This window comes from Thermobia domestica, chromosome 12, assembly GCF_964235325.1.
Source record: "Thermobia domestica chromosome 12, izTheDome1.hap1.1, whole genome shotgun sequence".
Lineage (NCBI taxonomy): Eukaryota > Metazoa > Arthropoda > Insecta > Zygentoma > Lepismatidae > Thermobia > Thermobia domestica.
Window position 1 is genome coordinate 221,079,834 of NC_137465.1, and position 273,791 is coordinate 221,353,624.

The 273,791-nt window shown below is 34.6% G+C and overlaps 3 protein-coding genes across 3 annotated transcripts; 2 read left to right on the top strand and 1 right to left on the bottom strand.

Annotated features, from left to right (window-relative positions):
* Window positions 1-28,628: 28,628 nt before the first annotated feature.
* LOC145666268 (ionotropic receptor 21a-like) lies at window positions 28,629-30,488 on the bottom strand. Its single transcript, XM_081733331.1, has one exon. It carries the CDS (start codon window positions 30,486-30,488, stop codon window positions 28,629-28,631), a length of 1,860 nt encoding a protein of 619 aa, XP_081589457.1.
* Window positions 30,489-66,368: 35,880 nt separating this feature from the next.
* LOC145666269 (uncharacterized) lies at window positions 66,369-102,264 on the top strand. The gene is made up of 6 exons (XM_081733332.1): window positions 66,369-66,697; window positions 89,805-89,927; window positions 99,811-99,952; window positions 100,244-100,444; window positions 101,412-101,568; window positions 102,196-102,264. The coding sequence occupies exons 3-6, from the start codon at window positions 99,867-99,869 to the stop codon at window positions 102,262-102,264; spliced, it is 513 nt and encodes a 170-aa protein (XP_081589458.1). The 5' UTR covers window positions 66,369-66,697; window positions 89,805-89,927; window positions 99,811-99,866.
* A 580-nt stretch (window positions 102,265-102,844) lies between these two features.
* LOC145667057 (uncharacterized) lies at window positions 102,845-188,455 on the top strand. Its single transcript, XM_081734757.1, has 16 exons — window positions 102,845-103,043; window positions 106,142-106,244; window positions 107,459-107,747; window positions 110,899-110,952; window positions 111,957-112,041; window positions 115,609-115,703; window positions 131,985-132,267; window positions 141,951-142,100; window positions 149,969-150,148; window positions 156,228-156,350; window positions 160,863-160,947; window positions 164,026-164,308; window positions 165,092-165,145; window positions 168,597-168,699; window positions 173,994-174,100; window positions 184,335-188,455. Exons 1-16 carry the CDS (start codon window positions 102,934-102,936, stop codon window positions 184,451-184,453), a joined length of 2,223 nt encoding a protein of 740 aa, XP_081590883.1. The 5' UTR covers window positions 102,845-102,933; the 3' UTR covers window positions 184,454-188,455.
* The last annotated feature ends 85,336 nt before the right edge of the window (window positions 188,456-273,791 follow it).

Sequence of the window (273,791 nt, forward strand, 5' to 3'; positions counted from 1 at the left end):
TTCAAATACTCTCTACAACTGAAAAAGTTTCTAACGTATATTTTGCATTGTGTTGCAGTCTACAAATTTATAGATAACAGATGCAGAATGAAACTCTGGAAGATAGGTCAAACATGGTCCGTCTTGTGCAGAGTCGTTTAGAGGTATGATTAGTGTAATACTAAAGGAATCATATGAAGAAAACGTATGTTAGTCGAACTCTTTAGTATGGCTCTAATTACACGTGAGAACGATTTTACATAACGCCCCGTATGTTTTCAATTTTGCGATCAAAGAACAACGGGAAATTTTAACTATTAGCTTGTGATTTTATAAGGTCTTTTATGATAGTAATGAAAAAGTAAAACCGAAGACATCATTTTCTCCGACGAAACGAGAGCAACATTCAATGATGAGGTTATTTCTTCATAAGATTAATACTTTCTTTCTCTCTCAACCGATAACGAAGATAGTGTGAATAAAGAATATATGTTTTGTAGAAACTCACCAAATATGGTGAACGATGGATACGATGTGCTCAATGTCTTGGATGGGCACACAAATTATTTGCAGGCACTTACCGAATAAAGGTAGGCCTTCATTTGCGATTTCGTTTAATAATTTGACTTGTTGCAGTGTTCCTGTAAGTAGTAGTGGTCCGCGTTGGCGCGAATGACTCATCCTCACTCTCTTTTATGACCGGGGTGAAAGGTCAATGACCTGGCCCGGGGTCAATGACCTAGGGGTACCTAGGACCACCCCCTCTAATTTTTGGCAGGGGTACCTTGGCCCACCCCCTAAATTTTGGCAGGGGTACATAGGACCACCCCCCTTAAATTTTGGAAATTGCCAAATCTAAAAATTTGGTATGGTAGCCTAGAACCATAGTATGTACCTCTATCAGTATTGGGTGTCTATGTCGTTCCCTTTCATGGGTAAAAAATTGCCAAAAATTCAAATTTCGGGGGTTTTTGACCTAATTTATCCCCTTGGATGAGGTGTTATTACCTTATATAGTTATATGGGCGTATACAGGGGTCCATTACCTTTCATAAGACATGGGTATATTAATGCACCCCTTGAAAAATTTGGGAGGGGTACCTTGGCCCACCCCTTAAATTTTGGAAATTGTCCAATTTAAACATTGGGTATTATAGTACAGGACCCTAATATGTATCAGGTTAAATTTGGGTGGTCCACCTCGTCCCCTTTTAGGGGTACAAAATTGCCAAAATATAAACGTAAGAAATACGTTATACCACGTGTTTGGTTTTCGGCCTAATTTATCTCCTTGGATGAGGTCCTATTACCTTATATAGTTATATGGGCGTATACAGGGGTCCATTCCCTTTCATAAGACATAGGTATATTAATGCACCCCTTGAAAAATTTGGGAGGGGTACCTTGGCCCACCCTTAAATTTTGGAAATTGCCAAATCTAAAAATTGGGTGTGGTAGCCTAGGACCATAGTATGTACCTCTATCAGTATTGGGGGTTTATGTCGTTCCCTTTCATGTGTAAAAAAAATGCCAAAAATTCAAATTTCGGGGGTTTTTGACCTAATTTATCCCCTTTGATGAGGTGTTATTACCTTATATGGTTATATGGGCGTATACAGGGGTCCATTCCCTTTCATAACATATGGGTATATTAATGCACCCCTTGAAAAATTTGGGAGGGGTACCTTGGCCCACCCCTTAAATTTTGGAAATTGACCAATTTAAACATTGGGTATTATAGTACAGGACCCTAATATGTATCATGATAAATTTGGGTGGTCCACCTCGTTTCCTTCTAGGGGTACAAAATTGTCAAAATATAAACGTAAGCAATACGTTGTACCACGTGTTTGGTCTTTTGGCCCAATTTATCCTCTTGGATGAGGTTCTATTACCTTATATCTTTATATGGTTATGTTTAGGGGTCTATTCCCTATCATAAGACATAGGTACATTTGTGCACTCCTTTAAAAATTTGGGAGGGGGTACTTTGGCCCACCCCTTAAATTTTAGAAATTGCTCATTTTATATATTTGGTATTATAGTACTGGACCCTAACATGTATTATGATAAATTTGGGTGGTCCACCTCGTTCTCTTTTAGGGTACAAAATTGCCAAAATATAAACGTAAGCAATACGTTGTACCACGTGTTTGGTTTTGACCTAAGTTATCCAATTGGATGAGTTCCTATTACCTTATATGATTATATGGTTATGTATATTGGTCCATTCCCTATTATAAGACATGGGTATATTGATGCACCCTTTAAAAATTTGGGAGGGGTACCTTGACCCACCTCTTTATTTTGGAAATTGCCCAATTTAAACATTTGGTATAATAGTATAAGACCCTAATATATATATATATTACTATAAATTTGGGTGGTCCACCTTGTTCCCTTTCATGAGTAAAAAAAAAATGCCAAAATATAAAGATAAGCAATATGTTGTATCACGTGTTTGGTTTTTGGCCCAATTTATCCCGTTTGATGCGGTCTTATTACCGTATATGTTTATATGGTCATGTATATAGGTTCATTTCATATCATAAGACATGAGTACATTGATGCACCCTTTAAAAATTTGGGAGGGGTATCTTGACTCATCCACTCAGTTTTAGAAATTGTTTAATATAAGCATTTGGTATCTTCGTACAGGTCTTCAATATGTACCACTATAAATTTGGATGGTCCACATCGTTCCCTTTCATGGATAAAGAACTACCAAAAATCAAATTTCGGAGGTTATTGACTCCTATTTAATACGTTATATGGTTTATTATCTCTATATGTTTATGTTCTCTTTTAAATTTGGGAATTATAAAATAACATAATTCGGTAAACGTTTTCTAGGACCCATTGGTGTTCCTCTTATGGCCAAATATTCAAAATTTAAAGGTTATTAACCGGCTTTATTATTAAATGAGTACAGGATTTATTACTTTTTCATAAGACACAGGTGTATTTGTGTACCAATCTTAAATTTTGGGAGGGGTACATTTCTTATTGTCATATCAATAATTGGTAATTGTTCTTTGGGTAAATCATTGTGAAATATTAGTATGATCACGTGATCAGTTATTGACCTATGATGGGATTAGGAGTCCAGGACATTGGTACATTTAAACTTTGTAGGATAATTTGAGAATGCGTCATTGGTATTGATTATTACAGCCAAATATAAGCGTAAGCAATACGATGTACCACGTGATTGACCTTGATGAGGTAGTGTACAGGGATACATAGCTAACCTTATTGAATCTTATGACTCATAGTCTTAAGGGAATACATGCTACAACACTGGCAAAGTTATTGTTGATGTAATTTGATTGGTTGATCACTATCTTTCGTGCAATCTGATTGGCTGATCACTATCTTTCGTGCAATCTGATTGGTTGATCACTATCTTTCGTGCAATCTGATTGGCTGATCACTATCTTTCGTGCAATCTGATTGGTTGCTGATTTTCAAATCTTTGCTGCATTCAGTTTTAAGTTTTGTTTAACATTTAAAAATCTTGGTTTCGTTCAACATTTTGGACTCACTGATAAATATGATCAAAACCGTTTATTTGTTAATCGAATAGTTAAAAACCGGATAAAGTTTGACGGTTAACCGTGAAACGTAAAATTTTTTTAGTTTGAAAATTTTTTGTTTGAAAGTTTTTGTTTGAAAACTCTTGTTTCAAATTTGTGTTTGAATTTTTTTGTTTCAGAATTTTGTTTGAAATTTGTTTCAAATTTTTTTGTTTGAAAATTTTTTTGTTTGAAATTTTTTGTTGCAAAATTTTGTTTGAAATTTTTTGTTTAAAATTTTTTGTTCGAAATTTTTGTTTTGAATGTCAAACCAAACTTTGAAACAAAATTTTTGAAACGAAAAAATTTGGAAACGAAAAATTCAAACAAAATTTTGAAACGAAAAAAATTCGAAACAAAAAAATTTTAAACAAAAAAATTTGGAAACGAAAAATTTCAAAACAAAAATTTCGAAAAAAAATTTTAAACAAAAAATTTCAAACAAAATTTTGCAACAAAAAATTTCAAAAAAGATTTTCAAACAAAAAAATTTGAAACAATATTCAAACAAAATTCTGAAACAAAAAAATTCAAACACAAATTTGAAACAAGAGTTTTCAAACAAAAACTTTCAAACAAAAAATTTTCAAACTAAAAAAATTTTACGTTTCACGGTTAACCGTCAAACTTTATCCGGTTTTTAACTATTCGATTAACAAATAAACGGTTTTGATCATATTTATCAGTGAGTCCAAAATGTTGAACGAAACCAAGATTTTTAAATGTTAAACAAAACTTAAAACTGAATGCAGCAAAGATTTGAAAATCAGCAACCAATCAGATTGCACGAAAGATAGTGATCAGCCAATCAGATTGCACGAAAGATAGTGATCAGCCAATCAGATTGCACGAAAGATAGTGATCAGCCAATCAGATTGCACGAAAGATAGTGATCAACCAATCAAATTACATCAACAATAACTTTGCCAGTGTTGTAGCATGTATTCCCTTAAGACTATGAGTCATAAGATTCAATAAGGTTAGCTATGTATCCCTGTACACTACCTCATCAAGGTCAATCACGTGGTACATCGTATTGCTTACGCTTATATTTGGCTGTAATAATCAATACCAATGACGCATTCTCAAATTATCCTACAAAGTTTAAATGTACCAATGTCCTGGACTCCTAATCCCATCATAGGTCAATAACTGATCACGTGATCATACTAATATTTCACAATGATTTACCCAAAGAACAATTACCAATTATTGATATGACAATAAGAAATGTACCCCTCCCAAAATTTAAGATTGGTACACAAATACACCTGTGTCTTATGAAAAAGTAATAAATCCTGTACTCATTTAATAATAAAGCCGGTTAATAACCTTTAAATTTTGAATATTTGGCCATAAGAGGAACACCAATGGGTCCTAGAAAACGTTTACCAAATTATGTTATTTTATAATTCCCAAATTTAAAAGAGAACATAAACATATAGAGATAATAAACCATATAACGTATTAAATAGGAGTCAATAACCTCCGAAATTTGATTTTTGGTAGTTCTTTATCCATGAAAGGGAACGATGTGGACCATCCAAATTTATAGTGGTACATATTGAAGACCTGTACGAAGATACCAAATGCTTATATTAAACAATTTCTAAAACTGAGTGGATGAGTCAAGATACCCCTCCCAAATTTTTAAAGGGTGCATCAATGTACTCATGTCTTATGATATGAAATGAACCTATATACATGACCATATAAACATATACGGTAATAAGACCGCATCAAACGGGATAAATTGGGCCAAAAACCAAACACGTGATACAACATATTGCTTATCTTTATATTTTGGCATTTTTTTTTACTCATGAAAGGGAACAAGGTGGACCACCCAAATTTATAGTAATATATATATATATATTAGGGTCTTATACTATTATACCAAATGTTTAAATTGGGCAGTTTCCAAAATAAAGAGGTGGGTCAAGGTACCCCTCCCAAATTTTTAAAGGGTGCATCAATATACCCATGTCTTATAATAGGGAATGGACCAATATACATAACCATATAATCATATAAGGTAATAGGAACTCATCCAATTGGATAACTTAGGTCAAAACCAAACACGTGGTACAACGTATTGCTTACGTTTATATTTTGGCAATTTTGTACCCTAAAAGGGAACGAGGTGGACCACCCAAATTTATCATAATACATGTTAGGGTCCAGTACTATAATACCAAATATATAAAATGAGCAATTTCTAAAATTTAAGGGGTGGGCCAAAGTACCCCCTCCCAATTTTTTAAAGGAGTGCACAAATGTACCTATGTCTTATGATAGGGAATAGACCCCTATACATAACCATATAAAGATATAAGGTAATAGAACCTCATCCAAGAGGATAAATTGGGCCAAAAGACCAAACACGTGGTACAACGTATTGCTTACGTTTATATTTTGACAATTTTGTACCCCTAGAAGGAAACGAGGTGGACCACCCAAATTTATCATGATACATATTAGGGTCCTGTACTATAATACCCAATGTTTAAATTGGTCAATTTCCAAAATTTAAGGGGTGGGCCAAGGTACCCCTCCCAAATTTTTCAAGGGGTGCATTAATATACCCATATGTTATGAAAGGGAATGGACCCCTGTATACGCCCATATAACCATATAAGGTAATAACACCTCATCAAAGGGGATAAATTAGGTCAAAAACCCCCGAAATTTGAATTTTTGGCATTTTTTTTACACATGAAAGGGAACGACATAAACCCCCAATACTGATAGAGGTACATACTATGGTCCTAGGCTACCACACCCAATTTTTAGATTTGGCAATTTCCAAAATTTAAGGGTGGGCCAAGGTACCCCTCCCAAATTTTTCAAGGGGTGCATTAATATACCTATGTCTTATGAAAGGGAATGGACCCCTGTATACGCCCATATAACTATATAAGGTAATAGGACCTCATCCAAGGAGATAAATTAGGCCGAAAACCAAACACGTGGTATAACGTATTTCTTACGTTTATATTTTGGCAATTTTGTACCCCTAAAAGGGGACGAGGTGGACCACCCAAATTTAACCTGATACATATTAGGGTCCTGTACTATAATACCCAATGTTTAAATTGGACAATTTCCAAAATTTAAGGGGTGGGCCAAGGTACCCCTCCCAAATTTTTCAAGGGGTGCATTAATATACCCATGTCTTATGAAAGGTAATGGACCCCTGTATACGCCCATATAACTATATAAGGTAATAACACCTCATCCAAGGGGATAAATTAGGTCAAAAACCCCCGAAATTTGAATTTTTGGCAATTTTTTACCCATGAAAGGGAACGACATAGACACCCAATACTGATAGAGGTACATACTATGGTTCTAGGCTACCATACCAAATTTTTAGATTTGGCAATTTCCAAAATTTAAGGGGGGTGGTCCTATGTACCCCTGCCAAAATTTAGGGGGTGGGCCAAGGTACCCCTGCCAAAAATTAGAGGGGGTGGTCCTAGGTACCCCTAGGTCATTGACCCCGGGCCAGGTCATTGACCTTTCACCCCGGTCATAAAAGAGAGTGAGGATGAGTCATTCGCGCCAACGCGGACCACTACTACTCTGTAGATGAGTACAAAAATGTTTAGTGAAAAATAAATCTATATGTTTAGAAAGTTCATTATTTTATTTATCTTTACGCAATGAAATATAATTTAGATGTAATTAAAATAAAATAATTGACACAATTCTGAAAAGTTTTTTTTCTTTAGGCAGACGCGTAGCCAAGGGGGTCCGTGGGGTCCGGACCCCTCTTCGAAACGAGAAATGAAAAAATTCAGGAAGGATGAATCAAAAAGAAACGATAAAAAAGAACTTAAAATGAAAGAACTACCTACAACAAGTGTTTAGTTACTCTTTCTTATGGAGAGCTTTGTGTGGAGGAAACGGAAGGGGGTCAAGTTGAAAATAGATAATATTGTAACGGGGTTATTATTGTAACAGAGCATTTTGAATTTCATGCTAATTCATGCTAATCTAGACATCTAGCTCCATGCGAATCCTGTGGACTAAAAATGAAGATCGATAAATAGGTTCTGCGGAAGGAACGCAGACATTGTATAATATTTTACAAGACATTTTGGATATAAACTTTTTATAATAGTGGATATGTACTTTTTAGTTCAGATTATAATGAAAGGAAAATTGTTATATTTGAATGAACAGAGGAAGACACGTACATATTGTAAATCTTTTTCAATATATATATGCATTCTTTTACTCGAGATATCTTTATAGTTTGTTTTAAAACACTTTTACTAGCATACCCTCATTTTATTGTCCTAACAAACCAATTTATGTTGTCAGTAAAATAGTTTAGAATGATCGAGCCTCTGGTATGATTATTATTAAGTATTCTGCCTTTCGGCAGGTCCTAGGACTAATGAGGATATATTTTTTTTTTTCAATCTTATGCCTGAAAATGTTTCTTCCACTTTTCTCGATCTTCAGCTTCCTCTTTTATCTCCCAATATTTTCTCCAATCTTTCAAATCATCGATCAGCTGTGTTTTTCTTCTTCCTATTCCTCTCTTCTCTTCCATCTTTCCTTCTGTGGCGGTGTGAGGAAGACAATTCCTTCGCAAGATGTGTCCAATCCAATTGGCCTTTCTACGAAGGATGGTGGCTAGAAGTGTCCTCTTCTCTCCTATCCGTTTTAAAACATCTTCATTTGTTGCTCTCTTTGTCCGTTTTATCTTCTCCATCTTCCTCCAACACCACATTTCGAAGCTCAACGACAGTATTTCGTGTCCGATCCCCCCTATTAAGGAATCCTGGCTAAACGAACCAGTATATGTTGCCAGTAAAATAGTTTAAAATAATCGAGCCCCTGGTGTGATAACCACAGTACTTCATCTCACAGACCCCCCTATTACGAAATCCTGGCTATGTGCCTGCTTTAGGTCTAAATTCTTCTCATTAAATCTGCATTCGATATTGCGAATCCTTCCTATTCGATATTAAGCAACTTTTATTATATTTTTAAATGCAACTTCGTAATACACAATTAATATTTAAAGTGTATTACTATTCGTATTTGTACCCGACAGAAGTAGCCCATAGGGTTTTGTACACGGAAACTCACGCATGCACGCAAAGCTATCCACACTAGTCACACTAGACTACTTGAGAAAGCTAAATTGATTGTTATTGATTCGGGTATAAATTGACCTGCTAGACCATTTCTGAAAGTTACTTACAAAAATTAAAATAAGAAAAATTAAAATTCAATTGAATGAACTTACTGTTGTCTGATCGTCTTATTTTTGTTAATCTCGGTTTAGCAGCACATATAAGTATATATAAACAGTACTATATAATACTCTCTTATCCTAAAAGCAACACACTAGTGTTATATATATAAACATGTCATCAACCGTTATCTCTGAAAGCGATCCATCAAATCGTCATTCATTTTGCTCCCATTGTTCACAAACTATAAGAAGCATTTCAGCTTGTCTTCCATCATTCTTGTATTTGTTTAGAATTCTAAAACAATAAGAAGTGTATCTCTTCGACGTAAGTTTTAGCTTGTTCTATACAAGACAATAGATATTAATTTATTTCATTTACACACCTTTGTCCATTATTATTATTACGACGGATTTCAATTGCTATTGTTTTAGCCTTTAAAAAATAATTGATAATTTCTTTAAACTGCTTCAATGCATAGTTGTTTGTCTTTTTCTGAAATTATGATAAATTGGTTGGCCTTTGCTCATATGTACCAATTATATCCCGTCCAGTGCTGACGCTAGAGGTGGAGGGTCTCCCCCGGGTGACATTGTTTACCTACCGACTGCCAAGAATGAATTGTAATTAGATCAAGTATAAAGGTAACCAAGAAAGTTCTGTCGCTTTTTCACCCACCACCTTATCACTTAAGACGTAGGGCTACCTGGAAGATCAAAAATTATCTCCATCAGCATCGACGACCTTTTGCCAATGTTCTGGGATGCCATGGATTCCATCACGGTAAAACTTGGTGGCCATGAAGCGAAGAAGGCATCAAGTGCATTTTGTACTTCTACTAGGGATTTGAATTAGCGTCCTTGAAGGTGATATTCCAAGGAATGAAACAGGTAATAATCGGACGTTGCAATGTCCAGGGAGTATGGCGGATGCAATAGTGTTTCCCATCCAAGGCGTAGAATGGTGTCCTGGGTCATCCTAGCCACGTGGGGCTTAGCGATGTCCTGTAAAAGGAGGATCCTTTTGCGATTCAGAAATGCTGGCTCCAGAGTTTTGAGTTTTTCTTGAACACGGCTCAACTGCTGATAATACACAGTTGCATTGATGCTCTGACAAGCTGATAACAGTTCTCGAAGCACGATGCTGCGAGCAGTCCACCAAACAGACATTAGAACCTTATTCTGGTGCAGTGATGGTTTCGGCTATTTTGAAACCGATTCATGCAGTGATGCTAACCAATGATGACGGCGCCGTGGAGCTTCGTAAAGGACGCACTTCTCTCACATGTCTACACCCTATCCAGAAATGGCTCCTTCCTCAGACCACACAGCAAAGAAACACATGTGTCTGCTTTCGTTGTCTTCTGGCCCGCAGTCAAATCATTTGGGACCCACCAACCCAACTTGTAGTGCTTTGCAACTTGATGGAGGTGCTGTCAAATGTTTCTCTGCTCCTATTAAATTGCAGTCCCAGTTCTTCACATGTGTGGCCACTGTTCGCCTCAATCGCTGCCTAAAGATTTTCATTTTATACATGTGTTGGTCTTCCGGCACGTAGTGCGCCTCGAGTGTTTCGTCACCGCCCTTAAACTTGTTAACCACCGCTGTACTGTCCGCGTAATCACGACACTCTCACCAAAGGACTGGCATTTCTTCCGCAATGCTACAGCGGCGTTTGACCCCAGTTTAAACTCATACAGCATACAAACCCTTATGGTGCTCTGTGAAGACCCATTGTTTACTCTGTCTTTACGCAAGTTCACGGTGTAACTGAACTGCCACAACCAGGTAGTATGTTGGATATACCCATACAAATAACTGACTTTCGTCTTATCGCCTTATCTCCACTTGTATTTAAGTCACGGTGTGAGGGCCAATTTAACACAGATATCCACAGAACTTTCTTGGTTACGTTTATAATTTAAAATTACACTTTAGGGCATATAAAACTGTCTCTTCCCTAGAACGTTTCCCCTAGAAAACCTCTCCACCCACAGTTATAGGGCGTCTCAAGCGGAGTGAACGAGAGGGACGCTTCCCACCCAATATTCTAATTTAATTTATTTACTAATTTAATTTAATTTAATTTATATACTAACGACAGAATAAGATATAAATAATAAAAATTATATTTATTTAGTATATAATATTCAGGCTGTGAAACGATTGTATCAAAGTTCTTGATATGTCTCAACGGGTCCGTGAAGGTAAGCAGAAATGTAAAAAGTGGAATCGAAGATAATAAACAGGCTGGGCTAGATATTGACCATTTAAATCACTTTCTCTGATGTCGCCCCCAAATTTTATAAGCCAGAGACGCCAGTGAGCGTACAGCTGGAGCAAGATGTCCCTAGTTCGATATCAGCCCATGTAATTTTGTGGTTACCTTATCTTTTTCCAATGTTGTCTACTTTCCCCCAAATTTTCATTCTACCAACATTTTCATAATCATCTACTTTAACCAATTATTCATCTCTGTTAGACTAAAAGGCATAACCTTGACATCCAAGATTTCATTCCATGTTATACATGTAGGCAGTGGCGTATTTACGATTTTATTTCGGGAGAGGCTTTGCTAACTTTCGAGGGGGGGGGAGGCTTTGCCTGGAAATGTGAAAATTCTGCAAGATATTTCATTTACTTTACTATACTAAGTAAGATTTCGGGGGGGGGGCTTAAGCCCTGAAGCCACCCCCCTAAATACGCCACTGCATGTAGGTAATAAAGATTGGCACTGTCATGATGTAGGTTATAGTCAGTGTGCTAATTAGATTATTTATATTGGGGGGGATAAAATTAGGACAACAAGGCGTACAGCCTGAAGGTGCAATAATTCAAAATGAGACAATAATGCCTAACCCCCTCCCAACACATACATAAATATGGTATGACATCTGTAATAAATAAGAGATTTATTAATTCAATAAATCTACCGACAATAACTGTGTATATGTTGTCTGACAAGCTCAAACCACAAATAACTAGTGAAGGGGAAATTCCCGGGAAGATTCCCAAAAATGGAAATTTTTCGGGGATTTATGTAGGGGGGTCTATAGGAAAATTGGGTATTGGCGCTCGGGCGTGAAATGGCGCTCACACCTAGAATAGATATATCTGACAAACCAACGTCCATAGACTGACTAAAACAGTTCTGGAACCGAGTGGTGAACTCTGATAAGAACATGACTGTAAACGATAGTGACAGCATTATTAGCTAAGAAGAGGCAGGAGAAACCGTTTCATCAAGATTTTCTTATAAGAATTGTTACTTCTTGCGTGAGGTAAGTTGCAGCTATACTTTTGTTGAATATTTTAAAAATTTTAGTTCACAAATATGTAGCATTCTTCCTGTTTATTTTGTGTAGCAACAATGAGATTCTGTTATAATCGGAAAGGAATACAGCATTTTAAGTCCAAAATGTCGAAGGCTTAAGATTACGTTGAGTTGTTCTGTATCTGGATAGTACGTCTTGCTGCCATCACAAATGCCTCAGTAGAAAATCCTATTTTGTTGATAATGGATAACCAGTGGCGTATTTAGGGAGGTGGCTTCCGGGCTTAAGCTCCCCCCCCCGAAATCTTACTTAGTAAAGTAAAGTAAATTAAATATCTTGCAGAATTTTCACATTTCCAGGCAAAGTCCCCCCCCTCCGAAAGTTAGCAAAGCCCCTCCCGAAACAAAATCGTAAATACGCCACTGTGGATAACTATTCAAGCTATTCAGGCCTAAAGTCGTATCTTTTCTGTAAAGAAAAGGAAATTCATATCGTATTTCTCCCTCATTCACACACACGTTCACACACTAGCTTCAGCCCTTGGATGTCACATTCTTCTCTCAATTGAAAGCAGCTTTCAATGAAAAGTGCGAAACTTTTAAAAAGTGTCATGGCTCAAAAAAAAAAAAAAAAAAAAAAAAAATCACATCGTACGACCTTCCTGAATTGTTCAACAAAGCATACAGACGAGTAGCAAAGCTGAAAAGAGTTTTCATACAACAGGGATCTGGCAACTAAATCCAGACAATTTCTCCGATGAAGATTTTCTAGCTTGAGATAATCTTCAGCCACGAAACCCTGGGACCCAAGATCAAGGAAACTTTGCTCTAGATCAGCGTTTCCCAACCTATTTCAACTTGTGGCACACTACAGGTGTAACTTGGAATTCTCGCGGCACACCCATATTATATATATAAAATTACTATTATTATTTGTAAATATAAAATACCGTGGTATTTTAATGTCATTACTGATCTCCTTCTTACAGGGAAGAAAGCTCGATCACTGATTTCCCCCCGTGGTAAATCATTATGCTTATTTTTCATTCTAATTTTAAAATAGTAAGGTTTTTAAAAATCCACTTTCTCTTTCGAAAACTGGACCTAACCTTTAACTAAAAGGGATGATCACTAAATAACGAACAAATAAACAAATCTCTATACTTTTAAAACACAAATATAGGTAATTTGTATGCATGTTTGCTTTGTTGAATTTATTGAATGATATGTTAAAATTTCAAGTTACAAAAGTCTGCAACAATAAAGAAGCAATAATGGTCATGAAATGATAAATACGCTTTCCAACATTAAACATGTACATAAAAGTAACACAGTATGAAACTTAAAATTGTAGATTTATAGTAGAGGTTCATATACATTTTCCCCTATGTCTTGCAATTTTGTTCCTATAGAATTAATAATTTCTTTCGATTTTCTCGCGGCACACCAGCGGCCCATTCGCGGCACACCGGTTGGGAAACGCTGCTCTAGATGAAGGCAGTAACAAGAGATACATGAACACCAAACAAGGACTACCGATGGTGTAAGAGAGACCTCACCGAGAGGGACCACAGAAGAAGAATCCTTCAATCTACAATTAAAACTATACCAATCTTCACTTCCCACAGAAATTCCCCCCACTACCAGACCCTTGCCAGCAAAAAACGAAAACTCGCAGAAACTTTCGAAGACAAAAATCAGAGATCCTACTTCTTCGGGTAATACCGCTCAACGTATTCTTTTCATGTTCTAATATTTGGCTAACTTCCTGTGATTCTTGTATTTTGAAACTGTTATTTTCTCAATTCTTGTGCCATATTTAATTTCATAAAAAATTCAGGTACTAAATAAACAGGTTATTTCATAAGACGGAATTTTCCTTACGTGAGCGTCATTACCCAACTTGACCCTACAATCATAAAGAAAATTGTATTCTATTACTATATTATGATTTCAAAGCTAAATTCGTTTTTTTATCACAGTATATTATTACTGTTGTCTCCAGAGCAGCCCCCCTAAACGTTTCGTGGCCCCTCCAGATCTCAACACAAAATGCTATAAACTAACTAACTAACTATATGGCCTATGAAACCCGGAGGTTCAATGCCGCGTTCACAAAAGCTCTCCACTGACTTCTATCCTTAGGCCTGTATGGCTATTATTAATACAAAATTATTAATATATTTGCGGTTTTCGGTTAAAATGCTATTATTAATACAAAAAACAATTTAGCTATTTGTAAGAGAACTTTTAATAACTTGCCCCCCCCCGAACATATTCATGCCCCCCTCAAACCTCTGTAGTTGGTTGCGGGGGCTGCTCCAGAAGATCCTTTAAAATGTATATTCTGAACGATATTATGCTATTAATATTTTATTATATTTAGGAAGTACGCATAAATGTATGGTCAATGTTCCGTTAAGGGGGTCCAGTGCCTTTGACACCACTTCTTTCTATTGATTTTCGTTTGATTACGCCTCTAGACCCCCTGGATAGGGGCCTGCTTTTACACCGCTAAACAATTTAAATTTATATGTAAATGGATTTTCTAAATTTGACTCTACTACTGATATTATGAAATATTAAATTTTTAAATGTTACAAACAAATTAGGCTGGGTAACTGCCAGGGAGAAGACACTTGTCTCACCATTTTATCAACATTTGCGTATCACAATATTTGCAAGATACTTACTTATCTTCATAATTTTGCACGTAACATTGCCACACATAACCTTTCTTCCTACCTATTTCTCGAAGTTCCATGCGTTAATTCATATGTAAGAGAAGTCCGAATACCTTTTCAGAAATTCGAGTCAGACAGGAGATAGACCGATGTGTTTTACTAACAGTAGTTCGGAGTGTATTAATAGTACTTTATTTCTACATAATGTCTACATTACTTTACCAACTTTTCCTTTTCATGATTTGTAAATTAGTACTTTCCTACTTTTTAGTGCAAATGAAAATAGGCCTTAGAAAATCGTATTATTAGTTATATAAAGTACTGTCAACAAATTTTAATTCTTTTTACCTCAAAATTATTTAACCCTTAATTAGTGACGTGAGGTCCCACGGACACCGAGCACCTTTTCCTGTAGCAGATCTTGAATACGTGCCACTCCGTAAACTGATGTGCAGGCAATAATAGTCCACTTACATTCTATTAAATCCACTTGTTTTATTTATTGGATATTATGCAAACTGCTAGTTATTCATAGCCCTTCTTCATCTGACGAAGAGCTCTTTTTTAAAAAATAGCTATTCACTGACTTGGCAAAAAAATATCACTCTGAATTTCCTAAACAAGAAGATTGTAATACACGGGCACATTGCATAACGGTGTCCGTAAAATTTGTATCGCAACGCAAGAAAAATTGCGGATAGCCATTGTAATTACTATGCCAATTACTACAAATAAAATGCAATTTTTGAGTTGCGTAAACGCAAACCACTAGGGAATGAGGACCATGTGCTAACAAGGAATACACTGGAAAATGAAATATAACAAAAATTAAAACAAGATGATAATCGATACAAATGTAGAGGATTAATATGAGATGTCTGAACTTCGTCAAGTATGGTGAAAGAAATGTGTCATGCTGTCGAAATTGTTTTTTTGGAAAAAACGAAACCGGTTTTTGATAAGTGAAATTTCATAAAACCGAAATGTCGGTTTCCAAAACCGCATTTCCGGTTTTCAGAAAACCGGTTTTCTCAAAAACCGAAAACCGCAAATGTCACAAAAATTCGACACACTATATATTAGCATACCGTAATCGTTTTGGAGTTTTTACATTGCTAGATTCACGTGTTCCTTGAAGGCACATGCAAACGTAGGAAGGTATAACTTTTTACATCTATATTTTGCACCATTAATAGGGTTATTTTGTGGAATATGGGCAGTCCGATAATATGGGCAGAGCTAAGCTTTTCATAGTACCTTTGGAAGAGGAATTAGGTAGAAACGAAACCTTGTATTTGGAAACATTGTGTGGAGTATTGGCACAACGAAGAGAGCGTCGTGGTGTTCGGCTTCAAGTTCGTGGTATTTTGAAAGCAAAAAGGGAGGCAATCTGCATATTTTCTATTGTATATTTTATTGTTAGTAAAATGTAAGGCATTGCAAATAAGAGATTCACGCGAAATAAACGTTTGGTTAGAAAAATCACCTTGGTGAGTGTAATCTGTGAACATTGCATCATAGTTATCCGAAATGGGAGGGAACTCGCACGATGTCTTCTTGCTGCAGTGTTGCAACTTACTAAATAATATCACTATGGGGAAAATGAGCATATACGTTTTGTATAAAACGGGCAGATGCATTGAACATAGGATAAGTACATTTTGGAGAAAATCGAATAAAAGGATTCGCATAATTAAGAAGTTCTTCATGATGAAAGAATACAGGCATATTTAAAAATGTATATTTCTGAAAAAATATAATTAAATTTACTAATTTATTTTCTTCAATATTGTACTTAAGTAGCATTACAACTTGACTTCTTTCTATTGCATTCTATTTCCCTACTCTCTTGGAAAATAAACTTACCAAACTTAACTTGCGTCAAAGGTCAGACAGAATATTCAATGCGGATGAATCTGGTCTGCAAATGAATACAAGACCAAGACATGTAGTTTGTGAAAAAGGGAAGAAGACTACCTACTCTATCAGCTCTAAAGAAAAAGGAGAGACAGTGACCATATTAGCGTGCTGTAATGCTGCGGGAAATTGTCATCCTCCCTTCGTCTTGTTCAAAGGTAAACGGCAAAGGCAGGAATTCGAGGACCATATTCCTCCTGGAAGTCACATTCATATGACTGATAGCGGATACATAACTTCTGAGGTATTCTTCTCTTTCATCAAACAGTTTGTAGCGTATTTTAGTGTTACTTTAGACAACCCCGCGCTTCTACTTCTAGATGGTAACGACACTCATTGTAGTAATCCTGCAATGCTGACATATTGTAAGGACAATGGAGTGTGCTTCGTGTGTTTTCCTCCTCACACAACTCACTGGCTGCAACCAACAGACAGGTCTCTCCCCAAACCATTGAAGAAATACTTTTATGAGTTTTCGCAAATGTTTGTGCGTAATCACCAGGGTTGCATGCAGTTTAATCCACATGCAATTCCAGACAAGGTCTCCTCGGAGAAGACGTGGAATGTGCTGTTCAAACAGTCTTCAGCAAGACGATCTACAAGCTTCAATGCAGTAACTTCACAACAACCTGATATAATTCCTGGTAACTCCGGCATGCAACGATGTCGCACAGGCTTACAGAGTCAACAGCAACACCTTCCTAGAACAACACTGCCTTTATCAAAACCATCTGGTACAGCCAATACAGCGAGTACGACAGCAATTCACGGCAAGAAACCTTCACAACAACCTGATGAAACTCCTGGTCCTTCCGGCACAGGACATAACGATGTAGCAAAGGCTTACTGACTAGCGACGCGGAAGTAAATGAATCAGTTGTTAGAAATTAAAAAAAAACGGGAAGAGAAGGCAAGTTTTCAGCCATCTAAACGAGGGAAGAAAGTAACAACGAGCAATAGTGTTTAATCGAAATGTCCTATTTGTGCCGTTGATTTTTATTCTGAAACGCATGAAGAAAGGCGAGTTGAGTGTCAGATGTGTGCGGTGTGGTATCACGAGTTGTGCGTTGGTACTGGGTCTCGAGGTGATTTTATCTGCGTTAAATGTAAGATATAATACAGACGTTGCAGTGAAACAATGCTCATTAGAGAACAACTGTCCGTGGTGTCTAATGTATCCAAATATGAGCGTAGTTTGAGATCGTGGCTTTGATCTCTCATTATTTCCATGTTTCGTAATTTAGTTTTCTTATTTTTCATTTTTTTTTTGCATTTTTTCGTGAATAATGGATTAAAAACGAATTGGTTAAATCAATTATTATTGTAACCAAACAGTACGCCTGCCCATATTATCCAAATTACCTGCCCATATTACACATATTCTTCGGTTAATATGGGCATTTGAAGTAAGGTTAGTATTTAATATTTCCTCGCAATACGCTTATATATTCGTGAACATAAAATCCCTGAAAGGGTAAGTAAGGTATCATTCTATGTTTCTGTAACATTTCTTGTCATATTATCTATTGATGAATATAAGTAATATTACATTTTGTATTTTTCTGCCCATATTACCCAAAATTACCCTATATTCCTCGCTGACTTAGTCCTTTTTTGCTATTATTACCTACAACGATCTTGGTGTCATCTTTGATTCAAAACTCACCTTCTCTGACCACATCTCCTCAATACTAAAGAATTCAATGCGCATGTTGAGACTTCTTTATCGATTCACCAAACTACGCACTGTTTCTTCATTAGCAACTTTTTATAAGACTTTAATAGCGCCCAAGATCGAATACTGCTCTCCCATATGGGCCATGGCGGCTCCTACACATCTCTCCAGACTTGATTCTGTTCTCAATTTCTTCATCGCTATAGTCCGTTTTCGTGTTCCTGCACTTCGACTATTATCTAAGAAGGAGCTCTTGCGACATCTTAATATTCAGACTCCTGAAGTACGCAGAATTATCTCTGACCTGAAATATCTACATAAAATATTTAATGGAAGCTTAAGGTCGGAAATATTACTTCAGGAACTATCCTTACGTGTCCCTTCCCGCATTACCCGGAATACCCACCTATTCCATCTTGCCCGTCCTAGGTTGGCTATTATACAGAGGTCTCTTTTTTATAGAATACCAAACTATTATAATCAAGTAACAACTGGTGTGGACATTTTTTCGAGCTACCCAGTGTTTGAAAGAGCAATTAAACGAGCTTTGACGGAATAGTTTTACTTTTACACTCTTTTTTTCTATGTTGTTGTTATTGTTGTCTTGTTTTCTTTTCTTTCTTTTGCTAGCATGTCCCTGTGTAAAATGGCAAAGTTATGCTGTATCTGGCAATTTGTTAAATAAATAAATAAATATCTAAATTTGCTTATTTCCTTTTTCATTGCTGTCATTGATTATGACATTTTTGTCAATACAGACTCAGCTTCTAACTGTGTTTCCGTCCCAGTGTTGCCAACAACTTCTGAAGAAAAAAGGCTAGATAACCTTCAGAAATAAGTCTTTTTTACGCAAAAAATTGGCTAGATTTTAATCTGCTAACATATAACCCACTTTGGAGATTTTAAGTTTTTTTTCTTGTGTGTACAGTGGTCGAAGTGAGACGGTATGCGGTGGTATGCCATACCGCCTCTGGTTTTTCAGCAATGCGGACATATCGTCTCTGGTTTCTCAGTGATCAAGACAATATTTAAATAGCCGGTATGTTGAGTCAAAATCATAATAAAACATACCGCCTCTGCTTTTTTCCCACTTCGAACACTGTGTGTGTAAGATTTATAAGTGAGTTATAGTAAAATTTGAAATTTTGAATTTTATTTAGTGGAGAATAACAAGTAACACCCATTACTTTAGATTACAACAACTCACCTGATTTGTGAAAGTCAACAGCCATAATTATAAGTTTAATGAAGTAAGTCATAATCAGTGACGTCGTGGCTAACCGAGGCCCTGGAACTGGATACACCATTGTTGAATTGTGGATTGGTTGTATAGGTTGCTATTGTCCCATTTTCAGTAGTACTTCTTTCGACAGGTCATAGTCCTTACAGCACTTCTTATTTCCAAGGGCGCCCATGTTGCAGTTTCCAAAGGGGGCAAGTATAAGCGACGTTTCAAATAGAGATTCACATTTTGCTGTAACTAATGTAAAAATTCTATTGGGTTTTCGATATTCTGAAGTACAATTTCTTCTAGGGGGGGCGAGCCCCCCACCTTGCCCCCCTTGATGGGCACCCTTGCTTATTTTTCCGTAGACCCACATGAATCGTCGTGAATGCATTGAATGTTCTTAAGTTATTTAGATATCCTATTTGTTTCCTTTAATGAAATAAAACAATCTCTTTGGTTTAAAGAACCGAACGGTTACTAAATTTGCATAAGGAAGCTCTCATCCTTGCAATGCAATGCGACAATTGAAATAATGAAAAACCGACATTAAAATCCTTTTTTGAGTCTCGACAAGTATTAATACCTGTAAATCTGCAGACGGGGAGAGAAGAGAACTACAAGGGTTTGTTGCGTAATAAAACACCCTCTGTCTTGTGAAATCAATTATTACGATTGTATATAACGGCTAATACGCTTATTTTTTAAGTTTACATTTTATTTTGAAAGAAAAAGATATTTTTAGAATTAATTAAATGGCTAATTAAAAAGGTCAAAAATGGCAAAAAATGGTTTCATAAGATAAGCTATATTTAAGGCTATAAGCGTTTCGTAGATTTGTATGGCTAAATGCCTCTCCAACTAGGCCAGATTTAGCAAAAAAAAAACTGGCATCACTGTTCCGTCTTATCAGCTTGCTTGCATGCAACCAGTGATGCCAACCTGAAACTTCATAAAGTCCTTTCTCGAGAGGCAGAAATTCCCATTTTACTCTTGAATTTACTCCAAAACTTATAAAATATGTAAAGTGAAATTTACTGCATGTCACTCTGTTCCTTCAATGCATGAGTAAATTATTAATAAATTCAGGTCTTCTAAGTATTAAGTAGTTTCTTAAAACAATACTTTTCTTAATTAAAAATATGAACGAAAACAAGCCCATTTTGATGTCAGAATTTAGTTTTTTCCATCGCACTTTTGTGCTATAATCTTCTGAACAATATGGAAATTTCATATGAAACGCTTGGAAGTTGGCTGTCTCTCATTTTACATTTTACTTTCTCCCGTTATATATATATATATATATATATATATATATATATATATATATATATATATATATATATATATATATATATATATATATATATATATATATATATGGGTAATTCCACGGGAATGTACACCAAAAGTGTATTTTCTAAACTTATGTGTTTCTCTTGTTTTTGTCACCCATATCTTCGATTGAGGTCTAAAATTATGAATGCTATATAATTTGCTGTAGTTTGTAAAGTTCTGAACTGACAACAGTGCTGATCCAATATGGCCGCTCTGTGAGACAAGCTGAAAGGCATATCGACTGACATTTAATTGTCGATCATTCATTTTATTGAGAAGAGAAGAAAAAGGTGTTTACAATTTTGAGTGCATAGTGCCGTATTCTGTATCACTACATATGTGAATGTTGTGTACTTGCAGCTGTTTAAGTGGTATTTCATATTAGAAAACTGGTCTTGTGCTGTAGTGTGCGTCACGAGAAAAACACTTTTTTTTTTTTTCTGCTGAAAGTTAGTTATTGCATGTAACGGTTTAATACTTTCAATTTTCCTTCTTGATAGATAGAGCAACTATTTGCCGTGATATTGATTTGGAAACTCAAATAAAGACAGACTTACAATTACTGAAGTGTATGTAGTGTGCGTCACGGGTAGTGTGTGTCACGTTCAAGCATGGTTCAACTGCTGCACAACGTAAAGCAGAGCACGGAAAGGCTCCGTACGTCCGGAAATAATGCCGAATTTCGAAGAAAAGAGACTCAAAAACAGAGAATTAGACGTGAAAGGAAAAAGAAAAATATTACAATTAAAGAAAAGGAGCATATGCGAAAGAGGAAGAGGGAAGAAATGAGACGATATCGTCAGAAAAAGAAATTAAGTACAGCTATTGATGCTATGTTAAATAAACAAGTACCAGTGCATCTTCACCTAACAAAGTGTTTTCATCTCGGTGTTCATATGGAAAGCTATGGCTAAAGTTAAAAGAAGCGTACCTCATAGTTCCAATAAGCGTAAGGTTGTTGTTAAACAATTGTTTGAACAATTTGCAATGACAATAAAAAAAAAAAAAAAAAAAAAAAAAAACAGCCAAGACACTAGATCAAAGTTCATCAAAAACGGCAACTGAAGAAGCAGTTATTCAGTTTTATTTAAGCAATGCAATATCTTACCAGGCACCAGGACTTCGAGATTGTTTAATCATCAGAGATTCATTTGGCAAACAAAAAGTTCAAAAACGGTACTCGTTTCTAACACTCCGTGAAACAGTTCAAGAAACAGAATCCTGATACAGAGATTGGAAGATGTAAATTCTGTGAGCTTCGGCCGAAACACGTCTGCTGAACGCGAACACCACCAAATCTTTCTGTGCATCAATCACGAGAATGTTAGATTACTGTTAAATTCATGTTCATTTCTTTCAAACAGCAGAAATGATCTGATTTCGTCTCGTAGTGTGCGACGATGAATCTGAGACCTGTATGTTTCATACTTGACAAGAATGTGGTGAATTACCAAAGTTCGTTTCGCTTCTAAACTCTACTCAGCCAATGGATACGAATATGGAAATCACCTATCAACAATAGACTACTGATGAGACTGGCAAAGTGCCGAAAGAGAAAATTTCAGGAACATTAAAGGAAGTGATGAAAAAACTATAGAATAAATTACCCGCTTTTTATAGCATGCATTTATACTGCGTCACGAGACAAATTATTTTAAAATCCTGAAAAAAATGGGTTGATTTAATTTAACGTCCCACGGTTATGCCTGCTAGACTAAAGACGACGTGGACCTACTGATTATAGTGGAATTCTAACGACTTTGGTCCTTCAACTGTACCCCCACCGGGAATCGAACCCGGGACCACGCTATCCGAAATCAAGCGTGCTAGCCACTAGACCAAGAAGGGGTTCCCTGAAAGAAAATGTACCGGAAAACACAATAATCATGAAAATAAATTTTAGTGAAAACTACACATTTCCGAAACATGCTAAATCCTTTTTTGGTCGCTCAATAAGTATAGTTGAGTTTGCTCTTTCATTTCTCGAATACCTTTCCACATATACCTCAGTTTTCTATTTTTTTAAAGTGCGTTTTGGTTTCTAACAAACATTATTGAAACGATACTACTGCAGGTATCTATAGGCATTTGAAAAAATAAAAGAAACATTATGCTTATTGAATCACCAAAATGCTTCTATTTATTTAACGAACACCAGATACGGCTCAGAGGCAATTTTACACTAAGGAAAGGATTTTGGAAAGTGTCGGCCAAAGTGAATTTGCTAGGTAATATTCCGGCACTTGCCTGGTAAGACTGAGGGAAAAGCAGAAAAAACCGTCAGAATGGTCGGCAGCGGTATCGAACCCACAATCTCCCGACTGCGAACCAACGCTGTACCAACAGAGCTACCTCAGTAGCATGTTTTGGAAAAACATTCCACAGTTGTACGAGGTACGATGAATAACAAATTCAAACAATCAATAAGATACCAAACAATAGGAAAATTTAAGTGTTGTCATTGAAGGAAGTGTAGTGTGCGTCACAAGTGAACTGTAGTGTGCGTCACAGAGAAATTCCATTGTCATACGTTTACTACAGTAAAGTGCGAATGAAACGGTGGTTGTGAGAACACTGCATTCCTTCTGGAAAATGTTTATGTACAAAATACATTTTGTAAAGTCATACGGAGGAAGATTCCCTAAATTCAAAATATGAGTAAAATTTTACTTCCCTTTCTGTAGTGTGAGTCACGTTTTAGTGTATAAATATAACCTGGTATTTTAATAATTAAATACAAAAATACTAATATGTGGAAATTATAATATGTCCTTTCTATAATCATATTTAGTGATTTGTATTTAAAAATCTTTACATTCATTACCATAGTTAAGGTTTAAAATATACGAGCATGTTCCCTTGTAGAGTGCGTCACGCGTAGAAATAGCCATATATATATATATATATATATATATATATATATATATATATATATATAGAGAGAGAGAGAGAGAGAGAGAGAGATACAAGAGCATCAATTACGTTCCTCCTGCTAGTTTTTCCTTCTTTTTTAGCTTTACAAGTCATTGTGTATATTACTTCCACACTAACATTAATCTTCCAGTTAGAAAATTTGACTATTCACACTGTGACTATACTTGGTGAGGGTGTTATTGGTATCATTATGATAATAACCAGTTGACAGTTTTTGGAACGAATGATTTTGATTTAAATCATATGTTAATACGGTTTTTTTTTTTTAATCTACTTCGTTTAAAGGACAAGTTTGTGTTGGTTATAGCTATGTTGGTTATCTATGTACAGTTTGAGTTTGCTACGTCCAAAATTATATACCTAAGTTTTCAAGAATTAGGGTCATGTGCTTGTTGTCCGAATGCCCCAAAATTCCTACTTTTCTGTACATTTAGTCTAATTTTTGGGGTAATTTTATAAATTTTAATATGATTTATCCTCTTCGAATTTTGACCCCCACGAAATACCTTCCTGTGTATGTCTCTGTTAGAAGTCATAATAAATGTAGTGTTTAATGACAGCTGTAATTTGCATTTTAGTTTCTGACTGTAGTCTGAATGTATTGATAGTATTGTGAATACTAGTTATTGTCCTCAACCTAAGAATCTCCAATTTCATAATTATGGCAGGGTTCTAGAACACTGGTTTGAATTCACATTTAATCGTAATCAAGATACTGATCAACTTGGCTACTAACCCGCCTTCACTCACTATCCCTCGCTCGAAATTACTATGTGAATTGAATATTGAGCTTTGATAAAGAAAGTAGTCATCTTGGGTACAAATTCGCCTTTACCTATATGGGGACTAGAATTCTAGAACCTTCTCCATAATTATATTTAAAGTACATTATATGTGTTGATAGCTTCAGAAGTTTCGGAGTGGTGATTGCAACATTCACGAGCAGACAAAATCAGGTAAATTGCGAACGTTACAACCAATTAAAAGGCATCAATCATTTAGAAACACAATGTGAAAGGTAGATGGATCATCATGAGGTAGATCATGGAGGCCACAGTTAGAGCAAAATAACCGTGTTAACAGTTATAAAACGATTTAATACAAAAAAAAAAAAAAAAAATCTGCTTATTGGATTCTACGGCTTTTGGAAAGGAAGATGATGCAAGTTAGGAAAAATGTGTGTGATGCTTTCTCTGGGGCTGTACAGAATGCTTCTATGGAGTCATCACGTATAACAAAATACGGTTGTTTAGACGACTGAAGAGTGAAGGAACATCTGAGTAGAAAAAAAAAAGTTTAGAGATGACAAAAGCTAATTGTGTATGAGAAAAAGTGGTATAGTAAAAGTAGTATAGTGATCAACATCATTAGTTTTATAAACATGGGAACGTTCATATCATGGGAACAAAGATGGCTGCAGTACAGTGACGCAAATGGATCATTTATCGAGAACATTTACAAAGGTCTAATGCTCCTATTTACAAAATTTGGTAATAGTATACGAGAACGCCGTGATCTGCGTTTCTTCTGTGTTCTATTACCACCTCTACATGAAATACCATAAATTTTCTACGTAGTGCAATAGTAAGAAGTATCCATGTGCACAAGACATGCGATATGCGTTAAATACCACCCCCCAAACACACACATAGTCATGGATAAAGTACAAGGGCACTGCACATGCATATATAAAGTACAGGTACCGTACGTTCTTTTTTATTTTCGTATCAGTCGATAAGTAAATCCAAGTCGCTTTGTTACCCCCTTGGTAAGTTCGTAGATACTCTGTAACGTTCCTCTTTGAGCGTTACATTTTCTCAAAGAGATTATTCGTAGAAATGTCTAATTAGCTCTTAATAAATGTTATTTTCTTTTATATTTTCTCAATTCTCGACCCTCATGAAGGATTCAAGATGGTCGACAATTGGACTAGTGTGTGTAGTCGTAGTATGCTACTTTCTTTTGTATGTCTATGACTTGCGTCGAGCGGATATCTTTCAGCTTCTGAAGATAGCGCTGACTGCTTGAAATAATTTGAAATTTTGTGTTTCGTTTAAACGGAGGGATTATTATAAAGTGCATATATAAACATTGATTCATATAAATTCTATTTCTATTTAGTCATATACACATTATTATTAAAGTTGTCGTTTCGGTATTACGCTCTAATGCGTAGTAAGGAGCGACCAATCAGAGAGCGAGTTGGATGCAGGCGCACGCTCCCTTTGTCTTAGCTCTTTGTACCAAAAAAATATGGTGGAAGTGAGAACGGAGGTGTAGTTTTCGTCCTGTCTTTTGACCTGATTACTGCGTGTCATGCAGTGAAATGATTGTTTCCCATCACGAACCTTTTAAATAGGAGGTGCTGTGACGGAATAGTGATGGTAAATTAGTGTGCGTGCAGTGAACTACAATAAATTACCTACGAACACTCAGCTCGTGCTCGTACAGGATATTACTAGGATAATCTTGATACTCGCTAATCGTTTGCTGTGATGTAAGTGGAAGTCTAACAGTCCTTTCCCAAGAACTGTCTCTGGGACCAAGCTCGATTATGTATGGCCTCTTGAAGTAGCGATTCCCCGTCCTCTGGTTTCCTTAATTGGGACTCCGTCCTTTGTTACTCGTCGTCTGATTCCACCTGCTTTTGTGGGACTTAAATGCATCTTTCAGTGAAGTTCCCGTCTGCGGTCGAAGTGTGAACGTGAGTGTTTCAGCAACTTTGCAGTGAGATTGTCTACCTGGTAAGGGAATTGGTGGAGTGTATTTGATTGCTATCAATCAAAGAAGGTTGCCATTTGGTCAAGCTGTGCCTATGCCTATGATTACGACCGTCATGTACCGAGATGCCTGTGAGGTCGTTGGAGACCGGTTGCTACCGTAGGACGCTGTCCGAACTGGAGCCCTTTGAACTGGCCTGTGGTGTTGGTGCTGTCCACTTGTAAGCAGCGAAAGGTTGGGTAAGCTTTGGGTCACCGTCCCAGGTAACTATGTTTCATTATCTTTTATCTCATTCTAAGAAAGGAATAATGTCGTCCCGGAACTGTGAGAGAATTTGTCCGCCGTTCATATAATTCGTTCAAGTCGTCTCCATTTACAATATCCAGTGCTATACCATTATCGTCGTGTGTTTATTCTGTGGTTTGAATCGTTTATAAACTAAAGACAATATATATACATCCATTAATCATTGGTTATTCAGTGCATTTACATACTATATGTATTTCAGTTCTACAATGTCTATAATGTCATTTCAAGTGAATCCTGTCCGTAACTTGTCCGAGTAAACGAAAGTGAGTCTCTATCCAGTAAGTCGAATCATACGCCGATGGGGTAGTCTGATATCAACACCGTTTCTCTCTTGCTTTAGATGGAATTATTCCCCGAGTTGCGCAGATGTATAATGTATCACTCGTTACCATCTAGCTTATGTTCGTCTAGTAGCGGGCACTCCGTATTGTCTATTTACGACCACTATGTTGGTGAAGTAAAGCTTGATTAGCAACAGCTAGCTCATGTCTGTCCGGTAGTGGACACCCCGTATTAGTTATCACAATATATATACATATACATACATATATATTTCATGATCTAAGTATTAAGTCGCCACACTGCAAATTTTATGTAAATCCTCGAGTTGTCTTCATGTCATATCTTAGCTATAATGCTATTCACTAGTTTAGCAGGACGCATCGAAGACGGTGGGCATACGCTAGTACTCACATTTCCGATGTGAGGGTGTCAGGGGTAGAGTCTAATTTACTGGTTGGTCTTGTACTTCCTATAATGTTTCTGCAGTATGTATTATTATTACCGCCGCTGTTAAATGTTAATTTGTGCCGAGGGAAATATCCCCTTAACAGTTGGTTGCGGAAGTAGTGGAAACGTTATGTGTTTGGGGAGGAAGGTTAGTTGACACAGCCACATGCTTACTCCCTCTGCTGTGAGATGTTTTGTGAACAGTAATGTATTTGAAATTTCCTTCACTTGCTGTGATGCAGCCTACCAAAAATTATGTCCTGATATTTATTTGAAAATGTAAACAACTCTTGTTATTGAGGATACTGTTCAAATATTGCTGTTACTCATCTTTAGTTGTGTTGGTGCTAGAAGGTTTCTGAAATCTTTAAGGATCGAATACAGATGATTTTTTTTCCCCTTTTTCTTTTCTGACAATTGAGTTTAGCTGTCTATGTTTACTAATGCCATTTTCAATATTATACGTTGTTTGCAAGAGAGTTAAATAAATATGATTGCAAGGTATGTGGTGTTGTTTCGAAATGATTATTTTTTTATTCTTCCTCCTTCTCCATACCGGCGATGCCATTAGTGTGCAAGAGTCTGGATTTAAGTAACGTTGTGCTTACTGGTCTATAATTGTAGCGTAAGAAAGGAATATATCGGCGACCCAATATTTTTTTTTCTCCTTTCCCCTAACGTCAGCTACGAACTAGAGTAAATGTTACGTTTCAAGTTTGGCTTCCCGTAGCCAGGATTTAACATGGTACTTTTCAAGTTTGGCGTACACAGCCAGAATTCTAATTACTGTAAAATGTAACGCCACAAGTTGGCTACCCAGCCATAGAATCGAACTAGCGTAAATAGCGCTTTTCAACTCAATGAATAATCCCTAAAAGTATGAGCGTCCAGCTCCTTCGGGAACTGACGAGGCTTTACGTAAACTATATCCCAAAATTTTATTTCTCTAGTGCTTACCATTACCGAACTATAGTGAATTGTGCGCGACATTTCGATGGACCTTTGTCCATGAAACAGAGTTCTCAAGCTTTGTTTTGTGTATTTTGTTTTAAGGCACTATTGTCTTTGTTTCTTCTCACGATAATAATGCGCAAACATTTCACTACAAAAGATTATAACTGTTAAAGCCCAGCCAATCAAAAGCAGTACAAATGCTCCTTTCAAATGATTAATTGTAAACGATGTTGGGTACTGTCTATTGTCAACTCTAAAATCTTGTTTTTTCTGTAAAATCTTTGAATACGTAAGATCATTAAGCCATTTGATTGAAAATCCTGCCTCAATAAGCTTGTTAACTATGATTTGAAACGGTTCTGTCAAGGGACTACATTTAGGAAGTATTATTGTAATGTAACTTGCTCCTAAATTTTCCTCCATTAAATGAGCATTTATCAGTATTTCTTTATCAATGAAATCAACTCCTGTGAACATCTCGTTTTCTAATTTTTCAACGACTATCGCAAAATTTCCTTTCTTAAAGTTATTTGCAATTTCATTAGCATTTTCGATCACTCGAAATCTCTTCAAAACTTCAATAATAGCTTTGTTTTTGCTCCCATTTAAAAAGGTGGTCCACGATGGATCATTTGACCCCCATAGCAATGAAGTATCTAGGAATTCAATCACAGTGTCAATATATTTTTGTCGAACGGGACTGCTGAGAACTGAAACTAACACACTACAGTACGCCGTTGCAATTAGAATAAATGTAAATAGCACGCAAATAAGGAAAAGACGCAAAATTATAGATTTAGGCCACACAATTGATCGCTGAAATGTTAATATACTGAGTATGTTCAGAAAACACCATGTTATATCAAAGAATTGCTTGTCAGATGATAACATCTGACGCAAATCACTCCAAGCGCACACCAGTACATGTTGCATTACTGAGCAAAATATCACAGATAATATCACCATGAACCACAGTTTAGATGTTAATGATTTCATAATTGCCATTGTTGAAAACTTTGTGCTCTCAGTCTTAGGTACAAGAAGTGATACTCTAGCTTCCATATTTTGAAGAATTGTATCTAAGTATTTCGAGTTTCGATAAGTTAAGTATGTTCCTCCTATGCCAACGTCACTTTTACCCGACGAAACAGCACCGTTTAAACCTTCTGCTTCGCCTTTCTCATTAAAAACTCCCCACTTACTTTCAATACGTATGTTCCACGTTAAGTTTAGTTTGTTTGCAAACACTTCAAACAGCCGCATACTTAACCCATCATAGAGAACTGTTCCATTGCTTGATTGGACTATTGAGTGTGGAAAATAATTGATTATACTGACACATAACCTCGAAGTAGGAACTTTGCTAGGAAATAAGTTATTGTTGCGTATAAAATTGGTTCCATTCCATGTGTCAACAATTTGTAAAAATGAGGCATTGCTTTGCTTTTCCGAACACGCTGCTTTCAATTCAAAGCTTACATTGTCTGTTTTCACTCGTTCAACTAGTATCAAGTGTGGAAGGAATCTGAACAGCTCGAAATTAGAAATATTGTGCAAGGTACTGATCGGAAGAGGAAAACACATGTACCGTTTCACACCTCGAGTGATGCTTCTTCTCGTTGCTTTTCGTAGAAAGGTTATTGCTTGTGTTGAGTTTTCCACTTGAATAAGAAACAAACCACAGTTTTGTTCCAATGCAGCAATTCCAAGCTTTAGTTTTTCCATTTCTTGTTCTTCTTCACTATAAACAGTAATTCTAAATGCTGGAATATTAACAATATTTTGTAGAACACAGTTCTGGTCTTTTTCACAAACGGTAACAACACAATGCACTCCATAGCGTGACTCCACAGCCGACGCGAGATGCACTAAAGATGATCCGTTGATTGTTGCTTCGTGAAATAGTGGTTCAGCTAATTGGATACAGGCGAAGATCCAGCCCCACAATGACACATTCTCCATTTATGAGAATATATGGTTGTACTGTTTCGTGGAATCTTTTTTTGCTAGAAATGAAAGAAAAAATAATGTATTTTAAGTATCGATTAAGAATAAGTGATGTAAAAATTTAGAAAAAAAGAAGTGATATCTTTCAATTTAACATCCCACAATTATGTCCTACAGGCCAGGCCCGCAACCAGCCACAAAGGTTTGGGGGGGGGGGGGCATGAATATGTTTGGGAGGGCAAGTCATTAAACATTCTCTTATCAATAGCTAAATTGTTATTAGTAGTTTTTTATGTGAATATATTGTTTTGCTCAGCAAATAGTTTGTTTGTGTTTAAGTATATACAAAGCAAAGCTTCTACTTATGGATAATATTACAGCTAAATTGTGTATTTATATTAATAATAGCATTTTGTGTGAAGGTCTGGAAAATGCCTATGTGTTTACACGATTGTGTTAAAATATAACACAAACAGGTGGTTAGAACAACTCACCTTCCATTTGGAGTTGTGTGTCAAATGCCGGTAGTTGAAATGACATACACCCTGTGTGTTAAATTAATACAAGTGTAGAATCTTCGGTTTTATTTTCTGCGTGATTTCCAAATATGTTGGGCATCTAGTTATAAAGGCTTATAAATTGAAGCTACAGACAAACACAGTAGAAAGAAATACTTAAACAAATCCAGGTAGGCTATACGCAAAATTTCAACATGCAAATCGCACGATGTGTTTTCAATTGTTTTACATAATGTTCCTGAAGAAATATCTCAACAGCGAGAAACAACATCGTATTACTGTGTCACTTTTACACTGCACTAGAGGTCACCAGTCGACACTGGAGACTGTGCTTCAAAAATGGCGGAAAACAAGTTGAATCACGATTAAGAGGCAAACATACTATAAGGATATAGGTAAGAGTTTCCTATCATTCTTGAACAAAATGTTGGTAAAGGTTGTGTTTTGCACATCAAGAAATACTTCACAATGAATGCTGGGGAGAACGACAAAAATTTTTATGAAGATTTTCTATATGAAGTGTTCTGTAGTTTTATTTTAAAATTAGAATCTTCGGTAAGCGTAAGCATGCACACTACATGGTTTTCCAACACAGAAAAATGGTTACATCAACACCACACACGGAGTTATTTCAACACCGAAATAGGTGTCGTAGTAACACAGAAGTGGGGTAGAACTAACTCCAAAAACGGTGTTAATCTGGTGGTCTGACCTTGAATTTTAGCACAGGGAGTGTTAACTTAACACGAAAACGGTGTAACTTATACGGCTCTGACCTCAAATTATGACACAGATTGTGTGTTGAAATAATAATAAAATGATGTTGAAGTAACACAGAGGCTGTGTTATATGGATACTTGACATGGCGTAATATTAACGCAAATTAATTAACACACTACACATTGTGTTACTTTCTTCGTGTTGGTGCAATACCGCCACAAGTAACACTCAACACTTTTCGCGACACTATCGACCCTGACATGGTGTCGAATCAACACCGAAAATACTAACACAGATCCGTATTTAACCCCGGTTGTGTGTTAAAAACGTAACACACCCCTTGTGTTAAATACCAACACCGCGGGGTCTGTATTGAACTAACACCGCATAGTGGTAGTCACGCTGGAACCACTGTCCTGTGTTAAAATTGAGTTGAATTAACACAACCAGTTTTTACTATGTAGAACTCAGGTCCCCGTTTTTCTCTGTTGTGAATGGCACCGAAGCAGGAGGTCACGCTTCTGCTTTAGCACAAAAAGAATTTACATTTGCTTGTTCCAATATTATTTTTGCTTCGTGTTGACCAGGGCCAGATTTAGGCATGGGCCGCATGGGCCCGGGACCAGGGTGGCAAATTTTGAGGGGCGGCAACTTAAAAAATATTTAGAAAATGATAAAAAAATATTGAAAATACATTTTTCACCAATGACTCAATAAAATAAGCGAAAGCCATTGTTTAATGGCCGTGACTACGAACATATTGTAGCAGATTAGTTGTAGCAAATATTGGTTATTATGGTGGTGTGATCAGTTGTCGGTGAATCTGCTGAAAAAAGGGGTAGTAGGCAGCTCGACACTCATTCTTGCACAAATTGGCGTTGGCGCGGCAGAATGTTGTTTCGGGATTATTGTTTGACTTGTTATAAGAATTCGATATTTTTTTCTTTCTCGACCCATTTTTTTTTTTTTTTTTTTTTTTTTTTAAGAATCATTTTTCAAGCCTGACGATAGGAATATTTCTATCAAATCACTGAGCATAACAAGATGGTCCGCCAGGTAGGATGCATGCAAAAGGTTCAACAGTGATTTTGAGGCAATTGCTAAGGCTCTCAGGTTTATGATTCTCAGGCAAGATGAAAATGAAAAAACAAAGATCAAAGCTAAAGGGCTTTTAAGAAAACTTGTTTCTCCTGAAACTTCGTTTATGGCAGCCGAATGGGGAGACATTCTCAGTAGATTTAATTCTGTGAGTGAAAAGATACAGTCCCATAATAGCTATGATTGTAGCTACAGTTGTGAGTCTGTATGCATTTCTCGTTACATTTGAGGAAGAACTGAAAGGTATGTTTAAGTTCTATAAGATGGTTGGTGAGAAAAAAACTAAAGACTGTCCACACTGCTTTTGAAACTGATGTCAAATGCAGTGAATGCATAGAAACAGGCCTAAAAGATTAAGAAAAAGGAAGAAATTCTCTGATGAATCAGAATCATCTGAATCCGAAAAGGAAAAGGAGATAGAAAACACAAATCATCGTCTTCAAGAAACATTTGTTGTGGTCATTGATAAGCTTCTTTCCGAATTGAACAAAAGAATCTCGGTCTACAATGAATTTCTCAGCAGATTTTCCTTTTTTAACAAATCTATGCAACTTGAGTGGCGAAGAAATCACAACAGCAGCGAGGAAGGAAGTGTATGCAGCAAACATCGAGGAATCTTCGTTTGTTATTGAGTGTCTTCATTTAAAATTAATTTTAGTTCAAGAGCAATTAGGAAGTGCTGAGGAAATGTCACTATTGCAACTTAACCGATTTCTCATATCGAAAAATCCTCAGGACTTATATCCTAGCATGAGTATTTGCCTTAAAGTATTTTTTATGTACACCAGCAACTAACTGTGCGGCGGAAAGATCATTTTCCACACTATCAAGAATCAAGAACCACTTGAGATCCACTCTTTCTCAGAAGAGACAGGTTTATCTAGCTGTTTTAGCCATAGGAAATGACGACTGTTCAACTTGATTTTGATGACGTTATTAACGATTTTGCCAATGTCAAAGCAAGGCGTAAACAGTTTTGATACACAAAAGTTTCAGAAACGTTATTATGTAAATTTTTAGGTACAATAATATAACTCTTTTAAGATTGATTTATTTTTGCCATCTGTTACACCATGTTGGCAGAGCAAACCTATAAGTAATATTTTAAGAAGTGGATCCAGGAGAATGAAAGTTTTTGAGAGTGATGCGATTGGTATGGTTAGAGGCGGCAATTTTGCTGGGGCCCATGGGGCGCAAAACATGGAAATCCGGCCCTGGTGTTGACAGTTATGCGCTTATCAGGATGGTTCAGCGCCCAATATTATTATTGATTAACACCATTATTATTATTATTATTATTATTATTATTATTATTATTATTAGTAGTAGTAGTAGTAGTAGTATCACTCTATGATGTTGAAACTGAAAATCATAGAATTTCACTTCCGGTTTAAATACAGTGATAACGGTTCAAACAGGATTTATTTTTGGGATGCTGAATTAATATCATAAAGGCATTTCTTGCTATCTCTTTACATTTGCTCTTGTCATTTGTTATCTCGTATCATTTGCTCTTGTCATTTGTTATCTCTTATCATTTGCTCTGCTAATTTGCTATCTCTTATCATTTGCTCTGCTAATTTGCTATCTCTTATCATTTGCTAGCTCTTATCATTTGCTACCTGTTATCGTTTGCTATCTCTTATCATTTGTGATCTCTTATCATTTGCTAACTCTTATCATTTGCTATCGTTTATCATTTGCTATCTCCTATCATTTTTATTCTATGAAGACCAATATTGGAACCGAAGGTAGTAGTAAATGTCTAGCTCTTCTTGTTTTATTAGAGCGACAAGGGAGAGAATCTTTGGAAAGCTGAATCAATTATTGAAAATGAAAGAAAAACGCATCTTTCTATCTGCTACAGTATTTGATCTATAGTGATTAGCATTCACTTTAAATTGTTAAATTCTACCCACTTCCAGTTTAAATAGATTATTGCAAGAGATCGAACTTACTTGCGAGACGCTGAAAGGATTCCAAAAAATCACTTATTGCTACATATTACCGAATTAGTTCTAATAGACAACTTGTCGGCGGACTAACAGACAGCCTGGTATAACCATTTTATAATGCGTCCCGTCATTATCCATAGCATAATTTGGAAGCCTAAAATGTATTTAAATATCAGGATAGTACAACATATGTGTAAAAAAGCCATAACTATTCAGCTAGTCTTAATATTAATTCTTAACTTACGCCTTCATTTCAGTTCTCTTATATACAGCTTTCCATATACTCATATTTCAGGGGATGTCTCTAAGCTTCGGTATAGAGAATAAAGGATCTTTGCTGTTCCTCTTATATATTAATGACTTACCTGAAGTAATAAAGTCACAAAAACTGTTATATGCAGAGGATTTAATAATTTACCGTGTCATACATTTGGAAAGAGACTGCATTGATTTGCAGAATGACATCAACGCACTTCATGAAGGAGTGAAATTAAGTAGTTGCCACTAAACATTGAGAAGTGCACTGTGATATCTTATACAAGAAAAATAAATTACTTGGAATTTGTGTATCATATTAATGACATACCACTGCAAAGAGTTGACCAAATAACTGATCTTGGCGTATCAATAAGATCAAATCTCTCGTTTGATATTCACCTAAATCGAATTGTAAATGAGGTTTATAGAAATCTCGGATTTGTAATGAGACTTGGAAGTGAATTCAAGAACACTAATGTTCTTAAAATTCTATATGTTGCATATGCACGTACCAAACTGGAATACGCGTCCACAATATGGAATCCTAGTACACAGAAATATACACACTATTTAAAAGCAATTCAGTTAAGATTTGTTAGCTATTTAATATGTGAAGATACGGGGATCTATCCTCGATACGAAAACTATCTTGAACTCTTACCAAGCTATTCAACGTATTCTTTTGAAGCAAGAAGAGCTAATTTGCTTCCATGTTTTTTGCATTATCTTATACATAATGAGATAGATTCGTCAATATTACTGTCCGAAATATCACTTCATGTTCCGAACAGAAAAATACGCTCGCGGCTACAAACATTTTCATGAACCACCTCGACGTACTAGTGCATTAAATATACCGATTATTAGGAGAATGTGCACAATATATAATAGTGTCCAAATAAAACGCCGTACAATAGATATATTTGATGGACATATACAAAAAAAAAGTACTTTGACTACATAGTTTACCATGTAGAACATATATTATGCAATGTCATAATTTGTGTATACTACTGAATACTGTCAATGGGATACACCTGTTGTGTTCAATATACAATAAACAAACAAACAAATAAATAAATAAATAAATAAATAAATAAATAAATAAATAAATAGGAGATAACGAAACTTACCTTTATAAATCAATCAATGTTGGAAGTTGAATTTATTTATTATATATTCACTCATGCCCATGTATGTGAGCATTTAACTTCACTAATGTTTATGAGGTCTAACCAAAAAAATCCGTTAACGTCAGAAATACTTTTAACCTTAAAAAAAAAAAAAAAAACTTGACGTTTTATCTTTAAACCTTAAAAATTCGGGATGGTCATGGTATGTTCTATTGAGACCCTGAATCGGTTATAAGAATAAACGCTTCTCGCTCTCTGTTACTGTTTCCGTTGATGTTGATAAACTTTGAAACCGGAATTGGCCAACTTTAACCACTTCCGGTTTGCATAGGGAGTTAACGGAGAAGATAGAACCTATAGTTAGGAAGCTGAATAGATTGCAAAAAAAAAAAAATGCATCTCGATATCTCTTACGCTTTTGCTCTAATATCTGTTGATAGGCAGACAAAGCCGTTCTATAAGATTTCAGACCTTTATGCATGGCACAATTTGGAAGTCTAAAATTCACTTTCGTTCTAGAGTCAGCGAGTCGAGGAACAGCGAAACAAACACACAAAGATTAGTCTTGTATACTCCTTTAGGATAATCCTAATAACTGAAGGTCTTACCTCCGTTTCATTACTTCAGTAGCCACGTCTGATCGAGACATAACATACGTTAGTTAGAACTTGTTTTCGATCAGAAACCCCACTGAAGAAACTCCATGTATAAAACCATACACAGTATTTGACAACATAATTATTACATTAAGACAAGACCCTGAATAACTGTAGTATTATAAAAAAAAGTAAGAGAACATGTTTCTGTCTCGTGATTCGATAACTATTTTATCTTTATTACTGTCACATATATAAAGGAATTGTGATACTTGTTTGCACAGCAGGTGATAGCTGGTTGATATGAAAACAAATTCTATTCTATATATATATACCTGCAATTACAAAGAAAACATATAATTTGCTTGTGTGCGTGCGATAAAAAAGCAAAAATCAATTTAATTACACCAAGCTGTAGATGGAGGACAGTTTTATTATTTATTTATTTACTAGCGTCCGCTTTGCTTGGTTAAAATATCAAGAGTTATATATACCATTAGTGAGTGAGTCACTATTAGCCTTTCTGATATCTGACATTTTAGATCATATCTATATCTATATCTATCAATCTATCTATCAATCTATCTATCTATCTATCTATCTATCTATCTATCTATCTATCTATCTATCTATCTATATATATATATATATATATATATATATATATATATATATATATATATATATCCCCCTAACCCTCTCCCAAGTTGCGGAGCTGAATTTGGATTTAAACATCATCGGAAGTGTCACTGTTCTCAGCGACCACAAAGACTATAGATTCGACTCTAATATCGGTTATTTTCGATCATTTTTAATATACTCCCTTCCCTGCCCAAAGTTGCACCATCAAAGGTATATAATAAAATCCATTTCAGGTCCGAGCCTCATCTACGAGTACGTTAAAAATTTGATCGAGATAGGTCGGATGGTTTAAGAGATTAAGATTCACAAACATAGTCACTTTAAATTTTATAATGTAGATCATTTTTGTAATTGTATAGTATAATCATATACAATATACAGGGTTATTATAAATGATGGACCCATTTTTAAAAATTCGTAGTAATTAAAGTACAAATTCAAAATGAACAATCTTTATACGAATGGAAAGAGGAAGGTTGGAAGTTTCGGTGGGCAATGATGGTTCCCGAAGCGGCCGGTAGAGTTCGCGCGGCAATAGGCCGCCATTTGTTTCTCTTTAAGTTGTGAGTGAGATGGCTATCGTGGAGCACAAGGTTTTCTGCGCTCTTGAGTTCTCAAGAAGTGAGTCACAAATTGTGGTGCAGCGGGCATTTCGTACAAAATTCGGTATTGAACCAGCACCTAGCTAGAAAAAGCAATAAGCGTTGGTTTACGCAATTTCAACAGAATGGAAATGTGTGTAAAGGGAAAAGCACAGGCCGACCGAGTGTGTGGGACGAGTTCAACTACCGCATAGATATTTGCCGTGCAGCAGACGGAGAACACATTGAACATTTATAATGTATTGCAAAAAAAAAAAAAAAAAAAAAAAAAAAAAAAAAAAACTTGAAAATTCCACTTTCCATTGGTACAAAGATTGTTGATTTTGGATTTGTACTTTAATAAATATACATCTTTAAAAATGGGTCCATCATTTATAATAACCATATATATATATATATATATATATATATATATATATATATATATACAGATAGACACAGGCGTGCGAAATGTGGGTGCCATGGGTGCCTTGGCACCCCTATTAGACAAACTCTTTTTATGTAGAATTATTACAAACTGAGAAGAGATTACGTGTAAATTATTTCTCGTCTGCATGTGTGCCGTGCATCGCCGACGCAGCGTCGGATGCAATGATGCTATCTTTTCTTAGGGGAAAGAGGGGAGGACGACATTCCATATGGTGGTACTTTAGATATGGCACCCACATTCTCAATGTCCTGCGCACGCTAGTGTAGATAGATAGATAAAACCAAACTACTTGACATAACGCTCCACACCATCTGTTAGTGATTGGTGGAACTACGCCCAGCGTAATGACGAACGCGTCGCTCTATCGCTAATCGACGTATCGAGAGCTTTCTAGACTTAGCGGCCGTTACGTCTTTTATTCACGTGACTCCCCAGTTTTCCTCATGACACTGAATAGACGCCGAAAATTGAGGAAGCAGCGGCTAGGCATCAAACCCGGGACCACATATGAAATATATTCTTCCCGTATATATGAATAGTTAATTCTTAAACATACACCCCATGCCATAAGCGTCAGTGGACCACCGATGGGCAACTAGCAACGTCTCGCCAAAAATTGGTGGCCCCGCAGCGACGATCCGCAATGGCCCCACTTCCGCTTTGAAAATTATACTACCGGCGGCCCATCAACGGCAGATCCACGACGAAACGCCAATGAACCACAAAATTACTCCCGCAAAATATGTTAAATCACCTATGTGCGTAATTTGTTTACATTAATGTAAGTCTAAAAGACACTTTAAAAATAGAAAAAAGTATCCTTGGGTTTGCACAAACCTCCAACCTTATGATTAAGAGTTGCATGTTCTCCTGACTTGGCCACAAAGCCGATGAAAGAAAATGTCCCTTGTTAGAGGGATAAATTGTTCAGATCTTCTTAATTTCGTTAATCAGAGTGCTCCTTTAACCGTCTATATTTAACGATAAGCGTTTGGGATCAGGTAAAATGTATTCGCCATGCAATTTTATAACAAAATGACGCGCGTCTATTTACTTGATTTCATAGTTCTCTTATATTCACTTTCAAATGATCGGCAACAGTTGATGTCTAAATTCTTAAAATTATACGCACTCATCTCAAGATTTTTCATTTCGTGATGTAGAGGAAAGGATTACTCTTGATCCCCGGAGCTCACTTTAGAAACAATTCGTCAGAAAAAAAAGTAATATATAATAATAACCACATACACATCACTGGCGATAGTTTGTGCTGGTCCCTTCGCGATTCTCGCCGACGAGTTGAAGGAGCGCGGACCAAAATGAAGTCCTCGCTGCCACATGGCGGTAACTTCAACACTCCGAGAATAGATACCTGTTTCGACTCGACGAAGCCCTGCCGCCAGTGCCACACTAACGGCAATCCTTCAACGCGTGGGTATATCGACGGTCAACATTTACCGGTAAGTGGGGCACTAGGTGTTGGCGATGTTTACGGCATGGAGTACCAAGGTGTTGTGCGTTGCCTCGCTTTCGCTTGTCAGTTCGAGATATAAATATATTGTAGATAGATCACTATATTGACGCAATTATGGACAAAAATGAATTAAGATATTACGTACTTGAACTTAAAAATCATAAAAAAAAATCTCTGGGAGCACGCGACAAGTATACAGTTATTGAATTATTGTGTTTCTTCAATAATGGGGGAGGGAGGAATTTTGGAAATTTCACCTACTCTCCTCGAATTTTCCTCAATGTTGGTGACCAGTATTTTTACACCAGTAGGGGAAGTTGCTGAAACAAAGGACACATTTTTATATTTTGCCTGATTGAAATGGGTATACAGTACTTGTGTAAAGCTAAAGAAAAGGCACGTTTCTAGTAATGAAATATTTCACCTTCACATTGTAAATGTTAGAAGGGTATTGCACCAATTGGAAGAATAATCTGACATTTTTTTTTTTAATCGAAAAGGCAGTTTCATTTCCTTGTACATACTGGGTACGTACCAAAGGACAGAGTTCTGTACTAAGGGACACAGATCTAATGGTAACCGATTGTTTGCAACTACTAATAATGCGACTCGTATGTTACAAAACGAACTATACAAAATACGAATATAAAGATATCATACCCTGGCCTCGTTTTCTTATTAAAATTAAAATTTTTGGATCACAAAGTAATAATAATAAGAGTTTTTTTTTTAATTCATATTATCTAAAACACTGTTAACTGGACCGTTTAGATGACAGGGGTAAGTCTAAAATTAAAACTTCCCAGGAGAGAACTTTGAGCTTCAAAATCTCATGTAAGTTGCAGGAAAAGAATGTTACACACTATCAGCATTAGAAATGAAAAAAAAATCACAATTATGTTTTAGGTTACAACTATAAACGTAAATATGAATTCTTCGTGAGATATAAAACTTCAAAGTTCTCTCCTAAAAAAAGGTCTATTTTGCATTTAAACAACTTGACATCGAAGCAGTCTAATTGTAACTCGAAATCTTCACTTTAGATAGATGTGACACTTCAGGTACATCTTCTAATGACGTCATAGAGTTATCGCTCACCTGGACTCAAACGGTATTAAGTCATACGTGATTGTATGCATTGTGTGATCTGTGTCGTCGAATTCTGAAGTGAGTGATCAAGAGCAAAAGCGAATTAGTATTAAATGGTATTCAAACTTGAAGAGACTACTACAGAGACGTATGAAATGTTGCAAGTAGAAGATACTGCTACAGAAACGTATGCAATGTTACAAGCAGGAGATAGTGCTGCAGATATGTATGAAATGTTGCAAGTACAAGAGACTACTACACAGACGTATGAAATGTTGAGTGCTGCAGATATGTATGAAATGTTGCAAGTACAAGAGACTACTACACAGACGTATGAAATGTTGCAAGTAGAAGATACTACTACAGAAACGTATGAAATGTTCCAAGTAGAAGATATACGGAAACGTATACAATGTTGAAGCTGCAGACATGTATGAAATGTTGCAAGTAGAAGATACTACTACAGAAACGTATGAAATGTTGCAAGTAAAAGATACTGCTACAGAAACGTATGCAATGTTGCAAGCAGGAGATAGTGCTGCAGACATGTATGAAATGTTGCAGGTAGAAGATACTGCTACAGAAACGTACGAAATGTTACGAGTAGAAGATTCAGCTACAGAAACGTATGAAATGTTGCAATTAGCTTTCGGTGATGAATAAATGGGAAATACGAGTAACATTCAGTGGTTTCCACGGGGACAATATCTGTAGAAGATGATTCCTGTCCATTTATGACTTAGAGTGAGAAGAAAATTGCCCAGCTCATTGCATTTGTAAGGCCTAATCGTTGAGTAACTGTCTGTGAAATTTAGTGGGAGTCTAACATTTCTATCACCTTATGCCACCGAATCCTATACGAAGACCTAGCGCGGGGTGTATCGACGAAATTCAATGCCGAAGTTCCTTACAGAGGACCAGAAAAATACTCATGCCGTCGTCTGTAGGGAACTGGAGAAAACAACCACCCATGATCTGGAATTCCTGGCTAGTATCATCACACAGAATAAATGGGTTTACGGGGTACGGTAAATCAAAGTGATGACATCCCAATGGAAGTCATCTTGATCTCCGAGACCTAAACACACCAAACAAGTTCGGTTCTGAATGAAAATGCTGCTTGTTGTGATTTTTGACAAGTTCGGGATTGTAGGTCACGAATGTATTTCATGTGACTGAACTGGATTTAAGGAAATCTACAGAACTGTGTTGGAACATTTACACAATTCATTTAATCACAAATGTTCTTACTAGCGTGTATCTGCATAGGGGCGTTTATGCCACGTCAATGTCGTATGTTACACTCCAGAAATGATTCTGATTTCATGTCCAAATATGATATCTTTGCCGTGCCCTATCATCCTTACTTGTCGATAGGGATTTCCCTCTATTTCCTGCATTGAAATCCACCTGAAAAGGGAAATAATTCGACAAAATGCAGGTCAACCAGAGTAACATAACAAGAGAACTCTAGTGTATTTCTAAACAGGCTTTCCAAGACTGCTTCTTATAACAGTACGAGAATAAATAAACTTGGGCAAAAATCATAGAGTTAGGGGTTAAATAGAGCAAGGCTAAATATCATTCTTCTTTAACTTGTGTTAATTAGTCAAAATCTGCAAACGTCTCCGAAAGCACAATGTAAAATAATGTAAAACATTTTCTCTTACAAGATGAAAATATTTCAGTATGGAAATAACTTAATTGTTAATAGTTTACGTTTAGCACTTTGCTACGTTCGTCGCCTGTCTGGCGTTAATAGATGGCGCTAACGTATACAAAGTTTAGTAGCTAATGTGACATTTAATAGCTAATGTGACGAATAAAATGCAACCCTAAAATTGCATTGTTTCAATTTAATTATGTTGGGGACGTGGTATCTCAGTGGTAGAGCGCCTACCTACAGTGCGTTGGATCCCTGGTTCGATCCCAGGCGAAGTAAGTTTGTGTCGGACAAAATCATGCTCGTGGGTTTTCTCGGGATACTTCTGTTGCTTGTCACAATCTAATTCCACAAATTCTTTTATCACTAATTACTTACTTTAATAATCCGCCTCCCTTAGCCTTAATCCTTCACTACCACTGGGACATATGTGTCCTACGATATATTCTGAGAACCAGTAGTAATTTATCGCATGTTATTGCTATGAATCAATGTCCCATTGGTAAATAGAAGCCTGCTAATGTTTTACAGAATTTTTATAATTACATATTTCACTTGTAGGTTGGATTGTTGTCAAATTTGATTCTTAACCCTTTTTTACTGGATGTCTTTCTGTTTATTATTCAATATGGTAACTGTCTCACATTTTATTTTATGTATTTGTAGTGACTTTTCCATTTCAATGTTTTCAAACTATTTAATTTATAGCCCTACATGAATCATGTACTCAGGAGGGACATGCTTTTTAGCTACGTTTTATATTCGAGACAATTGTGCCCCAATGGTATTTTTAGCGAGACATATTTATCCCAGTGGTTGTGAAAACCATACCTATTTATAAAGGAATTTTTCGATCATCGAGGAAAAATGAGTTCAGATGTCCGTGGTGAACGAAGTCGTAAATGCAAGATGAAATTCAAAGATTTCTTAACGACTCTGACGTTGGCTGTGTAAGTGATAATGCCATAGCTGATGAAGATTATCAATTAAACAGCAGTGGAGGTGAAAGTGGAGATAATGGAACAGATAAAAGTGAAGAACAAGCTGCTAGCTGTAAAGCAGTGGCTGCATGTAATAATAAAGAGCTTGCAATTTGGAATAAGCCAACGAAATGGAAAATATATGTAATCATAAATACGATGCAGGTGTTTTTCTGACAATATATCATAATTGAAAATACAGAATGATCATTCATTTCGCTACCACTGAAACATATAGGTCTCACGTAAAAATACCAGTGGGGCACATATGTCCCAACCCTCCCTTCGTTGAAAAACGAAACAGCGGGAAATGTTTTTTTATGTTCATACTTTTGACAACAATTTTAATTAAAATAACGATATATGCTATTTATATCTTTCACTCCCAAAAGAAATTGATAGTGAAAGGGTTAAGGGCCTAATCGTTGGACGGTAAACTGAAAGAGTTAAATTAATTAGGGATGCGCACAGGATGAGTCAAGACAGGATTTTCCTGACAAAATTCGAGTCGAGACACGGCTCTTCCAATAGAAAAATATACATTTTTCGAGTCGAGACATCACTTTTACATCACATTTTCGAGACGAGACAGCCTCAAATCTTGTCTCGTGAGCATCACTAATAGTAAGTTAGTGAGCACACACACACACACACACACACAAAATGAAATACAATCAATTACCTATTTTAATTAACAACATTATCCTATAGTGTACAGCACGTCAAAAAATTGGAGTGTACAAATAGGGTTGCCAATTAGCTAGTTCAACTTGATTAAAAAAAAAAAAAAGCAGCATCCGAATTATGCATAAGACAGAGGAATTATTATATTGCGGCACGCTAAAATCCGAAATATTTACAAAATACGCTAGTGACATTTGTAAGTTTCAACCTACGACGTGCACCCACAACTACCGAGATATCAGTATGTCTCTACGGTTAAAATGTTTCGTGTTGGTATCATTAAAATCACCATGAATTGTGTAATTCTTTATTTGCACTGATATAATGGTTCAGAACTTTTGTTCTGAGTACGAGTAACTTCTTTAACAAGATTCCGATACGAGTTTTCTGTTTCGTGATGTTTTTGTTTATATTTTTATTGTAATTTTCATTGGTGAATATATGTAGGTTCTTAATGAATTGTTCCATATACAAATTTTAACCCTTTCAGCCCTGATTTTTTGTTTACTCTTCGATTTTATTTTTATTTTGTCTTATTATTCTTTTTGACTTAACAAATTAAATACAACCGTCAATTTATTTGTGGAAATCATATTTAGGGAATTATGTATGAAATATTTTGCGTACACTTGGGTTGAAACACGTATGTAAAATACAAAATGGCAGTAATCCAAAAGATCATAGTGATCTACATAGTTTATAAACTCAAAACACATCACTAAAGCAGAAGAAGGATTTATTGCAAATAGTTTCTTTCGCCAAGAATTAAACAACCTACGTGGCTGACCTTCGTCCATCGTGATAGCTCCTGCAACTACTCTACAAGAAATGTGCTTTGCTTCCGAACAGATGAAAGCACAAAAGAAATAACGGAAAATGATTTAGACAAGTTCAAAGAATACTGACGTGAAAACCCAGCCATTTTGAGTCCTCCAGAGTAATTATATTAATCTCAAAATATGATGTACACAAATGCTACCACCAGGTCTAAAAGGGTTAATATGAGGACCTGGAGATTTGCTGATGTAAGATAAGTAAATCCCACTTTAGGCTTACAAAAAGGTGGAACAACAGAAATAAATTAACAAATAAAATGTTTATAAGGGGATACAGTACCTCAGTGCCAGAAGGCTCACGTAAAAAAATCAAATCAAAAGCAAGTCTTTTTTTTTCTTTTTTTTTTTTTTACAATACAGGCAAAGGTAAAAGCAGGCCCGGATTAAGGGGAGAGCTTAGGGGTGCTATAGCCCCGAGCCTCCAAGGAGACAGGATCTTCCACTCTGATCAAAATCTAGAACTGACTATCTAAAAAGAATCATGAAGATACTATGACCAAAAATATGACACATATTCCGTTAACTTTCCTACTGTATTTTCACAGAATTATATTAAGTAAAGTCAGCAAGGGACATATTTTCTTTTCTAGCCCCGGGCCTCCACATGGCTTAACCCAGCCCTGGGTAAATGTGGGGGGAACGTGCGAGGACGCCGTTACCCCATTTCGAAAAACATCTATGGCATACCCCTTCCTAAAAAAAATTCAATAGACAAAAATAGGCACGGAGGAAGCGTGACGTCATCTGTCCCCCAACCTTTTCAAATTCACTTTTACCCCTGCATACAGGAGTTAGTGATCCCTAGTTATTATCAATGTAACCTAACAGGCCATGAACCAAACTTTGGATTGTTACGTATCCAGTAATGCCCGGATCGTGTTTCTATCTTAAGCGGTTTGTACAATCTGCGACAAAAGTTGAATTGAGTTTGAGTTTAACGCCGCTTTCACCAGCGACCTATATGAGACGGGACCTACTGATTAACGAAGAAATCGAACCACATGAGCTCCCACTGTTAATCAATCTCGGGTCTCCCACGCTAAAGGCGTGTACGCTAACCGCTTACCCACAAAGGAGCTCAGTCAGAGACAAAATTCTTTCCGTTTGATGAAGTTAGTTTTGTAAATAACTTCAGAATGGAAGGACAATTTGAGTACAGTTTTCAGTAAATTGAAAAAGAATGTAATTTTCTGTATATTCCATCATACCAGCATTGTACGTTCCAGCCTTACCATCTTATTCCCAAAATAAATTTTACCAAACAGAAATAACTTTTGTTACTGACTGCACAAAAGTAAACTCTTCCCGCCTTATTCAGAGTCGTTTTCACGTTATATTAGCGCCATACTAAAGGACTAACTACTGCAGGAAACATGTTAGTCGAACTCTTTAGTATGGCACTAATAACGAGTCAGAACGACTCTGCATAAGGCCCTTCAAATTTGGCCTTTCTTTTTCAAGTGCGCAGTGGTGCCTCTGGAGGCAAGTCACATTGGTAAAAATTTAATCCTTTTTATTGCTCTATTCTAAGGTAGAAAACTTAATAAATGTTCTAATTTTGGATTCAACATTCTGAATCCGAATGAAACTTTCTTTCTTTAACTTATGGTGATAAAATTCATTTTTTCATTCTTTAGTAATGTGACTTCCTTCACGTGCCGCTAATGCAAACAAAGTAAACATAATGACAACTCATTTTCTGAAAGGCGGCCCCTAAAAGAATAATACATACTGCTATTGAGAAAGCTTTAGTTGATGGAAACATACTCCTAAGTCGTAAAATAGGACATTCTGTGCAAAGAATGGCACAAAGTGAATAACATATGGTCTAAGTACGCTGATATAATCATTTCAACATGTAATCTCTTGAATTTCATTACATTATTATTAATATGATAGATATACTTACATTCATATGACAAGAATTATTCTTTCCATGTATTGTCGGTTGGAGCTCTTTTTACAAAGTATACAACTGAAGAATACTTGTGTGTTTGAAAAGTTACGAAAGAATTCTCCTCATCTGTTTCAATGTCACGTAACAACCGTATAAAGCTTTTGTGTCATAAAGGTAGGAAACATCAATATGTTAATTAATTATTCATACTGTTCGGTACTTACTTCGAAACTGTAAAAGTTGGTTGATAACATGCTATGATTACATTGATTTACTAAGTGTAATGCGTCATAGAAAAGTAAGTTAATAACAAACATAAAGAAACATTCTATTGATTCGCAGACTACAGGTAGTAAATACTACTTTATTGTGAAGTAGCTGTATATTAGGTGTGAAGTGACCATGAGATAATTGTGTAAACTCCAACTTAATTCGCTAAATTCAATTATTTTATTAAATTACATTATTAAAGAGAATTTTCAAGAGTTCATGATTCTGTCGTTAATGATACTTCACATTACATTCGCTACACATTACATTCGCTAAGATAATGATTTTGTACACAAAGAAGTACCTACAGACACTCATCGGTAATGAAAACACCTAAAATGTACAAACAAACTAACTAATTAACTCTATGGTCTATGAGACCCGGAAGTTCAATACCGCATTCCCTAAAGCTCTCCATTGACTTCTGTTCTTAGCCAATTGGATCCAATTTCCTCTTTGTGTTCCTATTTCTGCGAGATCCAACTTAATATTGTCCTCCAATCTGCACCCATTTCTTCCTAATGGTCGTTTTCTGATTGGACTTCCAGTTAAAGCTTTGAAAGCCTTCCTACTTTCTTCCATTGCGGCTAGACGACCTACCCATCTGGGTCTTCTAGACTTGAGGACTCTAACAACATTTGGTAAACAGTATAAATTATGAAGTTCCTCGTTATGAAGTTTCCGCCATTTCCCCATTCCCGTTCCTCTTGGGTTCGAATATTCATCTCATGATCTTGTTCTCAAATACTTTAAGTCTACGTTTTTTCTCAGAGTAAGTGATCATGTTTCGCAACCATACAACACAACAGGCATGATTATCGTTTTATATATTTTAAGCTTCAAGTTGCTCAACAGAATTCATGGTTAGTAACAGAATAGCAACAAGAAATTCTCTGCTTTTAGAGTTTCTTTTTTTATCTTATAAGATGAATACGAGACAACTATCAGTGGAGTATTACACTATTTGGCGAGCAGTAGATGATTCACTTTAGGGAGAGAGAGGATGCATGCAGAAATCTGCTGCGATGACTCATCCACCCATGTCGTATGTTTTCAGTCATCAGCAGTCCATGTTGCATGTTCGCTGCACAATTTGTTCGTGTTAAAACTTTATTGTCCTTTACGAGCGGTTTACACTAAGCAACACGACCGGTGTTGAATAAAAATACCTCAAGATGATCAATATATCTATATCCCTAGTGGTGAAAAGGAACAGACAGCGCACTCCGCGTTAGATAGTTGCAGACCTTGCAACCACTACCGGTATACATGTATCTGCTAGAACCATTTCAGGTTGGTTTGTATGCACATAAGCCTGTTAAATGCATCCTACCTTAAGTACACCATTGTCGCGAACGATTACAGTGGTGTCAGGAACATATTAGTTGGGATCAGCAACAGTGGTCCAGAATAATGCTCTCCAACGAATCCCGTTTCACTATGACAAGTGGTTCTGACCACCAGTTAATGTGGAGCGAGCGGGGAACACGTTATGCACAACAGAATGTTCATGAATGTAATTGCTATTGCCAAGGCGTGATGGTGTTGGCAGACATTATGCACAATGACAGAAGCCCTCTTCACATCTTTGAGCGAGGTAGCGTGACATCACAGTGGTATTGCAGAGAGATTCTTCTGAATCATCTTTGACGTTTACGGCGTGCGGTAGGTTCGGACTTTCTATTTAAGGACGACAATGCACGCCCATACATGACCGCTGAAATATCGGATATACTTGAACCTGAAGATATTACACGTTTGCAATGGCCTGCTTACTCTTCGGCTCTTAATCCTATTGAGCATGCCTGGAATGTCCTTGGCAGACGTGTTTCTCAACGAATTCCCTCTCCCCGAACCGTGCAAGAACTGACAACACCTTGCGAGAGGAGTGAGACAGTATCCCTCCATGGACTCCTCACTAGTTTAGTGAGCAGCACGAATAACAGATGCAGAATGTGCATTAATGTCTGAGGAGATCACACATCTTACTGATGTACTCATATCTGTAACCTTCTGGTAGGAAGACCCATTTTGCGTGGTTGTTTCGACATGCTCCGAATAGCGTCTTTTCTTCTTTTTTGTTCTTGTTTTTCCATGTGGCGCAATCTGTACTGGTTTCCACTAAAATAATTGCACGCTGTCTCTAATGGATATGTATTGCCTTTGATTTCTTCCCTCAATGTCTATTCTGAATTATTCCGAAAAATAGCACTGTTCCAGGGTTATCGATTTCTTCCAAAAATAAAGAGCATAGATTAAATGGTACTCGAAAACTTCTCAGTTTGTGGCCCTGCCAATAATTAGAGAATGCTATGATGATGATGATGATGATGATGATAATCTATTTAACTGAAGGGAAACTATAGAACTCTCAGAATATGGTTCGAAATAATTAAAATACGAATTGATTATCCTTATCTGATTATGCATTGGAGCTTGTATTTGACCAAAGTTTGAATGATTCTCTCTAAGTATGAATATATATATTATCTCGAGTATGATTGTTTCGTTTAAAAATACATTAGAAAGATCAGGAATTGTTTTTCAGTTTATTGATAACAAGCATCAATTACGCGCTTCGCTGGGTTTAGAGAAACTAGTAATATGTCACTCAGTCACTTTTACTATTATTAAAACGCCCTCGGATATCGGTCATTTTCGATCATTTTTATATTTATTTCCCTCCTCCTTCCATGTTGCGTGGTTGAATTTGGATTTAAACGGCATTGGAAGTGTCACTATTGATAACAGCGACCCAGAAAACTATGGATTCGACACTGATATTGGACATTTTCGATCATTTCTATATATTTCCTCCCTCTTCCACTCCAAGTTGCGGGACTGAATTTGGATTTAAACATAATCGAAAATATAACTGTTCATCTCAGCGACCCCGAAAGCTACAACTTTGACACTAATATCGGTAATTTTCATTCATTTTTAAATGTCTGTCAGTAAGTTGCCCCATCCCAATACCGAAGCTCATCTACAGGTATGTTGAAAATTAGATCGAGATCGGTCGGGCGATGCAAGAATGATGAAGTATCAAAGACAGTTACTTTCATTTTTCTAATTTATATATCAGGTTTATATAAATAATTTATTTATAATTCATAATTTAATTTATATATACCGTAACTAGCATACATTATCCGCTTCACTGGGTTGAAATAAATAATTTAAATGCATATTGATATTGCTCATTTTGGATCATTTTAATGTATGTCATCCCTCCTCATCCTCCAAGTGTCAGGGCTGAAAATGGACTTAAACAGCATCAGAAGTGTCACTGTTCATTTCAGCGACCGCAAGAACTATAGATTCAACAGTACTATCTGTCATTTTTGACCTTATATATATATATATATCCTCCACCCCATGTTCCGGCCATGGCATCGGAAGTGTCACCGTTCATCTCAGCTACCTCAAAAAATGTGGATTCAGCACTAATATCGGTTATTTTCGATGATTTTTAAATATCTCTTCTTCCCACTCCCCCAAGTTGTGGGTTTGAATTTGGATTTAAACGGTATCGAAAGCACCATTGTTCATCTAATGGATCCAGAAAACTATAAATTCGACACTGATAGTGACCATTTTCGATCATTTTTATATGTCTTTCTTCCTCTCCCTAAGTGGCGGGGCTGATTTTAGATTTAAACCGGATCGGAAATGTCACTGTTCATCTGAATGATCCCGAAAACTATGGATTAGACACTAATATTAGTCATTTTCGATCATTTTTATATGTCTTTCTTCCTCTCCCTAAGTGGCGGGGCTGATTTTAGATTTAAACCGGATCGGAAATGTCACTGTTCATCTGAATGATCCCGAAAACTATGGATTAGACACTAATATTAGTCATTTTCGATCATTTTTATATGTCTTTCTTCCTCTCCCTAAGTGGCGGGGCTGATTTTAGATTTAAACCGGATCGGAAATGTCACTGTTCATTTGAATGATCCCGAAAACTATGGATTAGACACTGATATTAGTCATTTTCGATGATTATTATATATCACTCCCACTCCCCCTCCTCCTTGCTGCGACACACGGCATCAGAATTGTCACTGTCAATCTCTGCTACTCATAAAACTATGGATTCGACACTAATATTAATCATTTTCGATCATTTTTAAATGTTTATCCCCCTCCCCTATTTTGTACCCTCCCCCACTCCAACTACCACGGCTGAACTTGGATTCAAAACAGCATCAGAAGTGTCACTGTTTCTCTCACCGACCCCGAAAATTATGGATTAAACATTTTAATATCGGTCATTTTTGATCATTTTGAAATTTCTCTCCCCTCCCCTACCCCTCCACTACGTTGCGTCGTCAAATTGAATAGCCTAAAGCAATCCCTGTCCCTAAACTCATGCATGTTCAAAATTTGATTGAGATCGGTCGGGTAGTACAAGAGTGACGAAGTCACAAAGGCAGTCATTTTTTTTTACATGTATCCCCCTCCCCCTCCGCTACGTTGGCTCGTCAGAGTGAAATGATAAAAAAAAACTCTCAAGGCCCGACCCTCATATATGTTGAAAATTTGATCGAGATTGGTTGGGTGGTTCAAAAGTTATTAGTTTTTATTTATATGTCCCCCTCTCCTTCCCCAACTCTAGGATATACCGTTAAAGTGAAATTGCAAATACATTTTCAGATCCGAACCTCATGTATCTTGAAAATTTGATTGAGATCGGTAGGATAGTTCAAGAGTTATTAAGTTATAAAAATAATCACTTTCAGTCTTATATAAATTGATTTTTATATATCTTCTTTCTCCCCCGCCCCTAGGTTGCACCATAAAAGTTAAATGACGAAAACACCCCAGGCCCGAACCGTATCTATGTTGAAAGTTTGATCAAGATCGGTCTGGTGGTTCAAGAGTTATTACGTTTAATTTATTTTTATAGATTTCTCCCCTCCCCTCCCCCAAACCTAAGTTCTACAGTTAAAGTGATATGATAAAAACCACCTGAGGTCCGAACCTCATCTATGTTGATTTTTTTAAGAGATCGGTCGGTTGGTTTAAGCGTGATGAAGTCACAAACACAGTCACTTTTATTTTTACTTCTTTTTTTTTACATATATCTTCTCCTCCCCCTCCCCTTCGTTTCACTGTAAAAGTGAAATGAAGGAAACACCCCACGCCCAAACTTTATCTATGTTGAAAGTTTTATCGAGATCGGTTGGGTGGTTCAAGAGTTATTAACTTTTATTCATTCTGACATATTTCCCCTCCTCCCCTCCCCCTCCCCTAAGATCTACTGTCAAAATGAAATTAAAAAAAAAAAAAACTTCCCAGGTTTGAGCTTCATATGTGTTGAAAATATGATTGAAATCGATCGGGTGGTTCAAGAATTATCAATTCACAAACATAGTCACTTTTATTTTTATATTTATTGATTTTTGTATATTCCCCCTCCACCCCCTCCCCAACGTTGCTCCGTCAAAGCCAAATGATAGAAATAATTCCAGTCCCAAACCTAACCTACATTGAAAATTTGATCAAGATTGGTCTGGTGGTTCAAGAGATATTAAGTTTTATTTATTTTTTCTATGTCCCCCTCCGTCCCATCCCCTAAGTTCTAAAGTCAAAGTGAATAGCTAAAAACACTCCCAGCGCAGTACCGCATCTACGCTGAAAATTTGATTGAGATCTGTTGGGCGATTCACGAGATTAAGAGTCACAAACATAGTCACTTTCAATTTTATAATATAGATTATTTATTAATAATTTATATATAATTTAGATTTCACAAATAACTTCGAATATTTAATGCCCACCTATTTGTACTGACAACCAATCGAAAGAACATATTTCAAAGTTTTGTTTATGTCATTACAGGTTCCGTTGTGACTCATCAGGTGGCAGAGTGGTAACAGTTTGCAAACAGGGAAGTTCCGAACATATGGGTTGGGCGATGTGATCAAGACGATTTTGTACTCTTAGGGTGGCCCCCAAGGTCTCACGATCTTACAGTTTGTGATTTTTTTCTGTGGGGATATGTGAAAAGCAATGTGTACGTATTGCAAGGGAGAGTAAGTTGACGATAGTAAGCTTCTATGCATGTTTTGTCATCCTTGTGTTGATGAAGTGTTTCGATTTTATGTACACGGCAATTATTAGACTTTCGTTTTACTCTGTTAATTGTTTGATGGTTTTAAATTCAAAAGTTACGATGATATTTCACTTTTATTGACCTTATATTACTTTCGTCCTATGCGGGTAAGATGACTTCCATAGGTGGGTAAGATGACGCGAGAACAGAACTGGACTGGTTATTGTATTTCAAACTCAGTATTGTGCAGGATACACAGATAATAACATGCATAGAAGAGTATGAACACAAGCAGAATATGATTTCAAGCACAAAAGTCACAGATGTATGCTTTGAGTTTTGCTTCTGTTACAGACAATCCAGTACAAGCAGCATGGGCCCAATTCTGACACACAATACAAGCGAACCACGTTTCACTTTTACCATATTCATTACATACTAAACACAGTTCTTCCCTCAAAACATCGGAATCGTCGTCTTCGTCTATGTAAGTCACTGCTATAGAAGAGTCAGAGGAGTCGACTGAATATAAATCCTTAATGCATGTCTTCTTTTTATACTGCGGAGATTTTTTCTTTTCGTTTCCGTGTTCCTTTTTTCTGGGTACACATATCTTCTTTTGTCTTCTGTTTGGCTTCTTTCCAGGCTTTCCTTTCTTCCAGAGTTCTTTCGACAGGACTGCTTGTGATAAGCAACGAAGGCAGCTTCTTTCGGAGTTGCCTTCCTTTATTAACTGCTTTAGGAAGAAGGGATAGACCATTGCATAATTGCGCATTTGAGGGTTCAGGGTCTGCATGAGATGGTCCGGGTTCAAAAATGGAAGAATCTGGTTCTGCAAGTGTTGATGCAGGTTCAGAGTGTATTTGGTTAGGTTGAGCAAAGGAAGGAGACAATTTTGGAATAGAAGGTTTAGGTACTGATACAGATGATGCAGATGCTGAGTTAGACATTGTAGTTGTTTAATGTTCTGTGGCATTTATTTCAGTTGCTGCGGTTTCTGTAACTTCAGGAACATATTGGTTTCCGGTTATCAACTGGAAATCTGACAATTTAATGGCACTAACTCTGTAGCACGGAAACCCTTTACTGCGTGACTGATATGGCCACCCTACTAGATGCCACATTGAATATGGCAGCAACATTCTTTATGCTGATTCTCTCACCTGGATGAGCCATCAAGTAGTCATCACAAGCACGACTATATGCAGTTTTCAATGGACCATACAGAGTAACATCCAAAGGTTGCATCCGGTGGCTTGTGTGCGGAGGAAATCCTAAGAGGCTAATATGATTTTCTCTGCACAAGTTAACTGCCTGTAAGGTAATATGGAATGAATGATTGTCCATCAAAAGAAGTACAGGATTCTCCGCACTTGGTCTCACATTTTTATGAAATGTTTCCACCATTTTACAAAAGTTTCTGCATTCATCCACCCGGACTCATTGCAGATACCATTAGAGCCAGGGGGAGCATTGTTCAAATGTGTTCCTGCATATGCACCCTGGGGAAAATAAAGAATGGTGGGGTTTAGTTGCCAACAGCACTAAAACAAGCCACAATTACATTCACACCTCTTTCAGCAGAAGAAATTTTAATTACTCTTCGATTTCCTTTTGGACTTAATACATTTGGGTTTTCGTGGATATAGTTAAACAGCCGGTTTCATCCATGTTAAAAATCTGATGAGATTCAAACTGTTTCTCATTTAAAACATCTTTATAGACATTAAAGAACGATCAACATTTGTTTTGTTGAAAGCAGCTAGTTTCCCTGTAGATGTAGGTTCCGCTTTTCGCAGAGAGAAATGAAATTTATCCATAAAGGTCTTGATGAAGTCCTTGCCGGTCTTCTTCTTTTCTTCGGTGAGGAATCGGTGAGAAATCTTCATAGTCTCAGCATAGTCATAAACTATTCTTCCAAATCGCTCCCTTGTTAGGCCAAACACTCTCCTATCTAAAGCTTAAACGTACTTCTTCAAATTTGAAAATTGTTGCTCTGTGAACGTATTTCGGTACCTACCAGCACTCACAGGTACAGTCTGAAACAAAAAAAGATATAGTTTGCATCCAAATTTTGTAATGAATGCGTACAATTAACTAACAGTCTATAACCCTTTGCGATTACATTAAGTGATAGCACTAACTTAAATTGACACATAGAATTGAATAGAACCTTGAGTTTAACGTCTCACGTTTATGAAAGTCTTCAAAGTGAGACGGTATGCGGCGGTATGGCATACCGCCTCTACTTTTTCAGTGATGAAGACATACCGCCTCTGGTTTGTTCTGTTCTGTCTAAAACTTCTGTTCTGCAATTGTTTATTATTATTATTATTATTATTATTATTATTATTATTATTATTATTATTATTATTAGTATTACTATTTAATTTTGAATGTGAATGTTAGTATTTTCAAGTCCTTAAGTATGACAATCCTTGTATAATAACTAGCTTTTCCTAGCTTAGCTGAGCAATTTTAAATGGAAAGTCTTCTTAACGTTTATATAAATAGCCGTAAGTTGTTTATTTAATTCTTGAATACAAAACTGAGTAGAAATTTGGAAAGCGAAATGCTATTTATTTTTACACCAAATTATCTCTCATTATATATGTATTTCAAGGTACGCTTTACTGCCAAGCCAAAATGTAATTGGAAAGTAGTAGGCCTACAGGTAGATTGTATTTATTCCGAAACTGCCGAAGTCAAAATATTAAAATCTTCCTGAGTTCACGGATTATTGTTTACTTCATTACTTTCAAAACGAATTTTTAAAAATATAGTTTTTATAGTTTTCTTCGGAAATTGAGAAAAATAATCTCCAAATTACCTCATCTTACTTTATTTCGTGCTAAGTTCTTGTACTATTAGTCATACCGAAGTCAAATATCTACAATAAAGATATCTACAAAACTACTACAAATGTCCCTATTTTTCTCCAAAACATAAGTTAATAACATGTCTGTAATATTTTACAAGAATACTACTTTTATTAGTCACCGATAACACTGGGTAACAAATTTTGACCAACTTTGTGTTTATCTGATTTCTTTTCTTTTTTTAATATCGTTGGGCGGTAGTAATAACGTGCATAACATTAGTTTTCCCGAAATGTCAAAAATCGCCTTAAAATTCGTCTTTAACCCTTAGAAATCGGGTAATTTGTCGAATTTTTCCTCCATTTTTCGTTAAAGCGTAATAACTAAGAAACCATTTGCCCTAACACAACCGGTTATGCCTTGCTTTTTAAGCAAAGGAACAGGCTTTTAAACTATGTAAGTTTATTTGCAATATTACATGCGAAAGAAAATTTATTCAACAAATTTTGAGAAAATTCTTAATTTTTCCTCAAAATTAAGTATTTTTTATTTATGGAATTGGCAACACTGTACAGTTAGTCAAATTACATCAGATAATTTTTGATCAGAAACTGGTTCTATAAATTTTAAATTGGTATTCATGAGAAGACACAAAATGTTGGGGACAAAATTAGAAATTTGGTTATGAAATCAACTGAAACTTGACAAAGAAAAATTAAAAAGTCATTTTTCATTTCCGTACAATAGTTCATAACCTCTATTTTCAACTAAAATATGTTACATTTCTAACATTTTTCGTACGCAGAAGAAGTGAATATTAAATGGCTAGTCTATATAAGCCGCAGTTTTGGCCCGGTTTTGATTTTTATAGAGAAATTTAGAGCTAATTGCTATCTTACAATATGTTTCACTGAAGAAATTATGCAGAATTAACTTAGTCACTATGGAGCACGAACACAGCATACAAAATAAAAAAAAAACTTCGCAAAAAATATATCCACTTTTACTACAAGAACATAATGCAGAACATTTTAAAAATGAGCACGCTTGCTTTTTCGCTTGTTTGAAGCTGATTTGTCATCAGAAATCAATGTCCAAATGTAATCTCCCATCATCGCGGTATCCCAGCGACCTTGCTATCCTCTTTCAATTTGTTCAATATCTTGATGAAAGTGTTCACATTGTTCTTCATTCACATCTGCTAAATTTGGAAAGAAAACTCAAGATGGGAAAACAAAAAATGCAACGTCAACCACATTCTACAACCCAAATTGCGATATAGGTCAATCAAAGAATCTATTAACTCCCTATAAATTTCACTCCTATTTTTGCCAAGAAAATCTTGCACTACCGCCCTAAAAGCTTCCCAAGCAGTTCTTTCCTCTCGAGTCATTCTATTCTAAAGTTCTTCAGATTGAAGCATCATACGTATCTGTGGGCCAGTAAATACGCCAGCTGTGATTTTAGCGTCAGTTAACTGTGGAAACATTTGTCTTATGTAAGAAAGAGCTGCAGAATGTGGATCTAATGCTCTTACAAACTGTTTTACAAGTCCTTATTTTATGTGGAGTTGTGGCAGTAAGATTTTTTTTCTCTTTCAACTAAAGGTTCATGTATGACATTGTAAGTGCCAGGAAGTAAATGTTTCCTTTCTGGCCAAACCTTGAGTGTATAATGACTGTCAGTAGCTCTGCTATCCCAAAGGCAAAGAAAACACGAATATTTAGTATAGTCACTCTGCAAACCTAGAAGAAAACCGATAATCTTAAAATCTCCACAAATATCCCATTTATATTTTTGGTACTCAATCTTTTCCAACAATAATTTCACGTTTTCGTAGTCTTCCTTCATGTGGATTGAGTGTGCAACTGGTACAGAAGGATTCACATTTCCATTGTGCAGAAGAATTGCCTTCAAACTTGTAGATGAACTGTCTATGAAAAGACGCCACTCCTCTGGTTGATGTGGGAAACCGATAGCTTCAAACAGACCACTAACATCACGACAATAACACAAACGTCCTTCCATCTTGAAGAATTGTGAAAAAGTCTTATGCCTTTTCCACATATTTTGATATTTTACATGTTGGAAGGAGAAAATTCCACTCATTTAAACGTAAACAAGAAGTTCTGCCTTTGATTTGGGAAGATCTAAATCTCTTATGAAGTCATCAAGTTCTTGCTGATTAAGCAAATTGAGTTCCTTATTCCTGGTTTCATGCGAAAAAACTAATGTCAAGATAGAAAGATTCCTCTGGCTCTCCTTCCGATGGCAATATCTCTGGTTGTTTGGGTACAGGAAGTTCGTCACTGTGTGGAACTGGAGCAATGGATGAAGGTAAACTGGGGTATTCTATTTTTCTCCTATTCTTTCTGTTTTTATAGTGTGTCACGTCAACTGAACAGAAGTAGCAGTCATTATGGTGATTAGTAGGCTCTCTCCAAATTCGAGGAATAGCAAATGGCATACACTTTCTGGTTCCCCGTAACCAACCTTCTAACGTAGAGCGGCAACTACCGCAACACACATGTGGAATCCAATGTTTGTCTTGACCATCTACGGGCACTTCGAAAGTAAGCTTCATATGCAACACAAAACTTTGTTTTAAGCACAATGTTATGTTTAAGTTGTTTGGGGCTTATGTAATATCCACAAACATAACAAAATGAGTCTGCTAACATTTTATCTTCCACACAGCACAGGCAGTGAAAGAATGCCACTGATATAATGTAGTTACCACTATAGTTACTCAATATTGCATGCAGCTGGCTATCCAAGTGGAGTCATATAGAAATTTACTGACTTTACTTAAGTTATTTTAGGTTCACTCGAGCAGACGGCTCTACCAAAAACAAAATTTATAGGTAAAGTACGATGTCAAACACTTTTCGTAAAAGAAGAGGAGTGTGAATATAAGTTAATTTCAGTCAGTGGACATCATTTCGAAACATATTTTGAATGGTAATGAACGTATTCTAAGTGTAACTATTTACTGAAGCGGAAGGCGGAAGAGTACAAGGGCGCAAAAAATGTGGAAATAAACGGCGGGAATATTCTGTTCGTGTTAGCAATGGACGTTTGCGATGCATGTAATGCAATATACGATTCTATTACAAAGAATTGTGCGATAAAGAACGTAATATTATCGTGGTTTATGCATTAGCTCTTCATTTAGTGCATGCTGTAGAAGAAGAAACCGGAAAATGCAATAGATGTGTGAAAATTTGGTAGAGCCGTCTGCTCGAGTAATGCCGTTATTATTATCATTTGTTGTTGTTGTAAAAGTAAGGGGAAAAAATAAGAAATTATATTTTTCTAGACAGTTATTTTCATTCAAAATAAATGATGTATTCAAAATTTATAATCATAGAACGCATATGTTACGAAACGGAATTTGCTAATTAATCCACAAGAGTTTGTTCTGTGTTACCATCTATGGACAGCCGAAGTAAAGGATGAATTTCTTTCTCTAAAATGGCGTTCTTGAACAAGGACGATTTTGTAAAATTATTTCCTAACAATCGACATTTGAAGAAAAGTAATACCAGATTCGTATTTAGCACGTCAAAATCATTCGGTAAATGTAAAAACATTAAGATAAACAATTTCTTGTTGAGCAGTGTAATCAAATAATGGGTGTAATCTACTGTCACTCACTTTATGTGAGTGTAAACATAATGGGCGGTATTCAGAGAGGATTCGTTAATCGAGGGTTAGTCACAGACTAGTTAGTTAGAATACTAACTCTTCACTAAGGAATGTGCACTTTTTGGTATTGAGTCAACTTTGAGTACAATTAAAATGTTGATTTGGGTATGATTAACTTATACAACCCTAATGCATCGGGTGAGAAAAATAAATGTGGCAACTACAGAAAAGTAGATCAGGGCATGCGTAGTCTGTAAAAATGAAAATATATGAAATACGAAATGTTGTGTTGCACGCTAAACCGTGGGTAAAAGATTAATTAGTCACACTTGATTAACTTCGTCAAATACTACGTCCTAATCAGAGATTCTGAATACAATTTTGATAACCATCCGTTAGTCAACTCCGTAGTATGGTTTTAATCAGACGTCAAAACAACTCTGCATAAGACCCTATATTTTGTTATTATACTTCATTGGAAAGCAACTGCACAACGATGTTTATACTGTAAATTTTCATAGAGTACTCGCTCTGTTTAGATGTAGAATCTAAAACTCCTTTACCAGCATATTTAATATTAATCCCGTGCTAACGATTTAGACAATTTTTCTTCTGATTGAAATGCTGATATGGAAGAGCTTGAACTGGAAGAACTTAAGTTAAATTCTTTGGTTATAGCCCCCTTTACAACACATAGATAGCTTTGAATCATACTGAAAATACTTGTAAGCATTTCTAGTATATAATAACATTTTTTTAAAAACAAATTGTTCGAAAAAGTAATTTGCTTGTTACAGTTACAAACAATAAATATCATCATGTTTAAAGTCTGTTACAATACCTTGTTGCATATTTGAATGTTCCCACTTTAAACACTTATCCGAACCACTATGTCTCCAGCGGGAAACGAACCCGGGACCTCTTGATTACAAGGCAACGAGCGTATCCATTCGTCCACTGGGGATACCAATTGACACACAGAACTCGCATACATCCACCATGCCTAGATCCCTTCTCAATCAATAAGGTTTCACGTTTAGCCTATTCCACAGTTGTCGTGTACTCTAATAAAAAGGATATGTTCTATGAATTTTATATTTTTATGTATTTTATTTATTTTCAATATTTCTGGAATGTGCAGGCCTACGGGAATTTATTGCAGAATATTATTACTCCCTATAGAGTACTATCACTTAATTTGAGCACCCAGAAGATTGCTTTCTTACTTCTTTTGTGTATTTTTTGGCGTAGCACCGCAGCGTAGCTTCTGGTAGATTGTACTTCTTTGCAGTTGCATACACAGCACAATCATTCTTCACTTCTTTCACAGCTTCATTCATCGATTCTCGAGACCAACTCTGGCGATCTGTTTTTCTTTTATACATCTTCCCCGTTTCGCTTCCTCGAAATAATAATAGTAAAAAAATAATATTTACTACTTGTATTAAGGAAATACTATTCATCAACTATCACATACTTGAGAAATACCCCCATTTTAATACTAATTGTTAAGTGATTGATTAATAATACAATCAGATTAAATTCATATTTTTAAAACATACTTGCCTCACGCAGTTTGGGCAAGATGACAAGTCCGCCATCTTGTCCGCCTATTTGATTCGTTATCTTACGCGAAACAGCCATTTTCTTATTGCAAAAGAGACAAATCTATCATCAAGTTATTTCTGAGTTACATTGAACTATTGATGTAATTAATATACTACATTGTTTCGAAGAAAACAGGAATCATATCTTGGGGACTTACCACAGTAGCTTCAGACGTTATTTTCTGACACCGGAATCTTACAACGAACCGACGTGCGAACAGTCAAAGCACTCCTGGTCAACTGGAACGTGGCCGATTGGAATAGTTTCTATCTCCCAAGACGTGTGGCACTAGTTCCTTCCGAACCGCATGAAGGCTGTGTTGCCATATCAGTTCAGGTTTTTGAAATTGACTATTCGTCATCTTAAACACCTCGTCAACTTACTCTCCTTTCCCTTACCACCTTTGCCGACAACGTTGGCTGAACTCAAGGATCGCATCACTGCAGGGCTAAGGAACATTGACAGGAACATGCTCGAACATGTATGGGCTGAGCTTGACTTTCGCATGGATGTGTGTCATGTAACAGGAGTAGCATACATAGAACATTTGTAATGATGTGTAAGAAACTTCAAAATGTGCTTTTTCAAACGATGTATTAATCATTATTTTGTATGTAATATTTTGTGAAATACATTGATACAATACCGGATGAATCACTTGTAATAACCCGGTATCTATCTATCTATCTATCTATCTATCTATCTATCTATCTATCTATCTATCTATCTATCTATCTATCTATCTATCTATCTATCTATCTATCTATCTATCTATCTATTTATCTATCTATCTATCTATCCTCTCCCTCTTTCCTACGTTTCACCGACATAGCTTTTTTTTTTTTGTTTAATGGTAGATTTCACACATCTGCATTAGGTAGTGCTATCACTTTTGATCAGTTTTGTATAGCTTTCCAGAAATAAATACATTTTTGTTTTAGCATGTTTTGATTTCAAATCTTCAATTTGCTTGCTATTTACATCATGTTTTGGAATGTCATGACACTTTTGCATGGAAAATAAGAGAAGAAAATACTCCAAGATATAAAGAATGTTTAATACTCACTTATGAGGTTATGAAAACGAAAATGAACATGTTTGTAAACTCTTATTTGTTACAAAAATGAAAATCATTCTTTAAAAAGTTTTAGAAGAAATAAAAAGTCTCTTTCAAAAGGTGTCTTCATCTTCCAAGTCTTCGTTACACTAGTTATCATCTTCTTCACTTGTTGGTCCATGAAGCATGTCTTCATAAAAGGATAAATCGTAGTCATTTCGCCAGTCTCATCCAAAATGCTTCTTTTGGCAGCATATCATCATTTAACTTCTTTCTGTTTACTGGCACTCCTTTTTTTTATGTCCTTCGCACAATAGCGGATGCTTCAAACCTTTTCTTCATTAGAGCTTCCTCATGGCTAAGCGATAAGCGTACGCACCTTTGGATGGAAGACCCTGGTTCGATTCCCGGATGAACCTCATGTGGTTTGGATTCCAGGTCAATCAGTTGATCCACGTTTCATATAGCATTGCTGCTGAAAGGGACTTTAAACTCAAATTCCACTATCCTTTCTTCATTACTGATTTGAAAACTCCACTCTCGCTGTTGTAATGAATTTCTGTTGTAATCTGAAGTTTCTCATTCGCATTTTTCTTTATTATGATTCATTTGGAACTTAAAATCTTGAAGTGAACATTTCCTGCGACCTCTATTGTTTTCTGTACAGCGGTTTTCCAATCTTTTCCAAGCCTCTCTCCAGTGGAATACTTCTCAAGCATAGATAGATAATCATCAGGACGAATGATTTCTTGCATTTTACGCACATCTGTCTCAAAATTTCCAAACACTCTGTCTGAAGGAATGTATGAGTAGCCAGCAACTGGAAAATACATTTCCAGAGTATGTATGGGTCAGTATCGCTAAGTCATTGTGTAGTATAATAGAAACGATTCTTACATTCGTTGTTTTTCCATTGTTTGTCTAAAAGTTTTCTTGTTTTGCATTTTAGCCTGGACGAGGAAGCAATACTCTGTCTTGCCACATCCATACTTACAATGCCGTTTCTGTACACAGATTGGCTCCTGTGACCTGTGCCTGCCTGTTCCAACTTGAAGCGAGTCAGACACAGTGAACACTAAAAATAGACATTAGCGCATTCAGAAGCGAAACATGGCCAATCCATTCATTGTGATTGGTTGATGGATAGAGACACGTGGATACGTGGATATAGCAGATTTTGCTTCTAAAGATCAACTTTACCATTGAATTTTAATGGGAAATATTAAGATTTGGTAATCAACGTTTTGGGATTTGGTTCACTTCAAACGAGCAGTAACCTGCAATAAACAAATCAATTTGTCGAAGTTGGAACTTAGCATGTTTTGCTTCTATACCTGTGTTATGGAGTCACTACCTTATAGAAAATTACAGACTTACACAAGTATAATGTATAATATTAACAATAAACAAAATGGGTTTCGTTTCACAGTATGAAACTACGGTACACTTTCAAACTTGAAGTAGTACATCTACAGTATGGTTGCAGTAGATCAATAAGATCAAAGTTAGAACTGTACCTCAAACGCTGAGTCCATATCAAAAAAACTGTTACTCGCTATGCTTTACTGTTTTCATCTATGGAGACAACTGTAGAAACCGGAAATCGTTAATTTGAATCACTTCTGGATTGAATACATAATTAAGAGAGAAGGTTGATCCTACTCTCGGGAAACTGAATCGATTGTAGAACACTCTATCTCGATATTTCTTAACGTTTTCACTATACGAAAATCTTTATTGAAACCGTAGGTAGTAGTCAATTTCAACCACTTTCGGTTTTGATAGTTTTGCAAGTTGTGATTGTATATACTTTTGAAACTGAATCGATTGTAAAAAAACAGCTAATCGCTATCGACTACAATTTTTATTCTATGGCGATAAATGTGAAAAGCGAAAATCGTTAATTTGTACCACTTCCGGATTAAATTTATATTTAATTAAGGAGATAAAATCTACCCTTCGGAAGATAAATGGATTAGAGAAAATTGCACCTTGATATTTTTTACAGGTTTTGCAGTATGAAAATCAGTACTGAAAGCGAATATATTAGCAAATTTCAACCACTTCGCCTTTTGATACAGTATTTTGGGTTTTGATGTAATGTTCTCTTTACACCCTGAAACTAAGTGCGGAAAACTACTTGCAGCTACATTTTTATTTTATGACGATACACATTTAAAAAGTAAATGGCTAATTCGAACCATTTCTAGTTTGAATAAAGGGTTAATAAATAAGATGGAAGTTATTCTTGGTACAATGGACTGATTGCAAATAACTGTATCTCGATAACTCTTTTCCTCTTTGCTCTGTTGAAATCAGTAATGAAACCAGAAGTAGTAGTAAATTTAAACCGTTTCCGGTTTGGTAGAAATATTTTACCTTCTTTTGAGACGCTGAATCGTTTGTAAGAGACCAGTTGCCGCTATGTATTATCGTTTCCGTTCTATGGTAATAAATGTTTAAAAAATAACTAAAATAACTTAATGGCTTGGTTCGCAAAAGGGACTATCTTTACCTTATATTGAGTTGGCACAAATGAAACATCAGCTGAAAAAGAAATTTGAGTACTCTTTGTTATTGCACCTAAAATAATTAAAAAAAAAATTGTTTTGACGTCTGGTGGAAACCTCAACTCCCAATGGACCATTCTGATTTGCTGAATTCAATTGCTGAAAATGATTGATAGCGCTGGATTCAGCGCCGAAACAAACAAAGATAAAGAGGGTGCTTAGTAACACAGGGTGGGGGACAAACGAGGGCAAGTTCGAAGATAGAACGTAGAAAACGTCTAGAAATGCCATGTTAATTTTGAAACGAGTAGAGGGATTGAGGTCAAATGTTGGATATGAGGAATGCATGTAGAGCTCCACTGAATAGGAGTAATGTGAACAGTGTTTTAAGTGTCAATTGTATGTAACTGATTTTGAAAATAGCACCAGTGTTACAACCTGCACGTTTTGTTGCAGGGGGTCATTAATATATCAGAACCCTGAATGAAAGAGGTGTCTTTGTGCAAGGTACAACACCAGCATTCATCCTCTGGAACTACTTCTCATTCTCTTACACGTTGGAAACATTCTTCTTGATGTTCCAGGATTCGATTCTAACTAGGTATCTCTTGCTACTCCTCGTGCATACAACGTGCTCAGGGACCGTATTACAGGGTCTTTAGTTTCTCATTGACCTTTACGACAGTATTAATACATTGCCATAGCGTGGAACGTATCCTGTGACAGAAGTCTCAAACTGTCCTGGCTATTATTGATTTCAATAGACTGTGTGCATAAAGAGCCTATGTCACATAACCCCTTCTCCGTATATTCTTCTTGGGCTAAGTTCAACAAGGTGGCTTTTCAGATGTCCCCCACGATTTACATGACGCCTTTTCAGAGGAGCTCTACAAGCACTCCTCATATCCAACATTTGACCTCAATCCCTCTACTCGTTTCAAAATTAACATGTCATTTTTAGACATTTTCTACGTTCTATCTTCGCACCTTTCTCTCTCATTTATCTCCCATCCTGAATACGGTCTGCCACTAAACACCTTCTTTCTCTCACACACACACTTTTTTTTGGGTGCAGAATCAAGTGCTAGCAATAATTGTCAGCAACTGAATTCACCAAATCGGAATGGTCCCTTCTCAGTAACACAGAACAGGGATACACTAAGATCTTGCGTCTAACGGCTGAAACACTGTATATGACTACCAAACAGACTAGAGTATTCAGATAGTCATAAGAAAGTGCGTTGTTGAACATAATCGTATGAAATGTGCATTGCGAACACATTTTGGCAGATTTTTCTTCAGGACTTCAGTCTGAGAGTTCTTCAGTAAGTGTACTGCTGAGAGTTTAGAAGTTCAAAAATATTAACAATATATTTGGTCCAGAAATGGTTATTGAACGCACTATTCACCTTGGATTTTCAATTTTCGTTCCAGTAATAAAAGTTTCAAAATGGAGATCGTAGGTACTGACCATCAAGTTCAGATGAGCTCGTCATGGACACCATTGAAGCCGACTCTTCATGCCACTGAAGAGAAGTTAGGCATACTTCATACCACTATCGTTCGCTCTGTGCAATTGATAAGATGAGAAAGTTGGACTGTGGCACATGATACCTCTCAACAAAAATCGCCGTGTAAAGGGTTGGAATTCTCTGAATGTAAATAATAATCGGGTAAGTTTCCTGCAGTGAATTGTCGCTTCTGATGAAAAATGAACCTGTTTTGAGAATTGTTAACGGTCAGAACAATTCTATGTTGAACAATTGTAAATGGCCAGGATAATAGTTGAATCGAAGTCAATTTCCAGGATGGTTTCGTGAATCAGTACTCTAACTATCTCTGGTATATTTGTGGTTATTCTTGCTGGTATGGTTGGTATGGTGTAAATGATCCATCATATATATCTCAAGCAAGGTGAAACAATAACTTTTTTGATCGTTACAGTGAACGCTATGAAATGCATTGCAAACCTATCCGCAATCACACAGCGATGGTCAACAGTTATGATTTTCTCATGCTGGACGACAATGTTGCTGCATGTAAACGGTAGAGGCTCTGCATTGTTTACAGTATAAAACCCTTCATCTTTCACAGTATTCCTCCGATATCCCTCCCAGTAACTATCACCTCTTTCGGCATATCAATCTCTTCTTGAGAGAGAGTATTTTCATTAATTATTGGGAAATGCGATGTGCCATTGATAACTTCTTATCGCTAACTCGAAACTTCTTTCACTATGGAATCCAAAGTTCGGCTTTGCGAAGGTAGATAAATGTGGTTGGAGATGGAGATATGCGTGTGGATATATACATCCAGCATCTGTACACAATTGTTAATGGCAGGGAAGACTTTGAATATCATCGGATGTGGGTTATCCGTCAGTGTGTACCATTTGTCATCCTCTTCTCCAATGTTGACAAGGATGCGTGGTCTACATGGGGGGAGGTGTGTTTGCTACACACTTACCGAAGTTTTTTTTGTTTATCTTGAAGTTTTGGCCCACTTGAAACGTGTTCGAGTAATTAATTTGTACTTATGTATATTTTAATACCCTCTGACGTTATCTTGTGTACATAGATACAAAGTATTGGCGATGTCGAAAAGTACCTTCCTATTTCTTTCAAACTCATATAGTACTTTTTTGTTAGTGTAGTTCATTTTAGCGGCTGTAGCGTACTTATCAGTTTATTCCCATACACATATAGTCGACAATCAACTTGATGTATCAATAAATATATTAGTAATGTTATGTGAAATCAGACTACTAATTTTTACGACAAACATATATACTTACCAGTACATCTCTAGTATTAATTAACAGTGCAAACCGACTTTTATGCAATACAATACTACAATCTTTCTTGCAATTAATCTTCCTAACATCGCAGTATATTCTCCCCTTTTAAGTGGGCACTGTAGTCACAAAACAAATCACGAAAAGCAATTACCAGTTCTTGAATGACATGTACATTTTCTAAGGACGTTTGCATTTTTCCCCTGCCTTGAAACATCAAATATGAGCACTTTATCAAATTAACGGTAATTCATTCATTCATAGGTATTCTGCTTTTATTGGCAGGTCACTTGCCGCAGCTGAGACTTAACGGTAATAGAAAGAAATAAAAAAAATATGTGTTTGTACACTGACATTACATCAATCGTTACGAATAGCGTTTACTTCAAGAGCTTTGACCAATATTTATGCAGGAAACAATGAAAGTACATTTTTTACTACTTTAGACGAAAAATAACATCGCCAGTCTAATAATGACAGAATTATAATAGAAAACCATTCTTTATTTGGAATACATGTATTGCCTCTCTCTAGAATATAATTTATTCGCGTCATACGCCTATCGATTTGATATAATCAATGGAGTACACGTATATATTAACGTAAATCCTTATTTCAACTACAGGTATCTTTCTACTGGTGGAATTTAAATAGAAGTTTCCGATGCATAGATGTATTTAATTCTAAGACTTCCGCCCATAATTTTCTTGAAACTAGTTGGGGCTTTTTAGGAAAGTCACATCAAGGACGAAGAAAAATATTTATTGGTACCAAAAATGGCTGGAAACAGGCCTAATGTCCTAATTCTTATCCAGCGATAGAATTTTAATTCTTAGCCATGCGAGGGTCCTCAAGAGGCGTCACAGCGACATAGTGTTAGAAGTGAAGAATGGGAACTAATAAGTAAAGTAATTCATCACTGTCAACTGATGCAGGAACAAACCCGTAAATTTTGGAGCATCACTAGGAATCGAAGCCGGGACAACACATGTTACGTACCTTAGCCATTCAGCTACAAGGATAGTTAATGGAAGAACCTCCAATTCAGGATAGTTAAAGAAGGAACTGATTAAATATCTGTTTATCCGATTGGTTTATCAGGAAAGGCACTGAGAGTTTTTGAAAATGAAGTGGAACGTTCTATGTGCCATTTGGCTAAGCTATTTATCGCTTACGCATAACTACACTTAACTATTTTGGTTGCATTTGAGAGTTGAACTCAACCAAGTTATGTATGTTCTTTCAGTTTTGTGTGAGACACCGTCGAAATAACTTTTATTTTGTCTGAGCTGTTTTTCATAATTTACCTGAGTAGAGACATTTGATGAAAAAGACATTGCAAAATTCAACGTGAAAAATTTTTTGATTTGGTCAGCGTACTTGTAGATTTCGTCGACTACTAAAAAATCGACACTGAACCAACACATGATCGCTAGCAAAGGTTTGAACAAAAAATCGCCAATGCATTGATTGAAGGACGTAGATCAAACGATGTTGTTCCTGATACATTAGACTTATCAGATTCCATTATGGTGAATGACAGTGCAGTTAACGCAGATAACTTACCGTCTTCAAGGAAATACTCTGTAAATTCGGATTACAAACTGTTATTAATTTCGAACTACTTTTGGTTTATTTTGTACGTAAAACAACCATACATTCTTTACAATATATAGTCCAGTAATTCATATTGCTAAAATGTTCATAGATTGAAGGAAATTTTTAAAAGAAAGCAAACCAGGACGTTCGATACAACTTTGGATCGTAATCAAACTGGATAACATCAGAGTAGTTCTCTGTAGGCCATATTAAAAGCTCTATTGGATAAGATAGAACATTTTATTCTGTAGTTCTAATTTTTCCTATCCTCCCTGGTTAGATATATTGTTTTTGCCCATTGTAATTTGGAAGTATGCGCTTGCTTGTCTCTTACTAAAATTTTTAAAAAGGGCCGGAGTGGTTCAGTGGTAGAGCGTTCATCTCTGGTGCAGGAGGTCGCGGGTTGAAACCCTGCTCCCGCCAAGTGAACTTTGTGGTGGACAAACAACGTGTGCGTGGGTTTTCCTCGAGTTCTCCCGTTTCCTCCCACTTTCTTCATTCCACCATTTCATTCATTTCTCATCATCACCATCTCCTTTAGCCTAGCCGGTGTAACGGGCAATTTTTACCCTAGCAAATTATTACCCTAGAGGGTAAAATTTGCCCGGGAAAATTTGACGTCAACAATAGGGGTACAAATATTATCGTGAAAATATTACCCTACATGTCAATCAAATATATTGTTGAAAGGAGGGTAAAAATTGACCGGGAAAAAATGACTTCTCACGTAAGAGGGTAATAATATCCCGGGCAAATTGTACCCTATAGCTAAACTCGCTTGAACTACACAGTAAATTTCTCCTAAAGAGGGTAATAATTGACTAGGAAAAAATGACTTCTCACGAAAGAGGGTAATAATTTCCCGGGCAAATTGTACCCTATAGCTAAACTCGCTTGAACTACACAGTAAATTTCTCCTAAAGAGGGTAATAATTGACCAGGAAAAAATGGCTTCTCACGAAAGAGGGTAATAATATCCCGGGCAAATAGTACCCCCTTGCTAAACTCTACAGAATTATAGTATACATTTCTCCTAAAAAGGGTAATAATTGACCAGGAAAAAATGACTTCTCACGAAAGAGGGTAATAATATCCCGGGCAAATTGTACCCTATAGCTAAACTCGCTTGAAATACACAGTAAATTTCTCCTAAAGAGGGTAATAATTGACCAGGAAAAAATGACTTCTCACGAAAGAGGGTAATAATTTCCCGGGCAAATAGTACCCTCTTGCTAAACTTTATAGAATTACAGTATACATTTCTCCTAAGAAGGGTAATAATTGACCAGGAAAAAATGACTTCTCACGAAAGAGGGTAATAATTTCCCGGGCAAATTGTACCCTATAGCTAAACTCGCTTGAAGTACACAGTAAATTTCTCCTAAAGAGGGTAATAATTGACCAGGAAAAAATGACTTCTCACGAAAGAGGGTAATAATATCCCGGGCAAATAGTACCCTCTTGCTAAACTCTACAGAATTACAGTATACATTTCTCCTAAAAAGGGTAATAATTGACCAGGAAAAAATGACTTCTCACGAAAGAGGGTAATAATATCCCGGGCAAATTGTACCCTATAGCTAAACTCGCTTGAAATACACAGTAAATTTCTCCTAAAGAGGGTAATAACTGACCAGGAAAAAATGACTTCTCACGAAAGAGGGTAATAATTTCCCGGGCAAATAGTACCCTCTTGCTAAACTTTATAGAATTACAGTATACATTTCTCTTAAGAAAGGTAATAATTGACCAGGAAAAAATGACTTCTCACGAAAGAGGGTAATAACTTCCCGGGCAAATTGTACCCTATAGCTAAACTCGCTTGAAATACACAGTAAATTTCTCCTAAAGAGGGTAATAATTGACCAGGAAAAAATGACTTCTCACGAAAGAGGGTAATAATTTCCCGGGCAAATAGTACCCTCTTGCTAAACTTTATAGAATTACAGTATACATTTCTCTTAAGAAGGGTAATAATTGACCAGGAAAAAATGACTTCTCACGAAAGAGAGTAATAATTTCCCGGGCAAATTGTACCCTATAGCTAAACTCGATTGAACTACACAGTAAATTTCTCCTAAAGAGGGTAATAATTGACCAGGAAAAGATGACTTCTCACGAAAGAGGGTAATAATTTCCCGGGCAAATTGTACCCTATAGCTAAACTCGCTTGAACTACACAGTAAATTTCTCCTAAAAAGGGTAATAATTGACCAGGAAAACATGACTTCTCACGAAAGAGGGTAATAATTTCCCGGGCAAATAGTACCCTCTTGCTAAACTCTACAGAATTATAGTATACATTTCTCCTAAAAAGGGTAATAATTGACCAGGACAAAATGACTTCTCACGAAAAAGGGTAATAATATCCCGGGCAAATTGTACCCTATAGCTAAACTCGCTTGAAATACACAGTAAATTTCTCCTAAAGAGGGTAATAATTGACCAGGAAAAAATGACTTCTCACGAAAGAAGGTAATAATTTCCCGGGCAAATAGTACCCTCTTGCTAAACTTTATAGAATTACAGTATACATTTCTCCTAAGAAGGGTAATAATTGACCAGGAAAAAATGACTTCTCACGAAAGAGGGTAATAATTTCCCGGGCAAATTGTACCCTATAGCTAAACTCGCTTGAACTACACAGTAAATTTCTCCTAAACAGGGTAATAATTGACCAGGAAAAAATGACTTCTCACGAAAGAGGGTAATAATATCCCGGGCAAATAGTACCCTCTTGCTAAACTCTACAGAATTACAGTATACATTTCTCCTAAAAAGGGTAATAATTGACCAGGAAAAAATGACTTCTCACGAAAGAGGGTAATAATATCCCGGGCAAATTGTACCCTATAGCTAAACTCGCTTGAAATACACAGTAAATTTCTCCTAAAGAGGGTAATAACTGACCAGGAAAAAATGACTTCTCACGAAAGAGGGTAATAATTTCCCGGGCAAATAATACCCTCTTGTTAAACTTTATAGAATTACAGTATACATTTCTCTTAAGAAGGGTAATAATTGACCAGGAAAAAATGACTTCTCACGAAAGAGGGTAATAATTTCCCGGGCAAATTGTACCCTATAGCTAAACTCTACACAATTACAGTATACATTTCTCCTAAAAAGGGTAATAATTGACCAGGAAAAAATGACTTCTCACGAAAGAGGGTAATAATATCCCGGGCAAATTGTACCCTATAGCTAAACTCGCTTGAACTACACAGTAAATTTCTCCTAAAGAGGGTAAAAATTGACCAGGAAAAAATGACTTCTCACGAAAGAGGGTAATAATTTCCCGGGCAAATAGTACCCTCTTGCTAAACTCTACAGAATTATAGTATACATTTCTCCTAAAAAGGGTAATAATTGACCAGAAAAAAATGACTTCTCACGAAAGAGGGTAATAATATCCCGGGCAAATAGTACCCTCTTGCTAAACTCTACAGAATTACAGTATACATTTCTCCTAAAAAGGGTAATAATTGACCAGGAAAAAATGACCTCTCACGAAAGAGGGTAATAATATCCCGGGCAAATAGTACCCTCTTGCTAAACTCTGCAGAATTACAGTATACATTTCTCCTATAGAGGGTAATAATTGACCAGGAAAAAATGACTTCTCACGAAAGAGGGTAATAATATCCCTGGCAAATTGTACCCTATAGCTAAACTCGCTTGAACTACACAGTAAATTTCTCCTAAAGAGGGTAATAATTGACCAGGAAAAAATGACTTCTCACGAAAGAGGGTAATAATATCCCGGGCAAATAGTACCCTCTTGCTAAACTCTATAGAATTACAGTATACATTTCTCTTAAGAAGGGTAATAATTGACCAGGAAAAAATGACTTCTCACGAAAGAGGGTAATAATTTCCCGGGCAAATTGTACCCTATAGCTAAACTCTACAGAATTACAGTATACATTTCTCCTAAAAAGGGTAATAATTGACCAGGAAAAAATGACTTCTCACGAAAGAGGGTAATAATATCCCGGGCAAATAGTACCCTCTTGCTAAACTCTACAGAATTACAGTATACATTTCTCCTAAAAAGGGTAATAATTGACCAGGAAAAAATGACTTCTCACGAAAGAGGGTAATGATTTCCCGTGCAAATTGTACCCTATAGCTAAACTCGCTTGAACTTCACAGTAAATTTCTCCTAAAGAGGGTAATAATTGACCAGGAAAAAATGACTTCTCAGGAAAGAGGGTAATAATATCCCGGGCAAATAGTACCCTCTTGCTAAACTCTATAGAATTACAGTATACATTTCTCCTAAAAAGGATAATAATTGACCAGGAAAAAATGACTTCTCTCGAAAGAGGGTAATAATTTCCCGGGCAAATTGTACCCTATAGCTAAACTCGCTTGAACTACACAGTAAATTTCTCCTAAATAGGGTAATAATTGACCAGGAAAAAATGACTTCTCACGAAAGAGGGTAATGATTTTCCGGGCAAATTGTACCCTTTAGCTAAACTCGCTTGAACTACACAGTAAATTTCTCCTAAAGAGGGTAATAATTGACCAGGAAAAAACGACTTCTCACGAAAGAGGGTAATAATATCCCGGGCAAATTGTACGCTATTGCTAAACTCCATTAAACTACACAGTAAATTTCCTCTAAAGTTGGTAATAATTGACCAGGAAAAAATGATTTCGCACTAAATGGGATAATAAAATCTGATTCAAATTATACTTTATAGCTAAACTCCATTGAACTAAACAGTAAATTTCACCTAAGGAGGGTAATAATTGACTAGTTAAAAATTACTTCTGACGAAAGGTTGTAATAATATCCCGTGCAAGTTGCGGCATGTGATTTTACTGCATTTGGAAACTCCAAGGACGATTTTTTGAATCAGCTTGTGACCCAGGATGAAATGTGGTTTCATCACTTTGATACGAAAGCCGAAGAGGAGTCATGCGAGTGGCACCACTCAGGATCTCCAAGGCCGAATATATTCAAAAGCACAAAAGTCCGCAGGAAACGTGCTTGCCTCAATATTCTGAAATAAGGATGATGCTTTGCTCCCAGACTACCTTCCAATGGGCCAAATCATAACTGCAGATTATTACTGCAGTCTGCTGGCTAAGGTAAAGGACGCTATTAATGAAAAGACCCCTGAAAGTTGACACGAGGTGTTTTGTTTTTTCAGGACAATGCTTCCTTCCACAAGGCTAGCTGAACAATGGATATTCTGAGGGACCTAGGGGTACAGTGCATTGACCACCCACCTTACTCGCCAGATCTGGCTTCTTCTGATTATTATCTTTTTCCGAAACTCAAAAGAACAGTGAAAGGACAGAAATTTCACAGTGATGAAGGGGTGATTACAGCTGTGGAACAGTTTTTTGCAGAACTTGAGAAATCTTGTTTTATTTTTATTTTCTTTTATTTTTTTTTGAGGGGTTGGAAAAGTTGCAGAATCGAAGTGTCAAGTGTTTTTACCTTCGAGGGGACTATGTTGAATAGCCTCAAACTTTCATGCCTGCAGTTCAAGTCCTTCTGGGTCGGGCCGAGAACTTATCAGCCCACCCTCGTAGTTATGTGGTACAGACAACAACATAAATTAATACACAATCAACTTTCACACACACATTTAGAAATGCATTAACTTCTTACAATGGCACGTTGAGATGGTATACTTTTTGCATTGCTAACACACCTCGTGGGAAGAAATTATAAGAAAAAAACTATACGAATTCAAAACAATGTACTTTATAGATATCTTAATCAAATTAAGATCTACAGTACAATTTTCATGGGAAAGGAAAAACTTTTTAATGTTAAGTATAATCTTTTGTTATATACCGCACCTTCACAAAAATTTACAAACTACTTATTTAGAATCTATTTGATGTACAATTTGTACCAGGTATAGTAACCTCTTATATTGTGAAGTCATTTCCCTTTGTCAATATTTACTCTCACTTCGAAAAATATACTAAACTTTTAGTGAAATTTTTACAGCTATTTCCTGAGATTCCATTTTTTGGTCAAAATCTACCTAATTCTAGTCATTTACTACACAGTTTGATTAAATTTACCAAGGTGTAAAATTTTCAAGGAATATTATTACAACTTATTTTGTGAAGCCTTTTCAAAATTTACACACATATATATAGAACTAATATAAACAGTTTAATGAAATTCAGCTAGTCGGTACAATTTATCAGGGATATTGTTACCCCAAAGAATGCTTGATGTAAAGAAAGAAGTTTGTTTGTGATTCTTCGACTGCCTGAAAGCTTCTGAAAATACTTAAAGAAAGCGCAGTCAACTGGAGAAATCGACGACTCATTCAAAACCTGTACACACGACAACGAATGAAGCTGCGCTTGAATGAAAGAGAAAGAAACAGTATGAAGATTGAAAGAGGGGTCACACAAGGATGTAGTTTGTCACCCCAATTATTGAATATTTACATAGAGTTTACAGAAAGAAGCATTAATGGGAATTGGAGATTTCAAGATTGGAGGACGATCATTCACAAGATCAGGTATGCAGATGATACGGTGATAATAGCTAACACCAAAGGAGGAATACAGGAGAAGATTGACAAAATAGTTGACTCTGGAAAATTGTATGGAATGGAAATTAACATCGAAAAGTCGAAAGTCATGAGAAAATCCCGTGGAAACACGGCTTACGGATCAGTGTACAACAAGGAGAACTTGAGGAGGTAGACAATTTCAAGCATCTGGGAAGTATTTTGACGAGAGACACTTACTACACCAAAGAACTCAGGTCAAGAATTGCCATAGCCAAAGAAGCATTCAAAAAGAAAAGATCAATCTTAACTAGCAGGCTCAATATTGGATTTAAAAAGAAGTTGGTCAAGTGCTATATATATGGAGCATTGGACTGTATGGCTCAGAGACTTGGACATTACGGAAGTTAGAGAAGAAATATTTAAAGAGCTTCGAAAAGTGGTGTTGGAGGAAGATTGAGCAGATAAAATGGACGAGAGGACAACAAATGACCAAGTTTTGAAAGGGATAGAAGAAGACACATCTAGGCACCTACCTTCCTAAAAATGCGAACTGGATTGGACACACCTTGCGAAGAAACTGCCTTCTTCACACTGATAGGAAGGAAAGATAGAGAGGAAGTGAGGAATAGGAAGAAAAAGGACATGACTGACCCATGATTTGAAGGAAAGGAAAAATTATCGGAAGTTAAAATAATAAGATTAACATCGAAAAAACTGGAAGAAACACATCTAAGCCTAAATAAAAAATTGAAAAAAAAACTTCATTAGTCCCAGCATATGCCTAAAATAAAGAATACATAAAAATAACAATTATCATTAACACCTTCTTGCTAAATAATTTTTTTGCTTAATTATTACCAACCTTTGGAAAAATGTAGTATGCTATGTAGTTGAACAGAGTTTAGATAGCAGGAACAATTTGCCCGGGATATTATTACCCTCTTTCGTGAGAAGTCATTTTTTCCTGGTCAATTATTACCCTTCTTAAGAGAAATGTATACTGTAATTCTATAAAGTTTAGCAAGAGGGTACTATTTGCCCGGGAAATTATTACCCTCTTTCGTGAGAAGTCATTTTTTCCTGGTCAATTATTACCCTCTTTAGGAGAAATTTACTGTGTATTTCAAGCGAGTTTAGCTATAGGGTACAATTTGCCCAGGAAATTATTACCCTCTTTCGTGAGAAGTCATTTTTTCCTGGTCAATTATTATCCTTCTGAAGAGAAATGTATACTGCAATTCTATAAATTTTAGCAAGAGGGTACTATTTGCCCGGGAAATTATTACCCTCTTTCGTGAGAAGTCATTTTTTCCTGGTCAGTTATTACCCTCTTTAGGAGAAATTTACTGTGTATTTCAAGCAAGTTTAGCTATAGGGTACAATTTGCCCGGGATATTATTACCCTCTTTCGTGAGAAGTCATTTTTTCCTGGTCAATTATTACTATTTTTAGGAGAAATGTATACTGTAATTCAGTAGAGTTTAGCAAGAGGGTACTATTTGCTCGGGATATTATTACCCTCTTTCGTGAGAAGTCATTTTTTCCTGGTCAATTATTACCCTTTTTAGGAGAAATGTATACTGTTATTCTGTAGAGTTTAGCAAGAGGGTACTATTTGCCCGGGATATTATTACCCTCTTTCGTGAGAAGTCATTTTTTCCTGGTCAATTATTACCCTCTTTAGGAGAAATTTACTGTGTAGTTCAAGCGAGTTTAGCTATAGGGTACAATTTGCCCGGGAAATTATTACCCTCTTTCGTGAGAAGTCATTTTTTCCTGGTCAATTATTACCCTTTTTAGGAGAAATGTATACTGTAATTCTATAGAGTTTAGCAAGAGGGTATTATTTGCCCGGGATATTATTACCCTCTTTCGTGATAAGTCATTTTTTCCTGGTCAATTATTACCCTCTTTAGGAGAAATTTACTGTGTAGTTCAAGCGAGTTTAGCTATGGGGTACAATTTGCCCGGGAAATTATTACCCTCTTTCGTGAGAAGTCATTTTTTCCTGGTCAATTTTTACCCTCTTTATTAGAAATTTACTGTGTAGTTCAAGCGAGTTTAGCTATAGGGTACAATTTGCCCGGGAAATTATTACCCTCTTTCGTGAGAAGTCATTTTTTCCTGGTCAATTATTACCCTTTTTAGGAGAAATGTATACTGTAATTGTGTAGAGTTTAGCTATAGGGTACAATTTGCCCGGGAAATTATTACCCTCTTTTGTGAGAAGTCATTTTTTCCTGGTCAATTATTACCCTTCTTAAGAGAAATGTATACTGTAATTCTATAAAGTTTAGCAAGAGGGTACTATTTGCCCGGGAAATTATTACCCTCTTTCGTGAGAAGTCATTTTTTCCTGGTCAGTTATTACCCTCTTTAGGAGAAATTTACTGTGTATTTCAAACGAGTTTAGCTATAGGGTACAATTTGCCCGGGATATTATTACCCTCTTTCGTGAGAAGTCATTTTTTCCTGGTCAATTATTACCCTTTTTAGGAGAAATGTATACTGTAATTCTGTAGAGTTTAGCAAGAGGGTACTATTTGCCCGGGATATTATTACCCTCTTTGGTGAGAAGTCATTTTTTCCTGGTCAATTATTACCCTCTTTAGGAGAAATTTACTGTGTAGTTCAAGCGAGTTTAGCTATAGGGTACAATTTGCCCGGGAAATTATTACCCTCTTTCGTGAGAAGTCATTTTTTCCTGGTCAATTATTACCCTTCTTAAGAGAAATGTATACTGTAATTCTATAAAGTTTAGCAAGAGGGTACTATTTGCCCGGGAAATTATTACCCTCTTTCGTAAGATGTCATTTTTTCCTGGTCAGTTATTACCCTCTTTAGGAGAAATTTACTGTGTATTTCAAGCGAGTTTAGCTATAGGGTACAATTTGCCCGGGATATTATTACCCTCTTTCGTGAGAAGTCATTTTTTCCTGGTCAATTATTACCCTTTTTAGGAGAAATGTATACTGTAATTGTGTAGAGTTTAGCAAGAGGGTACTATTTGCTCGGGATATTATTACCCTCTTTCGTGAGAAGTCATTTTTTCCTGGTCAATTATTACCCCTTTTAGGAGAAATGTATACTATCATTCTGTAGAGTTTAGCAAGAGGGTACTATTTGCCCGGGATATTATTACCCTCTTTCGTGAGAAGTCATTTTTTCCTGGTCAATTATTACCCTCTTTAGGAGAAATTTACTGTGTAGTTCAAGCTAGTTTAGCTATAGGGTACAATTTGCCCGGGAAATTATTACCCTCTTTCGTGAGAAGTCATTTTTTCCTGGTCAATTATTACCCTTTTTAGGAGAAATGTATACTGTAATTCTATAGAGTTTAGCAAGAGGGTACTATTTGCCCGGGATATTATTACCCTCTTTCGTGATAAGTCATTTTTTCCTGGTCAATTATTACCCTCTTTAGGAGAAATTTACTGTGTAGTTCAAGCGAGTTTAGCTATAGGGTACAATTTGCCCGGGAAATTATTACCCTCTTTCGTGAGAAGTCATTTTTTCCTGGTCAATTTTATACCCTCTTTATTAGAAATTTACTGTGTAGTTCAAGCGAGTTTAGCTATAGGGTACAATTTGCCCGGGAAATTATTACCCTCTTTCGTGAGAAGTCATTTTTTCCTGGTCAATTATTACCCTTTTTAGGAGAAATGTATACTGTATATGTGTAGATTTTAGCTATAGGGTACAATTTGCCCGGGAAATTATTACCCTCTTTCGTAAGAAGTCATTTTTTCCTGGTCAATTATTACCCTTCTTAAGATAAATGTATACTGTAATTCTATAAAGTTTAGCAAGAGGGTACTATTTGCCCGGGAAATTATTACCCTCTTTCGTGAGAAGTCATTTTTTCCTGGTCAGTTATTACCCTCTTTAGGAGAAATTTACTGTGTATTTCAAACGAGTTTAGCTATAGGGTACAATTTGCCCGGGATATTATTACCCTCTTTCGTGAGAAGTCATTTTTTCCTGGTCAATTATTACCCTTTTTAGGAGAAATGTATACTGTAATTCTGTAGAGTTTAGCAAGAGGGTATTATTTGCCCGGGATATTATTACCCTCTTTCGTGAGAAGTCATTTTTTCCTGGTCAATTATTACCCTCTTTAGGAGAAATTTACTGTGTAGTTCAAGCGAGTTTAGCTATAGGGTACAATTTGCCCGGGAAATTATTACCCTCTTTCGTGAGAAGTCATTTTTTCCTGGTCAATTATTACCCTTTTTAGGAGAAATGTATACTGTATATGTGTAGATTTTAGCTATAGGGTACAATTTGCCCGGGAAATTATTACCCTCTTTCGTGAGAAGTCATTTTTTCCTGGTCAATTATTACCCTCTTTAGGAGAAATTTACTGTGTATTTCAAGCGAGTTTAGCTATAGGGTACAATTTGCCCGGGATATTATTACCCTCTTTCGTGAGAAGTCATTTTTTCCTGGTCAATTATTACCCTTTTTAGGAGAAATGTATACTGTAATTCTGTAGAGTTTAGCAAGAGGGTACTATTTGCCCGGGATATTATTACCCTCTTTCGTGAGAAGTCATTTTTTCCTGGTCAATTATTGCCCTTCTTAGGAGAAATGTATACTGTAATTCTATAGAGTTTAGCAAGAGGGTACTATTTGCCCGGGATATTATTACCCTCCTTCGTGAGAAGTCATTTTTCCTGGTCAATTATTACCCTCTTTAGGAGAAATTTACTGTGTAGTTCAAGCGAGTCTAGCTATATTGTACAATTTGCCCGGGAAATTATTACCCTCTTTCGTGCGAAGTCATTTTTTCCTGGTCAATTATTACCCTCTTTAGGAGAAATTTACTGTGTAGTTGAAGCGAGTTTAGCTATAGGGTACTATTTGCCCGGGAAATTATTACCCTCTTTCGTGAGAAGTCATTTTTTCCTGGTCAATTATTACCCTTTTTAGGAGAAATGTATACTGTAATTCTGCAGAGTTTAGCAAGAGGGTACTATTTGCCCGGGATATTATTACCCTCTTTCGTGAGAAGTCATTTTCTCCTGGTCAATTATTACCCTTTTTAGGAGAAATGTATACTGTAATTCTGTAGAGTTTAGCAAGAGGGTACTATTTGCCCGGGATATTATTACCCTCTTTCGTGAGAAGTCATTTTTTCCTGGTCAATTATTACCCTCTTTAGGAGAAATTTACTGTGTAGTTCAAGCGAGTTTAGCTATAGGGTACAATTTGCCCGGGAAATTATTACTCTCTTTCGTGAGAAGTCATTTTTTCCTGGTCAATTATTACCCTTCTTAAGAGAAATGTATACTGTAATTCTTTAAAGATTAGCAAGAGGGTACTATTTGCCCGGGAAATTATTACCCTCTTTCGTGAGAAGTCATTTTTTCCTGGTCAATTATTACCCTCTTTAGGAGAAATTTACTGTGTATTTCAAGCGAGTTTAGCTATAGGGTACAATTTGCCCGGGAAATTATTACCCTCTTTCGTGAGAAGTCATTTTTTCCTGGTCAATTATTACCCTTTTTAGGAGAAAAGTATACTGTAATTCTGTAGAGTTTAATAAGAGGGTACTATTTGCCCGGTATATTATTACCCTCTTTCGTGAGAAGTCATTTTTTCCTGGTCAATTATTACCCTTTTTAGGAGAAATGTATAATATTATTCTGTAGAGTTTAGCAAGAGGGTACTATTTGCCCGGGATATTATTACCCTCTTTCGTGAGAAGTCATTTTTTCCTGGTCAATTATTACCCTCTTTAGGAGAAATTTAATGTGTATTTCAAGCGAGTTTAGCTATAGGGTACAATTTGCCCGGGAAATAATTACCCTCTTTCGTGAGAAGTCATTTTTTCCTGGTACATTATTACCCTTTTTAGGAGAAATGTATACTGTAATTGTGTAGAGTTTAGCTATAGGGTACAATTTGCCCGGGATATTATTACCCTCTTTCGTGAGAAGTCATTTTTTCCTGGTCAATTATTACCCTTCTTAAGAGAAATGTATACTGTAATTCTATAAAGTTTAGCAAGAGGGTACTATTTGCCCGGGAAATTATTACCCTCTTTCGTATGAAGTAATTTTTTCCTGGTCAGTTATTACCCTCTTTAGGAGAAATTTACTGTGTATTTCAAGCGAGTTTAGCTATAGGGTACAATTTGCCCGGGATATTATTACCCTCTTTCGTGAGAAGTCATTTTTTCCTGGTCAATTATTACCCTTTTTAGGAGAAATGTATACTCTAATTCTATAGAGTTTAGCAAGAGGGTACTATTTGCCCGGGATATTATTACCCTCTTTCGTGAGAAGTCATTTTTTCCTGGTCAATTATTACCCTGTTTAGGAGAAATTTACTGTGTAGTTCAAGCGAGTTTAGCTATAGGGTACAATTTGCCCGGGAAATTATTACCCTCTTTCGTGAGAAGTCATTTTTTCCTGGTCAATTATTACCCTTCTTAGGAGAAATGTATACTGTAATTCTATAAAGTTTAGCAAGAGGGTACTATTTGCCCGGGAAATTATTACCCTCTTTCGTGAGAAGTCATTTTTTCCTGGTCAGTTATTACCCTCCTTAGGAGAAATTTACTGTGTAGTTCAAGCGAGTTTAGCTATAGGGTACAATTTGCCCGGGAAATTATTACCCTCTTTCGTGAGAAGTCATTTTTTCCTGGTCAATTATTACCCTTTTTAGGAGAAATGTATACTGTAATTCTGCAGAGTTTAGCAAGAGGGTACTATTTGCCCGGGATATTATTACCCTCTTTCGTGAGAAGTCATTTTTTCCTGGTCAATTATTACCCTTTTTAGGAGAAATGTATACTGTAATTGTGTAGAGTTTAGCAAGAGGGTACTATTTGCCCGGGATATTATTACCCTCTTTCGTGAGAAGTCATTTTTTCCTGGTCAATTATTACCCTTTTTAGGAGAAATGTATACTGTAATTCTGTAGAGTTTAGCAAGAGGGTACTATTTGCCCGGGATATTATTACCCTCTTTCGTGAGAAGTCATTTTTTCCTGGTCAATTATTACCCTCTTTAGGAGAATTTTACTGTGTAGTTCAAGCGAGTTTAGCTATAGGGTACAATTTGCCCGGGAAATTATTACCCTCTTTCGTGAGAAGTCATTTTTCTTGGTCAATTATTACCCTTCTTAGGAGAAATGTATCCTGTAATTCTGTAGAGTTTAGCAAGAGGGTACTATTTGCCCGGGATATTATTACCCTCTTTCGTGAGAAGTCATTTTTTCCTGGTCAATTATTACCCTCTTTAGGAGAAATTTACTGTGTAGTTCAAGCGAGTTTAGCTATAGGGTACAATTTGCCCGGGAAATTATTACCCTCTTTCGTGAGAAGTCATTTTTTCCTGGTCAATTATTACCCTTTTTAGGAGAAATGTATACTGTAATTCTGCAGAGTTTAGCAAGAGGGTACTATTTGCCCGGGAAATTATTACCCTCTTTCGTGAGAAGTCATTTTTTCCTGTTCAATTATTACCCTTTTTAGGAGAAATGTATACTGTAATTCTGTAGAGTTTAGCAAGAGGGTACTATTTGCCCGGGATATTATTACCCTCTTTCGTGAGAAGTCATTTTTTCCTGGTCAATTATTACCCCCTTTAGGAGAAATTTACTGTGTAGTTCAGGCGAGTTTTGCTATAGGGTACAATTTGCCCGGGAAATTATTACCCTCTTTCGTGAGAGGTCATTTTTTCCTGGTCAATTATTACCCTCTTTAGGAGAAATTTACTGTGTAGTTCAAGCGAGTTTAGCTATAGGGTACAATTTGCCCGGGAAATTATTACCCTCTTTCGTGAGAAGTCATTTTTTCCTGGTCAATTATTACCCTTCTTAAGAGATATGTATATTGTTATTGTGTAGAGTTTAGCAAGAGAGTACTATTTGCCCGGGATATTATTACCCTCTTTCGTGAGAAGTCATTTTTTCCTAGTCAATTAATACCCTCTTTAGGAGAAATTTACTGTGTATTTCAAGCGAGTTTAGCTACAGGGTACAATCTGCCCGGGAAATTATTACCCTCTTTCGTGAGAAGTCATTTTTTCCTGGTCAATTATTACCCTCTTTAGGAGAAATTTACTGTGTAGTTCAAGCGAGTTTAGCTATAGGGTACAATTTGCCCGGGAAATTATTACCCTCTTTCGTGAGAAGTCATTTTTTCCTGGTCAATTATTACCCTTTTTAGGAGAAATGTATATTGTTATTGTGTAGAATTTAGCAAGAGAGTACTATTTGCCCGGTATATTATTACCCTCTTTCGTGAGAAGTCATTTTTTCCTAGTCAATTAATACCCTCTTTAGGAGAAATTTACTGTGTAGTTCAAGCGAGTTTAGCTATAGGGTACAATTTGCCCGGGAAATTATTACCCTCTTTCGTGAGAAGTCATTTTTTCCTGGTCAATTATTACCCTCTTTAGGAGAAATTTACTGTGTAGTTCAAGCGAGTTTAGCTATAGGGTACAATTTGCCCGGGAAATTATTACCCTCTTTCGTGAGAAGTCATTTTTTCCTGGTCAATTATTACCCTTCTTAGGAGAAATGTATACTGTAATTCTATAGAGTTTAGCAAGAGGGTACGATTTGCCCGGGATATTATTACCCTCTTTCGTGAGAAGTCATTTTTTCCTGGTCAATTATTACCCTTTTTAGGAGAAATGTATACTGTAATTCTGCAGAGTTTAGCAAGAGGGTACTATTTGCCCGGGATATTATTACCCTCTTTCGTGAGAAGTCATTTTTTCCTGGTCAATTATTACCCTCTTTAGGAGAAATTTACTGTGTAGTTCAAGCGAGTTTAGTTATAGGGTACAATTTGCCCGGGAAATTATTACCCTCTTTCGTGAGAAGTCATTTTTTCCTGGTCAATTATTACCCTTCTTAAGAGAAATGTATACTGTAATTCTATAAAGTTTAGCAAGAGGGTACTATTTGCCCGGGAAATTATTACCCTCTTTCGTGAGAAGTCATTTTTTCCTGGTCAATTATTACCCTCTTTAGGAGAAATTTACTGTGTATTTCAAGCGAGTTTAGCTATAGGGTACAATTTGCCCGGGATATTATTACCCTCTTTCGTGAGAAGTCATTTTTTCCTGGTCAATTGTTACCCTTCTTAAGAGAAATGTATACTGTAATTCTATAAAGTTTAGCAAGAGGGTACTATTTGCCCGGGAAATTATTACCCTCTTTCGTGAGAAGTCATTTTTTCCTGGTCAATTATTACCCTCTTTAGGAGAAATTTACTGTGTAGTTTAAGCGAGTTTAGCTATAGGGTACAATTTGCCCGGGATATTATTACCCTCTTACGTGAGAAGTCATTTTTTCCCGGTCAATTTTTACCCTCCTTTCAACAATATATTTGATTGACATGTAGGGTAATATTTTCTCGATAATATTTGTACCCCTATTGTTGACGTCAAATTTTCCCGGGCAAATTTTACCCTCTAGGGTAATAATTTGCTAGGGTAAAAATTGCCCGTTACACCGGCATAGCCGTGGGACACAAAACTCAAAGATTTCATTTCATTTCAAATTTTAAAAAAAATCAAACTGGATTGCACTGTCGGCCCCTTTTATGCACGGAGTTGTGATAGAAGTTGCTAGACCGCTGCGGACCTAGTAGTGTCCTTTCCAACTGCAGTTCTGTCTACAGACGCTACTAGCAATGACGAAGGGGAAGCTAGTATGTCAAAAACAGTACCTTCAACCCATACTTATGTTTTTCGTGTCAAAATTGAAATAAACACCAAAAAAATATTAGTACTACTTACTTATTTTATAACCTATCAAAATATGGATGAAATATATTGTACACTTCTATCCGCTCTTGCTTCTACAATTCTCTATTTTTGTAATCTTCCAAAGCCGTTTTCATAATGTGATGGTCTTTCTTTGATTTTATGAATGAAACGTTAACTAACAACTGAAATGAGACTATGTGATAATGGGGGTTGACAGCAGCGTGGTTAGTAGGCGAATCAAAAATATCTGTGAATAAAAGATCAGAATTGATACAATATAAATAGAATCCGCCCAACAGCCACTGATTGTAACTACGAGCGGTCAGATTTTCAGCACTACTGCCGCCATAGACAAAAAGACTCATTCGACTCAACGCACATAGAAAAGGCGGCGATTGAACAATTGCTACCACATTGCATGCATAATAGGGGCCTTAATGAAAAGAAATTACCTAATGAACTAATAAATGAAATGATAAACTTGGGAGAATTGCCACGATCCTTAAAAATCATACACAAAATATTTGTACACAAAATTCGCATAATATGGGATAGAAAGAAACTAATAACCGTGTGTTCGTGCATCGAATGTGGTTATCAACGAGTAGTGCAGAAAACTTGACAGTATCATTTAACATAGCATTTACATGGATTTTGAACTTTCCTTTGGTAAGTGGTTAGTGTTACTGCCTTTAGTGTTATATCCCGGGTTCAATTTGATATGGGAGAAAACTCTCACTTATCTGTAGGTTTATATCCAATTGTAATGCTGAAAACAATAACATAACTAAACATTTTAAGACAAGCATGCACTGTATCCATTGGAAATTCAATGTATGTACTAGCCTCAGTGCTAATAAGCCTTTACAAACAAACAAACAAAAAAAAGAGAGAGAGATAGAGAGAGAAATAAATAGACACCGGAAAACTAAGTTTTAATGATAACGGAACCTGGCCATAAATGGGTTCTGCTAGGTTTTGATTCCGGAACTAATTTCTTCAGAAAAATGATTCCGGGTTAACCTGATAAAAACGATTTCGAATTCGATAGTGAAACCAATCACGCCTTAAAATTTTTTGATTGATTGTTTGGTTTGGATATAGTGCTCCAATCAACAATGAGACTATTATGAGACGTAAACCTAGAGTTTAACGTAGAACCCGAACATGAGTTCAAACAGAGTATCGAATTCGGGTCCCCCCACATCAAAGACGTGTACGCTAACCATGTAGCCACAAGGGAGTTTACACATTGATGACTATGAATAACAAACTAACAGAAATTTCTGTGAGGAGGGTAACTACAAGAAACAGAAACAAAATATTCACTCGTAACGACAAAGTTATAAACCAGCAATGAAATTGCGTAGAAATATAGAGAATTGAATGGAAATTTAGAAGATAAAAGACTTTTTTTTTTTTTAAAAAAAAGAAACAATGCTTACTGGTTTTAATTCCGAAACGGGTCACACTTAGAAAATAGTTCTCTTACACTATATACTTTCAACTTTAAGTCTCTCAGTATAAGTCGCGACGATAAGAATTTTTGCCAAAACACTCAACATCAAATTCAGACTACCAAATTACTCTTAATTTACCTTTAACTTCATTCTTGTTTTTACAACTGTATCTAAGTATTTAATGCATGCTAGCAAACCCGCACGTCCTGCGCAAGCGCAGGGTACTATTGTTGTCTGAATGATTGTATACGATACAAAATTAAAAATATTTATGATTAGCCAAGTAGTTTTAATGACACGTTAATAATATCTTTAATTAAGAATTTCTCAATAATTACTCGAATTTTAAGACGTCCTCAAATCTAAGACGCACTCATGTTTCGCTGTGTTGAATTAAGGAAAAATAGTAATATGTTCGGTTTTTACTATTACTAAACCGCTCTTTGATATTGGTCATTTTCGGTGATTTTTATATATCCCTCTCCCCTCCCCATGTTGCGAGGAACTGCATGATAGAAATTATCCCAGGCCATGTCAAGTATGTTGAAAACTTGACCGAGATGGATTAGGTGGTTCAACAGTTAAGTTTTATTTATTTTTATATATTAATCTCCCCTTCCTTCCCTCTCCCCCTCCCCTAGGTTCTGCCGTCAAAGTGAAAACATTAAAAAGTAATTTCCAGGCTCGACCGTCATCTATGTTGAAAAGTTGATCGAGATCGGTCAGGTGGTTCAAGAGTTATTAAGTTATCTATCTACCTATCTATCTATCTATCTATCTATCTATCTATCTATCTATCTATCTATCTATCTATCTATCTATCTATCTATCTATCTATCTATCTATCTATCTATCTATCTCTCTATCTATCTATCTATCTATCTATCTATCTATCTATCTATCTATCTATCTATCTATATATATATATATATATATATATATATATATATATATATATATATATATCCGCTCCGCTCCTCCTACCCTAAGTTCTACCGTCAAAGGGATATGATAAAAACCACACCAGGTCCGAACCTCATCTATGTTGATAATTTGATCAAGATCGGTTCGGTGGTTTAAGCGTGATGAAGTCACAGACAGTCACTTTTATTTATATCTTTTTTACATATATGTCCTTCTTCCCCTCCCCTACATTGTGCCGTCAAAGTAAAATGAAGGAAACATCCCAGGTCTGAACTTATCTATGTTGAAAGTTTGAATGAGATCGGTAGGGTGGTTCAAGTGTTATTAAGTTTTATTCATTTTCATATATTTACCCTCCTCTCCTCTCCGCCCCAAGTTCTACCATCAAAATGAAATAATAAGAAACTTCACATGTTGAAACCTCATCTATGCTGAAAATTTGATTGAGATCGACCAGGTGGTTCAAGAGTTATTAACTCACAAACATGGCAACTTTTATTTTTATATTTATTGATTTTTGTATATCTCACCCTCCTCCACATCCCTACGTTGTTTCGTCAATGAAATGGTAAAATCTATCCCTGGCACGAACGTCATCTATGTTGAAAATTTGATCGAGATTGGTCGTTTCGTTCAAGAGTTATTAAATTTTCTTTATTTTTTATTTCCCCCCTCCCCTCCCGTATGTTCGACTGTCAAAGTACATAGCTAGAAACACTCCCAGGCCAGAACTGCATGTACGAAAAAAAATTTGATCAAGATCGGTTCGGTGGTTGAAGAGATTAAGGGTCACAAACATAGTGACTTTCACTTTGAATCTGTAATTTTTTGTTCAGAGACGCCGCTATTAATATATGTATTCACATACTCTAGTTTATTTCCATCGACAAATGAGAAGAAATATTACGGTGAACAAAATTTTACCTGTAACGTTTGCTGAACAATGTTTGAGTTCAGGAATCGGAAAGGGATTTGAAGGCATTCTGACTGACTAGCTCTGGAAGTTGCAAATATGAGGCTGAATGTGTACCTACATGTAGTCCACCATTTTCTATCAATAAGAATATAATAATCTTCCTATATGGGTAGCATATGTGCCTTTGCCACGGGAGACCTTGGTTCGATCTCCAGCAGATCATGTGGTTGGGACTCGATGTTAAGGTGTAGGCCCACGTCTCATATAGCCCCATTGCTGAAGAGGATGCTAAACTCAAGTCAAATCGACCATTATTTATTTATTATCGTTTGTATAATGTAGTGTATGAAACAAGGTTCGGGAACGAAAACATAAGCTATCAGATGAATCTAAAATAAAAATTTGCTATACTTTCAATTTTCTCAAAATATTTTTAAGCCATCTAATGTGCTGTTTACTCAAAAACACATTATTATTTGCAATACCCTGTAATTATTAAATTTCAAACATCAGTATCTATTGATAAATACATCTGACATAACCTCATATTAAGAGAAACAGTACATTTTCCCCTTACATTATGGCTAATAATAACTATCAGTCATAATACAGAAACATGAAGTGCCAAACACAGCGTAATATTGATAAATCAAGAGGCGTCGTTCTTCACGTTGATGAGTTTTTAATGTTTCCACTAATGTAAAATACATATATCAGTTAGTGTTGGTAATATTTGTATTTATATTTGATAACCATCCCTAATGGATTGAGTATAAAATTTATCATCTGCTTCACACAGAGACTCCATTAAGCTATCTTTATCTTTGTAACATATCTTTCCGATCTCTAACAGCGGACTTTATTGCTCTTCTTTGACGGTTGAACATTTCCTATCTGGAGATCATGTGAGATATGGATTTTCAGTTAACTTGGGCTTCAAACCATATAAGCTCCTAGACAGTCTACAGCAAGAAAGGTGAGTGTACGTCCTGTAAACATTTTGTAGTTGCGCTGTTATCTCATTAATCGTGAACGTTCGTTATAACATCCTTATGAAATGAAGTGGAGTTTAAACTATGTTTAAACATTTCAAAGTTTTGATTTCATCTCCTTAATCCTAATTATAGCCTTAAAAATTGAACGGATTCCTGCGGTTTGGATTCTATTACAGGTTCATATCTCGTATAGCTTCGATATTGTAAAAAGACGCTAAACTTCAGGAAACCAAACAAACATATGAAATATTAATTTAAGGTAATTTGGATAGAACCAGAAGCTCCAATTTCCTTTAAGAGGCCTAATCACTGAGAAATTAAAACACCGCTAAGTTCACAGTCATTATGTGACGTCTTCAAATGGCTAAAAGATAATCAAAATCTGGAAAAAGAGCGTGCTAGACAATATTGTTTTGCATGGGGTACCGTTGTCACGAGTCACCTAGTACCTTTCCGTTTGCAGCCATTTCAAAACGCAAAAATAAATACCGGTTTTTCAAATGGCTGAAAATCGAAAGCAGATAAGTGAGTCGTGGTAACGGTATTACATGTAAAATAATACTGTGTAGCGACCTCTTCTTCCACTTTTCGATTATCTTTTATCTATTTGAAGATATTACATAATTACAGTTAAATTAGCGGTATTTTAACTTTGACGTGATGGGGCCTCTTAAAAATCTTGATTTTAAAAATGTTAATATCATATAGGAATCATACATTTCTTTACAGCACAACAAAATGTCCAATAGATGGAGGATGCAGGAAATATCGATGTGTATCGGTGTTCCTTTAGAGGAAAGTGACATTGTTGAATTATTAAGTTTTATTGCTAGATGTTGAGGGTTGAAACATTCATTCTGTTTTAAGAAGCTCTATATAATAATTATCGCATTAGGTAAAATCTCATACCTTAGCGTTTTATAATGATAGACATTTTTTTACCGATGTGATCCCTCTCAAAAGCCGCCACTGATACATCTAAGAATTAGTTCTACCCTTTAGATCTTATTGATCTACTAAACAAGGAAGTTGTTATCCTCTTACGTTATCTTGAGCTGGTCGTATGCTTACAACTCAATTCTATAAAAGTACGTTGAAGAAACAGTACAAAAATAGCTCTATCGATTTTCCTGTGGTAAATTAAATCGGACTTAAAATAATTTTCAGTCGGTGTTAGAGGGAGAGATTATTATACAAGATATACAGAGAAAATACCATGTTACATGAGAAGAAATCAGGTTAGGAACGTGGAATATTAAGAGTGGGCACTCTGTGATTTCGTAATCATTGCAATCAATCCAAACCGGAAACGTTTTCACGTCTTCATACATGTGTCTTACATTGCTCGATTCTGTTGCAACGTTGACAAATTTGTTGTAAAATTTCGTACATGTGCACTGTCTCTTCTTTCTTTGTGACATCATGATGTGCTGTCGCTTATATTACAATATGTTTTATGATATTTCATGAATAATGTTTAATTTACTCCTAGAGTGAGAGAAAACATCAGAATGAGTGAAAAACGGTTTTCCGCAAAGTATTCAACCGGAATTTTTGATTTCAATATATACCCACGCAACTTTGTAGTTGGAAAGGGTATATATTCCATTTAGACAGAAAATGTGATAGTTTCGATGCTTACGTACTTATCTGAAAAATTGAAAATTTCGGAAAACTTAACTTTCGTTGCAAATTATCATTATGTGGGGTAACACATGAAGACAGTAACACACACACACACACACACACACACACACACACACGTACGTGTGTGTGTCTGTGTGTGTGTGTGTGTGTGTACAGGGTGTTTCAAAACACGGTAGGGCCCCATCAGTTTGGAGCTATGGACCTTTAAAGTTCATTTTTGCACGCTTTCGGCGGCCTATAACTCCGAAAGGAAGCATTTGTGCACCCAGGTTGGTCTATATTTTTTGGTCTTATTTTGGTGTCAGGAATTACTTCCCAAACGTTGCCAGTGTTGTTTTGAAATACCCTATATATATATATATATATATATATATATATATATATATATATATATATATATATATATATATTACCCTGAAACACCCTTAAGTTATATAACAAATGATAAAATGATAAACAGAATACCCCTTTTTATTATATTATACACCGGTCAACAAATGGTGATATGGTAAGTACCGCGTACGTCACACATTGTGTTTTCTAACACAGGGTAAAGCATCTGTATATTGCCAAAGAATATTAAAGAACAAACCTACAATATTATTAGGCTAATCCACTCTGAATATATAAAATGTGGTATCGTCACCTTACATATAAGCCAATCAAAAGATCACATAATACTTAGGCATATTAATCTTCAGGTAGACTCAAGTCTAAATTTTAAAACCTATTTTTATATTATGAATGTAGCGAAGAAATATACAAACAAAGGAAACACTTTCTTTAATCTAGCAAACAATGATGACAGACATGACACAGATCTTCACGCACTTGAAATGTGTCCATCACTTATATATTTTAGACATACTAAACAAAAGTACTCATGCACTCCGACGAAGTATCCGTGCCCTCAAGAAACGATGATATCTGTCCTGTTTTTCTTCTTGGTATCTTTATTGCTGATTTTCTGAGTTTGTCTAAAATTCTTTTATTTTACTTCATTCTAACTACTGTGAATCGGTAACTCAAGACGGTCATGATTGTAATAGTAGATTCATTGTACAATAAAAACTGATAACTATTATTATTATTAGCATTAAGAGTAGTAGGCGTATCATATTTTAGTATCTAATTTTCTATAGGCCTATAAGCTATTATCATTTCTTTTGAACGAACAATCTGAAATGACGAAATAGGAAAATTCTGTAATTTAGAAATTTATTCCAAGGAACTTTCAAAATGAAAGTTCAACATGATTTTCACTATTCATAAATTACATTTTCTTCTATGAAGTGAGAGTGGTAAGCACGTGATAGTTTCCAGGTCGGAATAATCTAATACCTCAGAGCGCATTGCTTCGTCTTCCAAGGTAGGAGAACATTGGACGAAAAAAAGAAGAAAAAAATTCAGCCACTTATTATTAAGATTCCATCGGTAATATTTTGGATTATCGTATTAAGGATTTGTAATATGTGTCCTGATTTGACATGTACTTATGCTAAATGTCTCATTGTTATTTGTAAATCGGAAGTCAGGTAATGTAAAATAATCTTTCTTATGTATGGAAGGTGAATACTGAAATTAGGAAGATATTCTTCTTAAGATAAACTTACTAATAACATAGCTGAAGTGTCATTTCGAACATTCTCCTAGAGAGTAGGAATTTACTGGGATCACCAGTGTTAGCACCTGAGAGTTTTAGGATTAGGTATACCGAATCGCACGGTATGGTTCCTGCCCGGTAGACCTAAAGCCCGTACTTATCTGAGAATAATTGGAAATCAAGAAGTCTGGAATAGCCTACCTAAGATAAGGCATCGGTTCCACTTGCACTATTAGAAATAATAACCTTTTTAATCTGGCCGTTTAGGAGTGGGATGGACCAGCAAAATGTCTTCATTTTCTAGATTAACTTTATAAAAAAGAAGAGTATTTTCGGTGAAGAATTTAATTATGTCTCACTACAGGACATAAATTACTGGTGAACAGAGTAAGTGAACACTAATTGCTACCGATTGAAAGGCCCGTGGGGTAGAAGGTAGAGTGCAGTGACTAAGATCAATAAAAGTATAGAATTCATTGTGCACATGTGATTCGAAAACATGAATAAAAGCAGATACAGTAATGAAATAAATTGAACTCATGGTGTTGTTGGCAATAGTATCAGGGTTGTTAAAAGAAAACTATTACCTATAATCATGTCTGTTATTCTAGCCAATAGAATTTTAGAGCTGCATCCTTAGATAATGCGAGAAAATATACACACCTCTTGTGGAAAATATCTCTATGATTAGGAATATTTTATAGTTTCTTCCATCTATTTTCTATTCTAGTGCATGGAAATGATCTTCTGTAGCTTTGGTCTATTGGTTCTAGTGTTATGAAGCAAAGTGAAGTAATGCAGGGCATGGGCATTTCTTTGATTGATCGCAGTGGAGGAAATGCATGTGTTTTGTGTAATGACATTTAATAGGGCCGAGAGGCTCTCTTATGTCTATATGAGCAACGAACGCGCGTTGGTGAAGGAGGTGGAATCGATCACGCCTCGAAGATCATGTGATTCAGATGCAATGTAAGCTATAAGTCTATGTCTCATTTAGCCTCAATGCAGAAAAGGACGCTAAATTCAAATCATTCTAAAATCAGTAGGGTCGGAGGAAGATTGAAGAGTTACAAGGAAGATGTAACGGAAGAACTTGAATAAACCTGCATAGATTATGGTAAAACAATGACAATTGTTGTAAAACATTGACAAACGAATAATGCAAAACATTCTGATTTTGCAGTATCTTACTTAAAATTGCTGGATGCTTTTCAGAAGTGCATCAAAAATTTGTCCAGGGAATATAGATATTTTGGTACAGGAAAAATTGAATAATAATATTCGAAGTAAAACAAGCAAAAACAGATAGAAAATAAAAGTTGAATGAATTATCGTCAGAGGAATAAAGAGATAAATATAAAAGATGAATGAATTATCGTCAGAGGAATAAAGAGATAAATATAAAAGCTGAATAAATTATCGTCAGAGGAATAAAGAGATAAATATAAAAGCTGAATAAATTATCGTCAGAGGAATAAAGAGACAAATATAAAAGTTGAATGAATTATCGTCAGAGGAATAAAGATATAAATATATTGCAGCTTTTGCTTTCCTTATATACTGTATTTGTGATGTATGGAACACTACCACATGCACAAAGACTAGTATCATTAGTACTAGTGTGCAATATTCGCTCACTTATATTCTCATGATTAATATCTGCTACGATTTGATGGAAAATAAAATATTACATAACGAGTTCAGGGTATCTTGATTATATTCTTATCTATACTACGTTTTCGTCGTTACACGAGGTCATTTACAGTAAAATATTGATTTTGAATTACGGATAGCCCACTCAATTCATCATTTTATTGTAAGCTTCTATTGACGTAAACTTAATGACATTTAGTAAATAGATTTGAATAGATGGTGCCACACCTGCATTATTTGATGATTATCCATAATTAAGCATTGAATTTTCCATCAGTGTTGTGCAGCCCCACCCATTACTCCTATTTCTTAATGCAATTTTCTTTTAACACTTCAGCGTGAACAATTGGTTTGTTTATTTGAAGTTTAACCCTTTTTGAGCATAGGCTGTTACATTGAAAGTGAATCTAGAACTTATTTCGTGACTGATCGAATAAGTGAAGGAAAACAGGGACTTTGGCAGCATGGTTACTTATCCCCGTTACGATTCAAGGCTATCAAACTGGAATTTTGTTGAGAAGAGCTCATCGGGCGGTTCTTAATTCACGCATAGATGCGTGTAATCCTTAAAAATTCCTTAGCAGTATTTGGTAGTCGAAGCAAAACTATAATCGTAAAACATACTGAATTTTCTTTCATTTTGAGTTAATAGTTAAACGTACGCAAACGTATAAAGTAGCTTTGTGACTCATAGGTTTCGAAAATTATAAGAAAGGATAAAAATAAGAGATTGTTCTCGACTCATACGCTATACATTGAATAGGTAAAAAACTGAGCTCTCACTGAAACAAATATACTATATACACAGTGAAAAGCATTGATTGTATATCCATGAGAAACGTTTGCTCTATGCAGGTAAATGTTTGTTCCTTGTTTCATAAAATCGTTGAAATTGAAACTCACAAAACTTACAAGAAATTGTGACAGTAACAAATTGGCTTGAACATTGTATTGCGAATTTACATTACAAAAGTCTCATGGACAACAAACGGACTTTCAATCTTACTTAAAAAACAAAACTGATGATTTATATAACTTTGAAAACTTCAAGAACCCAGATTTTTGGACAAGTTCTAAAGACTGATTTTTTATATCGTTGATATGTTTCCTGCAATTCCTCTACCAAATTTTATGGAAGTTAGAAATTCTTCTTGACAATATGATTAGCGTACGGGCTTTCGGTGTGGGAGACACACGCTTTGTTCCCGATAAGAGTTCATGTAGTTGAGATTGTACACTTCATATAGGGATGTTCTCGATGCTGAAATTGATGTTAAATTCCAAATCAATCAGGGAATCTGACCCAGTTTATAGCTAAACGAGGGATTATAAACTAGAAATTTAATCTTATTCTCCAGTATTAATTATCGTTTTCATTTCTTTCATTGACCAAACGAAAACTAATACGCAATCCACCCGAGGCATCTTATTTCATACAAATATACTTTCTGAACTTTTACAATTAGTTAGTCACACTTGAATTTTCACCTAACTGGTATCTGATTCTTTACGTCAAATATATTCAGGAGGCAAAGTCAATAATTTGGCTTCCACAACAAATGAATAATAATAATAATAATAATAATAATAATAATAATAATAATAATAATAATAATAATAATAATAATAATAATAATAATAATAATAATAATAATGTAAACAAAAATGATGTTTCAGCATTTCCCATGACATTTTCGTTTTCCATATTACATTGACATTTTCATTGCCAGAAAATTCCTTCTGAGTTTCAAAACGGATTAGGTTGCTGGATTTATTTAGAATTCCATCTCTTTTAGGACCGAGAACACCTGTATATGAGACGTTCTATAAAGTATATTAACAGCCAACACGAATGAAACACATGTCTGTATGCTAGCCATTAACTACTAAAGTATATTTTAAAACATATTAGGATTTAAGTAGGCTCTATCTATATGTAAATGTGTACGATATGATGAATCAACAAATACTTCAGTTGTTTACTTATTTTTTCTTATGTTTCAATACATACAAACAGAGAGAGAGATTAATAAATTATTATCATTTAAAAAAAAATCAGAATAGGATTATCGTGTCGAGTTTGGACCATGAACTTTTACTGTTAACATAATCCAAATAATCAGCTGTTTTACTTCAAGCTAGAAACTAGACTTGCTAACTTGCTATGCACCTCTCTCTAATTTTCTTGAAGAGAGCCACAGGAAATTGCAACAGAACGGAGAGAGACCTGCCCTACAGCGTACTCTTGAGTGAGTGTGGTACGATACTTGATTAAATTTTTTTTTTACAGTTTTCTGTTTGTTCTGCTCGTCGCTTTATCAGGAAATTTCAGGAGAAAGCACGCGGGTGCAAAGAAACTAAGTAAGGCGTTTGAAAGACCAACTCATGCTGATTACAACAAACTAATAAAATTCCTGTACGGTTGACAACTTTTCGAGAGATTCAATGTTAAACGCACGATGTCAGAAATACATAACCGAAGTATTCTCTCCCATGGCGAAGCCTGATGGTTTGAACTTACTACTGCTTGATCACTGGGGTCCATTCACAGACAACTTGTTCATTACAAGATTGATGACGGATGGCAAGGACGTAGTGGTTGAGAATATACCAAAGAACTACACATTATTTGTACAATCATTTGATATGGTTGGATTCCGACCAATCAAAGATTATGGCAGGAGATTTGTACATAGTATAAAACTTCTTTATCCGGACAAATTTACTTTGCGCTTTGATTATGCGAATTGTTCCCTTGACGGGTGCAACTTAGCTGTATATATAAAATTGTTCAAGGTGCAAGGAAATCTTTTGTCTACGTCATTTCTTCATAAAACAGAAGAACAACAGTGATCATTTTTCATCTCTATCTTTACTGTGAACAGAATAATGACTAATTTTAAATAACAGACCAGTTATTGCAAAACAGTTTTTTTCTGTTACCTCTCATAGCTTTCAATTCGTATGTCAATATTTGTTGCTAATAATGTTGTACTTAAGGCGTTTAAATGCGCATTTGCTCATTTTTTTCATATAAACTTCCAAATTGAATATCTCGAACAGTTCTCAACCGTACAGGAATTTTATTAGTTTGTTGTAATCAGCATGAATTGGTTCTTCAAATGGCATGCTTAGTTTATCTGCAGGCGAGTTCTTTCTCCAAAACTTCCTTTGTTAAATAGGCTACCGTCTGGTCAATATGTGCACTGGTTGTTCCATCCAATTACGATTGGGAATTGCAGTGCATCACAATAGTGGTTCAAGTTGACCTTCACCACGAAATGGTATTTTCTTGTTCTTATTCCGAAGTGCAATGGTAGCAGTGACAAATAGCTCTATTCACCATGATTTGGCCCAAGGAAGTTTCATTCAGTATGCAGCGGACAATATGAACCATAACATTCACAAACTGTAGAGGGATATGGAACACTTCAGGGAATGGACATAATTGAGATGATCCCTTCAGAAGTTCAGATTAGAACCAAAGTGCCTCGTCACAATATATCAGTCAAAGATATTCATCAAGTAGTTCTAATTAATATCAAAGATAACTCGAGCTAGCAAATGGATTCTGGTTTCTGACATACCGCCCAATAAAAGAAAGTATAACATTTATCGACAGAACTGAGAACATTGAGTGAATGTGCAGTATATTTCATGTTTTGGAGCATTCTGTTTCCATATGGTATGGTGCAGACCAAATGCTTCTGAAAGGAGATTATCCTGGGAAGTTGTCATTAACTTTGCTTCCTATGATATACTTGGATCCCTTCTTGAATTGCATTCTTAAAATTGCAATTAAAATTGGAATTAAAATTGCAACAAAAGAATAAACTGAGAAAAGCACGAAACAGAAAACTCATAGTTTCAAGTTATTGACGGTTATTTGAACAAAAGTTATCAGGAATTAAATTGGTACAAATAAGAATAACATAATTTTGCGAGAATAATATAATTTCACTGCTGTCAAATCAAAAAATTTTAGTTATGAGATTGTATGTTACGTATCTTGATAGTTATAAGCTTACGTCGAGGATCAAAACTTACAAATGATATTCGCAGGTTTTGTAAATATTTTGGATAATTTGACGTTCCGCATTGTAATTTCTCTTTGTTAGTCGGAATTTGGGAAAGGTTGCAACTCCACTCGACATAATGTGGAACTACGGAACGTAGACTTTTAGATTTGATTTGGATTAGAATTTAACTAGTGCAGAAAGTGTATGAGCCTGAGCAAATTAGTTAAAGTAGAATCGTAAACTATATTCAGTTGGTATCACGAATCGGGGGGGGGGGGGAGGGGGTTCACCTCCGGTGCTTGGAGTCGCTCGTTTCATCCCAGCTCTCGTCGTGTAGACAAACACCGTGCTCGTGGGTTTTCTCGGGGCTCTCCCGTTTCCTCCCACTTTCTTAATTCTACCATTTCATTCATTTCTCATCTTCACCGTCCCCTTTAGCCTCATCGGCATAATCGTGGGACGTAAAACTCAAAGATTTCATAGAGCTCCTCAATGGCTAAGCGGAGAGCGTACGCGCCTATGGCGTGGGAGACCCGGGTTCGATTCCCGGCGGGAGCTCATGTGGTTCGGATTCCACGTTAATCAGTACGTTCACGTCTCACATAGCCTCTCTGCTGAACGGGACGTTAAACTCAAAATCAATTAAACTCAACTCAAAGATTTCATTTCATCTTTTTTGTGCCACGAGTCAAAGCATAGTCATCGACTATCACGAATACTTATAGCATGGATTTAGGCAACATAAAGAAGGATAAATGAGAGAAAAATAAATCCTTAGAAGAAAGAAATGCTAGATCCTTAGCTCTCACACTTTTGTGTACAGTAGTAAAATAGTTAAATCTTTTACATTATAGTGCTATTGCGGGTCTAGTGTAAAAGTATCAAAGTTATCTAAAAGTTCAATAATTTCGATATTCCTTAAATTGTATTTCTTTCAAATAGCTTCTTTGGCTTTGGAAGACGGGGAACAATAAATCTGTTTGGGTCCGAGTGCCACTATGAGCTACGTCAGCAAATATTTCCAGCAAACATCTCTTCATGGATTTTCAAGTATTGCTAAAACAGGGGATTCTTGCTGGTTAAGGTATGTCCTGTGTATATACAGTATAACATTAATATTTCATTTCACATTCAGACAAAAATTGAATTCAAACTACAGATCAATTCTCACCATGCTTTTGTGGATATATGTTTAGTTTTCAAAGTGGGTCTGCATCTAAACCTGAGAATAGGTAAGATAAATCTCTTGTGTGAAAGGTATGTTTAGTCACAATATTTTAAAATAATGCTAATAAAATCAGTAAACATACCTATTTTATTACAATACAGGCAAAACTTTGTAGTATATAAATAGGATTTTATGTTTCATTTTCAGATTGATTTGGTGGATTGTTATCATTTTGTGTTTTCTATCTGCTACTGCATTCATTTGGGATAGATGGAGAAAATACCAGGAAAATCCTACAGTTGTTACCATCGAAAGAAATTACATAGAATGGCAAATACCACTTCCTGCTGTGATGATGTGTCCGGAAGACTTAGTTCACGAAAGAACAATGAAGAGATATATTAGAAAGTAAGTATGATAAAGCAGAAATTCTCTTTCTTCGCACGGGAATTATAAAGTTTATGCAATATATCATGCTTGAATGTAAATAAATGAGTAAAATAAAAGAGTAAGAACAACGCCTTCGATGTTGCCTCTCTCACGATTTCGGCATTGTCTTTTTCAATATGAGCGACATAAGTAGATATTGAAAAGAGACGCCTTCGGCGTTGCCTTTGTCAGTTCCTGGATCGGCTGTCACGTTAATTCTTGCCAAAAGTTGGACTCAAACGCTACCAGGCTTATCAGCAATCCCAATCCCAAGCGCACAAACTATAGATTCAACACTAATATCGGTATTTAGAACGCTATTTTTCACGCTCCACTTCCTCAGATCGAATGGGGATACAATTGGTCTCGAATGGGATTGGAAGTATTACTATTTATCTTAGTGATCTCGAAAACTATGAATTTGACACTAATATCAATATTTTTGGAAGTGCTATTTTTCAAGTCTCACAAAGCTTATGACGTTGAGAGCTAACTGTGGAGATGAACTACATCAAAAGTGTTACTATTTATCTGAGCGACACCAAAAATAGTGAATTTGACATTAATACTTGCCATTCTATCATCTTCCTTGATGCATACATTTTGAGTTTCCATAATTTTCCCCTATGCTGAGATTCGGAGAAAGAGCTTGGTAACCAATCAGGTTTAGAAGAACACTATCCGTGAACTCAATGTGATGTTTCTAGATCACTTCTTCCTATGAGAAAAGACGATGATGACCAGACAGATAGGATACGCACATTATTTTATTAATAGTAAAGATAATATTTTATGGTATTCCTTTAATTATTTTGATATAATTCTGAGTTATAAATTAAAATGATGTATATTGCTTCCTTATTTACACCACTAAAACTTATGTTCTTAATGAAATCAATGGGAATATTATTACTTCTGAATTGAAACGTAATGTTATATTTTGTAGATCATTTGGAAAGTTATCATCAGAAGATAATAAGTTTTATTCCCAGTTCTTACGAGATGTTGCCAATATTGAAATTTCTAATTTAGCAAACTTGCTAAAGTATGAAAATGATCCAAGGATACCAAACAACATTTCATTAAGTGAGATGCAACTGATGGTAAGGAATAATATATCACTTTCTTTCAAGAGAAATGAGTGAAAGTAGTTCAAGTTTGAAGTAGTGAGATATGAATAATTAACTTAGGCTAATAAAGTTAATAAAATGCATTATTGCAAAACTTGATTAAATAAATTTAATTTACTATTAGGTTTTTATGAAGAATTATTGGTTTCTAGTTCGTTAGCAAATAATTTGTATTATACTAGAGTATGTAAATATTCATAAACTTGTAACATATTTGTAAGTTTTGCCTGATATTTGTTGTGTTATATATAATTTCCTTTGCTATGAGAATTATGGATATTTGATATGTTTCCTAGTGTTGCTTAAAATCCTAAAATCCTTCATCTTTCAAAGTAATACATCTTAGATGAGAATGATTGAGAAGCAATGGTTGTGATACGTTGGTATTTCAACATTTGTTTTCGATTAAAATTGGCATGTTTGCTTGTTGCGAAGTAAGTTTTAACCATTCGTCATATCTACGAATTTTTCGAAAAAAAGAAAAATCCAAAACAATGCAGAGGCGCTGTAAATAAAATATATTTTCATGTTTTAACGAGCCAATGATCGGAATTACAAAGAAGCGACAGTGCTTTGCGACTTTTATGCAATTGTTTGAAGGTGCTTCCAACTCCCCCTCAGCCACCAAACCTAAAACCAACCGACCCTATACTCAACAGAGGGTACTGAAAATTCCAGTCACATCCGAAGCCGATTACAATTAATACTTACAGAAGAATGACGGAAACATATGAACAAAGACACTAGATAACTACCGGTATTACGAAACATTCCGAGTCATCTGTGTGCATTACTTAGGCAAACAGAGCATCCTATCAAATATTGGATAGTGAAACCAAATATCATTCTGAAGTTACGGTCAGCTGGAAACGGCAAGTTATTTTTCTTTGGCTTTTGTTTTTCGTCTATCGCTAGAAAGTTTTGGTTTATTTGTGCTTTATGGTCCGCATTGGTGGTTTGAGAATATAGCGGATGATTATATTTAATTATATATAACATAGAAGTCAACAAACGCCTCGATTCAGATAAAGTGATTATTCAAGTGAACCATCTACATTTATTCACTGGTGAGAGTACTTCTGAACTCAAATCAATTCAAAAGCAAAACAAAAAAGTAAATAAAACAAAAAATAACAACAAAACGACATAATTTGAAAGAAATTGTATTATGGGAGGAAATTGGATTGTCATATTTGTAAACGCATCTTCATTGATCGAGCTGCTGAAAACAATGCGTTCAAGCCAGAGGCACTTACGTCATTTGACTTCAACATTTTACTACGTATGCGAATTGTGTTTTATTTCTAATGTGTAGAATGTTTGAATGTTTTCTAGGTAATGGAGCCATTTACAAGCTTGTCTGACCATACTACAAAGTCAGCTTTCGATAAGTCTGTAGTAGGCACAGAACATGGACTATGCTTTGCTTTTAATACAGCTTTCTCTAGGTAAGAGATATTAAGTAACATTATGTGTATTATTATTATAAATAATGACACTTTGTGTATTTGTTTCCTTTCAAACATAAGGCAGCAATTTGAGCTGAATATTTTTTTTACTCGGTTGATTTCAAACACACTAGTTCCTGACAAACATATTTCACCTCAGAGATGTTAAACCAGATTTTTACCAAAGAAGTAAACACCGCATCTTTTGAAGTACATTTCTCTTTTCTCACTGTCGTTTTGAATATTGCTCACGTGTTATCAACGAGATTTACGTCAGGTGAGTTCCCTGGCCACATGAGGCACTTAACTTCGTGTTTCTTGAAAATTAATCAACCTTATCTGATGTGTCATAAATTGCTAGATCTTGGTGAAAGTTTGCAGTTCATGAGTCGTTAGTGCCACGTTTCTATCTATTACATTTATATATTTAATGGTTAACTATATGCCTTTACATCTATAATAGGGAGAAGCAACCTCAAAACATTTTCTTTTCTGGACGTTTTACGCTGCTTTGCTGTAATTGAAATAACTTCACATGTTGATTTGTGAAGAAAACGAGATTTGTGGCCTTGTGCTACAAAGTGAGTCTCATCGGAAAATAGAACCTTCTCCCTCCGTTCCTTAGTTCAATCTTGAAGTTGTATTGCCCATGCGAAATCTCACCTTATTTATTGCTGTTGTTAGACAGTTATCCTCTATACTCTTACAGCTTCCAGATCGACTTCCAGTACCATGTGTCTCACAGTTGAGTCATGCACTGTTACTTTGGACCGGTTATGTTCTTTCTCAAAACATGTTACCTAGGATTTTCCTTAGACATTCGTTTTAGAAGTTTGATACCTCTGCTAATGGGTCCCCTTTCCCCCACAATGTTCATTTCTTTTAAAATAAATACTACCTGACTGTTTGTATATACAACTTAACAAGTTTATTGACAGCACCTATACTTGCATTTTCAGTCGACAATTTATTTCTGAGTAATGAATGTGTTCTTTCTGAGTGTTACAATTATCATCATTTTCCTCGATTAAATATCCATGGCATCAAGAAACAATCAAATAAATTTTACAAATCACTTGTCAAAAATACACAACGTTATATTTCGTTTAAGGCATAACTTGAAACGGAGTGACAGACTTACTATTACACTTTTATATCACATAAGTGGGAAAAGAAACTGCGCAGAAGCAGCACTCTATTACAAATAATTTGATGGTCAAATATGTGAACCTGCTAATCCCCAAAAGAGAAATGTTTCGTTTCATCCTGGTAAAACATCATCTTCGTCGTAATTTTCACACTAACGCACTCGACGTTTCTTTATCTTGGAGAATAATTCGTACCCTGGATATCAAACGTTTGTCTAAATGTTGACTTTTTTTAGAGATATTGCATTGCGGAAAAATAGGTAATCGATACACTGCTTACCAACCTTTTTCTCAAAGAAAACTTCTAGAGATTAATTAAAAATAAGATCATACGTTTTTGAATTCCTACAAGGAAACATTGTAACGCATTTGTTTTGCTGAAGCACACCGATGTTATGGATTCCGCCTACCTTTAATCTAGGGAGATGATAAATAGTTAAATTAAAAAAATAACATGTATGACAGATATAATGCTATTTTCTGTATTGCAAAATCGCAAAGAAAGAAGAAGAAAGTATTAACATAGGAGTTCTCCAGGTTCTTAGAACATTGTTCAATATTCGTTTCTGTTTCTGAATTCTAAGTAGAGAAGAACAAAAGTAAATGGAGACCTCTTAGATAGAAAACAAAGTTCTTGTTTACTGAACAAGTAAGTTAAATTAAAAATGAACGTATAAGGAATTAGGTTGAAAATGCTGATTAAAAGCTTCATACCTTGTCTTCAATAGGGCATAATATTTCAATACTGCAACATAATAGATAAAAGTAAAAGACGTATTATGTTAGTTTTAAACTCAATCTCAACGACTTATACCTCCTTTGATACATATTTCCAAAATCAAATATATTTTTAGAAGCTTTTTGGCAAAAGAAGACTGACGTGTCGCAGAAACACTCACAAAGATAACAACAGGTTCATTCCAGTTTAACACTCGTATTCAGGGTTGTAGATATGTGAAATGTGATCTTCTCCTTCTTACAGTAAGGACCGAGACATTACTCACTCTTCATACAAGACTTAGTAACCTAGCGACAGGAGTACCCAGAATTGCTTTCAGTGGAGAGTATAAAGGCAAAACAACAGCTAAACGAATTGAAATCATGTTACGAGTAATGTGTTTTATAGTGAATATAAAAAGATTATACAGTATAAAGAAACAATCATGATTGATGAAGGAAATCATCATTTACTATTTGCCTAGAGGAAAGAAGTGACCTGGGGTATATTCTACGCGGATGAATCAAGAAATCACCAATCTCTGTGCAGCATCCTGAAAACGATTTTCCCATTTTCATTCAACAGTTTCTTCATATCAGTTTTTATTTATCATATGTGAAAAAGAAAAGTATCTTCGACATACCGAAATATAAGAAAAAGATGAGCACTGCCCTGCATCGCCGCCGTGTATCTGAATTTGAGATTCAAGTAGCACTGTGTACTTATCTAATACGTATTACTTGTTAGCAGTGGTCTATAGTTAGAAAATATAGTATAAAATATGATTAAAAATTGGTGAAAATTATAATTATAACCTATATGAATTTATATAGTAAATAGTATGTAATATAACTGGAAAAGCTTCATAATTGTATTTATCATCGAGTTACATTTTCAGAATATACTTTCCAGTTACATAAGTGCGTTGAGAATTAAATAATATAATGCTATTCCATATTCTGTTGTTGGAACGTTATTCATTGTTTTTAATACTTATCCTATATGAGACACGAGCTTATTATTATTATTATTATTATTATTATTATTATTATTATTATTATTATTATTATTATTATTATTATTATTATTATTAAGTAGTAATAGTAGTAGTAGTAATATTAAATTCAAGACAAAGATTTTAAAAAGAATTAATGAATAACAATCTACCTTGCAGCTTACTATTTTGTGTTAAATGCAGTTTATATATTTATTTCGTTGTGTTTTTATGACAGTCAACGGAACATTGATGGGATCAATGAAACGAAGATAAGACACGTGGATAGTCGTCAAGAATTTCTTAGATGGAATATGTTTTCCCCAACAGAGAAATCAAAGGTATTTTTCTTTACATCTAAGTAAAACTTTTTTGTCTTTGAGACTTGGTCTAACATAAAAAAAGTGTAAGATAAAAAAAATATGTATTCTAAATGATATAAAGTAGCATTTTATCAGTCGCTCATGGAATCTAAATGTGCATTTCAAGTTCAATCTTGTACTTGAATTCCTTATTAGATTTGTTTCCATGTTACACACAGGTTGTTCTGTATTACATGATTATTTAAAGAGTTGAAGCAAAAGCAAAGGCTCATGTCATAATATATTGAAGATTCAAAAACGGATTTAGAAGCATTAAATTTATCAATTGAACTAGTTACCATCACTTATAATTATATAGTACCTTCGTTGCGGAAAGATTCTTGTCGAAATTATAAATGATCCTTACCATATACCTATCAATGAAGTCTAATTTGTCGGTTTGACGAATAAAAGAATAATGCGACGCATAATTAACATTGTCAAAAATCTATATTTTTAATTCTCATTTTGTATTTTTTCATCTTTAACACTTTGGTCATGGGAACATACAACTACATATATTATGGTTCATTATATTTATCCTTTATTCCTTATTGTTCTCATACTTCATAGAGAGGATAGTATTTAGTATTCTACTATTTTTAGTGGTAGAATACTAGTATTTAGTGTTGTTGCTTCAGAATCTGAATGACCTTGATTCGTATTTGAGAGTCGTTTACAACGATTGAGTTATTTTGAAGAATAGTCTTCTCAATTTAATTATGTGGGTGTCGGGAGGATAGCTTTGAATCTAATTCGACTTTCATTTACTTCATTCTTCTTTGTGTCTTTGGACCGTGATCCCGTAATAAAACTATTAAAATCAAATTCAGAACTTTATACGAATATAGGAGAAAGCAAAGAGGTACCACATAAAGATTATAGCAAAGAAAGCGGAAAGATTAGCTTTTCTAACTTATTATTGAAAAATCAAAATTTTAAAAATGGTTAACAAAACAAACAAGGTTTTAAATGGTTAATTGGAAGGAAATATCCTTTACAAAATAGTTATTTGTTTTAAAATTATTTGTTCTATAATATACTAAATTATACTCCTACATAATCACTAGTTTTATACATTGCTTGGAATACTCTGTGTACCAGTTTAAAATTAGTAATTATTATTTGACGTTAGAGTTTGCCTAATTGTTTATCGCCAATTTACACATTAGTAGTGTATTTTTATATTTCAGATATCTCTGGTTTCACCTTACGAACTTCCTACCAATATCAAAGATTACCTTCCCTATTTTTACGAAAAAACTGACAATAACGTTTATGGCATTGAATTTGACTTAATGCAAACAGTGAGCACAGACGCAGTGAGAGAGCTTGCAGTGAGTCAACGTCGCTGCATATTTAGAGACGAAGTGGTCTTGGATGTGAGTAATATATACTCTTTGGTAGCCTGCAGTACAGAATGTAAATACGGAGATATCATTAAAAAATGTGGCTGTTACCTGCCAGGATACTACAATTCAGGTACAATACTTAATAAGTATGTTGTACGCTCCGTTATTATTTCGAGACGATTTTGAGTTTAACGTATTGTTCATCGGCGAGGCTACACTCTGTAAAGAAAAAATAGCGACACCTCAATTTTCTAGGTAACTTACACAGAAAGCATGGTAGTAGCCGGCTAGAAGAGAAATAGAAGGAAATTATTATCTTGATAGTTCATTTGCATTTTCTGTGACACCTATGGTGTACAACGGCGGTTACGAATTATTTATGTATCAGTAATAATCTCTCCAGATGGCACCTCAGATTGTCTTGTAAGTTATTGGAGTGAGAATTCTGTATTGCATTTCTGACGTGTAGTCCAAGTATTTACCATTTTGTTATTATTCTCTGCTTTGTCATTGTTTGAACAGTGTCAAGTGACAATATTGTTGTTGTGCAGGGTTGTTTTTGTATGAACTTGTTGCTACCTGTGAACTGTAAACAAGTATGATGAGTAAGAAATGTGACTCGTCGCCACGTGAACAAAACAATTGCTTTGCACAGCTAAGTTACATCTCTAAGGAAGATGGCTGGAATACTCAAAATCCACCATTCGATGGCAGAAAGAGTAATTCACAAGCAAAAGAGTACAAGAAATCATCCTTTCGTCAATAGTGTGATAGAAAAAATAAATCATCACCCAGAACAGATCGACAAATAAAATCAATAGCACTGCAGAATTAAGGAATGGCTTCCCCAAAAATCGCTTCTATAATTTGAGATGATCTGGGAACTTCAGCTACTCGGACGACTGTATTTTCTTAACTATATGAAGAAGATATTACGAAGATAAAATCGCCTGGAAAGTCGAAACTGACAAAAACACAAAAGACTTTAAACACGTAGGTTTGTGAGGCGATATACTACTTGTACTTATGACAACTGGAAGCATGTTGTTTTATCCGTTAGGAATGTTTAGAATAGTAGGAAGCGATAGTGGTGTGAAGTTGTGGATACGAATGAGCAAGGAACTTGATACGGATCTTGTTTAAGAGAGCAAATATTCAGTTACTAAGTGATGGTATATACTTGTTTCACCGCCAAAATACATCAGAACAATGGATATATATGAAGTCATTTCATGCACAAAAACGTCTTCAAATTCTGGTACATAAAATTCTTACAACAGCTAAAGATAACTTTCCTGAAGAAAATATGGACTACTTCGTTTTCCAGTACGTTAATGCTTCATGTCATCGAGCGAAAATCGTTAATATGTGGTGCAAGAATATGACTATTCAAAGACTCATGTGGCCTCCAAACTCACCTGACATGAATCCAATTGTAAAGTTTGGGCTCATATGAGCAGAAGACTCAATAGAGAACTATCTCGGATAAAATGGAATTCACGGAACAGATAATCCGGGAGTGATTCCATGATATCAAGGTTGCATTTTGCAATAGTCTTGTCACCAAAAGGCCTCGTCGATTCCCTGCATTTCCTAAAGCCCATGGTCTACATACGAAATCTAGTTTGATGTATTGTACCTCTCAATGTTCGTACACAATATATCTTACTCATGAGAAATTACATTTTTTTGTTTTGTTCTGTTATTGTTGATCTTTCATACTTTTATGTGTGATTCTTCCAACAGCCGTTTTTGCTAAAAACACACATAGCTACCAATATATGCATATAAATTTATTATATGCATATAAAAACCTGAAATTGAAAATTAAGAACGAACTGCTCGTTAAAAATATGTATTGTAATATTATCAGCAATTCATGTAAAAAAATCATATTGGTTAATGTATGTTGTGAAAATCATATCCGAGCAAGTGTCGCTATTTTTTCTTTACAGAGTGTATATGAGATGTGGACCTACTGATTAACGTGGAATCCGAACCACATGAGCTCCCACCGGGAATCGAACCCGGGTCTCCCATCCGTTATGGTTTTTTTGTTATGTAACATAAACTTTGTTTATTGATATTTCTGATTGACATTATCTTTAATCCATGTAACAATTATTTCTAAGAACTATAGTTTTATTAAAGTAAGAGTCTGTAGCTGATATTCTCAGTAAAGTTAACAATCACTATGTGAACGAGGCAGACAAACATACACGTTGTTGAAACAGTGGTGGCAAACAAATATTTCGAATAATACTTCAGCTACTTGAGAAAGTTAATTTCATGTGAATAATAGTATCATAAACTAAACGAAGTGACGTCATCATCATATAAATTTGCTTTGCATAATGCGTTGGAGAACTATATAATAGAGATATGAGTCTCACTATTGAAATGCATTAATTACTAATGAAAAATAGGTTTATATATATATATATATATATATATATATATATATATATATATATATATATATATATATATATATATATAAGCATTAATTCTATTTCATTTCACATTTGTTTACCGTTCATAGAATTAAGGTTGTTGGAGATTGTTGTTAGTCTCAAAATTTTGTAGCTGTTTTTATTACAACATTAATATTTTTATATTGTAATATTGTAATGTAACCTTATAATACCATATGACACTAAATAACATAATAGATCTTGTGTTCTAAAATTACGCCAAGGTGTTATAAGATACAATATTGCAATACATTAACTCTAAAAACTGTGTTTTTACATAATAATGCAGTGCACAACGTGTGACATTGAAAATACAACTACAATTAATTATTCTAAACGAAATTGTACTGGTGCGAATCAAACGAAACTGGAGTGCGACATGAGTAACGTTTTTCCTCATTTCGTTATTTCGTAAACAAGTTTGTCAAAATTAGGTTGCAATTTACTATTTATTAACTACTTACAATAATATGTTTTCTTTGTTAATAAAAGTTTTACGTTGTTAATAAAAGTTTTGTATAGAAATGTGAAATGCTCTGAGATCTTCTGTTATATTGAAACTAACAAACAATCTCTAAATTAGTTTTAATATTTCCTTTGCTTCAATTCTTCTGTACTAGTAATAAAACAGATCTTGGGGAAATCAGAAACAAAATATTTAATTTTATCGTTATATTTATTTACAAAAGAAACACATTATGCTTCTATATGCTAGGTGTTTTGCACACAAATTTTAAATGATGTTCATTACATTTGAACAAATTTTACTAACTCTTTTGGAAACAAATTACTTTTTTAACATTTCAGGGAAATATCAAGAATGTACGCTGCATGGCATAAGGTGTTACACACAGCAATTAGGTAAGTGTTGTTTTTATACTTATTTTATCTTAATTTATTTAATCTTAAAAAATACTTAACGGAAGTAATGTTTCTGTAGCCTCACAAGTTGTGGATCATTGCACAGACACACATATGTTTCAGCTGTTAAATGTCTTCTACTAGCTCTACGTTCTGAGGAAGGCACCAAATAGCCGTTGTTAATCCTTGACAATGACTGGAAGCTCAGAAAGCGTACATACAATATAAAAGAACATGTTGCTTTTCATTTCGACAGTAGCAAGGTCCAGTATACACTATGATTTATTAGATTAAAAGTCTAAATCGACCGTTAATTTTTAAGCTTTATTTGCAAATAATTGTCAATTAATGTTTTTCTACATGTATGCATTATTTGTAATTTGATCATTTTAATAAAGTTTTATGATGAAGGTTTATTTTAAATCTGTGTAAATTACCGAAAAATATATTCAAATAGTAAACTTTACGAATATAAATAAAAATGAGTATGATGATGTTTGTTTGGTAGTTCATTATAAACCACTGTGAAAATGTTGATCGTTTTTGGTACTTCAATAAATCCTAGTGTAACTTAGATTTCTAGTACATTTTCCACAAGAGTGTTAGAAGGGTGAGGATACAATAGAAATACTGAAACTAACTGGTATTAATATCCAATCGATAATTTGGCCGACGCTAAGATGCTTTGTGCCAGTTTTGATGTCATTTAGGTCCAAATTTATATTTATGCATATCCTGCAGCGAAGGGATTCAAATGCTTTCTACAGGCCTAATTACTATTACGGGTGAATAAAGGGCATTTCAGATAGTTTAAAATTATTGTAAATTGTTAGATATTTTACAATTTAAGATAGTGATTTTGTAGGTGTTAAGTTTTAACTGAATTTTCAACATAGTTTAAGAGTTTCTGATACTGGATTATTATCCTGAAAATTCTCTGGTTGATATTTATTTAGAATTCAAATATAAAAGTAAATTTATTGATAAAATTTGATTATTTTCAGGACAATCTACTAATTTATGGGACTGTTCCTGCTTACCAACTTGTGAATACATCAATGTACAGTCTTCTAAGTTTTTTGCTAAGAGGTGAGTAATAATAACATTGTCATCTCATCTCTGGTTTACAAATGCTGATGACTTAATGACAAGATCACATGACTGCTTATTTTATATTGAAAAGTCCATATTATATGTTATATTTATAATAATCAATTGACATTTAGTATTTTTTTTAGCAAGGTACTAGGTAAGAGATGTGAATGTTAGTGGCCATTTAGAGAAATAAGATTTGTTGTGTGAACCTTAATGATACAGTAGTTAGAAGAAAAGAGCAAATGAAAGTTCCATATCTGATTTTGACGTCAAATTTCTCGTCAATTATATATGCACGCGATATGAATGAAGCTTATATAGCAATAACTTGTAGGATTTGATTATATATGTAAAATTATGTATGTATTTACATTTTTCAGAGAATTGTTCTCTCGTACTTTAAAACTAACTAGTTTGAATCTTGAGTTAGTATCCACGGTAAAATCAAGTTAATAACTTCCCCTCTTCTTCGTCTTGTAAACATTTTACTTTTTATCGTTTCGATATGAGTACGTTTTCTTTGATATCCCAAATATTTACTTATTATGCATGTTTGCAATATTACTATTCTGTCTCTAACTTTTTATAATGTTATCTGATTGATTTTTTTCTTCATTAGCTATCTTTTATGATATTCCTTTCTTACGCACTAGACGTACAGTATATAAGACTTATATTTTTTCGTAAATCTTCATAAACATTATTTAATTATGGAAGGATATACCTAATATTATTTTGTAAGCTTAAAAGACTAGTAGATCTAGCAAGCAAATTAAGGGCCTGCCTTACTAAACATAATACAAAATTTACCATTTTCTACTGCTTGATTTTCATAAGCGACAGGAGATAATGAAATGCAACTTACCACAATCATAGATAATGTTACTCTACAACAGAAAATATGAACCTAAAGAATGTTCAGTATTGTCGTCTATAGAAATTACTATGTTCCCGGAATAACAGCGCCACTAAAATCTAAGGTAAGGCATGGACTAGAATAACGCACTCAATTGCATTTGGTTACGTATCACGTTGTTTTGGTTTTGGGAAGTAGGTTTTAAAAATACAATTACTTTTTTTAAATAATAGTTGTATTTAGCTTGTAATAAACAAAATAGTTTTAAAATACAGTTATTAAAAGTAAATAAAAATGTTGTTTAAGAAGTAACTCTCAGGAAAAGAAAACAACATGATACGTAACCAAATGCTGTTGAGATCGTTCCTCTAGTCGCTGTCTTAATTTAGATTTTAGGGGCGTTGTTATTCTGGTAACACTGTAATTTCTATGGATGGCAACACTGAAGATTCTTCAGGTTCATATTTTCTGTTGTAGAATAACATTATCTCTGATTGTGGTAGTTGCATTTCATTATCTCCTTTCACTTATGAAAAAACAAGCAAAAGGGAAATGGTAATTTTGTATTATCTTCAGGAGTCTGGCTTTTAAGCCTTGTATAACAAATTATTTAACATTTTTACTACCAGTAGTATGTGAGTATCAGTGTTGTATTTAGAGGTATTAGTGTCACCGCTTAGAGAAAACAAGAATGGAAACAGTAGATTTTGTTATATATGCAAGATATAAATAAATAAATAATATTTTCTAGCATAATAAAAACTCCCAGTTTATATTGTCAATGAACGAGATATCTTTCAGGGCCACAAAAGTAGTTTTTCTTATTTTCTCGAAAATTATACACGGAGCTCAGATCTAGGTATGTCATTTGTTCAGCTTGATGTCATATATAACTATTGATAACTAACTAACTAACACTATGGCCTTTGGAACCCGGAGGTTCAATGCTGCGCTCACAAGTTCTCTCCATTCACTTTTATTCTTAGCCAACTGAATTCAGGTTCTACTTTGTAGTCCTATTTCAGCGAGGTCCATCTTAATACTGTCCTCTCACCTGCGTCTAGGTCTTCCTAATGGACGTTTTTCGATTGGTCTTCCAGTTAAGGCTTTAAAAGCTTCTTCTCATGCTGACTCATGCTGACTACATGACCTGCCGACCTGAGCCTCCTAGACTTGATGACCCTAACAATGTTTGGTAAACATTGTAATGAAGTTTCCGCCATTCCTCATTCCTCTTCCTCTTGGGTTCGAATATTCGTTTCAGAATTTTATTCTCGAATAATTTCAGTGTATGTTTTCCCCTCTGAGTAATCGACCATACCTATTGACACATATAAATTAGGAATACTATATTAGTAAAACAGAAATTACAGTTTGACAGTATAAAATCATCACTTTGAGTTATATCTCATTAATTATACAAGTAGTATACGAGATGATAAGTGATTTCTTTGTTAGAGACGAAAGGAGAAAGGGGCCTTCTAATAGAAAAGAAGTACTTTGCGAAACAGGACAGCATTTGATAGCATCTTCTCAAAACGAGACTATCCCAAAGTTCGTGTCGTTGTTTACACTAAATACAATGCGCTGTAACATTCTTAACGTCTTACTGAAGATTTTGATGAAGGTATATTGCAATATTTGGTACACCTTTACAGGTAAGAAAGTGTTGTAGTGTTTCATCAATCTGTGATCTCCTGTAGCGTTATTAGTAACGCTCTTGCCTTTGATGCAAGCAGTACTGGGTTTGCTTGCCGATGCCGGTCGAAAATATGTAAAAGTATATTTAGGCTAGCCATAATAAGTGTGGTCTTCCTCATTCCCACCAGGCAATTATGGGGATGGCATCTAATATAATGATCTCAGGCCGTTTCCTTCCTTCTATTTTTCTTTCTTACTGCACAGTTCTCCGAATAGTGCGGCCGCCGATGGATGTTATCCCTCATACGAGACGTTCTAACATGATCATGGAAGCCAAAAACTCAGAAATATTCTTTCTAATCCTGATTCTATTCCCAATCTTAATCCTTCATCAATCTCTAGCTTTATAAACAAATTCGTTTTTTTTTTTTACCGGAAACTTGACATGAACTTTTACATTACAATAATTTTGCTTAAATTAATGGGGATTAATTACATGGATCGCTATATCTTTCATAGAAGAGCACATTTTCTTTCCTTAAAGCTAATGATATCGTAGATACCATTATTAGTTTTGAACCTGATGTTATTGTTTCAAGAACTCTTGTTGTCCTTACACATTGTAGATAAAGTTAGTATTCAAAAGGAATTTGATACAGAAAATTAGCGTTAATGACAGTTTTTATAATAATCACGTGAGAAATTAAAAGCGTTTTCATTATCTCAATGCAAATAACCACATTTAAGGTAACTTTATTCTCTTGAAGCTTTAATTAATCTCATTTCAGAGCTACGGTTGTCGAAATCAGTGACGTCATTGTGGTCACAATCACGTTGATGGCGAGGGACTATTTGCTAGAAAACCGCCTTCTTATGGTATAAAATATAAATATTGAAGGTGGTTTTGCATTGTAATCTGACATTTTCATTAATTGGAAAATTGCATCAGAAAGTAAAGTTGGCAGTCTCCTAATATTTTAGCAAGGGAAACCTTACGTCTAAACATTTTCATTATACAATTAGAAAAATTTAGAACACTAATATATTTAATTTTCGATTTACAGGATAAGTGTGCAAAAGTTCATAATGTATATGATGGTTGGATTTCCAAGGATTAGATACATTCGCGATATAGTATTTGGAAAGCTAGAACTACTTGGTAAGAACAGTGCAAGTATCTGTCTTCTATAATATCAATAAACCTTCTCTATTCTTACAATGTATTAATGTAGGGAGAGACAGTATTCAAAATCAATCCCAACATTGGTTAAGAACAATAGTTCAAGTAACTAGCACAAGCATTTATACTAGTATATTTAGAGAGTAAATGGTATTAATATAATCATAAATGAGCCTTACGAACAATGGAATTTTTCACGTCAAACTTCGTGATAATATAGTAGACCACCATGGACACTACAAATAGCTTGCAAAATTACAACGATAATAATCGCTTCTGGTTCTTCTTGTATCTATATTTGAGCCATTAAAACAACGCATACTCTGTTCCTTACTTCATTCCATTTATTTGTATATTGTGATAATGGTTGCCACTGACTTCATCGTATCCAAAATCCTATTACTTAAACATTTGATTATCTCATCTTTTATATATTGACAATCATATCATTTAAAAACATTTCTTTCTGTTCTTCAGATAGCAAAAATCAGCCAGCCTAGTACATATTTTGAATATCTTATGACCCAAAATATACTAATATACAATGCACAGTTCTATATTATGGCGTCCGACGGACTTTTCTTTTTGTTCATTAACTTCGTAAAAAGAAAATGAATTCTAAACCTTTACATATACATGTTAATCATTCGAATTTTCGAATGTATCTCGTATATTTAAAAATTACAATTCATATAATTATACATATATATTATACTTAATTATACCACAATATTATTATCATATTTATCTTAAACTTTATCATCATTTTCATTTATTTATACATTTCAACGACGATAAGGCACATTCGAACTTTGATTTATAAGTTGTTTGACTTTTAAGTCCTTTCTCGGGTCCATTAAATGCTGGTTACAAGCTATTAATTATTTACTTAGGCTTTATGAAGAATATTTCGAGAAAGAAGTACGTGATATCCATATAGTTGTTCTTTGAACGCAACATGATCGAATATAAGATGCAGTTAAACAAAATATAAATTAAGATTAAAATATCAATAATAATCAAGACATAGCATTAAGACATTTGTTGACATAAATTGAGTAACTGCGATCATAGACATGAACTCAAAGATCAAATAACATAAAATAAAATACAATAAACCGAGAAATCATAATAATAGTTAAAGTAAAATCCATTGAATACGATCTTTTCGAACATCGGAATTCCAGTCTAAGTTACATGAATGGAACACGAATAATGAGATTGATAATACAAATATCAAAGGAAACACTTAAAATTAAAACATTTGTACGAATAACAAACGAAATCATAATTATATTTAAAGAAAAGTCAATTGAATACGGTCTCCTCAGACGCCGCAACTTCAATCTAAGTTACATGTCCAACGACTTTGTTTGGGTTGCATCGAAAGTCACAAGCCGCAATACAGTCTTGCGCGTTATTTACATCTGCAGTTCTTTGTTTCTTACGTTGAGAATTTTCGTTATCTACGGAATTTCTACGTAATCTACATCGAATGTGATTAGATCTAATGCTTGCATGCTTCTTAGGCGAATGTAATCGTACTACGCTAGGATTGGGTCGAGTCACACAATCACATTTACCGTAACTACTAAAGTTAGGTTCGGTTATCTTACCGGTAACACTAGGTTCAGTTCTTCTTCGCTTCACTGGATGTGAAATATTGTGTCTCCTGATGGATCTGTATTTCTCCTTTACATGACATCCACGATAATCGGTCCTGCCATGGTTTCTGTTTCTTCTGTTATTAGGCTGCGTTATGTCACCGGTCCAATTAGGTTCCGTTCTTCTTCATTTCACTGATGTCTCGTAACCTGTCTGTACCTATTCTTTCCACAATGATCACGATACTTTGTCCTACCACGGGTTTTATTTCTTCTGTGGTTAGGTTCAGTTGTATCACCGGTACACATGAATTTAACATCTCCTTGCACATTGGGCTCGCACTTCAATCTCACATGGTCACTTTGAACTTGATTTCGAAGGTTAGTCCGATTCGAGTTCGCACTGTATTGTACCATTGCTGGATTTTCAAAACTTTGCAAATTCACACTAGAATGATGGAAACTGACGCACTGCATCACGTTCTGCGAAGAGACCACCAGATCGTTCGCCATCATCATTCTGGTCTTTTCGTTGAATGAACAATTCAACAGATTCAACTCACTCGACCAATCAATACATGCACTAATAGGAACACACGTCTTCTTCCTGAATTTCACAAATATTGGAATCAACTTATCTTCTGCTACATGAACCATAGGATTAATATCATGTTGGACATACGGGTAACGTAGACAGTTAATAGCGTTCTCAAGATGAGGATTGTCATAACTTCTAGCACACTAATATCTACCAGAATCTTCGTTACAACAACATCGGCAAGACAATCAAAAACATTTGAACGTAGAGAAAAAATAGGATAATCTGATCCAATCAGTACGGCAGTACGCTTATAAGAACATTCGACTAATTCCATACAGAAATTCAAATCAACAATGTCATATTTCTTCGCCGACGCAAATTTAGGAATTGTAGAACGTTCAGGTTCCTTTGACGCGTTCCTGCTGACTGTTAATGAGGTTTCTTCAGCAATTGTTTGTTTTAATTCTTGCCTCAGTACTGTTCGTTGATCCAACGTTTGTTCTAGTTTTTTCAGTTGTTGGTTCATTTTAACAAATTGTTCATCAGTATGTCTAGCTTGGTCCTGAGCCTGTTCCTTGATTTGCTGGGACAGCTCTTCGTTACGTCGTGCTTGGTCCTGTGCCTGTTCCTTGATCTGCTGGGACAGTTCTTCGTTACGTCGTGCTTGATCCTGTGCCTGTTTCTTGATATGCTGGGTCAGTTCTTTTAGGAATTCCAACATGTTATCTGAATAATTCATGGCTCAATGTTGTTTGCTTCTACTCTTCTTCGAAACGATACACATTCAGTCAATCCCGGGTTCCGGGCACCATTATACAACGATAGTAATCGCTTCTGGTTCTTTTTGTATTTATATTTGAGCCATTAAAACAATGCACACTCTGTTCCTTATTTCATTCCATTTATTTATATATTGTGATTCTGGTTGCCACTGACTTCCTCGTATCCAAAGTCCTATTATTTAAACATTTGAATATCTCATCTTTTATATATTGACAATCATATAATTTAAAAACATTTCTTTCTCTTCTTCAGATAGTAAAAGTCAGCCAGCCTAGTGCATATTTTGAATATCTTATGACCAAAAATATACTAATATACAATGTACAGTTGTAAAATCAGGTAGATGGAAACAGTATACTGTAATACTGGAACAAATTAGACGCAATGATTGCACAGGACATAGGCCGTTTAAAGAAACATTTTCAATAGGCCAAAATATTATGTTGAATTACCGACGAGATAGTTACGAATGAAGATCAAATGGTAAAAAAAAGGTAAATGTACACTTCTGTCAGAAAAGTAAATGTACATCTCTTTTCTGAGTCTGGCATTCCTTCTCTCTAACCGTGAAGAATATGAGAATTAAATCAATCAAAGGTGTAGTGAAGTGTAATGAGGAAAGCTTAATCTGAATAAGACATTGAAGAGGGCACAAACTGTGAATACGAATAGTGCATGGTGTTAATAAAGGACGACACTGAGAGAGAAATCCAGAAACAGCTGGTAAACGGAGAAAAAAGAGTAAAAATTGTAGAAGTCGGAACATAAAATGCAAACGCAAATAAATACGTCGACAACGATCTTGGTGTAGTGGTTAAGGCACTAGATTACAAATTCAAAGTACATCAGTTCAAGTCCACTCCAGGGAGTATTTTTTCAAATGTTTGTTAATAATACATACAGCACATGAGAGATGTTAAAACAGAGCGTATTAACCGTTTAATATTTTAAGTAAAAACAAAGTAAAAATTCCAGTGACATTCAATAGAGAAGTTAAACCATAAAGCGAGGAAGCAGTTATATCTAATTAGGGGTACGTATCAAAGGGCAGTGATCGGAAAAACGAAATTTTCCTGAATTTCGTACCTGTGAATATCTAAAATAGACACATTTCTCCAGAGATGCGCTAATCGCAGAGACCGTCATGTCAGAAATGCCGCTAAATTTCTATGCACTTTTTCTCATCATCACCCCTTGAGAGAAAACCGCCCTCAGTTCGAAAGTTTCTCTTACTATATATATATATATATATATATATATATATATATATATATATATATATGAATAACGCTTTTTGTGAACGCCATAACTGCTGTAACTTTCAGCATATCGAGAACAAACTTGGCACAAACATTAATTGTTGAAATATCTTGGACGAATTCGTTAGCCACAATAATCAGGTAAAATGTTCAAAATGGCTTCCTTTCAAACTTTTGGAAAGTTTCAAAGGAACCAAATTTGGCCCATAAATGGGTATTCACAATGTTTGAGTGACTTTTCCTATGTTATTGAAATATTTGTGTGGAGGGACATATCTTCTTTTGTTGAAATATTGGACCTGATTAATCACCTAAAGAAGGTTCGCGCCGTTTTGCTATGGTCAGGCTCGGCTTTTGGGAGGGTTTAATATTTTCCTATTGGAACAATGCGACTATTAATGATGACGTGAAGTTACAGGTTGAAAGTGAAGTAACTTGCGAAACGTCTTATTTGAAAGAATAGTATAATAAATATGCTTTCTCCTAACACAGAGAACTATAAATCAAATATTTCAAGTTCGAGAACATGAACGGCGAAAAGTGTTATTTGATTTGTTTTTAGTATCACATTGCATTGGAAATAGTGATAGGCAACATTAGTGATAAGTAAAATAATAATAATAATAATAATAATAATAATAATAATAATAATAATAATAATAATAATAATAATAATAATAATTATTATTATTATTATTATTATTATTATTATTATTATTATTATTATTATTATATTATCGGTAAAAGATGTTGTTTGTGGCAATGTCATATGTTCCTCAATTCTTCATCAAAAGTATTGATTGAAACCTCCATGTCTTCCTTATAAGCGAAATATTATTAATTTATATCGAGAGAGCGGAAGGTGGTTTGAAGATGGGAATAACGTTGGACACTATGCACCCACAAGAGCCATGAAAAAAAATATATGAAAGCGCCACTCCATTAACTGGATTAAAAATTAAAGAAGAGAAAATAATGCAAATAATAAAGAAGAAAGTCCTTTGTGGCTTTCATGCGGAGTCATGTGGCCACGGCAGAGTCCTCTACAGGAAAAATATCAGTAATATATATCGAGAGAATAGAAGGTTGTAGAGGAATGTGACCAACGTTGGTCACTGTGAACTTATAAGGCGCATCGAAAAAGTATGAGGGGCACCAGCCCCCTTACTTATTTCCACATGATAATATAAAATTATATTGTACGAAATATACGCACGGGTCAGCTATTATTATTATTATTATTATTATTATTATTATTATTATTATTATTATTATTATTATTATCAATAGCATCTTTCACTACCTGTGCATGTTTGACATGGAACTAAAGAGAAGATCCATTATTCGTAGAAAGAATAAGAATAGACAGTTACTTTAACTGAGAAGGAGGACGGGAACTATGAAAAGAGTACAACCTGTAGCTAAAAGAAACAATACTTTCTTGCAAATGGATAAAAAAAATAAGCCAAGATAGATTCCAACTCGGGTGGCAAGCGTGAGAAGCCAGTGCCGTGTCCACTTACACCCTGCATCGTTAGGGATTATAAACACTGCATTAACAGCTAGGCTATCACTTCCTTGGGTTTTAGATTGTGATCACGTGTTCCTTCTTTCCTTAAAGTCAACAATGGCCTTACATGTAGTAGTTGAACCTAGAGTCATGTTGGGAATAAGAAACAGAAGGTTTATTGGGCAAAACGGAAACTATTGGCATCAGAAGAAATATTTATCTACGAGGCATCCGTAGTAACATAATTCGGAATAGTTACTGTTTAGTTCACAAAACGTAGGCAGGGCTATAGAAAGCAAACATGCCGCGTCAACGAGGTCGACTAGAATTGACAGAGGCGGAAAGAGATGTGTAGTAGTACAACAACTTTGGTTAAAGTGATATTTCGTTCTGTATCTTGAAATAGATCGTATGTAATATATCACAATTTTACAGAAGAACAGAGAAAGAAAAAAATGTCTCTAAGAAAAAGAGAAGGAAATGAAAGCTTGATATACTAACTTTGTCGATATTCCTTTACTAACCCTATCATGTAGACAAATGGATGTAGCTGTGAATACTACAACTTGAATTTAACGATAGCCGTTTAGACATTTAGTTGTTTGCAGGATTGTATATTCACTAAAAAGATAATACATAATACAATTCTTCATACCGCAGCTTCCACTATCCAGATACATGCGATTTCTTGTTATATTAGGTATAATGAAGCGAGTGCTGACATATTTTAATATCCGAAAGAACAGAGAAAGAAAACATGTCTGACGTTGTGAGGTTGATATACTAACTTTGTCTATATTCCTTTACTAACCCTATCATGTAGACATAAATGGATGTAGCTGTGAATACTACAACTTGAATTTAACGATAGCCGTTTAGACATTTAGTTGTTTTCAGGATTGTATATTCAATAAAAAAATAAGACATAATACAATTCTTCATACCTCAGCTTCCACTATCCAGATACATGCGATTTTTTGTTATATTAGGTATAATGAAGCAAGTGCTGACATATTTTAATACCCGACGTATTGCAGGATACAAAATGCTTTGAATTACTTGTTTGTTTGTAGACAGCTATTGGTTTAGTGTTCTGAAAGGTTCTGCGTAAACACTATTGTCCATTTCGATTAAGTTAATTGTCTATTAAGTTTATTATGTACTTCTAAATTCTATGCACACAATTTGGTTTAACAATCTCTTTATATTTGAAAAATATAAGAGTAACAGTCTTCCATTTGTGGTGATGGAACAACTGTCGGGAGTTGATAACTCTCTTAACGGTGGGCTCCTCCGTGGCTAAACTTTTAGCGGAATCTCCTTCTAGTGAGGAAGCGGATATCAAATCCAGCAGATGTTAAGGAAAAGAAACAAAGTTCCCGATTGAGAGATTTTCTGGGAATTCCAATAAAAATGGCTATCTCGCTTTTCCCCTCAAATATCTAGAAAAGAGTTAAAATCGTGGCCAAATCTTAACATCATAAAACAAACAAAAACGAATCAAATATCGCTAATTTGTATTTGTGGTCTTTTTACAAAATGTCTGGAACTGCCAACTCACAACGGCCTTAGGTTTTATCATATCTAAAATGGGTTCAGAGGCATTGATATCACAAGATGGTTTCAGAGCCACTAATATCACGGGAAAGTCACATAGATAATTTATTTAACCTCAGGCATACCATGGAAAAGTTAATATTGGTCACACACTTATTTTATTTTACAGGTTACAGTATTTTGTAAAATATCAGAACGTTTTACATTATTAGTTACCTTTAATTATGTTACCTTTCAGTTTTCATATATCAACTGAAACTTTATGAAAAAGCTAACATGTCAAGCGGGGTAATTTGACTCTCATCTTTGTTTTGTAAGTATTTTTCTTATCCGCAAACCCACCATAGTTTCTGTTTTCTACATATATTATTCCTGTGTGACATTTATACATTAAAGCGAACAAAAATAGTTTTCGATGTTATATTATTCGTCTCAAATCTGTTTGGAAAATACAATCGAAAAGGAAAACAATATAAAAAGTAAAACTAAGATGAGCAGTGTGTAAAGTTTAATTTGTGAACACTACTGAACCAATAGAAAACATGTCATACATTTCAAAGATGACAAATATAATATATATATATATATATTATTTCAGATATCGATATATGAATGTTTCTGATATTATTTCAACAAGATCTATTTCCACTCTCTCTTTCTTTCGGTTAATGTATTCATGATTCTTGCATCTCATCTCTAGATGGAGAAATTTTAGCAAAGACAAGTGATCATTCATCTTCCGTGGAGCCATTATCTGATGCGAAAAAAATACTGCGGGGCGTGGAATTGAACCGAGGTTTTCTAGTTTCAAGTCCACTACGATACCAATATTCCATAGATCACTCTTCCCAAAACTTGTTTAACAAATTGTGTATTGTTTTTTTCTAAGACCAATAACATGGGAAAAAGGATATTTCAGATCAATGAAGTTTTGAACTGCACTAGTAATCTCCGTAGATGTTTGTCCTTTCCCAACCAACATTCGTAAATCGTCTCGATGAAACCTTCCTTCCACCTTCTTAAGGATTGCTCATTTAGTATGAGAAGTCACTCTTCGATTCTTCACGATCGCTTTGTAAAAAAAAAAACTATTTGACTTGAAAAAGGATTTGAACATATGTCGATTAGCTGTATAAAATACAAGCCCCACATGTTACCTCTACACCACCTTACCACGTAAAGTCATAAGTCAAATATTGCTAAGTACTGCCCTGACGTTTGGAATGAATCGGTAATGTTCTTCCTGTAATGATATTTACAACAAAGTGCATGCCAAAATTCATATATTCGATGACCTGGAGACAAATTAGTGCCCAATAATAAACTAAATAACATACAATGCAGGAAAAAGTACAGAATTTATAATATATTATACAGTAATAACGCCGTTCATATTCAAAAGAACTAAGCTATTATCAGTAAGTTCAATTCAAAAATGTCAAGTAAGTTTAAATTATGACTCCTATTTTCTTTTTTGTTTGACGTAGCTTCCAAAAATTTAATGTTTGAATAATGAAATGAAGATTCCTTTCTTTCAGAAGGTAATCTTCGACAATCCCTTTGTTGGACAAAGTTAGTATTCCAAAATGTTAAATGTTTGAATTTCATGTGCAAGGAATTTCTAGTCCTCGCTACCTCCTCTCTCACGTTAGAACCGAACGAAATGTTATTTTATTTTAAGAAATATATAGCCATATTTAGTGTTGATATGTAGATTTTCATTTTGTGTAGTAATATGTATTTATATGTGTAATCATAGTATGTGATTTCTTGCGAGTAAATGTGAAGTGTGAGTGAAAATGTTTTAGTGATTTATCTATTGACAATGTATTTTGAAATTTGAATCTCTTTCCAGGACTTAACCAGTGCCCGATCCTTATATAGATTAAACTCGTGTAGTTAATTGAACGTACCGTAAATTTATTTCATACCATAAGACGTTTAGTTCGTCTGTGAATAGTATATACTACATCTCAAGTGCAAATTCTCATATTAATGAAGTAGCGTCGCCTGACGCGAAACAATAATCCCGTTTTATTCGTCATTTGTCAATGTATGCAAGTTAAAGAAGTCAGCATTGTGAAAATCAGTGTTTTTTAAACTTTTATAAATTCCAATAACTGCTACGAATTTGGTAACTAAATTTTAAGAATACATAATCAAGCGTACACAACAGAAGTTTTATTCTGCTTGGACGGTAAATGTTTGAATGGCAATGAAAAATAAAATTTAGATTGTCACTTAACCGGAATCAGAGGTTGTAAAGCAATATCCCTGGAGGAAGGGCTGAAATCAGGGATGTGTCATACTTTTAGTTATTGCATGCGTACAGAATCACCATCATCGTAGGTATTCTGCTCTTACTGGCAGGTCACTTGTAGCAGCTGAGAAGCTTCCATGCTCCACGGTCCTCCGCTAACCTCTTCGTCTTCACGTATGATCTTTCTGTTTTTATACCATCCATTAATTGTATTCTCCTTCGCCCCCTCCCTCTCTTTCTCGCCATCATACTTTCTAGGATGTCCCACATGATACAATTTCTTCTTAGGCAATGTCCCAACCAGTTTTTCTTCCTGTTCTTAACAATATCTAAAGTATTCTTTCACCCCACCATTTCTAGCACCGTCTCATTTGTTTTCCGCTGACCCGACTAATTCTTTCCATTCTTCTTCACATTTACATTTCGAAGACTTCTAGTCGTTTTTCATCACATTTATGTAATGTCCACGTTTCCACCCCATACAGTACAACACTCCACCCGAAGCATTTTGAGTCTTTTTCTCAACTCTTTATTCAAGGTTCCACAAAACAGACTTTTCTTCCTCCTGAAGACTTCATTCGCCATTCCTATCCTTGCTTTTATTTCACGTTCGTACTTCATGTCATTAATAAGAATATTACCCACATGTCGAAAACTATTCATTTGTTCTATTTTCTCCCCACCAACATTTATATTTGTACAGTCTGCTTCGTTCCAATCACCATGGCTTTTGTCTTTCTAAAATTTATTTTCATCCCTTATTCTTTAAAGCCCATCCTCAGGTTTTCTAACATTTTATTGATTTTCTTTTCAGATTCTGCAACAAGCGCCATATCGTCCGCAAATCTGATGCATCTAATTATTCTCCCTCTTACCAAAATACCATCATCTTCATGCAGACTCTTTTACACTATATCTTCTAAATAGACATTAAATAGTGTTGGCGAAAGGTAGCATCCTTGTTGAACTCCCTTCCAATTGCACTCTCTTTCGTCATACAGAATACATGAGTACAGAATACTAATATGTTTTCATCATACATCCATATGTTATTGTGAATACAAGATTGAAATATGAATCGTTTCGTACAACGATATGCATATCAGAATAGAAATTAGTAGAATTCAAGATACGAGTAAGTGTAAACAAAACAAGTAATCTACTAGTGTTACTGAATAGCATTGAGAGTAGGAATTTCAGCTCGCGAAGCTGATGCAGAAGTTTTATTCATAGAATAATATTTACCGAGAAATGTAAACCAGTAAATATCACTAAATTTTGCTTGTATATACTGTATAACAGGTTACAAAGTGTAAATATGTGGTGTCGGCTGTGCTAGTAAAAGTTAATTTTGAATAGTTCGAACCTTTCGTTGCAGTGGCCAGTGTTTGAAAATTTTTATATCTGCGTTTATAATCCCTAATCTATTATCCTTACCGGATATGCTAATACGAATGATAAGAAGTAGCTATTAGTACTCAAGTATATATATAGATAAATATGCTATAGGCAGTCTTGGGGATTCTAAGAGTTGGGAGTCTTGAGAATGTACATCTATGAAATAAATATGTGAATAAATGAATATAAATAAATAATTATTGATGTATATGTAGTAAGTGTCGTCGAGTAATGGGACACCACATATCCCAGTTTATTATCTCTTTTGCCACTGATTATTGTCGTGATTTTATATCGCTGCATAATGTTAGTGCATAATAATGAATGTTTAAGCAGTGACCCCAGCATCGAGAGTTCGTACTAAAGAAGTGTTGCATTTATCGTTGGCTATATTATATACCTTGTAACTTTATTGCATCACCGTGACCACTCAGAAAAAAAGAAATGAGAGCATGGCGAAGGAAATAGATTAATCGAATAGTGAGAAGAATAGTGTTGTTGGGAACTATTAGTATTTCGTTTTCATTTCATAATTTTTCTTCCATTCACATATACGGTAGACTAGATAAATTTGAAATGCAAATGTTAGCGGACGTTAATCTCGTGTCCAGCCCTGATGACCCATGTGTTGTTCTTCAAATATTTCCGTATGTGTTTAGATATTTGCTGAGTGTGATGCATCATTATTTAATAGTTGTGAGGTTAAAGTTAACGTGTACTCTGATAAGTGACTAGCTTACATACTAACTCCCGTTTGTAGTTTATTTCTTACTTTAAGTGTGAATATTTTAATGGAGATAAATCAATTATCGTTTGCATATGATAGGACAGATGATATCAAAATATTAATAGTTTCCTACGGCAGTTTACTTCCGTAGCAGGGTGCCAAGACATCACATCCTTAAAAGACTTTCTTTTCTATTTATTAGTAATATAGTAGTGGAATGGCGAGTCAAGGTTCTCACCCTTATCTTCTGCAGCGGTTGGCAAGTTTTTGGCTTACTTTATCTTGCCAATACTAAATTATTTTATTTTTTGATTTTTAATATCTTATCTTTTTTCGACTCTTAGACTATCTGTATCTACCTTTAAGTCTTCCCCTTAGCTATTCTGAGATGTCGGATTTTTTTGTTATATAGAAATTTTTAAATTAAGAGACCACACCATCCTTCCGGTAGATCCGACCGTAATCTATATTAGATTGTTTAATTACAATGGGTGGTAAGAGTTTCATAAAGTTTTTGTTCTTTGAGAGATTCATATCGAGGTCACGGACTCGTTCTCGTGCATGGGGAGATATTTTTAGTCTACATATATAGTAAGCCCTCTGTTTTGGTATATTAAGATACATCTTTGGCTTTGAAGTCGACAATTGATGCACATATATTTTTAGATCCCATTACCATTCTCATAGTATCTAGTTTCTATCTTCCTTTCGTCTGTACACTTGTATTCTCTTCTTCTAGCTGTTCTCCTTTTTCCTTTTCTAAGTTTTTTTCGTAACCTGCCTCCATTTAAGTTGACAATTCGTATAATCACTTAGTATGGTTGATTTGAACCTAGAGATATTACCTGGAGATTTGGTTTATTTGCACGAAATGTTATAAGTTATAATTTGTAGTGTTATATATCTTCTTCGTATGCAGGAGGATACTTTTACCATCGCCAGCTTTGAACTGCCGTAGTTGTGAACGATTACCCGGTGGATGATTTATTAACGTTTTACTTTCTCTACAACAAAATGATTTTCAGATATTTTACAGATCTTTTAACCTTATTATATCGAAACATAAGAATTGATCATTGCGTTCAGTTTTGTTTCAATACTACACCAGAGATGAAACTTTACTGGTTATGTTTCATGGGCTCACGAAATTGTTGCTAAATTTTTCAACCTTGTTACTATGTATTGCGAATTTTAAAATTTTCAGTTCTGCTAACTAATTAACGATATGTATTCATTATTGTACCACAAAGTGTATAAATACTTTGCGGTCATGCCTACCTGCTACTCTTACTAATTAAAATCCCAAAACATTAGTTTTTGATTACGAAATGTGTATTTTTTTGATTCGGCTGCTCATTTCGATTTGTCGAATTTTCTTGTCTTTGTATGCGATGTATTTAAGCAACCATGAAATTATAGAGAATGGAATAGTTAACTGCGAATTGTATAATTAAATATATATTGAAATAGAGATATGTGATAGATGTACATTTTATTATGAAGAATACATTATGATCTTGAGATACGGCGTTTCGATGTAAATGAAGGGTTTCATTACTTTCCCTGGTTGTTTGCGATACGATTTATATGTTCTGTTGCTATAGTTTTCGCAAGAAAGACAAACACAAACAAACTGAATGTGTAGAGTATACTGCCTTTGTAAATAAGTATTATTTCTTTCCTTGTGTTGTAATATGACATATATATGTGTTTAACACCTCTATGTGCTACATTACTAACTACATGTTGGGTGTTCTAAGGAGAAAGGTCATCGCGACTTACGGTCAACCTTTTATAATCTCATATAATATCGTAAAACCTAAAGTCTCTGATATCATACATCTTTATTCCCTTTTCGTGTCCTATGAATCTCCAAAATCTGATAGTGTTGTTTAAGCAAGTGAAATTATCGTGATTGCTCTGTAACAGTGATGAGTAATTTTTAACAACATAGTTTAAAAGTTTTGTGACAAAGGCACCTAAGCCGTCCCTAATTGTAAAAAGTCTTCACAACTCTTTGTGCTGGAAAGTATATTAACTTAACTGTGGCCTTTCTAGATTTACCAGCTAATTGTCAACGTACCTCGATCTTGCCTATGTGTTCAAATGAGTGATGATACTAGACTAAATCAGTTTAGAACCTAATTTTGGAAACTAAGTAGCTTTAAAGACTACTATTTTATAATATATATGCCAACGATTATACATGTCTGACATGGACCAGTTAGTAAACAACGAATTTATTATAGTATGTGTACCTTTGAAGAAAAGTAAAGCGTGCCTGGATACGTAGTGTGATAACATGGACACATTATAGAAGTGAGATTAGGTAAAGCAACAAGAAAACTAGATTCGTATAGTGGATTTCTTTTCCAAAATTATAGCAAAAGAGATTCGATCTCTTGTTGTAAATGTCTAATTCGCGTGAACATAAAATGTTTAAATGATAGACATTTACTAGAATATTTAATCTAAATATTAATGGACATACGCTAACATTTTATGTTCACTAGTATATATGTACCGTGTCATGCGAAAACGAACTAAGCGCCACTTTCGTACTTTTGAGAAAATTACGTTTAAAGGTTGATGTCCAGCATTAGTGTAGCCGTAATCAAAAGTGAAATTATGTTTCTTTTTTTGGAAAGGTGTTGGTTTCCCTCTCTTTTCGATTGTGCAAAACGTTCTAATGCTTATCAGGAACCAATCGTCGCATTTACGTGGATTTTCAAAATTTCGCGCTTAGTTCACTTTTGCATAACACTGTACATATGAAACCGAATGTAGTTTCTTCCTTTTCTTGTTTTCTAGTCGTCAATAAATGTAATAAATATTGTAAAACTGTAGATAGTTAATCGTTTCTTTCCTAAAGCAAAATTTAACCTATTTACGTATATAAATACATTGTCTAATATGGTGTGAATGCGTGATTGAATGAATGGTAATTCTAGTTTTTAGTAGGGAACCTTTAAAATTTAGTGTAAATTGATAAACTTTGTTATATGTATACTTTCATTGGAAAATAGTCTTATGCATGATTCATGGAGGTCATGGAGGTTACTAATATTTGATTATTTCGAAACGTCTCTATAAGACAAGCAGATGCAATGGAAAGGAACTTGAGAAGATAACTTTTGTGTCCAAAGACTAACAAAAACTACAGTTTATGGATAATAAGCTTATTACTTGAACTTTTTTTCTTGACTAACTCGAATACTACTTTGATTCTAAGGGCAAAATTCAGTAAGCAAATAAAGATTATTTGATAATCAGAAACAACGATCAGGACAATCAACGTATCATTTTCACCATCTGAGCTGGGTCTGGGTAACTCTAAATTGCGTTTTACCTGGATCCAGGTCAGAATTGTATGGGTAAACATGGGTTTTGCAACAAACATAGGTTTCGAGTTCGAACTCGATTGTCAAGCAATAGATCCGGAATATGAAGTACCTCTAGTACCTATTTGAATTTCTTTACTATATTCAATGATCATCAGGTATTTTCTCCTCCTTTACCTCTTCTTCTACTTCCTCTTTTATCTTCTTCTATCTTCACCATAAACCAATCAATACATCTTTCCTATAACACTTTCTTCTTGCCTTTTACTATTCTGTGAAAATGTAGTTCCCTTATGAGGTAATTCTAACCCTCTTTCCTTCTATCCTACTCTGCTTCCTTTACCTCCCCCTTGATTTCCCATCTCTCTCTCTCTCTTAGTCTTTTTTATTTTAATAAAACTGAAATAAGTTGTTACTGGGAGTTGTAATGTGCGCGGCCAATAAGTTTAATTGCTTTTTATCTTCGGAAGTCCGATATTAAATAATCCCCAAAGAAATGCATACAACTATTAAATTTGACAATCAAATTACTTCGTTTATTAAATTACGATATCCAATGGTTGAGTATTCACAAGTTTAAGATGGCGCTCACCTGTAGTTTCTACTTTTCCCTCACACTCATTCATATTCTTACGAAAATTCTGCTCCTAATCTGTGTTGATAGCGTTTCGAATTGCCAAATTTTCAGAGGATCAAAATTCCAGTAGCATTTCTTATTGTCACTTTTTTGCTTTTATAAATTATATTTAATTCTTTAGTTACCAATAATAGTGTTTTGTTCTTTCATTGTAGCTCCTAATTGAATCCACACACTTAGCAAAGTAAAATATTTAATTACTAAAATTACATTTATACACGCAGCAAAAATAATTATATTTTATATATGACATAAGTGTATGAAAATTGGAAGATAGTTGAGGTTAGGACGTCAATTCTGATTTGGAAATTTACTGAATAAGGTAAAATGTAAAATTAATAGCGAAATACTATAAAATGTTTTGCCAAAAGAGGATCACTACAACTTCTGATTTATACTATAGGTCTTGTATATAATCTTGCTACTGCCAAAGTACAATATGAATAAATCCTTAAATCATGCAAAATAGAGGAATGAAAGCAGATATACGTTTTAACGATAATCATGTAACTGATGCTGATCTCTAATTATTATTATCTAACAGTTCATTAACGGGAAACAGAATATCTATCAGTTTTGATACTTAGTATTAGTAACAAGTCTACTAACTTATCATATATGTATGTTATTTTATGTATTTCAGTTTCTTTTGGAGGAATTTGTTCTCTGTTATTTGGAGGGAGTCTATTATCACTTGTGGAAATAATATATTTTTCTATTCAAATTTTTCTTGGATTTGTAAAACTAACATTTTGGAGAAAGACCACACCACAGGTTCAAGCTAAGACAACAACAAGCCGCTATCGATACAAAACGAGAACTATTTTAGTAAAACAAAGAAATCAGCAAAACAACAGGATGTCAAACTTTGATTGTGAAGCCAGTGCTCAGAGAAAAGTAGTGTATGTGACATATAATAAGGGCAGGTATGAGGTCCTATTTTATGGCATGATGTATGTATTAAATTTGTAGATTCCTTAAAATACTATATATAAAATAAAACAAATACCATATATATTAAAATACGATACTAACATGCATAAAATAATGAAATGAAATCTTTTAGTTTTACGTCCCACAATTATGCCGGTTAGGCTAAAGGAGACGGTGATGATGAGAAATGAATGAAATGTTGGAATGAAGAAAGTGAGAGGAAACGGGAGATCCCCGAGAAAACCCACGCACACGGTGTTTGTCCACCACAAAGTCCACACGACGCGAGCTGGCATCGAACCAGGGACCCCAAGCACCGGAGGTGAATGCTCTATAACAACCACCGGGCCCTTCATGCATAAAATACAATACTATATAAATTTGTATTATTACATAAAATAATATCTTTTTAGTTCATTACCTAGAGCGATATATTATATAGAGCTTGTGTTTCACAGTTACATAGAGAGTACCAGCGTTTTGTAGATTTGAGTAACAACGTATAAAAAAAAGCATCACAATTTATAAGTCTTGTATCGCATTTCCCCAACAAAGGAAAACATTATATATTTGTTTATTTTATCCTCTTGCATGAAGCAACAAAAAATTTTAGTGTATCGTTAATAGTATGATAACAAAAACAAAAGTAGAAAAAAGTATAACATTATTCATATTTTAAAAAACGGTCTAACTTTGACATTTTACAGACTGTTTAAGTTGGTAGCTGTTTTTAGATATATCTATAACAAGCATTTTTATGCATTGAGTTTTGAATCCGTAATGACATAAAAAACGGGAATTTGAAATTACGCAGTTCACAATTTGAGCCTTCATTTTCACGATAAAAACAAAATAATTTACAAACTAACGTTTATTTTTTTACTTAACTAACTGCTAATCAGATACAATTATTTTTTTTATTGGTTTAACGTTTTGAGCCAAACACTAATTTTCTTTCGTCATTTCAATATAAAATGACAGACCATAGTAAAACAAATATCTATTCCTGGGCCAGTGCTATGTAATAAATACAATAGAATAGCAAGCAGAAAAGAATATTGCTAAGATTCTCTGTTTTAGCTAGTAATCTACTTTCCGAACAATAATCTCAAGTCTATTGAGCCACTCACAAATAGAATAAAGTTTCGAAGAGTATATGGTTTCTACCGTCAAATCTACGACCAGTTTCCAATGATTTCGTTTGTAGTCAGTAGTAACTCGTCTTCTTAGAACCTTTCGAAGGAATTAGTCACTGAACTTTTCAAATATTCAAAATCGAAAGAGAATTGTTATGTCGCTAAGGGGAGACAAAGATTTTTTTCTGTTGCCAAAATAATCCACTTCATTAACAAACTACTGTATATTCACATATGCATCGCACTTTGCTACACAGCTTTTCGTTTGCATCGCATATCTAACAAGGTACATTCGCGAAGTATCCCCTCGGGATTCGTCTAAAATTTATTTAAATGCAAAATATTCCGCGGCCTAAAGTGTATTGCACTAATTTTAGCAGCCAATACGGGTAATTTGTATATTTATGGGCATTCATATATCCGGAATTCATACACTACTATAACGCTTGGTCACAAAATTTCTTTTAGTTTCTTTAGATGTAACTGAATATGAATGTGAGCATATGCAAAACAAATTGGACAACAATTGCATATGCCCACATTCATGTGTAGTTACTCTAAAGAAACTAAAAGCAATGTTGTGACCGAGCGTTATAGTAGTGTATGATTGAATTCCGGGTATGTGAAGGCTCATAAATATGCAAATTATCCATATGGGCCGATAAAATTAGTACAATACACATTGAGTCATGGAGAACTTTGCATTTAAATCAGTTTTACATGAATCCAGAGGGGACACTTCACGAATGTACCTTGAAGGGCACTTTGTGTCCCAAGCTGCGATTCGATACCGCTTAAATAAAACGATGGGTAGTATTAGTAAATAGTTAATAACTGCTGAAGAACTACTCCGTCGACTTTCCCAACCTAAAGCTATAACTTATTTTATGAAGTTACGTTAGGCGTACGTACTACAATAATAATAGTCCAAGTTGTTTGTTCCTAATTTGCAAAGTTAAAAAGGATATTGTAAACTTTATGCTACAAGGTTGGCACCTAAGAGATTTCTTACATCATTTTTTTCTTTAAAAAGTACTAATAAGTATGGATTGATAAAAACCTCCTTTCAGACTTATAAGTAGCCGAAAATTAAAACAAATAAGAATTTAAAAAAAACAAACTTGTAAACAATGGCACTTAAAACAAATGGTTCAAGAAATTAACAGAAAGTAATTTACTTACTAAATATCCATGTTTCGGAATGCAACTGCCAACGGCCCAACGACTTTCATAGAATAAGTTAGGATACATTGCTAATCTTTCAATACTAATTAAGCTTTAATTACATATGTAGGTAGATGATATCTAAAAGTAATTCAATTTATTATTTACTGATTCAAAATGACTATTATCAACTTTCCCTTTTATGTAACAGACAGTACTCTTTCAGGCAGTTAAGCAACCACATACAAAATACCTTTTCCGTTCAGAAAAAGTTTTGATAATAAAATAGAATTAAATATGAATATTAGCATATGATTTAATTTAGTAACTACTATAAAGATGCACTTCGTCTTCTAACGTTCCAGAAATTAAAACTACTAAAGTACTTTGGAGTTCAACAAGTAAGCACTATTCAGGTTGGTTGACTATAATGGTTGATAAACTTACATCAGGGTAATCTAATAAACTTGAAGGCAAGTACAAAATTTGAGAAATGCACTGTCAAGGAATTGAATCCAGATTTTAACTTGACTCCTTAATTCTCCCAAGGTAACAACATCATACTGCACGTAGTTGATCCAATAATATAATAGATAACAGTAGTGGTATATGTGAACACTTTTAAGTTTTATTTACAAAGCACGTTGAAAACATAAAAGTTCTTTTTAAAATGCTCATATAATGCATAGTTACCATACGCTGTTTCATAGGTTTAAAAAAATACAGAAGATCAATGGTGCCAATCTTACAGAGCTGATGACGAGTACAGCTTAGGTGAAGGGACCAAAAGTCAGTAGCCCGTGAATAAAATAGTGAGTCACGTACAACGCTGTCTGGAAACAGCTGTGGTAAACAGCTATTATGTCTGTTAAATTGAGACCTTAATGGGACGAGTACATATGCGCACTTTCCGATACACAATTCAGTGCGCCAGTGATTGTGACAACGTGTGCGGCAAGAGACAACAGTATCAGCAGGCTACAGTAGCAATGGTAAACCAGCACTGTAAAAGCACCGGCCCTAAATATCAAGATCAATTCGTGAGAGTGAAAACGACACGGGCATGTCCAGTCAGGACACCACACGTTGTAAGAAACATCAGGGCATCAGTTGTGAAGGAGAATCCACCTACCAAAAAGGCAACTTTGTCACCTCATGTAGGATATTACAGAGCATAGCATGTCGTATCATAAAGGACATTTTGAGACTGAAGGAACGTCATAAGGCGGTGGGGCATAAGTTATCACTAGACTTCGGATTGATATACACTAAAGACGGCAAAATATGCATGCAAATATGCCCTAAAATCACGAAAATATGTAAATATGCACCAACCAAAAACAGAAGTTAAAGGAGGATTTTTAACTATGATGAATTCATGCAACAATACACATTGCATTCATCAGTCAAAACATTAATGTACATGGAAAATGTTCCTTCCGTGTCACGTGCGTTAAGGGACAATATTTTAAAGAGCAACGTTACTTGCCGATAAATCTCAAATTCCTGCGTTGTTGCTCGCAGGAGAAATTATTTACACCAGACAAGAATTTTATGTCAGGTTTTTTGCGTCTATTGACTGAGCCTTTTGAAGAAATGCTTGTACGATTAGTTTTGGTGGAATCTGTTTTGTTATTGAATAAACAGTTGAAATGCACTCCAAAGACATATTTATCGCTCTTCTAATCTCGTTATGATCTTTGAAATTGAACTGAAATGAGTATTGATAAACGCAAGGTCGCTTTCAATGTTTTCAGCTGCGGAAGTGTCCAAGGCTTCTTGAATACATTTGGTTTCTCCGGGTTCAAACAGGTCACAGTCAATATGTGAAATTAAAATACATCAAGCAGGCACGTAGCCAGGATTGCGTGAAGGGGGGGGGGGAGTTCCGTGACATGAAATACTGTGGTCATCACACCAGGGGCTCGAGCATTTTAAATAATTTTACTGGAACATATATTGGTTCGTTTAGCCGGAATTTCGTAACGGGGGTGGAAGCGTAACATGAAATTCTGAAGAACCACGAGCTCGATCAATCTAAACTACTTTACTATCAACATATATTGGTTTGTGAGGATATGTTGGTAAATATTTTAATAAACTATGAATAAATCTCGAGTAAAATATTTAAAAAAGTATTGAAAAAGATTATACAATATTTACATCCTTCCTCTGTTTATTCCAAATAACAATTTTCCTTTCATTATGACCTCAATTATTATAAAAAGTACATATTCACTATTATAAAGATTACATACTCAATGATGTCTTGTAAAATATTTTGCAATATCTACGTTCCTTTTTCTATTGAATCAAAAGTTAACAGAACTTCCTTTCCACATATATTTTTGTTTTTATTATTCCGTCAACTACTGTCTGTTTCAAATGACACGTTAAAGGAGCAGTAGAAAATAGTTTTTGAAATAACATGTTTGATATTGCAAGGATACGATGACGAAAAATTGTGATAAAAAATTTCCACACTGTTACACAACGGCACTATGCCTTCGGAAGCTTGAAATCTTCCTGACTAGTAGCAGAAATTCTGATAATTATGCAACTTTTCTAAAAATTTCAAATTTCCTGACTCTTCCGGGATATATCGCTCACCTCGCCACCATGTATTGCAAGTAATACAAATTTTTTCATAAGAAAGAGTAACCAAAAGCTTCCTGTAGTTTATTTTTAACGCTGATACTTCTTTTTCTCATTTCATTTTGTTTCATCCTTCCTTAATTTTTTTTTTATTTCTGGTCTCGAAGGTGGGAGTCGGGACCCACCGGACCTCCCTTGGCTACGTGCCTGAATTAAGTTATATAATATGTTATATATATATATATATATATATATATATATATATATATATATATATATATATATATATATATAATTGCAAAATATATAAATAAAAAAGAATGTGGCAAGTATCTGTGAATAAAGAATAAATATATTCAGAGAATAAGCATTTCTGGATAAGCATATAATTAAACCTGCCTATCGAAATTGAACAGAACTTGCAAAAATTTCTGTTAAAGGTTTGAAAGTTAATGAAGATAGAGCTATGCTTTAAAAATTAATAGGTACATACATATAATGGACATAGTGTGATAAAAATAAAATATTGTACATAGGTCTACCGTAGTCAATTACAGTATTTATTTATGCTATGAATTAAAATACACATAAAACTTACAGTGAACAAACAACCTACATATGGTTTCAAATATCAAGGCAGAAAGCAGATGCTATACCCTTTTCAGCTCTTCTCCCTCTACTTTTGGCTCTCTCACAGAATGTCTAAAATTTTTTTAAACGCTGCATTCCGGAACTTGAAACTTTTCGATAAAAGGAGTACTTTAACATCCATTGTTCGCAACACAGGTTTCACCCAATCAAAAGAATTTAACACATTTTTTACCTTTAAATTCATGGGATTATGAAATATTTCCGTTTAATAAGGGGCCTATTGAAGGCAGTTTTTAGTGTATTAAAAACCTGTATTCAAAAATCTTATGTTCTTGTTTAAAATAAATTGAATCCACTTGAAATTACTTTTTGATCCAATTATGTGTAAATCCTAGATTTTGTTTCAAGCGTAACACTGTCCGTTCCAAACACCAATAATTTATAATGTATAATATTGATACTTTAAATGGAATAAAAAAGATTTGACCGAGACATGAAGCATAAATAGGAAGAAGGTAAAGCTATGGAAAACATAAAATTTAGTAGGAAAGTTACGCTTTGAGAGACCGAGATGCGTATCAAAGCAACGCAAGCTTATATTTAAATAATCTCATAAATTCGTTAAAGGAAAACTTAGGGACATATTTTCTTAATTTAGAAAGTAATTGCTGAGACAAGTTTTGGATTTTGTAAAGCAAATATTTTAATTAATTCAGAGCTCATTTTCAAAAGGGTTTTTCATTTCTTCCGGAAACACATTTTTCAACGATTTCTTTGGGATGAACTCTGTCGAGTATGAAAAATCCCGCATCTGGGTTGTTTCACAGGTGTATAACTCTTTACCAGACTTGAAACTGCTATGAAAATATAAGAAGGCCAAACAATAGATCGCTGCTGAAGTTTGAGCTTTTGCTGTCGAACAAAATAGAAATATCATCTTCTGAAAACAAGTTTACTTACTTTGAAAATATTACTTGTTTAGCATATACTTTGCAAAATATATTTTCTTCTTGGATTGTTAACGTCTCTTCAGTTCTATTTTTTTCAGAAGATTTTTCTGGCCCATTTAGTTGTGCGACATTTTTGTCCATTTTTGTCCATCCAAGAAAGAAATTTGTACCAATAAGATTAACAAAGGAGGGCCATTTCAAAATTTCAGCCACTTCGATCACCTGTAATGCAACATCTTCAAATTTGAATTTTAACTAGCTCAGAGTTTTGTCCATTTTTGTCTACACAAGAAAAAAATTGTATCATTCAAATTAACAAAGGAGGGCCATTTTAAAATTTCGGTCACTTCGAACACCGGTAGTGCATCTTCAAATTTGAATTTTAACTAGCCCAGAATTTTGTCCAATGTTTGCCCATTTTTGTTTACTCAAGAAAGAATTGTATCATTAAAAAAAACGAGGGAGGGCCATTTTAAAATTTCAGTCACTTCGAACACCTGTAGTGCGACATCTTCAAATTCGAATTTTAATTAGCTCAGAATTTTGTCCAAGTTTTGTCATTTTTGTACACACAAGAAAATGTTTGTACGTTTCAAAGAAACGAGGGAGGGCCATTTCAAAAGTTGGCAACATCGATAACCTGTAGTGCGATACTTTTTAAATTCGAATTCTAACTAGCTTAGAATTGTCCCTACTTTTTGTAAATTTTGTACCATCAAGATATTTAAAATTCGAAATTGAAAATATCTCACTACAGGTGATCCAAGTAGCCAAATTTTTAAATGACCGTTCCTGGTTTATTTCAATGGTACATAATTTATTCTTGGTGGTACAAAAATATTCAAGAATTTGACAGTTCTCAGAATATTAAAATTCGAATTTAAAGATGTCTCCCTACAGATCATCGAAGTGGCCGAAATTTTGAAATGGCGCTGCCTCGTTTATTTGAATGATACAAATCTTTTCTCTTGGGTGGACAAAAATGAAAAAAAAAATTGACAACATTCTGAGCTAGTTAAAATTAAAATTTGAAGATGTCGCACTACAACTAAATGGACCCAGATTTTGGTTTTGGTATTCGTATACTGTCACAGGACCACACAATTTCAAATCCACACACTCACAACAGTAGCAACTTTAACTTCCGAGATGAGTCACATGGAAATTTTGTTGTACGTAATTTGATGCTTTTATTTATATTTTCTTCCTAAAAGGTGACACTCAGGCATCATTGCCGATAGGATGAATTATTCACCCTTTCTCTATTCTTCTTTCACATGACCTTGGAAGATATTCTAATTCTAAACCGACAACAATGAACAATTTAAAGATCTCGAGTCTATTTAAATTACAAATTTGAAATTCCATTTACGAGAAAAGTTATTGGAAGTTAAAAATTATCGATTTGGTCATTCCTTTTAATATACATTTATATGCAGTAACGACATAAACATGCACTAACCTCCGAAATATGAAAATATACGCACTATAAAACTCAGCTCTTTTATCCTAAAACAGTTGAAATGAATTTCAGTTTAAAGAGCATATCAATATCACATCAGGAAAAAACATGAAAATATGCAAAAATCCGAAGTCTAGATATCACCAATGCAGATTCAAGAGAGATTCACGAAAGCAAGAAACTTGTATGAACAGTACCTCTCAGGTGACAAATGGCAATTGGTTCTCATTCTGGATGAAGCCTGAACCTACCTTGATCACACCAATTAGCCCAGGGTCATTTTTTATTCACCACATGAGGCGAAGGGAGAGTTCATGGCAGCGGCAGGTGTCTGAGCCCGTGGAAAGTTGCCAATGCATTGTGCGGATTCGAAGGCCAAGGTGAATGCAGCCAGTTTTAAATAAACATCATCGAACCCTTATTCATAACGCACATCCCACAGTTGTATAGCAGAGACACCCAGATGGTGTGGATTCACATGGACAAAACATCCAGTCACACTGCTGGCAGTTCTGTCGGCGTATGGCCACGGAGACTGGTATGTTTGTTATACCCTTCTTGTACATACCTGTAAAGTCACCAGATGCGTTGCCGATGGATTTCTACGCCTTTGGCCTTATGAAACAAAATCTCGCGCGAAGGCGTCCCACCATCATAGCGGGGCTCTGGAAAGCTTGTCAAGCGGTGTGGTCTACGATTCCTCTCACACATCTTCAGTGGAAATTTCGTTACAGGGCGCCATTCCAGGCTCATGGCCACCAAATCGATCACAACCGTTGGTATAGGAAGGGATTGTAGTGGGCAGGTAAGCGTACAAATTTCGGCCATCTTAGGTGAATTGACCTTCTGTACACATACCCAGAAAACTGACTACATTGTTGGTTATTGAGTGTTGAGTGAATGGTTCACCGAAATACTGTACGTCAACAACCATTAGCAATATAGCTTCGCTTAGGACTTGATTGTAAGTCTGTAATAAAGGTGAATGGTTGTCCAGCGACAAAATACTTACCTTTAATATGTAGAGACCTACAATTGGATCCAAGTAGAACTGTGACATTTTAATTGGACATAATCATGCCTATGATGTTCTTTGGCACAACCCTTTTCTTCTACTATTTCATTTGGTCAATGTCCCTGTTTCGCAGATGATCTAACTTGTTACCCTAAAGACCATTACTGTGAATATAAAACCAACTAAGTTCTATTTCACATCAATTTGCAATCGCAGAAACATCTTTTAACCCAAGAAGTATGGTTGAAGAGAATCGAGTGGCTCACTGCTAGAGATCTTCCCGTCTCCCAGCTCCAGCCAATATTCTTAGACTGCGATATAGAATTCTCTTTGATAATGTGAATCATTCTTAATTCCTAATTAACTCGTTAGATCGGTTCGGCAACACAAATAGATTGATAAGAATTTATAGATAATACTCAATTTTATCTGAGAATGTACTCAAGATCGCGTAGAGAAATAAAATCATAATTTTAATTCTCAATTACTTCATTCAATTGAAATGTTAACAAAAATTTGAAATATAATTTAAATTTCAAAGTTTGTATTTTATTTCTTATTTCATATTTCTTGTTATTATATTGTGCTTACTATATGGTTTTAGCACATTCGCCATACACAAATGTGCCCGTACTCTTGCATTTTGCAATATGGTAATCCCTATATTATTATGATTATTACTACTAATTCTAGAGGAATGTTTTGTTAAGTTTGCTCTAACTGCCCGAAACTTATCAATGTTACTGTTTCTTCTTTAATATAGTCCGACGACACCTGGCAAACAAAAGGAAACGAAGATGGGAAGATATATTTTTCCGAAATCAATTATTCGAAATCTATTAAACGACTGTTTTTCGCACTGCTCGATGGACGGAATCAAATATATTGGAGAATATTCTGCTTGGATTGGCAGGTAACACAAGAGATATGTATGATTACAGACTAAGCAGGACAATAAATAATATAAAATTAAATATTATAAAAGGGCACCAAGCCACATTTTTAAGATTCAACCATCATTGTTTGTAGTACCTTTTTTAAAATCATACTAGTTTCATCCCTAGCACATCAGACAATATAAATAGTTTGCTCATCACAAGAGTCAATAGTCATAAGGATCTCGGAGCTACGTTCGGCAAAAAACTAACTTCTACAGAACATATGAACACAATAACTAAGCTGTGTATACACATGGACGAAACCTTTCTTCTTTAGCAACATTTTACAAACAATAAGTAATCCTAAAATGGAATATCTAAATAGTGGCAGGTCCTACAGATCTACCTCGGCTAAATTCAGTAATAAACGTATTCCTTGCAATGATACAATTTTGAATATCTCGCATACCTGCGATTACACAAGACGAGCTGTTGCGGACACTTTATATTCAACTAACTGCCACGCGTATTAACATAACTGATTTGAAATATCTTTATAAACTTACAGATGACCAACTCAATGTCCGAAATATTACTCTCAGAATTGTATTTTTGAATGTCATCCAGACAGGAATTAACATGAATCTTTTCATATAGTACGATATAGACTTTCAATAGTTAGCGTTCTCTGTTATACAGGCTTCATAATTTGTATAAAAACTTGCTAGTATACCCATAGATTTCCTTTATTCTGAAACTGCGCATAACTTGTCTTATAGCGTCATTTTAGTGGATAAATTCAAGTTCGTTATTTCCAACATTTCTTGTTATTACTTTAGATGTAATAATAATAATAATAATAATAATAATAATAATAATAATAATAATAATAATAATAATAATAATAATAATAATAATAATAATAATAATAATAAACTCTTTTCGTGCATTTAAGTGTACCATACAAATTTCACTTTTTGTTTCTTTGTCTCAACCTTATTTAGTTGTGCTTTGAATGACCTATTTATGAATTAATGGAGAAGGCACCTTTTCTCATTACAGAAACTTATTAATGAATTGCTACTTAATTAAGAAAGTTAGAAAATTTTTTGAAGTCTTCATTTTCCGAGATTCCTGTTACGTATGATACCGTCTAAAGTAGATATAAGGATAATTGTAGATAAAATATAATTAATTGGATATTCTTCATCTTGTAGTTAGATTCAATTTTTTAATAACTCTCACCAATGTATAAATCTTGTAATGATTAAAACACGAGCCTAAAACCAACTTCGCTACAATTTGATATCCAAAACGGACGTGAAGAGATTCTTCGCAAAAATATGTGTAACATTTCACAGTTTGTTTGTCTGTTTATTTTCTCTAGCATATATCTTTGATCAACCAAAATTGCAACTTGGTGAAAGGTGCTTGGTTTACGACTTCTTTCATTTTCCTTACTGGCTCTCTCGACATCAAAAGATGTGAGCTGGTTAAAAGGAATTTAACTTGGTTAAATATGCAAGCACATAGGATCTCATTAGCATTAGGTCTGTCTTTCTAGTTCACAGTACGCTAGCTGTGAATTTAGTTACCTCATGGTGTTGATCAATATGAGATCTCGCACACAGAAGACAGACACCTTAATCGTTTGGATAAACGAGAGATGTCCTTAGAAGCTTGCTTTGCCTCATTTAAGTAACTTAATATGCACTTTATGCAAGACAAAAAAGGGCTTAATTAAGAGTAAAATATTTACATCACTGATTAGTAAATTAGAGCTGCTGTCTACTAGTATGTCCTGAGGGAGTATTGGTACTTGTATGAAGTCTTCTTATCAAAGTAAGCTCTAATCCCTAAAATTTACCCTAAATTAAAAAAAATACGATAATTCAAACGTAAATTAAGTTAATATAGGAATGAATGACAATAAGGATTCTCATTTAAGTAAATCCTCATTGAACAAAAGAAATTTCTATAAATATAAAAAGAAAAAGAAAAATGTACCTAAATAGTCATATGACCTGTTCTCTTTTCCCGAAGAAATTATTTGGACTCCAAATGTCTCAGTTTCTTTTTAGAAAAACATAAGTTAATATTATTCTTTCGATTTTAAAAAAGAAATGTTTACATTAATCATTGATGATAGAAATAATCTACTCTTTGTCACTCAACGAGATTATACAACTGAACATCTAAGAAACGTATACTAGATTTTTACTACAAATAAGATTGTCAATACTGATTCTGGCTGTGTCGTGGCTTTTGGCAACAATCTTGAAGTTTGGCATGACTATTAATATATTGTTAATTTTCATAGAGGGTCCGTGTTTATTCTAGACGTATGGATCATTAACCATAACAATATAGCATTATAGAACTTTCTACCAATTCAAGTATGTTTTATTACCTTTTAGATATCTGCAACAATTTCTGAAATATATTCTTCATCAAACGGAACATTTAGAGCGCATGGGAATTTAGTCCAATTAGGTACAATACACAAGATAACCGTTATAAAATATTTGTGAGAAAAAAGATGTAAAATTTGTGCGATAGTGCTATCGATAGAGGGACTCTTATCAAAGCAAGAAAATTAAAACGTTTATTTTATTAGTTTTTTTCAACCAATTCTAGTGAAAAGGACATGAGTTGGCAACAGTTAACTCAACCTTATCATCGGTTTCGACATAGGGACGCCAAAATTAACTTTGTCTTTATATGTGTGTGGTTGCGTAGAACAATAACTCTTTGTTCGAAAAGTTGCTGTGAGACTTTTTCTACTTCAGTTTTCATGAGAACAAAAATCACCAAGTCACCCCAGTTGCCTAAGTGACATCTAAAATAATTTGTGATTGGACAATTTTTGGTCATCAACCAATAGTGGACAATGTTATATTGGGTGAGTGGTTGCTAGTCACGTGATCCAAGGTGATCAGAAGAAACACAAGTCAGTCGGACAACGAACATCAAAACCCCCATCACGGGAGGGAAATCGGGCAACGACTACGAATCCTGTGTGTGAAATCATCCACCCCGACAAAGGGCTCGAAGAAGTAATTACCCGCCAATAGGCCTAGTATACGAACGTCATGCTAAAGGCCATTTCATACGTTCTTAATCGTGAATTTGTATAGTTAATCACGATGAACGCCCGAACACAGTTTTAATTACTTAGTCGTCTGCAAAAAGTTTTTGAGTGCCGATTGACCGGACTCAGTGTGCAGTCATCTTACGCAGTGTTTACAGGATTCTTCGAAGGACTCGTTGCCGAAGCAGTGGAAGGGGATAAGCCGTGCTATAGGTTGCAACACGGAAGAAAATTGTAAGTAACCACAAAATTGCATTTCTGATATCAGAGGAAGAATCCAGTGTTAGGATCGCCAGAGGAATGTCGTTTAAAAAGTCATAGTGAAAGAATAATATAATATGTTCAATTAGCATGCCAGCTAGTAAAGTGCCATTGTAGAAAAACAAGTAACAGCGCGCAATTACTTACGCACAACTCATTCTAAACAAGCCACTTACATAAAAAATAAACGTGGACAACCTATTGTTAATGCGAAAGAGAAAAAGAGGAACAGTTACTTGAAATTCTGAAAAGTTAACATTTCTTATTCTTATTTTAACGGTCGTATGTTGTGTAAGTGTTGTAAACATTATTATTTTCTTACGTAGTGTTCTTACATATTTTGGAGGTACTTAAGTTGTGTTGATCAAAGCGTAATACTAAATGTAGTAACAATCTTAAAGTGAAAATACGAACAGTTAAACGTAATTACTGTTTGAGTAATCATTTTGTTTTGTAAATTCTGTTTCTTCATTAACGCATCCAATGTCGAAGTAGTGAGCTATCCCTCGCAATAGGTATAAATGGTAGAAAAGAGAAAAAGAATTCAACCAATTTTGATACTTTGATAGCTCGTACGTAACCGACCACCTTGCCCATCAATTTGTTATTTAAATCTTCCCAAGTTTAAATAACAATTGATAAAGCATGATATGTGTCCAGGTGGCGGAGATGATTGTGAAACATACATTTTTAGACACCTCTTAGCTGTGAATCCAAGGGTAGAGAGGCGTGACCTCCAAAACCAGCGATAACAATACGCTTAAGTATATTTGAAGGTTACCACTACTTTGTACATTATAACAGTTATTTACAATATCAGGACATGAATATTTTAAAATCTAAAAGATGAGGACTGAACTTACGAACTAAGGTACAGAAGTTGACTTTATTTCATTATGCATTGAACACGTCAACCAAGTTGATATCTATTAATTATTGATCAAAATAATCTTATTATAAATGAATGTTGGTAAATTGGACGTGGACAATATTTTTCATTTCTGTACAGAAGTAAGTTCATAATACATTTCCAGAGTTTTTCATAAATAAAATTACAGTCACTGACAAATGAGATCATTATCAACTTACAATCCTAATTATAAAAGGGAAATGCCAGGCTGTGTGTCATGCAATTCTGAAATGTTTTAGAACTTGCTTAGGGGATTTTGTGTATTATAGAAAGATAAGGGCATAATGAAAATTCTTTATAATAAACAACAAAACATATCAGTACGTCATATTATCAGATACTAGCATATACTTAAGCTAATAAAATTTCGCTACATGCTTTCTCACTACCGTATGACTAATATTCTTATTCATAATAAAGTCCTTCAAAACTTACATTACAGCATGGTATAAGATCCACAATAATGGTTATAATCGTTATTTTGCAAGTTAACAACGGTGTCGTAACTTCACTTTGCCTATGATTCATTAGTTTTCATAGTTCATTATGTAAAGGATGGGTCATGATAAGGGCCGATTCCTGCCTATCAATGGAGTTTTATGAAAATTGATACCTGTTATCTACACGATATTCCGCGTCAAAGGTCATTTAGATTATGTTGAGATCATTTCTGGTTGTCCCTGTAGAGCGTCCGGAAGTTACCCCTAACTCCAACCTTCGAAAAACCGACGTAGGTGCGTGAGAAACGGGTTTTCGTGGAAAGCGCCAGCATGATGGCAAAATTCTTAATAATGTTTTGTTTTGCTGATAAAGGCACATAAAATAACTAAATAGCAAGACCGCAGGTTGATTTGTTACATCATGAGAGCAATTTGTTCAGAAAAAAGTGTGTTCGATCAACCTGTATTTCGCTATCAATATTCGTTTTTGGAGTTGTAGTAACAATAGAGCGGACACTCAGAACAACACCAAAAATTGCCAAACTGTAGTCTGATATCCCTACTTGAACATAGTATAGACTTAGATTGTTCTTGAAGCCCGTTATATATAAAACAAAACGTTGCACTTGAAATCGCATTTATGATATGAATCCACAGTAAAGCACAAAAAATCAATTATGCAAGTAATAAACTATCAAAGGAAAATATGTGAAGACTTTTGTGTTAAATATCGTCCTGAAGAATGCTTGATTGTATTCTGCATCGTCACTTCAGTCATCATCCACTTTACTCTGGGCATCTTCAACGTAATCCTCCTAAGATGCTTGACCATGTAATGCGGTTGGGTCGTGCGTGCGAAACAGTTGATTCCACAAGACCGAAGCTACGTGAGCACAGCAGCCTATCACCCTGGCACCGGCCTTACACGGGGAGTACGATTCCAGAATATCAGCAACATCGTACTTTATCCAGAGAGTGTAGGTGCGGGAACCCATGTGCCGCAGTTGGATTTTAACACGACTGACATAATCCTTTTGCTGATTAAGAAATAATTCATGAGCGAATCCAGTGTCCACATGCTCCCTAGTATAGCTTTATGCTTGTTTGACATGAAATAATATTAGCATTAAATCATTTAGCCATCCAAGTGCCATCAATTTTGAACAGGGGCCGCGGTGGCTCAGTGGTAGAGCGTTCACCTCTGGTGCATGGGGTTCCGGGTTCGATCCCGGGTCCCACCAAGTGGACCTTGTGGTGGACAAACACCGTGTGCGTGGGCTTCCTCGGGGTTCTCCCGTTTCCTCCCACTTACTTCATTCCACCATTTCATTCCTTTCTCATCATCGCCTTAAGCTTAACCGGCATAACCATGGGACCATGGGACCATGCGACTCAAAGATATCATTTTTTCAATTTTGAACAAGAGTCCAATAAATATCAACCATTCTCTCACAACGATCTCGTAAATCTAGTCGGTTGCGTTTTAAATATTTAACTTCTACAGTGTAGTTTTTATTCGTGATCTGTTAGCAATAGAGATTCTTGTGAATTTTAGATCGTGATAAATCATTCATCACTTTCAGTTTGGCCACTAAAGTGTTATGTGAAACTTTGAGTTTCGATTCGCCATATTGAATTTTACTTAACGTCTTAAAAGAATGTCATTTATGTGATAATGACACGTAAGTATATATAATTATTTTATATAGACATTGAAAGTAAACAAAACTGGTATTGTGGGTCATATACTATTTGAGCTGATTACCATAGAGAAAACTTAGCATATGGATTCTGATGCTATATATTGTGACGATGTGCAGTCTCTTTCTGTTTACTTAGCTCGTTTTATTCCACCATGATGTAGAGATCTACTCACGCTAATTCTGTAGCGGATGTCACAAAGAAAATATGATCAAATTACACCATGATTTTAATGGGAAAAAGTGGTTTAATCTAGGGGAATAACAACATAATTTTTAATTAGTTAAGTTTATTACATAACTAAAATTGTATTATACAACAACATTTAATTTAGTGATTCAACAAAAGTAATGGAATATCTGATAGTTCATTGACAGTTAGGTACATTAATATATATTGATTAACAGGCTAGATATTCAAATATTTAAGTTATTAGAGATGGAAGATGAAATACGAATATGCGACTTCAGTTCTCAATCTTGAAAGTTTCACAATAGGCTGACAAATCATTTTATAGTACTGCATGACATCTCTTAAATTGAAGTTAGTAATGCAAAGGGTGCTCTTACATACCTTGTATTAGAAGTCTTCTAACACTTAGCAACTTGATAACCGACGTCCCGAAATGCTGGATCTCGAAGCTCCGAATCTCTGCGTCTCTAAGTGTCCGAGTCAATCATTGAGACCTTGAGGTCCCTTTTTATTTTTTTACGAGGGACACACCCAAACCTCGTATCAGTCAGTACATCCGTTTTATCTTCTCCACAAATATGGAAACTTATTGCTCTTTTGCATTCTGATTGGCTCTTAGAGACTGCTGCACCCAAGATACGTGGCGTGACACACATGTACACACGTGTACTGTCACAGCCGGAAGAATTTAATAGAATGATTTCTAGACTTATCTATAGATTCCTAACTATTTAACCAATTTCCGCACATTAATGCGGCATCACGTTGTCAAAATCATGATTATATATCCTGTATCATGACTATGAGTAACCTTCGACAAGTAAACTTCCCACAAAATTGCACAACAAAAGCAACATCAGTCACCTACAGAAAGTTTTACGTATTTCCTTTCTCTGTTACTAGCTTGTGGCAAGTCCAAAGAGAAAATTGTCTTTTAAAATGCATATTAATTCAAAATGATCTTTTTAATTCCTTCAATAAAGAGCAATGTAACCATATTTTTGGATTCAGTGTCACAATATAAGACTTTTATTTGCACATGAAGAAAATAAGTTTTCCTTTAAAGGCAAAGAAATAGAAAAAGTAACGTTATTCAAGAGATGAGAAAGTCAATCTAACACGTTCTGGTGCTACGTTCAATGACAAACACTGTAACATTCATTCATCTATTCATAATTTTACAAGTAACCATTATGGACCATTATTTTACTCATAAAATATATTGATTCAGTTTGTAATTGCACTCTAAATAATTTCTCTAACTTCTTATACATTCATTTGTGATTTTTAAATTTATACATTTTTCAGAATTTTTTGGTTGGCAGTTTCGGTCACATTTGTCGCTCTTGGAGTAATCGCTACCATAACTCTTTGGCATACGTACATCAACAAAGCCGTTACTTATCAGATAGAAACTAGTGATATTGCGTATAATACTACCATACCGGCGATAAGCATGTGCAATTTTGTTCCGGAAATATTGTCCTTGTAAGTATTGATTCATATTCCTATGCATAGAAGATAAGGAAGTAAAAAAAAAGTGTCATCCTTCACAGTTATTAGTGGGACAAGCAATACTCTGAAATAAATCGTCCTTTTTATAATAAGTTCTGAGCAATTCATTTCATCAAAAGAGCAACCAATCTCTGTGTACCCGTTTCATCTCCTCGTATGAATTTCGAATAGATTCTAATATGATGATTTACGGAAAGTTTAACATAGATCCAACAAAACGCGATACTATGAATATATCATTTAAATTAGATTCACTCTACAAACAATGTACTTATCATTATAATTTAAATTTTAGCTTTCGTATATTTGTATATATTCTATATTTCTCATATAGAAACGTCTGCATCATAGGAATGATTTCAAAATCCTGTTTTCACATCAGAATTGCTTAATTTTCTGATGCTTTGACTCACCTACTTGTGAAGGTTTAAGTGCCTCCTAATCTAATTTTCTACCATGACAAAAGTTTAAATTTTTCATATTCTTGTTCAGCAGTATAGGACAAATTTTAATTTCTCTTAGTTTTGTACTTTACCACAGAAATAGCTTAAGTTTCTTTCACTCGAGATATATATATATATATTAAGAATATATTTAAGTTTCAATATTCTTGTTCTGTCACGATGACACCTTAAATGTGCAATATTTTAACGACATTATTATGAAAACATTCTTAAATTTTTCGTTTGCTGAGGTCTACATTTTATGAATAGTTAAATTTCTTATACTCTGACACTGTATCTTAGGATTATTTTAAAATTTTCATATTTTAGTTTTTCATCATTGGAAAAATTCAAATCATACATATCACACATGCTCATCACAGTATTATTTATCATAATTTAACTTTCTACATTGAAAATTAACTGACTCAAGGCTTAACTAATTAACTACGAAAAGAGTTAAAATGTATGAAACCTAAGCTTTTCCTTTTTTTTGAATAGTCTATACAGTATTTCTCTATCTTAAGATACTCTCATTTTTCAAAATGGGAATTAATTAATTTCTGATGTTCTATTTCTGCACCATGAGAAAATATTACGTTTATCATATTCCGACTATGCATTATGAAAATAGTTTACATTTTTTATATACATGTTGACCTCTGCATCATATGAATCGTCCATTTTCAAACGGCATCCTGTTCAAGATAATTCGATTTTCAGTTATTGACAACTTTCATTTGATATATGGCTTTTAGTTAGAATATCGGATAAGGGAAGCAAATTACGTTCAAATGTGGGAAACGTCATACAGTTACAAAGTGGCTTTCGTCCACGTCCAACAAACCAAAATGGCGAAGGAAAATCTTTATATTTACAGACACAAACGACTTCATGTTATTGAGACATCTCTAGTATGTAAATAAAAGCAATTTCAAAGCCACTGTCGTTCACAAGTTACAGCTAATTTCAGAAAAGTTAAAAGTATATTCTATTCTCATAACACAGTAGATTCTAAGAACAGCATCTTACATCATAGCTGGGTAAGAACAAGTGATATCAGGCGATTGCTTCAACTACAGTTTAGAACGGATTGGCAGGATAATCCTTCCCTGAAACTCTATATGAATATCAAATGTAATGATACCCTTAGAGAGGAAGAAGCAGAAAATGATTATGCCGGACGAATAATGGAGAAAGTTTGATATATAGCATACGTACAATTTTATTTCAGACGATTGTTCACACACATAATCATCTCTAGAAACTGTTGTTTACCATGCTAAACATACTTTGATTATGCGGTCTTTTTCAAAGTTAAGTTTCGTGAAGTTTGAAGAGGAATTGTCGTTTGCTTTTAATACTATTATCCCCTGCTTTGAAGAATTTATCAAACCAGGCATTGTTTAATCATAATTCGTTCTATTTCAGACCTTTTATAGCTATCACATTTATCTTGTATATCACAATTAGTTACATTACATCATTATATCAATTTTTCTCCGAAACACCTTATCTCCATGACAAAATGGCTTCGTACAGTTCCAACAGGTATCTTGTCCCTCAAACAGTTCCAAAACAACTCTTGTCCAAATTTCTCTTTAATATTTCCTTCAAAATATTGCATAGAATTTGTTCAAATTTTAGCAAACATTTATTTGACCTGGTTCATTCAGCAAAAAATAGCACAGATTAGTGAAAATTTGACAATCTAGAACGTTTTTTCGAGCTCTCAAAATTTTGTTTGGTGGACAAGATACAGCTGGAAAATGAACGACTCATACATGAAATATATTACATACAATTAAGAAAATCAATGTTTAGATGTTGAGATTCAAACAATTAAAAATTAATAAGTTTTTGAAATGCTAAGGAAAAAGAATACGTCGATGTGGATAATGAAAAGTGATTTGTCTTGAAGTAGTTTCAGTATTTAAAGATTCGAAAAATCAGAAAATGTAAACGAATCTTAATGACTTAAGAAACGTGTTCAGTTTGACCAAACGTTAAAGAAAAGTTCGCATGAATATAGATCAAGATTGAAAGAGAAGTCGGAAATAGCATCATAATTTGTTTTTAACAACGATATTGGTGCCGAAGTATCACAGGGAAATATCAAAATAGCACGGAAGTTACTCATATATAGATATTGTACAATCGCATAATCCAATTTGCAGCAGACATAGATTAGATTTCCGGATAAAGCTCATGTCACTAGGATCCCACGTTAAACTGTAATTCCGCGTCCTTGTAGCCTTGAGAAAGGCGTGCTTAAACTTGAAATCCTAACCTGTTATTCATTCAAAAGGTACAAAAAGAATAGAAAATATACATACAACTAGCTATATCATAGAAAGGTGTGCATCAGAGTTTCTGTGTGTGTGTGTCTGTGTGTTGAGAAAAGTGTATATGTATAATTGATCTTTTTAGAAAAACTGATAACTCTACAATGTGGAAAATAACGGCAAGTAAACTAACAGTAATAATATTAAGCTTTCTTCTTTCTTGATTTCAGAATTCTGTATGTAGTGGGTATTCACAATGTAATTCTTTACAAAACATAGGAATTCATTCATTGAGGGAGAACATTGACTAAATTGAAAAGTTACACTCAATTTAAATCATAAATAACTCGCTGTTGCGAAGAAGTTAGCTTCTATCATCGCAGATTGTGTAAACGAAAATGACACCTCTGCCTGGAAAAAATTATTAAGTTTCCCTTATTATGGACTCCATATACCAACTGAGAGAAAGAACAAATCTCTCACAAAGCTCGTGAAAGAAAACCTAAATTTGTCTTCTCCACCAACAAATCGCTTCAAAAAGAAGAAAAAATCAGAGCTCTCCAAAAGAGTGGCAGCGAAAATTTCGGATTTTGACACAAAAGGTGCAATTCGATTGTTAAGTTCAGATGACACATTGGCCCCAGTGAACGAGGAGACCTATAAGCTTCTCACCAATAAACATCCCATGCCATCTAGGGAACTCTCGTTTCCAGATCCTCCTTCGGAAAGTGACCCTGTATTAACGGTGGATGCTAAGATGGTTTCGAGAGCTATCTACAGTTTTCCCAGTGGTTCAGCTCCAGGCATTGATGGCTTATCTCCACAACATCTAAAGGATCTGTTATCCAAATCGGCAGGGGAAGCAGCTGAAATATTATTGGATAACCTAATGAGGTTAATTAATCTTATTTTGTGTGGAAGAGTGCCTCAAGATATAAGAAAATATTTCTTTGGAGCCACACTTTGTGCACTCCGTAAGAAAGAAGGCGGAATTCGTCCTATAGCTGTAGGTTGCACCTTAAGAAGATTGGCTTCTAAGCTCGCATGCTGCAGTGTTTACCAGCAATGCTCTTCCTATTTTCAGCCCAACCAATTAGGGTTCGCAACGAAAAGAGGATGTGAAGCAATTATTCATTCAACTCGAACTTTTATCAAGAACCATGAAAATTCACAGCACGTCATTCTCAAAATAGATTATAAAAATGCCTTTAATACGGTGGAACGTGATATCATGTTAAGTGAAATAAAGCAACAGCTCTCTGCCACCTACCCCTTTTTCTGGCAAAGCTATGCTTGTCCATCAATGCTGTTTTTTGGAGAGAAAACAATACTGTCCCAGGTCGGTTGCCAACAAGGAGATCCCGCTGGCCCAATGCTTTTCAGCTTATCAATCCATCCTATAGTTCGCAAATTATCATCTGAACTGAACTTATTTTATCTGGATGATGGTACTTTGGGAGGTTCCCCACAATCCGTCTTTCAAGATGTGAATATTTTATTAGCAGAGTCTAAACGCATTGGTTTAGAAGTTAATCCTTCTAAATGTGAACTGTTTTTCACATCTGGACAAGTGGACACCACTATTGTATCAAAATTTCAACAGCTTCTTCCTGGACTTCGAACAGTTAATGCGAACCAGTTATTTCTTCTAGGTGCTCCGCTGCATGAAACAGGTTACGAAATAACTTTTAATGAGCACTTAAATCAGCTTAAAACTGTTATTGAACGGTTAAAAATTTTACCATCTCACTTGGCATATTTCCTTCTAAAAAATTGCATGGGTATACCAAAGTTACAATATTTTCTTCGAACTACTCCAACATGGTATATGCCATCTCTACTTCTCCAAATGGATGCCTGCCTGAAAAGAGCATTAGAGTCTATCGTAAATATATCTATGAATCAGACACAATGGACACAAGCTAGTCTTCCAATTCGTTTCGGAGGTTTGAATATCCGCAGAGTCTCCGACCTCAGCCTTCCAGCTTTTATTTCCTCGTGTTATGGGGTGAGACCTCTCATCTCCAACATTCTTAACATTTCCGTTGATGATGTGGTCATTCATCACTTGATAGAGGCAATTGACGTATGGAAGTTCTTATTTGGACAAGATATACCATCCACATTGGAAGTACAGAAAAGCTGGGACCAAATAATCTTAAAATCAATTATTGAACAAGAGCTATTCTTGGATAATGTATTTGATATAGCTCGCTTTAAGGCCTTACAAGAAAAAGAATCTGGCGCATGGTTGCAATCAATTCCATCGAGGAATATTGGAACTTTCATGGATAACAATTCTTTTCGTCTTTCTGTTGCTCTACGCCTTGGCATGAACATGTGTAAAAAATTTACATGCATTTGTCGGGAGCAAGTCAATGAAAAGTGTTTGCATCCATTGAGCTGTTCCAAAAGCGCAGGCAGAGTGTCCCGTCACGCTGAATTAAATGATATCCTAAAGCGTGCTTTGGCCAGCATAGACGTGCCTTCAATTTTAGAACCATCAGGTTTATCAAGGGATGATGGGAAAAGACCAGATGGCATCACGTTAATCCCCTGGGAAAATGGGCAATGTCTAATATGGGATGTCACTTGTGTTGATACTTTTGCAGCTTCTCATATCGTATCAACATCTAAGGAAGCTGGAGGTGCGGCAGAAACAGCGTGCAGACGAAAACATTTAAAATAAAAATGTTTAAAAGAAGACCATTTTTTCATTCCCTTTGCTGTTGAAACAATGGGTGTTTTCAGCAAAGAGGCAAAGAATCTAGTGAAACAAATAGGTTCACAGCTGGTTGTGAAAACAGGAGATCCGCGGAGCAAACAATTTTTAATACAGAGAATCAGTTTAGCAATTCAGCGGGGAAACGCAGCTTGCATTTTTAAATCATTCCCCTCTGCTCCTACTATGGAAGAAGTTTTTTATCTTAAATAGTTAATCCGTTCCACGCTAGCCACATCTACCATCAAGTACTGTTATATATATATACTGATACCACTTTTTTCAGTAAAGGTCTGAGATCTAAAAAAAGACATTTCCTCTTATTTTGTGTTTGCTAAATTTTTGTGGAAAACGTTGTAGTTATTGAAATCTGAATGGTTAGTTCTAACAGTGACTAAAATCATAAATAACTTACATTCTTCGAAAATAAACTCGGAATAACGCACACAGATTTTTTCAAACTTTGTCATCTGGCACGAATGTATAAGATCTACTAGCATTCATGTTCATTGCCTCACTAGTAAATGCAACTTTCTAAAGTGTATAGAACAAAGTATTGTAAATTTTATACAATTTCAACTCATTTTTGTATGTTTTCACAGGCCATGTGAAGAAATCTTTGTACATTGTGCTGCAAATGGAGTTCCAATGAACTGCTGTTCATACATTGATACTATATCGTCAGATGGTAGGATTTGTTTCGCATTCAATTCAAAGCAAACTAGGTATGCTAAACTCATTTTATAATATGATAAAAATTTATGGTCATATGATATAATATATATTAATATTATAGTTAACCTCGATTTCATATTCTAGTATGATTCAATATAGTTTCTTTTTAGAGTGGTGAAAGATACAAAAATGAATTTTCTATATGTATATTTCCAAATGCAGTCCTAGATTAAATTAAGTCCTAGATTAAATTAAACAAACTTTCTGAGCAAAATTTATCGTTCACTATATTTTCAGTATAGAACTTTAGTTTGTTTTAATCTTTAGTGTCGACATATACTACATGGTTTTTCCACCGTGTTAAACTCAACAGGATTGTTTGTTTGAATTTATATACCTCCTTGTTAAAATCCTTTGTGGGTGCTGCACTCTACACTACACCCTCCATTCCAAAAGAAACCGAACTTTTGAAAACAAATAGTACCACTAGTGCCATCTGTTGTAATATTTTACCGGTAGATGGCGTAGTCCCTCATTGACAAATGGTATAAATGTCATGACATTTGGATGCACGGCAACAAAGTTATTGCGTTTCAACTGTCAGTGTGTTGTGTACATCGGTCGGAAAATGAGTTTCAAACAACGAGCTGCAATTGAGTTTTGTGTTAAACTGGGTAAAACTTTTAGTGAAACGCACCAAATGCTACAAAATGCATATGGTGATGAGTGTCTATCCCGTACGCAAGTTTACGAGTGGTTCAGGCGATTCAAATCGGGTAGAGAGACGCTGGATGATGACGAAAGATCAGGCCGTCCCAGAACCGGATTATCGGAAGAAAACATCGAAAAAGTGCGTGAATTCATCAAACATAACAAAAAATCGTCGGTGAAAGTTATTGAAATGGAATTAGGCATTCCTCAAACAACCGCATACCGCATTTTGACCGAAGTTTTGGGCCTTAAGAAGGTTAATTCGCGGTTTGTACCACACAAACTCACCGAAGACCAAAAAGTTGATCGAATTGCGCATTGCAAAGACATCGTTAAAAGTGCTCGGCTGGATCGAAACTTCTTGAAATCGATTGTAACTGGTGACGAGACGTGGTGTTTTGAATATGAGCCCGAAACAAAGCGGCAAAGTGCTGAATGGAAAGCGCCGGATGAAAGAACATCCAAAAAAGGTCGCTTGGTGAAGTCAAAAGTTAAGGTGATGCTGATTTGTTTTTACGATTCAAAAGGAATTATCCACAAAGAATTTGTTCAGCCCGGCCAGACAGTCACTGGAGAGTTTTACTTAGGCGTCATGAAGCGTTTGTTGGCAAGAATTCGTCGTATTCGGCCAGAATATCGCGAAATCGGCAGTTGGACTCTTTTGGACGATAATGCACCATCACATCGTTCGCGACTTGTAACTGAATTTTTGGTCAAAAATCACATTATTCGGTTGCATCATCCGCCCTATTCACCAGATCTCGCTCCGTGCGATTTCTATCTGTTCCCGAAACTGCATTTGGCGATGAAAGGAAAGTGGCACGCATCGATTGATGCCATTGAGAAGGCGACGACCGCCGTCCTAAAGACCATTCCAATAAAGGACATGGAGAAGTCGTTTGACAACTTGTTGGAGCGTGCAAATATGTGTATCGATGCAGAAGGGGAATACATTGATTAATAAAAATGATTTGTTCCAAAATGTACATTGCTTTTTTGTTTTTTTAAAACGTTCGGTTTCTTTTGGAATGGAGGGTGTATAATATGGATGATCATGCAGAAAACTACAAGTAAATTCACGGTTACAGTTTCAGATTCTTTATAAAGAATATTGGGTGTCATCTTGATTGTGTAGTATAGGGTTCTTTCCCTACAATTTAAGTTATCAAATTTATGACACATTTAATTTCATTAACTACATAACCATTTCCGGCTTTTATGATATTCATTATGCCAATACAAATAAGGCAAACATTCATTCTCTGTCTATTTTTCCTAATGTTACTGAACTTTGATTGTAGCTGGCCTACTTTATAAAATCAGAATACAACGCTATTACTAAAGAAGTATCAGAGGTAAGACAGAAATCTGAAGCATATAGAGATAAATCTGCGGAGATGTTTCCGTACATGCCTAGGGAGCTGATTGTAAACGTAGTGTGACTTAAATTGGGAAATGTTCAGTGCAGTGCGCAACGACACACAACCATCTCTGAGGCGCAAGTGATCAGTTTCACTATTCAAGGCCTATTATATTCTGAAGCGTCAGAATCTATAGAAAAGTTATATTTATACTTTTCTTGAAAAATACCATTCATATTATTTTAGAAGCATCCAGGAGGTAGAAAAATTAGTATCCTTCAAATTGGTGAATAATATATTTAGCACCATCCGTTTGCTAAAATGAGAAAAATATTCATTCATACAAGAGATGTATTTCCATTGAGGTACACTTATTTATCAACATAATTCGCTTTAAAGACATTAAAATACATTAAAACTATTAACGTAAATACGAATCTGGGAGCCAAAAGGGTCCAAATATATCCTCTCTCTATTCTCAATGTAGATGTTATCTATCATTTAAAATAGTCTTTCAGTAACTTAATAGTTAAATATTACACATCTTTTCAGGCATGTTTTTGTTGGAAGAACCATTTTACAGGAGTTATTACTCTACATTTGTTTTAGGTATCTAACCAAATTACTGGCTAACGTAAGAGGGGAAAAAATAAGAAAACTTGGAAGAAAAATCTAATTTAAAAACAGCTCTATTTAGGAAGCAGACAATAAAACAATTTTAAAAGAAAAACAACCGATTTCAGAAACGCATTAGAAAGGAAAGATAATTAAAAAAAATATGATCCGAATTTAAAAGAAGTTACTAAAAAGCTAAAAATAATAAAAACGAAAAAGTAGGCATTAATAATAATAAAACATCTAAAAGCACAAAGCTACAACTGATATGTTTTCCGCTAGATAGGCCTAGTAGAGACCTTCGCAAATCAGTTGCTCAACGTTTGTCTGTCTAGGAGGTTGATGTTTGAGTATAGTGTTGTTTTTCTCAACTATTCTCGTTTGCGTCTGCAAAATCGTTATGAGAGATTTAAAGCAACAAGTACCGTATTATCGCGTGTATAAGCCGCCCTTTTTTCACGAAAATGCAAACGAAAATGTAGGGTGCGGCTTATACACGCGAATGATTTAAAATGGCTTAAAGATAATTACGGTATTAATTTTTTGCGTTTGTTGTACGGTATTTACCGCACATCACAAGAAACACGTTTAGAAAACAAATCCACAAAGCCACAATCAGACGAAACAACAATTCAATACAGGAACAAACACGTTAACTCAAATACCGCTATTGTTGATTTGAATCAACAATTACCGGTAAACGAACAAAATATTTTTTTTAACGGAAGTAAAGTTAAATTTTAAGGGTGCGGCTTATACATGAGTGCGGCTTATACACGCGAGAATACGGTACTATGTTTAGAAAAATTAATTCATGCTTGCCATGGAAGCTTAGCAAATGATTTAACAGGCTTCCAAGAAGAGTGCTATGAGCGCACACAGATTTTCGAGTGGTTTGAACGGTTTAAGCATAATGAGATTAGTGTTGAAGATCATGCTTGTACTGAGCGCTCTTCATTATCTCAAAACGACGAAAACCTTAAAAAAATGCCCGCCAAAAAATTAACAAGGATCATTGTTGGATGATCGACGAAATTTCAGAACAGACAGGAGTGAGTTGGAGCTAATGCCAGCGGATTTTCAAAAGAGTCGCTTTCTTTGCCTGTTCGCACACGATCTGAATAGCTGGGCTCTCACGAATAGGTTATCGTTCCCTACCCTCCGCATTTGGAAGTTCTAGCCCCGCGAGAGATATTTTTCCCGAAAATGTTCCCGAAAATGAAAAAATCTAAAAGGGAGGAGTTTTGATGATGTGGAGAGTGTAAAAAGAGCTTAGAAGAGTGCACTGGAAGATATCAAAGTTGGAGAGTTCCAGAGATACTTCAAACACTGAGAAAGAAGACTAGAGAACTACGTCGCGTCTAATGCAGATTACTTTGAAGAAGACTGAAACTTAATAAATTAATTTTTTAAAACAAAAGTCCGGTTTTTTGGTTCCCCCTCGTATACAGTATATATATATATATATATATATATATATATTATATTGAAATTTCAAATGACTATATTGTTCTTTTGTTTATTAATGTACAACAGCTTGTAAAAATAAGTTTACAAAATAAGAAATTTAATAAATAAACAAGTAAATAAGATATATTTTATAAAATTAGTAAACAAACATTAATTGAAAGAAGTTAAAATTCACAAACACGTGTAACATTTAATGGAATATACTGTATATAACAATTGGAATCAAGCAATTAATACAGATTATTTTAAAATTGTTTGAGATGGTTTATGGTCTGTTACCACATATTCAGATATATCAACCAACTTAACTAATATATATATCTTGATTGTAGTGTAGAATGAATTGACGAAATGTGAAATGAATTTTATACCTTTGTTTTACCAAGAACATTTTATAATTTGTAGAGCTCAGACACTGCAGATGTATCTCACCATGAAGGAAGACTTTGTGATCGAATTCCGCGTGTTGGCGAATGGACATATGAGTATGGTAAGTAACTACTTTTTCTTTATTATTTCTGAATACTCTTTTAACATACCGGTACTTATACTGGTTTCCTTCTGAGAATCCTTTTAGTCTCACAAACTGGTTTACGTTTTACGAAAATAATATTACATACATTTGTTTTTTGATTACTTTCTTAACTTGATACACATAAGTTTTGAGTACGACCCTAAGCATGAGTTTCAGAAACGTTATGAGAAACACAAAGTCTCAGAGACCTATAAGTCATTTTGAATTATATTTACGAGGTTTTCATAGGAGAAGTCAGTTGAATAAAAAACGATGTACAACAGAAAGTAAAGAGTATCACCAAACGGAGGCCTGATATTTCGTCTACAAACGCTAAAAAGTACAAAGTTATACATACGGGTAATATACGAGTTGTTCGTGAGTAATATACAGGTTAGTAAGGTATGTGCCCAGTGCTCATATTTTCCGTAGTACAAGGGTAATATGAGCATTTCATAGGGCAAGTATGAGCAGCATTTCTTTTTCAATATTTTCACGTAAAACACAAAGCGGATACAAAAAATGTACAAAAGAAGAAATAAAACGTAAATTATTACAATAACGAGCAAAATATAGTTGCACATACACGTAAAACGCAGTTTATTTCAAGAGTTCTGTCTATTGGTATGCTGTAAATAACTAGGCATTAAATCTGCTACAATAATAACAAAGAAAGGACTGAGGGTACTGAATGTTCACACAAAGAACATGATACCAGTCTTGGCACATCTATTCTCACCCATAGCAGTTTTCACTAAACTTTCCTTTACAAATATGGCAAACACTATAATTCTCCTCATACTGTGTGGATGAGTCTGTCCTCTTTCTTGGCGTAGCGTTTCTGGTGTTTTGTTCATTACAACTGTTATTATCGACTTGAGTTTTAGAGTTATTTATGGATGTCTGCTTGTTTACCTTTACAGGAAGTCTTTCTTTTGAAGTGCCTTTGGACTGAAGTTGTGTTATCTATTGCCTTGATGTAAGTTCTGTTGCTTTTTCTCTACATCTTCCTTTCTTGTTGCTTTGGCTCTGAGTAGGGCGCAGAGGAAAAAGTGATTTGACAATTTTCTGCGGTATTTGATGAATTTCCTTGGTAGTGTTTCCTGAAGCGCTTGATGGTCCAGGTTGAGGTTCAATGTTTGCGAAAGAGGCAAGTTCTTGACCTGTGGATGTATTGGTTGATGATGTGTGCACCATAGCAACATTAGGTAGTGTAGAAGAGCTTATTATGTCATCATTACCAGCAGACGAAATTAAATTGTCTTGAAGAACATCGGGAGAACAATTATCTGCAACATAAGTGTAATCTGAAATAGCATGTGCATCTACTAGCCGCAGTTCATTTGCTTAAACGCACTCGAAGCAATTTCAATAGTAGAGTTAGTATTACATCCTTTCGTGATCATTTCAGCAAATTCAGAGCTCCTTCGTGGCTAAGCGGTTAGCGTACGCGCCTTTGGCGTGGGAGACCCGGGTTCGATTCCCGGCGGGAGCTCATGTGGTTCGGATTCCACGTTAATCAGTAGGTCCACGTCTCATATAGCCTCGCTGCTGAACGGGACGCTAAACTAAAATCAACTCAACTCATTTCAGCAAATTCTTATTTGGTAAGTGCTCTGCTGTTATAAGATTGTAGAATGTATGTATATCACCAATTCTATTATAAATTATGTTATTACGAAATATTTACTTTATTTAACATTTGCTAAAGGTCCTCATGACCATTTCACTCATTACTTTTAAAAAATATGTGTGCCCATATTAAACTGAATTGCAAAGGTCATATTCCACCGACAGTGAATGACATTTTAACATGTTATATTTGACTACCCTGTTTACACTAAAAAAGTGAATAGAAGACTGTCGTTGTGTTTTGGTACCAGTAAGCTTGTCTTCTATTTCACTACTACTGCAGAAAACGAACTTGGGCTATTCTTGTAAAATTCATGAAACTCCAAACTAACAACTTTATTATTTTCTTCTTACGCAAGGCTACTCATATTTTCAGAATGCTCATATTAAACTGACTTCCCCTACACATTGTATATCAAAGTATAAAATAAAATCCAACGAACTTAAACTTTTACGAGCAACCAGGGATGTCACCATTGTGTTCTAAAATTTACCACTGGGTCTCAGAGACCCATGTTTTGATTGAAGTGTTAAATAGCACAAGGGAAATCTAATCGTAGTTTTAGATAATATTATACAAGAGTCATCTAGAAAGGAAAGAACGTTTTCGCATGGTTAAATAAAAACAAAAAGATATCAGAACAAGACTTTTATTAGGACTTTACTCTATCTTTCTTCGTAATCGCCAAAGTTGTCAAGACAATTATTACAACATGGCACCACTTTTTAAATGATGATGTTATGCTCATCTGACGCCAAAGATTTGAGCAAGATTGTCACAGCTTCCTTGACTTCCTCGTCGTTTGCGAACTGTTTTCGTGTAACGTGCTCAAACCGAAACGTCGGTTTCACTGAATTGCCAATTTTCCTTCAATTCTTCTGTAACAATTGATGGCCTCTCATTTCGGTCTTCATCGTGCACGCTAGTCCTTCGTTGATTAAACTGAATGCACTATTTCCTCGCTGATACTCGTTCATTGCACTATCATCTTAAATATTCTTCATTTGGCTATAAATTTAAATAAGCTTAACTTTTTGCGCATTCAGAAAGCGTATGACACACCAGAGTTCAGGTGTGGCGGAATTGTCGATTGATACCGCCATTTTGAATAGCTGCGAAAACAAGTAGCGTGATCGCTTAGCATTGCGCCTCTGTTTACACTTAGGTGAAGGAAGGGGCTAACTGTCGCGTACGCGATCACTGTGTTTAGAGGTCGGTCGTATAAAATCTGGACAGTCTTTTCAACAACTGAGCTAATATGGCTGTACTTTGACTCATAAATATTAGTAAATTATTTACTGGCATTGCTACAAATGTTATGCTAATATTAAAATGTACTATAATTTGTTAAAATGAAATTAATTTACAATTTATAACATTATATTTCTTCCAATAATCTAACTGACTGTTCTGCTCTTTAGATAAACGCTCATTCTCAATATGAAATTCCTCTTCATATAGAGGATATTTCTCCTGGTGGAAAAGGTGCTGAGATGTCAGGTATAGTTAAGATAATGGATGAAGTCTCTGATCAAGACGTAATAAACATACCAGTTGCATCTAGGAATTGTAGGTTCCCAGAAGAAACTGATGGACTTTGGGCTTTCAAGTACTATAGCTATAGCGCATGCATAGTGCAATGCAAAGTGGAGAAGAAGATGGAGCTATGCAATTGCACTGATATCCTCATTAGCTACACAACAGGTAACATTTATACTTCAATAGACAAACAACTATGTGGCTGAATGTGTGAATGCTATATTCAGCAAATAAATCCTGTAACTAAGAAAGTAAATTTCTAAGCTTGTTTGAGTATAATAATAAAACTTGATTTATTTGGATATTCCTTGGTAAAATTGTTAGATTGTATGATTTCAATGGTTGAATTAGTACATTTTCTAACTAATAAACATACTATTTGATTGCAGAAGTACGATTTATTGTTGAGTTTTAAAGCTTTTGAATGAAAAGTTGAACTGTGATTTTCAATAAACAAAATCAATTATTTCGCTCATAAATTACATGACTGAATAAATGGTCTCTTTGATTTCTATTATAGAATTTCGTAACTTTTTGAACAAACAGTTGTATTCTGTGATGTCTCCAGTATGACCTATTGGCAATTTTGTATTTTTGACAGAATATTAAAACTGTATTGTGCAAGAAATGTAATGTATTATTAACCAGTAAAAGTTATCGAATAAATTGTTGGATGCTATTGTTTTGCTATTTAATTCTGTTATTGAGCTAAGATTTTTCTTAAAAAGAATACTTAGATTCTTTGACTCTACTAGTAAATTCGTTATTAAACGTGTAAACTGCTTTGTAGAATTATAGGATTTGATAATTCCACAATTAAGATCTATCATTATGGTCGTTAATTACGACGATAAGTAGTTGACTTACTATTGAATTGTTACATCTTTGATATCAGTTTTCTCTTTTAAAATTTTGTGCATTAAGTGTCTTCTTTACGTTTAATTCCAGGGAATCAAAGAAAGTGTGATCAGAAAGGACAGGATTGTGTAAAGGGCATAAAAGGTATTTTGAAAAGTAAATATACTTTTCATGTGTAAATTTCATACGCAAGTTTACAAAAACCAGTGACAATCTGTTTGCCAGCTTTATGTAAATCAATTTATATCTATAAAGTAAAGTTACTAATATGGAATGATGTAAAACTACATTTTTATCAATAAAATATAATATTTTATATACATTTAATGTCAAGTTTTTAAAAACAACAAATTTTGTAATTTAACCTAAGGAAGTGTGATTTTTCCAGTATAAGTAAATTAAAAACAAGTACATTATAATTAGGTAGGAAAAAGAGTGTATACACACTTGATTGAAAATTACCTTATAATACTGCAGTAGAAATATCATTTGATACGCAATTCTTTTTTGTTTTCCATGCAATGAACATGCAAGCATAATGCAAGAAAGGTACATAAATTACATGTGAGGGACGAGATTTCAAACAGACTATTTAAATTGTATATATTTTCATCCTCAAAATTGAATTTTCAATGTTCTTAATTAAAATGAAGTAATACATTTGCGTTGTATATATATATAAGGAATTCCTCAAAAATCATTACAAGCATTTATTGTACGAAAATAGGAACGAAGTAAGAAATTCTTAAGTCTGAAGTAAGAAATTGAAGATTAGCACATACGTAAAGTCCAGTCAGTAGAGGATGAGCTGAAATAGCTACATGTGGAAAGTTGGGAAAATACGAAACAAAGTTGGAAAATGGTGGAATTCTAGCATTATTAGACCCAAAAACATTACTAATCTTCAGCAAATCCTTACTATGGACATATTACATTATCCAAAAAAAAAAAGATGGTGATTTACAGGGAGTCAGTCATGGAGTGGAAGACGATTTACCAAACCTAGAAATGATAACGGAAAGCAGTTCTAGTGATTCGTGAGGGTAAAATGATGTAATACCGTTATAAATCGTAAAAGCGCGGTGTTAATATAGTGTTTATCTTAATCTAAATAAGAGAAAGATGCTTTAGAAGAATACAAACCAATCCAGAAGAGGTCAAGCTAAGAAGAGGTCATAAGAAGAAGGAAGGAATAAAGACGCATGCTAAAAGAACAATAAACGGTAGCTTAGAATACATTTTCTTTAGTATTAGGCAGGACATTTTCTTATTGCTTTTTATTACGTTTTCTCTTACTCTTAGTTTTTCGTATGGTTAACGACAAAACACTCAATACATAGAGAAATGTTATATTTCATGCAAAACGTAAATGATTTTTCTTTGCAGCTTTCTTTTTGGTATCTCCTTTACTTTTTTCTTGTCAGGAAAGTGAATTCTTCCATCAATCTAATGTCATGTGTAGACGAGGCAGTGGGATTTTGAATTTGGTTCTCTTTACGTCTGGTGTAGAGAGCGGTCCTGGAGATTTTTTTTTTTGATCAAGGCCAAAGCAATTTTTCTTCGAAAGTCTATCATACTAATTGGTTACGAGCTCATCCATTTGTATAATAGCCAAGCATTTACCATAGCCATATCAATTATTCGCACGAATATTGACAAGTACCATTTTTTTTTTGTTTTGCCACGGAGAGAAATTTGATAATTTAATACGAGAAAATCATGCAAATCAACTTGTCCCTTTTGTTGTAATTTTCAACGCGTTGAGGTTGTGGAATAGTCATTCTTTTCTTTCTTCCACTGGAATATTTTCTAGCTTGTCGAGTGCGATTTATCTGATAGTAGTTTGTTACTAAAGGTGACACATTGTTATTCAATTTTGATACCATAAGCTCGTTTATTGCAGTAAATCTGAAGCCTCAGGCTCCGTTTCTTTTTTCTCGAGCTCCTTCTTGTTCGCGAGTGGACATTTCTTCAGCCAATGACTTAGTTACTTACAATGATGGTAAAATTTTCAACAACTTACATTGCAAGTGGTATAGTATCCTTGTTATAGTCAATCGATTTTCAAAATTCACTCTAACCTCCATCCATTTGTACAGTTGTTATTTTATTAACAGAGTTAGAGAACTTATTATTTAATTATTAACTCAGTTTGTAGTGGAAGAAATTCCAGGAGCATTGGACGGATATTCGATAATTTGTTCATATAAAACCACTATCTCACTATTGGTACGATTGAAGCATAAAGATATAATTGCTCGAAAGGAACGAACAAAAATAAGATTTGAAGGTACAAGTTCCTAATTGAAAGAGATCATTTCTTTACGCCTCACATACATTATTTGTTTGTCACTTATTTTTGGGAACGAACTTATTTGGAAAGTTGCCTATTTTGAAATGGCATATGATGCAGGAAATCTCACTACAAAACGGAAAGCGATAATGATTAAGATTCACACAGAGCAAAGGTCATATTTGTTTAATTTCTGGAATCGTTCACCCATCATCAGTTTGTTCTTACCAGTTGAATAGAATTAAGTGAGTTTTTATTAATTTCCTGTAATTTGTATTTTGATAAATAGTGTTTACTTCATCCGTAAAAAATTTATTGTATTGGTATAAAGGTATATTGAGGAAACGTTAAAGATATTTGGTCCCTCCAAAAGGGAGAGGGACATGTCTTTAAATTTATACGAAGTTTATGGTTAGTATTTCCTTCAAAACTCTAACTTCGTCTCTCTTTCCCAATAAGTACAATATTATTTAATAGAATAGCAGTATCTTCTTAGTGTAGAATTACATTTAAATGCAGAGAAAACTAAATACATGGAAGTGCGTCGGGACCGTAATACGGCAAATTGTGGAGGCGTTAAAATATTAAATAATGCTTTTGATAAAGTGGATACTTTCAAATATTTAGGATCAATATTAACAGACGAAAATCATATTCACGAAGAAATTAAATGTCGACTAAAAGCAGGAAATTCGTGTTACTATTCGGTTCAAAATCTCTTGTCGTCGCGAATCCTGTCGAGGAATTTGAAGCTTAAAATATATAAAACGATAATCATGCCTGTTGGTCTGTATGGTTGTGAAACATGGTCGCTTACTCTGAGGGAAGAACATAGACTGAAGGTATTTGAGAACAGGATCCTGAGAAGAATATTCGGACCCAAGAGGAACGAGAATGGGGAATGGCGGAAGCTTCATAACGAGGAACTACATAGTTTATACGGTTTACCCAACATTGTTAGGGTTGTTAAGTCTAGGAGGCTTAGGTGGGCAGGTCATGTAGCTAGAATGGAAGAAAGTAGAAACGCTTTCAAAGTCTTGACTGGTAGACCCATAGGAAAACGACCATTAGGAAGACCTAGGCGCAGATGGGAGGACAATATTAAGATGGATCTCGCAGAGATAGGAATACAAAGTAGAAGCTGGATGCAATTAGCTAAGGATAGAAGTCAGTGGAGAGCTTTTGTGTACGCGGCACTGAACCTCCGGGTTCCATCGGCCATAGAGTTAGTTAGTAGAATTACATTACAGTATTGCAAGAATTCCGAACCATTTAGTACTACCGTCGTCAACTTTCTTTCAGATTCACTAAACTTGCTCGAGAAAGGAGAGGCCGGAAAATTTTGCAATTGTCCTAGAAGCTGTGTAGAACCAAGAGCTGTAGCTGTGATTGGTCGTCTCACTCAGTAAGTGTTGTTTTTATAATTATGAGAATTATACTATTATTTTTAATAAATGACTCATGTAATCTTGCAGTTTTTAAATGTATATCTTGTGTGGTATATAGTTTCTGATTATCGGACGCTGCATTTGGAAGGATGAGTTTTTAAAATGGAAACGTATAGTTATTAAAATAAGATGCATTTAAGAAAAGCAAGCACCTTAATCATCTTTGACACAGAGTGACCAATGCAATTAGTACTTTGTACGGTATAATGTTTGGAATATTTTGAGTAATAGTGACAATACAAGGAATAATGAACTAATCTGGGTCCTTTATAATAATCTAAAGTTAACACTAAAACCAACCTTTAATTCTGTGCGCTAGTAATAGAATAATATTTTTGGCACAGATATTAAACCATTATTTTAGCTATGTGTCCTAATCGGAAGTGTCTTGATTGAGAAAATGCAAATCTCAGAGAAAAAGAGTTTTATAACACAGATTTGTTACATGCCTATACAGAAATGTTTATAACCTCTGGTATTCACAAAAGTTCCAACCTCGACATACCAATGTGTCGCGAAGCCTTAGCATACAGAAATCGAAGGCTCTGTAAGACGTGGTATGTAATGGAATATCAATGGTTGCGTTCCCGAGAAATCACCTCCTAGGCTGCTTTTATAAGTGTCCATGAGGTCTAAACACGATGGGTTGGATAACTGATACAAGAAATGTACTGATTACATAATTATATCATCTTTGCATTCGATGGGATATGAGTTAAACAATCATTCAGATTGAGAAGCGGCAATACAAATAATTTTTGAAGGGTACTTTTAAGTATTAGGATCCAAGTTGGTGGATACTATTTTGCAGAAATTGATTAATTGATGTACATTAACGTCCTGGAGATGCAGAGAGACCGATGTGGGATTCGAAGCATTGTAATCTGTGTCCTAAAAAGACTTTGGAATTACTGGTGAATCATTCCTTCCCGTGGATATTTTTAGGTGCATGACGGATGAGCTCGCAAGATGGCGGTAGTAACTTTAGATATTCCACTTTAGTAGTCGGCAGTGGAGTAATTGTTTAGTGAGGCAATGGACGACATTTGGCCTCCAGGGACGTTCTAGATCCACAAGGTAGTACTTAAGGAAGTTACCTTAATAGCTTCCACATAATTAACACAGGATACAGGGTATAACTTATTCTCTTCGGTGAAGTGACTGTGAGGATATTTCAAGTACCAGGAATCAACGTTATATGAGCTCTAGAAGTATCTCAGATGAAGCCACCCATAACTTTGGAGGTGATCGCTAAGTTTATACAGCTGCCCGATCACCTTAAAACTTAGGAGGCGCTTGTCCTTGTATTTGACCTACGTTTTGAGGGAACGAGGCAAATATACTGACTATTGAGCCTTTTCATGGAAGTGAGAACTGCAATTTCTGAAGATCTTCATTGTCGCTCACCAGAGTGTCACTAGGGACTTTTTGATTAGGATTTTCAGCGCTTGGTCTTCGTTTGGGTTGTTCATTTGTGTATTGAAGTTTCTGTTGTATACCACACACTCAAATTTGTCGTAGGCTTTATTGGCGCTACACTGAAATTACATAAATACGATGCCTATTTTACATTCCCTTTGATTTTACAGATATGGCATAGTTTGTATTTGGTTCACTCCCATCTATATAAACGTTTTACGATTTTAGTTTAAAGTGAGAGCCAATAATTTCTAAAGAATGCGCTGATGAAACTGATACATTCTGGACAGTTTTGGTACAGTCCTAATCAATAAAGTTGGAGTAGCGCGATATATTGACTGTGTGTAGGCACTGGTTTTGAAATATATTTGGTAGTACGCGGGAGAAATGCATGTTTGAGTCTATCGTCTTCAGAACGCGAGGCATCACAACCTTGTGCTGGAGAGGATAGAGGATAATCATTGCGTTTTGCAGCTGAAGTAGCCAGTACAGTTAATTCCGTTGTTGTGATCTATATATTGATCCTAAATCAGTGAATGTGTGGTAGCTGATGTGTTTCTCATAAGAATAACAGAAGTCATTACTGAAGCCATAAAAGGAGACATAGTTTCCTTCTGTATGTTGTCCAATAGCCAAGGATACAGTTGGATCATTCAGAGTAAGTTTGGATAAATTGGTAGCAGTTGGCGATGCATTGGTAGCTTGCACGCCATAGCGTCTTAAGTACATCAAAATAAGTTACGTTCCAATTACGGCCAAAATCAAGGTTTTGACTACGGTATCACCTTAGGTCTATGTGCACATTAGAAAAAACAGATCCATGTGAGATTTGTACGACCGTAGAGTTATTTGTGATTCTGGATCAATCGTAAACCTTATTCAAAGGCATGCTTGACGGAAGTCTAAAGTTCATCTGCAGAAATCGAATTATGTACGCAGACAAGTGAATAAGTCTTATCATGCTGCAGCATTGAGCTCATTCAGCAGACAATACTAAACGATTAGTCACGAAGCGTTAGGCAATAGTTTGATAAACCTGTGATTTGCTCAGGTTGAAAGTTACTGCAGGATTTTGTAAGTATTTCCTTGTTCATTTTTCCACACATATACATTTTTCCACCCATGCACATTAATTTTGCATCTCGAGAAACTATCTTCCTGTAAGTTGACCATGTGTTTTCGTGCGAAAGATTCATATCTTTATATTACACCCTTTGACTTTGAAAAAGTATACTTATGGTTGCCTACGTGCTTTTCTTTGGCTTTATTATGCACTATTTCTAAAATGCTGCTTATTTCACTCTCCTAAGACCGCTACTTGAGTCGCATTTGTTCCTTCATTCAGAAAATCGTCCGTAGTTGGATACTCTGTACAAATCCATTGTTTGGACGCATTTCTGTTATTCCTTTTATCCTTTTAGTTTAACGTCACACAATTACATATCTGAGTAAAAGCCACGCACATTGTCTTTGCTTACCACAAAGCTCTTTTTGTGTAAGTTGGGATCGAACCATTCTCCATACACTAGAGGTGAGTATTTCAACGCTGAGCCACGATTGCCCGTCTTCCCCTGGTGTTTTATAACTCATTAGCAGCAGTGTATAGCTAGGTGGCTAGCATCTGGTCAGTTGACCGGGTTTTTATGATAAGCAATGGACAAGTGAGCGATTTTACTTTATGATTATAGTCAATATGAACACGAGGCATGAACAACTTAAGTAGATGTTGGGATTTTACTTTGATAATTATACTAATTTAGTGGAGATAAACTCTAAGCCGATTTCTTACATTTAGTGCTTTCTTAGAAACACTGTACGCTTATTAGAATAACACTAGATTGACATTATAAATATGATATACTCTTGACTTCATAGCCACGTTTTACGAAAACATATATGTATTTATAAGATTAAATATATACCTATATATCTATTTCACATGTATACATCCTTACCAAGGACTATCCAGGAGACAAACATGATTCATGAGTAACACTTCTAGTAACACAAGCATCACATATTTATAAGTTCTTGACTTAAGTGTAGACCATACCTAATACAATTTGCTATCTGCGCTGCTCTTATGGCTAGCGCACGCATTTGTGTGCTACTGATTTTGAGTTCGATTTCCGATTGTAAACTAGTGAATATAGTAGGTTGGCTCAGACTCCACTTAAATTGTAGGCCTAAGTCTTATATAGTTTCGATGCTAAAACGAAACGTTAAAGGTATATAAAAAAGCAAGTGTAAATCTGGTGGAACATATTACTATGCATTCCTATGCAGAAAAATGTTATCCTTGATAATTTTATATTCAAATCCCTATGAAAATACAACAAGTATTTCTACTCAGACATTGAAATGAAATGGGTGAAGTACTCCACTCAAGATTTGTGGAACTGGGTTTTAGAAAGCATGTTGCGGTCTGAAATCCAAAGTGATGTGTAGGAGAGAAGTTGGAAAGTATATGACACAGTGCCAAATATACTGAAATCTTGTTATGGTTCCCATTTCATGGTTTATCTTGTATTGTTTTCTTATAATATTTGTTTATTAGTATATTTATAAACAGCTGTAGGTATTGTTGATTACAGCTCGTTTACATTGAAAGTACAGTAGAGCGTCGATTATCCGAACGTCGGTCAACCGAACTACCGCTTAACCGAACTGTGTACTCGCTCGCACCTGTTACTCTCCCACCCTAACGTCCATCATCCCCCTCACTCCCAAACCAAGTTTCCCACAGTAGTCGCCACACTGAGCCACCGCTGGCGGAACATTGCTTCTAATGGGGCCTTCATAAGGCGCTGCTGACCGGCCAAGCCGCCAGTCGCTGTGTTTCAACAATCAGCACACTTCTTTTCATGAATAAATTTACTGTACAGTACTTCTTTTTGGCAAATAAACATGTATAGTTCGATTATCCGAACAAACCAGTTTTCCGAACACCCATGTCCCCCAATTACTTCGGATAATCGACGCTCTACTCTATTGGCAAATGGAAGATAGCGAAAACATGTTGAGTTAACTGTATAGGCTTACTACTTCTGCTTTTACCATTTAGACATAAATTATTCACTCAGGATGCCTAACGTATACATTCGAAGAGAAACCAAACTGATAATGTCAAGAAATTATAAAGCTAAATTTTTAATTGTTCACCCACTGAAGTGTTTTAGATGTCCAATCGTGACGGTTTACTGTTGGACATTCAGACTGTTCTTTGCGACCGTTTTCCTCTGTTGTCACATACGAATGTCTGGAATGTACTTCTAGATATTGTATATCCGATTTAGGATTTTTCAATTTCAATTATTAATCTTTCTTTATTATTGATAACTGTTCAGATTCCATCGCGGTGCGTTGAGTTCAGTAACAAATAGCTTACCTCTGATATGAAGGATCCTTGATTTGATTTCACGTCTCCTGAGTTTGTGATGGAAAACATAGTTTTTGTTGGTTTTCTCGGAGTTCTTCCGTTTTCTGTCATATTCTCATTTTCAATTATTTCAAAATCATGCACTTTCATTAAACTCTGTCTCCTTTATCCCGATGTAAAATATCGTGGTGGGTTCAACTAGAAATTTAATTCCTTGTCACGATCACGGTGCAATTTAAGGTTGAAATGTATGTATAGATAGTAACTAATGAAACAAGTCTGAATACGCCCATAAAATATGGTTCCAAATATACTGTATTTATGGTAATATCTTTCAAACACTCATTTTTCTGTTTCAACTTGTCATTCATTTATTTATCATTTCATGTATACTGTTGATAAATTTCTGCAAATATGTACGTATATAATACAGATCTACGTTTTATCTTTCAGAAATCTTCATAATGAAGACACTCGTTATTTGAGGATATCAGCCCGCATTCAACTAAGCTCAGAAAAACTTCGACTTAGGGTAATACGAGATTCATTAGATATAGCTGGTAAGTATAACATTTTAAAATAACTATTAGAGTAGCATTGCTGAACAACATATATGCACCTAGCTCTCTGTAAGATGCACCTAATGCTGATACATGTATTAGTAACCATAAATAATATATTCATTAGGATTGATAAGAAACACTTTCGACCTATGATACAATGTTCATTTCTTTTCGCATTTTTACATAAATGTGGAATATATATCCTTGTGATTGTATGATAAGAATTTATGTATTAAAGGGAAACTCGTAAATCCTTGAAAGTTAATAATTGTCATTATGGAGAAGCGTAAGACGTAGACAAGTAGTAGGAACTACTTTCCAAATATAATTTCTGAACTATATACGCTGTTGTTCTAAAAGGTAAAGTAAACAAGAACGTTCATGGACACATTTTATTTTACAGGTAGATATAGTTTTACACAGTAGTAAATACTGATGCCCATAACCACCATACTTGCCTAACCTTTTGCTCCAACGATAAAATTATAAGGTTCGTAAGGTATACCAAAATATAGAAAATATATCTGTAAAGTCCATGACGTCAAGTCATGACGGCTTGATGAACTTAAATAGTGTTTCTTCAAAGATATGAAGAGCTTTTCAGGTAAGAGCGAAGTGCATTTCCTTGCTTCCCCGTCAAATTTGATGCGCATATGTTCTTCTGTTATCGAATTCAGAACACCAAGCCTATACCTAGTTTCGTGATTTGATGATAGCACCATACACATCAAGAAATTCATATAATGGGATTCTGTTAGTGAAATATTCTTTGCACAAAATAGTCTGATCATACTACGCACTTCCAGATTTGATCATTTCCGTGAGCAAACTCTTTTCTTCCAACTGATGCTGCAAAGGGATATAACGCAACGTCATGTCGTATAATACTTGCTTGACAAGACAGTGGTCACCTGACAGTCATAGCGGGAAATTCAAATAATACGTACATTGCTTTTAATCATCCGCAAATATATTGGAAACGTATGTAAAAGTAGTTGTTCTGTAAGATCACATGAGTGGTCAGAAAGACACTTACTTGTAATGAAATTTTACACTATATTGAATGATGTTTGAAAGTTTAAAATAAAAGAGAAAATACTTTACATTAAAGTTTACTATTTTAAACCCATAAGTATAGTTTTAACTTGTCATAAAACAAAACATACTCTATTTCTAGGTCATACAAAACATACTGTATCTAATATCAGGTCAAAACTCTAATACACACTGTGCCAGATATGTAATACGACTGATTTCATAATAAGTAGATACGTTATTATTTGGTATATTATTAGCAGCTCTATAGCTCTATATATTATATTCATATGTCATTCCACCTGATAAGGAAAGTTTTTTTAAAATAACCATATCTGATAGAATTAAAGTGAACATTAACACAAACTATCAACTTCTGACACAATATTAATATTTTAAATTTTAACGTGCAGACGTTTTCCGAACAGCTTAGTACACTTCCCATTGGTTGTTTTGTTATTAAGCTTCTAGCTCTATAGTATGAAGTTAGAATAGTATAATCGTCTCATCGACTAACTTCATTGATCCAGTTGACAAAGTACAAAAATGACTTTGACGACATAATTCGATAACAATAATGCTTAAACGGAAGAGGGAGCTAATTTAAAAATGGTCCTCTCACATTTGCCTTTTGTTATTATTACTATATGATAAAATCATGTTTAATAGTTATTGAAAAACGAACTTCTTTGATGAAGAGGAAAGATTAAAACAGTTTTAAAACAATCAGTAAAGTTTTAATAATAAACAATTAACCACATTTGTCCTTTCTCTTCTGAGCTGTGACATTCATGTAGTATTTTCTTCTATATCCTTGTAATTTCAACCCCTAAAACAGGAATAACATATAAATAATTACAAAGCTTATAATTCAAATTATCTTTAGAAAAAGTAGTATAATTTATAACCAATAGCAAACCACGAACTAAATTTTAAAAACTGAGGCCAATAGAGACATCAGAAAATCAAATACCTTTTCAGTCACATATTATGAGTCCTTGATTATAAAATAGTCTGGCCAGCTAGCTCTTTTCAAGCTAAGACATTTGCATATTATCGTCTGAGAGATAGGTTTCAATATTTATATAAATTTTAATCAGAAAGTATCGTCTTAAAAAGAAGGAGAATATTATTGCGGTCAAGAATTTGAATGGCCCTGTACAAGCCACAAAATTGTTACCGCGGATCCAATACTCTGAGAAGGGAATATCTTATATTGATAGTAGCATTGTTCAATCAAACAATGCGCAATCGAGAAAGGAGTGAAGAAAAGTCAGAAATCCAAAGTTTTACGGGCCGACACCCAGAAACACCGGAGATACAGAGGAAAGAAGGATCTAGAATCATGTGAACATAGCAATGCGAAAGATACACTGACACAGAAAGAACTTCAAAATGATTAAAGTAATCAAAATGACATTTACACAACAGTATAGTAAGCAAACGTTGTACCAACAAACATGTTCAATAACATCATATGTAATTCAGTGTTGCCAACTGAGTACAAAATGAAATTTGTTAAATAGCACGGAACAAATTACAACATCTAGCAAATCTAATTATCAGTATAACCATACCTGTGAAGTTGTGATATACAATGCTGCCAAAGTTTGAAGATATATGAATTCCTATATGAATCTCGGATGTAGAAGAGTACATACACTACACGATTTAAACTAGTTGAAAACAAAATATGAGACTACAAACAAGAATATAATCACTGAAGTACAAAAATAGCGGACGAAGCACAGTGCCGAAGCATTTTTAAAAAAGGAAAATGTCAGAATAGTACCAAAATACAGCACATAAGCTGAAGTGATTCATGCCCTTAGATGCCCAAGTGGTCCGCAGGCTTGCTGCTGGTGCACATGTTCGATTTCCGATTGGAACAATCTGCAACATAGTAGTAGTTGGAATCCTACATTAAGCTAGATGCAGGGCCGAATCTACAGGGGGTCAAGTCGGGTCATTTGCCCAGGGGTGCAGCTGGTTGAGAATATGTAGGGGGGGAATTACATCAAGACGTCACAGGTATGGTTCTACTCATAATTAGATTTCCTAGATGTTATAATGTATGCCCCGTGCAATTTAACAAAACTTCATTTTGTGTTCAGTTGGCAACATTGTTTTCCATATGATATTATTGAGCATGTCTGTGAGTACAATGTTTGCTTACTACACTTTTGTGTAAAGGTCATTTTGATTACGATTACATTCATTTTGAAGTTCTTTCTGTGTCAGTGTATCTTTCGCATTGCTATATTCACATGATTCTAGATCCTTCTTTCCTCTGTATCTCCCGTGTTTCTGGGTGTCGGCCCGTAAAACTTTGGATTTCCCACTTTTCTTCATCCCTTTATTGATTGCACATTGTTTGATTGGGCAATGCTACTATCAATATAAAATGTTCCCTTGTGAGGCAAATATCTGCCACTTCTATTAAGATTTGTTGAACTTTTACCTGGGGAAATATTATACTGTTATTTGGAGCGAGACGCTGACAATGCTTCATATGTACATAATGCTTCATTTTAACGCCCATAGCTAGTTTTTCAGGAACAAGAGATTTTTCGCAGTGTAAATAATAAAAGTCTTACAATGACTTCAATGGTTCCATCACATATATGGGTATCCAGGGCAACAGTGAACACTTTTTGTAAATCAAAGAATTGCGGTGGAATGGTGATAGAGAAAAACGCAATATATTCTCTATGTGAAAGCCTGTTATCTCTAATAACATATACAGTTTAATTGCGGCAAATCAAGCAGAGGATACAGAGGAATAACATAGACATGACGAAGGAAAAATGTTGTACTCTTGCCCCATATGGTGGGGTAAGAGTGAACAATGGTTGGGGCAACGATGTACAGTAGGGTGGGCCGAATTTTTTTTTCAGATATTCAGGATTGAGTAGTTATCAAAAGTTGTGCATTGGCACGAAATGAAGCCATGTCAAATATGTTGATTTTAAAACAATATTTAACCGGGCCCCCGTGGCCCTAAAGTTCCCAATTTTTCATTCAAATAAAATGGTTTTAGGTAATAATAACATTTTACCAGACAATACTATTAATACATAAAACATGAAATACATGGTTTCAATATACACAAATAACTATTAAGAGCTTAACTAACTTTCATAACTACCATATTAACACACGGAAAACCTTTGTGTTGAGCCCACCTCAGAACTCTCAAACTTTAAGAGAATATCACTTTTTCGCATCTGGATGCAAAATACATAACACTGGCTTTCCGAAGGCGGCGCTTACATTGCTGAATTCAAATAAACTAGAAACAATATGGCTGCGACCCTCTCTTCCTGTATTGTCTTGACTTTGAATTAAGCATATGATTTTGAATTACAACTCAAAATGCAAAACGATCATTAACCCCATTAAGAAACGAGATACCCCCCATTAAGAGCCAAATTAAAGAAATTGAAGAACGGTGCTTAGAAGTTATTTGATATTTTCTCTTGCGAATGCTGCGATAGATTAACCTGTAAGTGTGGTAAATCAAATTATATACCGCTTTTCTACTGGGAGCTCATATTAGATCAGAGAAATCAGAGACAAATGACGAGTTGCAATGTAGATGAAGCAGAAACCCATAGGCTCAAAAGAAAGCATGACACACAGATCGATTATGATGCTACTTTACCAATTACAAGAGGGTTATAATCGTTAGCCTCAATCCCGTACTTGGAACATACATTAAGCGCTTCCACCCCGATTTCAGACGATGAAGAGTTCGCATGGAGCAATCATTTGGAGAATAAAATCTAAAGTAAAACTAAATAAACAATAGTGAGCCCTAAACAAATGAGTACCGCAAAAGATTTAACAGGTATATCGAATAGGTCGGCTGCTAAAATTGTATCCGCTGTTTTAGAAGATATGAATTTACTAAACAAAACTAACTAAGACAAGGTAGTAGATAAAAACAAAATCCGTACGAAACTAGCAAAAAGAAAAAAAAAAGAAACCGTCTACAGTATAAAGCTACTAATTTTAAGAGTCTCTATTTTGATGGCCGAAAATAGCAAACTATAGTTCTAATTGACAACTGCAATAGGCAAAGCACTGAAGAATATGCGGATTATATCGATTTGACCGATTGGTCAGAAGTAATAGTAACGAAACCTTCAATTTCGGCTAACGTATCAATAGAAGAACCAACCGAAATGATTGTGGAAAAGAGAAGGTTTCAGTTTGTCACGTTCCCCTTCCACACACAGGCTTTGGAGAGGTGTGTAAAGGTAGTAACAGAATCTTCTTCAGAAGTATGCGGGAGTGTTGCACGAGACGGTTATATTCGAGCAAAACTGGAAGCACGAAAGTATCTACCAAGCTTCGAACATAAATCTCAATATTTTGTTCCAAGATTCAACTAAGGAACTTTAAGTAAGAGGAGGGTGGGTGGGAGGAATTCGCTGTGTAGCCACCTCCACGTGGTGAGTTCTGCGCTGGTTTGGTGTTTGTTGGTCAATTTTTCAACCTTACCTTATGTATTTGTGCCCGTACTATTATATCTACTAAACACCAATCAGGCGAAGAGCTGCACATCAGATCAGAACATTTAAAATCCTGGGTTCCAGTTAAAGTATTAGGAATCTTAACCAATTTTCTATACATACTTAAAATAATGGTATTTATATTTAAAAAAATAATAATAACACTTTTCGGACCCGCAGGGCCATCTGAAATATTTTTTCTGCCTCTGTTTTGGGGAAGAAACATAGCATTATACAACTTTTGCACGGTACTCAAACTTAATTTTCTGAAAACAAATATTTCAATATTTTCACTACTCACAATCATATTTTTTTTCAGCATTAACGTTCTTTTGGGCTCCCGGGGCCCAGTTAAATATCTTTTTACCCGGCTCTGTTTTGGTGAGGAAACATGACATTATAAATTTTGCACGGTACTCAAACTTAACTTTCTAAAAAATATATTTCAATAATATTTTCACTATTCACAACTTTTTTTTCAAAATTAACGTTCTTTGGGGCCCCTGGGGCCCGGTTAAATCTCTTGTAATCCGGCTGGTTTGGTGAGGAAACATAATATATCATTATACAACTTTTGCACGGTACTGAAACTTAACTTTCTAAAAATATATTTTAATAATATTTTCATTGCTGGCTACTTTTTTTTCAAAATTACCGTTCTTTCGGGCCCCCGGGGCCCGGTTAAATATCTTTTTATTCGGCTCTATTTTAGTGAAGAAACATATTATACAACTTTTGCATGGTACTCAAACTTAACTTTCTAAAAAATATTTTCACTACTCGCAACTATTTTTTTTTTAAATTAACGTTCTTTGGGGCCCCTGGGGCCCGGTTAAATCTCTTGTAATCCGGCTGGTTTGGTGAGGAAACATAATATATCATTATACAACTTTTGCACGGTACTGAAACTTAACTTTCTAAAAAATATATTTTAATAATGTTTTCATTGCTGGCTACTTTTGTTTTCAAAATTAACGTTCTTTGGGGCCCCCGGGACCCGATTAAATATCTTTTAATCCGGCTCTGTTTTGGTGAGGAAACATAATATAACATTATACAACTTTTGCACGGTACTCAATATTAATTTTCTAAAAAAAATTTTTTTCGGCTGTTTTCGGCCCACCCTAATACAGTCGAATCAAAACACAGAAACGTAGGCATAAACACCAAAAACACATTGAATCACAGATATATATGTACTGATTACATGAAACTAAGGAAGTTATAAAATACCAAACAGATTTGTGTCAAATGGAACTGCCAACAAATGTTACAGTACTGTACATGATACATGCTATAATTACAAAAGATACTTGCTATAATAGGTTAAATCAGTTCAACATTCATCACGAAGCACAAAAATTTTACTTGCGGTGCAGGTCACACACGTGCAAAGATTTCCTTTGATTAAGATTGGAACATTATTCGTGAAACCACTCGCATATGATACAGGAAATCCTCATTTCACCGTTTGGTGTATCAGAAAACTATTTCCCACTGAATTGGCTGGGCGTACCCATGAGTGTAGATAACTTTGATGCGAATTTCTACCTTCTTTTGTGTTCCCGTGCGACATGACGTATGCTCAACAACTCGGGCTGCGAAATTCTAAACGATAATGCAAACGTTTTGTTAGTTGTCTATAGCCGCCAACTTCTATATTAGCTCTGCAAATGTTTTTACTTAATGTTACGTGTTGGCTCCTACATTTTCTTTACTCAACTTTAAAACAAGCGGCAAGTGTGAACGTTCACACTTGTCCCGTTCACTCTTGCCCCGCTTCAGGTTTCTTCCAATAATTGCCTGCTATCTCCCGCCAGAGCACTTTTTTCTTTTGTGTACAACTGATAAGAAATACGAACTTATACAGCTTTTCCCGGAAATATTTCCAATCCAGCACCTTCAGCTGAAACTACGTTATAAACTGTGACGGTTACCTACGAATCTTTTACTTCTTTCCTTTTGCAACAAACTTTCTACTCTGCTGCTCTTCACACTGCGCGCACACGGCTCCTCTCCTTTTCCGCTTCCACATGTTTCGTGCCGAACTAATTTTCAACATTCGTTTGTTTACCGACGTTGCCACTTCGTCAATAGCATTTTCACTCTTGCCCCAGCGTTCACTCTTGCCTTGGTTATCCATATAAAAACATTTTACTTTTCATAGATTTTCTCTCTTGTCCTTTAAATCTTGTGTCCCATATAACAACGGAATTTAGAAGAACAACGAAAGATGACAACTAATGTTATTTTAAGTTAAAGGTAATAGAAAATATTTATAGAACAACGAAATATGACAACTAATGTTATTTTAAGTTAAAGGTAATAGAAAATATTTATATTGTTATGTACAAACTCAATCTAAGCATACTACCTAGGTACAAAGATTGATATTAAAGGAAATCTCCACACTGCAGTTCTTTTCTAATGTGTTTCTAGTAACACAATAACAAATACAACTGTAGTAAGTCGTTTCTATATTGTACTTACAAACAACATACTAGTAGCTAACAGTTACTTACTACACTCGTTTACAGAGTGCAGTCATTTCAGGTTTTAGTGATTGTGAGTCCACATATTGCATTATTAGATACATTATTTAAAAGAACTATTAATACGTTATATATTATTTAGGACATTACATTATTATTACAGATTGAGGATTGAGTTTGTATATAATTTGAAAAAAGTGTTCAATGGCTACTCTGCACATATAAGGCTTTAAACTTACTTACAAGTAAGTTAGTGTTGGATACGCAATGCTGAAGATTACATGACTAGATACTAAAACATGTAGAATGAGATTTGATTTAGAATTAGTGCCAGGCGAAGGTCAGTTGTTGGTGTGCGTATATCTATTATACTACCTGGTTGTGGCAGTTCAGTTACACCGTGAGCGTGCGTAAGTACAGAGTGAACATGGGACCTCCTAAGAGCGTATATGCTGTATGAGCTCGAACGGGATCAAATGCCGCTGCAGCGGGACGGAAAAAATGCCATTCGTGGCAGTGTCGTGATTACGCGAACAGTGCAACAGTGGTTTAAGAAGTTTAAAGACGGTGACGAAACACTCGAAGACGCACCATGTGCCGGAAGACGAACGCATGCACAAAATTAAGATCTGGAGCAGCAATTAAGGCGAACGAAGGCCAAACATGTGAAAAACTGGGACACAATTCAATATCAGTGGAGAAACCATTCGGCATCACCTCCATCAACTTGGGAAGCACTACAAGTTGGGTGGATGAGTCCCACATGATTTGACTCCAGGCCAAAAGGCAACACAAGCAGGCGCCTGTGTTTGTTTGCTTTATCGTCCGAGAAAGGAGCCATTTCTTGACAGGGTGTTGACATGTGTTGAGAATTGGCTCCTGTACGAAGCTCCACGTGGTCGTAATCATTGGTTAGCATCTCATGGACCGGTTCCAAAACATCCGAAAACAGCACTGCACTAGAGAAGTGTCCTCCTGTGTTTTTGGTGGACTGAACGCGGCATCGTGCATCAGGGACTGCTACTAACTGGCCAGAGCATCGATGCAACTGTATACTGTCAGCAATTGAGCCGTATTCAAGAAAAACTCAAAACTCTGGAGCCAGCACTTCTGAAACACAAAGGGGTCCTCCTGTACCAGGATAATGCTAAACCCCATGTGGCTAGAGTAACCCAGGATACCATTCTACGTCTTGAATGGAAAACACTATTGCACCTGTCATACTCCCCGGACATTGCACAGTCCCATAATCACCTGTTCCATTCTTTGGACAATCACCTTAGAGGACGCTATTTTAAATCCGTAATAGAGGTGCAAGATGAGCTTGATACTTTCTTCGCTTCATGACCCACCAAGTTCTACCGCGACTGAATCCATGGCCTTCCAGAACGTTGGCAGAAGGTCGTCGATGCTGATGGGGACTATTTTTGATCTTCCATGTACGTCTTAGGTGACCTATCTATGTTCAAAGGTGGTGGGTGAAAAAGCCAAAGAACTTTAATAGTTATCTTTATACTTATATAAGAGAGAACGTGTAGATCCTCGTGTTTGATTAATGCACAACATATACAGGAGTTGTGTGATTCACAGATGTCTACTCCTAGGCGAAGTGCAAATGCAATACGAAAACTTTCGTTTGAAAGGTGCAGTCCTAGGGTGTGTTATGGTAATGACTGTAGCCAAGCATTTGAAATTAGAGATGAGAAGTTTAACATTGTCCTCTTGGCCGTCTGACTTTTGTAGTGACACTGATTGATACAATTTGATGATCGGGTTGTCCCAACTCATTGAAAACTTCTAATTGTGTTTATCAAGAGGGCTCAACCAAATAAGTTAGACCAGTCAGATATGCAGTCTTGGACATCAGATTCTATATGAGGCTCTACTCTTCTTGATTGAGAAGTATCTCAATGTTACAGTATGTCGGGATCCATAGAATGACGCCAAAATTATAAGAAAACATCCGGAATTATCTTAATAGTTTATTTAATGACATTTAGCAAATACTAGACTATTATTTATTAAATTGTCCACACTTAATATAATTTCAACTTTATTAAGGTAGATTTCTAAAACAAGCCTAACTGAATGGCACAAAAGCTAAAAATAACAATATTACTGAGATATTTTGATATTGCCAATTTCAGAATTATATCGCTAATAAAATATGTTTTATGTTTTTTGCAGTGTCTCTTGGAGGAGTGCTCTCTTTGTTTCTTGGAGCAAGTGTTGTTAGTGTCGGCGAATTTGTATATTTCTTAATCTTGAGACCAATATTCATATGTTATAAGACTAGATCTCGATGAGAAGACTTGAATTTCAGCTATAGTGTTGTTATTACCATACTCAGTAACTGAGAAACAAAACATTACGATTAGAATTATTATAGAGTCATCATAATTAACCATAGCGGAACGTAAGGCATAAGTAGCACATTAGCAGTGTGTACTTCAGGTAAACTGAGATCAATTAGCAACATACATCTTATCCCCTATGTGTACCAAACCTTTCACTAGAATAATGAAACTATACTACTGTCAATGTCAAAAGTGGTGAGAAAGCTAATCTAACTAAAATACAGTATTTTAAAAGTTACGTAAGTAGTCCCTGTGTGAAAGAAAGTGAAACGGAGCTTATGGTAATCATCAATTGACTGAAAACATGATGATTTCATTTTATTTCAAATTTGACATAGTGCTGAAACGTTTAGATGTAGTGTTGTGTTCAACTAAGGTGGACTGAAGTAAGAGAAATCAAGTCAAACCACGTCTCTTAGTAAAATAAATACTTTCGATATCTATCTGGTTCATGTTAGCTTTGCCTATTTTACTAACTTCACAAAAGAAGATTTTTCAACTCCTTTAGGCTAAGGGAGACGAATTATTAAGGGAAGTAATTGATGATGGAAGAATTAGTGAAATGAGATTGTAGGAGGAAAGGGAGAAACATGGTATTGTTCACCAGAGACTTACTTGTAGAGAGATCTAATCAGGGACCCCACGAACCAGAGATAAGCGCTCTATCCACTATCTTCTCAAAAGGAACAAAAAACTCTAAATAAATGTTTGTTTTCACTAAAATTAATAATTATGTAACAGTTTCGTTAACTAACTGAATATCTTGGCTTCATCAGCCCCTGTACAACAGAGCCCTGCACAGGCCGGGCGCGCCCGGAATGTGCCCGGCCCGGCCCTGCCCGTTTCAAACTAGACCGGGCCCAAACCGGGCCAAACCGCGCCGGCTCGGCTCGGCCCGGACTCTCTGAAACAGGGATCAGAAACTAATGTTAGCCTATGTTAATCGTAATGTGTTTGGGAAAGTGACTATTTATTCAAGACTGCAAAGTACTGTAATACTATGACTATTACTACTTCTACTACTAGTACTACTACTTCTACTATTACTAATACGACCACTGCTAATACTACTACAACTGCTACGACTTCGCGTCAAATTTGACATGTCTGGTGGTACCGAATTTACCTTATAAATATAGAAAAAAGGAGAAATACTAGTTACTATGGCCAGTCTGCGTAGAATGTGAACCGATGCTTAATCTACGAGGGACAACGGTGCACTGAGAAAAATCCGTTTTCAGGACAGCGGTATATTGTACAAATATACGGAATCCTCTTGCTTACTACAGAAGTCAGTATGGAGCATACGTTACGCATATGGTACATAGGCACTGCCCTTAGATGTTACATCATGCCGTTGCAGGATGTCCGACATCTAACAGTCTTCCGTATATCACATGCAGATACTTATGTTACATTCCTCAGCTATATATTATATACGTCCATTTGTATGTGAGATCCTGTCTGCCTATATTATTTGATACGAAAAGTACGTATAGATGGAACTATTATGCGGAAAGTATTATAAAAAATGCGTTTTCAGTTATACGTCTGTTGTACATTAAGTCCAAAAACTACAGGAATTACGCATGTAACCTACCCTTTCAAGTACGCCTCCCACAATATTTTCTCAGTGTAGCTCATTAGGAAAAGCACTCACATCTGGTGCTAGACGTCGTTGGATCAATCCCCGCTCGTGCTATGTGAGCTTTGTGGTGGTCAAACGCCGTGTGCATGGGAGTTTCTGGTGTGATCCGGCTTCCTTCCACTGTTTTCACTCCACCAATTCATCCCATCATCATCCATACGCCCTGACCCGTAGTTACTTAAAGAACATATGGTTAAGTTAAGTACTTGACCTACTAAGTAGAATTTGGTACGCTACCATTAGAGTACGGAGGCCAAAACCATGAACTGGCGTGCTCATAAGATCAGTGCAATTTCTAGTAATGTTACATTAGCAAGGGAAATACCAAATGGTGTTACATGTCCTTGTATTGTTTATAGTATGATACTACGAATATAACAAAATAAAATGATCAAATAAATCACCAAGACGCCAGGGTCAATTAGGTGTTCCTGGAACGGTAGCCTGTGGTTGAGCGTTCACCTCTGGTGCATGGAGTCCCTGGTTCGATCCCAGGTCTCGCCAAGTGAACTTTGTGGTGGACAAACACCGTGTGGGAAGGGGGTTCTCGGCGTTCTCACGTTTCCTCTCACTTTATTCATTCACTATTTCTCCTTTAGTCTAGCCGGTATAACTGTGGGACGTAAAACTCAAAAATTTCATTTTGATTGCTTTGTTTTCGTATTACTAGTAATAGCAGTGGTAGTATTCGTTGTCGTATTAGTATAATAATGAATAGTAGCAGTAGTGGTAGTAGTAATAGTAGTAGCAGTGGCAGCAATAGTGGAATTAGCACTAGCATTCGTAATCGTAATAGTAATAGTAGTATTAGCAGTAGTAGTTGTAATATTAGTATCAAATATGGTGTAGCAGTTTTACATGTATTCTCTGTTACTCGTAATGCACTAATGAGTGTAGTATAAGACTTTTACGTCCATGAGCTGTATTATTGTATAATAAGCATGGGTAGACAGAGCAAACACAGATAAATCATAGACAGATAGAACAGGGATATAGAAAACAAACCTTGGGTAACCCTTCACACTATTGTCCCATTCCAGAAGAACAAATAGACATTGCAATATTATGACGACACATTTCTCATTTTCAATTGCATATTGAAGGATTGACTTATCAGACTTGGTTGTTCTCAGGCCGGTTACTCTCGGTCCGTTTGTGCCTGACCCGGTTACAGAGATTCGGGCCGGGTCGAGCCGGGTACAGAATATAAATACATCCGGGCTGGGCCGGGCCGTCTTCGGGCCTGGGTTTGCAATACAATACAATAGAGAGTTGATCCTGAGACTGGTTCTGAACACTGGTTGACTGATAGGAATGATCTCAACCAATCAGGATTAGAGTTTAAAAAGCAGCAAATAAAACCATAAATCCATTTTCTCCCCTGGTCCGGTAAATACTACTCGATCTAGACAAGCTACAAAATAAGTTTTACTTTTCAATAACTTGACCCATTGTTAATCAAATTTAAGAATTACGTTCCAATTCATGGCAGAGTCTTGTTCTTTTTCAATAAATCTGGTCTCCTTATATTTCCTACCAATGTCCTTTGTTCATGATCCATCACTTCAATCTCACACCAAGTAAATTTATGTCCCTTATCCCTCACATGTTCATAAATGTCACTCCTTCCTCTCTTTAACCTTACATTATAATTGTGTTGTTTTACAGTTCTTTTAATTTTTCCCCCTTTCACGAACATAACGGCTGTCTCAATCACTACACTTTAACCTGTAGATAACTTCTTCCTTTTTTTTATCACCACCACACGGCTTTCCCTCTTCGTACATATCACTCCTTATGTGACAGAATTTCCTGACACACATAACTTCTGTGTCACTCCGTGATCAACGTTTTTATTGCCTTCGTATCCTCATATCCTGAACCACAAATACCCCTCCTTTTCTACTAATAATTCTAGTTCTAAGCCTTTTTCCTGACTAACGTTAAAACTTTAAAACTATTACAATGGAAGGTAGGAATCATGTACAATTCATGTTTCAAGCATGAATTTGATACCATTCCAGAGCAAACTATATACTCAAAATTCTACATAGAACTATTCAAAGTTAAACTATCTTATTACATTGCCTCAACGATCTGTTTTCAAAGTTTGCAACTAACTTATTACATTTCCTGGACTATCTTTTTCAAAGCGGTATTTATGACTTACCAATTACTATCTCTCACTTATTATTTTCCGAAAGAAACATTTTCAATAAAATCTAGAAGTTCTGATTATAGACAAACTCTGTGACAAGACCAAAAAGACTCAGAAGACCTCTCTAAGTTTTAAGTTATTTTGAATTATGCTTGGCCTGTAAATATAATATATAAAATATTCATTCCTTTTATGTAAGTTAAGGTTTTTGTGATATTAATGTTTGTAAATGTTAATTGAAAATAAAAATCATTTAAACGTTTGTTTAGATCTTTATTTATTTCAATTTTATTTTATAATTGAAGTCTTTTAGTGTAATTAAAATGTAGTTATGGTATGGCTCTAACAACAAAAATCTATAAAGGACACGAATCAACTAATTGGCGAGCGTTTGACTGCCTGTTTACGAAGTTAGTTTCAATTTTATTGAATTAATTGTAATTAGAAAGAAAGTCTTAAGACATTTTAGCACTGAAGTAAATTTGGTTATGTAATTCGCGAATTACTGCGGAACAGATAATAACATCGGGTAGTCTAAAACCTAGCGAGTACAAACGACATGACACTAGTATTCCTAATCTCAGGGTGAAACAGTCGCCGCGTGTTAATTCTACTGTTTGCAGCTGAGGTATTCTTAAATCAGACGGAAAGCTTTGCGCGAAGTAGATGAGTAAAACTTCCAAAAAGTAGCACTATATGTTTTAATTTTATTTCGATAAATTTCAAATTCTGCGTATGACTGTAAAGAACCTTGTGGCATTTATGCGTCTGAAATGGAGAAAAATACGCTATAAAAAGAAATGGAGAAAAATTATCAGGTCGCACCAGTTCCAAAGATGTTGGATTCGAAGATGGAACTTGCAGTGGCAACAAATCAAATGTAATAATATTCTGGCAAAAGTCGAGCAAGGCTTTTAATCAGTTTTAACATCCCCATGGATCAACACGTATGTTCCATAGTATGTTGGAACGCACACACCGATGCTCAGAATGGTTATGTATTGTGAATACTGGGGTTGGAAGGGCATCATACGTCATGAGTTGTTAGACTTTATTCATCCTAAAGCACTTTTAAATGCATCCAACATTAGGCCTGGACCTTTCATTGTTACATTATTGATTGTTTCCGTCCCTGAAAACCTCCTAAATTGCATTCAGTTAGTTTGAAGAGACTCTGTGAAAACCACATGTCACTTTTTTCTTTTGATGACCAGAAACTACATAAGTTTTATGAGAACAGAATTACGAGTTGTTAAACAAATAGAAGAACATCATCTACAAAATTCTACATGTACGGTCTCATGATGCTGTTTTGAAATAACAATAAATATTTTTCTAAAATTTTTACCTCCAAAGGCTAAGTACTTTTTTGGACAATTTAGTGACAAAATACTTTTAGTAATTATGGTCTTACGTTTGGAGCTAAATTTTGTTGTAAAAGCATTGTGGCAACTACTGTATTGTTGCAATTCTGTGTGGTGCTGGTAAAGTTCAGAACTAAAGCAAGGAAATGGAACAAGCAAAATTCCAAAATGGCACAAATCCTAAACGACATAAGAAGTAAACACCACATATCTTACTCTGCAGAAGACCTAAGATTAAATAATTGCACCCCCTATTTTTAGAACTTATGTCATTCAGGTCATGTAAACGTTCCGCACATGAGGAAATAAAGTAGTGCAAGAACTGGCTACTAGTTCTGGCCCTTCAGTTTCCGTGGTAGCGCAAAGTAAAGAAATGTAAGAAATGTGAATTATTTTGACTTATAATCTTGATGTTGTTTCATATGTTATAGAATGACGTTGAGTAGTTCAGAAAGATATTTGGGAAACTACCGAAAACAGAGATATTAAAAGAAACCTTCGACAAAATCCTTTGCATTAGTAATGGTATTTTTGATGTGGTGACTGAAGAGTACCCAACTTATCATAAAATCCGTGTTCGTAAGATACCCATTGAGCCTTACTACCAGGAATTAATATATTTTAGTATATGAGATATTGATTCTAATTAAATTTAAAAGAAGAAAAAGTAAGAGAAACGAAGGTCAAATAAAGAAGAATCGAAGCAATCAAGAAAGAAATATATATTCAAGTTGTTTTTCTAGTATTTGTGATATATGGTTTAGAGAAACTAGTACACAATCTATCATTACCATTAGTGTGCATTACTCATTTATGTGTCTTACGATTATATATTAGCGGTTAAGATCTGCAATCGACTAAAAGGGAAAGGAAATATTACATCATAAATCCAAGGCTAATATATTGCTGTACTTCTATCGTGAATTTGTGTTTGATAATGCATGAAGTTATGTTAGTAAAATATTGATTTTTAATTACCTGTACTCGAATTCATCATTTTATTTTATAATTTCCTTATAGTAAACAAAAAAGAGCGTTAATAGATTAGGCCACACCTGCTATGTCTGATGACTGTGTGTGATTAATTGAATATAGAATTTTCAATCATCTCTGTGTGACCACACCCATTATAAAATTACGTTCATTCAGTTGTCAAAAATCAACGGAATTTATTAGTTCGTCTGTCTTATGCTTTCAGCTGTTCATATAAAGGTTGTATGTGTGGTTTGGTTTATAGATGACTAATTAATGAGAACTACCTGCCCAAGTCACTGGAAACTTTAGTATTTTTCTGTCCTGTTATTAGTCGTGAAACTTGAGCAATACAGACTAATGTGTAACTTGGAACGGAATCTGGATAACTGTTCGTATTCCATTTGTAAATGTTACTTTATTTATTTCTTTGTTTAATACGTGTTACATTTTATGTTCTGTAAGATGATAATACAAGTAATCAAATCTGTTACAAGTAATACCGACGTCTTTTCCACACATGGTTCTAATTATATGACTATTCTGGAACATTAGATAACAGATTTCTGGCCATTATAAGTGTAAATGATGTCTCTTATAAACACAATTTACTGTTGGATTAATGAATATTAAGTTATAAAATTAAATAATATGTGTTCTGTCACTTTAAAGACAATATATTCTACACTCCTGATATGCATATATCCCTAATGATGTTTCCAGGTTAATGGTGTGAAAATCCTGCAACCATACAAGTCATGTATGCACGGAACACACTAAGTTTCACACTAGTCAATATGGAATGTTATTCTAGGCTGATACTATTACATAAAAATACGTATCCCTGTCTTGTCATTCGATAGACAAGTAGCGTGCGTAAATATTGCAAAAATACTCAATTTTATTTAGAAAGTAGATTAATTATTTGAAAGAATGATTATATCTTATATTCAACAATTTTGAAACAAATAACTAAACAAATGATAAAATATTTTTTTCTAAGATAATTGTTGATTTTATAAAATGAATAAACAAGCGGAGGATTGAGAACAAAAGTAGAAGACATAAGATTACAGAAAGTGTTTATATTTTCGACACAATTGTTAAACAACTTAAAGAAAGAATAATAATAGAGTTTCCTTATATAGAAGGTAAAATACGGGCCAGTCATTTTCTAAGAAATACACTCATTTCGTCATGCTAGTATCCCGAATACGGGCCAGTCATTGAACGAAGAGATTGAACATATACAGTTTTACAGACATTGTTTCCACTTGTCACACGGTAGTCCACGTAGGTTGTAGGTCAATTATTTTCAACGACAAACTTTTTGCGGTAAAAGAACTTTGTCCCAGGGTCCCCCGCAGGGTTACAGATGTGATCCATCTCAAAATTTTCAAAATGTAAACAAAAACTTAATTGAAAAGTCCATGGTTACCCCTAATAATCGGAAACGGTGAAGCAAATGTGAAAACAGGAAAGGAAGTGTGGTATTATTTTTAATGTACAACGATTTAAGTGAAAACATCTTGTCACAGGGTCCCCGCATGGTCCCAGGTGGGGTCCAACTAAAAAGCTTCAATTGACGAGAGAGGTAGGACATCGTTTAAAAGCTCTTGTTAAGTGAATGAAGATGGAGCACGTCTCGACTTTCTACGACAACCCTGTCCAAAATTGCGGTGGGTCAAAATGTAAACAAAAGTTTAATTCAAAATCTATGGCCGCCTTGAATCCAAGATGGCCGCTTGAAACCTATATCGAAAGGATAAGCATACCAAACTGCTGAAGCTAGGAAAACAAATTTGGCATTAATGTTGATTAGTAAGTGACTAAAATATGCAAAATGTCCAAAAACGCGATATCTTGAGTTCAAAATGCCATACTATGTATCGAACGCATATCCACCTCACACCACTGGTATTGGAGAAGCGAACGTTTATGGTAATTAGTAGATATCCACAAAATATCAAAGAGTATAATCTGTAATCCAATATGGCATCCAGCGTGAAAAATGAGTTTGTATATAAATATTTTATTTCTTGGAATACTGTGACCAAACCAACAAAGTTTGAAGCAGCTCGATGTACTTAAATGACATACACATGTTCGGTACTACTCGCCAATCTTGCATATGAATGTTTTCATTTTTTTGTATATCTGGTATTGCTTGAAGTATTGCGATCAAACCAACGAATGACATACAAATGTAACGATCACGAATACGTTACAATAGAGAACCCAACCTACTGGTGCAGCAAGTTCTTTCTGTATGAACTACGTATGACACAATTAGAAAAATACCCGAAGGTATTGAACTTTTGTTTAATAGTATGTGTCGGAAGTTAGAGTTGTGTGTTCATCGCATATTCATTATATTCAAGTAAATAATGTCGAGAGAACCGTGACTAACGTACATTAAGAACAATACATATATGTGTTATTACAGAATGAAATAATAGTAGAAGTGAATCGAAATCCAATTGTTCTTTAGACTTCCTATTATTTCGAAATACATGAAAGAGAAAAATGGTGATTTACATTTGTACTGTTATGAATGACATAGGTTTTAAGAGGCCATCTTGGATTGAAGGTGGCCATAGTTTTTCAATTAAGCTTTTATTTACATTTTGACAATTTTGGACAGGATTGTCGTAGAAAGTCAAGACTTGCTCCATCTACTTTCATTTAACAAGATCTTGCAAACGATGAGATTCTTAACCTCTCTTGCCATTTGAAACTTTTTAGTTGGAACCCACCTGGGACTCTGCGGGCACCATGGGACAAGACGCTTTAACGTGAATTGTTGTACTTTGAAAATAAGGTCACACTCCCTTTCCTATTTTCATATTTGTCTCATCGTTTCCGATTTATAGGGGTAACCACGGACTTTTCAATTAAGTTTTTTTTTTTTACATTTTGACCCTCCACCATTTTGCACAGGGTTGTCGTAGAGAGTCGAGACCTGCTACATTTTCTTTCATTTTACAACAGCTTTCAAACGATGTACTACTTAACTCTCCTTGCCATTCGAAAAAAATGAGTTGGACCCCGTCTGGGACCCTGCGAGGACCCTGGGGCAAACATTTTATCCGAAAAAATGTGTCCTTGAAAATGATGGGATAAGTATTGTCCGAGTTTTCCATTTACCCAATGGTTTCCGAACAAATGACTCGGTTTAAACTATTCTGCCAGCTTTGTAGCTTTTATATTACAAAATATGTTGTAACTCACGACATTCCGCCCTGTGGCACGTATGACTTTGGGATTCGTCTAGTTGTAACATGTCAAATGCAAACACAATTGTCTCGTTCGGATCTCAGCGGAGCCACTGCGTGACTCTTTCTTGTAAGTAACTTGTCTCTATTTTCTACTCGGTTATATACATTTTACAATCATTTCCATTAATCTTGAACGACAGGAACACGAATACAAAATCATCTCGGACAATTAAAATTCCAAACTTCTCCACCGGAAATCGAACCCGGGACCCCGTACACCTAAGGCACGCGTGCTAGCCACTAGACCAGTGGGGAGAACGAGTGAAACTGTTTTTGTTGTGTCTGAAGTTTATGCCTATTTCGCCCTGATATAATGTCTATTGATGTTTTTATGTTTTCCGTATTCGTTACTTTGAGAAATGATATACGTTATTCATGTATGTTTTATTACGTATTCGTCCATAAATAATATATAAATTATCAGAATTATTCTTGATCTTCCATGGAAATTCACTGGTACATGCACAGTAGGCAGACAGTGTAATTGGAAGGTAAGTTCAACAGAGATTATATATTTCGCCGACATTATTTAATAGCTATGTAGAAGAGATAGCGTAAACAAGTCTACATAATGAAGATGTAATTTCGGTAGGAGATAGAATGATGAGGTGTATACGGTTTGGGGTTGATATGGTTGTTTTTGCAGAATCTAAAAAGAGAATTAATAAGATGTAGAAAAGTTAAGAAAAGACTTGTGAAGAATATGCGATGAAAATAAATGTTAGAGTGACAAAATCCATATTGATTGAAACGAAGCAATCGGTGTCAAGTATAGAATTAGCAGAGGGAAAAAACAATAGGTAACTAGCTTTCGATATCTGAGTACTATTATTAGTGATGATATGACATGCGAACGTGAAATAAAAGCAAGGATAGAAGTGGTGAAAGAAGTCTTTAGGATGAAGAAAATACGATTTTGTGGGACCTTGAATAAAGTTGAAAAAAGACTCATAAAATGCTTCGTGTACTGTATTTTACTGTATTTATAGGACAGAAACATAAACATTACGCAAAAATAATGAGAAACAATTGAAGGCTTTCGAGATATTGCGTGGAAAAGAATGGGGAGAAATATTGGGTCGAGAAGAAAACGAATGAGAGGGTGTTAAAAATGGAAGAAGAAAAACATTATTAAGAAGAGGAAGAGAAACTGGTTGGGATATTGGTTAAGAAGGAACTGTATCATGAGGGATGATGTAGAGGGTATGGTGACAGGAAAGAGAGAGAGGGAACGAATTAGACTATATAGATGCTGAATTAGGCTATTGGCGATATCAAAACAGAAAAAAATCGTATGTGAAGATGGAGAGATTAACAGAAGATCGTGCAGCATGGAAGCTTTTCAGCTGCGGTAAGTGACCCGCTGGTAATGGCGGAATACTTCTGTAATGATGCTGATGATGCACAGTAGAAACAGAAAGATCCACTTTAGTGTCATTCATTGCTAATACGAATCACAATGCTAATTTCTACAGGCTGTGAAAATGCCTCGCTCTAAAGGCTGTAGAAAACTATCTGTTACTATGCGAGGGGAAATCATAGGTCGAGCAACAATGGGACAAACTGCCATTCAGTTAGCTAGGGGTAAGGGCTGTGACGAGAAAACAGTGAAGAAATTGATTTAGTGGCATGAAGAAGGTGGTGAAATAATAATAATAATAATAATAATAATAATAATAATAATAATAATAATAATAATAATAATAATAATAATAATAATAATAATAATCTTAGAAATTTATATTTATTTCCAGCAAGACTTTTGCACACCCTCCTAGTGCAGTATTATGTTTTTAAACTATTATGTCATTATAAAAGTGCCAAGCTAAATTTTTAAAGAGTCATTGTAAGTGGTAATTTATTTATTTACTTCACAGTTCATTTCTGATAGTAGCTTTTGCCCCCTTACTCCTTCTTCATGCTTACTCAGAAGCAAGTTGCACGTCCTGAGGTTGAGAACCACTGCTTTTCATTAAGGAATTCTGACAGCCTGTTAGATATTTGGATTCCGAGTAATATCAGTAAACTGCATTCTTGTCTTTCTACTGCGCATGCACCAGTGAATTTCCATGGAATATCATGAATAATTCTGATAATTTATATAATATTTATGGACGAATATATAATAGAACCTATATGAATAACATATATCATTCCTGAAAGTAACAAATACGGTAAACATAAAAACAGGAATAGACATATTACATCAGGGTGAAATAGGCATCAACTTCAAGCACTACAAAATACGTTAAATTCGCTCTCCCCGCTGGTCTAGTGGTTAGTACGTGCGCCTTAGGTGTATGGGGTAACAGGTTCGATTCACGGTGGGAGAGGTTAAGAATTTTAACTGTCTTTCCTAGGTGGATGTTTTTGTGTTCGTGTTCTTCTCGTTCAAGGTTACTAGAAATGACGTGTATAACCGAGTAGAAAATAGAGTTAAGTTACTCAGGTACTTTCGGTGAATCAGTTAACTTAAATAAAAGAAATAGTGTCTAAGGCATTTGTCTGTAAATTGTAAAGAACTCTTAAAAGTAACTTCCAATTCCACCAAAGTATCATTTTTCTTTTACCTGTTCTCGAAGTTTCTGTTTGTATTTCTATCGGATTCGATTATATATAACTTTGAATAGAGACAACGTTGAATTCATTTATTGACTAAGCCTGAAATTCTGATAAAGATATGGTTATTATTATTATTATTATTATTATTATTATTATTATTATTATTATTATTATTATTATTATTATTTAAAGTACGAAGTTTCAAATCTGGCGATGCAGTATTTACGTAAACTAAATGATAATTTATTTGATAATATTCACTAGTCCACTATACATTTGCGAGGTTTTGCTTTGGGAAATGTAGTGTATACAACATTGAATAGTTAAGGTATTACAATAAAAATATATTATTAAAAATATTGATTAAGTAACTGGAGTTAAACACGTTTTCCAGTAAGAATTATGTATAGAGGGGATTTACTTTAAAGTGCGATGCAAACGAATATTCGAGTTTTAATCCGATTAGAAATCGATAACTTACACAAGAGTATCTATTTCATTAGTTTTATAAATCTTTATGCTTATCGTATTATAATTCTCTTTAAAATTATGATTTTTCCATTTAAAACGTAGAACAAGAAATAAATGTAATATTCTATTTGTTAAGGAAATCTTTCCAACAGTGATGATTTCAGGGTATGATATGTGGGAGAATTTGAGAACTTGTCGACATAAACTTCCCCCTTCGTGGCCATAAATTATCTTCGATCATGCTCAAAGTGGAATAATGATGTTTTATCAGTTTTCTCTTATTCATATATTGACCATCCTCTGGGGAGAATCTTCTGAAATTGTCAATGCTTATAATTAGTTTTTCATTATAAATCAAAAGATATTAATGAAATATTGAAAACATACTTAATATTTTGTTCTTAGCTGTGGATTTTAGATTTGAAATTCATATAATGTTCCCTTCTAATTAAATTTGAGAGAAAAGTAGTTACCAAAGATTTATTCAAAGAAATGTTCTAATTCCTCTGATGAAAATAGGAACACATTTTTAAGAAAAAAAAACGAATATTTTGTACAGGGTTTGAACACATAAACCTCTGATTTATAGACTAATGACCCAAACCGCGCGACCAGTTCGTATTTCTTTACTGAGCCTCTTTTGACTTCTGTGTAAAGTGGTTCCCTGCTCCACACTTTTTTATTTATTTATTTATCTATTTTTTTGTTTATGTCGATACGAGTATAAGTTTATGGTGAATATTTGGAGTTACAAGTCTTGCAATGCATAAAAATCTTTTTCGTATAAATTACATTTAATTTTACGTCCTAATAACTTATATACAACAGGTTGAATCTTTGAAATGATTGGGGTTGGAGTGATCGTAAATGTTTTCATAGGAGCCTGGATATGCAAACCTGCTTAACGTGAGGATTTACTTCTGTGAAATTTGGTACATCGACTTACGATAAGCTGTATAACATGTGTTGACCAAATTCACCTTGACCGAATTTCTATGAAGCACTAAAAAAGAAGGAACCTACCATGATACAAAATTCAACATAATCTGAGAGAAATATCAGTTTCATTCCAGGCGACAAAAGCCTTAACAGACTAATGTAAATTTTATTTTTGATCTGAAATAAAGTTCCAGCAGCGAATTCATCTCTTTCTTACGTGCAAACTTGAGCGATCAGTTTTATTTTTAGAGTGACAGCCGAAACAATTCAGCACAAACAACTCAATAGACAAAAATTTATCTGATAAGAAATAGTTCCACTTATAGAAAGCATGGTACAGTCACCAGAAATATTAAACCGAGTGCTCTAATTCCATTACGGGGGATCCAGATAATTAGCAATTGTGAAAACACATGGACAGAAGTCAACTTAACGGAAAGTTTTCTCTACACTGCCAGCAGTTGGCAGCACTGAGTGAGGTGTTTATACTGTTGAAATTGTAGAGTAGATGACTAACCAAACAGTTTTCCATTCTAAGATGAATCTATATGGTTCGGAGCTCTTTGTTGAACAATGAACACCATATATTAATCTCACTATTGCTGTATATGTAATGTATCATTTCATTATACTGTATATTCAAAGAAATAAAGACACTGACCTCGCATAAATCAGAAAATGCTTTAAAGTAGATGAAAATATCAAGTCTAGAACAACTGCAAGAAATAAGTCATTGCCTTCATTAACATACTTTCCCCAATTGCTCTCTTTCCAACAGTTTTTCTGGGGAAGAGATGTTGCTTGACACATTGAGCAAGCATTGAAATTTAAAGGTTTGAAAAAAGTTATAGCTGGGGCGATTTGAACCTGGGTCCGTCGAATAGAAGTTCATGCTAAACACTTACCTGCTGCATCACTTTATCTTTCATTCAAAATACTAGCCAGTTAGAATAGTTTTATGTAAGGCTACACAGAAGATACTAATGCTCGTATAATGATACGTGTCTTATTTGAGTGTCACAATTACTTACTCGAGGTTTCCTTGTTTTGCTCAAAATTCAGTTATATACACCTTCCATAATAAGGAAAATATCACAAAATTTCTTTAAGTTGAGGCTATGTCATCGGTTTTAACGATGGTCTCGATTTACATTACATTTCTTCCCAACCTTAAGGTCTAATTTCCAAAAAAGAAAAGACGGTGGACATTATTTTCTCATTCTTTGAATTGTATCAACACGTGGAGAAATAGAGTTCCATTTTTATCTTCCGGAAGTACTAGTTTACGTAATTGGTATTTTAATTCTGTTATTCCTTTATTATTATTATTATTATTATTATTATTATTATTATTATTATTATTATTATTATTATTATTATTATTATTATTATTACCATTATTATTTTTATTGCAAAGTCGAGACTTGGCTACATATTTTATATTTTATGAAGTTTCTGATTGGATTTCAAGTTTTTGAGTGAAGAATCAACACACTCCATTGTAAGGGGTTGGGGATGGAAATATTTGTTTACTTGCACGCTACACTGCATTCCACATTTCTCTATCTATGGGAAGTACCCTAAAAGTTTTGATGATCATAAGAAAGTAAGTGAATAAGTGATGAGATCAATGAACTTCGTGTACTAACAACATTTAAATCAACATCGGGTTGTCAGAAAAGTCATGACGTATTTTGATAAAATGTGAAAATGATGATTCTGGATATACTAGAATTATTCGGATCCATGCAGTAGTTAAGTCATAAATAGCTAAGAGATTGAGCGTCTTGTATTAATAGTACCTTTTGTTTGGTATTGTTTTAGAGATTTGACACCAAGTAAAATATGGAAGACCAAAAATTGCATTTTCACCATATTTTATTGTTTTTCTTTAGGAAAGGGAAAACACGCGTATAGTTGTTGTGAATTTTACTGTCCTTAATGTTTCTGTGCTTTTGTCCTGCTCTTTAAGACTTACTGGAAAAAGTGTAAAAGTGAGTGAAGCGAGTAAAATAAAGTAATACGTTTAAAAATAGTAAACAAAAGGTACTTAGGAAGATTCTTTAAATTAGTTAACTTAAAAATAATCCAATGCTCTGAAACACCAGATTCCAGTTAAGATGAGTGTCTGTCCAGTGCCGTGCCGTGGGAAATCAGTGCCCGAGGCGAGAGCATACGACGGATCCTCGTACATATGAATAAAGTCGCTAGAAAAGTCGCGAGGCGCCACCATTTTGGCGTAAGAAAATTTTCAAAAATAAACTCTATCTTTTCTTGACTTTGAGTACTTTTATTACTTTTCCCTCTTTTCTTTTCTTTCTTCCTCCCGAATGCTGGGCTCCCTTACTCCGGCAACCAGGCCGTAGCCGTCAACGGGGCTATCGCACGGCACTGTGCCTGTCAAGGGTTCGAATCCATCTAAACGCCAGTTTCCCCTTCATGTCCTTGCGTGTTTGTATGTCTTCTCGTTTTTCAGTTTAAAGTTGAATTCACTGGAATATTTTTTCTACATAACACTACTATTTTATCATGGCTGAAATCAGAAAGTTTCATCATTATCACATTGTAATCGTAAATGTATGCAATTTACTGAATTCACTGCACATTCAGTTTTTCGTTCTCCTAGAATAGTGATGTCTTCGAGTAGTGGCTTAAGCTTTACTTTCACAATGTTGGGGTAGCATGTTCGATTCTCGCTGAGGTAATTAAGTAAATTTTTATCATTTGCAATATTGTTACTTCTGATATATAGTAACTTAAGAAATACTCAATTTCTCTGGGTATCAGGGTTGAGACGACTTCCTTCACAGGTGAAATGCCAACAACACAAAATTACGTCATCCTTTTGGTTCGTACTGGCTGGGAACGAAACGTGTCTAACCAACAGTTGATGAATGCAAAAGGCATGCTAGTATAGGCAATGCTTACTGTTAGTATGGACCAAAATGTGTTGTTGTTTCCTAGGAATTCTGGAATTGTTCTTACCCGTGAATAGGTTTCAAATAGTGATCGAAATTAAGTCTTGTGACGGGAATGATCCTATTCAAAATGTCACTTCAACTTTCTACCTAGAAAAAGAGCGGAACAAAATTAATTACTGTTAAAACTAACAAATGTTTATACTCCATTTCTTGTTGACATAAAATGATAATTCTATCTGTATATCCACACATGTAGTAATATAATTGAGTTCATGTGTGAACCTAAGAAACATCTGAAATATATCTTTCCTGTTAATATGAATAACGTCTTTCTGTTCCTGTTTCTATGAATGTGACTTTTTCTTTCCTTCTATTGTCGTAATAATAGTAATAATAATAAAGAAATAGCAGAATTACGCTCTCAATTACGCAAACAATATGTTCCAATAAAGAAAAATAATAATTACCACTACGGGATTCGAATGCGGGTTGCTGCAATGGAAGTTTCCTGCTTTTAATCTTTGAAAAAATCCTCATACGCAGATAAGAAAATAAACCAGTAGTTATGGAAAATAAACATAGAACTTTCTATTTTTACATGTGTTGATAAAATTCAAAACAAATGTGAAAATAATGTCTGCCGTCTTTTCTTCTTTGGAAATTAAAAGTTAAGGTGAGCAAGAATAGTAATGTAAATCGGGACAATGTTGAAAACGGTGACGTAGCCTCAACTTGAAGAATGTTTCGTGTTTTTTTTTTCATTGAGGGAGATCTTTATAACTTGTTTTTGAGTTAAACAAGGGACTCTCGAGTAAGTCATTGTGACACTCACATAAGGAACGTCTCCTTATATGGGTATTAGTGTCGTATGTATAGTATTCCACGAAACGACTTTAACTAGCTATTAGTTTGCGTGGAATCTGAAGTGATGCGATAGTTAAGTGCTAAGCGCATTGAACTTCTATTCGCTAGACCGGCGTTCAAATCCCCGCCAGGCTGTAGGTTTTCCAAATGTTTCACTTTCAATTTCAATGCATACTCAGAGTGACGAGCAAGATCTTCTCCTCTCCGGAAAGAAAAATATGTTGGAAAGAGGAGAATTGGAGAAGTTCTGTCACTGGAAACAATGATTTACAAACTTATTTCTAGCAGTTGTTGCGGAGTTGATATTTTCACCTACTTTCAAACATTTTATGATGAAGGCGTATAAGTTTTTTTATGTTTCTCAGCAAACAGTATTATTAAAATAATACATTACATACACAGCAACATTAAGCCTAATATACGATGTTCATTGGAAAGCACGCCCTGAACCAGAGAGGAGCGGAAAAATGTTTCTGCGTCATCTACCCACAACTTTACTTGCATAAACACCTGACTCAGTGCTACAACTGCTGTCAGTGCCGAAAAAAATTACGTTTAAGGTAGGTTGCATCTTCCCAGCCGTTCCCACAACTGCAAATGACCTGAACCGCAAGTAAAATGGAATTAGAGCACCGGGGGAGATACGTTTGCTGGTGACGGTACAACTGAGATTGTATTAAGTCTTTAAATACCAGTGAAATAAACCAAATAAATTCTTCTGGGTCTCGTATGATAAAGTGTGATTATCACCTTTAACTATTTGTAGGTCGTTTTCTTTGAAGCCATCACCAAACTCAACTGCAAGCTGTCATTCTGCAAGTTACAACATGAAAACATCCCTGCTTGGGAAAAATCTGCATCTGGTGTGTCTGCTGAAGAGATCTGCATTTGGGGAGAAAGTAACTCCGGTTTAATATGTCAATATGCTTTTCTGCTTTTGACAGAGAAAAAACATAAGCAATGGTTCATGCTGACTCTAAAGATGATTCAATAGTTAACCAAATGCAAGTTAAGGAATCTAAAACATTATCAAGTTTAGTACAGGTAATCTTTATTTTCTTACTGACTGAGCAACTAATCCTACAAGCCGGAGGATGACATTTTCGATATACAAGCAAAGTTATTAATGTTAGCCTAACCACTAAAATCCTGGCGCAACATTTCTTAAGATGCTATAATCTACCACCCAACTTGTGTCATTTATGCCTCTGAGGTGATGATGAATCAGTTTCCCATGCCCATAATGCTGAATTTCTAGACAGGAGTTTGATACTTATTTTCTTGCAGTTGCTCCTGAATTGTACTCACGACACTTTATGTACGGCCGCAATGGCAATACTATCTTGTCAGTATGTTACATATTTGCCTTGACCAGACTTGGTACTGCTTACAGTTGCTGATGTCATGAGAAACGATATTCCAATGCGGCATCAGTATTTGCTTATTTGTTATTTTAAACTGAATAATTCGTTGTATCAAAGTTTGTTGCTCTCGTCTTCAGTAATCCTTTCACGCAAAGAAAGAAGGACTCAGTAAAGCAAGCATTTTTAGAAGAGAGTGATAACAAACAAACAAGGCATAGTTGATGGTTTGCAGATACAGTACTTATGGATTCGTGGTTAAACGAACATTGCCACTTGTTATTTTACATTCCTGCTATTTCTTTCCTTTGCAATTTTGTTCAGTCTATTCTCAATGTGCTGGTCTTAATACTAAGCGCTGCCATAATCTGTTTTCGGTTTGAATTATATACTTATTATATTCTCCTACTATCGTCAATGTTTCGTTTTAAATCTAGTATGTATGATAAACATCTTGTATTCTCAGTCTTCCCATTTGGTGTAAGAAATCACCGACAATTCTGCAACTATTTCTCGGCTTTGCCAGATCCTACAGCCCATAAAAGTTCAAAGAAGTGTATATACCAAGAAGTACGTCTGTATCTTTCTTGTCTGTGGTGTAACTTTACACTCCTAATTGTCAAAAAATGAGTGAAAATATGTGGTTTAAGTTTGACGAACAGCGTGACATGTAATTAGAAAAAGACATTATACGTAAAAAAACAAAAACTCTGCATTATTATATTATACTAGCAAATGTACCTTCTTGTTACTACTGGTAACATTTTGCGTGCTTACTTCTACATCTTTACATGGTATTTCCTTAAACTCGAAATTTAGAATGAAATTGTCACTCCTCCTACGATAATCTTAGTGAACAACAAACATGCCGTTTCCTTATATTCTAGGTCTAATATATGAAAATGTTGAAAAACAAGTTCAATTAATCTAAATAAAAAATAAATATCAAATTTAAGACTGTAATTTTAACCATATTATAATCATCACGCTTAACTGGTTCCTCCTCTTTTCTTCAATTCTAGAAGATAAATTTCTATAAAAACGCTGAAACACGTACTTAATTATTTTAAATCAGAAACTTAATGTCCCTACTCTACGTCACTACGCAAAAAATTATGTCCCTACTATGAAGGACTTTGAGATATGCTCATCTTATCATAATAAGTGCAATTTCATTCTTCGTCCTTTTACGTTTAATTTTCGAAAACCCTTCAAACTTGAGTCTTACGTAACAATCTTGTGCACTGTCAAGGTTTTAAGTGAACGTTAACTAGTTCATTGTAACTGTTCACTTGTCAGTCAATAAACCATGATTTCTTCTTTTGTTGTACTACATTTCTTCTTTTGTAGTACATTATTATTACTCGTGTTAATATTATTATTTTTGATAAATTATTTAAAATTTGTCGATTAATGAAACAACCACAGACCGATGAATCTGATTTAGTTGAAATCGAGATGTTTTCTTCAACTGTTAGCTCAGAGCATGTATTTCTATTTGTCATCGTGTAGAGTTACCATGAGAGTTACCATGAATTTATTGATCAGAGATAAAAGTAAATTCAACAAAACTTTATAGGTGCTGTAACAAGCATGTCAGGCCCAGCGTTCTTAAACTATTACTTAAAGTATTATTAAACTATTACACGTATATAATAGTGCTATTAATCTGCTATGCTAGTACTTTATAAAATACAAATTCTATGTAAAATTTCAAATAATTTCATAATTTATTTACTTTGAATTGTACTTCTTTTTAAAGGTTACTTTGATGCTATTTCTGCAAGAAATAGAATAATAAGTACACTTTGATTACAGTGTGAGTATGAGTTACATCAAAAAATATTTTCGTCAAACATCTCTTCATGGATTTTCAAGCATTGCTAGTACGGGAGATTCTTTTTGGTTAAGGTATGTTTTATGAATCTAGGAAAATCTATTTTATTTTCCTTTAATGTAAAATTGCATATCCAATAGCTGAAGCTGTTTACAGAATATTACTGCAGAAAGTGATATTTTTCTAGGTGCAAAACAAGTTCATGTCACTTTATAATCAGTAATGGTGGAAGAAAATAATATTTATGTTAACACGAGAAAATAAAGATAAGAGCTTCGTGAATTCAATTCCATTCTTACTTCCTACAGGCTAGGTTTTGTCCATAAAAGCTGTAAGAATGAAACGAATTACAACATATCTCTTCAGACCTTATTAACAAGGTGTATAAAATAACAGGTATCCCCAGTTTGCGTTTAGAGTTCTGATTGGCTCCCTCTCCGTGACGTTTTGTGGAGAGTTTTTTGCCCATCTTGAAACAGTATACGAACTAGTGTATTCAATATGCGGTATTTAATTGTTCTCTTGAACGATACGTCACGATATCAAAGGATGTTTTAAAATAGGGATCTGCCCATACGTATCTTCATCCAGTTAGGCAACTGAATGACCGCCATATATGTTGGCTCAAAACGTTCCGATCTTTGTATGTAAACATGCAATGTGTCTGTCGTTTATTGTTATTTAAGTCGTCGCTTCAGATTTTTCTTATAATGAATATTTACATGCTGCACGTATCAATGTACAAAGAGGAGTGAAAAAAATTACCCAAATATCTTTTCGCAGGTAAAAAAATCGCCAGTCATAGGGTACGTATGGCTGTGACCTATGGCTTCACGATTTTGTGGTATGGACTTTGTTTTATAAAATAATTGGCGATACCTCCATGTGACGTAACAGACTGCAAAGTATCCTAGGAAGAATGTGAGCAGAGGTGCTGAAACTGGAGTCCATTGCCCAGTTAGGTGGCAACCATACAATGAAAAAATTGAAGTGTGAAGATATCGTGTCCAGTGTATGCGAATTAAATAAAAATAATACCATATTTACGGTATATGAAATATTGGAATGGAATCCTGTGAAAACAATATACTTTATTTACTTGAAGTCATAGACTGTCAATTTTTTTCTCATATCCATGCTAAAATTACATTTTAAATCTCCATTCCTTTCAGCACAACTTACAGTTAATTTACACACTCAGACATAAAAGAAATCTATTTTGTCTTGATTCTTTCCTTTTATGTAGTTCGTAATGAACAAACATACAGATCGTTCCTTTTTCCGCATTCCTAAAAATAATCTTATCTGACGTCAACCTGCATGTATTTCATTTTAATAGTTTGCATTGATTTACTGAACTTGTAGTCCAATGAACGGTACCTTGGAAGACAGGTCCTTTAATTATTTGCAGCTGTTTGTATATACTTGTGGCAGTTTTTGGCGTGCGCACAATCTTGAATATGAAATTTCCCAAGAGGGACTCGGGTTACCAAATGACTATGTTTGACTTGTTTAATTTGTTTGATCACCTCTAATAGGTTCTAAAGAGATATGCTGTTATCCCTTTCATTTCTAGAGCTCTTATGGACAGATGTCTGGATTACTAGGTGAGCACCTATACCTAGGTATTTATTAAAATAACAAATCCCGCCTAGAAGTAAACTATAAATATTTAAGGGAGAAGTGAAAGAGCTATTTTTTTTAATACGATAGTATGGAGCATGTCTCAGCGTAGTTCAGATCTTGGCGATGGTTCACACACATAATCATTTTTAGAAACTGTTGTTTGCCATGCAAACACGCTTCGATCTCCCGATCTTTCTTTTTTTCTTTTAAGTTTAGTTTCGTGAAGTTTTAAGAGGAGTTGAATAATATAATCCCTTGCTTTTAATAATATAATCCCTTGCTTTGAAGAATGTTTCAAACCAGTCATTATTTATTCATTATTCCATTAATTTACTGTAAGGTCAGACACTACGAAAATAATTTCTTTTATAGCTATAACTTTTATCCTGTTTCCACTATAATAAACAATACATCATTATGTTACTTTTCTCTCCGAAACGTTTCATCTCCGTGACAAAATGACTTCGTACTGTTCCAAACGGGATCTTGTTTTCAAACAGCTCCAAACCGAATCTTGTTCAAATTACTTGTTTAATATTTCCTTCGGATTATTGCAACATCTTTGTTCAAATTTGTAGCAAACATTTATCTGCCCCTGATCAATAATTCTGCAGAAAATAAGACATATTGGTAAACATTTGAAGTTCCAGAACGTTTCCATTTCTGGAAAATTTTGTTTGTTGGACAAGATGCAGTTTGGAAACGGACGACTTAATTTGATGAATACCTATCCTGTTAACGCTTGTATCTTATTGTTATTTTGGTAAGATTTATTACTTACGTATATTGACTTGCAAACAAAGCAAAGCTTTAATTTTATGTCAGATTATAGAGATAATAAGCTTTCATTGAAGCATGGTAGCAGTCGCACCCACGAGTATAAACAGATACCATAACACTAGGGAATCTTTAATTAAAATGCAATCTCCAATACTTAATATGATCGTGTTTTACAATTTCAGGTTGATATGGTTGATAATTATCATTTTATGTTTTCTGGCTGCTATTGCGTTCATTTCTAATAGATGGCGAAAGTACCAGGAAAATCCTACAGTTGTCACTATTGAAAGAAATTACATAGAGTGGAGAGTACCACTTCCAGCTGTAATGATGTGTCCTGATGATATAGTAGATATAAGAAGCATGAGGAGATACATTAGACGGTACGTGTGAATTGTAAACTTTGTTACTTTTAGACATTGTACAGCTTTGCTTAGAAAAACCTAGACTGTATCCCAGAACCTAAGTCCAAAAACCTAACTAGTCCCTTATTATATCATGTACGTCTGCTTATAATGGGAATTTACTTTCAATTAATTCTGTTACAGAGCAACATGTGCGTTCTTTAATACAAACAAACCATGCACTTTCATGCCAAGTAATTATACAAGTGACATCTAGACAACAAACACAAAATATGACATGTAAGGAGATTATTAAAAATAGGCAGTCTATAAAATCAAACGGAGGAGGATCAGAGTCACGCATTCTTGGGTTAGTGGATTCATGACTTCTTCGCACGGTGTTCACATGCCATTGCTACTCGTTTAGTTTCAAGGAATATAACTTCTTTCAGGTTAAAATTAATTTTATCAGGATCTGATTACCTTCTTTGGAGTTAGATTATTAAATTGATCAAAGTATGATAATGTTAATATTGTAAAGATATCAGTGTTTATTGCTTATTGATTGGTATTGATTTTTAACTCATCTACCTATCGAATGACTGAGAACTGACAAACATTATTTATCATGAGAAACTGCCATTAATGTTGTGATATTGTTGTTTTCCTTTCTAATTACACAAAACTGTTTTGTTTGCATCGAGAACAACAAACATACGAAAGGACAGTTTTTACTAATGAATTCATCTCTATATGAGAATTTCAGACTATGTTTTCTTCTGTAGTTTTGTGATTTTCTTGCTGAATTGAAGACGTGTTTGTTCACACTTATGTAACAAATTATGTCAATGTATATTTTATGTAATAAAGCTGAGAGAGTTCCTATCCCGATTATCAAACCATCTGTGACGTTAAGGCGCGTGTTGAAATTAGCCCAACTTATCATCAACGCGTGGCCCGAGTCAGCAATACCACCGGCAAATGTTGGACTTTAAAACGCAGGGAAACCCTGAAGCAGGGAGTTAGTCGGAGTTAATGGAGTGTGTCGTGCAGCTGAAGTCGGAGTGAATTGGTAGAAGAGATTAGTCATGGACAGTTAGTCCTCCGGTAGTTTAACGACCTGCTCATTTAGTCCTCGGCAGTTTCTAGCCCACTGAAAGACTTCATCCGTAATCTGTACGACAGACCTCCGATCTTGCAAACGGTCTGTCCGCGTAGCTCCTGTATTACGAGCCGAGTCTCAGAAGTAGCCAACTTTAGGCTAAATTAAATCAGACACTTCGAAACCAACACGCCTTCACAGAAGAAGAAGACCGGAGATTACAACCAATAGCCAAACTGAGACCATGGAGAATCGACAGGTACTGTGATCTCAGAAATCCTTCCTTCCCACTTCCTTTCTCGACAATCTCTCAATTTTTCTAAAAAAAAATTCTCATTTTCATTTCTTTTGTTTTAAAACGGGTGTCGTCCAATCCTGATACTTTCACTACCAATGAGTCACATCCCAAGTAAATCTAGCAGACGCCACAGGTTTTATGTATGTTCATTTCAAATTAAGCACCCATAAAAATATCGCGTTTATGTTCCCGTATAATTTCGTAACACACACTAATTATATTAGGTGTCAATAAAACCGACAAACTTCACGAAGTGAATTTTCTATTGACAATGAGCAAAATATCTCTAAGATCAAAGAAGCAATCCTACAGAATAGATATGATTCCGGAGGTGATATTTAAACCGCGCTATCTACGTTGCATAGTTTATGAAATATACGCCTCTGAATTTTATACCTGCACAACAATGCATCGAAAGATCCATGTTTACTGTAATAATTTTCCCATTTTAATGAAAGGACTCACCTCTCGAAGTTTGTCGGTTGAATTGTTTTGAAATCAATAAATTTGGTTACGATGTTTGGGCGGCTGACCCACTTTATAGTAAATGCTCCACCATTAGTCTAGTTATCTAGCTAAACTTCTGGGTGACGAGAAAGTGGAGAAAATTAGTTAATTCATCTTTAGTGAATTTTTAGTATTAAATGCTACATGCATAAGATTTGTCATAAAAAAATAAAAGTTTCTGGCAGTGGACATGAGGAGGTTAAGAATAGAAGAAAATCTATAAACTATTATCTATAAAACATTTTGAAGTGTGTGTAAAGGCACAATAGTTATGCCGCATAAAGTTATTATCAAAACTAATTTTGTAGGTATTAATTTGCTTAGTTTGATGCGGACTTCAAGCCTTTTTTTTTTTAGAAATACAATGAATTATTTCCTACTTTTAACCAGTTTCTTCTTCCTCTTCTTCTTCTTCTTATTATTATTCTATGCTTTTTAGGGCGTTTTTTTGTTTTCTGCTTTTTAGTGCCCTTGCTGAAGTCGGTTAATGTTGTTTTTAAAAATTTCAAACTTCGTCTCTAGTAGGTAGAATGGGTATTTGTGAATAGAAGTGTAGAAATCAGACTGATGTGATCCGCACTGTTCTAATAGGGACCCATTGATGTATTCTGCTATAAGATGCTGCTGGTATGTCACCGAATCATTAATTTCAATAATGTATGATTTTTATATATATTATTTCAATTCGTTGAAACTTTGCCATTATTTGAAATACGCTATACGATAATTGCATTGTTCCACTCAATTATCGTTAGTTTTTGCATTTCCCCGTCATTATCATTGGCATTATTTCTGTTCTAGGGTTGTCTACAGTTTTCTCTTCGATGTTTGTGAAACTATAATGACTAGTTTGTAATAATGAATGTGGTATTGTAAATTTTCCTTTACCACGAATATTTGAATAATGTAATAACCTGTACTAGTGCCTTTTATCATTATATACATTTATATTGGGTTTTGAGCACTGTTAATCTATTGGTGTTTCATGATATGTAAGAAAATGGTACCCTGTCGATAGTTTAATGGCACGAAATTTGAGCTTATTGTACCTGTGAGTTTAAATGATGGATGAATTATATGTATATATTAGATAACTATTCCAGCATATATATATATATGCTGCGGGGCAAGTAATAAACCGCTTACCTCTGGTACGTGAGGTCTCTCGTTTGATCACTGGTCAAAATAATTTTTGGTTGACAACATTCTTACGGATTAGGGTTGATATTTCTGGGCTTTTGACATCCATGGCCATGCTAGCCCGTCAAGGGTGAGAGGTAATGTCCCTCGGCGATCGATCACACTGTCCGAGGAAAAGGAAGGAAGAAAGAATTGGGAAAGGGAGAAAGCAGTCTAAGACCTGTATGTTGGGCACCATCCCGGCATTTGCCTCGTGTGAATAAAATTAAAAAAAGAAAAGCACATTCAGGATGGCCGACTTGAAGAAGCTTTCACACTTTTTCAACCCAGTGTCTCCACCGGGAATCGAACCCAGGGCCTCTTGCATCAACGATAAGGACAATAGCGCGGGGTGACTATGCACAACATTGTGTCCACGCTCATTTCTCGGTGTACTCCCGTTTCCTCCCGCTTTCGTATTAAAACATTTCATCCATCATCACTCACCTGGCAAAATCACCCGTCTCACCTAGCCTAACAGGGTAATCGTGGGACGTGGTTTTTATTTCCTTTCAACACTCATTCTGAGAAATGCAAAAAGAGTTAAAATATATGTTTGAAAAACAAAAAAAAGTATTTATTACGTGCGTAGGACAATATAAATTAGTAACTAACGAATGTAAACTAATTATAATGCATAACGTTTACATTTTAAAACAGTGCAATATTTAACAATATATATCCACAAAGCACATGAAGCACCCTGCCAACTAACCATATTTAAATTTTATCATAAATAGTTTCATAACTGCAATTTCTTTATTGGGGAAATAAAGAAGAGAAAAAAAAGGAAAAGTTAAAACGTAAGCTATACTCATATAGTCGAAGACTCGCTCTAACAGTCTACGCACTTATAATACGAGAAAATTTCAGACTGTTAGTAGCCATATTTCTTTATAGTTAAGAATCGCCGATCTGCTACTTTCCCTACCTGTCTACATGCCTACCTTTATCTGACAATAGATAATGATGATGTGAATAGGAATGTACTTTGCTGTTAGCGTTTAGGTATTAACTGCTTAGATTTACTAAGTTGTATTCTCCAAAATAATCGTTTAAATGCATATTTTCTCTAGTTATTTAAACAAATGTTAAAAATAATTTATTTTTATTTTGTAGAAGTAATGCGTAATGAATATGTGAAAAAGGATCTCATTTGATACATAGGATAATATTTTCAAGACATATACGAAATTGTAATACTTTGTTTAGTTTTGTAAAATATCAACTTGTGAAATTAGATACAGAATTTTTCCGTAAAGTAATGAGACTGGAAGCATCGTGGCGCTCCCGTCGCCAGCAGCGCGCTCCTCGGCGTTAGGATTTGTGGCTGGGGTTTAATCTAAGCAGCACACCGGGCGGCAGTCACGTCCGAGCTCTCACGCAGTAAGGAGCACGTGTGGCGCCAAAGCTGTTTTAACTGTCAGCACTACGTGATTAAATGTTGATTTCACCTGGACAAAATGGCTTCCGATACTCTTGAATTGGTAAAGGAGGCTCACCCGGTTTTTAAGTATGGTTCGGTGAGATCAGGAACGGACGGGAGACCGTTGAAGACATGGAGCGATCTGGAAGTCCTTCAGCGAGTGTTTTGGGTAAAAAATATGGCCAAAGTGAAAAATCTCCTGACTCCCACCGTCGTTTGCTCCATGTCTTCAATGATCTCCTGTCAGTTCTTGAACTCACTGAAGCATCGCCTGAGTCCTTGACAAGGTGTCGTCTTTGTAAGCCTCCTTGACCAAGGCAAGCGTCTCGGAAGAGGTTTTGTCCAGGTGAAATCAAAATTTAGTCGCGTAGTGCTACTGCAGTGAACGGTCCTTTTCTTACATTCTCTCCCGTGACAAAACAGCTTTTGTGAGTGTTCCGGGTGACACTCACTGCGTCAGAGCTTAGACACGACTGTCACCCGACGTTGCTTAGTTTAGATTCCCACCACAAATTCCACCGCCGAAGAGCGCGCTGCTGACAATTGGAGCGCAACGCAACTGTAAGTCTCCTTATTTTACGGGCAAAATTGTAAGTTTAGTTGCATTATCACTTGGATTTGGATTTTTTTAATTAAATGAATTAATCATTTTCTAACTTTAAGTGTTACTATTCTACAGCTCATTTGCCAAACTGTCAGCAGAGGATAAGAAATTTTACTATCAGTTCTTCCAAACTGTAGCAAATATAAGAATTTCTACATTACAACAGTTGCTGAAATATGAAACTGATCCCAGAATACCCAAAAACATTTCGTTCAGTAAGATACAATTGATGGTAAGTGTTAATAACTTTCTTCTTTTAGAAAGTAAATAAGTTCTCATAAGTTTGTATTAGTGCACTAAGAAAATATTCAATTAACTTTATAAAGATGTAAACATATATTACTATAAAACTTGATAGGGAATTTAACTTGAGATGATGTTCATGTGAACAATTAATGTTTTATACCTCTAATAAACATAATTTATATATCATTGTACACACGGGGAGAACTTTAAATCCTTTTTCTCTCTTATGATACGCATTTCAAACAAACTGTAATAATATATTTATGACGTGAAATTCGGATCTTCTACCACTTTGCTTCGGATATATATACACTGAAAAAAAATCGTTATCCGGACAGCGGTATATTGTACAAATATAGAGAATACATAAGTTTACTATGAACATCTGTCTTGGGTATGCGTTATATATGTGCTACATAAGGTATTACCTTTTCCCTCATGCTGGTGCAGGATGTCTGGCATGTAACAGTCTTCCGTATATGTATGTTACCTGCTTCAGCCATATGCTATATACGTTCATGTATACAGTATGTGAGATCTTGACCGCCTTACATTTCTTTCTTTCATACAGAAAGCACGTATAGATATAACACTTATACGGAAAGTATTATAAGCCGTAGGATTTTAGTTATACGTTTGCTATAAAAAAAAAAAAAAAGAATGTTACCTATAGTCATATATTAAATCCAAAAAATACCGACTTTACGCAAGTAATCTACGTTTTCACATACGTCACATACATTTCTTCTCTTTGCACTCTAATAAAATTCCGGCTTCAAGTAAGCGTTGCCAATGTTCCAACACTCATTACAAACATTCAGTCGCCTTAATGTAATGTAACCATAACAATAGACAGAGTAGAGTTAAATGTGAACAATTGCATTATAGAAAATGTCCCAATTATCCTCTTAAAATAAAATACAACTACAATGTTTCAAAATTCATTGCGAATTGTTCAACCCTTTCTCTGGAATGGGACAAGAAACAACCGGCTACATCACTTTCGATGCGAAGAAAGAAATTGTAGCAAACGGTTGAAAACGTAGTAAACGCTTCTTGTTGTTTACACATAACACTGGAATACAGATCCAGTTAGTTATAATGAAGAATCTTCTAAACAGTTTCATTTTTTTTAAGTAGACGCACTAAAGTCCAAATTATGATATCCACAAGTGTTGAAAATATTATAGAACGGTTTTGTTCGTCCGTCCGTCGATCCATCTGCCAAGAAGTATCAGAGCAAAAACGGTAATATATATCGAAAAGCGTTTTTTTTTTTTTACATCGAATCAGAGTCCGAAGAAGAGGCACCATCTCCACTATTTATCATGTATTCAAACTGCAAGGCTTCAGGTTAACCATTTACGCTTTCAACATTTATCGCCGTAGAAAAAACCGGTAAAAGATTGTGGTAAATTGTTTATTGCAAACAATTTAGCGTTTTAAGAAAACATATCATGACTGTTCACAATAATCTAGTAACATCCGAAATGCCTTAGATTTTCAATTTCTTTCGGTTTAGATACTGATTTCAGTAGAGGAAACACTGTTAAATATATAAAGATGAGTTTTTGTTTAGTTAATTCAGTGTTTTAAGATTAGGTTCCACATTTTCTGTTAAACCTCTACTCTAACCGAAAGTGATTCAAATTTATTATTTTAAATAATGTTTCAAAGTTTATTACGACAGAACTAAAACGGTAATATATAACGAGAAGTGTTTATTTTTGAAACGATTCAGCGTTTACAACACTCTACTAAAAGTGAAAGTGAATTAAATTTACTATTACTTACGGCTTCAGTACTAAGCTTTCAAAAATAAAAACAGTAAAGTATATCGAGATGTTTTCAATCGATTTGACTTCTAAGGAATGGGTTCTATGTCCCTTTAAACCTTTATTAAGGTCAAAAATGGCCAAGGTCAGCAATTTCTTGGCATAGAACAGAAGTGGTAATTAATAATGACCAAAGGTTGTGTGGAATAAACTCAGGGTTAGAAGAGAACATACCATTACTGCCATCAACTTTCATTCAAATTCTTGCAATTTACAATGACATCCGGTTTCAGTACTAATGTACGCTTATGTCCAAAATTATTGTCGTATGTCTATGAATATGTTGTTGTAGGAATATAATTTAATAACGAATTCGGCCGGTATTTCTTATAATGTTAGTATGTGTATAATTAGCAAAGACATGAATGTGGTAAATTTCATGTCAAAAGTGCAGTAAATTAGAACAACAGAACTAAAATAAAACTTTCTTGTCCATTTAGCAAAATTTTGTTTTACTCCTTCTAATTTTTGCATCTATAATTCTTTTCCTCTGCAATTTACAACAAATATACAATTCCGGATTATATACATAGTATCAGTATTAAAAGTACTCTGCAAAATCATTATAAAATTATATTCTTACAAGAGAACAATTATAGATATGTGACTATCGTTTTGGACATGAGTGTACATAGAGAAAAAGATAAGATCCATTGAGATTTCTTTTACAATCGATTCAGCTTTCCAATATTGGGTTTCATCTTTTCCTTTAACCACATACTGAAACCTAAAGCGGTTCAAATTAACGATTTCTGATTTCAGCATTTTTTTTGCCACTAACGATAAATGTCAGTAAATAACGATAAACGGTTATTGAAATCGACAAAGCGTGTTAAATGTATATATCATCACAACCTGCAACCAGGGGCGTCATTTCAGACTTCGCTTGAGGGGGGCAAGAGCATCACCACCATAAGACTTTCACATTTTGTACTAGTATATTAGTAGACAATCGATTAAAGCATGTGTATTTCTCAAAATCTTGAGGGGGCAATTGCCCCCTTGTGCGTCCCTAAATGACGACTCTGCCTGCAAAACCATCTCGAAACCGGAAGTAGTTGAATTTAGTAGTACATCTGATTTTGATACTGAGCTTCATAGATCAAAATTGTAAGGGACATCGAGAAGTTGTTTTTTTTTTTTTTTTTTTTTTTTGCGATCGATTCAGTATGGCAGAAATCTTCTTTCTTAACCTCTATTTAAATCAAAAGTAGCTCAAATTAACGATTCCTGTTGTTAACCTTCATCTCCATAGAACAAATACAGCAAGTGGCAGCATGTAATGGCATTATGATATGGATTAAGCTTCCCAGAAACAGATTCTATTTTTGATCTTATTACTATATTGAACCAGTAGTTATGGATGTACTACTCCAAAGTTTAAGTATTTAATTCACATGGTCTGGAATTTTCCACAATTTGGCAGTCTGAAACGAAATTCACTTACACTCCCCATGGGGAGTTGCTACCGACGTCCGCCTCCGCAGCGAATGAGCCTCCCGCAACTGTCCAGAAACTATGCTACGAAAGTAGCTGTTCGAAAATGAAAATTTGCTGACTAAAAAGAGAAAGGGAAGTCGAATCTTGATTTTTGCTTTAAAATATGAATTGTTGCCTGTCCAATGATCAAGTATATTTTCTGAAGTAGGGGCATAAAATGCGCAACGCATGACCAAATGCCACTCTCAGCGGTAAAACGTCGGGGTTGGAAGCGGCCCATCCCCTACGACAGAAATTAAAAATGACTGTATAATCTTTGAAAATGTGACATTTGAAACTATCAGAAAAATACACTTGCTATATAGAGGCGATTTTATTAATAGCATATGTATATTTACGGTCGGAGAAAGGCGTTGTGCCGGAAGTAGGCCGATGGCGGAAAGAAAGGAGCGGACTCAGAGGTGGACTGAAATACTGCAAAGAATCAGTACAGAAAGTAATTTATAATATCTTCCCAACAAACAGACTTCTATTAACACAAATGTATTGAAATGTAGAGTAAGTCGAATGGAATTTGTAATAAAGTAAAAAAGTGAGTCAACGGGTGGGGAATGGTTGATATGAGGACACTTTCCGACTCGAGAAAGTGGCGGAAATACTAGTAGTAACGAATGTGGCCAGCCGCCGATAGCCGCAAAGATTGGTGGAATGTTTCTCGGTTTTAAATTGACGCTGTATGAAAAGAAGAGTATTGTAAAGTTAAGTGTGTTGAATACAATTTACTGGACGTTTAATCGACTAGCAATTAGCAGTTTTATAGAAACGGAAAAATGGAGGGGCTAGACAGTTTAAAAGATGGTGGCTTTCCAATGACATCCGAAAATTCAGTAAGTTTTATTTCCTTGACTTGAAAAGGAAACAGGAAATGTGAAATTCTTGCTCTTCATTCTCTCGTTTGTCACAAACTCTTGACTAAACTATTTTCTTTTTGCTCTTACATTCTTTCCCCTTCCCCCTTGCACCATTTCCATAACTTTTGTTGTTAAAAGTGCGAAAAATCTGTTTCCTTCAGATTACTTATTTACAAAAACAAACACACTGTATACACTAACATGGAGAACATATATAAATACTAACTGTCTGTATTACAAGGGGCTCTTGACATGTACTGTGTATTGCAGAGTCTAAAGGGAGCCGCAGTATGGAGAAGGTTCGGAAAGGCTCGATTAGATTTATATTCATGACTATATACCGCGGCGAAAGGGACGCTACTTACCCCTTCTGCTGCTCTTTCGTTTGACTAAATGACATAACTAGAGACTGTGGCGCCACTCAAAACAATTACTGAACTACTAAAGACAAAAGTGAAGATCTATGATCGTTCGTTGTTGTGTGGATTTGAATATGCTGTTCTGTTAACAGGTTGACTGCCAAGGTGATTTGAGGGTATTGGTCCCAGGAGACCATAAATTTCTTCTTACCTTTGGCTCAATTATGGATAGTCATATCATATTTTTGTCGCGATATTTTGCTTCTCCCGAAAATGTACCAATGGGAGCCGAGCATCATATGTCAGCCTCATGGTTTCACAGTAATTTCTGACAATGAGCATCATATATGATGCTCAAGAACCTGAATAGGTTAGTAATTTGTGAAATGAAGCATGAGCATCATATATGGTGCTCATGGCCCCACAGAAAAATAAGGTGAGCACCACATATGATGCTCATGGCAGTCAAACAACGTTTATGGTGAAGAAGACAAGACATTGAATGATAAGTAGATCTTATTTCTACATTCGGAAATTATCTCGAGACTAAATTTATTGTCCCATACAGTGAAAATGCTAACGGTTACCTCTTAATTCTTGAAGATTGGACACTGTAACATAATAGTCCGTCATAAACACGTTAATTTTATAACACATTAGCAGTGCTGGATTTACATATATCTTAACGAGCTATAGCTTAAGGCACCCTGTCTTGGGAGCCCCCAAAATTAAAGAAAGAGACAATAATTTACAATTGCAAAATATATTGTAAGTTGAAAAAAAAAACATTTACATATAACAACAGTATTTTTTGTTGTGTTGGCTCTTATGATGTAAATAATAGGGCCCCTTTGTGCTCGTCTAGAGTACGCGTCTTTGGCGTGGGAGACCCGGGTTCGATTTCCGGCGGGAGCTCATGTGGTTCGGATTCCACGTTAATCAAGCCGCCCCTGACTCCATGCCTTAGCAAGTTGGAGGTGAACTACTGCAACATTGAATACAATTTTTGTTGTGAAATGACTTGATACTAGATCGAAGTGAGTTCGCGTTATCTTCGTTTCAGCTACAATGTCAAACGGCTTTCTTGCAACTGAGTCAATCAATTTTCCATTTCTCTGCAGGTAGCTCTTTTTTTTAAATAACATTCATTTTTACAGAAATAGATGTGAATAAAATTGTTAATAACAGAACTGCATCTAGTCATTTTCCCGAGAAGAACAAGTAGAATAACATCTAACATTTATGATAAAACTTAAAGAAATAGTTATTCTTCTTACAGAACTGTTACGATTACTAAAGAAGAAGTCTCTTTTAGAAATCCCTCCCTGGATGGAATTCCTCGTCTCGAATGATTAGACAGAACAGGAATTTTCGTTTCGCCTAAAAATAATCATTTAAAACATTTTCTACAAAATGCTGGATGGTCTTTACGCAGAACGTGAAGACACCATTGAAAATCTTGCTATTTTGATTTTTAAAAGATTTTGAATTCTTGTTTTTGAGTACCAATAGCATAAAAAACTTACTTTCCACAAGATAAATTTTCAAGCAAAGCACGCAAAGCAAGATCATGGCTTAACGTGCCCTGGAAATCAACCTTTACACGGCTATGATCGTCACAACAATGTTTGATCAATTGATTGTCAACTATTTCATCTCGATATCACACCAAACATAAGAAAATCGACTCTAATTGGCTCTGGCTGAGGAAGGAAATCTATTGCAATCGTTCGTTGCATCAACGAATTTTAAAACTTGTAAAAAAACGCTAATTAAAAAGATGATAATAGTATACGACTTTAATGCAAGATTGCACTTCCTAGGTTTTTTGAACCATAACGTAAGTTCAAAATTCTGAATAAATCACTGTCCCGCACTAAAGGCGTGTACGCTATCCAACTAGCCATGTAGGAGCTGTGTGTAGTACTTTAGAAACATTAAGACTATGTTTATGTATGCACTGAATGCGTAGGTGAAATATTAATTTATAAGCATTAAGAAGGTTATGTCATCACCACGCTGGAATACTACAGTAGGAGAAGCATGCACCAACAATATGTTACACTTATTGTGACACTAGCAACATGGAGCTCCCAATTATTACACTTTTACACGATCAATTTTGTTTTCTGGTGCGGAATACCAGATTTCCGATAGGAGCTCATGCTATCTGATCAAACCTTAAGCTCTAGATCCACTTCTCATATATCGTCTGTTCTGAAAGCGACGCAAAACTGAAATCTATTCTTCAAATTCTAGTAACGAAAGCGATAGTGTGAATAAGATGATAGTGTGATTTCACTGAAAAGATTCGTAATGGTAAGAAAGTACGCAAGGGAAGTGAGCATAGAGCGAAAATTGCAAAATGCAAGAGCAGGGCAAATGTATTTAAATTTCTGTAGTACTTGTGCCCAGTGTACAATATACTATGTACAATGTCAGCGAATAACGCCCGTCTCTGTGTCTTCGGCTTCCTGCCTCTCTGTATTTCTTCTGCCTCTGCTCATTTCGGTTCCACACTTTTCAGTGTATAAAAGAATAAATATTTTCGTAAAAGTGAACCACAAATATTGGAATAATGGTTTCAGTTTCAGCTACGTTCGTTGTACTTTTCCACACATTTTATATCTGTACTTATCTAGTGGGAAGCGTCAATTATAGAAGTTCTGAATGTATTATCAGATTAACAATGAATGTGAATTTAAGTTCTTTTTTCAAGTGGCAGCCTGATTCCTAATCTCCCCATGGGTGAAATGCATGATATATGCAGTACTCCTCTTACGATGACTCCCCTTATAATACGTGCTATATCTGCCTCACTACTATCTCTCCCTATGTAACTTTTACATAAATTACTTTACTTGAATCTAAATTTGGTTAACCTAGCTTTGAAATAAAACCTTTGTAGTAGTTTTCTTTAGTATGCTTAAGATTAATCAACATTTAAACTAAGGAGTCTTATTGGTATTCTCTAATAGCAAAAGCTTAGCTCAGTCATAAACTGAATAGAGTACAAAGTCTCAAGAACAATGACGTAATAAGAAACGAGAGCTGTTTTAACATCATTATTGAATCGTCCAATAGACGACTGTATTGGGACAAACCACTTGGGATAGGGGAAAATGCGTCGCGACCATTAGTCATGACCGCTATTACATTATACATTGAAAAACATAAAATTGTATTTTATGATCCATTCATATTTGTTTTCTCTAGTGTTCAGTAAGATGATTGGAACAGGTTTATTGAAGAGCACAAGCTTTGTTTGTAATCACTAAATGATTTTCATTATAATGAGATTGTTGATTAATTATGTCTGACTTTTTGATTGCAAAATTTGGATTCACCTGCTAATGACAGCAGATTATTTATTTTTCTTTCCTTTTTCTTTTTTATAAGATTGTGGTTATTGAATTAAATTAATGTTTATTGGTCTTTCGCTAGATATTTTATCAGATTCTTTTCTATAATTAAACACCATTAAGATTTAAGAACTCTATAATTGTTTGAGTTAAGTTCCATTTATTTGTTGACAATAGGTTTTGAAGAGTAAGATGCATATCCTAAATGTCTATAAATTTTATCTGATATGTATTTTCTTCCTTTTCCAGTTTTCTCACAGGCAAAAATTACGATCTATTTATCCAATGTCCTCTTTGCACCAACATAAGTTTGTCTCAGTCATATAGGGGCCGCTTTGGCTGAGTGGTAAAGAGTTTATCTTTGGTGCATCGGGTCTCTGGTTCGATTTCAGTTTGAACTAGGTAGGCTCTATGGTGGAAGAACAATCAGAGTATATTTTCTCGGAAATCTCTGTTTTCACCCACTTTGCTCATTCCAGCAATTCATTGATTCTCATCATTGTCACCTGTAGCCAACGCAGCATAAGAGTATGACGTAATATTCAGAACATATGTGTTTTGGCTTAGTAGAGCTGATTTCTTTATATATATATCTGATAAAAATATATATATGAAGAAGTGAATTTAACGTCCCTCGTGCTAATATGGAAGTTCTTTGAAAAATAGGAGTGATTTGTGAAATTTTCTTGATCCAATCGGTACTGATGAAAAAATTCTAGGCATTCTCAATAATCGTGGGTAACGGCATAAATAAAGGGTGCTTCTGAATTAAGCTTCTTCATTGTTGTGCATCAGTGTTGCCCAAGTATTGGCCTTCATTTGCTGTTATGTATGTGTGTGTGTGTGTGTGTGTGTGTCTGTGTGAGGTTGCTACCAAACTTCTTGGTTGGAATGACGAAGAAGAATAACGGTGGGAAAATTAAATAAAAATGTACTGTAGAAGTCCACAATGTAGTAATACAAGTGATGGTGTCTGCCTACTGCAGCTTTCATAAACATTTCTCTTTAAAACGTATCATTGTAAAACATTTTCGTAGATAGTTGTACTTGAGACATCCTTTAACTCCTCACTGCGTCATGAAACCATGCACCACGCCATGCACCACTCACATTTAGACACCCGGCGTGTCTCTCTTGTGCTCCGTCATTTTTTAAGCACTACAATAGCTATTTTAGTATTGTGCAAAACGTAAAACGAAATCACAGTGAGGACACCCCACCTGTGAACATTTGAGTGGTCCACGTCGTCCTTGTGATGAGACTCATGGGGCAATAAAATGGTTTCATGGTGGTATGATCACGTTTCACAATGATTTCTTATAAGAAAAACTCATAATACGTGTTAGTAACTTTCCTATATTTTTAGTAGTTTTGTAAGCAATTGCACTAATGTATTTTTTAGGACTTTCATTATAGATACGTTTCACAAAATACATGTGATTTGTTCCGATTGTTATTGTTCCTCCATATCATTTGTCAATAAATATTGGCATAGATATAGAATGTAGCGTGTAAAATAATAATTTATTAGTTCTCCATGTATACTGTACAGTGTCCTCTGTGGTGTCACCTTGTAATATTAAAGGATCCAGAGTACGATTCATGATATGGAGACATGTGGTTCGGATCTCATGTTAAAATGTAGGTTACGTCCTAAGGATGCCATCGTCATCATCACTCCACGGAAGCCAATGGTAACCACCATGTATTCATCTTGTCCCAGGACCTTCGGCTCAAAGCCTGCCTTCGGCGGAACACAGTCCTGATTGGTTATCTGTCAAGTTTTAGATGAAAATGTGTAGGACAAGAAGTACATATATTTACATATTATATGTCTATTTTTTACTTTTTACAACATATTTATATTTCCTTAATGTGCAATATTATATATAACTTATATGAGGGCATCACATCAAACTCAAGTCTTGTATAAAGAATCGTTCTTTGTGAAGTTTGCTAAGCTCTCGACAAAATTACACATCTTCAATCACGAATAGCAATAGGAAAGTGCTGAATAATCAACCCTGCTTAGACAATTATAAAAGAGAAACCTCATCCAACAATTTACCAGGTGACAATATACCTAAAATGGACGCCACATTACCTCACAGGACTCTTATGTGCAGATGTACGTTGTATAACAAACTTAGTAGCGCGATTGTCACCAGTAATGTTGGCCGACTTTTTTTAGAGACTGCCGGCCGCAAAAGTGTCTAAGCAGGTAAAACTCTAGAGAAGAATCTTATCGACATTTTTCCAACTGCTGCGTCGCAGCCTGACCGGCATTTTTTCAACCCACTATTTGTTGCCAGCAAGGATGCAGTATATATACAGGATGAGGCAAAGATCCGGAGCCCATAGGTCAACTCTGTTACTATAGCAGATATGAAAACAAGGTAAGACCCGTAAGGATATTTTAAATTCCAGCAACAGTTTTGTTTCTGCATTAGTACACCCCGCAATAAAGAAAATATGTTACAATACCTCATGTTGGGCAACATGAATGAAAGAATGTGTGGCTTGAAATTATGCAAACCAAGTACAATTGAAAGGAAGCAAACCCATTAGCGCCGTGCGTGATCATATGATCACAGCAGTTGGTACTTATCAAAACAAGTCTTGTGTAACTTGGTGTCAGTAGTTTCTTTACATGATATGCATTGCCTACTTGGAGAAGGTTCTGGTAACACAATTCAAACAAAACAAGTTCCATATTGCAGCTTCAAAGCAATCTGGAGGCACAGTTGTTAGCATTGCACTAAAAATAGCATAAAAACGGCATTGTCCTCATAGTAGATATTACAAGATATTCTTACATTTTATCCTTTGAAATTATTTTGTGCTTGGTTATATTTTAGAAATGCCAAATGTTGTAACACTGTACATTTCACTCATCTGAAAATATTTGGGGCATGCTTAATCAAGTTTTTCATCAGTGTGTTCGTATGAACACGCAAGGCGTTTAAATAGATTTTTCTCTCTTAAGTATGTATGTAAAAATGCCGATAGTACAGTAAACTTTTGCAGATAAATTAATTTAGAACAGTTTGTACATGCTTTCATTTCACTTGTTTTATCCTTCTGATTTCATTATTATTATTATTATTATTATTATTATTATTATTATTATTATTATTATTATTATTGTCATTATATGACTTTTGCTACTACTGTTATTGTTCTTTTTTTATTTTTTGCTTTCATTAGAGAGGTATTTTACTTCAACAAATCCTTGATATTTTGCAATCGAATGACGTACAAGACATACAAGTCATATATCTTGAACTTCTGAAACATAACATATCTTTTCGGATGAAGAGTCAAGAGAAGAGAAATGCAATGATTCAAGAGGAAGATTCAGGAGAATCGACAACCTTACAGGACGCCAATTTACCCATCACGATGAAGTTGTTTTCACAGATAATACTGGACCTGGTGAAGATGATGTGACAACAAAGTGGTCACAACTGCGTCTGTATGTCACGGGGCTCAGTCTGTTTATAATGTTGAGCGATATTTCCAGAGTGAAAAGAAGAAAACACGTGTAAATCGTCTATATTTTTTAGAAGAATACAACAAGCACATGGAAGATACTGATCAAAAAGACCAGAATGTCTCATCGCATTGAAATCAGGTCCAAATGGTGGTTGTGGGTAATTTTCTCTTGGATGATTGATGTACCGGTGCGAAATACATGGCTTTTGTTGAGCAAAAATAGGATAAACATCTCACGTTTATAATTTTGAACTTATTTTAAGAAATATAAAGCTGTTCCCTTAAGTGCAGGGATACAGCTATTTCTAAGTTGAGCAGTGAGCAATACTGTGTAAGTGGTTATGTTCATTTTGATCAGGTAGACCATTTAGACGTTTGCTCTAATCGTAAGCGTTGTTCATATACCCTGTGTTCAAGCACACTTCTTGCAAAATGGTTCAAATATAATGAGGGCTTGTACGTACAGACAGTTTCTTTAAAAGAAATCTATAAAGTATATTTACGCCCGAAGGTGGGGCCTGGTTCCCCCATGTCTCATGAAAATATATACGTAATATAGCAAACTACTTATATTCAACCAGACTAATATAGCAACCATGGAATGCACCCTAGTAGAATTTTTTTCGGCTTCCCCTGAGAAAGCCCCATTGATAATGGAATTTATAACCTAGAACTCCATAATCCCAATACTCTGCTTATTTTGTCTTCTGCATTGTAACAGTTTCTAAGACAATAAACGTTTTCACCTTTTACGTTTGTGAATAACTTAACAGTGCATTCATATACTCATGCTACCCGAAGGTGCTTACTTAAACGCCTAGCGTGTTCATATGATCACGGGGTCCTCCAACGAAACAGCTTACGGCACGAACTTAAAATTTCTCATAGATGGTCTTCACACCAAAATAAGCCAAAATTACCAATTTTACCAAAATTGAAAACAAAAAATAATTTCGGCGTTAATGGGTTAAGGATAAACACGTGACATCAATCTTCACGCCAGTGGCGCAGCAACCGCGGGGCTGCGGGAGAAAGCAGATACGAAAGACTCGAAATTAGAACTTGCATTATATCCTTCCTTGTCTTTCTTTCCGTTCTCTTTGGTTCAAAATTTAAAAAAAAAATTTATTTAGTGTTGTCCAACAGTGGCAATGTTGTACTTTTCGTTACTATTGGGCGGTATACTAGTATAGAAAGAAAACTGTTGCTGGAATTTTAAAAATCCTTACATATCTTACCTTGTTTTCATATCTGCAATAGTAACCGAGTTGGTCTATTGACTTCATACTTTGGCCGCACCCTGTATATATATACCGCCTCCTTGCTGGGAGCGAATAATGCTTGGAAAATAGCTGGTGAGGTTCCCACATAGCAGTTGGAAATACGGCGTAAAGACGAGCTGACGCAGGTAGAATTTGGGTTGCAAAAGGTGCGGTATACTCACGACATTGGTTATAAAAAGACGTGGAAAAGACTACATTCCGACGGTTGATTTATGGTCGACAAAGCGGTGATGTAGCGGGTGACAGCATGACGTCTCGAAGGCTGGTATAGGGTCTAAAAATAGGCGGTTTAGTGGCTAAGTCGTCGTAAAAACGATGATGGCAAGATGCTCTCATTTTCTTCTGTAGAGTCTTGGTTCTGTGACCGGCCCTGTCGCGACGTCTCGTCTTTCCCGACATACAGTCGGCAAACGGTCGGAACAAGGTCGGGCAAGCTTCGAAGTCGCAAAGCCTGAATAAAGATAGATTTTCTGTCCACAATCGTGTATGACCCCTGCGTGCGGGTGCCGATTCCCTACAGACGGCCCAGCACCCTCCCGCTTTTCAACCGCGATTTCCCTATGGGGTTCATTACCTATTCGCCAATCTCACTTCTGAAGATATTAATTCTAATCAAAGAATAATGATAAAATGCCATTTTTCGGTTGTAAGAATCTGAAAAGAAAATCAATAGGATGTTAGAAAACTTTAGGAGCTGTGAATATTATGGAACGAAAATAAATGTAAGAAGCAAAAAAGCCATTGTGATTGGAACGAAGTAGTGAGTGTCAAATATAAAAAGGGGAGAAAATAGAACAAGTGAATAGTTTTCGATAAATAGGCCGTATTTTTAGTAACGACATGAAATGCGAACATGAAATAAAATCAAAGATAGGAATGGCAAAAAGATCCTTTAGGAGGAAGAAAAGTTTGTTTTGTGGGACCTTGAATAAAGAGTTCAGAAAAAGAATCATACAATGCTTCGTGTGGAGTATTGTACCGTATGGTTAGGAAACATGGACGTTATGAAAAGTACCTGGAAGCTTTCGAAATGTGGGTGTGGAGAGGATTGAAGAGAATTAGCTGAGTGGAAAACGAATGAGAGGGTATTAGAGATGGTGTGGAGAAAAGAACACTGGTTGTTATAGAAGATTAAGAAGAGGAAGAGAATCTGGTGGGAACATTGTCTAAGAAGAAATTGTGTCATGAGGGAGGTGCTAGAGGGGATGTTGGTAGGAAACAGAGGGAGGGAAAAAATATCTCTACAATTAATGAACGACATAAAAACAGATAGATCATATAGGAAGACGAGCGGAAGACCGTGGAGAATGGAAGTTTCTCAGTTGCGACAAGTGAACTTCCAATAAGATCAGAATGCCTAAAATGACGGTTTAGGTAGTTGATAAATTTATCATTTTTTAAAAAATGATTCAGCTATTACTCCGTGATTGGACCACACACATAGTATTTTTCTCTTTTCTATCGTAAATAATGCATTATTACCTTTTTAAAAAGAAAAGTCGTTCATTCCAAACGCGGAAATTCCTTAGTTTGCTAGGCTACATCTGTAGCTAATAGAAGAAAGGAATTCCAAGATTTTCTAGTCATTTTGAAGGCAGAATGATTTTACTTTTCGAGTGCTTCAATACTAAATTTTCAGCGAAACATTAGAAGATAGGCATTAATGGCTTAAAAGTAAAACCCTGGAGTTTAAAGTTGAAGAAAGAAACTGCTATTTTTAAAGTACGAAAATACACTTTTATCCTTCAAAATATTTCTCTGTACTTTGTATTGTTGTAATTAGTTGATTAAACTAATAGTATACAAGAAATGTAACCATCTATAACCTCTAGTGTAAACATTTTACAAAGTAAACTTAAATCATTTATTCTAAAGATCGGATTTTTATTTACTGATTATTATCTGTATTTCTCTTCTGATTTGGTATACATTTATTTCTAGGTAACGAATACATCTACCAGCTTGTCTGAGCACACAACGAAAACAATGTTTGATAATTTCATAATAGGTACAGAACATGGACTGTGCTTTGCATTCAATACAGCTCTTTCTAGGTGAGACACATAAAATTTTGTTGTTGTTCTCGTGTTGATAAGTGTAGCACTTCTTACTGAGTTTGATTTATTAAGCAAAGCTCATTTGTATGTTTACTCTTATATTAGCGTGTCGGTTCGATCGAAGATAAAAAACCTGAACAATAGTCCTGTCTATTCCTGTACCCGTCCGTCTGGGAGATAAAATATTTTAAGTATTACCCTTTCTACTAGTGTGTCCGTACGTCTGAGAGTTTAGTAATTCTGAACAATTACCCTGTGTATTTATGTGTCCGTCGATCTGGGAAATAAAAAACTCCAAATATTTACATTGTCTACTCATGTATCACTTAGTCTGGGAAATAAAATATACCTTAAAAAGATGACCAAGAAAGTTCTGTCTTTTTTTTAACCTACCACCTTCGAACATCGATATATCACCTGGTAGAGTGCTGTTTCGGCTGTTTTGGAACCGGTTCATGGGATGTTAACCAATGATGATGGCACCGTGCAGCTTCGTACAGGACCCACTTCTCATCACATGCGAACAACCTGTTCAGAAATTCCTCCTTCCTCAGACGAGACAGCAAAGAAACACAAACTTCTGTTCACGTTACCTTATGGCCGTAGTCAAATAATGTGGGACCCATCAACCCAACTTGTAGTGCTTCCCAAGTTGATTAGGGTGCTGCCGAATGGTTTCTCCACTCACAGTGAATTATAGTTCCAGTTCCTGACATGTCGGCCCAGTGTTCGCCTCAATTGGTGAATGAAAATTTTTCCTTTTGTACATATGTTGGTCTTCCAGCAGTGGTGCGTATTCTAGTGTTTCGTCAAAGTCTACCTTCGTCGCCGCTGGACTGTTAGCGTAGTCACTACACCCCCACCAAAGGTCTGGCATATTTTTCGACCCACCGCAGCGGCGTTTGACCTCAGTTTGAACTCGCACAACATACACGCCCTTATGAAGCTCTCTGGAAGTCCCATGTTCACTCTGTCCGTACGCAAGTTCAGGGTAGAACTGAACCGCCACTACCAGGCAGTATGTTGGATATACCCATACCAATAATTGACTTTCGTCTTATCTTCAGACCCATTGAACTCACGGTGTGAGGGTCAATTGAACACAGACCTCCACAAAAATCTACAGAACTTTCTTGGTTACCTTTATAAGAGTGGTTTCAAGGAACTCTATCAATTTTGTCTATGATATACAAAGTCAAACGCTAGTAGTAAAAGTCGTTCATGAAGAATATGTTTAAACCGGAAATGGTAGAATTAATCCATTTTCGGTTTAACTGAGATCACTATAGAGCAAGAATAATAATAGATAGCGAGAAAGAGTTCTCTACAATCCATTTACCGTCGCAAGAATATTTTTATCTCAATCCTCAAGTCTGTACTAAAATTGAAGTAATAGAAATATACTACAACTTTCAGTTGCAGTATTGATGCACATAGAGCAGGCATGATAAAATTAGTGAGAATAGTTTCTTTTTTCTAATGGTTCTAAGTATAAATATTATCTTCTATCTTAACAGACAGCTCAAAATGAATGTGGCAAAAATTAAATGGTAATTAATATTGATAATTGGTTTTCTACAATTAAATACTACTTTAATCTCTCTGCTAAATTTGAAGGTCTTGATATATACTACGTTTCCATGTTTCGACACTGATTGAGAAAATACAAAGTATTACAAACCAAATTCCTTAATGTGGAGTACACGTGACACTCCTACTTGTCTATATATGATACATGGATATCGTGAGTGACGTACTTTTCATATTATTTATTTCGGCTTAAACTCTGTTGCTTCTTATTATTTTAATAATAGACTGAGTTTAAGAGGAAATTTTACCTAAACCACATACACCTTCTAGTTAGTCCTTACTCTGTCTAACGATGGAATTTTCAATATATGAAAGTGATTTCGTTTTGTTGTTGAAAATGGATATTTACAATACTAATATACAACGTACCGTTGTAAGCTGTATTACTCTATTGCTCAGGACTCTATTGATCTCTCTCCATTCAAGCTCTCTTACTCTATTTATTCCATTCGTGGACTTCAAGAGTTTACTAATAAGTTAAGTTTAATAACAAATGTGGGAAATAACACACACTGATACTATTTAAAATTATAATAACATAGTTTAAGGTTTTCTTAGAATTGAAATTTACGATAGAGTTTCAGAAACTAAGATTAGGAGGCCGTCGTTTCTGGAGTTTGGAAGGGTGTCTGGTGATTGTAATAAATGGAGTTGGCAGCTGTGTAGAGTTTCAGCCACGTATTTTGCTAGTTGTAAGTAAGCGCGAATGGTGTAAAAAACTGGTTTCGCGAGGAAGCCGCTTAGTTATTCGGTTTATGTGGGCGAAACATATAACCGCGGCTGAAATTCACCGGCATCTGGTAGAGATGTACGGCCAGAACGTCTCACTGAGAGCGTCATCTTTCTTCATGACAAAGTGCGTCCGCATATAGCCCAGAAGGCCACCACGCTTTCGAAGCATTTTGCTGGGACATTATCGACCACACTCTCTACAGCCCGGACCTTTCTCCGAGGGACTTTTATCTGTTTTCCCACTTGAAGTAGCACCTAGGAGTCTGTCGCTTTGCTTCAGACAAGGGAGTGAAACGCGCTTGACAACGTGGCTGAATACGCAAGGAGATTTTTACGAAGAGGGAATCTTCAAACATCCCACGACGCGATAAGTTCCTCAAGTGATACGAGGACTATTTTAACCCATTTAATCCCAAATTATTTTTGTTTCAGAATTTCTTAATTCATTCTACACTTATTGATTCTGACTTTATTTAATATGTTTTGAGCATTTTAGTAGTAGCAGATGGACTGGTAGCAGGTCCTTATTGTAAAAGACGAAATGAATCCACAACAAATAATCCACAGACAAAAATTGATAAAAAGAAATTGTTCCCATTTGGGAACAATGGCATTAAAAGGGTTAAAAATAACCTAATGTATGTACTTTATTAATTGTATGAAATAATATATACACATTTCACTGCAGGCTTTGTAACCTTACCTTACTTCCTGATCACCCCTCGTATAGTGTAGATGCTTACTCTCATTCTATAGAAAACGAATAATGCATCTGGATGCTGATACTAAACTAATATGTGTTTGTAATGTTGATAAGAGACATAAGAAAGTATAGAAATTAAGATAAAAAAAGTACTTTCATAATGAGTTTTAGATCATCCAATCCTAAACATGGTTGTAATCCAGCAAGACGGCAGAAGAGGGATATATATATATATATATATATATATATATATATATATATATATATATATATATATATATATATAGTACCTTCTTCGTACATATTTATTAAAGCAGTATGTTAGTGTTTTGATGTTAATTTTCGCTTGTGTTAATTTTCCCTTCGCCTTGACTATGAAAAAATATCTTTTAATCTACAAATAGAATGAAAATACGAAAGTAAGAAAATTATAAAATATATCATGGCCTGAAATGTAAAATATGGTTATCAAATTTCAGCATCTTCTTCGGCATAATTATTCTGATGTACAGAATAATACATGAAAGCATTGACTAATTGAAAGGTATGTATATGAATTCATAAAATGCTCAATAGATATGAGTTGCAACGCTTTCCATGAAATATATTTTTTTTTAAAAAAAAAGCGGTGAAATCACTGATATAATGGCGAATATCTGAAAAACTCGGAACGGTATCACTGATGGGTCAAAATGTTACGAAAAAAGTCGCATCCAGTAAATGCAACGACGCACAAATAGAAATGGAGTTTTCCCCGCACAATAAGGATCCCTACAGACAGATAGAGGATCCACGCACGAATTTTTCATTTGTAGATGCCTCTGCATCTCGGCGATTGTTCTGCATAGGTAATTGCCTTTATCGCATTCGACATTTTGTGTAGGTTTTTTAAACGCACACTTCATTCTCATGTATTAAATTCAAGTTACAATTTCTGCACTTTTAAAAAATAATATTTAAAATACGTCATGTGAAGAAATATAAACACAAGCTATGTTATCAAGCATATTGAATATAATATATGAACATATCTACTAAAATTCTTAGTGCTAATCAATCTCAATGGAATTATGCGGAACTCTACTCACTTCTTCGATGTCACGTATAAAATCTTCCGCGTAACCATTGTCATTTTCTGCTGATCTACAGGGTGTTTCAAAACAACAGCGATAACGTTTGGGAGGTGATTCCTGACACTAAGATAAGATAAAAAGTGTAGACCAAGCTGGGTGCAAAAATGCTTACTTTCGCAGATATAGGCTGTCGAAAACATGAAAAAATGAATTTTAAAGGCCCGTAGTTCGAAAACTATTTAACCTAGCTTAGTTGGGTCAAGACTTCACTTAGGAACTAGTATATGCTCGATCAAAATATCCAAGTTTTAGAATCCTGCGGTATTTTTGCAACATTTTTCATTGAAGTAGTTGTGAATACTTCATATTGAATGCTCGTAGCCAAACTGTCTCTATAAAATTTGTTGCGTGAGTACCTTAGGATTCTGAAACATGTATTTTTGTATTTTTGTATACAGTGCACATATTAGTTCCTAAGTGGTCTTGACCGAACTAGGTAGATCCCATAATTTTGGAGCTATGGGCTTTTAAAGTTCATTTTTCATATTTTTGGCAGCCTATAACTCCGAAAGGAAGCATTAGTACACCCAGGTTGATCTATACTTTTCGTCTTATATTGGTGTCAGGAATCACCTCCCAAACGTTATTGGTGTTGTTTTGAAACATCCTGTACTTTTATCCAATATTTATTTCGGAACAAGATTTCTATATATCACCCTTCTTGTTTTCAGAAAGGATTACATTGTTAACCTGGGTTGTTACTTCCTTAAAATCTGAGTGGAATGTAGCCTTAATTTTAGTAGAGCGAATTTGAGCGTACCCAGATTGGTGACATTAACCTAAGGTACATCCTAAAATACCTTATCTTGCTAATGTTTTAAAGGACGCACCTATAATGTGCTTTCAGTATAGAGCTTGGGGTTTTCTCCACCACTGTTTCGAGACGGCAAAACAGAACCGTAGAGTTAAATAAAAGAGACTTATTATCATAAGAGATGACATGTATTCTGTTTAAAATGTTAGTGTGTGAAGTGTGTATTTGTGTAGCGAAATATAAGTTATGTAAATTTAGGTGGGTGATCAATTCTCAATGTATAAGTAGGAAAGGTTAACTGGTTCATACCTGCAACTTGACTTCTGATCTCCCATTTACGAAAGATCCACTCTGTGTAATGCTTCAGTCTTTGGAGTATTTCGGCACCAACTCCAGCTTACTAATGGTCAGCGACACAATTGTTAAGTTATACTTGGAGTTCCAATATCTTTCTAATGCTCGACAACAACTGTTATCGCTGTTCAGTATCCTGACTGTTGACTATCAACGAAATCCTCACTCTCACTCCGTCACTGACTTTTAAACAAAATGGCTGGATTATTTATACAACCAAAGATGCGTGCATCACAGCAGATGGCTTTCAAAATCCTGGTCAAAAGTCATACACGTGCATATGAGATTTTTCTGAAGAAATTTGCGTTAACCAATCCCTCTTAAAATGGAGCGTCATGTCAGCACTCTGCATTTACACAACACAACATAACGCTGTCCGATGCAACGTGTTGCTGTGAAACTTAAAATTACAAAAATGTTTACAATCACATAGACAAATTACATCATTTACATTCGCAGACTATGTTTTCAAACACTACAATACCATAACCAAAACAAATAATCTTCGAGAATTATTACAATTTAAGATTAATATGAAGAATGTTTTAAATTAGTAAAATGAATTATTAAGATCCCTTAAAAATATATAGAAATGCTTTATTTTCTCATTTTGATTATTTACTTAGCGAAAACGTGAACGGGCTAGCTGGTGTGTTGCAATATATTTCGGGCTCTGCTTCCACAAGGTGCAATTTGTACATCTAATCATGGAAGTGATTCTTAATGCAAATTTCTTATGAATATTTGTCCTTGGAATGACCGAACTACAAAGAAATATTAAAAATTGTAGAACAAGTTAAAATTCTGCAAGTCGACATTTTTACAATCCACAGCTTTATATTTTTAAATGTTAAATCTTTAAGTAAGATTTCTTCACTTCTAATATCATACGTTGACTAGACAAAACTATTCTGTCTCATGCTCCTACACAAGAAAATAGTTAGAAAATCTCATTAATCTTTACATGGAACTTTACTACAATTTCAAGAATTGTTTTTCACTTTCTGAAACTGTAACAAGCTCCCACGGTCTTGCTATCAACATAGTCTTATAATGCTCTCATTTGGAGGGCCCCAGGTAACAACCAACTCAACTTGTCAGCTAACTAGCACGAGAGAATAAAAATATGTTGGCCCTTATGCAAAGTCGTTCTGATGCGTGACTAATGCCATACTAAATAACTTGGCTAACAGATGTTTCCTACAGTAGTCAGGCCTTTAATATGTCGCTAATAATACGTTAAAACGACTCTGTATAGAGCGCATTGAATTTTAAACTATTTTGTGAAGTTTTGCTTCGCTATGAGTCAGTAGAAAGCGGAATTCAAATCATTAACTACTACGGTCATTATAATGAATGTCATTTGATATTGTAAGGTAAGAGTCTCTGTTCATTGTAACATACTATGGATTGAAATACATATCATTCTGTTATTCTAACATTTACCTAAAAATACTTGTTCTTTAATACCTATACGTATTCTGTTCTTGGTTTGATTTTTTAATAAAAGCAAACGCAATACGAATGGAAGGGAGATAAGATTTGTGGATAGTCGACATGATCTCCTTAGATTTGATATGTCCTCGCCAATGGAAAAATCAAAGGTAAGCGTTTACGTGTATAAACTAAATTAAAATTGTAACTATGTAATCTAAATTATATAGGTTAGCATTGAAAGAACAATCATTGTAATTTTGTTTGTATTAAAAATTGAATAATTATATTTCAATTCCCTCTTAAGCTTCTCTTCGTCTTGTATGTTTGCTGGTGTAAGATTGTCGTTATTGAAAGTATTTAGAATGAGAAATGATGCTTTTCACACAAATTTTACAATAAATGTTGGGAATTACCTAATTTCTTTAGGTTAATTAATGTATTCATCGCTTAAAATCGTGTTATACTACTTTCTAAGAATAATTGTAGTTTGTAGTTACTTACAACCTCGAAACTATCGTTTTCATATAGTATTAGTGTAGTCTATAAATCATAGCTTTAACTGAAAAATTAAGGAAGTAATGAAGGACATCAACTACGGAACATATACATTCTTCCCGTAATCTCTCATATTTAACATTTCAAAAACGGTAATGAGCATTTGTTCTTCATTATTCTGATACTTTACCGGCCAGACATTGAATAGCACTTGAAATTCTTGATTTGCTATTGGGAGATAAATGGTTTCTACTCTGTGACAGTCACTCTGAATATGTGTTTCTAGGATTTCTACTTTCATTGTCATTAATAAATATCAGGACGACTCTTTTAAATATTGAACTCTTCCGTATTCTCTCATGAGTATATGGGTAGTTTATTCAAAATGATAGAAAGATAAATTGTTTTGATTGTCAATGGGTGCTCACGTGTTCGAGATCTCATGTTTAATTATAGGCCCACGTATCGTGTAGTATAGATGCTAAACGGGGTGCTAGAAACTAAATAAACCAAGCGATCGCGAACGACTTTCCAATGTCATTTATTTTTGCTGTTACTATTGGTTGTTAGAATCATAAGTGAATATTAGTGTCAAAGGCAGTACCTGGTAATTTAATCAACTCAGCTTTGTTAATTATTTTCAATTTTGACAGTACACAAAAAAAAATTGAATCACTATAAAAATGAATACACAGCTCTATACCAATACTAGAAGAAGTATAAGCAATTGTATTATTTATCTATCAATATCTATATATCTATATAATAAGTATAATCATATACTGCTTTCTAATTTGTGCATTTATGATAGTGCCTGATATCATTTTCTGGATCACCACACTATGTTTCTCTTGTTCACTTGCCATCCGTTTACACGACAACTGACTAAATTACTGATTAGTTTTCTGTGCCGAGTAAGTCGAGATCTGAGCAACTGGACTCAAGAATATTGTATTGAGATGATACACACAATACTATTCCAACTCTTACAACGAAAACTAGCAGCTACATTGTCACTGGAAAATACCATATTAACCTTAGCAGCGTGAGATTGATTTGCGTAAGGAAAATCTTAGCAAAGTATAAACTTTCTGCACTGTGTACATAGAAAACAAAATCCATGATAATCAATAAAAGTATTATAGATCTTTAGCATCTAATATTCAGAAGGAAGGACATTTACAGCATATTTATCTTACCAAGCATTTACAAAATAAATTCTTGATCTGCGTATTACAAACATCATGATCGTTTCGAGCATCTTGTATAAAACTTCCATGCCTGCAAAGTTCTGGGTAATACATTAATAATATTTTGATTAAATAATGTGTTTATTCTTTGATTAATAGTGCTAAAATTGCACACTACATCCGAATACTTGTTTTTTCTAGTATGTTGAATTGAATAAACGGGTTAGTTTTCTAATTTTTTTTACCAAACTTAACATTGTTCATACGAAATCCTGCACTAACTTTTTTGAAAATTTAAACTATTAACCATTCTTTTCCAATGACATCTATGTGGATATCATGTCATTTTCCTTTTTAGTTCTAATGTTCCACAATGTAAATCCTTTTATGTCAGTAACGTGAATCCTATCCTCGCGTTTGCACAATAACTATGCCCTATATAACGGTCTAGACCAGCGTTTCCCAACCTTCTTCAACTTGCGGCACACTACGGGTGTTACTTGTATTCTCGCGGCACACTTATAGATATTATAATTTCTAAATATAAAACGCAGTGGTATTTTTTCTGTGGTTATTGATCATATTCTCACTGAGAAGAAATCTCTATCACTGCTTTTTCCCCTCTCTTAATTTTAAAACACAAACGTAGGTAATTTGTCGAAAGGATTGAATGATATTTGAAATTTTCAAGTTACGAAATAGTCTGCAACAATAAAGAAGCAATAATGGTTATAACAATGATAACCATTTTTCAACATTAGGAATGTAGAGAACAGTAACCCGGTATGAAACTTAAAATTGTTGATTCACAGTAGAGGTTCATAGTAATATGAAATACAAATATACATTTTTCCCTAGGTTTTGCAATTTGATTGCTATAAAATTAATAATTTTGTTTCGATTCCTCGCGGCACACCAGCGGCCCATTCACGGCACACCGGTTAGGAAACGCTGGTCTAGACAGTCTTTTAACAGTAAATGAAAACCTAGCATTACAGCACACACATAGGAAAATGACATCTGGAATGCAAAGGGTTAAAAGTAAGAATATACAATTGAAGAATCTTGTTCTATAAACTGTATGCTTTACAACAAACGATATCTAATTTTAAAATAACAGAAAAAATTATATCAAAAGTTAGCGAAGATGTCATAATTTTCATAGGTTTCAATGATTGACTTGACGACCTTTTGTCACCGGATTGGATATATTAGTCAGTTGGTTTCGTTCTGCTTTGTATTTCTAGTTTCCGTAAACCCGGGTATTTCACATTCATTATTTCTTAAATAACAACTAATAATTAACATCCTTAGAGCATAAAGGGGTAATGTTACATGTTTCGAAAAGTTGAATTCTGACGGTTCGTGCACATGTTATAAGTTACTCATTCTACATAACGCACCATTTAGTAAGTCCACGCCCCAGTGACGATATTTGGAAACGATAAAAGTGTATGTTAACAAACATAGTTGTGAAAGTCATTTTTACAGAAATGTACAATTTGTTGCATAATAATTTTATCCTCTAAACGCTTCAATTATCACCGAACATTGTGGAAAAATATTCTAGCACAAATACGAATACTGTACGAAATTTTTAGTTGGGAAAGGTAAGAATTGAAATAAGGTTTTACTCGGTTGATCGGGCTATGGTGTACATTATGATCACGGAGGATATATTCAACGAGTAGTGTTACCAGATACGTAACTCAGATTAGTATTCGAATAAAATTCCCTCATAGTTATCGAACCTATCACATTGAACTTTAGCTACATTTATGTTATTGTAATTATTTTTGCGCATAATGTTTAATTTAAATAAAGTAGAAGTGCAATAACTTCATCTGTATTATCTGTAAACAACTTTCTTGAGAATTCTCGAAGCATGTGAAGTCTAAAAAAGTATTACTTAACACAGAGTACAAGTGACAAAGGTTTAGAATTCTTTAATTCTTTTTAAAGACCACATGTTCTACATATTAATATTGAATATTCGTGTTTTATTAGTAATTGTTATGAACAGAGAGATCTCTTATTTAGTTTTAAACGAATAAAACGCTATTGATATATGTTTACGCTTTTAGGTTTCTATGCTTTCACCTTACGAACTTCCTTCCAATATGAAAAATTTTCTCTCCTATATGTACAAAAAAGACGGCAATACTATGTATGGCATTTCCGTTGAGTTGTTTCAAACAGTGAGTACAGAAGCAGTCAGAGAGCTTACAGTGAGCCAACGTCGTTGTATATTTAGAAACGAAGTGGAGTTAGACGTGAGTAATTTATATTCTTTGGGGGCATGCAGTATGGAATGCAAATACGGAGGTATCATTGAAAAGTGTGGTTGCTACCTACCAGGATATTACAACTCAGGTATGAATATTGTTAAGTAAGTGCTACTTTTAGTAACAGTTTGTGTTATATGTGTAATATAACTTAATGCACACTGAAGTTTTTATGAATATTATTACATGTCTTCTCTTATTTATAATATATATCATTCATCTTTGAATCGAGTGTCATGAAGTCACAGAATGTTATTGGCTTTTCTCAGTTAACAGAGGATATGAACTGCGCAAAGCATTGAAGCAGTGATTTCAGAAAAACAAGAACTTGTTAAGTTATACCAGGGGTAATTGTATTTCAGGAAAATTATAATTTTAATATATTATCATTTTACAAACTTCGAGTTAGTTATCACGTTGATATACGCTTTCTTTATTTAGCTTAAAGTTATAGTACGTATTACGCCTTAGTGACCACTTTATATTAACTTCTGTTATGTTACACTTCTAAGTGTGTTTCAATTATATATAGTTAGCATTATGAAGTATTTAAATAACAACTTGTTGTTACTTTCATGATAACAACATACAAGATAACAGCTTATGACAGCTTATTCTTACTTTTATGTATGGGAAGTAACAACAACAATAGCAATTGTATGGGAAGAATAACTCTTGTTTAATATTAATCAGATGGTATTTATGAGGAAAGTTTACCCTTATTTTCTTTCGGTTAAATTTTTGAACTTGTAATTTGAGGTAATGTTATACCGAAATTGAGGTTATATTGCATTATAATTTGTTAAGCAATAAAATGTTTATTGTGTTTCATTTCTTTAGTATAAAGCTTCTCTAATTTTTGTGATAATAAGTTATATTATGTCTGATAGATATTCATCAAAGATTTTTGGGGTAAACAAATATTTAGATAGAAACATTAATATCAATCAGCGAGAAAATTTTATAACCCATATATTAAAAGGAAACGTCTTTTAAATTAAATGTTTCGAAAATTGTGAAGTGTTCAGAACTAGTATTAGGAAAAAATTTGCAAGGATAGTTATTTCGAGGGCTTTATCGTATGTGATAAGCAAAAGACAGCTACATGTTAGTTGTACGTTCAATAGTCCATTCTTTAGTGTATCATAAACACCGTGAATATAGTGGTAAAATAATTCTTGTAAGTAAATAACAGAAACAATCATTAGCTTGGGTAAACTTGGGATTTTTATTTTTACAAGTATGGATTTAATATCAAACGGAGGAACTTTTATCATTCACAAAATATTATCAAAATAATTTGTATCTATAATATTCTACCTACAGTATGTGCACACTATTGCAAGTATTGGTGAGTTGTTGTTTTTCTTTAGACTTTTGCTGTTTTCTATAAATACTCAAACTAGCAAACCAAAAGTAATCAATAAATATTAATAATACAATCATCTTCATATTCAAGACTTATGCAACTGATACAATAGTAATTTTTAATTCACTGTTGCGATATTTAACATGGCAATTGTGATAAAATAAGAACCATTTTACTACACGTGCATATTGAACTTTTATTTGCTCAGCGTATGTTACATAGACTACCTAATGTTTAATAATTTTTAGAGTAACAACGTCTTTCTTAAACATTTCAGGAAAATATAAAGAGTGTAATCTTAATGGAATAAGATGCTACTCGCAACAATTAGGTATGTGTTGGTATTCATTTAGTTATTTGAGTCAAAAAATCAGAGTACTATTTTTTTCGTAGATAAAATTTCACATAAAACTAAAATTTTCTAATGGTTCAGAAAAAAAATCAAAAAATTCTTGTGTAACACGATTTACAAAGTAGTACACATAGGATTTTAAAAAAAGAAAATGAAGAAATGTAATTATATGAAAATAATATTAGTTCACATTTCACTTTTCTCTTAACATCAATCCAATTGAATGTATTTCAAGCAGAATTATAATTGACACATGAAAACAGTTTCTAAGGTTTGTTACTGCAGATGAATGTTCTGCTTCCAATCGAGGATGGCATTAAACAGACACTAAAAAAGTTTTTGTTGTTCAAACAGATTCCTTAGCTCATTCATAAACAATTCTACACAACCGCTAGATCAAAGAAATTTAAAATTTATACACGTTTTCTTTGAGCCAATACTGAGAATAAGATGGAGTTGTACGAATCACTGCAGAAGAAGGATTGGAAGGATAGTGATCGAGGAGAGATCACACGTAATGATTTGCATGCATTGGACAGAAGTAAATGGTTTGGAGAGACAGTTTGACTCGGTATTATTGTTATGAAAAGTTATTTAGACACAAACTCATTCTCCTTATCTGCAACAAGGAAGAATTGCCACAAGAGTGGAAAGAATAAATCATTGTTCCAATTCACAAGAAAGGCGACAAAACAGACTGTAATAATTATCGAGACATTTTCTTCTGTCAACACCCTATAAAATCTTTTCAAATATTCTATTAGCAAGATTGACCCCATCCGCAGATGAAATTATTAGAGATTATCAATGCGGATTTAGACGAAATCGATCAACTATCGACCAAATATTTAGCATTCGCCAAATGCTCGAAAAACATTGGGAATGCAATACTCCCGTACAAGAAAGGCATATGACTCGGTTAGGAGAGAAACATTATACAACGTTCTTACAGACATTGGAATACCGAGAAAACTAATTAGATTAATTAAGATATGTTTAAATGAATCCCTAAGTAAAGTCCGAGTAGGAAAATTTTTGTGCACGATCTTTCACGTCGAAAATGCCCTGAAACAAGGAGATGCGTTGTTGCCATTATTATTTAACTTTGTGCTGGAATACGCCATAAGGAAAATCAAAGATAGCAACCAGGGCCTAGAGTTGAACGGTATTCACCAGGTTATGACACATGCTGATGATGTAAATTTAATAGGGGATGATAGGAAAACAATAGAAAGAAATGTAGAGATTCTATTAAACGCTTGCAGGGACATGGGTTTAGAAGTAAATGCAGACAAAACTAAATTCATGGAAGTGCGTCGGGACCGTAATACGGCAAATTCTGGAGGCGTTACAATATTAAATAATACTTTTGATAAAGCGGATACTTTCAAACATTAGGATCAATATTAACAGACGAAAATCATATTCACGAAGAAATTAAATGTCGACTAAAAGCAGGGAATTCGTGTTACTATTTGGTTCAAATTCTTTTGCCGTCGCGAATTCTGTCGAGGAATTTAAAGGTTAAAATATATAAAACGATAATCGTACCTGTTGTTCTGTATGGTTGCGAAACATGGTCGCTTACTCTGAGGGAAGAACATAGACTGCAAGTATTTGAGAACAGGATCCTGAGAAGAATATTCAGACCCAAGAGGAACGGGAATGGGGAATAGCAGAAACTTCATAACGAGGAACTACATAATTTATACGGTTTACCCAACATTGTTAGGGTCGTTAAGTCTAGGATGCTTATGTGGGCAGGTCATGTAGCTAGAATGGAAAAAAGTAAAAACGCTTTCAAAGTCTTTACTGGAAGACCAATCTTAAAACGACCATTAGGAAGACCTAGGCGCAGATGGAAGGACAATATTAAGATGGATCTCGCAGAGATAGGAATACAAAGTAGAAACTGGATGCAATTAGCTAAGGATAGCTTTTGTGAACGCGGCATTGAACCTCCGGGTTCCATAGGCCATAGAGTTAGATACTTAAAGTTATTTAGAATCGCGTCTACTCTGGTTTATGTAACTGCAATGCAATTAAAGCTATGTCAACAAATATGCAAACAGAAAATATTTGCACATTTAAAATTGAAATTTGCTCCTTAAATAATTTACTTTTCGTGTGAAGGATGAGCACTTTTGCTATGAATATACCATCCAATCGTAACCATACGTGTATGCTTGAATGGCATGAAACACATACTAAAATAATGCGCAACTTGATATGTACAAATATGTCAACATATATATTCGTATTCTTCAATTTTGCATGTTACAGGGGTAAATTTAACCACAATGTTATTTCTCTTTTGTGATTAAAGTATTGTTCAGATTTATTGGCAACCAAATTTCTTTGTATTATATAGATTATTAGTAGCCACTTAAAATAGGTTTTGGTATAACTGTTAGATAACAAGGAAATAAAAGAAAATAAAAATGAAATTGCTTTGTATTTTTATCTCTTTCTTCGTTCAAAGCTGGGGTAAAACTTACCTATATACGCCCAATTTCGGATTCAAATATGCAGACGGAAGACAGATAGAAATAAAATACACTTCTAAATGCATGCTACTTTCTTTTCAATTATAAAAGTAATAATGTGTAAATATATAGAAGTGATTTCCTGTACTGAACATGCGGGTAAAATTTGCTCACATGCGCCTATTAACGGCGAATAAAAGAGCGCGTGTGGTTAAAGGTTAAAATAGTCTTGTAGTATAACCATTTATTCGTTAATAGATAAATATTCAGTCACTAGTAATATAATATAATTACTTACTTAATTTTGTTCCACAGACATATTAATCTAAGTGAATAAAACACTCGTCCTTAATAGTAACGTTTATAGAATTTAGTCATATATGCCAATGTGCAACAAACGTTTCACTTTGTTTGATACTGTAGTAGTGACTAATATGTTATTTTCCTTCGTTATTACGAAACTTAGATTAAAACATCTTAATTTTTTGCAATTTTCAGCCCATTTAACTACTTTGAAAACTTGTGAATGTCTACCTACTTGCGAGCACGTAAATGTGCAATCTTCTATATTTTATGCCAAGAGGTGAGTAATATCAACTATATCACTAAAACTGTATTTGCAAAACAACGATAAACTAAGATGAATATCTCCTGACTCACCTTTCTTAAGTCTATACCTACAAAAGCTAACGTCAGTTCATGTGTTACATCCACTCAACAAGTGTAGAGCCAATAAAAGTTATGCTTAGCATGATTAACAATAACAATTTTACTATATTGTTATTGGAATTTTTAGAATATATTAGAATATATATTATTAGAATTTTATTTATTGACAAACTTGATTACTTTCGTCATTGGCTAGAGATGGGGGAAGTGACGCCATCTAAAATAAGTTTAAAACTACTGCTATAGCTGTGAAATTCGTAAGTTTCAGTGTCACTGAGATGACATTTGCCCTGTATGTCCAAATTCGTGTTCTATCGATATCAGGAGAGGAATAAAGGTGAGAAGTGGGTGACATATGAAAATAATAAATAAAAATGTTCGATATTAGTGTCCAATTGATAGTCTTTAGGTCCTTGATATAAATATTGAAGCTTATATCAAGGACGTATGCCAGTCAAGTCGAGTTTAGTACTCATCAGCATGGAAGTGAGAAGGGGTACGAAATGAGAAATGTGAGGTATTACGAATTTTCTTCATTATATTGTTATTGCAATGAGTATCCTAAGGGTGAAGGAGATCAATTATTTTCGGACAGGAAAGGGCCGTTTAGGCTTTTATTGAAATTACATACTTAAAAATTATATTTAATAAGATCAATATTGATCTTATCTTGCCTAGTGCTTAAACCTGACACTAGGTAAGTACATAATATAAAATTATGCAAAGTGTGAAAGTTCAGAATTCCCAGAATAGTGACTACCAGTTGCCAATAAAATGGTTATGATTTTTCTTTTTATTATTATTGGATATCTATTTGTAGTTAACAGAAAAATAGGTACAATAGACCTAAATTTAATATTGACATCACGAATTTTAAAATGCACAATAGACAAAATGTTGGATGAAGCATATATCTATAGAATAATATATTTTATTTGACGGAGTTCTATATTGTGGTTTTCTAATTAATTAGTTATTACACTAACAAATCTACGAGTCAAAAATATACTTAAATAGTGACTTGAGATTTGATTTTATACCAAACAATTTAAATCATACGTTGATGCAATTCAAAGGAAATATCTACATTTGAAGATAGCAATAAAAATAACTTAAAAGGTTTGTTTAAATTTGTGACAACTGCAGTATCACAGGATTTTAAAACAGAAAACAAACACCTGATTTACGTTTCAGTATAAAATATTAAATGGAAGTATTTATAGTTCAAAAATTTATAGTTAAATATATATAAAACAATGTGTATATTTTAGTCAAGTTTATAGTCTATATTTTAATTCAAGGTTTCTCAAAAGTTTCATCTTCAATACTTTTCTAATAATTTGAACCCGATTAATTACTTTCAAACTATAACGAAAAACAACACAAGAATATTTTATATGTATTAATGTTTTCTAGAAGTCAATTATCTAAATTTAGAGTACTCATTTTTTAATGTTCTTGTGATGAATTTTTATTTCACAGAGTCAGTGGACAAAAGTTTATCATGTACATGATTGGTAATTTTCCTAGGTTTAGGTACATCAGAGATATAATATTTGGAAAGATAGAGCTTCTTGGTAAGAATAATTGATTTTTACTTTTTTCTTTAATATTGCAAAGTATATTTCTATCTATACGATATGTTTGTTTGGAATTAAATGCAATATTAATAATCAACATCAAGGTTATTTAGAAAATAATAAATAAAACAATATGTGCGGAAGTTATTTGGTACACTTGCGAAAGGTATTTGGTACTCTTACTTTATTTCCTAAATGTTTGTCATTTATTTTCACGCAATTATCATAATGTGACGTCAATTCTCTTATACTGTCTATGTACTGCGTTGCGGTAAAGAGTTACAGTAGATTTGAGATTATTAGCGCTGAGAAAGCGCTTTCTGGAATGAAGAAACATTAGATTGTAGCTCACAGTGTAGTATATAAGGCGTTCACGTTGAGTTGGTACCAAGTTTAAATTAAGATTTTCAAGAAATTTAAAATTTATTACGTACAAGAATCCTCTGGTCATAAAATTGTTGAGCAAAAGTGAAACCTCACCAATGTCCTAGTACAATTCTAGGTTACCTTGATTCAAAACAAAAATCACGTGCTGTCTATATGTTATCATTAACGTTATTTTAATATCACTGAACAAACATACCCAAATTTGAGAAGTACCCTATCAAATTATTGGCGAATGTGATAGTAAACCTATATTCATTTGTGTTATAGGAATATTTTTTTTTCACAGGTTGGTAATGTTAACGATTTCTTAAAAACGAGAATTAGTAAAGTATAGTGGCTCTTATTTTTACAGGTTAAATTTATATTTTTCTACTTTTGCTTTGAAAATAGATTTTCAGGAAATTACTTAACATAATTGTTAAGCTCCGTAGGATAGTAAATTAAAACCAGGGTCATAAATTTGTCCTCTCTGGTTGCAAAGTACAAGAAGCGAACAGTTCTCCTTACAAGAATTATGAAATGATGGATATTATAGTAATTTTTATAAAATAGAACTGTGAGTATTTTGCTGTCTTTATCTTGATTCGAAAATGGAAGGTCCAAGATTGAAATCTTTTTACTCATATTGGAGACATTTCATACACCTCTTTCAGTGCCTAGAAGATTTACTTCCTGATATTGTCAAAAATTTCTATAATGTAAAAAGCAGTGTTAAACGGAGTGTCCAAATTTTATGTCTCTGAACTTGAACACCTTGTAAACAAACGTCTCAATGCAGAAACTACAAGATTTATTCTTACTTCTTCGGATGTTTGACGTTATGACAATGATAATTGTAAACTAGCCTAGTAGATTACTTCTACGAGTATGTTGAATCGGTAATAATAGTAATAATAGAAAATTAGTCTTTACAAGGAAAGGGGTGTAAAAATAGAATTATTACTAACTTATCCTGCTTCAGAGAGTTATAAGGTTCCATTTCAAGTTTGATATGTATTTCAATCTTGCTTATAAAGGCAAAATACGTTTCTTGCTCCAGCTATAAAATTAATTAGTTGCCGAAATATATTTTAATCACAAACCTATGGAATCTTAAATGAAAACTGGCTATTTGGCATATCAGCGACATCGATAACTCGTGCAGGTATTCCAAATAAAAAAGTATAAAGTCTCATCAGCATGCACATTATACGCATAACTTATTTTGCAAAAATCAGTGATGAACAGACTGTATTAAATAGTGCATTTGAAGCCGAAATTAATTAAATGAACAAAGATAAATTAAACTCCGTTTTACCGTAAGTAAGAGTAGCGACTGACTGGATGTGGGTAATTGAAGGGTTATTTTTTAGAAGGGGTGAAAAGTTTTGTCTTTTTTCAGAACTCGTTATTTGTATGTTCTTTTGGAATTGGAATTTACTTTGATAAATATATTTCATTCATACCTTTCATTACTCTCAGGACGAGGCACTCGTGAGATGTATCTCTGTACTTGCTTCTGTCATCAAATATTCGTGACTCATAAGCTGATTGTAGAATAAAGGTGTTGAACAATGTATAAACAAAAGGACTAATGAAACTCTTTATCAGATACATGAATACTCCTCACTAGCATAGTGGCTAGAGCTCACGCCTTTCCTTATCAGATTCTGCTTTTGATTTATGGTCGGAGTTCATTGAACGTACTACAGTGGTTCAGATCCCTCTTGAAGTTCTTAGATCTAGTGGTACAAACCCATGAAATATTCAACGTCACAGATGACTCTGAAATAATGAATCTCTTAATGGTCACCTGAAGTCGAAGTTTAATATTATCTAACAATACTTTGCTGGGAAGTACCACGAGGTATACTATAGTGTATGATATAATTACAATATGTAATCAGTAGAACTACTAAAATATATACTTTCTGTTCTCTGTTTCTCAGTTTCCTTTGGAGGAATTTGTTCTCTGTTATTTGGTGGAAGTCTTCTGTCACTTGTGGAAATAATATATTTTTGTGTTCTGAGTTTGCTCGATCTTGTAAAAGTTACGCCTCGAAAGAAGCCTAAGTCAACTTTACAAGTTATATCAAATGCAGACACAATATACTCTCGAAATAACATGAAAACTGTTGTCGGAAGACAACGAAATCATCAAAAGAACGGGAGATCCAATACAGATGCCAAAGGAAATATTCGTATAAAAGTAGACTCACAGAAGTATAATGAGAACAGGTATGTGCTCCTCTAGTACTGATACGATTTACATCAAAATGTATGTCTTTAAACATAAAACATAAATTGCATTAATTAATTGAGGGGCTTAGTGGAAAAGGGACGTATCCCACAAAATTTGGAAAATGGAGATATCTACAAATTTGGATACAGGGAACTATCCGGTATATTGAGCAGAAATGTTAGGATTCAACTCCGTATAGTATGGATCCCATAAGCGTAGGACGAAAATTAAGAAAATTTTGTATCAAAAATGTTAGTGGAAAAATGACGTATCCCGCTTCCATCTTTAATATTGTGAGTTTGTGGTGATATAACAGTATCTGTCATTGGCTATCATTCTAGAAATCTGCCAAGCGTGACCGCTGATACAAATTGCTGTTGAAAGTAATAATGGCCGCTAAGCAGGACGTTGAAAGTAATTCCAGTCTGGGAAATTCGCCTGTTAAACCACGAAACGAAGACAAATGGAACGATAATGAATGTAAGCAGGGAAGATTTACATTGGTCCCATAGGTAAGGAAGTACCGGATAAAACACGAAGTGATGTTAGGTATTGTAAAACTGAGTGGTGTAGATAGGCTATTTGAAGGATATCGATTCTGAAACCAAAGATAATATTTTAATTTTGTTTTACAACATGCAAGATTTCAACACGCAAAATGCCTATCTATTTGGGCTAATGATGAGGTCAGAATGTGAACGTGTGTACATTAAAGACAGGAAAAATGTGAATGTCTTCGGGTGCGCCAATACTTTTAATTATATTCTTCGTCTGTCATCTGGAATGAAAGTTAATGTATGCCAAACAAACATTCTGCAATACCCATGGTATCACTGAACGTCGTTTGCGTACCGCCCGTGGTGATTAGAGAACACATACGAAAGTTATACCTGCGAAACCGTTGCTTTCTCCCAAAGAGGACCGTACAGGTAAACATCAACACTGCCGCCATGCTATTTCGGAAGAAAAACTGGATATTGTCAGGAATCACTTTAGGTCGTTTCCAAGATACTGTTCTCACTACAGCAGAGCTGCAAACCCTGAACGCTCATATATACATGCTGTAGTTTCGGTGCATTCTTTACAACAAATGTACGATTTATATGGAGAACAATGTGAACAAAGGAAAGTCGGTCCAGTGAAATTACGTACATATCGATATGTGTTCAATAATGAATTTAACATCACATTTAAAACATCAAGCACCGACACTTGTAAAACTTGTGATTCGATGCTACACATAGAACCTAGACGACCTGAATATCATATACATATTCATAAAGCCGAAGCAGCCTACCAATCTTTGAGAAATGCAAAGTAGAAATGCAAATACATTAACAGCAGCACCATAGTTGCTGCTATGGATCTGAATCAAGCACTTCCAACACCGATGATAAGCACGCGAACTGTTTTCTATTTGCGGCAGTTGTGGACATATTGTTTCGGGTTCCATTTCTGTCATGATGATTCTGCTGTTATGTGTGACTGGTCAGAATCTGTTGCTTCTCGTGATAGTGATGAAATTGCAAGCTGTATTCTTCGAGTGATGATGCGCCTACCAGAGATATTCGCAATAGACGTACTAGTGTAGTGATTCGTGCGTTGGACAAAATAAATATTCGCTCATTATGGGACTCTGTATTTGTTAAATGTCACCGACCTCCAGACAATAGAACATAGTTTTCAATCTTGGTCATATAGTTCTCCCCTGCGATGCCGATTTCGGTATCATTGAGAGAGCGAAGAGGAAAACAATCTGTGTACATCCCCGCACAAGTCACTCTGATAAAGACAGCGCTTAAAAAGCCATTTCAAGTCATCGAGATGACAACAGGAGTCATGAAGGTTGTATCAGCGTTGCGGTATGTTCTGATATTTAGCAAGAAAACAGAAGATGGGAAAGGCTTCAATGTGAGAACAGCGACTGGCATGAAATTTATGAAAGGCAGCCAACTAGTCCAGGTGAAATATACATACTCCACATGTGAGCCTTTAAGTACTCTACGTTTGCAGGGAGGAAGAGGACAACCACGCTCTCTGCAAGATATGGTTTTCCTGAAGGAAGACCTGTTCAGAATCCTAAGTATGATAATCTAATGAGCATGTTAAACTACATTCCACCAATCCACCACGAATGTTACAGATCTCTAAAATGCAATAATGGCAACAGGAACTACGTACGGGTAGAGGATATTCACTGTATCGATCTCAAGTGTTAGTGTGAAGTGTCTCTTCAGGGACGTGAGTACTGTGCCCTGGGTAATGGTTTATTGTGCAGTATAATGTGTATGATACTCGTTTTCAGTGTTGTGTTTATAGTGTGTACGGTTCTAGCATATTAGGATGCTGCCGTACAAAGAATTTTTTTTCTCTAAAACATGTTATTTTTGTGGCTACACGAACATGTGTGAATTTCTTTCTCACTGAGTAGAGTACGTAAACGTTATTTGCAGAAACGAACATGGTCTACTCTGTTATGTTATTCTGTACATTACATACATATTCGCGTATTGGAACTTTCATTTTGATCCGTTAATATAGAAAGCTCGTATTTGTTTGGCAGCCATGATCATGTGCATATCTTATGTTTATTTCTTCTTGAAGATGCATGATGATTTTTTCTGAAACATATCAGACCTTCCTCTAATATATGTGGTTTTAATTATGTACCTTTCTTCCATAGTAAAACTTTTGTCAGTTGCAACGCAAAACCCTCTGTTTCTCGAAAACATTAAAATGTGGGATACGCCCCTTTTCCACTAAGCCCCTCAATTATTAAGATTGATTTCACATTTTTGAAATTATATTTGAAATGTATTTTCCTTGAGTAGAGCTAATAGTCAGTAAACAATTACCGCCTACCATCTCTTACACTTAAACTAAAGTATCTCGAAACAAGTAAAATACATTTTTGAGCAACACGATTTCGTATAAACCGTTGAGTATAACATAAATGATGGTTCAGCATATAGAGGAGCTAATAGTATTATGGTTTTGACAGTAAAGAGCTAACGGAATTGACATTTGATTTTATAATAGAACACTGGATGCATGTTATAGATAGGTTGATCATTATTTTTGTAGCATGTGTGCAACTGTAAATTGTTAAGAACATTAGAATATATTTTAAACGGAATTGAATGACGCATAGATTCAAGATATATTCAATGGGGATATATACTACTTCTGAAACTTGAAGTGTGTGAAAGCAGGTTAATGGGAAAGGAATTAAACTGCCAATGCCAATGCAGTAGAGGTTAACCCTTTGGCACGAACTGTTCAGCGGTACTTGGTAATTCTGAAATGTGACAATGAGTCGTAAACAAGATCTGAAGCTCCAATAACAACATATAATTGAGGCATAACCGTTAGCAGCATCCCACATCACTTTTGTAGCCGTGTTCCATTCTTGTCTGATACATGGTTTAGCCTATTCTCATACAGCAGTTGACACTGGTAAGGAATAAACCGGTAAACCAAGATTAATTACAATCCCTCCATCCTGGGTGAAATACTGTGGTACAAGTAACACAGCGAGAGTTCGATTGGGAAAGATGATCTTACAAACCCGATTTTTTTGAATAGCTCATCAAAACTGGGAGATTCATCATTGTATAGATGTTTGATTATTACCATTCTTTGAAACAGACGTACTCGACACAAGTAACGTAGAGTAGGATAGTATGTCATACGATAAAGTTAGTCATATGCTGCAAAAGCAAAAGGTGGAGTTCCGACTCCGACAATCCTTGGCCATGAATTCTACATAAGAATATCTTACATAGACATACCAGATTGTGTTTAACTAAGTGCTTCCTCTCGGGAAAGCTAAATATAAAGTAATCTATAGCGTTAAATATTGATAACCAAAGGAATCTCAACTTCCCGCAATCCGCAGTCTTAAATATTTAAATAAAATAAATATAAAAAACTGAAATAGGCATGCATTAAGTAGTAAAATAAGTAAAGAGCATAGTCCTTTGATCTGAAAATATGAATAATATTAATATATTAATGCATTTAGACTAAGATAACTATATATACCAGGACAGTCATCGTGTGTAAAGTTTTCCTTGGGTTTTCGTCGCTGAAACAAGTCAATTCCGGTACGGGATATACAGGTTGCAGGTCGTTTCGTTTCTTATCCCTATCTTTGAATAGTTTGCTCGCTAAGAGTAGCCATCCCTAATACGTGACGAGCTTAAGATCATATATACCAATAATGTTCAGAAATATGTGTAAATAAATAATATAAAATAAAATAAATGCAGTGAACATATCATATAATAAATATTCGTCGCTACTTATAAGAAATTGCTCTTATAATTAAGACAGGAATAGTGACTGATCGCTTAAATATTATTCTCTACTACATTATCCGATACACTTACGTGATATTTAAACTATCATATTCTAACAACGTTATTTTCCCGTACTCTTTAATTCTCATACAATATTCAATAATCTATTCCAGGAAGTTATCCACAGTAAATTGCAAATATTCTTTTTAGTTTATCAACTAGAGATGTCTGTGTAGGTGTAACAAACACAATAATCGATGATATCCATTCTCTTTCTAGCTTGCTCTTGCTGCTTAGTTCTTCAATTTTCAAAGTACGAGGATCAAATTGACTTGATAATTGGATATATGCCTCTTAAGATATTTTCATCAATACTTTAGCTCTGACATAATTTACATGTCTCCTCCTTATAATTCTATGTTGTTATTTGGTATGTGTGTCTACCAGTTCTAATTATTGTACTGTATGTAGAGGGTCACGTTAAGTTACCTTTCTCTAAATTCAAACCGCACTCGATAATTGGAATTCGCAAACACGATTACAGAAATAAGATTTTTGATATTCCTGAGTTTTATGTCTTCTCACTGAGATATTTTTCTCTTATTATGACAATTATTTGCAATGTACTTCGAATTTTTTAGTTCTTATCATAATCAGAATCAATAGTCTTTCTTCTTCACGCACCTTTGTAATTTCCTACAGAAGTGGTTCTTAAATGTACCTCCGCGGACATTGGTATCCAATTTGACATATTTTGGCCTTATTGTTCCTTTAGCTCCATCTAGAGACATACAATCATAGTCATACGTCTTGCAAATACAATCAGAAAAATAAACACACTGTTGGACACGACTGCACTTATTTAATATAAAAACACATTTACACGTGACGTTTCGATCTTCTAGCCAAGATCCTCATCAGACGTACACTGATCAGACGCACATCAAAGAGTGAGTGTACGTCTGATGAGGATCTTGGCTAGAAGATCGAAACGTCACGTGTAAGTGTGTTTTTATGAAATAAGTGCAGTCTTGTTTAGCAGGGTGTTTATTTTTCTAGAGACATCATACATAATAATCATATTACCACACTAATAAATGTCAGGTAATGTTTTCCTCGTTCTCATGTTTTGTCCCTCTCCACCTAAAACATGTATTTTCACGCTTTCCCCTTATTTACCCTTCCTTTTTCTTTTCATATTCACCAATTCTCAGTTACAGTCGCTCTCAAGAAAGAAATTATAGCACAGAGGTACGTGCTATACACCTTCATTTCTCAAGGGCCAAGTTTCATGCTAGTAGGCTTATTTTTCCTTACCTTTCTAACTTAAATTGACAGGAAATAGGTCGTCATATACAATACATCTACTAAAATGAATCGATGAGCCGTACACTTTTTTAATTCTTTAATGAGTGTTACTATAGTATCATATACTGTACAATAAATTTATTCTTAACTATGTCAGTGAGTTTATTATCCATATATCTTTGATTTTAGTATATAGATTTAGTATGTAGTATGTTTAGTATTTATCCATATACGCTATACATAAGATTGTCTTGGAACCTATAATTAGAAGTAAGCTCCTAATATTGTTTAACCCATATACTACCCATCATTTAGTATCATTATTTTTGCGGATTTCTTGTCCATCAGAGTAATAGTGTTGTTACATGAGACATTTTCCAGGTGAAACAAAAACTAACATAGATGTTTCTAAACTAAATATCACGTTTCTTTCTAAATATAGTGCGTCGTCATGTGGTAAATCAAAAAGGTTTATTTATCCGAAGTCAATCATTCGAGAGCTTGGAAATGATTTGTTTTTGCATTGCTCAATGGATGGGGTGAAGTATTTAGGAAAGCATTCACCTTGGATGGGAAGGTAATGTAAATATTTTGTAAAATGTTTTTTCAGTAAAGCACGTAGATTGAGAGAATTTTTCATGATATAGGGAATATTTTGTCTCAAGGGAAGGAGGAAGATATTTCAAAGTAGGTTGTATCTAAAGAGATAGTGGATATATAAAGTATATATTTCTATTTAATTTTCTCAGCCATTTTAACACAACAAAAATAAAATAGAAAATTAAAGTTATATTCAATTTCAGGTAATCAGACTTGATCGTAAAATGTTTTATGTAATTACATTTATCTGATTTGTCCCTCAAGTTTGCACGGTTGTTTATTCTCTCTGGTGTAAAGTCTGAATTTAATCTTTGAATGTTTACTTTGCAGTATAAAAATAATAACAAAAAAATAAACACATATATATTTTTTAAAATTTTTGTATCATACAGTGCTTATTAACCATTCTATTCATAACGTTTATATTTACTTTGAATATTTTATGAATAGTATAAAAATTTACAACTATACTAGAGCTAGGTAATTAACCACTGTAAAGATGTATTATACGTTCATAGGCATATTAAACGATAGTATATCTTCCAGGAATTTCATTTCTATGTTGCAAATAGAAAATTTATCTCTGTATTTGTCAGTTAGTGATGTTTATAATGCAGCGCAGTGCAGATATCCTGTCAAACTTACATTAGAAACTAAGTAAATTTAAGAGTAAAAAGGGATTTCTTATCAACGACAAAATATACCTTAGAAAATGCAGTAGGATAGTGAATGTTATAAAGTCTGTGTTGTACGTAGAAGATGACTAAACTTTTAAAGAAGAATTATGTGTTGTAAATAGATTCATAAAAAATTATTGTGGTTACTGCTCGTCCCGGTTTGATGTGAACACTCCTGATTTTTCGGGAAAGAGTTTCGTTCCCACCGTACCTCTGTCTGGACTTTTAGGTGTCCTGTCATAATTGTCGTATTAGAGTACTAAGTTACGTTGTGTACCTCCAGGTTTTACTTACCACGTATTTAGGTACGCAACGTTTAGGATGTTATTTTAATTTGCCTGATTTGTATTATGTTGTCCTGGTTGATTTGTCTGGTTTTTAGGGCCTACATGATCTAGAATATTTCACTTTCTTTCATCAATTAAATAAATATGATCAACTCTTCACTAGAAAGACAAATATTACATTAATACGACCCATATTCTACATTAGAGGGCATAAATGTATGACATTGAACTAAAAATTTCATTTCATGTCTTACACTATTATGGGAAAGAATCCCTAGTACACAGTATGAAGTGTCCTTATTTTGCTTTGAAAATATAGCAACACTAAGTGGGACTAGTGTATACCATTGTAAGGTATAATATTGTTTAGACATCAGTTAGTTAACAATAACGCAAATCAATCTTAGTACTATTATTACACAATCTCTTCGTTTCTATTTTTCATGTTCGAGAAAGAACTTGTCAACATATTAATGGCGTTTGCTGAAAGCTTAACTGATTGTATATTTGCTTTTGCCTCACATTCTGATGTACCAAGGCTGAATTGGACGCGTGAATATCGCTGTTTACGTAATTATTTTAATTAACATTTTATCAGACGAGTAGCACACCCTCTTGCCTTTCTGTGATAACCACATACACATTATATCAGGCATATAGCCAGCGGTGTTTCGGGAGGTCCGGGGCCCCCCTTCGAAATCAGAAATGAAAAAATTAAGGAAAGATGAAACAAAAAGAAACGAGAAAAACAAGAATCAGCGTTAAAAGTAAAAAGTTACAACATGCGTTTGGTTTAAAAATTTATGTGGAATGAAAACTCTGTTAACATTTAACTCAACAGAGAAAGGAACGCAGATATTGTAAAATATTTTACAGCACACTATTGGATATGTACCTTTTTCTATAATATTTGAGGCCATAATGAAAGAAAATTGTAATATTTAAATGAACAGAGGAAGGAACGTAGGTATTGTAAAATCTTTTTCAATATTTTTTTAAATATTATTTTACTCGAGATTTCTTCATAGTTTGTTATTAAAATACTTACTAACATATCCTCGTTTTATCACCTTAACAAACTAATATATGTTGCCAGTAAAATAGTTTAGATTGAACGAACCTTTGGTGTGATAACCACAGTATTACATTTACTTCCTCCCTATTGCGAAATCCTCGCTAAAGGAACCAATATATGCTGCTAGTAAAATATTTAGAATGATCAAGTATTTAGTGTGATAACCACAATATTTCATGTCACGGATTCCTCTATTACGAAATCCTAGCTAAGTGCTGCATTAGATCCTATTATTTTGAGCGTAATCCACCACCGTACATTGTTGATCGTCATAACATGACTGATGGCGTTGGGTACCATTGGATGCAAACGCAATCTTGTGTAATAGTCACTGATGGTAATCTTAGCAGTGATTTCTACATAAATAATTATCTAGAGACTAGGAATACGCAATACATTCAAACAAATCCAAACACTATATTAGAGAGGCACAATGAACTGCCACATGTAACCAGGAACTTGCAATACTTCATCGAGTACGGCGGATAAAGTTGATTTTCGTATATGTACGCTCTCATTGACATGTGTGCGATATTGTTGATCATCTCCATCCTCATCGTGGTCGGCCAGTAACCAGTGATGATGTTTGTTGGACTTAGTATTAAGAAAGACGGGAGAGGTTTTTACGAAATAAACACATCCATTGTATTTTTCATTCGATATTATGTAAAAGCTTCACGCAATTTATACTTATCAAGGACACAGTTGCTGCACATATTTATTTTTGCACATTTTAAGAAGTTCAATATAGTTAAGTAACGAATCTGTAGTGTGAATTTCGTTCCACTCAAACTGGTCTGGGTGTTGCAGTTTTCATTAACAGGAATAGTTCTTCTTCTCACATAGAAAAAGCTAATTTAAGATAGATATTGGATTCAGACAATTAACGTCATTGAAGACTAAACATTTTTTTACATTTCCAGTAACTAATTTATTTTGCTCGTCATCTTTTTGTATTTAAATTCGAAATAAATTTAATACATAAATCTGTTTCTTTCAGAATTTTTTGGTCAGTAATGTGGATCATGTTTGCCGTCCTTGGAATTATTACTACCATCCATCTTTGGCAAACGTATTACTTAAAGGCTGTCACCTATGAGATAGAAGGAAATGATGTCACATATAACACAACCTTACCGGCAGTAACCATGTGTAACTTTCGACCTGAAGTATTGTCCTTGTAAGTATTTTTTGTTCATATAGTGACTATCTTTCATTTTTAAGAAAAGGGAAGTAAAATAATCATTATCATATAAACACGAGTGTTAGTTTATGGGAAAAAAATAAAAATTAACATGCCGTAGATAGACGTTGATAAACATGCATGTGTATAATTAAAATATGGTAATTAGTGAGAAAAAGCCGCTTATATATATACTTTAAAATTTTCCAGTTTAACTATATAGAACGAAATATGTTTAATGTTATATATTGAAGGAATTCTAAAATATCATTCATACAATTCATATAAACATCAGCATAATTGAGATGCGTGTCTCGGCCAAATATAATATTCGGTCACATTTTCTAACTTTCGATAAACTGGAAAAAATCATCTAATATTTCCATGCAGTTCAGTGCAATTACACATACTAAACACAGCTCCCGGACTTCCAAAGATACATTTCCGAAATATACTACCTACATACTTGTCTGTGTTTCGATCACATTCCATTCCTTCTGATAACTAAATTTCACCACAAGTGGCGCTTAAAACATTATGCTCTCACGAGCAGCATAAATAAAATACACTGAAGACCGCATTTGATTATCTAGCTCTAACATATTAAATAAATAAAATTATGCTGCAGCTACTACTAAAATATTTATTAATGGACTACGAACGAAATTATAATCGACTTGTTTGGAAAAGTTCAAAAATCACCTACCCGAAATAAACTGTCCCTCGAACTAAATGTGTTATAAAATTTACAGGGTTGATATTCCAGTATATATTTATGAACAGAACCACATGAACATGTTTAGAGAAACCTACTAGAGAAAGCCCATCCAAATTCCTATGAAGTTTGTCAGGAGAAATGACTTAACTGATGTTACCGGTTGTGATGCGATGAGAAAGTACTGTATGTAAAAATTCTCTTAAACTTCAAAAGTAGTTCATTTCTACAAATAAAATAGCTATGTTAATGTTTTAAAGTAAAATGACATATGTTATGTTATAGAGTGGTTAATGAAAAACTTTTATGCAATGTGAACCAAATCTCCCATGTTGCATTGGTGAAAATTGTCAATAAAATTTGGATATTTACTAATTTCAAATTTGACATATAAGGGTAAATTTACCCTTCGACGCTTGGTGTTATAATAAATAATTAACACCCCGTTATAGTATTACTACTTAAATATATTTGTGCAACATGTAAGCTATAACATGATCCGTAGGCGTTTCTCAGTCAAAGAATTGAAAAAGAAGCTTATTCAGATGAATCATCTACCCTTTGTGAATTTTTAGATCAAATGCCACTCACGTCTCAGTGCAGATAATTAGTTATAATTATGAAATACGAACAAAAACTAGTCGTTGTTAACCCACAATCGTAAACTACCTTTTAAGGATTTTCCTACCGAGCAGATTTATACGTACTTTGTAAATGGAATATAGATTTTTGAAATTCGAACAAATTGTAAGAGACATTTTTGGAAAACTTAAACATTGATTTTCACTCTTCATTAAAATTCCATTATTTTTGACAGTTGGAAGAACCTTACAGAAGAATCATCCACTACTAGAATGCAGTTTTTCCTAGCTTTGGAACTTCGGAACTTCTTTGCCTTAATTACAAATAAAACCTGACCAAAGGGAATCACTTTTAATAAATAATATTTTTCATTATTTAATAACACTATTATTTATTCTAAAATATTTGCTTTTGTCAGATATTAGGTTTTATTTAAAATATTTCTACAAATTAAACTGTATGACTTCTAATTGACTATACATGTTAATATCGATGAGAATGAGTGAACATAAATATATGTGTCAAGTACGTTTTGCGGCATGTAGTGGTCGTAAAATGTTTAAAACTCTTGAAATATCAAATTTGGCTTTTTATCTCAAAACCGGCATACCATTTTACATTCTATTGTCGTTTATATCTGAAAAGGTAAAAAAATGTTACTGATAGAGACAGTTCTCAGTGTTACCAAATATTCTGCACAGCAGTCTGCAGAACAAGGAAATATAGTTGTCAGGTAAACGTTACTAAAATTACATGGTGACATAAATAATCAATGCCAAACATATGTTTTTAATAATATGAAACATATCAACAATGTCGTAACAAATACCTTCTTGCTCTATTCTTCTAAAATTGGAATATTTGGATTTAAAAGTATAACTTAAAACCATAATATCAATGTAGGAGATCATACGAGAATAAAAATTTCAGTAGTAGTGCCTTAAATTACGAGTGTTTCATGTTGCGATTACCCAATGTAAAACGTGGAATGTACGTATTGAAAAGAGAAGGAAGCTAGTATTCACTCTTTACTTCACACAAGTATTCTCAGTACTAATAAAGACTACAACAATTAATAAAGCATCACTTCTATTGCGGGTATTTAAATGGTACTCGTTCATAAGGTATTCAATGAAATTTCTAAATTAAAGATGACTGCGAATTCAATAGACCCCTTCTCAAATTTTCAACCAACAATATGTTTAGAGCACATTTTGAATACATCTTCAGTGCTGTAAAACTACATTTACATTAAAAGCAGCATGAGATACGGACTTCTATGTTCCTAACTGAGAGACTCCACTGGATCACAGTACGTTCAAGGCTAAAACGGAGGCGAAGTAGAAGGTAAATTTAGAGTTTAATGGAAGATGATAAATTTAGAGGTCGTGATTCTATTCAGTAAAAGAAATCTCCACTTCACATGTTGCTAAAGTAAGTCGACACCATACCTTTGGGTACAAACTTACGAGTAAAGAAATTCTTTTTTGGATTCATATATACGAGTGTATATAATGATATTTTTTGTGTGACTGTTAAGTATATTGGATTGAGGAATAATTTATAAACTTTTTTTTTTAGAAAACTTGAAATGGACGCAGATATAAAATAAATTGACAAAATGTTTGAAGTTATTTAAAAGAGGATTATTTGTTCTACAAAATAGTGTTTCTATTTAAAAAAAAATATTCATTCTTTTCAGAGTATTAAAATTTAAGTGAACAAAACTGAACACTTTCCATACCCGTTCTCTTTGTATTTTATCTTGGTATTAAGAACATTGAATCTGCTCGTGAAATTAGTGTTGCATATGGATAAGGAGCAATGCCTCGAAGTGCTACCCAAAATCTTCGTTTCCTGAAAAGGAAGTTTTAACCTGAAGTATAATTACTCACTGATCGACCAATTGGCTTCGTCTTGAATAATATTGTTCAAGTAACCGGAAGTCAAACGAACATTGCATTGGTGGAACAGTTAGATCCTGATCACAAATTTGAAGTCAACAATCTTTTGCTTAATTGGAAAGATTTAGCAATTCGGGGCTTGGAAGCTACACAATTTGATCGAAATCGACGCCCGAAAATCATCGTCGGTTTGCTTCCTCAACATCACTTAATGCACGATCACAAACAGCGTTTTCTGCCGCATTCCGGCAGACGAGAAACAATGCTTCCTTAACGTCAATATGAGAGGCAGAAAATGTGTCAGATACAACAAACATTATCTGGGCGAGAGAAACGATACCTTCATACTTGAGAGATTATGTTGTGGGCATACTGGGACTGGTAAAACATAATTTATTATCAAGTCCTTGCCGGTTACTAAACCCTCAATATGGAGCTCCATGTTCAACAACTGCACCGACTCAACGAAACAATTCAGCAAATAAAACCAAATTAGGAAAACGCCTTGATTCTGCAATACGAAAATCCCCTCCTGAGATCACCAATATGACCAAACTCACAATTGAGAAACTCCAATAGAAGTGCTGACTAATCTTCCACAATCTGCAGACCTAGCGAAGTCAGATTCTCAACTCTTCCGGTCGCTTTCGTACGTTTTGCGTTTTATATCTCTCAATAGACTTCCGCGGAGTCGAGAGCTTAATTTGACAAATTATTTGAGTCACGACCGGGAAATGTCTACTACCAGAACACCCAAAAATTAATAAATGATAAAAATAAGTCATAAATACTGACAGAATGCAATCATTGATTAATTTGATGTAGCTGGTTTATTTGAAGCAAATTTGAAAGGAAACGCTCATGTATTATTCTTCCACCTTATAGTGAACTACGAAAAACAGTGTGAACAAAGTATTGGCATTTCTCAACAATTATAATTCTTTGTATGTTCTTTTACAGACCCTGTGAAGAAATCTATGTGGAATGTGTTATTAAAGGAGTTCCAATCAGCTGCTGTCCGTACATTGACGTAGTCACAACAGATAATCCACAATGTTTTACCTTTAATTCGAAGCAAACAAGGTAAACACACACATTCATAAGTCGTACATACACACACACACACACACACACACTCACACACACACACACACACACATATATATATATATATATATATATATATATATATATATATATATATATATATATATATATATATATAGGGTGTTTCAAAACAACACCGACAACGTTTGAGATGTGTTTCCTGACACTAAGATAAGACAAAATGTATAGACCAATCTGGATGCACAAATGCTTCTTTTCGGAATATAGCCTGAGGAAAACATGAAAAAAATTAGTTTTTAAGTTCCATAGCTCCAAAACCACGAGACCTACTGTAATCGGGTCAAGACTTCACTTAGGAACTAATATATACCCTATCCAAAAATCTACGTTTCAGAATCCTAAGGCACTCACTCAATAAATTTTATAGGTGTTTGGCAAGGGCATATAATTTGAACTAGTCACCAACTACCTCTATAAAAATTATTGCGGAAGTGCCCCAGCATTCTGAAACTTGGATATTTGGATAGGGCACATATTAGTTCCTAAGTGAAGTCTTGACCCGACTACGGTATGTCTCACAGTTTTGGAGCTATGGAACTTTAAAGCTCATTTTTTCATGCTTTCGGCAGCCTATAACTCCGAGAAGAAGCATTAGTGCACTCAGATTGGTCTATACTTTTTGTCTTACCTTGGTGTCAGAAATCACCTCCTAAACGTTGTCGGTGTTGTTTTGAAACACCCAATATTATATATTTTGTGTTTAGAATGGTGAAAACTGAAGATATATACGTGTTTGATAGTGGCCAAATTGTGATGGCCAGACGAATTAAACGAGTTTCTCCAAAACACCGCTACTCGCCCGATGTTCCCAAATTGCCGTGGTTAGAGTCCTCTAAAGGTGGGCAAAGCATGGTGATACCAACACTCAACCATAAGACATGGTGTGGCCACACCTTTTTCTAAAAGTCGGATATCTTAGCCAGTAGTAGAAAATGGATCGATCTGGAACAGTATCAGTCAACATAGAACAACTCAGGAGCCCCTGGGAAATTGAGCACCTTATACCGTGAACCCACGGTCTTTTACGACCTCCATTTTAAGGGTGTATTTTATGAGCACTTTTTAGGGGATGTATTCGTTCTCTATTATGAGCATATTTTAAGGAGTGAACTCGTTCCCTTTTATGAGCATATTTTCCAACCCCTACGAACATCAGACTACGTAACATAACAGAAGATCAGATAACAGATAAGAATATGAAACATAGAAGGGGTGTATTTATTCTCTTTTATGAGCATATTTTCCAGCCCCTACGAACACATAACATAACAAGAGTATACTCGTTCTCTTTTATGAGCATATTTTTCAACCCCTATTTTAACATAGCAGAACTAGTAAAAAGTATGACTTATTTTTCAACCTTAATTGAAGATAGCAGAGAATAAATAATATTCAACAACTATTGGAACATAGCAAAGCAAGGGCGAACTCGTTTCCAACACCTATTTGAACTTAGCAGAGAATACATAAAACTACTCCAACCTTTATTTTAACATAGTAGAAATTACATAAGACTACGGGGGTGTATTCCACCCCTATTTGAACATAATAAACATAGCAGAGAATAGTGGTGTATTCGTTTTGGATTCCACCCTATTTGAACTTCGTTACCTTTTACGAGCATATTTTAGGGGTGTACTCGTTTTAATGTAACATAGCAGTGGGCCTATTTTTCCACCCTTATTTGAGCATAGTCCATTTTTAGGGTGAACTCGTTCTCTTTTATGATCATATTATTCAACTCCTATTTTAATTACGAAACATAGCAAGGGTGTATTCGTTTTCAATCCCTTAGCACTAGACTATGTAACATAGCAAAACTAGTAAAAGAGTATGATAACATAGCGCATCAGACAGAGACTACGAAACATAGCAGGGTGAACTCGTTTCAACCCTTATTTTAATTACGAACACACAGCAGATACATAAGACTCGTTCCACCCCTATTTGAACATGACAGAACATAGCAGAGATTATTTTCTTTTACGGGGGGTAGCAACTCCCAACCATCCTCCTTTCTCATCCAGGGCTTGGGACCGGCAGTGGCGGAGTTTAAAAAATAACATCGTCATACTCTCATAAATGAATAAAGCATAATATCATTAGCATCAATAGTAGTGAGTGAGATTTTGTTTGAAACATCGTGCAGTGAATAACCAGATGCACGACATGCTAGATATAGAAAACAGTAATGTGCACAAAATTGAGATAAATCACCTTGAATACGTCTATTATTCCATGTATAATACAGACAATTTCGTTTTAAAAACCTTATATGATGTTGTATATAGGGAGGTATACCATAGCTATCGAAATACTCTCCCACACACATATTAGATATATAAACAGCAACCCAATGTTCACCAGGCTTATCACTAGAATCAGTATTTATAATTATGGCGGCTGGAAATGTATGAATAAACAAAAGTAACTCATCAGCAGCATATACACCAATAAAATGATCGTTAGGTAAATTTTGTTGTAATGCTTCATAAAGTTCAATTGTATTTCACATTTTTTTAATTAATATACATTTTTCTCTGGAAATCAATTTCTAATTCTGAATAGAATTCACCATAAATAATTGCTGTTACAGGAGATGGCAGTGATTCTTTAAAATGAACCTCTAAACGTACACTTCCTTGCCGTTGTGGACTAGTATGAAATGCAGCACTTGCGCTTGAATCAGGAATTAAATCAAACACCAGTAGAGTATAACCATTAGGATATTCAGCACGTGAAATATCATTACCTTGATTAGAATAATAAATACCTGAACCTGTAAATAACGTAGAATATGCTTGTACATATAAATTATTATCAAAATCCGGTTGTAATGGTTTGAATGGGACTGGCATTCCATCAACATACAGTGTTAGTAACAAAACCAATAATAATACGTTTAGGCACTATGCCTGAAAACAGATCTGGAAGTGTACTATCCATAATTCCTTGTGGCAGAGTTTCTGTCTTCACCTGAACTTTTGTTATAGGATATTTTATTCTAAATTTAGGATTTTGTAATACTTTATTTTGTGCTGTTTTAACTGCTGGTGATACATCAAACTTTTTCACAAGCAATGTTGCATCTGTAATTACAACTTTTCCATCAGCATCTGCGTCACCCATTAGACAAAATGTAGGTTTAGCTGGAATTAGTTTAATACGCAATTGTACACCATTCAGTAAAAATTTCTCCTGATTGAAAATATCAGCATGAATATAACCCAATAATTCAAATGACTGACTTAAAGCAGTGAGAAGAAAACGTTGTTTAAATCCTACATTACTATCGGCCACACTGTCCATATGCCCTGCAGTATCTTTAAACCACATTGATGTTTGAAGATGCGTTGTTTTAGCTTCAGCATTATAATTTAGTAGTTTTTCAATATACGATCGATATGGATATATATGTGAAGAGTAGGAAATAAGTTGATTATTTAAATATAATTGCACTTCACTGAACATTGAATTGAGAAAATCATTTACAGGGCCGATTTTCTTAGCGGCAGAAGTTAAATTAGAACCATCTGATTTAGTAATTTTACCTTTAATATAAAACATTGTGTGCGGTAAGTCAATATAGTCATCCCCATGACCAGGGACTACAAATTCTATTGGTGCATTATCAGATATTGAAGCCACAGGCTTATATGGAACTATTTTATTACCTATAATACTGGTTTGAGTGGGTAAACCAGCAAATAAATCTAAATATGATTTCATGCACTCACACTGCATTTTTGTCTTTTTCTTACTATTAATATTCACACATGGTAAAATTTACAATACCGTATTACGTCTACGAAAATGTAATTTTACACATACACTGCCATATTGGAAAGGAAGTAGATTACCTGTACTATCTCTTAAATCAATAATAATTTGATCAAATTGTTTACGTTGCACTGGCACATAATGAGGATTATCAAAAATATGTACATTATTAATTAATACCATGCTCTGTAATATTTGTATTTATAATACGTAACAATGGAGCTATGGTGTCACCTACCATTTGTGGCTCTACAATATGACTGTAAATATACATAAGTGTAGGTAGCGCTTTTTGTAAATCAGGTGGATAACGAGCATGATGAACAGCTGCTACATCTTCCTGTTGAATATGATCAAAACCTAGTATTCTGGCTAGTTCAGGAGGTAGGCGTACTTCTATATGTTTCTCTTGATCCTTTATTACTCTATTAAATTCAACTCGTTTTACAGATGCTTTGACTTTGATTGTAAATTTAATATATCACTTTTATGATTAATTTGAGATAGAATATCAGCAACATGATAATAGTGGCCTGGTAAGATTTGAGTTATGTTCCAGTTTTTTGTATTCATGATACGGTAATAAATATTATTTGTATATTTGGAAACATTCTGAAATGAACTTGTATAATGTACCTCAACAACAGCTGTTTCCCACACTCCCTTCTCCAGTACAATAGGATGATATAATTTAGTTGTATAACAAGCAAGAGTATTTTGAGGAAAATATTTCATAGAACTATTGCTAGGAAGTGTGAGATAAAAACTATCACTTTGCTCCATAATCAATTAATCAAAAATATCTTTGGATCTTTTTATTCGCTTCCCACCATCACCTCCACTAAAATGAACTTTCTTTCTTTTTCTTCCAGATCCTTCCAACACTTGATTTAATTTATTTTGAGCTTTATTTTTTAAATTTGTTTTAGCTTCTTGCCACCGATTTTGCAAAGACTCTTTAATAGGTCTATTATTATCTAGTACATCTGCTACATTAATTCCTGTACGTATCAACTCTTTACCAACAGTTTTTGCACCTTGTTTTAATAAAGGAAATACAGTACGGAAAAAACCTCCTAGTAAACTACCAATGCCATAACCTTCTTGATATGCTGTACCTTTATACACGTTATAGTCACCTCCTGCTTGATGTGTGTAATAATTAAAATACGGATCATTCATCTTTCTGTCTATGTACTTAAATATATCAATAGATTACAATAGAATATTAGTACTATTGCTTATAAGTACACCATTTGCGTTTACGGGGTGGAGGACCATCCTCTTAGTCCTCTTCGTCTTCTGTTAGTTTTCTAATATCTATTCGTTAAGGATTACCAATGTACTCTAAGGGTATATTGGCTTTTGCTAATAATGTAGCAAAAGGTTTCCAGCCGGCAACTGAAATACTTTTCTTACGGCATCTAACAAAATCGGATATCAAATCCACTATATTTGCACCTGGAATTAATTTATTATTAATATTCACATTTCCATTATGGTCCCATTGAATATTTGGATTTTGTTTCAATTTACGTAATAAACGTCTTGCTTTACGTTTACAAATTTCAGGGAGAGTAGATATTATTTCATCATCCTCCTCCTCATCATCCTCTTTTTCTTCCTCCGTAGTAGTAGTAGTAGTTGCTGTTGTTGTAACTGCTGCCGGTTTTTGAATTATATTTAAATATTTTTGTAAGACTTCTCTATATCTTATCCATTTTTCTTCTGCATTTAAACTTTTATTATTTAAAATTTCTTTCATTTCATCATCAAGATTAGATATCATTTGATAATGATGTAATTTTTCTGGTGAGATTAAAATAATTTTTGTTGCGTTTTGCATAATTATTTAATTAAACTAGATAGTATACCTCCTAAAATAGGTGCAAGCAATGCAGTAAAAAAACCACCTTTTTGTATAATTATTCGTTTTTTCTTTTGTTTCAATGACGGAACTTTTTTCACCAAACATCTCAGTTCTTTTTTATATTTTTTAGCTTATTTACCTCTGTTTTTTTAATGGAACATTTCCCTGTAATACGTTATAGGAACATTCACAAATAGAGCGAATTAAATCAGGATCTGCATTTTGTAAAATTGCCTTACGTGCTTTCGGTTTTGACTTTTCTAAAAGTTTTAACAAATGTGCATTTTCCTTACTAATCATTTTTTACGGCTATTAAAGCACAAATAGTTGTTACAATATAAACCATATCGCAATTATTTTTTTACAGGCACATAAACATAATTAAAAGAATCTGTTGGAAAGATATTTGTTCGAACTCGCTGCTCATCAGGAGTATTTTGTTTTAAATCAAAAAGTAAATAACCATGTGCAATTCGAGTTGCATCTAGATATGCTTCTTGAATAACTTTTGTATTACCTGGATACAATTGTCGTGCCAGATAATTAATTTGAGCTTGGTCTCTAGGATTTTTAAAACAAACAATATAATGATAATTTAACGAAATATCCCGCATTCCTTTTTGTTGATGAAAAATATTCTGTGTTATAAATATTACTCTTATATTTCTATGATGGCTACCCTTAGTAAAAATATCTACAATCCGATGGTCACACTCACGCATTAAATCATCAATAATGACAAGATGTGAACCTTCGTGTGCTTGAAATTCATTATTTTGAGGTAAACCTTCTTTAAACGTACAGTCTGAAACAGTATCATACAACGGCTGCCATTCACCATAACACCATACAATATTTCTAAATAACTTACTACAATGGTCAAGAAATGTTTTAACAAAATATGATTTTCCACAGCCTGTAGGACCTGCTACCATACATGTAAAAGGAATTTTCCATTCCATCTCTATTACAGATATATTACATTTATTTTAAATAGCGTTTTTAAATATTTTGCTTTCTTTTCTCCTTTACATAAAAAACAGCGTTTGTGGAAGAACAAATTTGATTTAATATAGTTTTTACTTGTGATACTGATAGACCTCCTGGTCATGATGACAATTTAACTAAGCAACGAAAATTTACAGTGTTGCTAGAATTTAAATTATAAAATTCACCTTTTGAAATTATAAAATCTACAAGAAATACTTGTGATGACATGCTTCACCTATAAATTCTTCTTTTCTTTTTTTACAATATAGTATGCTTTAAATCGATCCAAGAATTTTCACTTTTTGGCAGACCTAACCATTTCACATAGGCTTTATTATTTTTCTTTCGCAAAACTTTTTCAATTAAATATGTTTTTGGAAATTTCGTTAATTGTAATTCGTGTCCGTAAAATCTTCCTTCAATAGGTTTATTATTTGAGTCCATTAAGTGATATGTTGGAGGATTAGTGAAAAAAACTTTAGCAATTCGAAAAAATTTCTGTACTCCAATTGCGTGTAAAACCTCTATCAAAACCAGGACGCTTAAGTTTATTAATTCTTACATATTCACCTATCTTAAATTTACTTTTTCTTTTTTATCACAGAAAACTTTTTGCAATAGATGTTTGTCAATAGATGTTTTTCATTTTCTTTTTTAATAGCGTCGATAGGTTTCATTTTAATAGTGGAATCAATAGTATTATTATATTTATGTAGTAATTCCGGCAGAATGTCAATCCATTTATAATTTCCCTGCAGTGTAAATTGTTTCCACATTAAATTACGTAATGATCTAATAAATCTTTCAATAATACTTGCTTTCACATCACTGTACGTAGAATAATGTTTAATGTTATTTTGTTTCATCGCCTTCTGAAACTCTGAATTATAAAATTCTCGACCCCTGTCAGTTTGTAAAAATTTAGGGCTTTTGTTTGCTTTTCTCAGTACTGTTATTAATGCTTGTGTAATTTCTTTCCCAGTTTTATTTTTCACAGGAATAGCCCAAGCATATTTAGAGAATGTATCTATCACAGTTAATAAATATTTGAAATTTCGATTAATGTTTGCTAGACCTTTCAATTTTCCACTATTCATTTCAACTAAATCAGCTTGACATAAATCATGAATTCCTTTCGTTATAACGGGTATTCGAGGATAGTTTCGTCTTGCCCCTTTATGTAATTCTGCAACTATTTGTTCTCGAACTGATTGTGACATATTTTTTTGTTTATCAATACTAATATATACAAAAACTAAATTATCATATTTACAATATACAAATCTTACATGTTAAATCTTTATTATGATACCCCCAAGGAACAGTATGTATATTACAATTTAATATTTTTCTCTTGTCATCATACGGATCTAGCGCTAATTTTGTTATCTGATTTGTTGTTAAATTGTGATATTTGCTTTTAATTTCAAATTGTGTTTTATGAATCGTTTCGTTTTGAAATAGACATGATTTATAATTGTCAAACGTAATTTGTTCTTAACTACATTTTTCTTGATACCTTTACATCTTTTCAATTCTTTATTTTCATCAATTTTTGATTGCATAATTTTTTGCTCGTAAACCAAAATATTCAATGATAGGAACTCCACTTAGTTCATCTTTCATTTTACCCAAAACGTGTTTATTTTTTGTGTTATATAAAGCATGATTTTCAGCATAATTAGAAGTATCAAAATACTCGTTCATGTCTTTTATATCTTTATAAATATCATCGGTTTTAATGTAGTAAATGAAAGAGTCAGTATCCATATAAGTAATGCTAATCTTATCTCCATAACGAGGTTTCATTATATTGTAATGAAATTCATACATTGCTAATTTTGATAGTTCCAAAACTGTAGCTCCTACATAGATCGGTTTATTTAAAGTTACAGATTTTTTTAACATATGGAATAATGCAAGATTATCTCCTAATTTTACCCAATTTTTAAACTGATCTTGCGCTACTAATTTTTTACACTTTTTTCATTGCTAATTAATTTTATATCAATGCGTTTTCGAACATTCTCCATTGTCTTTCCGTGTACAGAATTATTTAATAACTTATAAAAATCTTTTTCAAATTCAATTGTAGCATTTGCACGACGTTGAGTATTTTCTTGTATATAAGATGCAAGCCATTTAGATTTACGAAACCATAATATTTTATGTACTTTTACCAATATTAAACCTTGTTTTAGATAAAATTGTAATACTCTATAATGCAAGATATAATTCGATTTCGATTTAAGTGTTAATAGTAATTTTGAGTATTTACCATTTGGTGGAACTTCATTAGTAGGAGCACACGGGAAATCAGAATGGTATTCGTGTAAATAATTTGGATACTCTAAGTCCACTTCTAGAAAAAAACCCATTCACTATCCGTGGGCCAATTCATAATTTTATTCTTGTCTTGCCAATTGTCAATTTTATCCTCCTACCGGAAACCACCATATGGTAAATAGTCAATCATTGATAGTCCGTACAGATTGTTCATGTCAGTATACAGTAAATAAGATTTTTCTTTTTCCGCATCAAAATCATGTACGTAAGGATTATTAGCTTTCGCATACCTTAATACAGCTTGTGTAATGCCTCCGCGAATCGATTTTTCTACAAACATATACATATTGATATCTGATAAAAGTTCAAGTTCAATTTTTGTTTTATATACTATGGCTTGCCATGCCAAACCAGGTGCAGTAAAACAATTAATTGGATCAGTACAAAAAGCATTTAAACACGTCTTTCGAAAATTCTTCAACACATCTGCTGTGAGAAGTACATCACATTTTAAATATAGATCATGGTAGTCCCCTAAATTTTGACATTTAAACACACGGCAAATCAGTTTTGCATATTGATAATCAGTCTCGGAAATTTGGGTTCCATTCAATTTGCTATTAAATGCCTCTCTTTCAGGAAATTCAGTTTCTTTAAATGTATCTAAGTTTGTTATGTAATCATAATAATAAATCATCATCAGAACTTATCATCAGAAAAATATTGCTTTGTATATATGAATTGCTCACGTTTTAATTTTGACACCAAATTTTCGAGACTGTACGGAAGAAATTTAAATAAGTCTACAAAACGTAACTCGATAGGTCTACCATTAAAATTAAAGTGCTTAGAGAATGTGATGTATTTCTCAGTGCTTTCAGCAATTACATAAATATTGCCAGGTGTACAACCTAGTTCTTTCACAAATAAATGTGCATCATAGGCAGACATATTATGGAAGAATACAGGAATAAAATTACTTTGACGTTTAATTTGCAAATTGCAATTATTGCACACCGTGGCAATATATTCACCAGTTAAATGGTTATGATGTTTAACTTTTCTGTTGTTACTCATATATTTACTATCGCAAACAGAGCATTCAGTGGATAGATTAAACTACTATAACTGAGAACTATTTAATGCTATTATTATTTTTTGTTGATCTAATATGTTTACGATGTTTCTTAATTCATTCTCCATAGCAGACATAAACTTCATCGATACATTTTCTCCCCGATAAATAACTAGATGTGATTACATATATTTGTTACTCCAACATACAATATAACCAAAACTGCATGGTATATGTTGCTGAATTTGTATTGTACTAGATCCAATTTGTTTATTTATAGGTTTTAATAAACTTTCGAAATCTGCAACAATTATCACATCATTCTGTAATAACAATTTCAGATTTCGAAATTTTAAAACATCTCCTTGTTTCGGCATGTTAATTTTGGTTGGAGTGTGTTCTTTACATAATTTGTCATGTTCATCTACTTTTGATTTTTTATAAAAAGATACTAAACATCGTCTACAAATAAGTGTTTGGTGAGTACCTAACTGATGTCTAACTAAACCATTTAAATTTGTAATTAAACAATAATGAGAGTTTAAACATAATAAATCTATATGTTTAAATACACCTGTATTTTCGCTTATACGTAACGAAAAATTGTTTCATTATCATAATAATTGCCATATATATTAATAGAAATTTGTTCCTTAGTAAATACGGAATTATACATATGTTCAAATTTGATTGTGTGTGCTACTTCAACGGGGAATTTTATATTCGTTTATTTCAAATAACGGTAATAAAGCATTAATATATTGTATGTAATTATTCACACGATGTGGATTATCTTTTGCGGGATATAATGCAGCTAGAATACTATACGTAAAACATCTACTATCGTTATTTTGAATATTTAAAACACAATTCGTTTTAGATAAAATCCATTGAGGCAATTTTACATAAGTTTTGTCTTTATGACTTTTCAATAACGCATTGAGATTTTTTATAAGACAATAATGACTGTTACAATTTTCTTCACAATACAGTAAATCTATACGTTTATCTACAGATGTGTTTTCGATTATACGTAAAGGAAAAATTGTTTCATTATCATAATCAATGCCATATATATTAATAGAAATTTGTTCCTTAGTAAATACAGAATTATACATATGTTCAAATTTGCTTATGTGTTCAACTTCAACGGGGAATTTTATATTCGTTTTTTCAAATAACGGTAATATAGTATTAACATTTTGTATGTAATTATTCACACGATGTGGATTATCTTTTGCGGGATATAATGCAGCTAGAATACTATACATAAAACATCTACTATCGTTATTTTGAATATTTAAAACACAATTCTTTTTAGATAAAATCCATTGAGGCAATTTTACATAAGTTTTGTCTTTATGACTTTTCAATAACGCATTGAGATTTTTTATAAGACAATAATGACTATTGCAATTTTCTTCACAATACAGTAAATCTATACGTTTATCTACAGCTGTGTTTTCGCTTATACGTAACGGAAAAATTGTTTCATTATCATAATTAATGCCATATATATTAATAGAAATTTGTTCCTTAGTAAATACGGAATTATACATATGTTCAAATTTGCTTATGTGTTCTACTTCAACAGGGAATTTTATATTCGTTTTTTCAATTAACGCTAATAAAGTATTAATATATTGTATGTAATTATTCACACGATGTGGATTATCTTTTACTGGATATAAAGCAGCTAGAATGCAGTACATAAAACATCTATTATCGTTATTTTGAATATTTAAAACACAATTCTTTTTGGATAAAATCCATTGAGGTAATTTTATATAAGATGAAGCTGGCAGGGGATCATATTTACTGATTTTAATTTCTAAGCGATGGTTTGGTTCAGAACATAAAGACCACCCTGATTTCTTAATTGCTCTGTTTTCTTGTTCAACTAAAATTTTATTAAATAGTTTTTCGATTATAGAATTCACATCTGTACTCGGTAAAATAATTTCGTTACCACTGTTTAAAAAGAATCTACATGTTTCTAAATCTACTGGTTTTACAAAAGTTGTAGCCAAAGAAAAATTTACTTTAAAAGATGTATTAATTTGTTCCTGTTTTAATATATCTAAACAGTCTTTTCTTTTATTATTTAAAAAGCACCCACTATCCTCATTTAAAACAGTATGACATTTGAAAATGATTTTTTAAAAATTTTTATTAAATAGAGTATCAGTTGGTGAATTGATAGTATTTGGTTTAACCTTTTTCGTTGCCATTTTTTTCAAATAACGCAATGTTACTATTATAATTCTGAAGTGAGTTTTTATAATATGATATTATTGTTATAAGATGTCTTACCTAAAAACAAAACCACACTAATAAAACCACACAAAAAATCTGAATTTTACACCTGAAACACCAAGAAGGAACTGATTAAAAAAGAACTTCTTGGTCAGTCTTTTATACTTGTGTGATCGCATTGCGCAATATTGTGCAATAGAGATGAGTCACGGTCGGGGATTCCCCCTTTTTAATCCTATCGTTGAATGACAAGTTATACCGCGAGCGATCAACATATACCTTTGTGATTGATTGCAATGCGCAA

Excerpts from the sequence above, each read along its gene's own strand:
- LOC145666269 (XM_081733332.1), top strand. The coding sequence starts at position 99,867 with ATGAGCTACGTCAGCAAATATTTCCAGCAAACATCTCTTCATGGATTT. Across the intron at positions 99,953-100,243 it reads GGGGATTCTTGCTGGTTAAG|ATTGATTTGGTGGATTGTTA; the intron begins GTATGTCCTGTG and ends TTTCATTTTCAG. Across the intron at positions 101,569-102,195 it reads TAAGTGAGATGCAACTGATG|GTGCTTCCAACTCCCCCTCA; the intron begins GTAAGGAATAAT and ends AATTGTTTGAAG.
- LOC145667057 (XM_081734757.1), top strand. The coding sequence starts at position 102,934 with ATGGAGCCATTTACAAGCTTGTCTGACCATACTACAAAGTCAGCTTTC. Across the intron at positions 132,268-141,950 it reads GTGACATATAATAAGGGCAG|TCCGACGACACCTGGCAAAC; the intron begins GTATGAGGTCCT and ends TCTTTAATATAG. Across the intron at positions 174,101-184,334 it reads AGATTCATTAGATATAGCTG|TGTCTCTTGGAGGAGTGCTC; the intron begins GTAAGTATAACA and ends TGTTTTTTGCAG.
- LOC145666268 (XM_081733331.1), bottom strand. The coding sequence starts at position 30,488 with ATGGAGAATGTGTCATTGTGGGGCTGGATCTTCGCCTGTATCCAATTA.